Raw genomic sequence first — 285,591 nt, 5'->3', positions numbered from 1 at the left:
ACAAGCATGCTTTGAGTACAGGTCCTGGTAATCCGTCAGACCCAGCAGTTTTGTGAATGTTGACCTGTTTAAAGGTTTTGTTAACATCGGCTACCAAGAGCGTTATCACAGTCATCCAGAACAGCTGGTGCTCTTGTGCATGCTTCAGTGTTGCTTTCCTTGAAGCGAACATAAAAGGCATTTAGCTCGTCTGGTAGGCTCGCGTCACTGGGCAGCTCACGCCTGGGTTTCGCTTTGTAGTCCGTAATAGTTTTCAAGCCCTGCCACATTTGACGAGCGTCAGAGCCGGTGTAGTAGGATTCAATCTTAATCCTGAATTGAAGCTTTGCTTGTCTGATGGTTCGTCTGAGGGCATAGCGGTATCTCTTATAAGCGTCCGGATTAGTCTCCCACTCCTTGAAAGCGGCAGCTCTAGTCTTTAGCTCGATGCAGATGTTGCCTGTAATCCATGACTTCTGGTTGGGATATGTATGTACAGTCATTGTGGGGACGACATCATCAATGCACTTATTGATGAAGCCGATGACTGAGGTGGTGTATTAATCAATGCCTTTAAATGAATCACGGAACACATTCCAGTCTGTGCTAGCAAAACAGTCCTGTAGTGTAGCATCCACGTTATCAATACTTCCGTATTGAGTGAGTCGCTGGTACTTCCTGTATTACAGGCACAGCAATGCAGGAAGAATTTCCCCAAAGGAATGACACATTTAATCGATCAACTCCTTGCGTTTATAGAGGCGAGTGGTGATTGTGTATGGCGGTTGATCCGGGGGAAGTTCCTAGCAATCAACACTGCCGGCATGAGCTGTGCCTGTCCTTGCAGCCCAAGAGGCCTGTTGCCAGAACCGGGTGGCCCTATACACTCACTACGCAAGTAGGGCCCTGCAAATTACGCTAGGGCCCGCCTCCCCCTTGTGTCAAAGCGGGTGTCAATGAGAGGATGAAGTGGAAGTATCCTTCTGGACACGAAAAGAGAGAACAAAACACCATGAGAGTGAATTGTGGGAACAGCAATCAGGCAATTGTGTTCTCTCCTCTCCAAGTTTGATGTCAGCAAATAACAGTAATGTTAAGTTGATGTGCTAGCTTGCAGTGCATCTCTCTCTAGTCTGTCTGTCTTGCTAACCTAGCTGGGTAGTGCATCGCTTGGTCTGTCTGTGTCATGCTTGCTTGCCAGCCACTTCCAAGGCTGTGTTCTGTGACCTTGTGCCTAACAAAAGTGAGAGTGAAATAAAACTATTTATTACGTTTGACAAACGCCAACGGACAATGGTGTTTTTAAACTGCAGCTCGGAAAAGATAACCGTGTTGCGCGTGAACATGCGTTCATATGTGCGTGCACGAAATGAACCTCGCGCTTTCCAGCAGCAACCTCTGTGGGGACCAGTCCAGAAAATATATGGGAGTGACGGTACTCCTCATAGGAGCACATCATTTTAAAACAAGAAAATTCTTATCTAGTCACTCAGTCAAGGTTTAGTTACAACTCTGGACTAATTCAAGATGGAAAGCAATGGATTGACATTAACTATTGATTTATACATTTATATATTGAATTAAAAATGTTGATTAGCTGGGCATACTGGGCAATATGGAATCACATCTCTCCAAATTACTCAGCCAAGCCATAGTAAAAATACTATTTTATATTTGAAAATGTATAAAAGGAAATCTGGGGGAGCCAGTTTGAATGGGCCTGATGCAGCTGATAAAATTAATAATAGTATCGTTATCTATAATTTACAGGTGCTATGCTTACGTTTCTCACAGTTGATCCACATCCAGCCTCAGCCAGTACTAGCACAAACCGGAGGTGTACAGCCAGCATCAGATACTAGCAGCTCAGACCGCAATAGAACAGTTGCTGCTCCACAAAATGCCCCAGCAGATTGGCCCCCAGTCTTAACAGACTTTATGAGGACTGAGTTAGTGCTCAGTGGTCCATTCAAACCAGGACTGGATTTTTCTTACCCTAAAGACAAGTCTAGAAGAGGTATCCATTCAGGCTTATTATTTGAGACAGCTGTCAAATGGGGGAAAGATGAGCTGAGCAAGTTGTGTATTGTTTTAGCTGTAAGCTCTTTTCTACAAAAGACTACAAAATAATAAAGGAAGGCGTGAATGACTGCTCAAATATCATTCTGAAATTCTGACTGCCATTCTGAAACACCATGAGGGTCGCCCTTAACCTCTTGAAACTCTGGGGGCGCAATTTCATTTTTGGATGAAAAACGTACCCGTTTTAAACAAGATATTTTATCACAAAAAATATGGTTGACTATGCATATAATTGATAGCTTTGGAAAGAAAATACTCTGAATTTTCCAGAACTGCAAAGATATTGTCTGTGGGTGCCCTAGAACGGGAGCTACATGCAAAACCAAGATGAAACGGCAACCAGGATATGAGCAGGATTTTTGAGGCTCTGTTTTCCATTGTCTCCTTATATGGCTGTGAATGCGAGAGGAATGAGCCTGCCCTATCTATCGTTTCCCCAAGGTGTCTGCAGCATTGTGACGTATTTGTAGGCATATCATTGGAAGATTGACCATAAGAGACTACATTTTCCAGGTGTCCGCCCGGTGTCCTCCGTTGAAATTGGTGCGTCATTTTCAGCTGCTGGTATTTTTCCATGCGATTCTGAGGGGAAAGCAGGCTTCCACGAACTGCATATCAATGAAGAGATATGTGAAAAACACCTTGAGGATTGATTCTAAACAACGTTTGCCATGTTTCGGTCGATATTATGGAGTTAATTCGGAAAAAGTTTGACGTTTTGGTGACTGAATTTTCGGTTCGTTTCGGTAGCCAAATGTGATGTACAAAACGGAGCGCTTTCTCCTACACAAAGATTCTTTCAGGAAAAACTGAACATTTGCTATGTAACTGAGAGTCTCCTCATTGAAAACATCTGAAGCTCTTCAAAGGTAAATGATTTTATTTATTTGGTTATCTGGTTTTTGTGAAAATGTTGCGTGCTAAATGCTACTCAAAATGCTAAGCTAGCTTGCAATACTCTTACACAAATGATTGATTTGCTATGGTTCAAAAGCATATTTTGAAAATCTGAGATGACAGTGTTGTTAAGAAAAGGCTAAGCTTGAGAGCAGGCGCATTATTTTCATTTTATTTGCGATTCGTTAATTTTCATTTTATTTGCGATTCGAAATCGTTAACGTTGCGTTATGCTAATGAGCCTGAGGCTTTATTCACAATCCCGGATCCGGGATGGGGAGTATCACGAGGTTTAACACACAAACAATATGATTACGTGGAGAGAACTTGATCTGCGCCGAAGTCGGGACAGACTCTCGACCAGATACAAATGACAATTTTGGAGGCTGAAAGAAAGAGATGGCGGGATGTCCTTACACATTTAATAAGTATCACTGAGTCTCTGGCTGAAAGAAGCCTGGCATTCAGGGGTTCATCAGACAACCTCTTCCAATCAGATAATGGAAACTTCCTAAAAGAGGTTGAATTACTAGCAAATTTGACCCCATTATGGAAAATCTTCTCAGCAAAAGTAAAGATGGAGAGACACATGCTCATTACCTTGGGAAGCACACACAGATTGAGCTGATATAGATTGTGAGTGACTCAAGTAAGAGACTCAAAGTACTTCTTCAACATCTTGGACTGTACACCTGACATTGGTCACCAGGAGAAAATGTAAATTATTCTGAGAAGTGTGGCTTTAAAGGGAAAGACAGAGATCAAGGAGCACTTCCTCGGCTTTGTGAATGTTGAGGTTTACAACAGGCTTGAACCTGTCCACTGTCATCTTAGATAAGCTGAACGAGCTGAAGATTCCATTTGAAGATTGCAGAGGGCAAGCTTATGATAATGGGGCCAAACATGAAGGGCAAGCACCAAGGAGTACAAACCAGACTGCTCAAAGAAATCGTCCCATGTGGAGCACATACTCTAAACCTTATCATTGCAGATGCTGCCAAATCTTTAAAAGATGCAGAAGCCTAGCATTCAGAGATTCACACTTAAGAGTGTTTTTAAGAAACACGTGAACATAACTGTGAAGTCATGGAGTGACACAAGATGGGAGAGTAGGCTCCAAAGTGTTCATGCAATCAGGTATCAGGCTTCTGAGGTTCGGGAGGTATTACTGGAAGCCAGACAGATGATCAACGATCCTGTGGCCAAAGTGGAGGCACAAGCACTTGCAGAGGAAGTTGGGTCCTACCGCTTATTGATTTGCTGTGTCGTATGGTGTGAGATACTGACAATGACAAACAAGGTGAACAAGCTCCTCCAATATGTCTCAATTCAGTAAATTCGCAGTGAATTTAATCTCAAATGCAAAGGCCTCCCCCACTACATACTGGGAAACTGGATTCTCTGTGACCCAGACAACAGCCAAAAGCATTTTTGAAGAAATGAATGTGGAGGATGTTCTGAAAGAGAAGAGACTGAGAAACAGCAAGAGGCATTTTGTCAATGAGGTTGCTGATGAACCAGTGACTGATGCACTGAAAAACCTTCAAGTCAACTACTTCATGTCACTGCTGTGATATTCATGGATGAGAGTTTTGAAACACTCAACCAGGTGAAAAACCAAATATGGAGTGCTGCTGAACTTCCGCACTGCCTCTCAGATGTCCAGATGTTCAGAATTTACCTGATCTTCCATCAGATAAGATGACTGCCTTTGAGCTGCTTTCCTTTCTCTGTGAGGAAAAACCTGGAGGAACTCTAGTCTAACCTTTGGATAGCCCTAAGAATTGCAGTCACCCTACCAGTAACAGTAGCATCGGCAGAGAGGAGCTTTTCAAAATTAAAGCTCATCAAAAGCTACCTGTGACACGTCTGTTCCCGTCGGGCCTCAGCCGGATTGTCAGTTCTTGTTCGTCCGGCTGGTCCAGAAGTCTTTTTTGTTTGCTTTTTGTTTTGTTGGTGACGTCGGGGTGGATTCCGCCGTCGATGGACCCGGGGGTGCCTAAGCCAGCACGTCGGGCTTTCACGCCCTGGCTGGCTCAAGCGGTTTCCGTGCCTCGGTTGGCTCAGCGGCTTCCCATCAAACTTCACACTCCACCGGATCTTTGGGCTCCCCCTCTGCAGCGAGATTGACAGGCGTCTTGCCTCAGCCGGATCGTTGGGCTTCCATGCCTCACACGGCTCGCCAGACTCTCACGCTTCCAAGCCCCAACCGTCTTGCGCAGCGCCCATGCCTCGGCCGGTTTGCCCAGGTGGGACACCTGGTGGCGCCCTTAGAGGGGGGATACTGTCACATCTTCTCCCGCTCCCCCCTCCGTTCCCCGCTTCTGCATTAATTGTTTTTTTGTCTGTATGATTCGTTTTTTGTCTCGTTCCATGTCCATTCTTTATTAAAAGTTTTACTCCCCATACATGCTTCGTCTCTCCAGCATCATCCAATGTGAGAACCTGAGGTATTCCATGTCACAGGAACGTTTGAGTGGTCTGGCCATCATGAGCATAAACCATGATGTGGGGAAACACATGTCCTATGATGACATCATTGATGATTTTTGTGCAGAAGAGGAATATTTTGATGGTAAGATTTTAATTCAAACAATTGAAATGCTTACATTCTTCGTAACATTTAAGATTGTATGGCAGAAGTGCATTTGTGTAAATGACTGCTTAACTAACTATGTGACATACTTTCTCAATTTCTTCCAGACAGTCCAGATAGACTGGTGCTGATGCTGGAAATGCCCAATCTGCAGAGTGAACCAAAGCTATTCACACAACTGTATTTTATTTTACTATTTTGAGACATGTAGCTGCAGCCAGAGCCTATAGGTTTATGTTTACATTGTATAGCCAAAGCTATTCACACAGCTGTATAGGTTTTATTTGACTATTTTAAGACATACAGCTGCAGCCAGAGCCTATAGGCTTATGTTTCCATTGTATAGAAAGCTAATTGTATAATACTGTGAGGACTGGACTAATTACCAGGCAGCAGAGCCAAAGCTCAGTGTTATATTTGATTATTTTCTACGTTTGATATTTTCTACAATTTCTTATATGTTCACGTTAATATTCACTTATCTTAAGATTCTATAGAAAATATTCTATTCATTAAAATTGTTTGTTTATACCTTTGTCTGTATAGGTCTACCTATTCTTAGATTGACAGGTGGAGCAAACTGTTTTAAAGGAGGGGGATTGTAGTGGGAGCACTGGGGGATCAGGTGTGACTGTGTAGCAATGGCAAATGGTTTACATGGCTCACGGTTCAGGTAGGAGGGCCCTTTAGCAGAATTTTTGTTTAGGGCCCCAGGGAGGTCAGGACCGGCTCTGCCTGTTGCCCTCTGCCAACCTGGCTGATGGCACCACGGACCTCATCCTAGTACGCGAGGCTTCCCGCCTCGACTTCCTCCGACACCAACAAGGATGACCATGTAGGGAACTCTTTGAGTTGTTAATGAGAATTGTTTTGCTATTATTTATTGATTTTGACATAGGCAATCATAAAAGATAATTAAATGTAAGAGATTCAATCAGAGGGGGATATCACCCCTTCCCCCCCAAAAGTTAGAAGATTTAGCAAAGTTACTTGCTAAGTAAGTACAGATTTTTTCCAAACCATATTAATCTCAGGTAATGTACTATGGATCAAGCCAGTAAAACTTTTGAAAGTCACAAGGAGTTCAGGAGGAGATGGAGAATGCCTCAGTCACTTACTCACTCAGTCACTTACTCACTCAGTCACTCCCATGTACTGCATGTCATGGGTTACTCAGCTTTCACAGAGAGATGGAGATTGAGTGGGAGAGAGTTTCCCTGTACTTTGCTTGCACACCTCATGGTTTAGTTTGCTGACACAGCTCTTTCTAAATCGGGGTATACCTCAATTCAGACATGCTCTTGCTTCCCACTCTTGCTCTCTCACTTTTCGTAAATATCCCAATTCTACAAAGTGATATCCCAATTCTACAAAGTGCTCTGGATAGCTTGCATCATCCTCCTACACGCACACGTGGGATGGTAGGATGTTAATTGCATTATACCTCTGTTATATCTGCATAGCCCATCCACCAAGGAGAGAAACAAGGAGTGAGAGGCCACTAGGTGTATTCATAGTTTTGACAAAAAGCTTTTTAGGGGAAACTTGGTGTGAATACTAACCAGGCCCAGTCATAAAGTAAGTCTGATGGAGAATAAATCGCTCCTCTCCTCTCAGACAGTCTGTGGAGTAGAACTGAGTAGTGATGGGGGGATAAAGAGATTGTTTTCTGGGGCAGTGAAAGATTGAGATCTTTGGCATTGTTGATTGACCCCTTCTTTTCTGCCTCTTTTCCCTACTCTCTATCCACCCCCTCTTGTCTTTACTCCCTTCTCCTTATTGCTACCTCTATCCATCCATCCATCCCTCCCTCTCTCCATTCCTCCCTCCCCTAACTTCCCTCCATCCCTCCCTCCACAGTTTGACATGTCCTTCATGGAGGTGCACCGTGTGCGGAAGATCCGGTTTGTTCCGAAGCACAGCAATGTGATCTCAGAGGTGGACCCGAGTGAGACCAGCGGGAAGAAGATCTGTAACCAGGTCTGTACGGCCCATCCCAGCTACGACACAGGCCATAGCAACTGGAACTGTGATGAGGAGATCATGCCTCATGCGGCTATACATGTCTGGTACGCTATTCATAATTTGAATCTGTTGGTTTTGTTAAGAGATTTAGCTATTTGAGGTTTACCCACGCGCAAACACACACACACACACACACACACACACACACACACACACACACACACACACACACACACACACACACACACACACACACACACACACACACACACACACACACACACAGTGGTCCCATATCTTCCACCACAACATCAGTAGAGATCTTTTTATAGCATGATGGTGGCCCTCCCTCCACCACAACATCAGTAGAGATCTTTTTATAGCATGATGGTGGCTCTCCCTCCACCACCACAACATCAGTAGATGGTGGCTCTCCCTCCACCACCACAACATCAGTAGAGATCTTTTTATAGCATGATGGTGGCTCTCCCTCCACCACCACAACATCAGTAGAGATCTTTTTAAAGCATGATGGTGGCTCTCCCTCCACCACCACAACATCAGTAGAGATCTTTTTAAAGCATGATGGTGGCTCTCCCTCCACCACCACCACATCAGTCGAGATATTTTTATAGCATGATGGTGGCTCTCCCTCCACCACCACAATTTCAGTAGAGGTCTTTATATAGTACAACAGTGGCTTTCCTCCTGAACACATCATTTACTTTATGCTCCATTATACTTTGCCAATGAGGCATGGCTGTGTAATTCTAGTTTATCTAATTTAATATCCCTTCCACTGTTAAGAGCCTACTCCCTTTTAATTAAAATACAAGTCCATTCATTTATTGCCTTTTTCCTCTCTAGTAATTGTTCTTGGAATGAGTCAGCAAATGAGCGACTGAGATAATTGATGGTGATAACCCCGATCTCACCCCAAAAATAAAGAAAAAAAGAAGACGGAGAGAAGTTGGCTGCTTTCTTTCACTGCTTAGACACAATATTAGTAGGTGACTTCAATAGTATATTTTTTAAAGTAAATATGGTTAAGTGTTTGGTTGCGTCTGTCTGGATTGCCTGATGGGCAGTGCATGCACAGTTGGGCCTATTCAAATATTATTTGAATCACCAGTGTGACTGACTGGAAAATAAAATCTGTATGGTCCTTGCAGCATCATCTGAGTTGAATTTTTATTAAAGTCGGGGTCTCCATACCGCATTAACAACTGTCTCACTACTAACGGACCATTCCAAGTCCCATCACCAGTGTTTCTGTCACCAAACCACATGAAATCTAAATACCAATCTCCATTTTTACTCTAAAATGGGCAATAAAGTTTCTGAACTTGGAACTTGATCTGCATTCCATTAGTTTTACATCTGTGATATGGACCGTAAAGTCAGACTGGAAACGAACACTCATTATGTTGATAAATGTGTAGCTGTCCTTCTGTGTGTCTCTCTACAGTGTTCACTGCCTGCTGATCAGACTATTTGCCCGAGGTGTTGAAAGAGGGACCATAATAGGATCAAATCTCTCGTGGCAAGCAACTGTCCCGAATTGTGCTAGAAAGTCCTGCATTTGGGCCTTTTAACTCTCACCCTGTAACCACACATGAATGTCCTGCATTAAAAAAACGTTTTTAAGTATAACATAAAAAAAAATTAAAGTCAATTTGTCACGTATTTGACTTCCCATTTATTTGATGAGAATTAGCATCAGGTTGCGGTTTTGACAAGATATATAAGCTATCACATGGTGCTTTCCCTTCTCAGTCAAGTATCTTACTTGATGCATCTCCCCCCCAGAACTTACTGTTAGCGAGTATCTGATATCTGACACAATTATGCAAGATTTTAGTTCAGGTTTCTGAGATTATGGAGACCCATACCCACAATGAGATGAAAGAAAAGAAGGAATCTGTTCTATATTCCTCAATCAAGTACGTGACTGATATTCTGTGTGGACATCCGAAGACAATGTGTGGAAGTAGAAATCACCTAGCTCGACTGTCAGTATTGCATCCGCATATCACTGTGATACGATGTGAGGGCAGAAAGACTCATGGGCAATCAGAGGTTGCTAAGTGATTTTGCTTCCCCAGGAAGTGTCACACCTGTGGCACAAAGCAACAGTTTGTCTATTTAGAAGTTATTTAGTTAAGACTAGTAGCCCCCCTCACTAACGGGGTGGGATGCTGCCAGTGCGTTGTCCTTTGTGTGTAGGGTAATGTCTTTGTGAGAGTGCCATCATAATGAGTTAGCTCCATTACAATTATACACCAGACTGCCATCAGACAGATGCTGCTTCCTACAGCCAAAACATCAGCCAACTCTAGGACACACGCACACTCCATGCACACACACACACACACACACACACACACACACACACACACACACACACACACACACACACACACACACACACACACACACACACACACACACACACACACACACACACACACACACACACATCATCTGCCACTGTGAAACCACACACACACCTAAACTCTCAACACCGTGGGAGGCTCTGCCTTTTCTTTTAGAAACCTCTCCAAGATCATTAGTGGTTGCTGTGAATGGCCATGATTATATTTCAACTCTGAGCTGTGAGTGAATCAGGTAGTGCTATAATGTTCCCTGTGGGTGTAAGGTGTCTGTCAGATTCTGATGAACTGGCTGAGGTTAGTCTCTTTGCTGTATAATACATATATCTGTGTGGAACCAAAAGGTGCTATGTCAGTCCCACCCTGACTCACGAAGCCAGCTGACTAGGGGGAACGTTTTGACTAGCACATTGTATTGTATGGATATGAGTTTATAATGACTGAATATTATGTAATCCACTGCAGGTCTCAAGATGTGTGTAACTAATCTGTGATGTGGATTAGGAATTGATAAAGATTGAATATGTATGAATGTTTGGATACAGTGGTTTTAAACGAATATTAGCTTGTTAGCATGATTTTTTTTCTAGAAATGGGGGGCGGGCATTTTGAAGATTGTCATTTTGGTGTCAAGTGCAAGTGAGATATTTTATAGTAGTCTTTGAGACTTTGAAGAAACGTAAAGCCTTCATCAACCCTGTGAAGGTTTTGGAGTGGGTTTATGTATGTTGCTTGTTCATTTATTCTCAGTGTGTCTTCTCTTGTTATTCCTTTAACAGGGAAGGACATTTTCCACACACAAAAGCACAGTCCGAAAAAACAGGCCCCAGACTCAGCCCTGTCTGTGGCAGGCAACCCTATCCTCTCTTGGCATTGTTGACAGGATGTAATTACAAATATACCACATGAAACCAATACATGTTTCCCTGTTATCTCTAAGGGTCTTCCATAATGCTGGATGCGCCACAAAGCCCATTCCACTGACAAATATGCGTCACTGGGGCAAGGGACGAATGAAACGCCCACAGCATTTAATAGGCTTATTACATAAAAATGACTGCAGGGGAGATAAAAAATTGTCTCTGGCTCCAGTCTTCTCCCCTGGCCTCCGATGGAGAGATATTTTGCCTCGACCACATTTGTTCATCCACCCAGTCTCGCTCACTGTTTTGATATGGCCCATACATTATGGTGCTATCTGGGCCGGCATGGCAATGAAGCAAGGTAATTGTCCGATTTTCCAACCCGCAGAGTACGTTCAGTTTCCTCCCTTCTCTCCCGTTTTTCAGGCTTCACTGTACCTTCATTGAAGGCGGTTGCGGGTCGCGTTCCGTGGGGACCCACTGTCCCATTCTCCTTATTAAGAACCTGTTCTGAGACACCACAATAAACACACACACAGCCAGCTTCTGTCCTCGGCTCACACCTAAACTGGATGGAGATTGGTGACAACTCTCTGTGAGTGTGATTACACTTGCATTTTTTATCAAGTCGATGAGCTTCCATTCCCATCCACCTTGAGACCGCTCTGCTCTGTCAGATCCCAGGATAGTACCTGTCTACGCTGATCCCTGGTCTCGGGTCTTAAAGAGCCACAGCTGGGATCAGGTAATGCATTCTAATGGGCAAGAGAAACAGCCACTCTGGGTAAGGAGCCACTGCAGCGACGCGGAAGGAATCATAAGGCCATGTGACGCAGAACTGGGTAAGCAAACCATTTGGGGCCTTAAAAGGGCAGAATTTTTTTAGAAAATAACTAAATATATCCCACATTGATGAGGGAAGGGAAAGTGGATACCTAGTCAGTTGCACAACTGAATGCATTCAACCAAAATGAGTCTTCCACATTTAACCTAGTCCCTCTGAATCAGAGAGGTGCGGCTGCCTTAATCAACATCATCAGCACCAGGGGAGTACTTGTTGGGGGTTAACAGCCTTGCTCTGCACGAGGATTTGAACCAGCAACCTTTCAGTTACAGGGCCAACTGCCACCGCCTCTGAGTGGGAGAGATGGAGAAAGAGTGTTTTGTATTTCCTGAGGTGGTGGCTGTGAGCAGAGGAGAGAGAACCGGGATCAGAAGAGTGAACCCAAACTGTTGCTGGCTGCCACAGGGCTCTATCTGTCTATTGATTGTAGCAGTCCTCCCATTTCCATGTCTCAGCAATGAACTCCTGTGAGACTGCCACAGATCAATGAGTCTATAACACTCTCACTTCAAACACCATGATACCTTGCCCCCATCACAGCAGACCATGAGAGGACTGACCACACATACAAGACACACACACACACGCACGCACAAACAAACAAAAACGCATCCACACACACAGACGGACACACAAGTACATACACACACAAAAACCACTGTGCCAGTCTAGGCAGCCTGCTATGAGAGCCGTGTAAACCCAATTACCCCAACCCCTAGCTCTCAGTGCCTGCTGGGCCTACACCGGCCCTCACAGTGCAACCCTTCATAGCCTCTCAGTGGGACACTAATAAAAGCTTCACAGGACTGGCTGGGGAGAATGTTACCTACTGGGAGGTCACAGACAGGAGTGAACACTGTAGAGAGTGTGGTGAGTAAATGACTGTATTGGTAAAGAACCGGTCTCTGTCTACGATTGGAGCCATGCTTCATTGCAGTCGAATGATTTGTCATCCACAATAATCAGCTGTCAGATGTAATTCCCAAAACACTGGTATTTGCTGCTGTCATTTACTTCCTATTTAGTTCGAAACAGAAGATGATGCATGACATGGCAAGGTGAGCAGAGACCTTTCTGCCTGTAGCAATTTACCCTCAGGTGTAGTAACAGGCTACTACAGGTACCAGGGTTTAGGCAAATGTTTTATTGAAAGCAGTCAATTCAGGAAGTAAACTGAAGACAGTTAGTCAGTTGATTAGGACTGTGTGTATACTGAAACAACGTAGGTTTTTCTCTGTCCAATTCAGACCAGCCTAGCTGGACTTGTAGCGAGACACTCCAAGTTATTGCATTCCTAATGGTGCTTAAAGTAATTACACTTCGTAATGTTCCTCCTTTTTCCCCTTCACCGAGCCCCATCAGATCAGCCCAATCCAATGGGAACAATGTATACATCCCAAATGGCACACTATTCACTACCTAGTGCACTACTTTTGACCAGGGTCCATAAGGCTCTGATCAAAAGTTGAATAGGGTGCCATTTGAGACACACTCAATGTCTTCCATTCCCCTCTAAATGACGCTATTAACCATGTTGCATTTGCTGACTCTCAGGCAACTGAACTCAAATGAGGCTCGGTTCACTGAGAGTTTAATTGACCGGATACAAGGTTTATCTAAAAGATTCCATGGTTGGATAGAAAACAACTAAAGCATAACAATTGGTTAGAAGGGATTTATGTTATTAGGCAGTTGATATAAGATCTGTTGTGCATTGTTATACATTCATCACCACAACCTCAGGGCTACCTTGGAGGAAATAGAGACATTTTCAGCCCCAGACCATTATTCCTCCTCCACCAAACTTTACAGTTGGCACTATGTAGGTAGCATTGTCCTGACGTATGCCAAATACAGATTTGTCCACCAGACTGCCAGATGGTGAAGCGTGAGAACGCGTTTCTACTACTCCAGAGTCCATTGGCGGCGAGCTTTACACCACTCAAGCCGACACTTGGCATTGCATATGGTGATCTTATGCTTGTGTGCTCGGCCATGCAAACCCATTTCATGAAGCTCTCGTTGAACAGTTGAGCTGATGTTGCTTCTAGAGGCAGTTTGGTAGTGAGTGTTGCAACCGAGGACAGACGATTTATATGTGCTATATGCCCTTCAGCACTCCCGTTCTGTGAGCTTGTGTGGCTTACTACTTTGAGGTTGAGCCATTGTTGCACCTAGGCGTTTCCACTTCACAATAACAGCACTTACAGTTGACCGGGGCAGCTCCAGCAAGGCAAAAAATGTACGAACTGACTTGTTGGAAGGGTGGCATGCTATGACGGTGCCACATTGAAAGTCACTGAGCTCTTCAGTAAGGACACTCTACTGCCAATGTGTCTATGGAGATTGCACGGCTGTGTGCTTGATTGAAATACCCGAATCCAATCATTTGAAGGGGTGTCCACATCAAATCAAAATCATATCAAATCAAATTTATTTATATAGCCCTTTGTACATCAGCTGATATCTCAAAGTGCTGTACAGAAACCCAGCCTAAAACCCCAAACAGCAAGCAATGCAGGTGTAGAAGCACAGTGGCTAGGGAAAACTCCCTAGAAAGGCCAAAACCTAGGAAGAAACCTAGAGAGGAACCAGGCTATGAGGGGTGGTCAGTCTTCTTCTGGCTGTGCCTTGTGGAGATTATAACAGAACATGGCCAAGATGTTCAAATGTTCATAAATTACCAGCATGGTCAAATAATAGATCTGGGACAGGTACCACGTCCGGTGAACAGGTCAGGATTCCATAGCCACAGGCAAGACAGTTGAAACTGGAGCAGCAGCACAGCCAGGTGGACTGGGGACAGCATGGAGTCATCATGCCAGGTAGTCCTGAGGCATGGTCCAAGGGCTCAGGTCCTCCGAGAGAGAGAAAGAAAGAGAGAATTAGAGAGAGCACACTTAAATTCACACAGGACACCGGATAAGACAGGAGAAGTACTCCAGATATAACAAACTGACCCTAGCCCCCCGACACATAAACTACTGCAGCATAAATACTGGAGGCTGAGACAGGAGGGGTCAGGAGACACTGTGGCCCCATCCGATGATACCCCCGGACAGGGCCAAACAGGAAGGATATAACCCCACCCACTTTGCCAAAGCACAGCCCCCACACCACTAGAGGGATATCTTCAACCACCAACTTACCATCCTGAGACAAGGCTGAGTATAGCCCACAAAGATCTCCACCACGGCACAACCCAAGGGGGGGCGCCAACCCAGGCAGGAAGATCACATCAGTGATTCAACCCACTCAAGTGACGCACCCCTCCTAGGGACGGCATGAAAGAGCACCAGTAAGCCAGTGACTCAGCCCCTGTAATAGGGTTAGAGGCAGAGAATGCACATCCTTTTGTATATATAGTGTACTTCTTCCCCTGCCTCAATTTCTGTCTCTCCATTGGTCTCATAGAGCTTAGGGATGTTTGATTAGAAGTTTACAATACATTAGTTTCTTCCCCCCTCCTGTGTCACTTTATTTCACATGACTCTCTTCCTGTTTGTCATTGCTGGGGATCATGGGCCATTGCGTCAGTGGAAAGGACCCTGTTGGAAGCACAGCATGACAATGACAAACAAATATTGTCATTATCTGATGGGGTTAAACTGACGTTACCTCCAGGAGGGAGACATTTTTATCTGTGTCGGGGAGGAAAACACACACAAGCAAGGGTGCATGCACACACACAGACACACATGGGTGCACACACTCAAACATTGTCTGTGGAAAGGGAAGAAGCATTGTTGTGAGAGAGCAGCCACATCCTATTCCTCTTTATGGCACAATAAATCGTCCCAACCTGGCTCTCAGATAGATAGATAGAGAGATAGAGAGAGAGATAGAGAGAGAGATAGAGAGATAGAGAGAGAGAGATAGAGATAGAGATAGAGAGATAGAGATAGAGAGATAGAGATAGAGAGATAGAGATATAGAGATAGAGAGATAGAAAGATAGAGAGAGATAGAGAGAGAGATAGAGAGATATATAGAGAGAGATAGAGAGATAGCGATAGAGAGATAGAGAGATAGCGATAGAGAGAGAGAGAGAGAGATAGAGATAGAGAGATAGAGATAGAGAGATAGAGATAGAGAGATATAGAGAGAGAGATAGAGAGATAGCGATAGAGAGAGAGATAGAGAGAGAGAGATATAAAGATAGAGAGATAGAGAGATAGAGATAGAGAGAGAGAGAGAGGACATGTCCCTGAGTCTGCCGTCCCCATTTGTTAAACTGTCTGTGCAAAGAAGAGGAGAGAGGAGGAGAGAAGAGGAAAGAGGATAGATGGTCCTACAGTGCCCCCCTCTGGTTGTCCTATGTCATTCTCTTTTTTCTCTTCTCTCGTGACACTCATCTCACTCTCTCTCTCTCTCTCTCTCTCTCTCTCTCTCACCCCTCTCTCTCTCTCTACCAACCCTCTCTCACTCTCTCTCTGTCTTACGTGTATCTCCCCCTTATACTCTCTACCCTCTCTCAATCCCGTTCTTTTGTCATTCTTTCTTACCCTGCCTATTTCCCTCTCATTCTCCTACGTCTCACTCCCTCCATCTCTGTCTCTCTACAGTCTTTCCCCCTTTATCATGCACCTGGAGCTGTGCCTTTGAGCCCATTAAAATTAGCAAAGAGAACATACAGACCCACAAATACTGTGCGGCTGTTGGAGTGTGAACACACAGAATGGAATGATAACACTAGCTAGGTGTGTTGGAGTGTGAACACAGCACGGAATGATAACACTAGCTAGGTTTCCAATCCAATTGGCGATAAGACTTTCATGTGAATATTCTAAAATCTGCACATTTTCCTGCCAGTGTTGTGTTTTTCACCGAACAGACTTGTTGCGGATGAAAATCAGTGCATGATGATGTAGTGCACACAAATGTACTTTTTTCACTTAAGATTCCGTGTACCGAATAAAAAAAATCTGAAGTTCAATGTGTTTCCATCGCATTGTCAACTAGTTTGGTCGCAAGGTCACAAAAACTGTTGCGTTAAATAGCAAAATGTACCTATACAGTGCAGGCAGGGTGCGCGCTCAGGCAAGTCTACATAATCATATTATTATGGATAAGAATATTTCAATTTGTCAAACATAGTGCTGAACGAGTAATTGACATTTTTTTGGTTTTTGTTAAACAACTAATTGACCAATGTCAGTTCAATGATTTAAATTCTATTTCTTTAGGGTTTTTTCTGTGAGCTAGATGTGGAGTTTCTGTAGAGATAAATCAGATGAAGCCTGAACTGTGTGACGGAGTAGGGAGTTGTAGTTTGCAACAGGTCAATATTCAATATAGTTTAGCGCAAAACACGTGGTAATTAACTACAATGACCATAATCCATTGCGCACCTGCTTAAACTTGTCCGATCTGTGCTGAGCAGACACGGAGACAGAGAGAACACACATTGATTATCGGAATCAGATAAGGACTCAGTTTGGGAAACCCTGATCTAAGTGATTGATAGTTGGTATTCGGCAGTCATAAAGTATGCCATATTTACTTTGAAGAACTACTAAAATCCTAAACCGTGATAATTTTTTTCTAATAAAAACTAAGCAACCTCAAAAGGCACTAATCGCTCAGCACCTAGTCAAACAGCAGTCAAGAATCGACCATCATGTCACCAGAAAAAGACCCTTGATATTTATTGGAAAATAAGAGGGAAAGGAGCATCAAGATCACACTGCACTTTCGAAGTTCATCATAAGTTGTTTGTCTGTAGCATAAACTGCATGGTTTCCTGAGTCGTAGTGGGAGGACCACACACCATATCATTGCGTGACTCCAAGTTTACTTCAATATGATGGTTAATATTAGCCATTTCTCGCATAATTAAATTTACCACACAAAAAGATCCCACCATGTCGAACTAACAAATTATCTGTTGGCATTTCAAAAAATTGTACCGAAACTTCCTGTTTCCATCACAGCCGTTGTGTTTTTTTTATACGGTATGACTTTACTCTTCTGTCAGGGCACTGCGTACCATCTGGGACGGTGAACAGGTAGGTCTGTTGGAACTCTCTCTCTCAACACCTTCTGCAGCCTGGTTAATGGATGAGATCCCGGCTGGCATATACTATATCATACAGCACTGACCTACTTATTTCATAGACCATTGACCACACTCATGTATTCCCTGTGTGTGTGTGTGTGGGGGGGAGAGGGGGGGGGGGGTTGAGATGGACTAGAGGTGAACTGGTCCGGAGAGGCTGCTGAGGACAGGTAATGGCATCATTGATCACAGTGGTCCCCAAAGGGTGGTCACTCTGATCGTCGTCAAGGCACAGTCAATCAATCAAATGTATTAATAAAGCCCTTTTTACGTCAGCAGATGTTAAAAAGTGCTATACAACCCCAAACAGCAACAAGAAAGTACACCTGCACTTCGCTGATCCTCAACACTAGGGCACCACAAAGACACATAATTGAGAGCATCCTGTCAGGCTATATCACCACCTGGTACGGGAACTGCACTGCTCGCAACAGCAGGGGCTCTCCAGAGGGTGGCGCGGTCTGCCTAACGCATCATCAGGGGCATGCCCTCCAGGACACCTACAGCACCCAATGTCACAGGAAGGCCAAAAAGATGATCAAGGACAACAACCACCCGAGCCACTGCCTGTTCACCCCGCTATTATCCAGAAGCGAGGTCAGTACAGGTGCATCAAAGCTGGGACCAATTGACAGACTGCTAAACAGCCATCACTAGCACATTAGAGGCTGCTGCCCTATACATAGAATTGAAATCACAATCAAGCCTGTCCACGACCATTCTCTTGCCTATTCCCTTTGGATTCGTAAACTCCAACCATCTGCCTCCTGTGTCTGCATTTGGGTCTCGCCTAGTGTCATGATAAACACGTGTATGTGACAAATAACATTTGATTTGATTTGAATGCAGATGACTCTGTGTGCCACCTCCTCTTCACTGCAGATACCCTCATACCTTGGGTGCATTCATGTGGTTGAAATGATAAAGACCACTGCAGACAGAAACAGTTTGTGCAGAACAGACATAATTCTCTAACCTGCTCTTATTTCAGTTACAGCCAGCAAGATGGTTCCCCCTGTAACTCATCCACCTATGAAATGCATCCAATCTCCACCATCTAACCCCAGCCCATAGATATGGAAAGAGGTCTAAACTTGTATCTGTGCCATTATGGCATCTGTGATGGCATGGGCAGCGCCATTGAGGCTTTCTCCATTTGAAGTAGTACATTTTGTGATTTACTGCCATCTGCAGTGCTGGAGTATCTCCTTCCGAGTGTCGGCTGTGTGTGTGTGGTGTATGTTGCGTGTGTGTGGTGTATGTTGCGTGTGTGTGTGACGCATGTTGCGTGTGTGCATCTGTGTTCAGGGCAGTGTCTGCGGTGAAGCAAGCTTGGCTGTGCTGATGATTTCTCGCTGCTGACAGTTGGATTCTCACATTCCCGGGCTGTGAAGTCAAACATGGCCCGCTGTGTCAGGATCCATCATCTCAAAGGTTACATTGTGCGTCAGGCAAACAGGAGGCTGCAATGTGTCCCAAATGCCATCCTATTCCCTAGTTAGTGCACCACATTTGACCAGGGTATACTACACTAAAAATGGTGCCATTTGGGACGCAAGCCTGCCTGTTACAGTCTGGTTACACCCACTCCTCATGAGGGCAAACCACCAGTCAATCTAGGCAGCACTGGCCCAGGAGACACATGCATATGTATGATCACGCAAACACATAAACAGCTGCCATCTACAGCAGCATTTGTTTGAGTAAGCACTATATTTGCCATGTGACATTCAGATAGATTGGATGCTAATGTTTTCCCCCTGTCACCGACAGCATAGGTTGCGGATTGCTGAAAGGATGGAAAATGGCAGCACTGACCATGGGAAGGAAGAGAGTACACAAGGCCATTGTCTCTAACTATAACCCTACCTAGCCCTTAGCCCTGACCCTGGCTTTATGTCCACATCTCAGTTCAGCAGCTACCCTAGCCTCAAACATAATCCTAATCCTATTTTCTTTTCATATCTTTAGTTGACGTTTTTCTTGTTTTGTTTGTGTAAGACAAGACAAAACAAAACCATTCCACCTGGTGGCGGACAAACAACAGATTCATACATTAAAAGACAAAACAACATGAACAAACAATTGACAATAGCGCAAAGAGTAAAAACAGTGGCATAGTTTGGGTCCTTTAAGACACTAACGAAGTTGTGATGTGAGCTTGGAACCCTAACCCTTACCCTAGCTTCATGTCCACATCCTGGCCCACAAGCAGGCCCCACCCCTGTATGCTCGGAACACACGCGCACACACACACGGCTAGGCCGTTGTCTGTACCAGTGTTTCAGTCCGGAACTCGATCCGGCTTTAAACTTAATCTTGACTGTTGTAATGGTAAAATGCACAAGCTGCAATTTCGAAATTGGGTAGTTTTCCTCTTTTCATGTCAGTCATTGCAAACCGTAGAGAGCTATTTATAACTTGTAAGAAATGTCTAGATCAACTAGCCCATGTCAGCTAACGTTTCATTATTTTGGTTTTTTTTGCCCATAGATATTGTTGTTGTAATTTGTTTGTCACTCAAATCACATGAATACACATTAGACATGTAAAAACGTATCGAATTGCAAGAAACTGCAACATTTTCTTTGCACCCGATGAACACAAATGTGTAGAATTGCAGGAAACAAGCTTAAACCTGCAAAATTCTCTCCACCAACAAGAGGGGTGTGAACAGTTTGTGTCATGAACAGTGCTTGTGCCCAAGGAAATAGACGTTGTGCATGTGTGCACACACCGGTGGGGGCGCGGGATGTTCCCCATTGCTGGAAGTTGGGCCCTGAGTGAAAAAGTTTGGGAACCCTTAGTCTATACCTGCGATTTTCTGACATGCACTACAATGGTCAACCAGGTAATGAGGTCAATTTAGAGTGGAGGAGGAGAAACCCGTCGCTCCCGTCAAGATCTGTCCTCAATAAGCAGACCGTCTGCCTTTGCACCTTAGGGACAACGAAAGGCAGTGAAAAGAAAGTAAATGTCAGCCTCAAATAAGATTTTTTTTATCGATGTTAGGGAGACAGGAACGTTGATTTGAATATGAGTAATGTTGATTTGAATATGAGAAATGTTGATTTGAATATGAGTGGATGTTGATTTCTGTATCGAGGTTAGGGAGACAGGAACGTTGATTTGAATATGAGTAATGTTGATTTGAATATGAGAAATGTTGATTTGAATATGAGTTGATGTTGATTTCTGTATCGAGGTAAGGGAGACAGGAACGTTGATTTGAATATGAGTAATGTTGATTTGAATATGAGAAATGTTGATTTGAATATAAGTAATGTTGATTTTTGTATCGAGGTTAGGGAGACAGGAATGTTGATTTGAATATGAATGGATGTTGATTTCTGTATCGAGGTTAGGGAGACAGAAATGTTGATTTGAATATGAGTAATGTTGATTTTTGTATCGAGGTTAGGGAGACAGGAATGTTGATTTGAATATGAGTGGATGTTGATTTCTGTATCGAGGTTAGGGAGACAGAAATGTTGATTTGAATATGAGTAGATGTTGATTTCTATATCGAGGTTAGGGAGACAGGAATGTTGATTTGAATATGAGTAGATGTTGATTTTTGTATCGAAGTTAGGGAGACAGAAATGTTGATTTGAATATGAGTAATGTTGATTTTTGTATTGAGGTTAGGGAGACAGGAATGTTGATTTGAATATGAGTGGATGTTGATTTCTGTATCGAGGTTAGGGAGACATGAATGTTGATTTGAATATGAGTAATGTTGATTTCTGTATCGAGGTTAGGGAGACAGGAATGTTGATTTGAACATGACCAGATGTTGATTTTTGAGAGTAATGTAAGGGGCTCTATTCAACCCGTACGGGGGAAGTTCAGCGTTACAGCGTGATTGACATTTAAAAGGAATGTTCCTGCGTTATAGCGGAGACTCTCACGGCAAATGCTGCCTACGCAGGCTCAATTGGAAATGACCTTAACATTTCTATCACACAATCTGTAATGTTTCAGCGATTAAATAGAGCCCTAAGACAAAGTTTCATCCACACTGCTGTTCCGCTCTGCGGGAAATACCCAGGGTATGAAAAGCACACACAATAAATACCCTGTTATTAAAACACAGAGGAACAAAACTGAAAATCCATTGTTCAATTATACTTAATTGAATTGAGGTAATAAAAGAAGCTAAAGAAAACTGGGAATATAATATAAAGCCACTCAGCTCTCTTAAGAGATTTGACATATTCTACAGCCTTACACAAACATACTATGAAGGTTGTGTGTAAATTCAGAATGTATCAAAACCGTTATGGCTATTGGATTAGGTCCCCATTTTCAGTTGGAGTGCAGAGTAATGAACTGACTCAGAGAGATTTGCACCTTCTTGATTTTTAATATGGAGTACCGCAAAGGCAGACAAAAGACTCTCCATATCAGCACAGTACAGTCTGTCTACTGGAGTCCCCTAATGGGCTCTGGACACATTGCGAAGCACGCATACACACACACACACACACTCGCACAAGCAGTCACACGTGTACGCAGGCATGCACACACACACAAAACAATGTGGCTCACACAAAGGCATGGTAATGAGAGCAAGGATCAATTCAGACAAGGGCCGTCAACGGAGACCTGCTGTGTGTGTATGTGTGTGTGTGTGTGTGTGTGTGTTTGAGTGTGTCTGTGTATGTATGTATGTATGTATGTATGTATGTATGTATGTATGTATGTATGTATGTATGTATGTATGTATGTACAGTGCCTTGCGAAAGTATTCGCCCCCCTTGAACTTTGCGACCTTTTGCCACATTTCAGGCTTCAAACATAAAGACATAAAACTGTATTTTTTTTTCAAAACAAGTTTTTAACAAATCCAAAACTGAAAAATTGGGCGTGCAAAATTATTCAGCCCCTTTACTTTCAGTGCAGCAAACTCTCTCCAGAAGTTCAGTGAGGATCTCTGAATGATCCAATGTTGACCTAAATGACTAATGATGATAAATACAATCCACCTGTGTGTAATCAAGTGTCCATATAAATGCACCTGCACTGTGATAGTCTCAGAGGTCTGTTAAAAGCGCAGAGAGCATCATGAAGAACAAGGAACACACCAGGCAGGTCCGAGATACTGTTGTGAAGAAGTTTAAAGCCGGATTTGGATACAAAAAGATTTCCCAAGCTTTAACATCCCAAGGAGCACTGTGCAAGCGATAATATTGAAATGGAAGGAGTATCAGACCACTGCAAATCTACCAAGACCTGGCCGTCCCTCTAAACTTTCAGCTCATACAAGGAGAAGACTGATCAGAGATGCAGCCAAGAGGCCCATGATCACTCTGGATGAACTGCAGAGATCTACAGCTGAGGTGGGAGACTCTGTCCATAGGATAACAATCAGTCGTATATTGCACAAATCTGGCCTTTATGGAAGAGTGGCAAGAAGAAAGCCATTTCTTAAAGATATCCATAAAAAGTGTCGTTTAAAGTTTGCCACAAGCCACCTGGGAGACACACCAAACATGTGGAAGAAGGTGCTCTGGTCAGATGAAAGCAAAATTGAACTTTTTGGCAACAATGCAAAATGTTATGTTTGGCGTAAAAGCAACACAGCTCAACACCGCCCTTGACATTGTTTAGCATTGTCAGTACTGGAAAGTTTCGAAAGCTCCATTGTTCTTTATGTTGAGAATAATGTGTAATATGACTAAATATAGGCTCCAGAGCGGCATAGCGGTCTAAAGCACAGCACTACAGACACCCTGGTTCGAATCCAGGCTGTATCACAACCGGCCGTGATTGGGAGTCACATAGGGCGGGGCACAATTGGCCCAGCGTTGGCCAGTGTAGGCCGCAATTGTAAATGAGAATTTTGTCTTAACTGACTTGCCCAGTTAAATATAGGCTAAATAAAAATAGAACCAATTGATATACTACTTGACCGAGCGGGTGTAAGTTGGTTGACTGCCTATATCACAACACTAAAAGGTACAACACACACAAATGGCAGGTTTCAATCAACTAGATTCCTGAGAGGATGGTCAGAACATACAGTGCCTTGCGAAAGTATTCGGCCCCCTTGAACTTTGCGACCTTTTGCCACATTTCAGGCTTCAAACATAAAGATATAAAACTGTATTTTTTTTGTGAAGAATCAACAAGAAGTGGGACACAATCATGAAGTGGAACGACATTTATTGGATATTTCAAACTTTTTTAACAAATCAAAAACTGAAAAATTGGGCGTGCAAAATTATTCAGCCCCCTTAAGTTAATACTTTGTAGCGCCACCTTTTGATGCGATTACAGCTGTAAGTCGCTTGGGGTATGTCTCTATCAGTTTTGCACATCGAGAGACTGACATTTTTTCCCATTCCTCCTTGCAAAACAGCTCGAGCTCAGTGAGGTTGGATGGAGAGCATTTGTGAACAGCAGTTTTCAGTTCTTTCCACAGATTCTCAATTGGATTCAGGTCTGGACTTTGACTTGGCCATTCTAACACCTGGATATGTTTATTTTAAACCATTCCATTGTAGATTTTGCTTTATGTTTTGGATCATTGTCTTGTTGGAAGACAAATCTCCGTCCCAGTCTCAGGTCTTTTGCAGACTCCATCAGGTTTTCTTCCAGAATGGTCCTGTATTTGGCTCCATCCATCTTCCCATTAATTTTAACCATCTTCCCTTTGGTGTACTTGTGTGCACGTCTATGGGTTTTGTGTTTTCCCATTTTGTGGTTTTTTTCTGGACAGTTCAAGTCCCCCTGTTTGGGGAATTTGTTTGTTCATTACGCCCTGTGTTTTCGTGGGGGGTTGGCTTATGTTCGCCATTTCTCTGTGCATTAAAATAGCACTCCCCTGAACTCTCTGCTTCCTGCGCCTGACTCCTCACCCACTACACTCAGACCGTTACAGAATCCCGCACCACTGAAGAATGGAGTCAGCAGGAGCAACAGCCACTCCCCTCCCATCGATGGAAGAGAGGGTTCTACATCACACCACCGTTCTCCATCGGATCGGAACGGCGATGGATCTGGTGATGGAGAGAATGGACCGATGGGAGAGAAGCGGTCTCCTCTCTCCACTCCTCAGGACTCCCCATCTCCTGACTCCAGCACCCTCCGTCTTACGCTCCCGAGGGTCTATGATGGAGCGGCAGCAGGGTGCCAGGGGTTCTTACTCCAGCTAGAACTGTACCTGGCCACCGTCAGACCGTCAGATGGTGAATGTCCTCATCTCCTGCCTCACGGGTCGTACTCTGGAGTTGGCAAATGCAGTTTGGAATGGCCCAGACTCAGCTAAGGAGCACTACCCCGAGTTTTCTCGCCGCTTCCGCGTCGTGTTTGACCACCCTCCAGATGGCCGAGCGGCAGGAGAACGACTATTCCATCTCCGGCAGGAGAAAAGGAGCGCCCAGGATTACATGTTGGAGTTCCATACCTTGGCAGCAGGCTCCGGGTGAAACGACAGAGCCCTTATCGACCACTACCGGTGTAGTCTCCGGGAGGACGTCCGCAGGGAGCTAGCGTGTCGGGACACCGCTCTTTCCCTGGATGAGCAAATTGACATGTCCATCCGACTGGACAATCTGCTGGCTGCCCGCGGGCGTTCGGAGAGGGTCCTGTGTGTTCCACCACCCAGCACCTCCACTCCTGTTCCGATGGAGTTGGGAGGGGCTTGTCGAGGGGTACCGGAGGAAGTGGCTCCCTCTGCACCAACTGTGGTCGGAGAGGACACACGGCCGATCGTGTTGGTCATATGTTTGTCTTGATTTTTTTTCCTTAATTTTTTCCCCTCTTCCCAGCATAGGGCGCTAGTCGATTCAGGCGCAGCTGGGACCTTTATGGATCGCGGACTCGCTATTAAATTAGGTGTTCCGCTTGTGCCGATAGATTCTCCCTTTCCCGTGCACTCCCTAGATAGCCGGCCATTAGGGTCAGGGGTGGTCAGGGAGACCACGATCCCACTGGACATGGTAACGCAGGGGAATCATAGGGAGCGTATCAGTCTCTATATTATTGATTCGCCTGCGTTTCCAGTGGTGTTAGGTATTCCCTGGCTGGCCCGGCACAATCCTAAAATTTTGTGGAGACAGGGGGTTCTCCAGGGGTGGTCAAAGGAGTGTTCTGGAAGGTGTCTGGGAGTTTCCGTCGGTGCCACCTCGGTGGAAAGTCCAGACCAGGGTCCCACAGTGTGCATTCCCCCCGAGTATGCCGATTTGGCAATCGCTTTTTGTAAAAAGAAGGCGACTAAATTACCACCACATCGACCGGGAAGGGATTGTGCGATAGATCTCCAGGTAACGCTGCACTTCCCAAGAGTCACGTGTACCCATTGTCCCAAGAGGAGACGTTGGCTATGGAGACATATATCACGGAGTCTCTGGGACAGGGGTACATTCGGTCCTCCATTTCACCCGTCTCCTCGAGTTTCTTTTTTGTGAAAAAAAGGAGGGAGGTTTGTGTCCGTGTATTGATTATAGAGGTCGAAATGCCATCACAGTGGGGTTCAGCTACCCACTACCTCTCATTGCTACGGCAGTGGAATCCTTTCAGGGAGCGCAGTTCTTCACAAAATTGGATCTCAGGAGCGCGTATAGCCTGGTGCGTATTCGGAAGGGAGACGAGTGGAAAACCGCATTTAGTAACACATTGGGCCACTATGAGTATTGCGTCATGCTGTATAGGTTAAAAAATGCTCCAGCCATTTTTCAATCCTTTGTAGACAATATTCTCAGGGACTTGCATGGGCAGGGAGTGGTTGTTTATATCGATGACATTCTGATCTACTCAGCCACTCACGCCGCGCATGTGTCTCTGGTACGCAAGGTGCTTGGTAGACTGCTTGAGCATGACCTATACGTCAAGGCTGAGAAGTATGTGTTCTCCAAACAAGCAGTCTCCTTTCTGGGTTATCGCGTTTCCACTTCGGGGGTGGATATGGAGGGTGACCGCAGTAAGGCCGTGCGTAATTGGCCGACTCCGACCACGGTAAAAGAGGTGCAGCCAACTACTACCGGAGGTTTATCCGGGGTTTTGGCCAGGTAGCGGCTCCAATTACCTCACTCCTGAATGGGAGCCCGGTGCGGTTGCGGTGGTCAGCAGAGGCGGACAGAGCTTTTAACAAGTTGAAGGCGCTGTTCACGGATGCACCCGTGTTGGCGCATCCGGACCCCTCTCTAGCATTCATAGTGGAGGTGGACCCGTCCGAGGCTGGGGTGGGTGCCGTGCTATCACAGCGCTCGGGTACGCCACCAAAACTCCGCCTCTGCGCTTTCTTCTCGAGTAAGCTCAGCCCAGCGGAGCGTAACTATGATGTGGGGGACCGGGAGTTGTTAGCAGTGATCAGGGCTCTGAAGGTGTGGAGACACTGGCTTAAGGGGGCTAAGCACCCCTTTCTCATCTGGACTGACCACCAAAAATCTGGAGTATATTCGGGCAGCTAGGAGACTGAACCCGCGTCAGGCAAGGTGGGCCATGTTTTTTACTCGATTCCGGTTCACTTTATCATATAGACCGGGCTCCCACAATGTGAAGGCGGACGCACTGTCCCGCCTTTACGACACGGAGGATAGGTCCACCGAACCTACTCCCATCCTTCCGGCCTCAAAGCTGATGGCACCGGTGGTATGGGAGGTGGACTCGGACATCGAGCGGGCGTTACGGGCTGAACCCGCGCCTCCTCAGTGTCCGGCGGGGCGGAGGTACATGCCGCTTGGTGTTCGGGACCAACTGAGTCGGTGGGCTCACGTCCTACCCTCGGGTCACCCTGGGGTGAGGAGGACAGTGGGGAGCCTTTGGGGGAGGTATTGGTGGCCTACCTTGGCTAGGGACGTTAAGGTTTATGTCTCCTCCTGTTCGGTATGCGCCCAGAGTAAGGCTCCTAGGCACCTTCCTAGAGGGAAGTTACAACCCCTCCCCGTTCCACAATGGCCATGGTCACATCTATCCGTAGATTTCCTGACCGACCTTCCCCCGTCGCAGGGCAACACCACGGTTCTGGTGATTGTGGATCGGTTCTCTAAGTCCTGCCGTCTCCTCCCGTTGCCCGGTATCCCAACAGCCCTACAGACTGCGGAGGTATTATTCACCCACGTCTTCCAGCACTACGGGGTGCCGGAGGATATAGTTTCTGATCGGGGCCCCCAGTTCACGTCCCGAGTATGGAGGGCGTTCATGGAGCGTCTGGGGGTCTCAGTCAGCCTGACCTCCGGTTATCACCCCGAAAGTAATGGGCAGGTGGAGAGAGTAAACCAGAAGGTGGGTAGGTTTCTGCGGTCGTACTGCCAGGACTGGCCAGGGGAGTGGGCGAGATACATCCCCTGGGCTGAAATGGCCCAGAACTCACTACGCCACTCCTCTACTAATGTGTCCCCCAGTCCTGGCACCGTGGCATCCGAGGCAGACCGAGGCTCCTGTGGTGGAGGAATGGGTGCAGCGCTCCAAAGAGACCTGGAGGGCCGTCCAGGAATCCCTTCAACAAGCTAGTGGACGGCAGAAAAGGAGTGCTGACCGCCACCGCAGTGAGGCCCCCGTGTTTGTACCAGGGGACAGGGTCTGGCTCTCGACCCGAAACCTGTCCCTCCGCGTGCCCTGCCGGAAGCTTGGGCCGCAGTGTGTAGGGCCGTTCAAAGTCCTGAGGAGAATAAACGAGGTGTGTTATCGATTACAACTCCCTTCCTATTATCGTATTAACCCCTCGTTTCATGTTTCTCTCCCCAGGCCGGTGGTAGCAGGTCCCCTACAGGACGGTGAGGTGCCGGAGGTCCCTCCTTCCCCTCTGGACATCGAGGGGTCCCCGGCGTATACGATACGGGCCATTCTGGACTCGAGACGCCAGGTGAGGGGCCTGCAGTACCTCGTGGACTGGGAGGGGTACGGTCCGGAGGAGAGGTGCTGGGTACCCACCAGGGACATTTTGGATCCGTCAATGTTGAGGGATTTCCATCGCCTCCATCCGGATCGCTTCCTGTGCCTGACTCCTCACCCACTAGACTCAGACCGTTAGAATTATTTCATATTTTACACCTAGGGTTAATATACATAACTTTATCCATTATATAGGAGATTCTCCAAAATTGAAATATTCCCGGCATTTATATAAACTCCAGTCGTACTTTATTAAAGACCTTTTCAAAGTCAGCTATGAATTCCAGGCCTGGCTTCTCAGATTTTCATAGTGTTCTATTGTTTCCAATACTTGTCTTATCTCCAATGTATCATCCATGTAAAAACAAACCTGTCTGATTAGGATGAATAACATCCAACAATATCTTTTTAATTCTGTGCACTATGCATTTTGCTAGAATTTTTGCATCACAACACTGAACAGTAAGGGGCCTACCATTTTTTTAATGGACTGGATCTTTATATTTACCACTTTGGTCCTAATTATGAAATTCTTGTTGCGTATCTGATAATGTACGATTTTTATAGGAGTGGTTAAAACATGCTAATAACAGTCCTCTGAGTACATCAAAAAGGTTTTGGTATACCTCAACTGGTATGCCATCCAGCCCTGGAGTTTTCCCGGACTTAAAGGCTTTAATTGCAGCAAGAAATTCCTCCTCTGTAATTTGGCCTTCACATGAGTCTTTCTGTTCAGCTGTTGGCACCCTATTCCCTATGTAGCTTTGGTCAAAAGTAGTGCACTATACAAGGAATAGGGTCCCACATATACCTGCACCCTCCACTATCACAGCCAGAAGGCCACCAGATGTCTTCTTTCAAATCAAACTACTCATGTGGTCTGTGTGTCACTAAAGAACTGGGGCAGCCCGGAGCGAAAATAAATATGGAATGGCATATCAGGGAGCTGGGAGACTCGTTTGCTGGGTAGGTCTGAGTGACCTCTGTCTGTCTGTCTGTGTGCGTGTGTGTGTGTGTGTGCGTGTGTGTGTGTGTGTGTGTGTGTGTGGGGGGGGGGGTGAAGGCACTGTAGTCAGCCAACAGTTTATTAAGTCCCCCAGCACACCTAAAATTGAGTGGTACAATGCAGTGAGATGCAGCTGCCATTGTAATCTTATTTTTTATTAAATTCCATTTATTGACCTACGATTAGACAATACAACAGCAGTAGTGTTGTACCTGCATACATGATTATATGTACTGTTATTATTACTGCTATTATCCTCATTGCATTCTACTGTATTTATGCTGTACCACTATACTGCTTTGGCAATATCCACAAATTGCATTTCATGCCAATAAAGCAATCTGAATTTGAATTTGAGAGAGATAGAGAGAGATGGAGATGGGGAGACGGAAAGAGGGTTTAATAGGTAAAACCACAGGAGGTTGGAGCACAATGTAGGACGCATACGGAGTCAGCTAATAACCCGTGACCACAGCGTAATTATAAACAATTTTGTAATAATGAATTGCTTTCGTAGCGGTGTTATGACCGCGACACGCTAAGCTGCTCTTAGCTGCCTGCGGCGAAGATAACGAACAACAACGGAGAGCAAGCGAGAGCCTTGGTGTTGAGCTTTACTATTTTACAAAGGAAATCCAAAAGAGAAAGTCACTGTGATTCACTGTAGACAAAATCATTAAACTCTTAGCCCTAAATCCTGTCTCATTTGGGGGCTCTGGGTGTAACAAACAATATCTAGTGTAAAGAAGAAATGGTGGATGGTGGGTGGTGGAGAGGGAGGCCTAATGAGTGTGTCCCAGTCAAAGTGCCTGAATCTGGGCTTAGAGCAGAGCGGTGGCAGCCTCTCCCTGGCTCTGGTGGAATGACATCTGACTGGGGCTGGATGGTTATTAATGTGCCGCTGAGTTTGGGGGTGCGGGGCGCATGCACGTGTGCATTTTAGGCTAGCAAGAGAAGATAAATCCAGAGGCAGACTGCGGGAGACAATCTGATTACAGCTTTTCATCTTCATACTGCTCAGAGCTCACCATGGCAACTGGGAGAAAGACCCAACTGCCACCAACAGTTCGACAGTCACCCTATAGCTGCATGTCCTTGCAGGATCCAAAGGAGGGTGACAACACAACCACACAACCTACAGTACACCTAGCATCTAACTAGCTTCTATCTTTTGCTCATCCTTTTCAGAATTTGGCCAAATATTTGTCTCTTCTTATACCATTGTGTGGTGATTACAGGGGACAGAGGGGAGTATTACAACCAAAGACATAGACATAAACAGGACCCTCCTGAGAATCCTGGACTATGGCGATATACAGTACCAGTCAACAGTTTGGACACACCTACTCATTCAATGGTTTTCTTTCTTTTTTTAAACTATTTTCTACATTGTAGAATAATAGTGAAGACATCAAAACTATGAAAAACACATATGGTATCATGTAGTATTTTGATTTTTTTTTTTTTTTTGAATACTACATGATTCCATATGTGTTATTTAATAGTTTCGATGTCTTCACTATTACTCTACAATGTAGAAATGAGTAGAAATAAAGAAAAACCCTTGAATGAGTAGCTGTGTCCAGACTTTTGACTGGTCCTGTAGTTTACAGGCTTGCCCCATAAACCTCCCTCAATAAACTTGATGCAATTTATCACACAGCTATCCTCCTTGTTACCAGTGCCCCCTGCAACATTCATCACTGGGACCTTTACACCCTGGTCAACTGGCCCTTGTTACATACACAACGTCAGACCCACTGTTACCAATTTACTTACAAGTCCCTCATAAGCAAGTCTCCCCTCTACCTCTGCTCACTCTTCAACATCTCCACTACCGATAGCAACCTGCGCTCTGGTAAATGTATCACATTGGTCATTCCCAAAGCCTGCACTTCCTTTGGTCATCATTCATTCCAGTTTTCCACCACCAACGACTGGAACGTACTGCAAAAGACCCTCAAACTTGACCCATTCCTCCCACTAGACTCCTTCAAAAACATTAACTGAGCTGCTATCTGATCAATGTATCTGCTGATCATTAAGTCTGCTGTGTTGCCTTGGACTTTTCTGGTCTAACCGACCCACTGTGAATATTTCTTATTGTTGTATTGTATAAGTGTACCTTTCCTCTGTATATTGTGCTTATTTTTAGTGTTATCGTGTGTTGTCCTGTTCACTGTTGCAATGTTATTTAAATGAGTATTGGTTCTCAATGGACTTATCTGGGTAAATAAAGGTGAAATAAAACAAATAAATAAACATAGCAAGGCAGATCCAAGTCTAGACACCAACCATACTCCATTCCTTACTCGTGAGAAAAGTTGGCTGGGGTTAAGGGATTTAGTTGTGTGTGGGAGTTATCAAATCAAATTGTATTTGTCACATGCTCCGAATACAACAGGTGAAATGCTTACTTACAAGCCCTTAACCAACAATGCAGTTTTAATAAAAATATGTGTTAAGTAAAAAATAAGAAATAAAAGTAACAAATAATTACAGAGCAGCAGTAAAATAACAATAGCGAGGCTATATACAAGGGGTACTGGTACAGAGTTAATGTGCTGGGGCACCGATTATTCGAGGTAATTGAGGTAATATGTACATGTAGGTAAAGTTAAAGTGACTATGCATAGATAATAAATAGAGAATAGCAGCAGCATAAAAGCGGGGGGAGGGGCAATGCAAATAGTCTAGGTAGCCATTTGATTAGCTGTTCAGGAGTGTTATGGCTTGCGGGTAGAAGCTGTTGAAGACTTTTAGATCTATACTTGGCGCTCCGGTACTGCTTGCCATGCAGTAGCAGAGAGACCAGTCTATGACAAGGATGGCTGGAGTCTTTGGCAATTTTTAGGGCCTTCCTCTGACACCGCCTGGTATAGAAGTCCTGGATGGCAGGAAGCTTGGCCCCAGTGATATACTGGGCCATACGCATTACCCTCTGTAGTGCCTTTTGGTTGGAGGCTGAGCAGTTGCCATACCAGGCAGTGATGCAACCAGTCAGGATGCTCTCGATGTTGCAGCTGTATAACTTTTTGAGGATCTGAGGACCAATGTCAAATTTTTTTCAGTCTCCTGAGGGGGAATAGGTTTTGTCGTGCCCTCTTCACGACTGTCTTGGTGTGCTTGGACCATGATAGTTTGTTTGTGATGTGGACACCAAGGAATTTAAAGCTCTCATCATTGTCGGTGATCAGGCCTACCACTGTTGTGTCATCAGCAAACTTAATGATTGTGTTGGAGTTGAGTCTGGCTATGCAGTCATGAGTGAACAGGGAGTACGGGAGGGGACTGAGCACGCACCCCTGAGGGGCCCCTATGTTGAGGATCATCGTGCGGATGTGTAGTTACCTACCCTTACCACCTGGGGGGCGGCCCGTCAGGAAGTCCAGGATCCAGTTGCAGAGGGACGTGTTTAGTCCCAGGGTCCTTAGCTGAGTGATAAGCTTTGAGGGCACTATGGTGTTGAACTCTGAGCTATAGTCAATGAACAGCATTCTCACATAGGTGTTCCTTTTGTCCAGTTGGGAAAGGGCAGTGTGGAGTGCAATAGAGATTGCATCATCTGTGGATCTGTTGGACCGGTATGCAAATTGGAGTGGGTCTAGGGTTTCTGGAATAATGGTGTTGATGTTGGCCATGACCAGCCTTTCGAAGCACTTCATGGCTACAGGTGTAAGTGCTACGTGTTGGTAGTCATTTAGGCAGTTTAACGTAGTGTTCTTGGGCACAGGGACTATGGTGGTCTGCTTGAAACATGTTGGTATTACAGACTCAGACAGGGAGAGGTTGAAAATGTCAGTGAAGACACTGGTGAAGACACTGAAGACACACATCCTGGTAATCCATCTGGCCCTGCGGTCTTGTGAATGTTGACCTGTTTAAAGGTCTTACCCACATCGGCTACGGAGAGCGTGATCACATAGTCGTCCGGAACAGCAGATGCTCTCATGCATGTTTCAGTGTTACGAAGCAAGCATAGAAGTCATTTAGCTTGTCTGGTAGGCTCGTGTCACTGGGCAGCTCGTGGCTGTGCTGCCATTTGTAGTCTGTAATAGTTTGGAAGCCCTGCCACATCCGACGAGCATCGGAGCCGGTGTAGTACGATTCGATCTTAGTCCTGTATCGACGCTTTGCCTGTTTGATGGTTCATAAGAGGGCATAGCGAGATTTCTTATAAGCTTCCGGGTTAGAGTCCTGCTCCTTGAAAGCGGTAGCTCTACCCTTTAGCTCTGTGCGGATATTGCCTGTAACCTATGGCTTCGTTTTCCAGTTTGCTTATGGCCGTACACAGCTCATTGAGTGCGGTCTTAGTGCCAGCATTGGTTTGTGGTGGTAAATAGACAGCTACAACGAAAATAGATGAAAACTCTCTTGGTAAATAGTGTGGTCTACAGCTTATCATGAGATACTCTACCACAGGTGAACAAAACCTTGAGACTTCGTTAGATATCGTGCACCAGCTGTTGTTTACAAATATACATAGACCACCACCCCTTGTCTTAACAGAGTCTACTGTTCTATCCTGCCGATACATTGTGTAATCCGCCTGCTGTATGTTATTCATGTCGTCGTTCAGTCACGAAACATAAGATATTACAGTTTTTAATGTCCCGTTGTAGGATATACATGCTTGGAGTTAGTCTATTTTATTATCCAATTATTGTAGCTTGGCTAATAGGACCGATGTTAATGGCAAATGACCCACTCACCTCAGGATCCTCACAAGGTACCCCGACCTTCGTCCTCTATATCTCTGTCTCTATCTCCTGGGAATGATGGGGATGAGGGCCTTGTCGGGTGTCTGGAGTAAATCCCTCTCGTCCGACACGTTAAAAAGTAATTGCTGTCCTGATTTCTAGAAGCTCTTTTCGGTCATAAGAGACCGTGGCAGAAACATTATGTACAAAATAAGTTACAAGTAACACGAAAAAACACCCACAATAGCCCTATTTGTTAGGAGACTGTATAAGGGCAGCCATTCTCTCCAGTGCCATTCACTGTAGTTAGTGAACAGACCAGAGAGAAGATGGTAGGAGGTAGGTAGGAGAGTGGGATGAGAAGAATATCACCTGTCTTTTTTAGTGAACAATTATAGATGACAGGACTGAAATGTTGGTCTTTTTGTTCTGCCTTTTAATAGCTTAGCCCAACAAAGGGACCCGTTCTTAATTAAAGATAATTCCTTATGCTTCTTTGATACGTTAAACCACTTTGTAAGTGTTTGAAAGCTCTGACTGTAGACCTCCGAAGCTGATTTGCCTTTATAACATACTGTCAGGTTGTTAATAGCTTCTAAAATGAGAACATTAAGCATTTTGTGAACTTGTCTTGAGGAGAGAGGAGAGATTTGGTAGAATTAACACACACACACCACCACACATAACTAATCACTGTTTTGATTGGTCTATTTTCAAACCATTTAAAGAACCATGCCCAGAGAACATAGCAGAACCAAACCTTTCAGACCTAGAAACCACCACTGGTGAGGGAACCTGTGAGTAGCAGGTACACACTTAGGTACATAATCACACACACAGGTACACACAGCAGGTAGACATTCACTTATGGACCAGCCAAAGCACTGAACAGAGCGGGGTGTCGACCACAGTAAACTAAATCACCAGTGTTGTTTGCTTCTCTCACTTGTTGAAGAAGAAAGCTTTTGCTTGACAGAGCAATAAAGAGAGAGAGAGAGGTACACTCATGTCGTCACTCAGCAGTTTATTAAGTCTGGTACAGCGCAGTGAGATACAACTGCCATTAGACGGAAAGCGTTTTAGAAGGGTAACCTTGGTAACTGCAACTGCTCTCAGGATAACAAGAACCTTTACAGTGTTAGAGCTCCCATGAGCCTCAGTATGGGTGTGTGACCAGAGAAACAGGCATCCATTGACAGTCCTTACACACATGCACACACGCTCATAAGAGCACACACACACACGCTTTCTCTCTCGCACACACACTCTTGTAGTGCAACATGAGAGCGCTGTACTAACACAGGATGCTTTTTGTCCTCTGTTACTATGTGGACAGCAGTCAAGGATCAGGGACCTCCCTGTTTTTACTGGCCTCAGTACAGTACTCACTACCATGTTCAGAGACTGCCACACAGTGGTCACCTGGGGTATTACAGATAGTACAGCACCCACAGAGTTCGAGCTTAACAGCATGCACTTACAAACATATTAACATACAGAGAGAACACCATATCTATTACATAGGTAAATTGTGTGAAATCACACCGCAAAGCATAATTGTGAGCACAAAGAGTTGTTGTTATTATTCTCATCATCATCACAGATAATTATACTTTCTCACCTAAATCAGGTCTCACTGGGCACACACTGGTTGAACCCAATGTTTTTTCCATGTTATTTCAACTAAATTACGTGGAATAGATGTTGCATTGATGTTTGTGCCCAGTAGGGTGCGATAGAGTAAGACTCTTCAACACCAGTGTGATTTATACATTTAATTACTTGTGAATCAAGTACATATAAAAATATTGTAAAATATGATTTAGTCTTATATTCAAGTACACCCATACACAGTTCGCCATTTTCAAAAGTTTCTTCTAAATAAGGGGAGATGATGGTAATTGCACAGGAAGTCAGACTTATTGTCGTTATTATCACACATCAAATGTCTAGACTTTGTTGTTTCCACCATCTTAGCTTCACAGCAAGCACCAGTCTGTCCAACTAAACAGACCACTTAAAGTGCTGTTAGAGGCTTCAAAATACCTCATAACCACTTTCTCCTTTCCATCCTAGTGTTCCCTCTGCTCCCTGCAGGATGTACAGTATCCTACATCCCAAATTACACCCTATTCCTTTCAAAGTGTGCTACTTTTGACCAGGGCCCATAGCGTAGTGCACTTTGTAGCCAGGGAATAGGGTGCTATTTGGGCCGTTACTTTAGCCTCAGCCCCCTTCGGCTCTCTACAGCTCCAGTCAGCAGCTTAAGTAAAGTAAAGGGCCTGATCTTCCATCACCTGCTGTTCAGAACATCTCCTTCTCTCCTCCTCCAGCACAGTGTCTGCCTGTCTGCTACAACCCTCTGAATGGGGTAAAAAAATAATCCTTTTAAAGCCAGTAAACAAAGTGACCTTAACACAACTCTTTTTGAAATGGCCATAACCAGTGGTGTAAGTATATTTGTAAGTATATTCAAAAACAAATACTTTTAGACTTTTACTCAAGTAGTTTTTAATGTGTGACTTTCACTTTTACTTGAGTCATTTTTATTAAGGTATCTTTACTTTTACTCAAGTATGAGAATTTAGTACTTTTTCCTACCACTGGCTATAACTAAACGCAGTGGTCCACAAATGGTGGGTCGAGAATCAACATGGGATGGTGAAAATGGAAAGGTCTTGGTGGGCCACTGCACAAAAAGGTTTGGTAACCATTGGAGGATAAGGAGAGAATATTTAACATGGGGAAGGGGAGAGTGGAGAGAGTAGAGAAGTGAACAGAGAGGCTTGAGGTTTTAGAGAGAACATCAGCTCAGTGTCACACCCTGATCTGTTTCATCTGTCTTGTGATTGTATCCATCCCCCACCAGGTGTCTCCCATTATCTTTTGTATTTATACCTGCGTTTTCTGTTTGTCTGTTGCCAGTTCGTCTTGTCTCATCAAGTCCTACCAGCATGTTCCTGTATTTCCTGTGCTCTAATTTTTGCTTTTCCTCGTCTTCCCAGTTCTGACCTTTCTGCCTGTCCTGATCCTGCTTGCCGTCCTGTACCTGCCTGACTCTGATTACGACTCTTTGCCTGCCTTGACCTACCGATTGCCTGCCCCTTGTACTGTAATAAACTCATGTCTCTCCAGGCTTGGAAGTGCCTTGGCTACAGCTCTTTACCACCTCCATACAGCATTAATATATCCCTAATTAGCATAACCTAACTGGGGAGCATGTCCACAGCAAATACATTACTTTAGTTTCTTAGCTACCACTACCGTCCGAATCACCAGGTATGATTAGCCAGCGCTGTGTGCATCACACAGAGGCGTATGCCACAAAGGTAATTTAATCTGCCAGTGTAGTGTGGACAGAGGTTACATCCCAAATGGCACCCTAGTCACTACAAAGTAGTGTACTATGTAGGGGATCAGGTGCCATTTGGGACTCGTCGGGATATCGACATAAAGAGACCTGGATGAGGAGGACATTAAAGAGTGATTGTAGGAAAGCAACGTCATCAGGCGTTATTATGAAAAGAGAGGGGTATTAAAGGAGAGTTAGATTGGATTTACCGCTCACAGTATGGTGAACCACGCTACCACGATAAAGAACCTTGCCTGAGACCTGACGTCTTGTGTTAGGCCTATATAAATCACTCGGCGCTATGGTAAAATCTACATCTGCTACTGCATGGTATGCATGTTTGCAGGCCATTGAGCAGCAGACCCGTGGTGGGGGAATGCACTGAAGTGCTTAATACCAAACTATCGGTCCATTATTAGTCAGTGTTATGCAGGGGGGGATGGGTGGGAAGCTGGGAATCTCACATAGTATAGTTCATGTCGGTAGGCTAAGGCCTACATTCAATCAGATCACGCATTAACAGGTGAAGCCGATACATGCATAGCTGATGTTTTGGTGGTGTGGGATTGAGTAAGTGCATTGGAGCTGTCAAATCGGTGAACAGCTGCTCTTGTGATCATTGTCAAGCCGCACCTGTCCCGACAAGTTAGAAGTTCAGAATGGGAAAGTGTAGGCTATATCGAAAAAAAATCACACTCAAATTGAAAATCATTTAACTAAATAATGAGGATTTCTATCAGCCTCATCGAGGTGTAGATAACATCTCACATGTCAGTGTTCCAAATTGTAAAATCATATCAAATTGTATTTGTCACATGCCTCATCAAAAACAGGTGTAGACTAACAGTGAATTGTTTGCTTACAGGCCCTTCCCTACAATGCAGAGGGATAGAAAATAGAGAAATAATAGAAAAGGAATAACAAAAGGAATAATAAATACACAATAAGTAACTAACTTAGTTGTATAGACGGGGTACCAGTACCGAGTCGATGTGCAGGGGTACAAGGTAATTGAGGCAGATATGTATTGTACATATAACTACAGTGACTAGGAAACAGGATAGATAATTAACAGTAGCAGCAGCATATGTTATGAATCAGAAAAGTTAGATATCAAAGTGTCACCAACAAAAAGTTATCCAATAGGCCTAAAGCAAATGCAGTGTATGGCATTCATTTTTCACATGTAAATAGCACTTTTCAGTAGTGCTCAAAGCATGCCATTCCATGAGTGCAGCATTTATTTTTCAACTCGAATCAATGAGCCCAATCAGTCCTCCATGACAACAAAATTATAAACAACAGAGTAGGGCTGGCTAATAAGTCCTTAGTTTTTGGGGTCATGCTCAGGTAAAACAATTTGTCTAATCTATACTTCCATATTTCCAAGTCCTATTCTTGAATATCAAGGGGTATAACATTTATTGGAAAGACTAGAATTCTGATAGACTTTGGTTTTTAATGTAAAGACATAATTTAACCATATTATTATATGTATTAGAAAGCAATGGGTTTGAAGAAGCCTACTTAACCAACCCATTAAGTTAAATGTAACATCCATCTGGCCAGCTATTGAAATGCTAACATGGATTTTTCTTGCAATTGACATCATTTAATTGGTAACATACATTTTTGTCTTCTTCTAATGGCTCTTAAGAGGAAAGTAATCTCAAAGTAACGGAATGTAATCAGATTACATTACTAAGTTTGGGTAATCCAAAAGTTACATTACTGATAACCATTTTGGACAGGTAACTAGTAACTGTAACAGATTACCATCCCAGTCATCAGTGATCAGGCCTACCACCATCGTGTCGTCAGCAAACTTAATGATGGTGTTGGAGTCATGCGCAGCCACACGGTCGTGGGTGAACAGGGAGTACAGTAAGGGACTGAGCATGCAACCCTGAGGGCCCCCCATGTTGAGTGTCATCGTGGTAGATGTGTCGGTGCCTACCCTCACCACCTGGGAAAGGCGCATCAGGATGTCCAGAATCCAGTTGCAGAGGGAGGTGTTCAGTCCCAGGGTCCTTAGTTAGTGATGAATTTGGTGGGCACTATGGTGTTGAACATTGAGATGTAGTCAATTAACAGCATTCTCACATAGGTGTTCCTCTTGTCCAAGTTGGAGAGGGCAGCGTGGAGTGCAATAGAGATTGTGTCATCTGTGGATCTGTAGGGGTGGTATGCAAATTTGAGTGCGTCCTGGGTGTCTGGGATGAGGGTGTTGATGTGATCCATGACCAGCCTTTAAAGAATTGAATGGCTAATTAGGAAGATTGTTATGGGGCGATAGTAATTCAGACAGGTTACCTTGGCGTTCTTGGGCACAGGGACTATGGTGGTTCACTTGAAACATGAAGTTATTACAGACTGGGTCAGGGAAAGGTTGAAAATGTCAGTGAAAACTCTTGCCAGCTGGTCACCGCATGCTCTGAGTACACATCCTGGTAATCCGTCTGGCCCTGTGGCCTTGTGAATGTTAGCCTGTTTAAAAGGTCTTACTCACATCGGCTATGGAGAGCGGGATCACACAGTCATCCAGAACAGCTAGTGCTATAATGCATGGTTCAGTGTTGCTTGCCTCAAAATGAGCATAGAAGGAATTTAGCTTGTCTGGTAGGCTCACGTCACTGGGCATTTAGCGTCTGGGTTTCCCTTTGTAATCGCTTCTAATATGCAAGCCCTGCCACATCCGTTGAACGTCAGAGCCGGCGTAGTAGGATTTGATCTTAGTCCTGTATTGAAGTTGCCTGTTTGATGGCTCGTCAGAGGTCATAGTGGGATTTCTTATAAACTACCGGATTAGTCTCCCACTCCTTGAAAGCGGCAGCTCTAGCTTTGTCGCAGTGCGGATGTTGCCTGTAATCAATGGCTTCTGGTTGGGATATGTACCGTATGTACAGTGACTGTGGGGATGACATTATCGATGCACTTATTAATGAAGTGACTGATGTGGTAAACTCCTCAATGCCATCGGATGGGTCCCAGAACATATTCCAGTCTTTGTTAGCGAAACAGTCCTGTGATTTAGCATCCGCTACATCGGACCACTTCCATATTAAACGCGTCACTGGAACTTCCTGTTTGAGGTTTTACTTGTAAGCAATAATCAGGAGGATAGAGTTATGGTCAGATTTGCAAAAAGGAGAGTGAGGGAGAGCTTTGTATGCGTTTCTGTGTGTGGAGTAAAGGTGATCTAGTGTCGTCTCCACTAGCTGCACAGGTGAGATGTTTGCGTATGGCACTACATAGCTATGTGAGTGCGTCCTTAGTGCCAGCATCTGTTTCTGGGGGTAAATAGACAACTACAAAAAAATATAGATGAAAATTCTCTTGGTAAATAGTATGGTCTACAGCTTATCATTAAGTATTTTAACTCAGGCGAGCAGAACCTCAAGCCTTCTTTAATATTAGAGATAGCACTGCAGCTGTTGATAACAAAGAAACACACACCACCTCTGTCAGCTTACCAAATTCTGCCGTTTAATCCTGCCGATGAATAGAAAAACCAGCTAGATGTACACTAAGTAGACCAAACATTAGGAACACCTTCCGGGAAACTGTTGAGCGTGAAAAACCCAGCAGCGTTGTAGTTCTTGACACAAACCGGTGCACCTGGCACTTCTACTACCATACCCCACTCAAAGGCACTTCAATATTTTGTCTTGCCCATTCACCCTCTGCATGGCACACATACACAAGTCTTAAAAATAATGATTTAACCTGTCTTCCTCCCCTTACTCTACATTGATTGAAGTGGATTTAACAAGTGACATCAATAAGGGATCATAGGTTTCACCTGGATTGACCTGGTCAGCCTATGTCATGGAAAGAGCAGGTGTTATTAATGTTCTGTATAATCAGTGTATATTGTCCATGTCCTTGTTCATCCACAAAGAAACATAGGGTATTACAGTTCTTCAGGTCCCTTAGGTAGGATAGTCTCGAACGGAGCCTGTCCAGTTTGTTTCCCACTGATTGTATTGTAATGACCTGACTAGACCATAAATGAACAATTGTCCAGACAGAGGCTTGAGTTTGCGAATTGACGGTTTATTAAACCAACTTTACACAGGCTACTGTTTGGGCCGTAGCACACGCCAAAAAGATGACAGATAACCCACAAGCCAATCGTGACCTTCTCTTGGGAAGCCCAGACGTAAGAGAGAGAGAACAAAGGCTGAACCTGGTCTTAACTTCCAATGCTCCACCCCCCTGCCCAACCCCCCTCCACGCCACTCCGCCAACCACCAGGATGCCCGGCATCAGAACATTCCAGGCATTCCCGTGATTGGCAGATAGCAGGTTGATTGATATGTCGGACCCCGCGAACACTGGGTACTGGTCAGTACAACACAACCACCTCCTAGCCTAACACATAACACACAGCTGTCTGTGCGGGTCGCTACACAGCCCCCCCACCACAAAGTCCCTCGTCCCCGAGGGAACAAACAAAGTCTCTGAAGCGACCCGGAGGTCTCCTTTGCCTGCGTGGCCGTGATGGTCGCAGAGTGCCCCTCTGGGAACCAGGGGATGAAGGCAGGGATATTGGGGACAAGGAAGCGGGAACGGGTAATACAGTCCGTGGCTCTGGGGAACCACGCGGTGACACAGGGGGGGAGACAGGGGGAGTGGGCTGTCTGGAGCCTTGTCTGCGGCACCTGAGGGTGGGTGCCTGGAGAATGTCATTGCCAGAGAGGGGAATTGTGGGGGATCCTGGGGTTTGGGGAAGAGAGGCCCCTCTGTATGGGGCTAACCTGTCCCGGTGCAGTGCCACCTTTCTCCCCCTGGGAGGAAGCTGCACCCGGTACACAACCTCCCCTACCCTCTCCAGGACACTGCAGGGTCCCACCCAGTGACTGTCCAACTTGGGGCATCTGCCTTTTTTCCTTAGGGGGCTGTAGACCCAGACCAGCTCCCCAGCCACATAGTGCCTTCCCCGGGTGTGCACGTCATAGTTCCTTTTCTGCCTCACACCTGCATTCACCAGCTGCTCTCTGGCGAAGGTGTGGGCTTTCTCCAGGCGGTCCTGGAGTCTCCGGGCATACTCCGGCCCTGGAGGAACATGAGGGCTATCCAGGGGCCGACCAAACGCCATCTCCGCAGGGGTGCGGATCTCTCTCCCCAGCATGAGGAGGGCAGGCGTGCAGGAGGTGGAGTCTTGGACAGCGGAGCGGCATGCCATGAGGACCATAGGCAGGTGCTTGTCCCAGTCACGCTGGTGTTTGGAAGAGACGATGGCCAGCTGCTGTCCAAGCGTTTTGTTGAAGCGCTCCACAAGGCCATCACTTTGAGGATGGAGAGGAGTAGTGCGGGTCTTGTGCATACCCAGCCTCTCACACATGGTGGCGAACACACGGGACTCAAAGTTTCTGCCTTGGTCGCTGTGGATGGACTCTGCAGCTCCAAACCTGCTGAACATCCCCGAAAGTCAGGGCGTCGACGATGGTCTCTGCCTCCTGATCAGGCAGAGCATAGGCCTCGGGCCATTTTGTGAAATAGTCCATGGCCGTGAGCACCCAGAGGTTTCCACTGTCTGTGGTGGGGAACGGCCCAACTACATCCACTCCCACCCTCTCCATTGGAGCCCCCACTGGGAACTGTTGGAGCTGAGCATGAGAGCAGCCTGGGGGGCCCTTTCTCGCTGTGCAGTTGTCACAGCGGCGACAAAAGTCCTCCACATCCCTCCTGTGCTGCCCCCAGTAAAGCCCTGACGGAGACGGCGCAGTGTTTTTGTGACCCCAAAGTGTCCAGTCCCCACCCCCCCATGAGTACTCTGGAGCACAGCCTCCCGCGATGCTTTTGGGACCACCACCTGCCACCTCTCCTCTCCCGTAGATGACTCCTTCCATGCCCGCTGTAGCACGCCATCAGCCAGCCGCAGTCTCTCAAACTTCGACCACAACCCTTTGGTCGCGAGTGAGAGCGCTGTCACCTCTTCCCATGGTGGCCTCACCTGCGCCTCTACCCACTGTAGCACTGGCTGTAGGTCTGTGTCCCGTCCCTGCTGCTGCCGCCATTCAGCCACGTCGACAGTCTGCAGCCCGCAGCAGACAGGCCCGCTCGCCCGACACACTGTGGCACATACACCCTCCTCTGCCCGCAGCTCTCTCTCCCATCCCTCTCTCCGTTCACAGTGGCGGCAGCCGTCTGCAGTACAGGGCCGACGGGACATGGCGTCGGCGTTGGAGTGGCGTGCCCCTGCCCTGTGCACCACCGTGAAGTCATACGGCTGAAGCTCCTCCAACCAGCGTGCCACCTGCCCCTCTGGCTCTCTGAAAGACATGAGCCACTGGAGAGCAGAGTGGTCAGTCCTTACAGTAAAGGGCAGACCACCCAGGTAGTACTTGAAGTGTTTGACGGAAGCCACAACAGCCAAGAGCTCCCGCCGGGTGACACAGTAGCGGCGCTCATGTTTGTCAAATGTTTTGCTGAAGTACGCCACCACTCTCTCCCCTTCTGGCCCCACCTGGGCAGGCACCCCACCCATGCCCACATTGCTCGCGTCTGTGTCCAGGATAAAGGGCAAGGTGAGGTCGGGGGGGCGAGCACGGGGGCCCCGATCAGTGCACGTTTGAGGGTGTTGAACGCCTCCTCACACTCCACTGTCCAAGTGAAAGCCTTGTCCTTCGGCAGCAGGCGGTTCAGTGGAGCAGCAACGCTTGAGAAGCCCCGTACAAACCTCCTGTAGTACGAGGCCAGGCCCAGGAAGCTCTTCAGCTGACGCTGGTCGGTGGGGGTGGGCCAGTCTCTGACAGCCCCTACCTTGTCCTCCATGGTGCTGATCCCCTCCTTTCCCACTCGGTGGCCCAAGAAGGACACCTCTCTCCTCATGAAGTGGCACTTCTCGGGGTGGAGCTTCAGACCTGCGGCAGCCACCCTCTCCAGCACACGCCGTAGCGCCCCCAGGGCTGACTGGAAGGAGCTGCCATGGGCCAGGATGTCATCGAGGTATACCAGACACTGCTGTCGGGGGATGCCATCCAGCACCCTGTCCATCAAACGCTCAAAAGTAGCTGGAGCGTTGCACAGGCCAAAGCACAGGACCTTGAACTGCCAGTGTCCTCTGTTTGTGGAGAACGCAGTTTTGGCTCTGGCCTCTGGGGAGAAGGGCACCTGCCAGTAGCCACTGCGGAGGTCTAGTGAGGAGAACCAGGAGGACCCCCTAACCAGGTCCAGCGACTCATCGATACGTGGTATGGGGTATGAGTCCTTCCTGGTTACCTCATTCAGCCGCCTGTAGTCTGCACAGAACCTCAGCTTGCCCCCCTTCTTCGGAACCATGACGACTGGCGCCGCCCAGGGGCTGTCTGAGGGCTCAATGAAGTCTGCCCGCTGCATCTCCAACACAGCCTTGTCTGCCGCCTCCTGGCGTGCCAGCGGGATACGGCGGGGACGCATCTTGATGGGTCGAGCATCACCTGTGTCGATCTCATGCTGCACCAGATGAGTCTGACCCACCTCTTCCTCACTCAACGCAAAGCTGTCTCTGAATTCAAACAGCAACTGCCACAACCGTTCCTGCTGCTCGGGGTCAAGACCAACACAGTTCCTCCCCCATATCTCCCTCACTGCAGACAGTGTCCTCTCCTCTCCCATCTGGGGTAGCTGGGCTGGGGGGTTGCGGCCCGGGCTCACAGAGGACTGTGTCATGGAGGTAGCTGGGGGAATGTAACACACCGCCGTAGGTGACAGGGGGACTGGGGAAAAGTTACACACAGCTGTGGGGGAGGGGGCGCAGCCATGAGTCTGCTGCTTTAACTGTTGGAGTAAAGGGTTTGTTGGGTTGAGTGAATGTGACATTAGGGGGGGCCATGGTGACTTCCGTCCCTCCCTGGAAGCTCAGTGTGCCCCTATTTAGGTCTAACTGGCAGCCTGTGCTCCTAAGAAAGTCCAACCCCAGGATACAAGGGTCCTGCACAGCCGCCACCCACACAGGATGACGCACAGTCCTGCCCCCTACTGTCAGAGTCATTATTCCCTTCCCTTTCATGGGTGCCAGCTCACCTGTGACTGTGCGGAGCTGCACAGTTGTAGGCTCACACTGAGTCCAACCTGGCACAATATCTGGCCTCACCAGGGTTACTGTGGACCCAGTGTCCACCAGGGCGGAGCAGGGCACCCCCTCCACAGGGACATGACAAAAGTCCCCAACACAGGTCCGGCCCACCACAACAACAGGCTCCATCCGCTTGCCCTCGTCTGCTTCTGGGGGAAGTGGAGCCTTGCTTCCCAGTCTGTGCCGGTGGGCTCCTCCTGAAGATGATGGTGGTTGGGATAGAAAGCCAGGGGTCCGCACTACCCGGTCTATGCGGACCCCGAGCCGTTTCCCTGAGCTCTGGGGGACATGGGGCAATCTCGGCGCAGATGGCCTGGCTGGCCACAACTCCAGCAGACCCTGGGACCAGGGCTTGTGTTTCGTGCCGCCTGTAGCGACACAGCCCGAATGAGTTTTGTCATTTCGGCCACCCAAGCAGGCTTTTCCGGCTCCGGGATGCTCTGCCCCCCAGCTCGCACAGAGGGTGTGTCTCCCTGCACCCCCACCAAAGCCCCAGCTGAAGCCCCAGCCCACACCAGCTCCCTCTCCAAAGCCATCTCCAAGGCTGTCTGCAATGACTCAGGATGAGCCAGCTGGGTCTGTATGCGCAGCTCCGTAGGAGAGAGCGCCTGTATGAACTGGTCCCGTGCTAGCTCGCTCTGCACGGAGGGGGCATGTGAGCATATGCCCGCCGATAGAGGCTCTCAATGTCATTAGCTAGCACCCGTAGAGGCTCTCCAGGCTGCCTGCGTCTATTACTCAGTTCGGAGTGCAGTAGCCCGGGCTGTACACACTGTCCATAGCGCCTCCTCAGTGCTCCCACTAAAGCACCATAATCATGCCTGTCCTCGGGGCTAATCAATATCAAACAGGCCAGAGCTTCATCCGTGAGGCATAAAGCCAACTGCAGTGCCCTTTCTTCATCCGACCACCCCCTAAAATGAGCTAACAGTTCAAACTGAGCATGAAAAGCTTCCCAATCCGCCTTACCGGAATACTTCGGGGTCTTAACAGACACGGACGCAGCCGGGAACTGGGCGCCACCATGTTTGTTTACATCCTGAGCCCCAGATTCCTCGTCACGCCGCGTCGACGTCGCCACTTCGGTCCGCCCACCAGAATCCGCGCGAAATACAGTCGACGAAGCACTCATGCCCTCTTCAGCCGTCATCGCTCTAACGTCCTCCCTCAAGCAGCCTCTGCGCTCCGACGCCCTGGCGATCTCCTCAGACAGAACCCCCGACGTCCATTCACACGCACCTCCTTGGCCATAATCGTCCCCTACCTCCACCTTCACTTTCGGATTCCATCGACGCATTTTCAATCCCCGTTCTCACCTACGGTAGCTAGCCACATAAGTCAGCTAGCTAGCTGGCTAACTTGTATCAACGTTTTTACTTCTGACACCAATGTAATGACCTGACTAGATCATAAATGAACAATTGTCCAGACAGAGGCTTGAGTTTGCGAATTGACGGTTTATTAAACCAACTTTACACAGGCTACTGTTTGGGCCGTAGCACACGCCAAAAAGATGACAGATAACCCACAAGCCAATCGTGACCTTCTCTTGGGAAGCCCAGACGTAAGAGAGAGAGAACAAAGGCTGAACCTGGTCTTAACTTCCAATGCTCCACCCCCCTGCCCAACCCCCCTCCACGCCACTCCGCCAACCACCAGCATGCCCGGCATCAGAACATTCCAGGCATTCCCGTGATTGGCAGATAGCAGGTTGATTGACATGTCGGACCCCGCGAACACCGGGTACTGGTCAGTACAACACAACCACCTCCTAGCCTAACACATAACACACAGCTGTCTGTGCGGGTCGCTACAGTATGTTCGCCAATAGAACGGAGGGTTGAGGCGGATTATTCATTCGCCAACGTAGTTTCATTAGGGTGCCCGCGCTGCTGACTCTATGAAGTAGAAATCTTCCTCCAAATTGAGGTTTGTGATCGCAGTTCTGATGTTTGGAAGCGTTTTCGGTCATAGGAAACGATGTACAAAAAAAGTTATGACCAGAGCAAAAAAACACAAAATAGCATAATTGGTCATGAGCCCGTAAAATGGCGCAAAGCAACCAACAAGGCTGCATGAGACTACTTTTAATGCAACTCCGGGCAGCCAATGGCAATGTCCTCTTTAGGTATAATTGCCGGGAGCCGTTTGTAGATCTGACAGCTCTAATGCCTCATTCACATTACATATGAGCAGTCCATTGCATTGCAATGCGGCAGATGTCATTCATTTCTGTGGAGACCGTTCGCAACCAACTGGTATCGCAGCACCCCCTTGCCTGTTGAAGGCGCCATTGCGAAATGGATGCCGCATACTTAAAATATTTCCAAACGTTGCAATGTCTATACAGACTGAGGTTACTACATGACGCGTCCACTACACGTCACTACAAGCAGTGCCCACTGCCATTGATGTTGCTCGTGCTGTCTCTGGCCAACACTCCAGCACAGTAGGTGGCAGTAATGCACCAATAACATTGACAATTGCCAAAATCCCCCACTGTTTTTTGAATGATAGGACAGTGAAACTAAAAAAGATTGGTAGCTAGCTGGAGTAAGTTATTTATTTCCAAATTAATTTGGTGATCAAGCTAAAGCTGGTAGTTCAGTCGGTTGCTCTGCTTATTCAGGCGGTACGAGCTAGCTAAACAGAAGGCTTTGAAGAGCATCTGTGTGACGTTGCGCACCAAAGACGGGTCAACCAATCACCCGACGGGACTCGTAAATATTTATGACGCTGTCCCCAGTCATCCTTTGCCAGGAAATTTTGCGTCCAGTTGCAGAACGAGATTCTGTGAAGGTGACGTAGGTCGTAATAAATATGTCACAATGTGTATGGGCATAACAGGGTTCCACTTCTGACACCGCCAAAACAACCACATTGTGGATGTCAGCAAGCATAGATCTGATAATGTAGCCGTAAACTCCCTAATACTTCATCACCAAAGCCTCCTCACCCAAATCTCGGTTGTCAAAGTTATCAAAGTTAATGGACTTCTTATGAATATTTAATATTTGAATATTAAGTTTCCTATCAGAGGATTTAGTGGTTCTCCCTGCATGAAAACCCTTCATTAATTAAGGGGATAATCTCCTGTTGTTTCTCTTTCTTTCTCATTCTTAATGTTGGCGTAGAGCCCAAACTGTTAGATGATTGTGGATGGTAATGAGCTGGTGCAGTGTTTACCCGAGATGCATGGTCTGCGACACGCGGGGGAGGTGGGAAGAATTGTTTTAATGATGTTGATTTGCCTTATATTTGAGGAGAGGGAGCGTTTTGACTGATCAGCAGATGCTAAAGTTTAAGGGGGCACACCACAGATGTTTGCTCAACGTTGCACAGAGAAACACCGCTAATTCCCCCACACATATTTGAAAGGGTCTTGGCCTCTCAGATAAATTCAACAAGTGTACCGGAGAGATAATATTTCTTGGGTTTGTTTTTGTTGTCTCTTCATCAGTACATTTTTCCCTCCTGAACAACAGAAAACAAAAATGTGCTCGCTGGTTGCCAGAGGCAAAGTCCATAGACTATCCATTATGTTACTGCAGACCTTGGGCTCTATTCAATCTGTACCATGGAAGTTCTGCATTACAGCATGATTGAAAATTAAACAATGTTCCCAAGTCAGAGGAGACTGCATACACGTTGGCTCAGTCAAAAAATATCCTTTAAATTTCAATTGTGCAATCTGGAATACTTCGTCGACACAGATCGAATAGAGCCCCTTGTCTCAAATCACTCTAATGACAGGGGCTCAATAGCCCTGCCTTTCATAACAGTAAACAACAGTATCGGTAATTGCTTTCTCTGTGGCTCTGAGCATATAATCTGTGTATTGTGGGCAAACACTAGCCATAATGGAAAACACCGCGAATGAGTCTTGACGGTGGCTTGACCCCAACTAGCCTCCTCTCATTCCGCAGAGTTTGGCAGCTTAGTACGAGCAAGGGGAGGATGGATAATAAAAAGTGACACTGTCACTTGCTGTCACCACATTGCCTTAATTTCTGCTTTTCACCAAGAGAGGGAGAACAGTGTGTGCGTGTATGCTCCATGACAGTGGAGGGATGTGATTTGTCTAGAGGTCTTTAATACATATACTTTTTATATATAATATATATGATATATATATATATGATATATATATATATAATATTATATATATATATATATCATATATATATCATATATCTAATATATATATATCTAATATATATATCATATATGATATATTTTTATATATATATCATATATTTTTATATATATAATTTATTTTTATATATATAATATATTTATATATATCTATATATCACACACACAGTTGAAGTCAGAAGTTTACCTACACTTAGGTTGGATTCATTCTAGAGGAAACAGGTCCAAAAGTATCTATATCCACAGTAAAATTATTCCTATATCGACATAACCTGAAAGGCTACTCAGCAAAGAAGAAGCCACTGCTCAAAAACCACCATAAAAAGCCACACTACAGTTTGCAACTGCACATGGGTACAAAGATCAAACTTTTGGGAGAAATGTCCTCTGGTCTAATGAAACAAAAATACAACTGTTTGGCCATAATTACCATTGTTATGTTAGGAGGGAAAAGGGGGAGGCTTGCAAGCCAAAGAACACCATCACAACCGTGAAGCACGTGGGTGGCAACATCATGTTGTGGGGGTGCTTGGCTGCAGGAGGGACTGCTGCATTTCAAAATATACGGCATCATGAGGATGGAAAAGTATGTAGATATATTGAAGCAACATCAAGACATCAGTCAGGAAGTAAATGTTGGTCACAAATGGGTCTTCCAAATGGACAATGATCCCAAGCAGACTTCCAAAGTTGTGGCAAAATGGCTTAAGGACAACAACGTCAAGGTATTGCAGTGGCCATCCCAAAGCCCTGACCTCAATCCTATAGAACATTTGTGGGCAGAACTGAAAAAGCGTGTGCGAGCAAAGAGGCCAACAAACCTGACTCAGTAACTCCAGCTCTGTCAGGAGGAATGGGCCAAAATTCACCCAACTTAATGTGGTTAGTTGGTACCTTCAGGCGTTTAGAAATTGCTCCCAAGGATGAACCTGACTTGTGGAGGTCTACAATTTTTTTCCTGATGTCTTGGCCTGATTTCCCATGATGTCAAGCATAGACGCACTACGTTTGAAGGTAGGCCTTGAAATACATCCACAGGTACAACTCCAATTGACTCAAATTATGTCCATTAGCCTATCCGAAGCTTCTAAAGCCATGACTTTTTCTGGAATTTTTCAAGCTGTTTAAAGTCAACTTATAGTGTATGTAAACTTCTGACCCACTGGAATTGTGATAGTGAGTTATAAGTGAAATAAACAATTGCTTGTGTCACGCACTAAGTAGATGTGCTAACCTACTTGCCAAAACTATAGTTTGTTATCAAGATATTTGTGGAGTGGTTGAAAAATGAGTTTTAAATGACTCCAACCTAAATTGTACGTAAACTTCCGACTTCAACGGTGTGTGTGTGTATAAACATATTTATATAAAACACACACACTGAATTGTGTATTCAATCAGGCAGGCTCTAAAAAGGTTTTGGGAGTTAATCACCTTATGCCACTGCCCTCTAGTGTCTAAAGGGTCATTATCAGCCTCCATCCATCTGTCCTGCAGTGACATCAAGTTGCCAAATGTGGGAATTGCAGTCAGCACTCGACCACACCATCTCCTACTACAGTACCTTCGTGTTAATTTGGAATGTCTAACATTATTCTTATAATTATCTATAGGTGTACTACAAAGGATAACAATACAGAGAAGGGCAAATACTTAATTCATTTTATTTAAATTAAAAAAATGGACACCACATATTTTACAATGGACATTGTTCTCTTTAAAAATCAATGGATTACCTTACTGTATATAAATTCCTCTTTTGTCATTTTAGTCCCCGGTCCCAGAGATGACAAATAATTACCCACAACTGACAGATGATTACAGTATATTGAACGTTGCAGTGATATACTGTATGGGAATATCATGAAAGTAATTGACTAATGTTTACATTTGCGTTACAACTAATACTTGGTTAACACAACGAGAGCCACAGAAGTGGAAACCAATAGAAACCAGTGGACAGAAGCTCTCGGAGTCACCATGACAACCTCTGCTGTCTGTAAGGAAGGCCTTTGAGTGATCCAAAAATAGCTAAAAGATGGTGATTTTAGCATGTACTGCACGCCACTACCATTAGAACAATCACTGACAGTTGTTTTTGCAGCGTTATTGACGTACAATATAATCTGACTGGAATGTTCTCTGATGTCACTGTCTATCTACTGTTAGCCTGGTCCCAGATCTGTTACTATATGCTTGATCCAACTCCTCTGACTTTCATTACCATGCTATGCAGTACATGTATAGTATTTGCCATGACAACAAACTCAACAGAAGAGCTAAACTTCAGCTTTTGCTATTAAAGCATTATAAAACATATCAGAGATCAGGCTTACGTTTGCTGTTGGGATGAAGGTGCACAGCAGAGGTTGTCCTGAGACCAGTCTGAGCAGATTTAAAAGCTGACACAGTGATTCAAACGCAAAAGGAAGATATCTGTCCAGTCTTCATGACTCCACCTGTGGCTAGGAGCTCAAACCGACATTCCAAACAAAAGAAAAACAAATCAATTAAGGTTTTTAACCCAACCTTCAGTAAACATCAGTGTAGGCAGAGTATGGCGGGCAGTTAAAGAAAGAAAAAATGTTTACATTTTGGCAACAATTTTTTTTTTTTAACTAAGCGTTTACAGCAGTAACACAATACATTCAGTGTGCTTCTTTTAGGACAGACCCTGATTGCAGATTTCAAAGTTGTTACTAATAGACTAAGAAAGGTTCCAGGTAAGCATTAAGACTACAGTAAGGTACAGTCAGACAATCATTCAAATCAACACACCAACAGCATGAGTTCCTTAGACAATAGACAATCTCCAGAAATGAAATTTCATATCCAGTCGTACCACAACTGGAGATTGGGTTTTGTAAGACAATAACTGACGAAGTTTATATGGGCTTGTTAACAGTATGGGAAGATTAATGCGTTTTAGGGGACTAGCTTGTTGTGCGGAGGCAAAAAAGGATCTGAGAGCATGGTATAACCCCCTCTCTCATTTGCAGTAAACGATAAACGAGAAATATTTACCCACAATAACTCTTCCAGCCATCTTACAAAACACAGAAAGTGTGCACATCCACTTGGTTTGGCATCCGTTACAATTCTACATATCAAACCTATCTGAGAAATAAAAGACCAGCTTTTTAGAATGGTGACAATTAAAGTGACATTAAAATATTCCTTTCAAACTTCTACTTCCTCCTGCTGTCAATGAATACTACAGAACTAGGCCAGTTGACTGACTCGATTTTGCATTGAAATACTGAGATAAGTCATCCAGGAGTTAACTAGTTACTAGTCAAGTTAACCAAGTTAAGAAGTAATTTAACAGGACAACACATTGTACACATCTGACCACTCCAGTGTTAATACTACAGGTTGGTATTACCGTAGGACTACTATAGTACTACTATACCATAACATGTCACTAAAGACTGAAGTAAACACAGGTTTTGGGCCTTAGTATGTTTATGTGACCTACAGTATGCACCTTAAGAATGTGTTAGCCTACGAGGCTAAAGCCAAGGCATTAACTCATCTTTAGGTCTTAGGCCTTGGGGTTACTCAGCACACAAGTTTAGTTCACTGAACCAGTTATGTTACATTTAAACCATGTACCTTCAGTTTAGACACAGTATTCAGGGTTTAGGTCTGTTATGACTCTCTCTAACAGCGAGTGTGCTTTAGTTTTATAACACAATCCACAGATCCAGGACGTACTTTAACAAAGTCCAGATCCTCATCATTCCATTGGTTATTACAAAAATAAGCAGAATTCAAAAGAAAAGGCATTTGAAAACATTTCACAATGAACATCATCGCCAAGGTCCCCACTACTGTACGTGACACAGTACAGAGCAGTAGTGAGTGTTGAAAGTATAACACATACAACACGTCATATGCAAAAAGACACCTGAAAGCAAACGGTTTGTTGCTGAAACGTGCGTGTCTCCACAGAAAATCCACAGCAACGATGTAAACTAATGGAAAAGGCTTTGTGTCATGTTGAACGTTGTTCAGATGTTGGCTCGACTTTCTCACAGCTTTCTGTTTTCTACACAAACATCTAGCTACCGTACGGCATACTGTCTGTATGGTTCCGTGCAAGACCAGCAGTAACAGTTACACGGACTCAGACTTTGCGAGAAAGACAGAAAGAAGACAGGTGAGTAGAGACGCACGCTGTCTGGGCAGCACACACACACCTCTGAAGCGAATTAAAGCTGTCAGTCAGGCAAGCAGTCAGGAGAACCAGCTCCTTCTCCCATGATGAGATGTGTGTTAAAAATGTCCCCCCCATCCCCGCTTCTTCTTCATCCCCCTCATCCACGGTCCGACATAGAAAGAGTGCAGGAATGTGTGCACCATCCCTATTGGACTACAAGTCCCACCTCGATACAGACGCGCTACAGACACCTCTCAGTCATAAAAGAGAAGATTGTCCAGTCACTGTAAATAAGAGAGGGAGGAGAAGAGGTGTGTGTCCTGTCACTTTCCTCCAGCCAGGGAGGGTTCAGGGGAAGGTGGCCCAGCCCTGACCCCAGCCTAGCACTCTGTCCATGGGGATGGCAGGGCTACAGCTCAGGGCTGCCCGAGGGTGGCCTGGAGGTGGTAATGATCTTCATGTACTGGGTGAAGATCGCCTCGAAGGCCTCGTCTCGATGGATCATGGCACCAAACACCAGAGGCTGAGGAGGAGACACAGAAATCCACAAATTAATTGCATTTATTTGCAAATCTGTGAAGGATAATAAATGGTCAAAATGAGTCTTTATTTCCAAACCTTCTGCGTGGAGGGAGTGGCGATGGAGATTCCCATTCCAGACCCAGGTAAGACGGACAGCACTTTGTACTGGGAACAGAGAAGAGATGGTATCAGATGCATACAACTATGATAGCTTCATTTCAAAAGAACCTATCAGTTGTTGGAAGATGCATTTCAGGATGTGATATCACAGAAAACATAGAAACGATATGATAACAATATTGAATTAGCTGAGTGTAGATAGACACCTTCTGGATATCTGTGATGTCCACCAGCTTAATAACCTTATTCTTCTTGGAGGAGGCCGATTTGGAACTGGAGCTCTCGAAACACAGATAACTGAGAGACAAAGAGACAGATGGTGAGAGAGGAGAGATGGAAAGATGGAGAGACGAGTCAGCACAAAGCAGCCGCTCTTGGATCTAGCTCTGAGAATCTGCAACATAATGGCACTATTTCGTGGCATTGTTGTACACACCCACATTAGAGAGTAAAGATAGCACACCAAAAAGGAATAGCAGACCCACGAGGTGAAAAGCTTTTGTGATTATGTACTTGAAGAGACAAGCTAGTGTGATGAGGTAGGTCTACTTACTTCTCTGTAACGTAGAGCATGCCGTTTCGAATGTAGTCGGTTGGCATCTTCCGGTCTCTGTTGATGAGGCAGCACCTCCACCCATTCTCACACACTGTAGAAACACACAACAACAGAAAAATAGTTATTACAAGCAGCTGGACAGCAGAGGGAAATGTTATTTTTTTTATAAAAATATTTTCGGCGCAGTAAGTACTCTGACCTGGTAGAGGGCGCTCATTCTCTGAGACATTGAATATCTCATGAAAGGCTCCTTTCTTGGTGCTATGAATCCTGGCGCTGTCACCATCCAGGTTTACACCGCATGGGACGGTTGCTAAGCTACCTCTTGCCACCACAGGCTGAATCTAGACGGGAGGAGGAGGGGAAGTGGGAGGACGAGGAGAAGGAGGATTTGGGGAGCGGGTGGAGGAGGAGGAAGAGGAAGAATTATACTAGAGCACTACTGTAGCCATCTTCCACTATGGATTCTCTCGGAGACTAAACTGGTAGACAGCCTCTCACATAGAGGAAACATAAGATGGAGGCCATTCATCTGTACACAGTAGGAGTATGTGCTCCTCGTAACATAGCCTTGCAAACAACTTGCGGCTTATCTAACATCAGCCTCAGGGTGAGGGTCTCGTGCAAAGCGCAGAGCAGTTCCGACCCCCCCCCCCCCAGTACACTTACAGTACATGTAGGTAGTCAATCATCTCCGTTAGTTTCATTTCTAAGTGAGGACATTTTATTTTACTTAATTTATTTAATTGTCTGTGTTCTAAGGGTGTCCTCTACCCTTCTGCCCTGAAGTGTTCACTGGTTCACTACCCCTCACTAGTGTATATAATTATGGTGGAACATTGCCCACCTGTCTTTTGCATCCTTACACCCACCAATCCAATGTTTTAGTCAAGGCTAAATCCCCGAAGGGGGGTGAGCGAGTGCACACTTCAGGCAGAGGGGTGGGGGGGGGATCAGAAGTCAGTGTACAGTATAGACAGGATGGTATAGTAGCGGATTAGTTAGTGTTTGTAATGCTGAGAGTTAGAGTAGGGAGCTCTGCAGATAAATGGCCATGCCATTTACAGCTACAGTACAATATACTCCCTCATGCTGCAGGCAGGCAGGCCCCTAGCTATACCAGCAGGTAGACGGGATTATTTGTAATGTTACATAGAAGTAGAATAGAGTAGAAGTCTTCGAATAGCTGTAGAATAAGTCTTAGTTACATGGTTGGGAAATCCAGACACTAGTTGGCTCTGTTTTTCAAGGGTTACCTGGTAAATTATTCTAATTGACTGATTGTTATACAATGCCTACTACTAATTGGAATCACAAGAAAGTTTTACCTTACCTGATTGCCTTACCATCGATATGAAGGAATAAACATTTTAGTGTTCTAGAGGTAAACTATGTGGGAAATAAAAGTGCTACTGAAAACCGGACAATAGTGTATCCTACTCTAGTCACACTAAAGTTGCTTTTGACAGTGCTGGTTTGGGGTTGTGTCATTACACTGAACACCTGGTTACTACAGAGTATGTCTGTGAAAATGGATTAAAAAAAGAAAAGAAAAAAGTCAAATGAATTCATAATTGTATCAATTAAGACGGGTTCAATTAAAAGCTTAGAACGTCTCTCTTTTGGACTGAGTTTAACGTTATGTCATTATGGCCCACTAAAAGTGGATACATGCATTGATATTTTTGATCCATTTATTCACAAACACTCAGTTAATGTTGGGAGGTTTGTCGTGAACCACACGCACACACTCAGTGCGCACACACACATACAGACAGACTAACCGGTCAAAAGCTTTAGAACACATACTCATTCAAGGGTTTTTCTTTATTTGTACTATTTTCTACATTGTAGAATAATAGTAAGACATCAAAACTATGAAATACCACATAAGGAGATATGTAGTAACCCCAACCCCCCAAAAAAAGAAGTGTTAAATCAAAATATATTTTATATTTGAGATTCTTCAAATAGCCACCCTTTGCCTTGATGACAGCTTTGCACACTCTTGGCATTCTCTCAACCAGCTTCACCTGGAATGCTTTTCCAACAGTCTTGAAGGAGTTCCCACATATGCTGAGCACCTGTTGGCTGCTTTTCCTTCACTCTGAGGCCCAACTCGTCCCAAAACAATTTCAATTGGGTTGAGGTCGAGGGATTGTGAAGGCCAGGTCATCTGATGCAGTACTCCATCACTCTCCATCTTAGTCAAATAGCACTTACACAGCCTGGAGGTGTGTGTTGGGTCATTGTCCTGTTGAAAAACAGATGATAGTCCAACTAAGCACAAACCAGTTTGGATGGTGTATCGCAGCAGAATGCTGTGGTAGCCATGCCGGTTAAGTGTACCTTGAATTCTAAATAAAAATCACAGACAGTGTCACCAGCAAAGCACCTCCACACCATAACACCTCCTGGGGAAATACACATGCGGAGATCATCCGTTCACCCAGACCGCGTCTCACAAAGACACGGCGGTTGGAACCAAAAATCTCAGTCGGACTCATCAGACCAAAGGACAAATTTCCACCAGTCTAATATCCATTGTTCGTGTTTCTTGGCCCAAGCAAGTCTCTTCTTCTTATTGGGGTCCTTTAGTAGTGGTTTCTTTGCAGCAATTTGACCATTAAGGGCCTGATTCACACAGTCTCCTCTGAACTGTTGATGTTGAGATGTGTCTGTTACTTGAACTGTGAAGCATTTATTTGCACTGCAATTTATGAGGCTGGTAACTCCACTGAACTTGTCCTCTGCAGCAGAGGTAACTCTGGGTCTTCCATTCCTGTAGCGGTCCTCATGAGAGTTTCATCATAGCGCTTGATGGTTTTTGCAAGTACACTTGAAGAAACTTTCAAAGTTCTTGAAATGTTCCATATTGACTGACCTTCATGTCTTAAAGTAATGTACCATCGTTTTGCTTTTCTAATTTGAGCTGTTCTTGCCATAATAATGCTTTGGTCTTTGACCAAATAGGGCTATCTTCTGGATATCCCCCCCTACCTTGTCACAACACAACTGATTGGCTCAAATGCATTAAGGAGCAAAGAAATTCCACAAATTAACATTGAAGAAGGCACACCTTTTATTTGAAATGCATTTCAGGTGACTACGTCATGAAGTTGGTTGAGAGAACACCAATAGTGTGCAAAACTGTCACCAAAGCAAAGGGTGATTAAGACTTTTTTGGTTACTTGGTTACTACATGATTCCATATGTGATATTTCATAGTTTTGATGTCGTCACTATTATTCTACAATGTTGAACATAGTACAAATAAAATAAAAACCCTTGAATGAGTAGATGTTCTAAAACTTTGGACCGGTAGTGTATATACATGTTTTAGCTGGTGGCACACACAGGCACTACGTAACGTAAGGGGACAGAGGCACACCAGAGTCCCTACCTTCTCAGACCCAGACAGCTGAGAGAGAGAAACAAAACACAACGTATAGTGACAGTCACTAAAGCAAAGCCCATCTAGCACCACTAACATTACTGCCAATTGGCTGAGGAAACAAACCAAGATAGCCATTGCAAACACTCAACACAGTCTCGCACACACACACACACACGACAGATCATGACATTCAGGTGACAGTGTCGAGGTAAATTAAGTAAGGGCTCAACATAAAAAAAGGGTTAAGGCTCATCATAAGATAAAATAATTACAATGTTTGTTTGACAGTAGTTACGACTATTACAAAAAAAAAAAAAAAATCTATCCTTCAGTTGTAATAGATACTTTGGGGTTTAGTTATTTAGCATTTGGATATCGGCCAGTGTTAGGGAAGTTTGGGTTGGATAAAGAATTGGTTCCTTTCTCTATGGGGCCAAGTTATGTTTTTAAGTTGTCAGATGACAGCCTGTGTGTTATTGTATACCGTATATGCTGTGTACGTGTGTGTGGATATGTACACATGTGTATGCATTCATAAGTGCGTGTCCTCACCCGTCGGGACATTGTAGCGTTGGTCCTCTCCTTCAGCTGTGGATCAGTTGGTAGGTTGTTCCAGTCGATGTGAGGTGTGTCATATTTGTCCCTCAGCTTGGGACAGCTCTTAAACAAGAAGTCTATGATGAAGAATTTGATCCCTGCATACAGTCCTGAGAGCGAGGGGAAAAAAAGGTCAAATTATTATATATATAAAAAAAAGTTGGCAGTAATTTTGTAAAGTACAATGATTGTACCAAAACCTATGTTGGTATACTTTTTTATATAGACGTTTTATGTATTTCTTAAAACATGTGTCTGCAGTAAACTAAAATGGCTCAGTCAGTCTCCTTCCTCTTAAAGACTCCACAGCCACCAACAGGGAACACACAGGAGAAGACCAATTGCTTTAGAGAGGAACAAAAATTGTGCCAAGAGACAATGCCCCCGAGCAGCAAAGAGAATAAAGTGGTGTTTTTATATTGAATGTTACGTAACCATAGCATTTCACTCAGTGTGTGTGTGTGCTACAGCAGTGTGTGTATGATTGTGTGTGCGTGTACTCACCAATCATGAAACCCACAAGTTTAAAGGGCAGTATGCAGGAGGAGAGAAAGGCAACCCACAGGCTTATGTAGAGCTTCTGAGTGATCTCAGGCTGCACCCACATGAACAGGCTGAACACACACACACACACACACACACACACACACACACACACACACACACACACACACACACACACACACACACACACACACACACACACACACAGAGAGAGAGGGCGATCGTGAGAGGGAAACCGTTTGATCAACTATTCAGACCAACTTAGAGAAAAAGTACAGAATGGTAAGACAGTGAAACAGCCATTTCTTACTTACTTCTTTATTTTCTCCAAAACATCCGCCATCTTACCAAAAAGGTTCTGTGAAAAAAAGCCCCCAAAAAATGACTTTTCCGAAACATACGTCTGAATGTGGTGTGTTTGCGTGTATGTACGCGTGCTTGTGTATGTTCACTACTACTGTACCTGGGCTTTTTGTGCAACGTCAAGCACTAACTGGAACTTTTCAGACACAGTCAAGTCATCCTTTGACGGTTCCTACATGAAACAAACCCAAAATTTAAAAAAAAATCAGCTCATTCCATTCCAAAAAGTTAGGAAATACAACAGGCCACTTCCTGAGAGGTCAGAGAAAGTCATGTGAAAATGGGAGGTCTCTTACTATAGGATCCGTAATATCCGGCACAATGCTCCACTGAATCCTCCAACCTCTGAAAAGGAAAAAAAAAGGGAAGAGATCAAAGTAACTGTAAAGACGTCAAAACTCTAAAGCAGGGATGGACAACTGGTGGCCCACACCTGCGCATCAATTTCAATTATTTTTTTTAGAACTCAGGTCGGGGTCTCAACTTACTGTTGAGAGTTTGAATAATAGAATACACAACATTTGGTTGTGCATCAGAAGTTTCTCTTATGTCAGTCACTCAATTAGCCCATGTCAGCTACATTTCTTTAGATTGGTAAGTTAGTCTAGCGGCCAGCTATCTACACTTGTAGTAATCGTTGTTGAATTACTGACCCATTGATTTTATAAGTCACTCAGAATTCATGCAATTCTCTCTCTCCACCCAATGGCAAAATGAGTAGAATTGCAGGAAATTAAATCTGCAACTTCAATTTTCCCTCTGCTGTCAAGAGAGCGCCTAAAAATGTTTTGTTCACAAGGCGGGGTGGGTTACAAGGTTTTGCTGAGGGTCCCCTTAAACTAGAGATGGCTCTGACTGCATGTGTGGGTATGGATGAGGGTACAGAGACCTGCGAGCCACTGCAGTCCCCCATGGTGAGTTCAGATTTGTGGTGGCCCCCACTCCCATCAAAGTTGCCCATCCCTGCTCTAAAGGACTCTGTGAAAATGAGTTGCCCCACATTAAATAGGTAGGTACCGTGTAATTACATGTAATTGAGAGCAGAGTATGGATTAATTGATCCCAACTTGGCAAATATGAACAAAAATAAAATGTAAAAGTGTTAGTCCCTTGTTTCATGAGCTGAAATAATGTCCCCGAAATTGTCCCTATGCAACAAAAGGAAAGCTAATTTCTTTAACATTTTGTACATGGTTGTTAGTGAGCACTTCTCCTTTGCCAAGATAATCTATATACCTGACAGGTCGGCATATCAAGACGCATATTAAAAAGTATGATAATTACACAGGTGCACCTTGTGCTGGTGACAATAAAAAGGCCACTCTAATATGTGCAGTTTTGTCACAGCACAATGCCACAGATGTCTCAAGTTTTGAGCGAGCATGCAATTGGCAAACTTACTGCAGGAATATCCAAGCTGTTGCCAGAGAATTTCATCAATTCATTTCTCTACCATAAGCCGCCTCCAACGTCATTGTGGAGAATTTGGTAGTACATCTAACCGGCCTTACAACCGCAGATCACGTGTAACCACACCAGACCAGGACCTCCACATCACCTGCAGGATCGTCTGAGACCAGCCACCGGGACAGCTGATGAAACTGGGTTTGCACAACCAAAGAATTACTGCGCAAACTGTCAGACACCTTCTCAGGGAAGCTCATCTGCGTGCTCGTCGTCCTCACCAGGGTCTTGACCTGGCTACAGTTCTGCGTCGTAACAGACTCAAATGCTCACCTTCGATGGCCACTGGCACGCTGGAGAAGTGTGCTCTTCTCGGATGAATCCTGGTTTCAACTGTACCGGGCAGACAGCGTGTATGGCGTTGTGTTGACGAGCGGTTTGCTGATGTCAACACTGAACTGAGTGCGCCAGGGTGGCGGTGGGGTTATGGTAGGGGCAGGCATAAGCTACAGACAACGAACACAACTGCATTTTTTCGTTAGCAATTTGAATGCACAGAGATAACATGACGAGTTCCTGAGGCCCATTGTTGAGCCATTCAACTGCCACCATCACCTAATTTCAGCATGATAATGCACGGCTCCATGTTGCAAGGATCTGTACACCTTGCCTGGAAGCTGAAAATATCCCGGTTTCTTCCATGGCCTGCATACTCTGACATGTAACCCATTGAGCATGTTTGGGATGTTCGTGAAATTGTTGCATGTTGCTTTTATATTTTGTTCATTGCAGAGCATGTGAGCCGAGTTGAGCGGTTGGAAATCCCGCTCTGTCCTTTCCTATCGCTCTGCTAAAAAATGCTCCAAATAATCTCCATTCATTAAAATAAGTTTAACCAACACCCACCTATTTTTGTGACTACCTAGACCTACCAATTGGTTGTACAGTATTGAAACCAGTGGAGAATATTCTCTCCACACTTGCAGAGCCACTGGGGATGCTAAACACCCTTTTGGCCACTTGCCAGGCTGGGCAGAGATGCAGAGTTGTTTTTTCTTTTTCTTTCTATATGTAGGCCTAAAAGGTTTTTTAGGCTAAATAACCCAATCAAAACAAAAAGCTGCTTGAAATGTGGGAATATTCCAGGCCTATTGGGTGTCACTACAGTCCCTGGTTCAAATCCAGGCTGTATCACATTCGGCCGTGATTGGGAGTCACATAGGGCGGCGCACAATTGGTCCAGCATCGTCCGGGTTTGGCCGCCATTGTAAATAAGAATTTTACAATGAAGAACTGACTTGCCTAGTTAGATAAATGTTAAATAAAATAAAAATAATATTGGGCCATAATCAATGATGGCCTATTGTATAGATAATAGAGGTCGACCGATTAATCGGAATGGCCGATTAATTAGGGCCGATTTCAAGTTTTCATAACAATTGGAAATCGATATTTTTGGACACTGATTTGGCCGATTCCTTTTTTTTACACCTTTATTTAACTAGGGAAGTCAGTTAAGAACACATTCTTATTTTCAATGATGGCCTAGGAACCTTGGGTTAACTGCCTCGTTCAGGGGCAGAATGACAGATTTTTACCTTGTCAGCTCAGGGATTCAATCTTGCAACCTTACAGTTAACTAGTCCAACGCTCTAACCACCTGATTACATTGCACTCCACGAGGAGCCTGCCTGTTACGCGAATGCAGTAAGAAACCAAGGTAAGTTGCTAGCTAGCATTAAACTTGTAAAAAACAATCAATCAATCATAATCACTAGTTAACTACACATGGTTGATGATATTACTAGTTTATCCAGCGTGTCCTGCGTTGCATATAATCGATGTGATGCGCATTTGAGAATAAGGACAGTCGTTGCTCCAACGTGTACCTAACCATAAACATCAATGCCTTTCTTAAAATCAATACAAAGAAGTATATATTTTTAAACCTGCATATTTAGCTAAAAGAAATCCAGGTTAGCAGGCAATATTAACCTGGTGAAATAGTGTCACTTCTCTCGCTTTCATTGCCCACAGAACCACTTTAAACAATGCTACCTAATATAATGTTTACATACCCTACATTATTCATCTCATATGTATACGTATATACTGTACTCTATATCATCTACTGCATCTTTATGTAATACATGTATCACTAGCCACTTTAACTATGCCACTTTGTTTACATACTCATCTCATATGTATATACTGTACTCGATACCATCTACTGTATCTTGCCTATGCCGCTCTGTACCATCACTCATACATATATCTTTATGTACATATTCTTTATCCCCCTACACTTGTGTGTATAAGACAGTAGTTTTGGAATTGTTAGTTAGATTACTTGTTGGTTATTACTGCATTGTCGGAACTAGAAGCACAAACATTTCGCTACACTCGCATTAACATCTGCTAACCATGTGTATGTGACAAATAAAATTTGATTTGGAAAAAAATTTGAGTCAGGGTATATGCAACAGTTTGGCCCGCCTGGCTCGTTGCAAACTAATCTGCCAGAATTTTACGTAATTATGACATAACATTGAAGGTTGTGCAATGTAACAGGAATATTTAGACTTATGGATGCCACCTGTTAGATAAAATACGGAATGGTTTCGTGTTTCACTGAAAGAATAAACATTTTGTTTTCGAGATGATAGTTTCCGGATTCGACCATGTTAATGACCTAAGGCTCGTATTTCTCTGTGTGTTATGTTATAATTAAGTCAATGATTTGATAGAGCAGTCTGACTGAGCGATGGTAGGCACCAGCAGGCTCGTAAGCATTCGTTCAAACAGCACTTTTGTGCGTTTTGCCAGCAGCTCTTCGCTGTGCCTTTTATGACTTCAAGCCTATCAACTCCCGAGATTAGGCTGGTGTAACCGATGTCAAATGGCTAGCTAGTTAGCGGGGTGCGCACTAATAGCGTTTCAAACGTCACTTGCTCTGAGACTTGGAGTAGTTGTTCCCCTTGCTCTGCATGGGTAACGCTGCTTCGAGGGTGGCTGTTGTCGATGTGTTCCTGGTGCGAGCCCAGGTAGGAGCGAGGAGAGGGACGGAAGCTATACTCCTACACCGGCAATACTAAAGTGCCTATAAGAACATCCAATAGTCAAAGGTATATGAAATACAAATAGTCCCATAATTCCTATAATAACTACAACCTAAAACTTCTTACCTGGGAATATTAAAGACTCATGTTTAAAAGGAACCAAAAAAGAAACGTTAGCTTTCTTACAAGGTACGTATTGCACTTGTTCTTTCTTCTCCAACACTTTGTTTTTGCATTATTTAAACCAAACATGTTTAATAATTTGAGGCTAAATTTATTTTATTGATGTATTATATTACGTGTTCATTCAGTATTGTTGTAATTGTCATTATTACAAATACATTTTAATATAATCGGCCGATTAATCGGTATCTGCTTTTTTTTGGTCCTCGGTACCGGCGTTGAAAAATTATAATCGGTCGACCTCTAATAGATAATAGAATGAAAACGAACAAAAGTTTAACAGCTCAAATGTTTGTTTATAAATACTTTGCTACAATGACACACAATGTTTAACACACACACACACACACAACGGATGTGAAACGGCTAGCTTAGTTAGCGGTGGTGCGCGCTAAATAGCGTTTCAAATCGGTGACGTCACTTGCTCCGAGACCTTGAAGTAGTAGTTCCCCTTGCTCTGCAAGGGCCGCAGCTTTTTTTTTTGGAGCGATGGGTGACGATGCTTCTTGGGTGTCAGTTGTTGATGTGTGCAGAGGGTCCCTGGTTCGCGCCCGGGTATGGGCGAGGGGACAGTCTGAAGTTCTACTGTTACACAAACACACACACACCTCACTCCCTTCTTTTAGCATGTGCACGTTGTAAGTACACCATCATGCTTTTTGGATACATGTCTTTTCAGACTCCACAATGATTCTTTAGTTGTGGACACTATCACCGCACTCCCTCTCTTGGTCCTCATCTTTGCAAGTCACCTTGATTTAGCACCTGTGTGTTTTATCAGTTTCTTTATGAAAATATTTAGGGAACACCATTTCAGTAGCTTAAGCAAGGGGCTATATCAGCACACAAGTCAACTACAAACGCATGCTACGGTGGGCATGCTTGGAGCTCGAGACGTGAACGCTGCTGGAGCAAAATTGGAGCAGGTGAGGAGGCCGACGCTACAGCCTTTGGGAATTTCGCTCCACACTCCCGTCAAATTGGGCACACTCCGCTACTCGATCCAGCTCCGCTCATATACTCTGGTTCAGTGTAGCTGCATCACTCATTATCATCAATAAATGTAATATATATAAATGTGTGTGTGTGTGTCTTACTTAGCAATGAGGTAATTCAAGGAGAGCCTAAGGATGGCCAAGAAGAGGAACATGGGGATGGCCCAGCCATGCCACGCAGCATTCATGTAGATCTGAGCCCGGAGGAAACACAAACGACATTCATCATTTATATACAGTACTTAGCCTACATCCTATTTCTCACAATCAGATTTAATATACAAGTCTTCCAAATGACAAGCACGACTGAATAGAGTGGGAAGTTTGGGATATTGAATGAGAGGAACTTGAAGAGACAAGCCGCGAGATAATGTTTCCAGTAGTAAAAAAATGTTGTTTTTTTTAAATTACCCTTTATTTAACTAGTCAAACTTATACAGGACAGCTCACTAAAGGGATAGTTCACCCAAGTTATATATTAGTTTCCTTACCCTGTAAGCAGTCTATGGACATGGTATGACAGAAATCCATGCCTTGGTTTTGTTTGCCTGGCCATGTTTCCAAATGCTAACTTATTACATTTGTGGCACAACTCCAATGCAAGTCAATGGTACCGATATTAGCATTTTTCGCACTTCATGTCCAAATCATCCTAAAGTTCCTCAAATTAATTGTGTAGCTCAATGAAGTTACTTTCAGATGGATTTGGACATGACTCGCATATCCCTTTAAAAAAGACAGATCGGAGCAGTTGTACTCACTATGAAGGAAATAGCTGAGGTGTATACTGAGTGCCAGTTGGATAAGGCTGAGAGGTTCCTCATGAAGTTAGTTACCGGTCTGGCTCCTCGCTCTGAAAATTAAAAAAAAAATAAAATAAAATAAAAATAAAAATCAGTCATCAACCCATTGTCACACTACAACAATATCTGACAACAGTAGCTCAATGGCAGAAAGTTCTGAGTGGGTATTAATCTATAAATACTCACTGAGTCGCCTCATGTTTTCTGTTAGCCTGGAGAGAGAGAGGGGGACATACAATGGTAGATGAAACAACATGAACTTTAGCAAGCACTTCACACACAGACACCACACCGTGGGGGAACAGAATTCTCAAACATCTACTACAAAGAGCAAAATGTTTCCTGCTAGCGGAGGTGGCTACACCTCAACCCACTGATCATTCTGTTTATGAGTCACGCAGAGGCGAGGAGGAAAGAATGAAGAGCTCGATCTATTTCTCTGTCCTCTCCATTCTCCCCTCTCCACAAGGTCAGCTACAATACAGCACATCCTTTATTCCTAGAGCTTTCTACCTGCACTGACAACTTTAATCCAATCCGTGGGCACTTCAAACTGTGTATATATGTGTGTGTTTACAGTAGCTTCCTGCCTAAGGTCACAATCGGATGTGTGCTTAGCAGGAAAATGAGTCAAGTCCTAGACTGAACCCAGCCAACTTAAAGTGGAGTAAAGAGGAGCATGACATATGAGTTGCATCTCATATGTCACCATTAGGAGTTTACCCCCTAATGGTAAAGGTTAGAATTGGGGGATAGTGAAGCTGATCCTAAATCAGTACGCCGAGGGCAATGGCTGCAGGGAGTCGTATTGTGGTCAAGCCACCACCAGAGGGCACAGACATTGTATTCACTCCCTGTGGCCAATATGCCTTACATGACCTCATATTAAACCCAGACAGGAAGAGTGTTACATGGTTTCACGTTTTAAAATAGCTTACTTCCTACTGAAAACCACCCTGGTCATGTTGCTCATGCAGTGATGTGTAACATATACAGAATGTCCAGAGGTCTTCTGTCTATATAGAATTCACATCACTACCATTAAGGTTAGGGTAGAAGACTACTACTGTTTCTGTGAGTGGTAGCGTACTGGCCATGAGGGGTGCATCAAATACACAACGTTCAGATGATCACTACTACAACACAGCCTCTCAATGTGACTGCTGTTTTCCCCACCTAGTCCAGTACATAGAAATAAGATTACATGAACAAACATTATCATTCAAAACCAATATTCCATGATGGGTGGACCCATTCATTCAGCACACCGTAGGAACACAACAATGTACCTTTTAGCACTTAGCGGTTCCTCAGCCTCCACAGTGTTCTCCTCCGGGACGAAGCGGAAGTCTTCTATGTAGACCCCCACCCTGTCATAGAGCCATCTCCATGCCCGCAAGTACAGGGTCTCCCCCTGTGGCGGCTTGTCTTTGTCTGGAGGGGCCGAGTTGAAGATCATGTTGTCATTAGGCTTCTTTTTTTGTGTGTGGGTGTTTTATGTTATTGTATACTTGGAAGAGGACTCATGTATGCTCTTTCGTCTTTTATCTTGTTACTGAATATAAATAAACATACATTCAAAAGACAGAAAGAGGGAGAGCGAGAACAAGAGAGAGACAGGAAGAGAGGTTACAGGCAGCACAGGTTTATAATTAGTACAATGAAGTTGCCTCCCTGTCGGTTTGGCATTTCTGTTCCTAGATCTGTGCCTAGGGGCAACTTTTATAACTACCTGAAGCTGTTTATTGAAATGAAGACCGGTACAGAAGGAGATACAGGTCTGTAGATCTCCCAGTTCAGAAGCTGCTTTAATTTAGGAGTTAAGACCCATTAACCTAAATTACACACTGAGCTCCTTGTGTCGCTCTTACAGAAACAAATTCATGTACGCACACATACACACATTCTACATTTGGTGAGGCTGCTCTAACACTGTGGGCCTGTCTGGCCTAGATTAAAAACTTAGCCCATTTCCTAAAATAAAAACACCCTTGCCAGTGTCACCAGCACCTGAAGCTACTAGACCCTAAAATGGAACCCTAAAATAATTTATTTTCAAGAGATACTTCTACAGCGCCTCTCCCCCAACCCACGCACAAACAGTGTATTCTTCCAGCCTGCTATCGGATAGGCTGCCTGGCAGTAATCTGTGCTCCACGCACACTAAAATATATCTCTGCTAATGAGGATGTTCAGCACCCAGAAAGTGTTTTGCACTAAACACTGCTATTAAAGCTGCCTGTCCTTACTGCTGGGTTATAGTTTTAATGTTAATGCGTGTGTGTGTGTGTGTGTGTGTGTGTGTGAGAATATGTGATCCGTTTCAGGAATCTATGTGTATGTCACAAGTCACAACTTAACATGAGAGCCATTCATTTTTCTTGTTGGCAGAAAAAAATGCCTTCTGGAACATGTGATCTTTCATCTGTAAATACCAATAAAATTGTTAAAATTACAAGCCTTGATTGGATGAGATAATGAGTGGGCTCGACATGCAGAGAGAGGAGTTCAGATTGATCTGCCATATAGAACGCTGTCTATTTGGGCTGGTCAGTCTGTGTTGGTAATCCTGTCGAACACGGCTTTAAAGAAATATATGTATTGTGTTGTGGAGCTACATAAGTGTTGCTCTCCACTTTCTGGAGGATCAGGTTTTAAAAATCGGTGGAATTAGAGTATGATAGAGAAAACCGGATTATTCTTCAAACTTAGGGCAACAGTAGCATGGCATCCGTGACAGGGAGATGCCTCCATCATGCACGATAGTGTGACCTTACACGTTTACCTAGCTAGCTAGCTACATGTCTTAAGCTAGTGTACTGTTAGCTAGCTAACGTTAGCTGGCTGGCTCCCTAGCTGACATTATTCGTATCCCAGAGCCATTTGCTTTGCTAGTTAGAGCCTAATGTTAGCTAGCCAACATTGAACCTGGTTGGTTAGCGCTCAGCAGATTCATGCAGGTTAACATTAGTACAGTGGTTCGTCCTTTAAATTTTTTTTGAGCTTATGCTGCGGTCGTTCGTGATAGATGGTGGCATACTGTGGTAAATTGCATCATTCTGGCAACAATGGCTGAGACTTAAATAACATGCCATAGAATTCTGCAGCACCCTGCAAGCTGTGCTGCAGTACACAGCAACTTTTAAAGGAAGAACCACTATGTTCATTGCTGTTTAACTAGCTAACGTTAGCTGGCTGGGTCGTTCGTTACGTGACGTGTGATCTTACACATTGTTGACCTAGCTAGGTTCATTTTTTACCTACCTAACTAGCTAGCTAAGTCGGTTTACATACACTTAGGTTGGAGTCATTGAAATTTGTTTTTCAACCACTCCACAAATTTCTTGTTAACAAACTATAGTTTTGGCAAGTCGGTTAGGATTTCTACTTCGTGCATGACCCAAGTAACTTTTTCCAACAATTGTTTACAGACAGATTATTTCACTTATAACTCACTGTATCACAATTCCAGTGGGTCAGAAGTTTACATACACTAAGTTGACTGTGCCTTTAAACAGCTTGGAAAATTCCAGAAACCGATGTCATGACTTTAGAAGCATCTGATTTGGGTCAATTGGAGGTGTACCTGTGGATGCATTTCAAGGCTTACCTTCAAACTCAGTGCCTCTTTGCTTGACATCATGGGAAAATCAAAATAAATCAGCCAAGACCTCAGAAAACAAATTGTAGACCTCCACAATTCTGGTACATCCTTGGGAGCAATTTCCAAATGCCTGAAGGTTCCACGTTCAACTGGATAAACAATAGTATGCAAGTATAAACATCATTTGACCATGCAGCCGTCATACCGCTCAAGAAGGAGACGCGTTCTGTCTCCTAGAGATGAACATACTATGGTGCGAAAAGTGCAAATCAATCCCAGAACAACAGCAAAGGATCTTGTGAAAATGCTGGAGGAAACAGGTACAAAAGTATCTATATCCACAGTAAAACGAGTCCTATAACCTGAAAGGCCGCTCAGCAAGGAAGAAGCCACTGCTCCAAAACCACACTACAGTTTGCAACTGCACATGGGGACAAAGATCGTAATTTTTGGAGAAATGTCCTCTGGTCTCATGAAACAAAAATAGAACTGTATGACCATAATGATCATTGTTATGTTTGGAGGGAAAAGGGGGAGGCTTGCAAGCCAAAGAACACCATCCCGACCGTGAAGCACAGGGGTGGCAGCATCATGTTGTGAGGGTGCTTTGCTGCAGGAGGGACTGGTGCACTTCACAAAATAGATGGCATCATGAGGGTGGAAAATGATGTGGATATATTGAAGCAACATCAAGACATCAGTCAAGAAGTTAAAGCTTGATTGCAAATGGGTCATGACCCCAAGCATACTTCCAAAGTTGTAGCAAAATGGCTTAACCTCTTGGAACTCCCCATCCCGGATCCGGGATCGTGACTAAAGCCTCAGGCTCATTAGCATAACGCAACGTTAACGATTTCTGAAAATCGCAAATAAAATGAAAATAATGCGTCTGCTCTCAAGCTTAGCCTTTTCTTAACAACACTGTCATCTCAGATTTTCAAAATATGCTTTTGAACCATAGAAATTGACTAATTTGTGTAAGAGTATGCAAAGCTAGCATAGCATTTTGAGTAGCATTTAGCACGCAACATTTTCACAAAAACCAGATAACCAAATAAATAAAATCATTTACCTTTGAAGAGCTTCTGATGTTTTCAATGAGGAGACTCTCAGTTACATACCAAATGCGCAGTTTTTCCTGAAAGCGTCTGTGTGTAGGAGAAATCGTTCCGTTTTCTACATTGCGTCTGGCTACCGAAACGAACCGAAAATTCAGTCACCTACAACGTAAAACTTTTTCCGGATTAACTACATAATATCGACCGAAACATGGCAAACGTTGTTTGGAATCAATCCTCAAGGTGCTTTTTCACATATCTCTTCATTGATATGCAGTTCGTGGAAGCTTGCTTTCCTCTCTGTATCCCATGGAAAAATACTGGCAGCTGTCCTTTGCGCACCAATTTCGGCGCAGGACACCGGGCGGACACCTGGTAAATGTGGTCTCTTATGGTCAATCTTCCAATGATCTGCCTACAAATACGTCACAATGCTGCAGACACCTTGGGGAAACGACAGAAAGGGCAGGCTCATTCCTCTCGCATTCACAGCCATATAAGGAGACAATGGAAAACAGAGCCTCAAAAATCCTTGTCATTTCCTGGATGCCATCTCATCTTGGTTTTGCCTGAAGCTCACGTTCTAGGGCACGCACAGAAAATATCTTGGTAGTTCTGGACACGTCAGAGTGTTTTCTTTGAAAGCTATCAATTATATGCATAATTGAGCATCTTTTTGTGACAAAATATCTTGTTTAAAACGGGAACGTTTTTCATCCAAAAATGAAATAGCGCCCCCAGAGCATCAACAGGTTAAGGACAAAGTCAAGGTATTGGAGTGGCCATCACAAAGCCCTGACCTCAATCCTATAGAAAATATGTGGGCAGAACTGAAGAAGCATGTGTGAGCAAGGAGGCCTACAAACCTGACTCAGTTACACCAGTTCTGTCAGGAGGAATGGGTCAAAATTCACCCAATTTATTGTGGGAGGCTACCCAAAACGTTTCACCCATGTTGAACAATTTAAGTTAAACAATTTAAAGGCAATGCTACCAAATACTAATTGAGTGTATGTAAACTTCTGACCCACTGGGAATGTGATGAAAGAAATAAAAGATTCTAATATTTATTCTGACGTTTCACATTCTTAAAATAAAGTGGTGATCCTAACTGACCTAAGACAGGGAATTTGTACTTGGATTAAATGTCAGGAATTGTGAAAAACTGAGTTTAAATGCATTTGGCTAAGGCGTATGTAAACTTCCAACTTCAACTGTACATGTCTTAAGCTAAAGTGTACAACACCCGTTGAACATGGCCGGTGTCAGTAAAAAAAATCATTGGACAGAGCATCAATTGTGCGCTCAGAAAGCAAAACGAGATGGGCGGGGACAAAGCTTAAGAGGGTGTGAACAATGCTGAATGGGCGTAGACAAAGAAGAGCTCTTCAATCGATACGAAAACATTCATCGGCCATGTTCTCAAAAGTGAGTTTACAAGTTTATTAACTTTCAACGCAGAATTACTTTCCCATTGTTCCTCAAAAATGCAGTGTATGATATATCGTTTTGTAGTGCTGAGTCTCTACGTTTATCCAATGTAAAACACACCATTTCAAATTTTGCTACATCGAATCCTGGTGGTGAGTCACATATGTGAAATCCCCATGATTCCCCACCATCCTGAACCCCCCCCCCCCCCACAGGGTTATTACAGTCTTCCAAGAATAGTCATCCCTACACACTCCCACTGTAAAACACACACATCCACATATCCCAGTCCCTAAAGTGTCAGAGCAAACGTCGGTTCCTCCCCATGTTCTGTCTCCTGTCCTTTTCCCTTCAGCTCTACAGTCCCACCAGACTCCCACTGGCTTCAACCTAACTACTGAATGCCTTCCCACAGTCTCTCAGTCCTTAGCTGCCCTGTGGCCCTACAAACCCTTTTATTTCAGTGATCTATGAGAGTTACTGCGATTTCTAACAAAGGTTTCTTCTGACCCAAAGCTTGAAAGCTTAGCTCGTTAAAATACAGAAACTGGCATCTGATTTAAGTGACTTTTCCACAGATTATTCCCTTATCCTTTTCAGTCTTTGCAGATCTGAAGGACTGGGATAGGTGTGAGCAGTATCAATCCGGTCTCTTTGATTCCATAAACAGTAAAGGTCGGGGCAGTTTTTGGTGTATACTAATCAGCAGTCATAGGTGTTACGCCACAGTCCACTTTCTGCCTTGCTTACCTGTGTCTTTGCCATTGGCAGCAGGCGTTGGAGACGGGGGTTTACGGGCAGGCTGTGGCGGCGAGTCTTCCAAACTGATAGAAGTATAGAAAAAGAGGAGAGGAGAAATAGTGAGTCTTTGCAACACTATGTAAACAAACATTCATGGGCTTTATGCACCCCAAGATTTTGGTTATTTGATGTGTAATGTGTCTTCATGCCCCCACTATGGCCTTGTGGACCTTACTGTACGGCCAAGGAGACATTCCACACGGTGTCCTTTTGGCAGGAGCTAAAATGCCACTGAAATCCATTCTGAGTAGACAGGGTGAACCCTAAGATTTACTTAAAAGGAAAATTCCACCCCCCAAAAAAACGCTATTTTGGTATTCGCAGCATTTCTGTATTCTGAAAGTTATACATGTTAAAACTTGATTGTTGACATGCAAAACACATTTGGGACTATATCAACAATGGACTAATGAAACAAATACCAAAAGATAGTTTTGGGACACAGAAGTGAACGTCCCAAGACTAACATAACTGCTGCGTCATGCTCTGCGCTCTGGTATAGAGGCGCGTGATTTGGTTATGACACATACAAACACTACAGTGAGCACACACACGGTCCTTGAGGACTTCCCTGCCATGTGCCAACCAAGCTGCAGCTATTTATACCCGCTGCAGCCCCAGGGTGATCCACCCCACCAAAGGACCCCCTCACTGGGATAGGCAGGATGGTAGGCAGGGAGTAGAGTGTTGCAGCACTGAAGGCAGCACAGACAGACAGAGTGAAGTGACTAACTAAGTGTTCACTAAGCAAGCAACACTTAGAGAATGAGACGACACACATTGTTCCCCTCACTCTCTCCATCACACACCTGGATTTTAGCACCTCGTTCATCCTCAGTTCGAGGTCGAGCCTCTTCCCTCGCTCTCTCTCCAGCTCTTCCTTCATCTTCTCCACATTGGTTTCCTCTCGTAGCTTCCTCAACTCCTCTTCTGAAAAACACACACACACACACACACACGACTGGTATCATCGCAATTCAACGGCTCAAGCACGAGACGTATGTGGCAGGGTCTACAGTCAATCACGGATAACAAAAAGAAAACCAGCCCAGTCGCGGACATCGACATCTTGCTCCCAGACAAATTAAACAACTTCTTTGCTCGCGTTGAGGACAATACAGTGCCACTGACACGGCCCGCTACCAAAGCCTGTGGGCTCTCCTTCCCCATGGCCAACGTGAGTAAAACATTTAAACCTGTTAACCCTCGCAAGGCTGCCGGCCCAGAAGGCATGCCCAGCTGCGTCCTCAGAGCATGTGCAGACTAGCTGGCTGGTGTGTTCACAGACATAATCAACCAATCCCGATCTGCTGTGCCCACATTTTTCAAGATGGCCACCATTGTTCCTGTTCAAGAAAGCGAAGGTAACTGAACTACAGTGCCTTGCGAAAGTATTCGGCCCCCTTGAACTTTGCGACCTTTTGCCACATTTCAGGCTTCAAACATAAATATATAAAACTGTATTTTTTTGTGAAAAATCAACAACAAGTGGGACACAATCATGAAGTGGAACGACATTTATTGGATATTTCAAACTTTTTTAACAAATCAAAAACTGAAAAATTGGGCGTGCAAAATTATTCAGCCCCTTTACTTTCAGTGCAGCAAACTCTCTCCAGAAGTTCAGTGAGGATCTCTGAATGATCCAATGTTGACCTCAATGACTAATGATGATAAATACAATCCACCTGTGTGTAATCAAGTCTCCGTATAAATGCACCTGCACTGTGATAGTCTCAGAGGTCCGTTAAAAGCGTTGAGAGCATCATGAAGAACAAGGAACACACCAGGCAGGTCCGAGATCCTGCTTTAAACTTCTTCACAGCAGTATTTGGATACAAAAAGATTTCCCAAGCTTTAAACATCCCAAGGAGCACTGTGCAAGCGATAATATTGAAATGGAAGGAGTATCAGACCACTGCAAATCTACCAAGACCTGGCCGTCCCTCTAAACTTTCAACTCATACAAGGAGAAGACTGATCAGAGATGCAGCCAAGAGGCCCATGATCACTCTGGATGAACTGCAGAGATCTACAGCTGAGGTGGGAGACTCTGTCCATAGGACAACAAATCAGTCGTATATTGCACAAATCTGGCCTTTATGGAAGAGTGGCAAGAAGAAAGCCATTTCTTAAAGATATCCATAAAAAGTGTCGTTTAAAGTTTGCCACAAGCCACCTGGGAGACACACCAAACATGTGGAAGAAGGTGCTCTGGTCAGATGAAACCAAAATTGAACTTTTTGGCAACAATGCAAAACGTTATGTTTGGCGTAAAAGCAACACAGCTCATCACCCTGAACACACCATACCCACTGTCAAACATGGTGGTGGCAGCATCATGGTTTGGGCCTGCTTTTCTTCAGCAGGGACAGGGATGATTGTTAAAATTGATGGGACGATGAATGGAGCCAAATACAGGACCATTCTGGAAAAAAAACCTGATGGAGTCTGCAAAAGACCTGAGACTTGGACAGAGATTTGTCTTCCAACAAGACAATGATCCAAAACATAAAGCAAAATCTACAATGGAATGGTTCAAAAATAAACATATCCAGGTGTTAGAATGGCCAAGTCAAAGTCCAGACCTGAATCCAATCGAGAATCTGTGGAAAGAACTAAAAACTGCTGTTCACAAATGCTCTCCATCCAACCTCACTGAGCTCGAGCTGTTTTGCAAGGAGGAATGGGAAAAAATGTCAGTCTCTCGATGTGCAAAACTGATAGAGACATACCCCAAGCGACTTACAGCTGTAATCGCAGCAAAAGGTGGCGCTACAAAGTATTAACTTAAGGGGGCTGAATAATTTGGCACGCCCAATTTTTCAGTTTTTGATTTGTTAAAAAAGTTTGAAATATCCAATAAATGTCGTTCCACTTCATGATTGTGTCCCACTTGTTGATTTTTCACAAAAAAATACAGTTTTATATCTTTATGTTTGAAGCCTGAAATGTGGCAAAAGGTCGCAAAGTTCAAGGGGGCCGAATACTTTCGCAAGGCACTGTAAATGACTAGCAGTCACTTGTCATCATGAAGTGCTTTGAGAGACTAGTCAAGGATCATATAACCTCCACCCCACCTGACACCCTAGACACACTCAAATTTGCTTACCATCCCAATAGGTCCACTAACGATGCAATCGCCATCACACTGCACTATCCCACCTGGACAAGAAGAATACCTATGTAAGAATGTTGTTCACTGACTACAGCTCAGTTTTTAACACCATAGTACCCTCCAAACTCTGAGGGGCCACCCCCAGGTGGTGAAGGTAGGAAACAACATCTCCAACCTTCTGAACCTCAACACTGGGGCCCCACATGGGTACATTCTCAGCCCTCTCCTGTAATCCCTGTTCACCCATGACTACGTGGCCTTGCACACCTCCAACTCAGTCATCAGGTTTTGCAGACGACAAAAGTGGTAGGCCTGATTACCAACAATGACGAGACAACATACAGGGAGGAGGTGAGGGCCCTCGGAGTGTGGTGTCAGGAAAATAACCTCTCACTCAACATCAACAAAAAGGAGATGATCGTGGACTACAGGAAACAGCAGGGTGAGCACCCCCAATCCATGGGACAGTAGTGGAAAAGGTGTCAAGTTAAGTTCCTCGGCGTACACATCACGGACAAACTGAAATGGTCCACCCATACTGTTACACAGACATCACTAACATAGAGAGACTGCTGCCAACCTAGACTCAAATCTCTGGCCACTTAAATAAATGGACTTAAAAGGTATCACTAGTCACTTTAAATAACACCACTTTAATAAATGTTTACATATCCTACATTACTCATCTCATATGTATATACTGTATTCTATACCATCTACTGCATCTTGCCTATAGGGCACGCCATCGCTCAGCCATCCATTTATATGTACATATTCTATTCATCCGTTTACATGTGTGTGTGTGTGTGTGTGTGTAAGGTATTCGTGAATTTTTTAGATTACTTGTTAGATATTACTGCATAGTCGGAACTAGAAGCACAAGCATTTCGCTCCACTCGCATTAAAATCTGCTAACCATGTGACCAATAAAATTTGATGATGATCATCAGATTTTTTACCCCCTTTGTTAATGCACATAGACTGATGTGTCTTCTGGATTCTGTGTCTTTGTTCAAGATCTGGTAAAAAAAAAATGAAAACCCAAACCTTTGAGATGTTCCTGATCACATTGTATCATCTTTACAAGGAGCCGTTTCAGAATAATAACTGTGTTATTCTGGTAGCTTCTGTGCTGTGATTCAATTTCAACCCCTGCAGACTGCAGTACAGAATGATAATCACGGGATGAGATCGTGATCCTCTTACATTGTCCCACTTGGCTCCTTTCACTGCTCTGCCCTGTACAGAGCCACAAAGGTTAGAGTGATCGAGGTGCTAAGAGGCTGGTCACTAGTCAATACACACCTGACAGACGAGAGGAGACACTAGTAATTGTTTCACTAAACGGCTCGTTTCTTTCTCGTTTCCTCACTTTTTTCTTTGTCTCTCTCATCCTCCTCTTTTCTTACTGACCACTTTCCCCTCCTTCCCCCTCTCCTCGCCTGGCTGACTCCAGTAGTGTCAGGTGTCATCGGGTGACTGGGCAGACCATGCCTCCTCTTAGCCCCACACCGGAGCGCAACACAGTGTTCCTGCTCACCTTTTGTCCCTGCACACACAACCACAGAGTCTCATGAATACTGGAAGAGAGAGAGGGCAACTCCTCTCACAACCTCACACAGACTGGAGGCACATGGTAAATGAACAGCTACACAAAACAACGCCGGAGGGGGGGTGTTATGGACAGAAGACAGACAAATCTAAGTTTGAGGTGTTCGGATCACAAAGAAGAACATTTGTGAGACGCAGAAAAAAAATGAAGATGCTGGAGGAGTGCGTGACGCCCTCTGTCAAGCATGGTGGAGGCAATGTGATGGTCTGGGGGTGCTTTGGTGGTGGTAAAATGGGAGATTTGTACAGGGTAAAAGGGACATTGAAGCAGGAAGGCTATCACTCCATTTTGCAACGCCATGCCATACCCTGTGGACGGTGCTTAATTTCCTCCAATTTCCTGACCCAAAGCGCAGCTCCAAACTATGCAATAACTATTTAGGGAAGAAGCAGTCAGCTGATATTCTGTCTATAATGGTGGCCAGCACAATCACCGGATCTCAATGCTATCGAGCTGTTGTGGGAGCAGCTTCACTGTATGGTACGTAAGAAGTGCCCATCAAGCCAATCCAACTTGTGGGAGGTGCTTCAGGAAGCATAGGGTGAATCTCTGAAGATTACCTCGACAAATTGACACCTAGAATGCCAAAGGTCTGCAAGGCTGTAATTGCTGCAAATGGATGATTCTTTGACAAAAGCAAAGTTCAAATGACACAATTCTTTCAATTAAAAATCATTATAACCCTGTCAATGTCTTCACTATATTTCCTATTCATTTTGCAACTAATTTCATGTATGTTTTCACGGAAAAAAAGGACATTTCTAAGTGACCCCAAACTTTTGAACGAGATGAGCAAGATCCAGTCCATCTGGGAATCAGAGTTGTCAGTTGAAAACAATAGAAGCCATACTCTTTGTTCGGGAGCAACAGAGCTAAGTGAGGGGATCCACCGCCCTTATACAAATGGTAAGGAATGGTAGGGTAAACACTGCCATACTGTAGATCAATGCTGAGGTGACTTGTCAAAATTAATATCAGTAATAAAAATAGGTGGCCAAACGCTGATCGGCATTCGCGGTGAGTCAAGTAAACGCTCCCCATATTTTCAATGCAATTTTATTTTTCGGCAAAAAAAAAAAAACAGTGTTTACCCCTCACGACACCACTGTCTGTTGTTGTGCGTAGGCTCACCACTCATGGTACTTATTGTCTATGGGAATGTCAATTACAGTAAAGAAACACAGCTCAACAGCCTGTGGAACTAACATCCATTATAAATGACTCTCCACATCACAACACTAGTCTCCATACAAGTACTACGTTGAGTCATTTATAATGTCCCGTCACTCACACCAGTCACAACTCAGTGGTTGACTTCATGCTATAAGCTACACACAAATTAATGCACCACCCCCCCCCCCCCCCAATATAGATATTGGTATTACTTTACTCCACGGCCTTTGATCAGTCTTTCTCTTAATAGTGCTGCGCAAAAAAAGCATGTCAATACTAACGTACCATCTCATTCTGAGTCGACTATGTACTGAAGCAACCTTACATGGCAATCATGCTAGCCTGTACAGTGTGATTAGACAGTCACCAGGATCACTCTCAGATCCCAAAACAGCACTGTGACACTAGGGGTCAATAATCAAACAGAACAAAATTAGAGGATGAGAAGAAGGAAGTACAAGTACACCGATCAGTAGATGTCCACCCGGTGAGTGCATGTTGAGAGAAGAGAAGGTGGGGGGGGGGGGGGCAAAAAGGTTGACAAAGAACGAAAGAGATTGAGAGAAAGAGAGCAGCTACTCCCACCTGTAGGGCTACATGTATAATTCAGTTTCCTCTATCTCCTTAATTATCTACCATAGGAGATTTATACTACCGCAGTGTCACTTCTCTCTCTCCATCACTCTCGTTTTTACCTGTTACTCCTCAAACATAATAACCTTTGTTTAGAGCAAAGATTTCGCTCCAAACAATCAATTGGAAAATGTTGTCATCCAAAAATATATTTTTTTAAAGGAACAATTTCTAAGATTTTACAGAGTTACAGTTCCAATGGCCATGCAAAGTAAAAACAAAACATGAGGCATGGATCAGAAAACAAGAGAGCATCTGTTGGATTTGCCTGGACACAGCATAGAGTTGATCAGGCTGATTTGCTTGTGGAATGTTGTCCCACTCCTCTCCAATGGCCATGCAAAGTTGCTGGACATTGGTGGGAACTGGAGCACGCTGTTGCACATGTTGACCCAGAGCATCCCAAACATGCTCAACGGGTGACATGTCTGGCCATGGAATAACTAGGAAATGTTCCGTTTCAGGAATTGTGTACAGATCCTTGTGACACGGGGCCGTGCATTATCATGCTGAAACATGAGGTGATGGCGGCGGATGAATGGCACAACAATGGGCCTCAGAATCTCATCACGACATTCAAATTGCCATTGATAAAAAGCAATTGCGTTCACTGTCTGTAGCTTATGCCTGCCCATACCATAACCCCACCATGGGGCACTCTGTTCACATCAGCAAACCACTTGCCCACACAACGCCACATAAGCCATCTGCCATCTTCCCAGCACATTTGAAACTATCTGTGAAGAGCACACTTCTCCAGCATGCCAGTGGCCATTGAAGGTGACCCTTTGGCCACTGAAGTCGGTTACGACGTCGATTGCAGTCGGGTCAATTCCCTGGTGAGGATGACGAGCATGCAGATGAGCTTTCCTGAGAAGATTGACAGTTTGTGCATAAATTCTTCAGTTGTGCAAAACTACAGTTTCATCAGCTGCCCGGGTGGCTGGTCTCAGACGACCCCACAGGTCCTGGGCTGGCATAGTTACGAGGTCTGCGGTTGTAAGGCAGGTTGGACATACTGCCAAATTCTCCAAAACAGTATTGGAGACAGTTTATGGTAAAGAAATTAACATTACATTCTCTGACAACTGCTACGGTGGACATTCCTGCAGTCAGCATGCCAATTGCACGCTCCCTCAAAACTTAAGACATCTGTGGCATTGTGCTATGTGACAAAAATGCACATTTTAGAGTGGCCTTTTAATGTCCCCAGCACATTCTGTTTAATCAGCTTCTTGATATGCCACACCGGTCAGGTGTATGGATTATCTTGGCAAAAAGGAGAAATGCTCAATAACAGGGACGTAGACACATTTGTGCACCGAATTTGAGAGAAATAACCTTTTCGTGCATTTGGAACATTTCTGGGATCTTTCATTTCAGCTCATGAAACAAGGGACCAACACTTTACATGGGGCGTTTATATTTTTGTTCAGTAGAAGTATGTGTGGATGGAGGGTAGGTCACGATAGGGTCGGCAGGTAGCGTAACGGTTAAGAATGTTGGGACATTAACCGAAAGGTTGCTGGATAGAATCCCAGAGCCGACGTTAAGGGACACCGGTCCGGTAAGAATTACTGCAACCACATCATGTGATGTGGTCATCAACTGAAAGTTAGTTGCACCAGTGCCACCCGTGGAAAAAGTTAGTCTCGACTAGAGCCCTGCGTGGTATAAGTAGCTTAGTTGTGACCTGGTGCTAAGTGCCAGAGAATGCCTGTAACCCTATTAGACACCAGCTGACAGGACAGAGAAGCAGGCTAGGTAATAAGAGAAGCATGCTGGGTAATGTAACAGAAAGGCCTCCGTCCCTCTCCCCATGCTTGTGCAATGGGTATTGAATGATTGGAGTAATCAGGCAGAGCCAGTTACACTGTCACTCTTCATCCCGTCATCGAGGTGGACCCGACACTGGACCTGCCTGACCTAAGCCCCCACCCACTCTACCCACCTAAACATCTAAGGTTGCTCATCAACCGAGGATGCTTTTACATCCACTCTCCCCATTCCACCCCTTCCTTGTGGGCCTGAAACAAGTTAAAAATAAAATGTAAAAATGTGTTGGGCTTTATTGTTTATTTGTATAAGTTGGACTTTAAGATTCTTTACAGAGTCAAGTATATTTGGGGGGCTCGGGGGGGTGCCCGAGTGGCGCAGAGGGCTAAGGCACTGCATCTCAGTGCAAGCGGCGTCACTATAGTCCCTGGTTTGAATCCAAGCTGCATCACAGCCAGCCGTGATTGGGAGTCCCATAGGGCAGCGCACAATTGGCCCAGCATCTTCCAGGTTTGGCCGCCACTGTAAATAAGAATTTGTTCTTGACTGACTTGCCTAGTTAAATAAAAAGGTTCAATAATAATAATAATAATAATAATAATAAAATATATATATATATATAAAAAAATCACAAAAGTCCAGGCCTCAATTACTACTTGACTAGCATCATTCGCTCTCACTGTCAAGAACTCTAAATGTTCTAACAGTGACTGGGGCGATTGCCATCTACAGTGGGGCAAAAAGGTATTTAGTCAGCCACCAATTGTGCAAGTTCTCCCACTTAAAAAGAGAGGCCTGTAATTTTCATCATAAGTACACTTCAACTATGACAGACAAAATGAGAAAAGAAAATCCAGAAAAATCACATTGTAAGATTTTTTATGAATTTCTTTGAAAATGATGGTGGAAAATAATTGACCGTCATCTTGAAATTCCATTTTCTAATAATTGCACCAAAGGTTGTTGTCACCAAGCTGCTTGCCTATTGTCCTGTAGCCCATCCCAGCCTTGTGCAGGTCTACAATTTTATCCCTGATGTCCTTACCCAGCTCTCTGGTCTTGGCCATTGTGGAGAGGTTGGAGTCTGTTTGATTGAGTGTGTGGACAGGTGTCTTTTATACAGGTAACGAGTTCAAACAGGTGCAGTTAATACAGGTAATGAGTGGAGAACAGGAGGGCTTCTTAAAGAAAAACTAACAGGTCTGTGAGAGCTGGAATTCTTACTGGTTGGTAGTTGATCAAATACTTTATGTCATGCAATATCATGCTAATTAATTACTTAAAAATCATACAATGTGATTTTCTGGATGATAAAAATTAAGTAGGAAAACATGCAAAATCGGCAGTGTATACTTGTTCTCCCTACTGTATATCCCTTAAACAATGTAAACTACGCCTTCGTCCAATTATTGCTCTCACAATTTCTATTTGGCGCAAAATTGAAAAACAATGTAACTGGGAATCAAAATGGCATGCTATGCTCCAATATTTCACAATAATGCCTTGCAAACTGGAGGGCAGCCTCCAGTTGGAATCTGTACCCTTGCCGAAATCATGAACATAATGATTTTAGAACATTCCAAGATTTTAAAGACCCATATACACGGAGAATTTCAAACATTAGGAACACCTTCCTAATATTGCGTTGTACCCCCTCTCCTTTTGCCCTCAGAAAGGCCTCAATTGGTGCATGGAAAGTGTGTCAAAAGTGTTCCACAGGGATGCTGGCCCATGTTGACTCCAGTGCTTCCTACAGTTGTCAAATTGGCTGGATGTCCAATGGATGTGGTGGACCATTTTTGATACACACGGGCAACAGTTGAGTGTGAAAAACCAAGCAGTGTTGCAGTTCTTGACAAGCCGGTGAGCCTGACACTTACCATACCCCGTTCAAGGGCACTTAAATATTTTGTCTTAGCCATTCACCCTCTGAATGGCACATATACACAATCCATGTCTCAATTGTCTTGAGACTTAAATTTATTTTTTTTTTTTATATATTATATATATATATATATAAATAAATAAATAGGTCTCCTCCCCTTCATCTACACTGATTCAAGTGGATTTAACTAGTGAGCTCAGTAAGGGATCATAGGTTTTACCTGGTCAGTCTGTCATGGAAAGAGCAGGTGTTCTTAATGTTTCTCAGTGTATATTAACGGGCAACTTTTTTTTCTCCTATTTTTACAATTTAGGGCAGCTATGCTGGCCTATAGAATCCCTTGGGGAAACCCAACTACCGAACCATCCAATGATGGGATTTATAAATAAATTCTCGGTCCTCCCAAAAGGATTGATCTCTAATATATAAACAACTTCTGGAAAGCTTATATTCTGAGCTAGCCATTTTTAAATAGCATGGTCCACAGATCTAAGTGAATCTGAACAACACTAACTAGAACAGAATATGGAAAAAATTATAGTCTTGACATCCCGTAATCCAAACCATCAATTTAAACATTTTAATTTTGTTCACAGACTGGTGTTTAAATACAAGGAAAAGTTTTACAATGAAATTTGACCCAACTGTTTACTCCCCCCCCCCCCCCCTAAATCAGGTAGGCACATTCCTTCATATAATGTGGGAGTGCCCTGCAGTTAAAATGCTTCTGGGAAAAAGTTACAAAATTCATTGAGGTGCATCACCCTTGGTCTAGGGCTCCATGCAAGATCTCACCTCGTGGGGCATCAATGATCATGAGGAAGGTGAGGGATTCGCCCAGAAGTACACGGCAGGACCTGGTCAATGACCTGAAGAGTGCTGGGACCACAGTCTCAAAGAAAACCATTAGTAACACACTACGCCGTCATGGATTAAAATCCTGCAGCGCATGCAAGGTCCCCCTGCTCAAGCCAGTGCATGTCCAGGCCCGTCTGAAGTTTGCCAATGACCATCTGGATGATCCAGAGGAGGAATGGGAGAAGGTCATGTGGTCTGATGAGACAAAAATATAGTTTTTTTGGTCTAAACTCCACTCGCCGTGTTTGGAGGAAGGATGAGTACAACCACAAGAACACCATCCCAACCGTGAAGCATGGAGGTGGAAACATCATTCTTTGGGGATGCTTTTCTGCCAAGGGGTCAGGACGACTGCACCGTATTGAGGGGAGGATGGATGGGGCCATGTATCACCAAATCTTGGCCAACAACCTCCTTCCCTCAGTAAGAGCATTGAAGATGGGTCGTGGCTGGGTCTTCCAGCATGACAACGACCCGAAACACACAGCCAGGGCAACTAAGGAGTGGCTCCGTAAGAAGCATCTCAAGGTCCTGGAGAGGCCTAGCCAGTCTCCAGACCTGAACCCAATAGAAAATCTTTGGAGGAAGCTGAAAGTCCGTATTGCCCAGCGACAGCCCCGAAACCTGAAGGATCTGGAGAAGGTCTGTTTGGAGGAGTGGGCCAAAATCCCTGCTTGCAGTGTGTGCAAACCTGGTCAAGAACTACAGGAAACGTATGATCTCTGTAATTGCAAACAAAGGTTTCTGTACCAAATATTAAGTTCTGCTTTTCTGATGTATCAAATACTTATGTCATGCAATAAAATGCAAATTAATTACTTAAAAATCATACAATGTGATTTTCTGGATTTTTGTTTTAGATTCCGTCTCTCACAGTTGAAGTGTACCTATGATAAAAATTACTGACCTCTACATGCTTTGTAAGTAGGAAAACCTGCAAAATCGGCAGTGTATCAAATACTTGTTCTCCCCACTGTATCAGTAAAGACCACCTCTTCCAGGATAATAGGAGACACCATATTTCTTTATACCCAGCCAGGGAGCGGAAGAATCATGTCTAAAACAATTTAGGATGGGACAAAATGCTAGTGCCTGGAAATACTCATTAAAATAGCATTTATACAGAAGTGATAATTAAATAGAACTATGAAAACAATGGAAAGCACACCTGTGCTCCCAAGCAGAGAAAACAGATGCACTAGTGTGCTTCGCAAACACTTAAGATTTAGAATCACGAGTGCAGTTTACCCTGGGTCACCAAGGCACAGTAACAGAGCGTGTCTTTCACTTCCTTCTCTGGCCACAATGAACCCCAGTACAATGACTCTGTCCCTGGGTTTAAGGCATGCACAAATGTCATGTTTGTGGTTCAAGTGTCCTTAAATAGGTAAGACAATCTGTCACATGCCAGAGTGTCTCTCCTGTTCTCTTCACTAACCAGCTGAGAATAAACTGATTTGCTGTTCTAGTGCAATCTCCTATGAATCCATATCCCATTCATCCACACACAGTGGGGAGGCTGAGCCCTCCAGTTAGAGTGCTGTGCCTCACACCCCAGAGCTGCTGGTTTAACCAATGAACTGACATCCACAGAGGTACAGAGACAGGTCAGAGAACTAGGAGACGGTTACCCAGAAAAGACAGGTAAAATATTCTGGGGCTATCGAGACAGACAAATGGGTCATATGACCCTACTGACGTTGAGGGAGACAGAGGTCTTATAAACAGATAGTAAGTTAACATGACCTGAGGTTGCGCTTGCGAGATTTAATATAGGCCACTGCAGTCCTCCATCTCCTCTGACCCCCCCCCCCCACTGAACCAACTCACTCACCTCACATACACAGCCAGCACCCTGCTGTGTTCGGATATTGACTGACACCGCAGGATCCCACTCTCCAACCGGGCTATGGTATTGACCAAAACCAGAAGCAACCCAACTCGCCACATCTCAGAAAATACCCGCCAGCACTCTGATACTAGAGGTCGACCGATTAATCGGAATGGCCAATTAATTAAGGCTGATTTCAAGTTTTCATATCAATCAGAAATCGGTATTTTTGGGGCGTCTTTTTTTATATATACACACACACAAACCTTTATTTAACTAGGCGAGTCAGTTAAAAACACATTCTTATTTTCAATGACGGCCTAGGAACACTGGGCTAACTGCCTTGTTCAGGGGCAGAACGACAGATTTTCACCTTGTCAGCTCGGGGGATTCAATCTTGCAACCTTACAGTCCAACGCAATAACGACCTGCCTCTCTCTCGTTGCACTCCACAAGGAGACTGCCTGTTACGAATGCAGTAAGCCAAGGTAAGTTGCTAGCTAGCATTAAACGCATCTTATAAAAAACAATCAATCATAGTCACTAGATAACATCTAATATCATCAACCATGTGTAGTTATCTAGCATGTCCTGCGTTGCATATATTCTAACTGAGCATACAAGTATCTGACTGAGCGGTGGTAGGCAGAAGCAAACGCGTAAACATTAATTCAAAAAGCACTTTCATGCGTTTTGCCAGCAGCTCTTCGTTGTGCGTCAAGCATTGTGCTGTTTATGACTTCAAGCCTATCAACTCCCGAGATGAGGCTGGTGTAACAGAAGTGAAATGGCTACCTAGTTAGCACGCGCTAACTAGAGGGACGGAAGCTATACTGTTACACTGGCAATACTAAAGTGCCTATAAGAACATCCAATAGTCAAAGGTTAAGGAAATACAAATGGTATAGAGGGAAATAGTCCTATAATTCCTATAATAACTACAACCTAAAACTTCTTACCTGGGAATATTGAAGACTAATAGTTAAAAGGAACCACCAACTTTCATATGTTCTCATGTTCTGAGCAAGGAACTGAAATGTTAGCATTCTTACATAGCACATATTGAACTTTTACTTTCTTCTCCAACACTTTGTTTTTGCATTATTTAAACGAAATTGAACATGTTTTATTATTTACATGAGGCTAAATAGATTTTATTGATGTTTTATATTAATTTAAGTGTTCATTCAGTATTGTTGTAATTGTCATTATTACACACACACAGTGCCTTGCGAAAGTATTCGGGCCCCTTTAAACTTTGCGACATTTTGACACATTTCAGGCTTCAAACATAGATATAAAACTGTATTTTTTGTGAAGAATCAACAAGTGGGACACAATCATGAAGTGGAACGACATTTATTGGATATTTCAAACTTTTTTAACAAATCAAAAACAAAAATTGGGCGTGCAAAATTATTCAGCCCCTTTACTTTCAGTGCAGCAAACTCTCTCCAGAAGTTCAGTGAGGATCTCTGAATGATCCAATGTTGACCTAAATGACTAATGATGATAAATACAATCCACCTGTGTGTAATCAAGTCTCCATATAAATGCACCTGCACTGTGATAGTCTCAGAGGTCCGTTAAAAGCGCAGAGGGCATCATGAAGAACAAGGAACACACCAGGCAGGTCCGAGATACTGTTGTGAAAAGTTTAAAGCCGGATTTGGATACAAAAAGATTTCCAAGCTTTAAACATCCCAAGGAGCACTGTGCAAGCGATAATATTGAAATGGAAGGAGTATCAGACCACTGCAAATCTACCAAGACCTGGCCGTCCCTCTAAACTTTCAGCTCATACAAGGAGAAGACTGATCAGAGATGCAGCCAAGAGGCCCATGATCACTCTGGATGAACTGCAGAGATCTACAGCTGAGGTGGGAGACTCTGTCCATAAGACAACAATCAGTCGTATATTACACAAATCTGGCCTTTATGGAAGAGTGGCAAGAAGAAAGCCATTTCTTAAAGATATCCATAAAAGGTGTCGTTTAAAGTTTGCCACAAGCCACCTGGGAGACACACCAAACATGTGGAAGAAGGTGCTCTGGTCAGATGAAACCAAAATTGAACTTTTTGGCAACAATGCAAAACGTTATGTTTGGCGTAAAAGCAACACAGCTCATCACCCTGAACACACCATACCCACTGTCAAACATGGTGGTGGCAGCATCATGGGTTGGGCCTGCTTTTCTTCAGCAGGGTCAGGGAAGATGGTTAAAATTTATGGGACGATGAATGGAGCCAAATACAGGACCATTCTGGGAAAAAACCTGATGGAGTCTGCAAAAGACCTGAGACTTGGACAGAGATTTGTCTTCCAACAAGACAATGATCCAAAACATAAAGCAAAATCTACAATGGAATGGTTCAAAAATAAACATATCCAGGTGTTAGAATGGCCAAGTCAAAGTCCAGACCTGAATCCAATCGAGAATCTGTGGAAAGAACTGAAAACTGCTGTTCACAAATTCTCTCCATCCAACCTCACTGAGCTCGAGCTGTTTTGCAAGGAGGAATGGGAAAAAATGTCAGTCTCTCGATGTGCAAAACTGATAGAGACATACCCCAAGCGACTTACAGCTGTAATCGCAGCAAAAGATGGCACTACAAAGTATTAACTTAGGGGGCTGAATAATTTTGCACGCCCAATTTTTCAGTTTTTGATTTGTTAAAAAAAAGTTTGAAATATCCAATAAATGTCGTTCCACTTCATGATTGTGTCCCACTTCATGATTGTGTCCCACTTGTTGTTGATTCTTCACAAAAAATACAGTTTTATATCTTTATGTTTGAAGCCTGAAATGTGGCAAAAGGTCGCAAAGTTCAAGGGGGCCGAATACTTTCGCAAGGCACTAAAAAATTATAATACAAATATATATATATAAAAAAAAAAAAAAAAACTTTTTTTTTTTATATAAATCGGCATCGGCTTGGTTGGTCCTCCAATAATCGGTATTGAAAAATCATAAAATCAGTCGACCTCTATCAGGCCCAAACTTCGCTGAAGCCGGGATTCAGTGGAAGATTACTGCCTAACGGGCCTGACCCCAATCAACTCCGAATCTCCCTGAACTCAAATACATCTCCCAGTCAGCCGTCTAGGTGTCAAGTTTATAGCCTAGCTTAACACAGCGACAGGTCAGTACATGGTGTACCAAACAAACAAACCTCACAGCTGATCAAAACTCCAGAGAGAATGAGGGAATGTGGGTCTGGTCTGCTTTGAGCTGGTCACAGTTGGACCCTACAGCATAAATACAAGAGGCTTTGCAGTCTGCAGTGTTAGAGATGGAGCCTTGTAGAGTCCCTAAAAACAGCCTGGAATCTACCAACCAAGTACGTTGAAGCCATACACCACTCCCCTCCCATGCTGTCTTTCCCTACAGAACCTCAGGACCCCTGTACTCGTCCCGAGGCAGTGTCCAGTGTGTATGCAAGCAGATAAATACATTCCCTCTCATCGAGGCTTAAAGAGCCGGGAGAAGGAAAAGTACTGCATGAGATTATACCAGCAGAACAATGGGTCCATTCACACACAGAGACCTGCTGCTGGTGCACTGCTGTTTATTGTTCACATTCTGTACAGTACTTAACACGCCGACGACTGACGAGGATCAGCAGTTAGTGCAAGACGGCACTATGCAATGCATACATGTACACATCACAAAAAATAAAACACATGGTAGCGTTATGTACTGTATAGTATGTAGTCTTCGGTTTAAAACACACAAGAAAAGCTGATTTGACCATCGGTAGCTGGGGACATTCAGAGATTGTGATTGGCTGATCTATTAACCACGGCAGACATGGAAAGCCCATGTACTCACACACACACACACAGGGTCCATCTTTTTAACATCAACACAGACCCTACAGGTCACAGGGACAATGCACTATTGACCCCAACTCTACCCTACTGTGACCCTGTCACCATGCTACTGTTGATTTCCCTGCTGTCCTGACACAACCCAAATGCATTCCATACAGAGCCAGAGGGGGGAAAATTACAGTTTATTCTGTTTTTTTACTGTATGCATTCAGGCTGTGGAACAGTTAGTTCTGTTTGTGACTGATCAATATTCTCCTCTAGCTGCCCTACTTCCCACTGGGTTAGATAGACACACAGTTTAGAACTAAACAAGGTTATGACAGGAACATTATGGCAGGAAATGGTGATAATAAAGGAAACATTGTTCAGAAGTAAACACATTCTCCAAGCGTTGTGGAGTAATGGATGTGAGCATGTACTGTACTCAACATTTAATGACACCAGGGCCAAGCTTAGCGCATTGCACACAGCTAGTATGGTCAACGAGTAGCACAAGGCCGATAGGAATCATGCCCACAATTGACAGGGAAAGCTTTGCTAGTGTTGTGTCTGTGACCATCATTAAAATGTGAAGACTTATTTTATCGAAACAATTGTGTAATTAATAATACGTGATTAAACTAAATCATGTAAACTTTAACTAGGAAGTCAGGGCACCCCGGGAAAATGTTTACGACATCTTTCTATTTCCCGAATCGACTTCAGATATTTTCATATCTTATCGATTAGTCTTATTAATTTTTCATTATTATCTGTCTCACTTCTGAATGTCACAAACCCTTGGATACTTGCACGAACCCTAGTCTCCATAATGAATCAACGATATACACAGTTAGTAAATAAATAATTAAGCATAACTAACCAAATCACAGAAATACATAAATATAGTTATTGGTTAAGTCCCTAGTGGTCTAAAGCAGTATGACGGCTTGGTAGACAATGGAAAGGGGTGGGAACGGGAAAGACAAAGTGGATTCACTACACACTGTTGATAATTATATTAATTGAATTGCTAATCCTTTGCACATGAACGGCCGCTCATTTGGAAATAATTGTAAGGTATATATTTACGACCCCATGACGCCGACATAATGTCTATGCTCACTTGGTTAACTTTATATGAAAATCTTCTAAATGAGAAAGTATTAACATCACATCTTTTCACAAATAGTCTCATGTTTAATCATATACATTTCACAATATTTAGATGTGAACCCCATAATTAAGAAGTGTACACAACCAAAAAGACACCGTAATGAGTGTTCTGTCCTTCATGAGATCACCAAATGAAAATTGTCATGTGTCCCTTAAGTGTCCACGGACCACTCCCACATTCTCAAAAATATAAATATTGTTTAAATATTTAAACTTCAAGTCCAAGGGCCTCTCTGTGTTCCACAGTTTACATTCCAATCTCAAACATGACAGAGCATAGAGGCAATGTATTTTATGACCGCCATAAAACAGCCGACGTCCCGCTCTTTCACTCTACGAGAGAGCACGCTGTAGAGCAGCCTGTCGACAACTTGGCTGGTAAGCCTGTCAACATCTCGTTTCGACGGGGCCTCCCGAGTGGCACAGCAGTCTAAGCCAGTGCTAGCCGTGTCACTACAGATCCTGGTTTGAATCCAGGCTGTGTCACAGCCGGCCGTGACCGGGAGATCCATGAGGCGCCGCACAATTGGACTAGCATGGTCCGGGTTAGGGGAGGGCTTGGCCAGCTGGGAAGTCCTTGTCCCATCGAGTGACTCCTGTGGCGGGCCAGGCGCATGCACGCTGACACGGTCACCAGGTGTATGTTGTTTCCTCCGACACATTGGTGCGGCTGGCTTCCGGGTTAAGTGGGCATCATGTCATGCAGCAGTGCAGCTTGGTAGGGTCATGTTTGGAGGACGCGCGGCTCTCGAACCTTCACCTCTCCCGAGTCCGTACGGGAGTTGCAGCGATGGGACAAGACTAACTACCAATTGGATACCACGAAATTGGTGAGGTCAAAAATTTTTGTTTTTTTTAAAGACGAAAGCAAATGGAATAATCGTGGGGCGAGATAGCCAGCTACTAAACACCCTGCTACTAAACACCCTGCTACTACGCAAAGTTGTGAGAGACACAGGGTAACATGCACTTGAGCCAGGAAAGCAGAAACAGACAGCTTTATTTACCAGAGTGGTGGGAAATAAATGCAGTCTTTATACTTTCAATGTAGTGAAAGTAGAGCTAACAAGGATGCTAGCTAGCCATTGCGTCAAATACCGAGTAGTGACTCGGTTTGTGAAACCAAGAACGAGGTAGAAACACACAGCTAGGTCATCTTTAACAGGATAATTTAAAAAGGGATGGTGCTTCAATGGTGGTGTAACACTAGGAAATAAACAGCACCGCTTGTGTTAACCAAACAAACTGAATGGGGGTTGACAGCTAAAACACCTGTGGTGCCGTTAGCCCACTAGCTAGCGAAGACATGGGAATGTTCAGCTAACTCTGAACGATGGGAACCGATGGGGAGCTAGAGACCACAGGTAAAAGTAGCCAAAACTAGTGGAAACCTGCGGGATGCTATAGCAGTAGCTAGCGAGCTATCAATGCTAATTGCTTGTAGGCCAGGCAACAGGTGAACTGTAGCTAGTCGACTACAAAAAGTGATCCTAACTAGCTCACTTCAAAATCGGTAAAGTGAAGCTGAAGTTAACAGAATTCCTGAAAATAGAAAAGAAGCCACTCAAGCCGCTCCGTGGTGGGTGGAATCCCCCAGGAAGGGTAGCTGGTGCTTTCGCAACAGCGAATGATGATCCTAGTGAAATATCAAATCCACACCGAAATGAACAGTTAAGAGCTAGTTGTCTGAAGAAAGCTACCTAACGAGCCAGTAAGCAAATAGACTTGTGACGAGGCAAAGAATGAAGAAACCAGGGCATTACATAGATTGGCCTGTTAGAAGTGCTTGAATAAGGCTTAACCAATGACACATTGTGAGATCTGAGTTGACTGAAAGAACTACAATTATATTCTATATAAATTAAACTACTTGATGGTATATGCCCATGTTGTCATCATTCATATAACTTATTGAATATAGTTTAACTGCTGTGTGTCCTTAGCGGCATTATTACAGTATTAGCCTACTGACAACCAGGGAGATGCTGGAGGAGGATGCTGCTAGTTTGCTGCTGCTTACTGTTTTATGTATTGAGCTAAACTCCTTATATAATTTAAGCATCCATTGTGCAATGTCGTGATATCTGCAGTACTTTATGCTAAAAGGAGGCATCTGCCTGCAGAACCCAGGCTGCAGAGTCAAGAAGTACAGACACACCCCCGACAACCACACATAATAGGCTGCAGCAATAGAAACCAAACCAATGACTGTGCAGAAGCGGAATATGCAGAACAGGGAGGTAGAACAATTAAGCAACCCACCTACCTGCTATGATCGTCTTAAAAATCGACTAGTAAGCACAAAACACAGTTTGTGCTTCCAAAAATGACTCAGCTCCTATCAGATAAAACCCTGATAAAAGGCAGCATAGCTATCAAAACTATACCTGGAATCTATTACATGTATTGCAACTGAGCCCCGGAGTGTTCCGCTTCTCTTTTCTACATTTTCCTATTTACCAAAAAGATCAAGCGGCCTAGTAGACATCTGATGTCTGATCCTACTCACATAGTTACCTCACACGTATTTCTTAATGACTTATCAGCTACAGTGCTTATCAACCATTAGCACACAGGGCTAATACTGTTAATAGACTCAATAGACACCCTCTAGGCCAGTTCCATAATAGGGTCTTGAACCTTCCTGTAGTCTAGCTGTGGTCTGGTAGGGGCTTTGGTCTAGCTATGGTCTGTTATTTTTAAGTCTCTTACTGACTTATAAAACACAAGGCTAATACTGTTCCATGTTAAATAGCCACACCTAAGCCATTTGGGCTCTCCTGTGATAGAGGCACAGAGGCTGGTAGGACAGGATGCCAGGTAGCCAGGTACCCTAGCGGTTGGGACAGTAACCAAAATATTGCTTGTTCGACTAGGTGAGAAATCTGTCGATGTGCCCTTGAGCAAGGCACTTAACCCTAATGGCTCCTGTAACTCGGTCTGTATAAGAGTGTCTGAAATTACTAAAATGTAAATATAGTTTGTGTATGGTATGGGCTTTAGCCTAAGTATGCTATGATATAGGCTTTAGTTAAGCCTAGCAATCGTATGGACTTTTGAGTTCCTTCACACAACCAAGTCATCTTTAACCCGCCAACTGGAGTCCCAGTGTTTTTTCTGAGATGCAGTCTGGCTTCAAAACTGAAGGTTCTAAATCATATCTGCTTTTGACAACAAGGAGTATTTTGCGTCTTTTTATTGACCTGGCTAAAGGTTTGGAATCAGTTAGGCACTGCATCCTGCTCAATAGACTCGATCTAGGGTTCTCAAATTGTCTAGCCTGTTTTGAAAACTATTACCACGTGTCAAATCCGAGGGCCTGCTGTCCCAAACACTGCTCGCTGTGTCTATTAACAATGTTGCGCATGCGGCTAGAAACTCCCTCATCCACCTTTATGGCTGACGACAACACTGTCCTGTACACAACTGGCCCCTCCCTGAACACTGTGCTGACAACCCCACAACATAGCTTTAACATCCAGCGTGCCTTCTCTGACCTTCACCTACTCTTCAATACCACAAAAACAAGTATGCTCTTCAACCTGAAGCTACCTCAACCTGCATGCCATCTTAACATTCTCACCACGAATGGGTCAGAGCTAGAGTATGTTGACACATACCTTGGTATATGGCTGGACTGCTCACTCCCAATCCATACACACGTCACCCACCTTCAGTTGAAAGTTAGAACCAATTCTGGATTTGTACGGTTACAAAACATCCTTCACCCACTTTGCCAAGCACACCATCCAGCCAATTGGCGATGTGGTGTTACAGGCTTGCCCCCTAAACCTCCATCAAACTAGACGTAATTTATCACACTGCTATCCGCTTTGTTACCAGTGGTCCCTGCAACACACATCACTGGCCCTCGTAGGCAAGTCTCCCCTCTACCTCAGCTCACTCCTCAACATCTCCGCTACCAATAGCAACCTGCGCTCTGGTCATTCCCAAAGCCTGCACTTCCTTTGGCCATCATTTATTCCAGTTTTCCTCCCGCAATGACTGGAACGAGCTGCAAAAGACCCTCAAACTTGACACATTCATCCCACTTACACTCCTTCAAAAACATTAACTGAACTGCTATCTGATCAAGATTCCTGCCGATCATTAAGTCTTTTATTTAACTTATTTACAATGACGGCCTACCCCGGCCAAACTCTTCCCTAACCTGGACGACGCTGGGTCAATTGTGCGGTGCCATATGGGACACCCGATCAAGGCCGGTTGTGATATAGCCCGGAATCGAACCAGGGTCTGTAGTGACGCTTTTAGCACAGATGCAGTGCCATAGGCCACTGCGCCACTCGGGAGCCCTGCTGTGTTGCCTTGGACCCACTGTACATTTCTTATTGTTGTATATTTGATGTATATTTTATTTTTCCTCTAAATCATTTTATTTATTTTTAGTGGTATTGTGTGTTGCCCTGTTCACTGGTTTCAGTTCTCAATTGACTTACCTGGTTAAATAAAAAGGTGAAATAAAATCTTGAATGAACTCCGCTGTCACTCTCTTTTGTCACATACTTACTTCCTGACTTTATTGTCCCCATGGGGAGATGTTTACATGACACTGCAACAACATTTAAAGTGGTGTTTAAATACAAAACAAAATTGACAATACAACTTTCATAACAGTTACGCACCAATAAAAATAGTAAGAAATAAAACATTAAATAAAAAAAGAAAAGACAAGCCTGCTGGCCTTACGGAGTCAATAGGAACAGTCGCCCGAGCTATTTAGGAGGGATATCACACCTGGCATTGTCTCGTTCTGTTTTTCCTGCTGAGGGGTGCCCTATACCTACGCCCAGAGGGGAGTAATTCAAAGTCCAGGTACAGGGGGTGACTCGGGTCTAAAATTATTTTGTGAGCCTTACAGAGGGCCCCGACCTTAAAGATCTCATCCAGGCCTGTCCACATGGTTAGCAGATGTTAATGCGAGTGCAGTGAAATGCTTGTGCTTCTAGTTCCGACAACGCAGTAATAACCAGCAAGTAATCTAACAATTCCACAACTACTACATTTACACGTGTGTGTGTTATATATATATATATGGGATAAAGAATATGTACATAAAGATATGAGTGATGGTACAGAACGGCATAGGCAAGATGCAGTAGATGGTATAGAGTACAGTATATACACATATGAGAAGAGTAATGTAGGGTATGTAAACAAAGTGGCATAGTTTACATGTATTACACAAAGATTCAGTAGATGATAGAGTACAGTATATATACATATGAGATGAGTAATGTAGGGTATGTAAACATTATATTAAGTAGCATTGTTTAAAGTGGCTAGTGATACATTTTTACATCAATTTCCATTATTAAAGTGGCTGGAGTTGAGTCAGTATGTTGGCAACAGCCACTCAATGTTAGTGGTGGCTGTTTGACAGTCTGATGGCCTTGAGATAGAAGCTGTTTTTCAGTCTCTCGGTCCCTGCTTTGATGCACCTGTGTCCTTGATGATCTTTATGGCCTTCCTGTAACATCGGGTGGTGTAGGTGTCCTGGGGGGCAGGTAGTTTGCCCCCGGTGATGCGTTGTGCAGACCTCACTACCCTCTGGAGAGCCTTACGGTTATGGGCGGAGCAGTTGCCGTACCAGGCGGTGATACAGCCCAACAGGATGCTCTCAATTGTGCATCTGTAGATGTTTGTGAGTGCTTTTGGGGACAAGCAGAATTTCTTCAGCCTCCTGAGGTAAGTGGCCAGAGATTTGAGTCTAGGTTGGCAGCAGTCTCTATGTTAGTGATGTCTGTGTAACAGTGTGGGTGGACCAATTCAGTGTGCGCCGAGGAACTTAAAACTTACTACCCTTTCATTGTCGAAACAAAAAGCGCTAAATACATTGAGAATCGTTGAACCGTTCACACACACAGTACATGCCTCTGCTCAATGGTGTCTAAGTAGTAGCATAGTGCGCCTTAGTCAACAGCATCCAAGTTCTGCACTGTACAAACCGACACTGTGTCAATGACTCTGGTTAGTCCGACAACGGCACTGGCTAAAATGGTCCCTGTAGAACTGAAAGTAGTGATTGAGTATTGATATTGTCAACTAATGTGGTAAAGGTGATCAGGCAACACAAGAACAAACAGGATCCCCACAACACTGACAATCCAGTTGTTCCCTCACTGGCTCGCCATCTCACATAGCATGCATTCCAAATGGCACCCTATTCCCTACATAGCGCACAACTTTTGGGCCCTGGCCCAAACAAACAAGGTGGGCTTGGATTATCATCCGGGTACTGGTGAAGACCACAATGCCTTCCTGCAACCTCCAGAGACTGCTCTACTCTGCCATATCTGCATCCTCTGCTGCAGATGTCACCAGAGAAAGAGATGGGTGATGAGAGGCCATGGGTGAGGGGGAAGCACTCACAGGGAATCGATGAAAAGTGAATTCATGAAAGGCGTAGATAGGAAAGAAGCCCATAAAGGCAGCTCAGGGGGTGAGTAGAGAGCTTACAGCGAGTGACTTCAGAGGACTGAGTGACTGTCCTATTAGCACATCACCTCTGACTGCACAGAGATTAGACGTCTTCCGCTTTAATCTGCTAGCCTCAAACAGTAAAACATATAGAACTAGCACTGCAAAAGCTACTTGTCAATTTCAGTTGCATCCCAAATGGCATTCAATTCCCTACATAGTGCACTACTTTTGACTAGAGCCTTATGAGGGCTGGTAAACTGTAGTGCACTACATAGAGAATACGGTGCCATTTGGGATACACCTTGGCTGGCCGAGCGCAACCATTTCATCAGCATTATGTATTATGAACCTTCATGGGTTCTATCAAATCCATGCTGCCATGTCTAATAGATGTGGTAAAAAGGTCAATGGACCGCAGACCGGGGGATAGAAGGATGCCAGATTGGCGCACATTCAACAAATCTGGTCTAACAAAGTGGCTATTCGTCACATCAATCATGATTTAGTTATTGTAACAGGCCCACAATGTGGCTACTACAGTCCGATTTGAATATACATTTGGCTGTTATCGCAGCATAACATTTAGAAGTTGCACCTTTTCAGGTTTAGAAGTAACTGCTAAATGCTAGCTCCTGTTCGTATAAGCTGGTAGCATAGCTAGCATACAGTAATCGGTGGTCGTTTTGAAGTGTAATGCAGTTTATTGGTGATGACATGAACATGTACTGGGGTTGACATCCATACAAGCATTATACTCTGATTTTTTTCTCAACATAGTGTGAAATACACAACCAAGAGACGAAATGTATAGTTTTTGGTCGATTGATCTCTATCGCATGTATACAAATTGTTTCAGAGTTTTAGTAGCATATCATCCTGTCTAGTAGCTTGAGGTCGTTTCAGCTGTTCAGAGTGGGGCATCAGATGGACTATAGGCAATGCTATAGTCTAACCACTAGCCAGTCAAGTCTCAGCCACTCAGACCCCACATACCCATCTCTTTCTCAATTCACCTTGCTCCACACACACACACACACACACACACCTGTGCAGAGATGAACACAAAAGAAAGCAGAGATTAACAGAAGAAAGCAAGGATGAACAGAGCAAAGTTCATTTAGCTGCTAATGGATTCTCCTGCTTCACCGCTCCTACTGGTCCAATTACACTGGTAGGAAAAGAGGGGTAGAGGACAGGAGAAAGAGAGCAGAGGGGGGCCTGGTCAGGACCTGTATTACCCAGAAACAGATTCACGCTAGTTCACGAATACAACAGGCACCTACTGCCATTCAGTATGAAGTGTGCAGATGTGTTTAGTCCCTGGCCTGACATCTCTATTCTGACCTTCAGCAAGGCAAAGCTGCCATGTTGTGACAGTATTTTATAGCATGCTAAACACTAACTCAAACATCAGCTATGGAAGACTGTCATTGATAGCAAAGCAGAGTTTAATAATGCATGAGTATGTCCAGTATATATGCAGATTCTTATACAACAATCTACCTTCCCTCTCCATACAGATCCTACACAAAACAGGAGTGAACTTGAAACGGCAAATTACCCTGAGAAAAGAGTGTGCTCAGTACTAATGACACAATGGTACTCAACTCTGTAGACAACATTCATCAGGACATATGTCTGTCTAGATGAATAGTGGTGATGAGACCGTATTGTTATTAGATGCTGAGTCTCTCATCCATCTCTGTGTGTGTGTGTGTGTGTGTGTGTGAGACAGGCTCTTCATAAGGACCCTCTACAGGGCTGAGATGGACTACACCTGATTAATTCAACTAATGTCAGGAGAACAATAGCCGAGGGGATAAGAACAGACCGACAGAGAGAAACACACACTGAGCGACAGGCCGAGCAATCAAGGAATATTGAGACTGGTAACAGCAGTCCTAGCTTTAGCTAAAACTGTGTCATGTTTCCGTGAAACAGAGAATGTTACAAGCTGATGTCTCTCTGGAAGGCAACCCTTGCTCAAATTTCATCTACCTTGTTGTCAAGACACTGGACATTGGCGAGTAGTATACTCGGGAGCAGTGGGCGATGTGCACGTCTACGGAGCCAGGTCGCCACTCCGTCTGCGGCGCCGTTGTTCAGGGTCAGCTACTGGGATTAGATCCATTGTCCTGGGTCGTGGTTCTGAACAGAGGATCCGCTTCGGGAAAGTTGTATTCCTGGTTGTAATGTTGGTTGACGTTGCTCTTATATCCAATAGTTCTTGTTAGTTTGTTATAAGATTTCCTGGGGTAACAATGTAATAATAATAGATTAAAGGTTTTTATAATACTGTATAGTTTCCTAAGAACTCAAAACGAGGCGACCCTCACCATCGGCACCATCTTGAAGTCCACCCATTTGAAGGTGTCATAAGGTCATACCCCCCAAACATGCTAACCTCTCACCATTACCAATAACAGGGAGGTTAGAATTTTGGAGGGGTATATTTATGCTTCTGTAACTGTCACACATTATTCACAATTCATTCATGATTGTCACGTCGGCAGTTTACTAACCACAGCTCCTGGCAACCCATCATTACACACACCTGCGCCTCATTAGGCACACCTGGACTTAATCACTTCCCTGATTACTTGCCCTTTATTTAGCCCTCTGTGTTAATCAGTCTTTAGATGTTATCATCTCTCGTTCAGTAGACTTCTCATGTTGGTTCTTTTGCATCTGTTCCATATTAAAAACTTACTATCTGCACCTGCTTTCTGACTCCCGGCGTATATGTCACAGATTATCCGTAATCATGTGTCATGACACTAGCCCTTTCAGTGAATTGCCTGGCAGAGATGTGAACAACCCCCTCCCCTATTGGGAAGGTCAGGTTTACAATTTAACCCCCACATCATAAATTGGGTAAAGAGGCTCTCCCTGGCCATGCAGTGAGTTTCACAGTAGAACTTCTACTACATCACAGAATTTGAGAACTGAACAATATCCATATTTTGGAGAATGTGTAAACGGTCGGTGGAGACGCCAGCTACGACCCGGTCCGTTTTGTTTCATGTTTGTGACCTCATGAAAGACAATACAGCCATATTACCTTAACTCGGTTTATACAGGTGCCTCCATGAGGTTTGCACATAAATATTGTATAAAATGAAACTATAAGTGAAAAGTGATAAACCTTTAATGTGAGAGAATTGTATTCCCTTTAAAGTTTAACTACGTCATTGGCCCACCCCCACGAGCACAGACATGATCTGGCGTCATGGCACCACCTTTCCTATTGTTATGAATAAAACCCCCTCCTGAGAAAATCCTATTCAGACCACGCATGCTGAGGTGGCACAGGTTTGAGTACCAAGACTAAGCAAAGCCACAGCAGGAGCTGTGATTGCGAATAGTTATTGAATTCCTAACCATACCACGTGGAGCATTGGCTACACGGCTGGAAATAGTTAAACTCGGAGACTATCGATCCCCACAGAATAAGAGCAAATCTTGGATATTAGTCTGCAGCTAGAAATTATGTAAACCTGGGACGAGAATACCGACAACCACCGAAACATTATTCTATGAGAACATTTCTGAATAGTACTCTGAAGAATCCATTCTAACCACGAAATACTGATCTTCAGGGAAACTCGGATGAACTCTCCAAACAGACGGACAAGATCACAACACATGGGGCGTAATATACATTGAATGCAATTATTTCCGAATGAATGAGCATTCATGCGCAAAGGATTAGCATTTCAATGAATATAAGTTAACGGTGTAATGATCCCTTTTGTCTTTCCCGCTTCTTTCTCAGTCCACACCCACTTCCCTTTGTCCACCAAGCCGTCATATCGGCTCAGCCCACTAGGGGGATCTTCCTTACTGTTAGTAACCAATAGCTGTTTGTTTAAGCATTTCTGTGATTGGCTTAATCATTTATTTACTAACGAATTGGTGAATGGATGATTCATGGTTTAGGCTGGGTTCATGCAGATAACCATGAATCGTACAACGTTTGAAATGAGACTAACGTAAGGTAAAGAATAATTCATTTATAGAAGACTAATTGATCAGATATTAAAATATCTGAAGAGTTATATTCGGAAAATTATAACTTTGTAATCTGAAGATTTTCTGTGGTGACAACTTCCTAGTTGATTACATTTACATGATAAGTTTAATCACGTAATAATAGTTACAGATAATTGATTTGATAAAATAAGTCTACACATTTAATGATGCCAAAGACATGACACATGAATGTAGAAGTGTTCAGAAATATATTCTAATTTACAATCAAAAAGTGACTCCAAAATGACAATCATTATTTACCATTTATTTCTATTTGACACAATATAATCCGAAACACAAAAAACTGCATATGCACCCAACAAGTTTGTTGAGTGCCAAGCTTGAAGTAGTCTTTGCATGCTAGGAATATGGAACCAAAATAGGAAAATTCTGACTACAGACATGTAGATAGGAATCAACCAGTGCCCGAGCACCTGCCCTTCTAAGAGAAAGTGCCCTCGCTGGATTTTTTTATTTTATTAATTATTTTGAGTGAGTGAGTGAGACTGAATGAGCATGAAAGCCAACATAATTGAACTTGCTTCTCCTCAGGCCACAGAGCATCCCAAATCCCTCTTCCATTACTCCCAAGATTCTTTTTTTTAATGAATATGTTTGGAATGTAACAATTTGCTCATCAAATTAGCAAAAATAATACATTTAAAAACTTAACTTTTGCATGTTATTTCAGTTTGCAAACAAATATTTTTTATAGTAACTTAGATAATAAAACCGCATACAAATATTATGGTCTCTTTTTTGCTTTCTTAAGGCAGGTGTTTCAGTCAAACTCAGTGTTCTGTTACTCATGGGGACACCAGGTCACCTCAAAATCTATGGGGAGAGCTCAAAAATCAAGCCCCTTGGACGCTGCCATAGATTTACATTAGAAGTGCCCATCCAAGAAGGCTCAATGTCATTGGCCACAGATAAAATGGCATAAAAATCACATCTACCATAGCGTTGATTGGACTGATTATGTCAACATCTAACTATCAAAGTCTTAGTTAGCAGTCATCATGAATCAAGTCGATCTACTGGCAAACCCTTCTCTATCCTTGTCATAATGAAGAGAAATTATAGATAACATGTGCTCATTGGCCATAAACATTAAGTTGGAAATCTCAAACTCAACAATGAGTGGTTTGTAAAGCAATCACTTGCCTGCTATTCAGTGGAGTGGGTGCATGGTCCAAGTCTGGGTTTATGGTCTCTTTTCCAAGCTTAAAAAGGTTAGACATTCACATGCCAGAAAAAGGTTGAATACATTGGCCACGCTGCCAATCCAGCATGACTTCTACCACGTTCAAAAGAACTGGAAACTCGGAAATCTCAGACTTCAGGGTGTTCAAGACAATTGGGAACTTAAGTAATCTTTGTAAGAGCTTTCATTGTCTGCTTATATGCCCCTCTTATTTATCCTACGGTTCTGACTTGGTGTACAGGGAGAATACTGTCACCTCTTTCCCCCGTCGCTGTATATTTCAAGTGCTGAACAAAGTTATATTCACTACGTCCGTCTGAGCTTGCTCATTAAATGTCTTAAATCAAAATTACAGATTGCCTCTTATTTGCTTGTCGTCCCTCATGCCATAGTTTGTACATCTCAATTGTCAGTAGAAACCACATTTGTTTAAGCAAGTCAGCCATATCAGCTATGTTTCTTTTTTTAAGGCAGTAAATGATAGACAAGGCTCCGCTGACAGCCAGGTAAAGCAGTGGTAAGGATTCACTCCACGGTGCTATAATATAGGCCCTAACAGTTTGTGGGCACCGTTTGTCATCGTTATAGTGAAATTAATGTAAGTGTTCCGTTGTGGCATGCATTAACAAAAATATTTACATGCCAAAATTGCCACTGGTAAGAGGCACATCAGCAGCAGAAAAAAATATACATAATAATTGGGGGACAGCATAGCTAGCTAACTAGCAGATTTACATCATCATTATCTTCCTGATGTCAATCATGTCTTTAGGAGGCATTGTCATTAGCTTGCTTACAAAGTCTGATGAACGAGTGTTGCAAAAAATAAAAATTTCACTACAGAGGCAGTTGGTATGTTAAGAATTATGGAAGTTTATTTCTGTGTGCTATTTTTACTTGATTTTTAACAATATATATATATATTTTTTTTTTTTACACCTGCTGCCTCCCCCCCAGCCCTGACACACTAAGTGAGTTATCCAAATGCTTGACACCTTCAAATGTGGGGATAGATACATAAAGTGCTTTCATTTCTAAATGATAAAACGCTAAAATAAAAATGTGATATTCTGTACTGTCGCCACATAAGACAAAATGCTGGAGTAGAGAGCTAAAGTAAACGTTTTAGCTTCACTGTCCAAATAAATACTAGGGGAGTGTATATTAAGCACTGCAACTTTAGCCATAGCTTTAACCATATAGCTTTAGCTTCACTGTAGCACTATAGCTTTGGACATATAGCTTTAGTCCTGGCAATTAGCAATAACCTATAGCTTTAGCCATATAGCCTTAACAATAGGCTTTAGTCATACAGCTTCAGCAATGCAAGCTCACACTCTCGGATGGAGAGGTATACTGGCAGACCTGTGGATGGAAAAACTGCACGCACGTACGTCAGCTACACGTGGGGAAGCACACCCACACAAACAGCACAGTGTACCCATCCCTGAGTGGGGTTAAATGGGGCAGGGCAGCCATATTGGCCAGAGGCATTAGTGACTGACCCAGCGCAGAGGTGTGTGTGAAAGAATAAACATGAGTTAGCACAATTGAATGTGCTCCCCCTCAGGCTACGGCGCATCCCAACTCCCTCGTCCATTCGTCTCCGCCACCCATCCCTCCACCATCCTCTTTCCCCGTTAACAGCCAATCCTCCAGACCCTCCCATTCTCACACTGACTCACCAATTAATGTGCAAAAGCGGATCGCTACTACAGCAAAGGAGGATGAATAAACAGCAAAAAGTGTGTTAGAGTTGTTAAGGTGACTTACGTAGGAAGTGTTTCTCCAGTAAGGCAATCTCTAGATGACCCTTCATCTCATTTAGCCGGTCTGACTCACTCCTCTGGAAGTCTTGAAATGCTGCAGCCATGGTGAGAGCCCCCGAACCCGCCTGCACAGAGGAGATACGCACGTTCATACAGGCGTAATATCAAAGCACACAGACTGAAAGAACTGAAAGGCGGCCTCCATGGTGAGAGCCCCAGAACCGGTCAAAGCAAGAACACCAAGAGGCGAAACTGACATTAATACAGGCATGACAGCAACACAGGTACACACGCACGCCAAAACATGCATGAGAGCGACTTTCAACAAAACATGCATGAATTAAAAATTGACACACGCATCACACACACACACACACACACCATGGCGGAGTAGCTATATCTCCAGTATGATGACTCACAGGCAGTGCGTTTCCCTCCCGTTTGGAAACGCGTTGCGAAGGAGATCCCTACCGACTAACTGTCTGTCCTCTAGTCTAAACACTACACTGATGACTCAACCACTCTCCCTAACGGACTGACTCAGATCTTTAGACCACGTAACCGCATTACTCCATAGATTACCAAACTAATACCGGTTGAGCGAGATGGTGAGAGGGGAAGAGTATAGGAGCAGATGAAAAGAAGTGTCAAGAGAAAGCGACAGAAATAGGAGTGTTAAAGAAAGCGACAGAGAGAATGAAACGAGGGAGGAGAGTGTGGAAGCTACCGTGCTGTGTTGCTATTCTGAGCCACTGCAGGTTTACCAGCCACCAACTGACCAACGCAGGCAGGGTGTCCCTTTAAGAGGCTCCCGCCACAGACAAAGACACACACGGACAAACATACACTGCAGCAGTTTCCTCTCCCTGCAGCAGTCCTGACTGCAGCGTGTCTTAATCTATTATGCTGCCTGTCAAGTCCACGAGAGACACACACACCGCATGAGAAAGCGAGAACAAGGGATGAGTAGAGAGAAAGGAATGAAGGAAAGATGCCCTACTTAGGATGCAGCCAGTGATCAACAAGGGATGAAGAATAAAGGCAGTGAGACAAATTAAAGACTAAAGACAGCCTTCGCTCTGTAGCTCAAATGTCAGAGAGATGGCGAGAAGGAGGATCGAGAAGAGACGGGGGGGGAGGACAACAATAGAGAGGGATGATGAGTGAGGAGAGAAAGAGCGAGCTGGAGAGGGGAGGGGCTAGACTGGGTGGGTCTGAAACAGGAAGAGGATTTGGAAGTAAACACCTAAGTCATGTGATCTGGTCCTGAGGGTCAAAGAAGAAGCAGTGCAGAACTAGCACTGAGGAAGGAGCAGTGTGTGTGTGTGTGTGTATATATATATATATATTATATTTATTAATTCAACCTTTATTCTTATTTACAATGATGGCCAAAAGGCAAAAGGCCTCCTGCGGGTGCTGGGATTCAAAATGTAGGACAAAAAAACACAGCATGATAGAGACACCACAACATTATATAGAGACCAAAGACAACACAGCATGGTGTGTGTGTGTTTGTTGGGGATTGTTGCAGAAGAGCCCAGGAGCTTAAAGAACTAGGACCCTGCATAGAGAGAGAACCTTTGTTGGGCTAACTCTTTGAATTACTGGGAGAGGCATATTACTGGCATCTTCATTTACAAAACCACTGTTCAGGTCTACTCCCCTCAGTTCTATGCTTCTACGATTGCGAAAGTAGTTTTTCAGACAATGACTAGAAAGTCAGCAGCAACCTCACACATACAGGTGGCACAGAGCTGGTCTCATGACTGTTCCTGGGCAGAAAATATATATAATTATTAGGCTTGGGCCACATACCGTTTATCTGGTTGTTTTGAAATAGACAGTATGACTTTCGATAACAGTTGTGGGTACCCATAACCCCCCCCCCCTTAGTTATAAGTGCCAATGCTTATAAACTTAAATATAACTATAAGAAATCTAAGATGACAAATTTCCCTAGCTCAGTGCTCTAGCTATCATTTTATTTGCTAACTAAATGTCAAGAAGCTTTTTGGTTACACCAAATACATTCAATCCCCTCCTGGATCAAGATCCCTGTTGCCTAATTGGTTGTGTGTACATTTTTTTATAAATCATAAAAATATTGTCTTGCACAAAAGAGTGAAAGACCAGGTGTTCTTAATGTTTTGTATACACTTGGCAATCTCTCGACCAGCTTCATGAGGAATGCTTTTCCAACAGTCTTGGAGTTCCCACATATGCTAAGCACTTGTTGGCTGCTTTTCCTTCACTCTGCGGTCCAACTCATCCCAAACCACCTCAAATTGGGTTGAGGTCAGGAGATTGTGGAGGCCGGGTCATCTGATGCAGCACTCCTTCACTCTCCTTCTTGGTCAAGTAGCCCTTACACAGCCTGGAGGTGTGTGTTGGGTCATTGTCCTGTTGAAAAACAAATTATAGTGGGACTAAGCACAAACCAGATGGTGTTTGTGGGGTCCATTTATAGTGGTTTCTTTGTAGCAATTCGACCATGAAGGCCTGATTCACGTAGGCTCTTCTGAACAGTTGATGTTGAGATGTCTGTTAAGTGTTTGGTCTGCAATCTGAGGTGCAATTAACTCTAATTAACTCATCCTCTGCAGCATTGGTAACTGAGTCTTCCATTCCTGTGGCGGTCCTCATGAGTTTCATCACAGCACTTGGTTTTAGCGACTGCACTTGAAGCTTACCAGATTGTTCATTTTAAGACATGAAGGTCAGTCAGACTGTCATTTCTCTTTGCTTATTTGAGCCGTTCTTGCAATAATATGGACTTGGTCTTTTACCAAATAGGGCTATCTTCTGTATACCACCCTACCAGTTAAGTCAGTTAAGAACAAATTCATATTTACAATGACAGCCTACCGGGGAACAGTGCCTTGTTCAGGGGCAGAACAGATTTTTACCTTGTTGCTGGATCGAATCCCCGAGCTGACCTTTCGGTTACTTGTCCAATGCTGTAACCACTAAGCTAACTGCCACCCCTTTTAACTAGCAATACCTGTGAACTGAAATGCATTCCAGGTGACTACCTCATGAAGCTGGTTGAGAGAATGCTAAGAGTGTGCAAAGCGGTCGTGAAGGCAAAGGGTGGCTACTTTGAACAATCTAAAATATATTTTGATTTGTTTAACCCTTTTTTGGTTGCTACATGATTCCATACGTATTATTTCATAGTTTTGATGTTCTCTATTATTCTAAAGTAGAAAATAGTCAAAATAAAGAAAAGTCCTTGAATGAGTAGGTGTCCAAACTTTTGATTGTATCCATCCATCCATCCACACTTATTCTGTTTAATGGCGCCCCTTATGTAAAGTTCCAGTAATACAGTACAGAAACGGTATGATAAAACTGGATACCGCCCCAACCCTAATAATTATATCTGTGGCAGGAAATTAAACATTCAATCAAACCACAAGCTGGCTACATAAAGGTACATTTGATGTTTGGTTAAAGGGGAAAACAATTAGCCATAAATATCCACGATTAAAATCTAGCTGTGTGTTTCAGCCCAACAGGAGAGCGTTTCCTGATCATGACTCATCGGTGCTGAAGCAGGTGTCGTATCATCAGCGGATTGGCATAAAAATGGTTTTGTCCAATTGAAGACCAATAACAGACCAACAGCACAGAGGCAGACCACTCACAATCAGACCCTGTGGGACATAATCAGAGAGCACTCCTAACAACAGAAAGATATCATCCCTATTAGAGCATTGCAGATGACAGATCAACCCACCTGGGCTGCTGTGATGGGAGGGAGTGAGGGAAAAAGGATGGATGTTTTATAGCAGAAAACATTGACACACACACACATATAATTTTTTCCAGCTCTAGTGCCCAGTTGGATGTGTGCAAAACAGTCAGTTCATATAGGGAGCAATAAGGGCTCCATTAGCAAGTTGTAGGCTATAGCCCTCAGGCGTGGCCTGATGAAGAGCAGAGTAGCTGGACTGGAGTGCTATACAGTCGGCCAGAGACTACTAAGGTAGGTGCCTGTTCGCGGTGATATAATTCCTTCCATGTTAGAAGGTTAAGCAAACAGACAGCGCCTTAGCAAGGCCTGGAGTTTAAAAAGCAAGTCTAGTCTTACCTCTGTCTGCCAGAAAAGGCCGGTGTTTCTACTGCTTCTATTCCTCTTGGTTCGGTTACAGGCCATGTAAATGACTTGCAAAACACTCCTGCTGAGATTTGCTCTACTTAGAAGGGGATTAAAATGGGCAAAACCATAACATTACAGAAGCATGGAATAGATTCATGGATTGATCAGAGTTTGAGTCAGCTGTTACAGTATTCCTGCTCAATAGAACCAATCCGGATAGTTACATAGTTAAGCTAAATATGGATTAGAATGTGTCGGTGACTTGTACCTTTGCAGAAAGCCTTAAAAATCAGGAATGAGGACAGTGGATTGACATGTGGATAATCACTTGCACCTACAATCTGTGTTGTATGAGATATTGAATGAGAGCGAGATAGGACATTCTAGAATGTCCTGAATATCTCAGCTGAGGAATTGCCTCCCGTCGTGTTATTTGTTTTGGCTTATTCTCCCCTAAGCTACAGACCGACTGAGACATCTTATTGAGCTGAAAATAAACATTTACTCCACTTCTCATCCATCAATAGTGTTCTCCTGTCAGCTAACCCACAGAGACAAGACAGAAAGGAGAGACAGAGAAAACAACTATTTTTGCATCCTCTGATGCCAGAGGCCATCAGGCATAAGGTGATGTAACGCTAACACCACAGTAACCTGAAGCAGCAGCAGTACTCTAGGCAACTGGGAAGCTGGCGTGGAAATGGTTGGTGACCCAGTATCTCTGGCACTGGTTCTAGTGCAGCCTTAATCACAGAGGGAGGACATTTTGAGTGTGCTGTGGCCAGAGGATTAATACTCGTGACCAGGGCCTCTGTGCCAGTTAACCAGTAAGAGTAGGGGTGTGAAACTCATTTCCCCAGGGGCCGCACTCAGTCTTCAACAAGGTCTGCAGGGCAACACTTCATTTATTATACTTCCTTGCCCTCAAAATTAGCAAAATAAATATTTTTCCATCACTTTTGGAACTTTATATTTAGTTTTGATGATTGTTGGCAAGCAGCACAAAGTACACCAACCACAAATGTAGGTCCATTAAGTCTACACAGTTTTGATGTGGTTTTAGTCATTTCAAAGTCAACAGAAGTTTCCCCCCCAAAAAAAGCCACCTGCGGACCAGATTGAAAGGGCTAGAGGTCCGGGCCTTGAGTTTGACATGCGAGTTAAAGGTCACATACAGGGGAATGGGAGACTCAATAGTCTAGAGTCCTACTCTCCTTGTTTCACCTTCCTAGCCTGTATATGTATCCAAATGCCCCTGTCGGACTCATCTGCTCTGACAGGCGCAATAAGGGGAGGAACAGGGAGAATACAGTGGAGGGTAAAGTATGTGTATACAAAGCCTTCGGAAAGTATTCAGGCCCCTTCCCTTTTTCAGTCAATCTACATACAATACCCCATAACAAAACAAAAACTGTTCATTTTAAAAAATATATAAATTAGCAAACATTTCTGAAATATTACATTTAAAAGCCACCTGCATACTTTGTTGAAGCGCCTTTGGCAGCGATTACGGTCAAGTCTTCTTGGGTATGAAGCTACAAGCTTGATACACCTGTATTTGGGGAGTTTCTCCCATTCTTCTCTGCAGATCCCCTCAAGCTCTGTTAGGTTGGATGGGGAGCGTTGCAAAGGGTCAGAAACGTTCAGGTTAAATTTCCAGAATTTTCCCAGAAATTTTCAATGGGAAGTTAAGCCTGGGAATTTGGGGAATTTTGCTTAAATTCATCAAAAAAGTTAGCTTATAACAGTGAACCTTTTTTGGAGAATCACAAACATGTGATTCTCAAGATCTCGCACAGTAATGAGATGCTATTGAGCCCAGACTACGACACTGTCTGAGCCAAGGACTACATGCTTTCTGGTAAGTTTTGATTACAATACTGGGTGGGGTGAATATATTTGATTACATACAGTGGGGAGAAAAAGTATTTGATAACCTGCAGAATCGGTAGTGTTTCCTACTTACAAAGCATGTAGAGGTCTGTAATTTTTATCATCATAGGTACACTTCAACTGTGAGAGACAGAATCTAAAGAACCTAAAATCCAGAAAATCACATTGTATGATTTAAGTAATTAATTTGCATTTTATTGCATGACATAAGTATTTCATATATTAAGCTCTGCTTTTCTGATGTTTGGTACAGAAACATTTGTTTGCAATTACAGAGATCATACGTTTCCTGTAGTTCTTGACCAGGTTTGCTCACACTTGCAGCAGGGATTTTGGCCCATTCCTCCATACAGACCTTCTCCAGATCCTTCTGGTTTCGGGGCTGTCGCTGGGCAATACGGACTTTCAGCTCCCGCCAAAGATTTTCTATTGGGTTCAGGTCTGGCCACTACAGTACCTTGAGATGCTTCTTACGGAGTCACTTCTTAGTTGCCCTGGCTGTGTGTTTCGGGTCGTTGACATGCTGGAAGACCCAGCCACGACCCATCTTCAATGCTCTTACTGAGGGAAGGTTGTTTGCCAAGATCTCGCGATACATGGCCCCATCCATCCTCCCCTCAATACGGTGCAGTCGTCCCCTTTGCAGAAAAGCATCCCCGAAGAATAATGTTTCCACCTCCATGGTTGGGATGGTGTTCTTGTGGTTGTACCCATCCTTCTTCTTCCTCCAAAACACGGCGAGTGGAGTTTAGACCAAAAAGCTCTATTTTTGTCTCATCAGACCACATGACCTTCCTCCTCTGGATCATCCAGATGGTCATTGGTAAACTTCAGACGGGCCTGGACATGCGCTGGCTTGAGCAGGGGGACATGGCGTGCGCTGCAGGATTTAATCCATGACGGCGTAGTGTGTTACTAATGGTTTTCTTTGAGACTGTGGTCCCAGCTCTCTTCAGGTCATTGACCAGGTCCTGCCGTGTACTTCTGGGCTAATCCCTCACCTTCCTCATGATCATTGATGCCCCACGAGGTGAGATCTTGCATGGAGCCCCAGACCAAGGGTGATTGACCGCCATCTTGAACTTCTTTCATTTTCTAATAATTGCGCCAACAGTTGTTGCCTTCTCACCAAGCTGCTTGCCTATTGTCCTGTAGCCCACCCCAGCCTTGTACAGGTCTACAATTTTATCCTTGATGTCCTTACACAGCTCTCTGGTCTTAGCCATCGTGGAGAGCTTGGAGTCTGTTTGATTGAGTGTGTGGACAGGTGTCTTTTATACAGGTAACGAGTTCAAACAGGTGCAGTTAATACAGGTAATGAGTGGAGAACAGGAGGGCTTCTTAAAGAAAAACTAACAGGTCTGCGAGAGCCGGAATTCTTACTGGTTGGTAGGTGATCAAATACTTGTCATACAATAAAATTCCAATTATAATTACTTAAAAATCATACAATGTGATTTTATGGATTTTTGTTTTAGATTCTGTCTCTCACAGTTGAAGTGTAACTGATTTTAAAAATTAATTAATAAAAAAAATGTTTTTTTTAAATGGCAGTGTATCAAATACTTTTTCTCCCCACCATATATGAATTTTTGTTAACTAGTATATAGTAGGCTACAGCAAGTGTTACATGCCATGCCCTTCTCCCCCGATTGCCCAGTTTGGACAGGCCGCCGGCTCTAGGAAGAGTCTTGGTGGTTCCAAACTCCTTCCATTTAATGGAGGCCACTGTGATCTTGGGGACCTTCAACGTTGCAGACATTTTTTGGTACCCTTCCCCAGATCTGTGCCGACACAATCCTGTCACAGAGCTCTACGGACAATTCCTTCGACCTCATGGCTTGTTTTTTGCTGACATGCACTGTCAACTTTGGGACCTAATATAGACAGGTGTGTGCCTTTCCAAATCATGTCCGATCATTTGAACGCACCAGAGTTCAATTTCAAGTCTCATAGCAATGGGTCTGAATACTTAGGTAAATAAGGTATCTTATTTTTCTACATTTGAAAAACATTTTCCGCTTTGTCATTATGGGGTATTGTGTGTTGATTGCTGAGGATTTTTATTTATTTAATCCATTTTAGAATTAGGCTGTAAAGTACCAAAATGTGGAACAAGTCAAGGGGTCTGAATACTTTCCGACGGCACTTTATATGAAGTGAGAGGACAGTGTACGCAACGACTGACTGTCTTTTCCTGAGGCCTCCTCCAGTCAGTGACCTCTCACACCCTCTCAGTGAGCAGCTGCCCACATGCGTGGCATAGAAACACACAGGGCGGGCAGCCTGCGACATCCACACACACTCACAAAACGTACACACGAAACGTGTACACTAAAGTCCTAACTCTGCAAAGGCCTGAGTTTATATTAGAAAATCAGCAGATGAGCACAGGAAACTGACCTAAGGAAATTAGACAATCAAGTGACCAATCTACTGTTTCAATATGGGGGAAAAACACTGACTGGCTGATGGTACATGAAGCATGAACAAGTCAAGATGACAGTGCAGTTTAAAATATCCCGTTGAGAAAGTCCAAACACTGAGATCATCAGCAGTAATGATATATTAAATTGGCAAGCAGGGGACGATAAATTCAGAGTAACAATAGTGGCTGAAAGCCTATAAGAGGTTGTGTGTGTGTGTGTGTGTACTCTGTATCCCTCCCTCCAGTCAACCCTCCCTCTGAGGAATGAGTAGAGTAAACAGGAAGAATGCCTATCAAAACACCCTGTGCTTCCTTTTCTCTTTCCCTCCCACTCTTGCTGAAGTACGTTCTCCATTAAGTCTCCCTAAGGGATAAGTAATCAACTTCACTGGAACCTGTCTCTCTCTCACACACACACACACACACACACACACGTCTGTAGCAACATTAAAACAGTCTCATTGCTTTCCCCAGGAGGTGCTGGAGATGTTAAGCTAAGATCAAACTTCGGTCTGCAAAGTAGGCTAGATGTGTGGGAAAACACATCTGCCAGTAGGAGCTTTCGAGGAAACATCAAACGGAGGACAAGCGGTACATTTTAGTGGAAAAAAATAAATAGAAAATGTTCTGTAGGCTACAGTCAGATGGTGGAATGATTGTGCCCAATTTACACTACCGTTCAAAAGTTTGGGGTCACTTAGAAATGTCCTTTGTTTTTGTTTAACAATAACATAAAATTGATCAGAAATACAGTGTAGACATTGTTAATGTTGTCAATGACTATTGTAGCTGGAAACGGCAAATATTTTTTATGGAATATCTACATAGGCGTAGAGGCCCATTATCAACAATCATCACTCCTGTGTTCCAATGGCACGTTGTGTTAGCTAATCCAAGTTTATCATTTTAAAAAGGCTAATTGATCATTAGAAAACCCTTTTGCAATTATGTTTGCACAGCCGAAAACTGTTGTACTGCTTAAAGAAGCAATAAAAAAATAAAAACGGGCCTTCTTTAGACTAGTTGAGTATCTGGAGCATCAGCATTTATGGGTTCGATTACAGGCTCAAAATGGCCAGAAACAAAGGCCTTTCTTCTGAAACTCAGTCTCTTCTTGTTCTGAGAAATGAAGGCTATTCCATACGAGAAGTTGCCAAGAAACTGAAGATCTTGTACAACGCTGTGTACTACTCCCTTCACAGAACAGTGCAAACTGGCTATAACCAGAATAGAAAAAGAAGTGGGAGGCCCCGGTGCACAACTGAGCAAGAGAACAAGTACATGAGTGTCTAGTTTGAGAAATAGACACCTCACAAGTCCTCAACTGGCAGCTTCATTAAATAGTACCCGCAAAACACCAGTCTCAACGTCAACAGTGAAGAGGCGACCCCGGGATGCTGGACTTCTAGGCAGAGTTCCTGTCCAGTGTGTGTACTTTAGCCCATCTTAATCCTTTGCTTTTTATTGGCCCGTCAGATATGGCTCTCTTTAAACTCTTAAAACAGGTTTAGACATTTTTGAAAGTATATTAAAAAAAAATACTGGTCAGAATGTTTAGAAAACCCTTTATTTTTACTATTTTCTACATTGTAGAATAGTAGGGAAGACATCAAAACTATGAAATACCACACATGGAAACATGTAGTAACCAAAAAAAGTGTTTAAAATCAAAATATATATCTTATATTTGAGATTCTTCAAAAGCCACCCTTTTGGCATTCTCTCAACCAGCTTCATGAGGTAGTCACCTGGAATTAATAGGTGTGCCTTAAAAGTGAATTTGTGGAATTTTTTCTTCTTAATGCATTTAAGCCAATCAGTTGTGTTGTGACAAGTTAGGGTGGTATACAGAAGATAGCCCTATTTGGTTAAAAAAAAAAACATCTCCACCCCGCTGATCCTCAACACTGGGGCCCCACAAGGGTGCGTTCTGAGCCCTCTCCTGTACTCCCTGTTCACCCACGACTGCATGGCCACGCACGCCTCCAACTCAATCATCAAGTTTGCGGACCACACAACAGTGGTAGGCTTGATTACCAACAACGATGAGACGGCCTACAGGGAGGAGGTGAGGGCCCTCGGAGTGTGGTGTCAGGAAAATAACCTCACACTCAACGTCAACAAAACTAAGGAGATGATTGTGGACTTCAGGAAACAGCAGAGGGAACACCCCCCCTATCCACATCGATGGAACAGTAGTGGAGAGGGTAGTAAGTTTTAAGTTCCTCGGCATACACATCACAGACAAACTGAATTGGTCAACTCACACAGACAGCATCGTGAAGAAGGCGCAGCAGCGCCTTTTCAACCTCAGGAGGCTGAAGAAATTCGGCTTGTCACCAAAAGCACACAAACGTCTACAGATGCACAATCGAGAGCATCCTGGCGGGCTGTATCACCGCCTGGTACGGCAACTGCTCCGCCCACAACCGTAAGGCTCTCCAGAGGGTAGTGAGGTCTGAGCAACACATCACCGGAGGCAAACTACCTGCCCTCCAGGACACCTACACCACCCGATGTCACAGGAAGGCCTTAAAGATCATCAAGGACAACAACCACCCGAGCCACTGCCTGTTCACCCCGCTATCATCCAGAAGGCGAGGTCAGTACAGGTGCATCAAAGCTGGGACCGAGAGACTGAAAAACAGCTTCTATCTCAAGGCCATCAGACTGTTAAACAGCAACCAACTAACATTGAGTGGCTGCTGCCAACACACTGACTCAACTCCAGCCACTTTAATAATGGGAATTGATGGGAAATTATGTAAAATATATCACTAGCCACTTTAAACAATGCTACCTAATATAATGTTTACATACCCTACATCATTCATCTCATATGTATACGTATATACTGTACTCTATATCATCTACTGCATCCTTATGTAATACATGTATCACTAGCCACTTTAACTATGCCACTTTGTTTACATACTCATCTCATACGTATATACTGTACTCGATACCATCTACTGTACCTTGCCTATGCTGCTCTGTACAATCACTCATTCATATATCTTTATGTACATATTCTTTATCCCCTTACACTTGTGTATAAGACAGTAGTTTCGGAATTGTTAGTTAGATTACTTGTTGGTTATTACTGCATTGTCGGAACTAGATCACAAGCATTTCTCTACACTCGCATTAACATCTGCTAACCATGTCTATGTGACAAATAAAATTTGATTTGATTTGGCTATTTAAACAAATCAAAATATATTTGAGATTCTTCAACACTTTTGGTTACTACACGAATCCATAAGTGTTATTTCATGGTTTTGAGGTCCTCACTTTTATTCTACGATGTAGAAAATAGAAATAAAACTCTTGAATAAGTTGGTGTTCTAAAAATTGACCATTAGTGTACCTTATTTACATAAGTATTTAGACCCTTTGGTATGAGACTCAAAATTGAGCTTAATTGCATCCTGTTCCCATTGATCATCCTTGAGATGTTTCTACAACTTGATTAGAGTCCACCTGTGGTAAATGCAACTGATTGGACATGATTTGGAAAGGCACACAGACCTGTTTAAACACCCCAGTTGACAGTGAATGTCAGAGCAAAAACCAAGCCATGAGGTCGAAGCAATTGTTCGTAGAGCTCCAAGACATGATTGTGTCGAGGCACAGATGTGGGGAAGGGTACCAAAACATTTCTGCAGCATTGAAAGTCCAGGAACACAGTGGCCTCCATCATTCTTAAATTGAAGAAGTGTAACCCCAAAGACTCTTTCCTAGATCTGGCCGCCTAGCCAAACTGAGAAATCGGGGGAGAAGGCCCTTGGTCAGGGAGGAGACCAAGAACCCGATGGTCACTTTGACAGAGCTCCTCTGTTGAGATGGGGGAGAACCTTCCAGAAGGACAACCATCTCTGCAGTACTACAACAATCAGGCCTTTATGGTAGAGTGGCCAGATGGAAGCCACTCTTCAGTAAAAAGGCACATGAGAAACAAGATTCTCTGGTCTGATGAAACCAAGATTGAACTCTTTGGCCTGAATGCCAAGTGTCACGTTTGGAGGAAACCTGGAACCATCCCTACAGTGAAGCATGGTGGTGGCAGCATCAAGATGTGGGGATGTTATTCAGCAGCAGGGACTGGGAGACTAATCAGGATCGAGGGAAAGCTGAACGGAGCAAGGTACAGAGAGATCCTTGATGAAAAGCACTCTGGAGCAGGTTAGGACCTCAGACTGGGGTGAAAGTTCATCTTCCAACAGGACAACAACTCTAAGCACCAAGCCAACACAGGCGTGGTTTTGGGACAAGTCTCTGAATGTCCTTGAGTGTCCCAGCCAGAGCCCAGATTTGAACCTGATCTACATCTCTGGAGAGTCCTGAAAATAGCTGTGCAGCGACACTCCACATCCAAAATGACAGGGCCTGAGAGGATCTGCAGAGAGGAATGGAAGAAACTCCCCAAATACAGGTGTGCCATGCTTGTAACGTCATACGCAAGAAGACTAGAGGCTGTAATCTCTGCCAAAGATGCTTCAAAGCACTGATTAAAGGGTTTGAATATTTAGTGGTTGCTCCACTAAAAGTTGTGATGATGTTCCGGTACTTAGAGGTAATTTGTGGTTCAGTACAGTACCCTGTGTCACCACTTCATTGCTCCAGACCAGCACAAGGGTGAGCTAGAGCACTGATTATGCTTTTGGGGCCTACTGAGTCTAACTGACAATGAACGTGCAACATAAACCTACATAGAAACTGAGTTGTGCACACCTTCAGTAATATTTACTAAAACTGTTGTTACACTAAGGTTTAAATTATTTTACTCTTACTGTAGTAGTGTAGCCCACTCCCGAATGGTCACGTTGTACAGCGACTGAGTGGCACAACGGTCAAAGACACTGTATAGCAATGCCAGCTGTGTTACAGATGCTGGTTCAATACCCATGCCGGCCTCTACTGGGAGGCCCATGATATAACAGAAATAAATAACAAAACTGGCTTCATTTACAAATTAGTAACAATGTCTCACTCCATGTTCAAGAATGGCTTTTTTCCTCAGTCATTTTACTTTATTTGAAACCATTTTTTAATAATAATCACTTTGTTTAATTTAGAATTATATAAAAGCCCCTTGGATATTCTCACAGATATTAACCCTATTAGCAGGACAATATATATTGGTCATGGCTCCCGAGTGGCGCACAATGGGATTTCCTTGCAGTTCTACAGCTGTATCCACTGAAAGCGCGCAAGGTTCAAGGCACGAGGGCAGGGGGCACGGGATGGGCTGCAGAGCTGCGCACAGAAGACAGACCTAGCCCATGGGGAAGCGAGGAGGAAGAGGGATGTGGACCCCCACCACACTGGGCAGCACAGAGCAACACTTTAAGGGGCATTGCACTAATAATGGCCCCAACTAGGGAAACGTTCCCGCTGTTCTTAGTTTGAATGTGCAGACTGGCACTAAGACAACATAACTAATAATGGCATTTTTATGCTTTCGTTAATAAAATGATAACTAAATAAACATTGGCATTTTGAAAGTTAAGGATCCATAACTAATTACTATGGGGATAAATATCACTGAATTACAGAAATATTGGGACAAAGTTTTCTAATGAAGGTAAACAAATTGTTGCTTACTGGAAAATACTATTTCTAACACACATGGTCATGTTGTACAGCGCCATTATGGCTATTAGCAGGTAGCTGGACAATAGACTTGCCTAGGAGGGGGGTGGCGGGAGAATTCTATTGTCAAATTAGTTAGGTTGGCTGTATCATAACCGGCCCGTGATTGGTTGCAATTTCAGTTTAATCCACCAGAAAAGACTAAACAAATAATACATCAAAAGGTATTATGTATCACATCCGACTTCGGAGTCCAATAGGACGGTGCACAATTGGTCCAGTGTTTCGCTCCTCTTAAAACAGAAATAAATGTTTTGGTCAATACTAATAATTATTTTGGTCTTTATTCACTTTACAATTGCTGACTTTTGTTTTATTTATTTATTTAATAAATAACCTCAAATATTTTTAGATATCAAGTTGATGGCACAGTCATGTAGCGGCACCTACATAAAGCTGAGTGACTAACTCATTCATGGCTTTGGATCAAAATAAATATGTACCAACATTCTTTCTGATAGTCTTTAATAAAGAAATGCTTTGGTTATCCTGACCTGGACACCATGTACAGTATTATAATAGCCTGTTATGGGCTATTAGCAGGATAATATACCTTTACCAACACCTCTCTGTATTTTGATACTTTGTGGATGGGGCCTCCCCAGTGACGCAGCGGTCTAAGTCACCACATCGCAATGTAAAATGAGTTGCTACAGATACCCGTGCCGGCCGCCACCGGGAGCCCCATGAGGCGGCTTTTGGTTTTAATTTAGAATCATCCAATCCTCGATATGTAATTATTGGCAGAGAGTCACGTCATATTTTGAGATATACTGTAGGCCTACAGTAGGCGACATGAGTCTCATGTCGCCTACTAGTGTTGAGTAATGTGCTGTTAAAAGTGGTGTAGGTCTTATTTAAAGAGCATATTGAAGTTAGAAGCAATGGGATTTGAAGCAGTAAGCCTACAACTATTTTAGCACCGTTTCGTGTTTGTGAGACAATCATGGGGACTAGCATTAATGGTACCAGTGGTTGCCACTTAAATAACGTGCCATAGAATTCTGCGGCACCACGCAAGCTGTGCTGCAATATGCTGCAACTTTTAAAGGACGAACCACTATGTAAATGTCTTATTTCATTTTTTTTTAATTAACAAACATTTCTACAAACCTGTTTTTGCTTTGTCATTATGAGGATGTGTGTGTTGATTGAGGGAATAAACAGTTCAATCAATTTTAGAACAAGGCTGTAACAAAATGTAGAAGAAGTCAAGGGGTCTGAATACTTTCCGAATGCACTGTAGTCTGTGTCCAGATTTCAGTTTACATTTAATCCATCTGAACAGTAGGCTACCGTAGGCCTATTTGAAGTCCTTTTGTATAGCGCCTCACAGATCATCACACAACATCCACTATTACCACGTCATCAAATTTTTACCAAACATTACATTTCTGGCCCTCACTTCTTTATTTTTTAACTCTCCATTTTGCAGCTTTTCTCTTGAATATTTTATTTTTTTTAAACAGAATTTCTTTTTGCCTCAGTGGATTAAAGATATTTTTTTCTGACCATTCCCAAGAGCTTGGCAATTGGTGTGTACGCTATGTCACGCGTAAAGCCTAAGATTTAGGACCTACACACTAATTCCATAGCGTAAACATTATGTAGGAAAAAAACTCAAATGTAGCCTATAGATCTAAATTGCTCAAGAATTATTCAATTTATTTTGTATGGTTTTCTGTTGATGCAACCCGACTGCCACCCACCCGCCCTTCATCCACACAATATTTCAAGACCCGTTAGGAAACACTGACGTAGAGTTTTTCCAGACCACCTGACACGGCCTATAACTATGAACCAGAGGTGTTCCTGGTCGGGTCCCGTTGAAAGGAAAAACTGCTGTCCCTGCTCATGGTCTCTCATTTGAGTCAAAGAACACAGCTAAGTAGAATGAATACTTACAGGGTCTCCTAGTTCTTCCGTGTCTTGTGTCTTGAGTGAAGGCTTTGTCCTCAGCAGGATGTCATCGCTACATTCATTGTCGGATCCGTTGGGGGACTCTGCTAGATCCAGGAAGTCGTCTCGCTTCTGACCTCTGAACCTGATTTTATCCAGCCGCTTTAGCATGTTCAACACCCCTCTCGTCAGCGGCTTTACCTTAGCATGGTGTACAGCATTTCTGAAAAGACAAAACAGAGAAGGGTCAAAGGTTCCCCTTTGAAACGCAGTGAAAATGAAAGGGACAAATTTCTTTGCATTAGAAGTTGCTTTTGTAAATAAGTACCTAAACACTACAGAACACAGATGCACAAGTTAAGACAATTGTTGAGTAAGGCCAATACAAGCCTTTTTTTAAATAAGATGCATAAATAGACACCATACAGACAAACTAAAATATAGGCCAGCCAGGAGCCACAGTATCCTAATAATGTAGCAGATCACTCCATTTAAGATGTCATCTCTGCCCCAGTATCCAGTTAAAGACTATCACCTTTCATAATTGTGTTTGTCATCTCTGTCTATGACTCAGACAGCCTAATGACAGAGACTGTGTCCCAAATGGTGCCCTATTCCCTATATAGTGCACTTTTGACCAGAGCTCTATAGGCCCTGCTCAAAAGTAGTGAGCTATGAAGGGAATAGGGTGCCATTTGGAACACAGCCATATAGAGCTAGCAGTCGATCCATTGAAGGCTCAGTGTTTGAGTCATCCACCATCATCCAGGGCCACATCTCTTACTGCTTAGGAAATTATCACAACGACGCGTGGAGCGAGATGGAGACAAGAGGCGATCACCCTCTCACTTCAAACACACTCACCAAAAATATATACGATTTAACGACTTGATTAATGTGAATCCTTTTGACCTACATCTACACTCCCCTGCGTATTTATTTAGGCATTGAAGCCAAAACATTTAATTTGGCTCTATATACTCCAGTATTTTGAATTTGAGATCAAATGTTTTATGAGGCAACAGCACAGAAAGTCACATTTTATTTGAGGGTATTTTCATATATAGCTGTTCTACCATTTAGAAATAAAAGCACTTTATGCATCTAGTCCCCCCATTTGAAAGGGACATAATATCAAAACATGCTAATCTCTCACCATTACCAATAACAGAAGATGTTAGCATTTTAATGCCTCCAACTTTCTCACTCTGTATCTAATCCCCCCCCCCCCCGCTTCTCACTCTGTATCTAATCCCCCCCCATTTGAAGGCATCATACATATTTGGACAACTTCCCTTGGTGGATTACATAGTCAAAAGTTTAGAATTTTGTCCCACATTCCTAGCTAATGATGCTCAAAGTAGAAGTTACCCCTAACCACAGATCTAGAATCAGATTACCCCTGCCCCAATCCTAACCATGACCATTTAGGAGGTTGATTAACCTCTGACATTAGATCAGTCCTTAAGTAACATTCTCTAGTCAGGTAATGACCCCATAGCCCAGAGCTCACCACCATCAGCTTAGCTTAGTGAAGCATCTAGACAGTTGCAGGAGCAAGGTGAGGTGAGAGGGTACCATAAGGTAAAGCTGTAATGTTGTTCAGAGAAGAGTGTGTTTTTCCTCAATGGGATATACCTAGAGAGCTCTTAAATACTGCTTAATCATACACACAGTCAAACATATACAAGGTTAGACTACACAGACTCAAGACACTCACCCACACCTCAAATATTCAGGCGAATTGACACAGTACTCTTGACACAGTAGACTGCACATTAGTCTATACGCCTATGAGAGCCATTGCAATGGCAGCCATGAGTGCTGTCGTGTCTCACTTCAATGAGATTACCACCTCTGATGTGAATCTTCTGAATAAAAGAGAAGGGGCCACAGAGACTTGACTATGCTCCCCTCAATGCCTAGTGTGTGTTTGATTGAGCACTTTGAGATGAAGAAAACCGCATTCTAGGAACTGGATAGTCAATGGCATCGTTTAGTAGTGATGGAAGGCCCCACACTTGAATAGAAAATAGGACATTGTTGAATTAAACAAAGACATTAATCAGACATTGTTAGGTTTAGGGTGGGGGATAGCTGAACAGATCTTTCTGAGCATAATACAAACTAAAAACTCCCACCTGGAACCCCCTCCTGATACCCCCATTGGCAAGTGTTTTACACCTCTCACACCCACCTGTAGGCATCACATTTATTTTAGGCACAGTCACCTCACAGGTTTTGTTTCACATGAAATACACCAAACCCCCTGTCAATGTCATTCCTGGTTGCAGACCCACTAAACCTGTAGTCGACATGTGATTGTTCAGAGACTGAATTCTGAATGAATGTCAACATTAGGCTAAATGTTTTAGAGTGTTTGGTCATTTTTATTAAAAATTAGGTTAAATAGGAACAAAAACAACCTGATTTCAACAATTATTATTATTTAGAAAATATGAAATAATATTGATATATTTTATCTGAGGACACCAGAAAGCTATTTGTGCATCTTTCCATGCCATGGGACTTTTGTCTGAATGGCCAAATCAATTTTTTTTTTATCCTTGTAGTTTTTAGACTGTTATTTGGCATTTCTTGTTGCTTACTACCTACTATCACAGTGACAATAACATGTGGTGGCCAATTAGCTTGTTAATGGTTTCCAAACAAATTCATGAATGTGATAGAAAACTATACAGCTATCTAGCTTGTTAACTAAATTGACTGCCTCGACTAGCCAAAATTGACAATTGACTTGTTTTGAAAGTTGGATGATCTTATCCTTTGAGGCTTTTAAACGTGTTCTTACTGGGAAACATCCATGGCAGGCATTGTCACCTTAGCGCACCACAGAACTTCTAAACATTAACATGCATCGCTTGCGGTACGGGTTTGGAAGGACCTTATCTTTCATATCAGGAAAAAAAAAATATTTAAAGAAACAATGTTAAATTGATACACACCTTTTTTTAATAGGGTTGGGGTTAGTGTTCCCACATGGCCATATCTCCATGTTAGTGTGTGCTTACAGAAGACATGGACCACCTGTGCTAAGTAGCTATCTAGCATGCCTCCGAACACCTGTGTGTAACAGAAGGCCGTCAGAAACATGTTGTCACTGAAAAATACTGTTGGCTGCAACTGGGATAAATCAATAAAGCCTTGTACACAGTGAAGGCCTTAATGCCCATTTCAGTTTAGATTTTCAAATCCGTTTTGTAACACTGCCTGTCCATAGACAAGTAACCTAATTAGAATTGTGTGTCTTCAGACAGCAGTCATTTGCTGACATGGCGACGCTAGTTGTCATAATAATGACACGCGTGTGTAAAGTGGTGTAGGCTGATTGGTGTTGGTGCTCAGGCGTTCGATCACTCAGAAAGAGCTTCGTGGTTCTTTTAACTAACAAACCTTCCCCTTACAGAAGACGCCTTCGTCAAATTACTTGTGTGACGTAAATGGAACAGAGTTATGATCAAAGGCTAAGGCACTGTGAGCGGTCATAGCTTCGCAGCAAACAAAAACAAAACGGCTTATAAAAATGAGCCTAACACAGGGTGATAATTGACGGAGTACGAAGGACCAGGAATGTATGGCTTCACTGTACCCGCGACGATTTGTAACAATCCGCGTGAGCAACAGTAGGTGTTGGCCCGTGGTGACAACGTGACAAGTCCGTTATGTTCGTATTCGCTTCATTATTGAAACTATGGCGATGCAACGTTTCATTTGTAATACTTTCATTTACTTGTAGTTCCCATTTCTCAATTAAAATTGGAATCTTCGTAAATGACAGGCTACGCACAGTAGCCCTTGCGCTCTATTAAAAACATGAATTACACAACTAAAAGCCAGACGTTTACATAAACATCACACGCAAAGACTTGAGCTAGGCTACTTTACATGATATTATTCATATTAAAAAAAAAATACGTTTTCTTACCCAGCCCGTAAATCGTAGCAAAGTTTCATTAACACAGAGAATTGCCTTTGAATGTATCCAGTAGCGTCCACCTGCTCAGATCCGCCAAGCCACAAGCTGTTCATTGAGCCTCAGCCCCGCCATCGCAATCCGCTCTTTTGTAAATCAAAGAAACGAGTTTACATCCCGCTGCAGCCTTGATTAGTTTTGCAGCAATGCCAGTTCCCTCCCCCCCGATAGATAATAGTATAGGCGATCTCCGTCAGTACCGTTTGAAACCAGTCACTCCCTCTCTTAATTCCATAGCTCTCGCAAGCCAGATCAGGGAATTCCGTCAATGTCAGCAGACTTCCTTTCTTAAAGGGGCCGTTTATGGAGTTTCAAAGTTATCAACAAGCCTTCCCTTTCTGTTATTGTACCGCCTACTCTGTATTCGCCTGCCTTCATAATGCCCATCAGCATCCTCTGTTGGATGACAATATTATAACAATGCAGGCCTTACCAACAGTATTGCATGTGCACAGTTGATTTCATATATTATTCGACAGTTCTTTCATGTAATACAGGTGATAAATAAATAATACATTTAATTGACATTTGCACATAAACATTTATATATAAAACAGCAATGAAACAATGTTTTAATAAAATAACCCAACAGTTGCCAAGTGTTTTTGAAATGCAAACCTTTGCATGTTTCCACTCAGATTAGCAAGGTATAAATCTAAACTTCCATCATCTACAGAAATGAGCTCCAAAACAATGTACAGTCATGGTCAAATGTTTTGAGAATGACACAAATTTTAATTTCCACAAAGTTTGCTGCTTCAGTGTCTTTAGATATTTTTTGTCAGATGTTACTATGGAATACTGAAGTATAATTACAAGCATTCCATGAGGATTTTATTGACAATTACATGAAGTTGATGGAAAGAGTCAATATTTGCAGTGTTGACCCTTCTTTTTCAAGACCTCTGCAATCCGCCTTGGCATGCTGTCAATTAACTTCTGGGCCACATCCTGACTGATGGCATCCCATTCTTGCAAAATCAATGCTTGGAGTTTGTCAGAATTTGTGGGGTTTTGTTTGTCCACCCGCCTCTTGAGGATTGACCACAAGTTCTCAATGGGATTTAGGTGTGGGAAGTTTCCTAGCCGTAGACCCAAAATATCGATGTTTTGTTCCCCGAGCCACTTTTGCCTTATGGCAAGGTGCTCCATCATGCTGGAAAAGGCATTGTTCGCCACCAAACTGTTCCTGGATGGTTGGGAGAAGTTGCTCTCAGAGGATGTGTTGGTACCATTCTTTATTCATGGCTGTGTTCTTAGGCAAAATTGTGAGTGAGCCCACTCCCTTGGCTGAGAAGCAACCCCACACATGAATGGTCTCAGGATGCTTTACTGTTGGCATGACAGAGGACTGATGGTAGCGCTCACCTTGTCTTCTCCAGACAAGCTTTTTTCTGGATGCCCCAAACAATCGGAAAGGGGATTCAGAGAAAATGATTCCAAGAACAATGATTCCAAGCACCCTCCTTTTGAAGCTTCCAGTCTGTTTTCCGAACTCAATCAGCATGACAGAGTGATCTCCAGCCTTGTCCTCGTCAACACTCACACCTGCTGGTCCTTTTGTGGCAGGGCTGAAATGCGGTGGAAATGTTTTTGGGGGAATTCAGTTCATTTGCATGGCAAAGAGGGACTTTGCAATTCAATGCAATTCATCTGTTTACTCTTCATAACATTCTGGAGTATATGCAAATTGCCATCATACAAACTGAGACAGCAGACTTTGTGAAAATTAATATTCGTGTCATTCTCAAAACTTTTGGCCACGACTGTATAGTCTGTTTGTCCTGTTATGCAGTTGTTGCAAAAATTATTGTAGACTAGTCAACATGCATTTGACACCATACAATGGTCTTCTCTATACTCTCCAGCAGCTGATAGTCTGATACTGCTGTTGTTCCATCCTGGTCAGGGAATGACCCCTGACCCTTACACTACATCTCACTGGATTGGCTGTCTGAATAAAGTGAAGTCTGCCCCCCGTGAAACCTAATGATGAGATTAAACACTGGGATGAATCATAGAACCCTGTGTCTGTCTGTTGTCAGTCTATTGTGAGACAAGGTCTGTGACTCAGTGATGAAACTGTTGATACACTACATGGCCAAAAGTACACTATATGACCAAAAGTATGTGGACACCTGCTTGTCAAACATCTCATTCCAAAATCATGAGCATTATATGGAGTTCGTCCCCCCTTCACTGCTATAACAGCCTCCACTCTTCTGGGAAGGCTTTTCACTCGATGTTGGAACATTGCTGCAGGGACTTGCTTCCATTCAGCCACAAGCGTATTAGTGAGGTCGGACACTGATGTTGAGCGATTCGGCCTGGCTTGCAGACGGCGTTCCAATTCATCTCATCTCAAAGGTGTTCGATGGGGTTGAGGTCAGGGCTCTGTGCAGTCCAATCAAGTTCTTCCACACCAATCTCAACAAAAAAAATCTGTATTGACCTCATTGTCATGCTGAAACAGGAAAGGGCCTTTTCAAAACTGTTGCCACAAAGCTGGAAGCACAGAATCATCTAGAATGTAATTGCATGCTGTAGGGTTAAGATTTCCCTTCACTGGAATTAAGGGGCCTAGCCCAAACCATGAAAAAGAGCCCCAGATCATTTTTCCTCATCACCAAACTACAGCTGGCACTATGCATTGGGGCATGTAGCGTTCTCCTGGCATCTGCCAAACCCAGATTAGTCCGTTGGATTGCCAGATGGTGAAGTGCAGAGAATGCATTTCCACTGCTCCAGAGTCCAATGGTGGCGAGGTACACACCACTCCAGCCGATGCTTGGCATTGCGCAAGGTGATCTTTGGCTTGTGGCCGGCTGCTCAGCCATCGACACCATTTCATGAAGCTCCCAACAAACAGTTCTTGTGCTGACTCGGCGATCCCATTCTGTGAATTTCTGTGGCCTACCACTACGCGGCTGAGCCATTGTTGCTCCTAGACATTTTCCCTTCACAGTATCAGCACTTAGTTACCGGGCAGCTCTAGCAAGGCAGAAATTTGTTGAACTGACTTGTTGGAAAGGTGGCATCTTATGACAGTGCCACGATGAAAGTCACTGAGCTCTTCAGTAAGGCCATTCTACTGCCAATGTTTGGCTATGGCGATTGCATGGCTGTGTGCTTGATTTTATACACCTGTCAGCAACGGGTGTACCTGAAATAGCTGAGTTCACTAATTTGAAGGGGTGTCCACATACTTTTGTATATATAGTGTACACCCCTTCAGTAGGCCTATAGACTTACACTGGGGCACGTTCAGCAGGATGCAATGTTTTGGAACGTTCAAATTGTTCTACATAGCATATTACTAACATGCCTCTCTGACATGTATACTGAACAAAGATATAAACGCAACATGCAAGAATTTTAACAATTTTACTGAGTTCCAGATCATAAAAGGGAATCAGTCCATTGAAATAAATAAATTAGGCCCTAATCTATGGATTTCACATGACTGGGTAGGGACGCAGCCTTTGGTGGGCATGGGGGGGCGTAGGCCCACCCAATGGGGAGCCAGGCTCAGCCCTGTTTTTTTTCTTCTATTCCACAAAAGGGCTTTATTACAGACAGAAATACCTCCTCAGTTTCATCAGCTGTCCGGGTGGCTGGTCTCAGACGATCCTGCAGATGAATAATCCAGATCCGGAGGTCCTGGGCTGGAATGGTTACACGTGGTCTGCAGTTGTGAGGCCAGTTGGACATACTGACAAATTCTCTAAAATTCTTTTGGAGGTGGCTTATGGTGGAGAAATGAACATTAAATTCTCTGGCAACAGTACTGGTAAACATTACTGCAGTCAGCATGCCAATTACACACTCCCTTAAAACTTGAGACATCTGTAACATTGTGCTGTGTGACAAAACTGCACATTTTAGAGTGGCCTTTTATTGTCCCCAGCACAAGATGCACCTGTGTAATGATCATGCTGTTTAATCAGCATCTTGATTTGCCACACCTGTCAGATGGAAAGATTATCTTGGCAAAGGATAAATACTCAGTAACAGGGATGTAAACAAATGTGTGCATAACATTTGGGAGAAATAAGCTTTTTGTGCATATGGAACATTTCTGGGATCTTTTATTTCAGCTAATATAACATGGGACCAACACTTTACATGTTGCGTTTATATTTTTGTTCAGTATAGAATAAGGAATCACATCAGCCCTATCCTTGGCATATCTATCTGCAACGTTCTGCAAGGTTTGTCTACTGAACGTGGCCCTGGTTTGAGTCAGCCAAGTGGACCAAGAAATGTGTTGGCCCAGTCTAAAACCAGCTTCCATCTGTCGCTTGTCTGTCCTGTAAACCTAGATCTGAGAATGGAAGGCTAGGTGGAGCTGCTGTAATATTAATGATATGGCTTAAATCCATCCGATCCTTTCAGACCAACAAAGTGTCTAGGAGAAAAGGGTTTGACTGGGCTGAAGTCTGGTCTCTCTCTCTCTCTCTCTCTCTCTCGCTCTCTCTCTCTCTTTTTAATGTTCTCCACTAGGTGGTGGTCACTTAACAAACAGAAAACAGATGGACCCCACTAAAATGTCATTGAGCCGTTAGTCATTGCACTGTGTGAGCAAAGCAAACACTGCTTTGCATTACACGCATCATACACTATAACCAATCATATAAAATGCCAAGTCATCCTCTCAAAACACTATCTTATATGGTTAAGTAATACAGCAGTATGCAAGATTAAGTGGAAAATTCAGATCAAGACTTAAAGACTTCAATCACCACTGTGCATATGAATTGGGTTACGTAAGTCCGCTGTGACCATGTTTTAGGTAATTCAATTACCGTTTTACGAAATTGTAATACATTTTATTTGACACAGAATCACAGTATTATGACGACATAAAATCCTGATCCCAAATTTCTCTTTGGACATGTTACAATAGCAGGAGGTATGTTTTGTGGAAACTAAATGATTTTATACCATGGTTTTACAGTATGTAATCCCTTGTCTATTTCTGGCCTAAACACAACCATCACTCTAGCCTCTCTCTCTCTCGATGTCCCATATCAGAGCTGTGGGGCTGAAGCGCCCAAATCCTCCCTCCGTGTTATTAATTAAAGTCCTAATCCCAATTGAGTGTTTTCTAAAGCGTTCATTGCACATGTTTTCTTCTTATGCAATCACAACTACCACACTTTGAGTCAATTACAGAACAGGTTGGAGGGGTTGGTGCTGCTTTAATGATGTAAACTCACAATTGTATGAGGGGAAATGAGATTAGACATTTTGTAAGAAATAGAAAGGAGATCAAATATGAATTGATATACCAGTCTGTGATGGAAAAAGTGACATTTATTTTCAATAGTTTTTGTAAAATAAGTTTATTAATTTAATTTTTATTCACTTTCTGAAATTATGGACCTGAACTTAGTGACCCTTGCGGTTGATAATTATATTTGATATATTGATATCCTATTTCTATATAAAATGAGTTTACATTCATTTTTCACATTGTGAATTTTACAAAAATTCTTAATTGTGTCTTTGGTGTAGGTTACCTTGGCCTGACATTTTTGATAGCCGTGTAATTCTCTCACCGACATTTTGAGAATTCCCTGTCAAGAGGAGAGACACGGAATCCCTGCTAGCTTAGATAGCCTGTAGGCTCAAATGGAGGACGCTAACAAATGTTTTCAATGCTGCAGGAGCTGTGTTTATTTTGCTTTATTCTGGGACAACGTGGACCGCCCAGACTTTCAATGTAGCCCTGTTTGCTTGCAGAGGACTACAGGGGCAAAGTGGCTACTCTTACACAAGCTACTGGGGAATCCACGCCCGCCTACTTTTCCTTTCTCTTCTACCCAGTAGCCGGATGATGCTATGGTCTGTTGGAAGTGTCGCCGCCATGTCAGCACTCCACACCAGACTGGTCAGTACTCTGCATGGATCCCATCTCCGAAGGGGTCTCCCCCTTCCCTGGAGAGTGGCGTTAGGAGGATGCTCCTGGATGACTTGGCAGATGTTCATGTTCTCGAATCTACCAACCAATCATGAAAATATCAATCAGCGTGGAAGTCAAAAACAGCAAACTCTGGCAATGGGGGCCTTCTTGGCGAAGGTAAGCCTAGACTGGAAACAGCTTCGCCGCCCTTGATCCTGAGTTTCCGGCGCCTTCTTCCCTGGAGGCTTCCGATTCGAGATCGGATCCTGAGGTACCTGCACCTTCGCCCTCTGTTCTGTCTCCCTCTCTGGTGGCTTTCTAGCTCGGGTTCAGATCCTCAGAGCTCCCCACCTCATCGGACTGTGAGGCTATCTAAGATACCGGACCATTCATCATCCACAATGCATACTACAGCTGGCTCGGGTCCATCGGTCACAACAACCCTTCAGTCCTCGAGGGATTTGCGAAACCCTTCAATGCAAAAGAACGGACAAACCTCCTCAGCCATTGCACCAGCTGTCGTCATCGGCAGCTCTATGGTAAGAAACATCTCAGTTCACGGGGTAAAAACCCTGTGCTGTCCTGGAGTATGGGACATTACAAGGCTGCTTCTGACCTTTCTACGACAGCTGCCGGGAGCTGACACTGTTATAGTCCATGTGGGGTCGAATTACATTAGGGCTAGTTCGGAACTGCTGAAAATTTTAAAGAACTGATTATAGCTCTGAAAGATTCCAAAAAGCAGACCATTATTTCAGGTCCGGTTCCATCGTTGGGCTGTGGGTGTGAACGATTCAGCAGGCTACTGGTATTACACACCCGGCTAAAATATTACTGTAGCTCTGTTGGAATAACTTTTATAGATAACTTTGACGCCGTCTGGAAACAGACGATGCTCTACAGGAATGACGGAGTGCATCCAAATCATCTTGACTCCTGGACTCTATCCACCCATGTTAAGGCTGCATTGAGACCATGATTTATTAGATCAGGTAATCCCTACCACTGTGTCGCTGAGTTGGCGTAATGCTGCAGCAAATGTACATTATCCCAGGGGCATTGGCAGTCACATTGTAAGTAACCTAATTTATGTCCCTCTAACACCCCTGAATGCCTCTGTTGATCCCACAGCTGTTGTATACAGTAATCATGTGCTTATGAACCAGAGTTATACTGGGGCAGCAGGGTAGCCTAGTGGTTAGGGCGTTGGACTAGTAACCAAAAGGTTGCAAGTTCAAATCCCCGAGCTGACAAGGTACAAATCATTCATCATTGAAAATAAGAATCTGTTCTTAACTGACTTGCCTAGTTAAATAAAAGGTAAAATAAAAAATACTGTAAGCATTACATTTACATTTAAGTCATTTAGCAGACGCTCTTATCCAGAGCGACTTACAAATTGGGCACTGCAGCTGTGTGCTCTAGTAGGAAGTCCACTGTATGCAGCTCACTATCAACTCAAACATAAATAACATTGTCATGTCTACTTCCGATAAGCTTCCTGGTAAAGCAATAAAAATAATCCAAGAGTCCCATAAAAATGCTAAAAATAGCCCACATTAACATATGTAGCTTAAGAAATAAGTTTTATGAAATCAATAACTTGCTAGTAAGAGATGACATTCATATACTGACTATCTCTGAAACTCACTTAGATAATACAACTATATTTACAAAAGTATGTGGACACCCCTTCAAATTAGGGGATATGACTATTTCAGCCACACCCGTTGCTGACAGGTGCATAAAATCCATCACACAGCCGTGTAATCTCCATAGACAAACATTGGTAGTAGAATGGCCTTATTGCCACCTTTCCAACGAAATTCTACCTTGCAACAACTACCCCAGTCAACTGTAAGTGCTGTTATTGTGAAGTGGAAACATCTAGGCACAACAACAGCTTAGCTGCGAAGTGGCAGGCAACACAAGCTCACAGAACGGAACCGCTGAGTGCTGAAGCACATAGCACGTAAAAATGGTCTGTCCTGTTACAAAACTCACAACCGAGTTCCAAACTGCTTCCGGAAGCAGCGCCAGCACAAAAACTGTTCATCTGGAGCTTCATGAAATTGGTTTCCATGGCCGAGCAGCCGCACACAAGCCTAAGATCATCATGTGCAATGCCATGCATCGGCTGGAGTTGTGTAAAGCTTGCCACCATTGGACTCTGGAGCAGTGGAAACACATTCTCTGGAGTGATGAATGACACTTCACCATCTGGAAGTCCGACAGACAAATCTGGTTTTGGTGAATGCTAGGAGAACGCTACCTACCCAAATGCATGGTGCCAACTGTAAAGTTTGGTGGAGGAGGAATAATGGTCTGGGGCTCTTTTTCATAGTTCAGGCTATGCCTATTAGTTCCAGTGAAGGGAAATCTTAACGTTACAGCATTTACAATGATATTCTAGGCAATTCTGTGCTTCTTGCTTTATGGCAACAGTTTGGAGAAGGCCCTTTCCTGTTTCAGCATGACAATGACCACCATCCACAAAGCGAGGTCAATACAGAAATTGTTTGTTGAGATCGGTGTGGAAGAACTTGACTGGCCTTCACAGAGCCCTGACCACATCAAACACCTTTGGGATGAATTGGAATGCCAGTTGCGAGGCAGGCCTAATTGCCCAACATCAGTGCCCGACCTCACTAATGCTCTCGTGGACTCCATATTAATGCCCATGATTTTGAAATGAGAGTGCATGTGTCCACATACTTTTGGTGTAACTGCCTTAATGTTGCTGGACCCCAGGATGAGTAGGGGATCCTTAATAAATACAAATGCATTGTAAGATGTCAAGAGGCTGGTGTGCAGAGATGGTTGAGTTTAGAGTAGGGGTGTCTAACTCCGGGGGCCCGCATTCGGTATTCAACAAGGTCGAACCAGCTCCACCCTGAATCTAGGACAGCAGAGTCTCTGCCTATCTTCTAAAAACACCTGAAAGCCTACTTCTTCACCTTGACACCTCCCCCCCAAAAACAAACAAAAATAAGAATAATAACCAACACAGTTGCACTGACTGTTTAGCTTAATTTCAGTGATTATTAGAGAGCTGGATACAGTGAAGAAGCTGTATAAATGTAGGTCCATTCTAGACAGTTTCGATTTGGTGTTAGTCATTTTTTAATATAATAATTTTACTCAAACTACCTGGGGGTCGGATTTGGTCCCCTCGTGTATGTTTGACACCCCTCGCTTAGAGGCAGAGGAAATGAAAGGAGAAAGAGGTGGCTTTTTTTTTTTAGTGACACTAAGTGGGCTCCCGAGTGGCACAGAGGTCTAAGGCACTGCATTACCGTGCTAGAGGTGTCACTACAGACCATGGTTCGATCCTGGACTGTATCACAACTGGCTGTGATCGGGAGTCCCGTAGCCCAATTGGGCCCAGCGTTGTTAGGGTTTGGCCGGTGTAGGCCGTCATTGTAAATAAGAATTTGTTCTTAACTGACTTGCCAGTAACATTAAAAAGTGTGCTTATATGTAGTCTAGACTACACACATGCCAGAGAAAATCCTAAGAGGGAGCCCTTAGTCCAGATTTAATACAATTAGAGCATACAAAGAGGTATTCAATCAGGGCCCTCAGCCCTGGTATCCACTGTGGCAAGGCAGACAAGACTAATGTATCTGCAATATAATATACTTGTTGTGATACTATTTTACAACCAATAGATGGCGGTGTAGGATTCTTGTCATGGACTTTTTTGGAGCCAACAAATAGGACAGTTTCCTGAAGTCTGTGTATCTGCTGTATGCTACTTTTTTCCAGTCATGCCAACATGGGCCCGCCCACAGGAAAATGTATTATTTAAGTGATAGCCATGCCTGAGAGACACTCAGGTGAGGCAGAGATAATTTAGAGAGGAAAGGTCAGTGCCAGTTGGCTAAAGTGTCTCCACATAACCCCCAACAATACACACTGAGTGTGATTATACAGTGACAATATGATTCTGAAGAGTATGAAATCAAAGGAATATTGGCTGATTGTTCATCTCAGACCGAAAAATACTCATCATTTCTTTTCTTAAACACAATTTAGAGAGCACAACATCTTGAGGTTTTAAAGCTATCGGTCTCAGGTGCCCCCAAGACTACCTCTATCCCTAACACCCCATTACTACCTGTACGTGTCCTCCTCAACTGTCTGTGTCCCACACCAGCTCTGTCACCTGAGGTAGAGCCTGTTGTCACTGGCCTGACTGACGTCTCGTCACCCGGCAGCCAGTAACCAGAACCACACATATACCCTTTCACTCACACAACATACTCTACTTATTAGTGTGCCTTGATAAAGCAAGACCACTCTAGCATTTCCACTTACTTCTGACTAAGTATGCCTTGCTAAGTGTGGTACAGATAAGTATGGCCTTGCTTTATATGTTGTTGGAATGACTTAGTATCTTCATTGGAACGAGATACTAAGTAGTTCGGACAAGATAATTCCTAGACTCCAATTTTTTGTTGGGGGGGGGGGGGCTTCAGGGCTTCCGTAGTAGATGCAAACCTGCTGAGGAAGAAGATGGAGTTGGTCTTGTTTTGTCTGATGAAGAAGAGGAAGGGGTGGTCTTCAATGCAGTAGTACCTCTTTTTAGGATCACATGATCTGCCTCGCATTAACCCCACTACATGTGTCAGCTTCTGTTCCGTTCATACCAGGCAGGTTTGCCTTGTCCTGGTCAAACATGTCAGTCACGCCCATTTGAGACAGATGCTCCCTCATTTGGTAGTCCTCCTCAACTTTAAAGATATCCTCCAGTGACATTTATTTTTTTAAACATTTACTGTTGAAAAGCGATATCCCAAGTATAAATACATTTAAGTACACATACCAAAGGGGAAAAAATACATTTTATAATAATAGAAAAATATAATATAAAATAATATAATACAATATATATATATATATATATATATATTGCAAACTTCAAGAAGTAAGGCATTAAAGGAGTTGGTCTGATGGAAATCATTGGCCCCCTCCTTGCTTGAGGAACAATAGACAAGCAATATAGAACTAAAGAGGCAAGGCTCATCCCTCCGATTATGAATTTTCAACACCGATACTGATTTATTGGTGAACCCCAAAAAAGCAGATACCGATTAATCGGACGATTTTTAAATTATTAGTATTTTATTTTTTTGAAAATATATATATTTTTATATATATTTTTTTTATATATATATATATATATATATATATATATATATATATATATATAAATATATATATATATATATATATATATATATATATATATATGTCACGTTCTGACCTTTATCTCCTTTGTTTTGTCTTTATTTATTATGGTCAGGGCGTGAGTTGGGGTGGGTAGTCTATGTGTGTTTTTCTATGTTGGGGTTTTGAGTTCAGCCTAGTATGGTTCTCAATCAGAGGCAGGTGTCGTTAGTTGTCTCTGATTGAGAATCATACTTAGGTAGCCTGGGTTTCACTTTTGAGTTGTGGGTGTTTGTTTCCGTGTGAGTGTTTGTTGCCACACGGTACTGTTTCGGTTTTGGTTCACGGTTATTGTTTTGTATTTCATAGTGTTCTGTTTATATCTTAAAATAAACGTTATGGACACTTACCACGCTGCGCATTGGTCCTCCGATCCTTCTTGCTACTCCTCCTCAGAAGAGGAGGAAGAATGCCGTTACAATATATTTGTAATAATGACAATTACAACAATACCGAATGAACAATGCACCATTTTATTTTAACTGAATATAATACATAAATAAAATATATTTAGTCTCAATTAAATAATGGAACATGTTCAATTTGGTTTAAATAATGCAAAAACACAGTGTTGGAGAAGAAAGTAAGGGTGCAATATGTGCCATTTAAAAAAGCTAACGTTTAAGTTCCTTGCTCAGAACATGAGAACATATGAAAGTTGGTGGTTCAATATTCCCAGTTAATAAGTTTTAGGTTGTAGTTATTATAGGAATTGTGACGCGTCAACTATTTCTCTCTATACCATTTGTATTTCATATACCTTTGACTATTGGATGTTCTAATAGGCACGTTAGTATTGCCTATAATCTCGGGAGTTGATAGGCTTGAAGTCATAAACAGCTCTGTGCTTCAAGCATTGCTAAGAGCTGCTCACAAACGCGGTAAAGTGCTGAATGCTTACGAGCCTGCTGCTGCCTACCACCGCTCAGTCAGACTGCTCTATCAAATATCAAATCATTGACTTAATTATAATAAACACACAGAAATATGAGCCTTTGGTCAATAATACCTTGGCTCATTGCAGCCGCAAGGTCCTTTTGTTGCTGCACTCGCGTAACAGGTGGTCAGCCAGCCACGCAGTTTCCTCATGGATTGCAATGTAATCGTCCATAATCGGCCATAATCGGCGTCCAAAAAGGCATATTAATGTAACGGCTGTCTTCCTCCTCCGAGGAGGAGGAGTAGTAAGGATCACAGGACCAATGCACAGCATGGTACGTGTTCATGCTCTTTATTAAAACAACCGAAACAAAACAAAACAATAAACGACATGTAAAATAACCTACCGAAACAGTTCCGTGTGGAACACACAGACACAGAAAATAAACACCCACGAAACACAAGTGGGAAAAGGCTACCTAAGTATGATTCTCAATCAGAGACAACTTACGACACCTGCCTCTGATTGAGAACCATACCAGGCCAAACGCAAACACAACATAGAAAACGGAACATAGACAACCCACCCAACTCACGCCCTGACCATACTAAAACAAAGACAAATTAAAGGAACTAAGGTCAGAACGTGACAGTACCCCTCCCCCCAAACTTGCGGACTCCGGCCGCAAAACCTGAACCTATAGGGGAGGGCCTGGGTGGGTGTCTGTCCGCGGTGGTGGCTCTGGCGCGGGACGTGGACCCCACTCCACCATTGTCTTTGTCCACCTCCTCAACCGCCTCCGTGGCCTCTTTCGAGCGGCGACCCTTACCGCCGACCTCGGACTAGGGACCCTAGCAATGGGTCCCGAATGGACAGGAGATTCCGGCAGCACCTGACAGGTGGGAGACTCCGGGCATCACCGGAGTGACGGGCGATTCCGGCAGCTCCTGGCTGACGGACGGCTTTGGCAGTTCCTGACTGACGGACGGCTCTGCCCGCTCCTGGCTGACGGACGGCTCTGGCAGCTCCTGGGCTGCCACCAGATGGCTGGTGCGTGGAGGTGGCACCGGAGCACCGGATAGACCGGACCATGAAGGCGCACTGGAGGTCTTGAGCACCGAGCCTGCCCAACCCTACCTGGCTGAATGCTCCCCGTAGCTAGGCCAGTGCGGCGAGGTGGAATAGCATGCACTGGGTTGTGCTGGCGAACCGGGGACACCACGCGTAGGGCTGGTGCCATGAAGCCGGCTCAGCGCATCTGGTCTCCAGTGCGTCTCCTCGGGCCGGGGTACATGGCACCAGCCCTACACATGGTGTCCCCTGTTCGCCAGCACAGCCCAGTGCGTGCTATTCCACCACACCGCACCTGGCTCGATGCCCAACCTAGCCCGGCCGATACGAGGCGCTGCTATGTACCGCACCGGGCTATGCCTGCGCAGCGGGGACACCATGCGCCTCATGGCATAACACGGTGCCTGCCCGGTCCCTCTCTCTCCACGGTAAGCACGGGGTGTTGGCGCAGGTCTCCTACCTGACTTCGCCACACTCCCCATGTTCCCCCCCTATACATTTTTGGGGCTGCCTCTCGGGCTTCCAGCCGCGCTGCCATGCTGCCTCCTCATACCCCTGCCTCTCGGCTTTCGCTGCCTCCAGCTCTGCCTTGGGGCGGCGATATTCTCCAGCCTGTGCCCAGGGTCCCTTGCCGTCCAGAATCTCCTCCCATGACCAGGAGTCCTGAGATTGCTGCTGCTGCCCGTTGCCACGCTGCTTGGTCCTTTGGTGGTGGGTGTTTCTGTAACGGCTGTCTTCCTCGTCCTCCGACGAGGAGGAGGTGTAAGGATCGGAGGACCAATGCGCAGCGTGGTACGTGTTCATGCTCTTTATTAAAACAAGCGAACACTGAAACAAAACAATAAACGACACGTGAAATAACCAATCGAAACAGTTCCGTGTGGAACACACAGACACAGAAAATAAACACCCACGAAACACAAGTGGGAAAAGGCTGCTTAAGTATGATTCTCAATCAGAGACAACTAATGACACCTGCCTCTGATTGAGAACCCTACCAGGCCAAACGCAAACACAACATAGAAAACGGAACATAGACCACCCACCCACCTCACGCCCTGACCATACTAAAACAAAGACAAATCAAAGGAACTAAGGTCAGAACGTGACAATTACCGATTAATCGTTCGACCTCTAGTTGACAGTGACCTTGATGTCAGCGTCCATGTTTCTCCTGTCTGTCCACTAGTACATTTTCTCTGGCGTCAGCTCTCTTCCAGTTTTTACACAAGGATGGAAGAGAACACTTATAATCGAACTGGTTACCTTCAGAAAGTATTCACACCACCTTCACTTTTTCTACATTTAGTTGTGTTACAAAGTGGGATAAATTTTTTTTGCCAACAATCTACACAAAATACTTGTATTTTTTATTAATGGGAAATAAACACTAATATTTTGATAAGATAAGTATTCAACCCCCTAAATCCATACATGTTAGAATCACCTTTGGCAGCAATTACAGCTGTGAGTCTTTCTGGGTAAGTCTCTATTACACAAGTGGATTGTACAATATTTGACCATTATTCTTTTAAAAATTCTTTAAGCTCTGTCAGGTTGGTTGTTGATCATTGCTAGCCAGCCATTTTCAAGTCTTGCCATAGATTTTCAAGACAATTTAAGTCAAAAATGGCTATTAATCCACTCAGGAACATTCAATGTCATCTTGGTAAGAAACTCCAGTGTACTGTAGATCTGGCCTTTGGGTTTTAGGTAATTGTCCTGCTGAAAGGTACATTTGTCTCCCATTGTCTGTTGGAAAGCAGACTGAACCACGTTTTCCTCTAGGATTTTGCCTGTTCTTAGATTTATTCCATTTATTTTTATCCTAAATAACTCCCTAGTCCTTGCTGATGACAACCATACCCTTAACATGGCCCTTGAATGTTTTGGTAAACCTACTGGAGAGCTCTTCTTTGTCTACACCCATTCAGCATCGTTCACATCCTCTTAAGCCAGCCCCACCCACCTCTTTAAGAATTTGCATGTGAGGCCAGGTAGCTAAACAGAGGAAGGTAGTGTAGTAAACAACAGAAGATTTCAAGAGTAAAAGATAGTAGCAAAAATACACTTTATCTAGTCAAATAAATGACCGTTATCACCCCCAACTAGGTTCAATGTTAGTTAGCTAGCTAACATTAGGCTATCACTAGCAATGCAAATGGATTTCGGAAATATGAATAATATTACCACACAGATCATACATGTAGTGTGAGATAGCGAGCCAGCTAGCTAATAGTACGCTTAAACTTGCAATGAAAACAACTTTACAAGCATATACATAACATGATGCGGCCACCACCATGCTTGAAAATATGAAGAGTGGCAGGTACTCAGTTATGTGTTGTGTTGTCTTGGATTTGCTCTGAACATAAAGTTTTGTATTCAGGACAAAAAGTTATTGTTTTGCCAAGAATAACTGTAGTGCCTTATTGCAAACATGATGCATGTTTTGGATTTTTTTTTAAATTCTATACAAGCTTCCTTCTGCAGGTGCATTTGTTAAATGCCTCCATTGTGTCTGAGTGCGCTCTGGGTCATACCTAAATTCAGACCGGTGTCAGAACGCACACGGGATGCTCTGGCTGAGGAGAAAGGTTGATCTGACTGTTCTGGCCTTACAATGGCAGTCAAGCACGAAAGATAACTGGCTAATTGACACATTTCATGTTTTAAACTCTATAGATGTTGTAAGGCTCTATTACTTTCAGTGTAAAGTAGTTAACTGGGCTGTACTTGGAGGTTATCAATCTTCAGTAGTGGTTAGATGACATAATCTTAATCTATATGTTATTAGGGGCTGATTGGAAGGTTCTGTGCATTTTTAGTAGGGGGTCATTTGAAATGCCAATATACATGATTTCAGATGTTTATTCTCTATTCCAATCCTGCTCAAAGGGAGATCACTCACTTGGTGGATTTTAAATGGCTTGTCAGAGGTACGAGCACTGGATAATATATGTAACCAAGTTGCTTTAAAGTAGAGAGTATTCATAAGAACCAGTCTTGTTATTTCATTGACATTTCCTGGTTTAACAATATTTTATTTTATCTGTGCACAAACAATTCAAATGTACAGTTGAAGTCGGAAGTTTACTTACACTTAGTTTGGAGTCATTAAAACTCATTTTCCAACCACTCTACAAATTTCTTGTTCAACCTCTCTGGGATATGTGGGACGCTAGTGTCCCACCTGGCCAAAAGCCAGGGAAAATGCAGAGCGCCAAATTCAAACTTTCATTAAATCACACATGCAAGATATCAAATTAAAGCTACTCTTGTTGTGAATCCAGCTAACATGTCAGATTTCAAAAAGGCTTTACAGCGAAAGCAAACGATGCTATTATCTGAGGATAGCACCTTCGTAAACAAAGAGAGAAACCATATTTCAACCCTGCAGGCGCGACACAAAAGGCAGAAATAAAAATATAATTAATGCCTTACCTTTGACGAGCTTCTTTTGTTGGCACTCCAATATGTCCCATAAACATCACAAATGGTCCTTTTGTTCGATTAATTCCGTCGATAAACACCAATTACAACTTGCGCAACGTGACTACAAAATATCTCAAAAGTTACCTGTAAACTTTGCCAGAACATTTCAAACTACTTTTGTAATACAACTTTAGGTATTTTTTTAAACGTAAATAATCGATAAAATTGAAGACGGGATGATCTGTGTTCAATACAGGAGTAAAAAAAACTGTAGCTAACAGTACACTTCAAGTGACCCTCGTTCAAGATGGCTGTACTTCTTCATTACACAAAGGAATAGGAACTGAAAGAAGGTCCCTTAGAAATCTGGATTCCCAATGAAAACTCATTGAAAAGAGAGTGACCTCAAAAAGAAAATATTTTGAATGGTTTGTCCTCAAGGTTTCGCCTGCTAAATAAGTTCTGTTATACTCACATACATGATTCAAACAGTTTTAGAAATTTCAGAGTGTTTTCTATCCACATCTACTAATAATATGCATATCTTGTCTTCTGGGGATGAGTAGCAGGCAGTTGAATTTGGACATGCATTTCATCTGGATGTGAAAATACTGCCCTCAAGAAGTTTTAACAAACTAAAGTTTTGGCAAGTCGGTTAGGACATCTACTGTGTGCATGACACAAGTAATTTTTCCAACAATTGTTTACAGACAGATTATTTCACTGTATCACAATTCCAGTGGGAAAATCAAAAGAAATCAGCCAAGATCTCAGAAAAGTAATTGTAGACCTCCACAAGTATGTTTCATCCTTGGGAAGCAATTTCCAAATGCCTGAAGGTACCACGTTCATCTGTACAAACAATAGTATGCAAGTATTAACACCATGGGACCGCGCAGCCGTCATACCCCTCAGGAAGGAGATGCGTTCTGTCTCCTAGAGATGAACGTACTTTGGTGCGAAAAGTGCAAATCCAGAAAAGTGCAAATCCAGAAAATCACATTGTAGGATTGTATTTGCAAATTATGGTGGAAAATAAGTATTTGGTCAATAACAAAATTTTATCTCAATACTTTGTTATATACCCTTTGTTGGCAATGACAGAGGTCAAACGTTTTCTGTAAGTCTTCACAAGGTTTTCACACACTGTTGATCAACTTTAATTCCATACTGATTTCTAATTGTCATCTAGTAGAATTCTCTGCACACTAGTGAGGAAGAGAATCGTTTCTCACACCCACGTGTGTATTCGACAACAGCTGATAATCAGAATAGGGGACGCACTCTACAAAAATGTACGAGTGACTGGTTACAAGCGTGATTGCACATTCGATGGGAGCGTTCCTCTGCCCTGGCGTTGCTGAAGCATTCCAAATATTACATCGCCCGGATTGGTATTTTTATGGTATACGGATTGATATTTTACGTTTCAGTTGACCACATACACTACCGTTCAAAAGCTTGGGGTCACTTAGAAATGTCCTTGTTTTCTAAAGAAAAGCAAAAAATGTTGTCCATTAAAATCACATAAAATTTATCAGGAATACAGTGTAGACATTGTTAATGTTGTAAATGACTATTGTACCTGGAAACGGCTGATTTAAATGCCATATTTTTATGGAATATCTACATAAACGTACAGAGGCCCATTATCAGCAACCATCACCATCACTGTTCCAATGGCATGTTGTGTTAGAAAATCCAAGTTTATAATTTTAAGAGACTAATTGTTCATTAGAAAACCCTTTCGCAATTATGTTAGCACAGCTGAAAACTGTTATCCTGATTAAAGAAGCAATAAAACTGGCCTTCTTTAAATATCTGGAGCATCAGCATTTGTGGGTTCGATTACAGGCCAGAAACGAAGCCCTTTCTTCTGAAACTCATCAATCATTCTTGTTCAGAGAAATGAAGGCAAGTCCATACAAGAAATTGCCAAGAAACTGAAGATCTCATATAACGCTGTTCACTACTCCCTCCACAGAACAGCGCAAACTGGCTCTAACCAGGACAGGAAAAGGAGTGGGATGCCCCGGTGCACAACTGAGCAAGAGGACAAGTACATTAGAGTGTCTAGTTTGAGAAACAGACGCCCCACAAGTCCTCAACTGGCAGCTTCATTAAATAGTACCTGCAAAACACCAGTCTCACCATCAACAGTGAAGTGGCGACTCCGGGATGCTGGCATTCTAGGCAGTGTTGCAAAGAAAAAGCCATATCTCAGACTGGCCAATAAAAATAAAAGATTAAGATGGGCAAAATAACACAGACACTGGACAGAGGAAGATTGCAAAAAGTGTTATGGACAGACAAATCTAACTTTGAGGTGTTCGGATCACAAAGAAGGACATTTGTGAGATGCAGAAAAAATGAAAAGATGCTGGAGTGGTGCTTGACGCCATCTGTCAAGCATGGTGGAGGCAATGTGATGGTCTTTTTTGTGTGGTGGTGAAGTGGGAGATTTGTACAGGGTCAAAGAGATCTTGACGAGGGAAGGCTATCACTCTATTTTGCAACGCCATGCCATACCCTGTGGATGGCGCTTAATTGGAGCCAATTTCCTCCTACAACAGGATTATTATATATTATAATGACACAAAGCACAGCTCCAAACTATGCAATAACTATTTAGGGAAGAAGCAGTCCGCTGGTATTCTGTCTATAATGGAGTAGCCAGCACAGTCACCGGATCTCAAACCTATTGAGCTGTTGTGGGAGCAGCTTGACCGTATAGTACGTAAGAAGTGCCCATCAAGCCAATCCAAATGTGGGAGGTGCTACTGGAAGCATAGGTTGAATCTCTTCAGATTACCTCAACACATTGACAACTAGAATGCCAAAGGTCTGCAAGGCTGTAATTGCTGCAAATGGAGGATTCTTTGACGAAAGCCAGATCTTACAACGCCTGGTTTATGCATGCAACGTCTTAGGAGGGGTGCGTGACTAATTACACCAGTCTCAAATGGTTGAGTAGTATGTTGATGTTTGTTGCTTACTGTATAAGTTTTTACTAAATTAGTTCTGTTCTTCCATACGCACAAAAAGTGTATTTCTTGCAAATGTTGTTAATAAATTTGTTTACATCCCTGTTAGTGAGCATTTCTCATTTGCCAAAATAATCCATCCACCTGACAGGTGTGACATGTATCAAGAAGCTGATTAAACAGCATGATTATTACACACAGGTGCACCTTGTGCTGTGTACAATAAAATGCCACTCTAAAGTGTGCAGTTTTGCCACAGATGTCTCAAGATTTGAGGGAGCGTGAAATTGGCATGCTAACTAAAGGGATGTTCACCAGAGCTGTTGCCAGAGAATTTAATGTTAATTTCTCTACCATAAGCCACCTCCAATGTCATTTTAGAGAATTTGGCAGTACGTCCAACCGGTCTCACAACCGCAGACCACGTGTAACCACGCCAGCCCAGGACCTCCACATCCGGCTTCTTCAACTGCGGGATTGTCTGAGACCAACCACCTGGACAGCTGATGAAACTGTGGGTTTGCAGAACGGAATCATTTCTGCACAAACTGTCAGAAACCATCTCAGGGAAGCTCATCTGCATGCTCATAATCCTCACCAGGGTCTTAGCCTGACTGCAGTTTGGCATCGTAACCAACTTCAGTGGGCAAATGTTCACCTTCGATGGCCACTGGCACACTGGAGAAGTGTGCTGTTCGAGGGTGAATCCCAGTTTTAACTGTACCGGGCAGATGGAAGACAGTTTTTATGGCTTCGTGTAGGCGAGCGGTTTGTGTCATGTCTTATTATGTCTGTTCCTGTCCTTTCTCTTCACTCTGTCTCTCTCTGCTGGTCTTATTAGGTTACCTTCTCTTTCTCTCCTTCTCCAGCTGTTCCTCATCTTCCCTAACTACCTCGTTCACCCCGTTACCCCTTTCCCCACCTGTTCCCTTTTTTCCCTCTGATTAGGTCTCTATTTCTCTCTCTGTTCCTGCTACTTTCGGTGTCAGATTCTCGTTTGTGTTTCTCATGCCAGAAGCAAGCTATCGTCTCGTTTGCTTCCTCCTAGTCCTATCCTGTCGGAGTCTGCCTGGCAGGTGCATCCTGTACACTTCTAACTGTCTTTCGTTTACACTGTGTCCAGTTCATCTGATGCTACGTGTGATCAGGTACCACCGTTCCTCTGTGACCCGCACCGACCCAGAGCGACCTGCAGCCTGTCGCGGCTACCCAGCTATTCTCCTCTGCTGCTAAGACGGGGACTCTCTAGCTATTCATCAGAGGGACTTTATGTTTTATTTGTCGCCCTCTCTGCGGGTAGTCTATTGTGCCATTGACAACGTCGGAAGAGGATATATGCCATTCCTATTTTCTCATTAAAAGAACTCTGTTTCTGTTAAACCGCTTTTGGGTCTTCACTCAAGTGCATAACAGAAGAATCTGACCACAAATGGACCCAGCAACTCCGGATCCTTTTCACTCCGCCGTCGAGATCCAGGGAGCGATGCTAGGCAGACACGAGGAGGAATTGTCTGCTGCTCGACATGCCGTTGAGACCCTGGCCGCCCAAGTCTCCGACCTCACAAGACAGATTCACCAGCTCCACCTCGATCCACCGCCCACTTCCAGGGTTTCCGAGTCTCCGGAGCCCAGAATCAATAACCCGCCGTGTTACTCTGGGGAGCCCACTGAATGCCGCTCATTCCTCACTCAGTGTGATGTGGTGTTTTCTCTCCAGCCCAACACTTACTCCAGGAGCACAGCTCGCATCGCCTACGTCATTTCTCTCCTTACCGGACGGGCGCGTGAGTGGGGCACGGCAATCTGGGAGGCGAGGGCTGAGTGTATTAACCAGTATCAGGACTTTAAGGAGGAGATGATACGGGTTTTTGACTGTTCTGTTTTTGGGGAGGAGGCTTCCAGGGCCCTGTCTTCCCTATGTCAAGGGAATCGATCCATAACGGATTATTCTATTGAGTTTCGCACTCTCGCTGCCTCTAGTGACTGGAACGAGCCGGCTTTGCTCGCTCGTTTTCTGGAGGGTCTCCTCGCCGAGGTTAAGGATGAGATTCTCTCCCGGGAGGTTCCTTCCAGCATGGACTCCTTAATAGCACTCGCTATTCGCATAGAGCAACGGTTTGATCTTCGTCGCCGAGCTCGTGGAAAGGAGCTCGCGTTCTCCGTTGCCCCCCTCTCCGCATCACTGCCACCTGCCGCATCACTGCCACCCTCCTCCGCCGGCTCGGGTTCTGAGCCTATGCAGCTGGGGGGTATCCACATCTCGGCCAAGGAGAAGGAACGGAGAATCACCAACCGCCTCTGTCTCTACTGCGGCTCCGCTGGTCATTTTGTCACTTCATGCCCAGTAAAAGCCAGAGCTCATCAGTAAGAGGGCTACTGGTGAGCGCAACTACTCAGGTCTCTCCTTCAAGATCCTGCACTACCTTTCCGGTCCATCTCCGCTGGACCGGTTCATCTGCCTCCTGCAGTGCCTTGATAGACTCTGGGGCGGAGGGCTGTTTTATGGACGAGACCTGGGCTCGGGAACATGACATTCCTCTCAGACAGTTAAGGGATCCCACGGCCTTGTTCGCTTTAGATGGTAGTTCTCTCCCCAAGATTCAGCGTGAAACGCTGCCTTTAACCCTCACTGTCTCTGGTAATCATAGCGAAACCATTTCTTTTTGAATTTTTCGTTCACCTTTTACACCTGATGTTTTGGGCCATCCCTGGCTAGTTCGCCATAACCCTTCTATTAATTGGTCTAGTAATACTATCCTATCCTGGAATGTCTCTTGTCATGTGACCTGTTTAATGTCTGCTATCCCTCCTGTTTCCTCTGTCTCTTCTTCACAGGAGGAGCCTGGTGATTTGACAGGGGTGCCGGCGGAGTATCACGATCTGCGCACGGTGTTCAGTCGTTCCAAGGCCACTTCTCTTCCTCCACACCGGTCGTATGACTGTAGTATTGATCTCCTTCCGGGAACTACTCCCCCCGGGGTAGACTATACTCTCTGTCGGCTCCCGAACGTAAGGCTCTCGAGGATTATTTGTCTGTATCGCTCGACGCCGGTACCATAGTCTCCTCCTCCTCTCCCGCCGGAGCGGGGTTTTTTTTTGTTCAGAAGAAGGACGGGACCCTGCGCCCCTGCGTGGATTATCGAGGGCTGAATGACATAACAGTTAAGAATCGTTATCCGCTTCCTCTTATGTCTTCAGCCTTCGAGATCCTGCAGGGAGCCAGGTTTTTCACCAAATTGGACCTTCGTAACGCCTACCATCTCATGCGCATCAGGGAGGGGGACGAGTGGAAGACGGCGTTTAACACTCCGTTAGGGCACTTTGAATACCGGGTTCTTCCTTTCGGCCTTGTTAACGCTCCAGCTGTCTTTCAGGCACTAGTTAACGACGTCCTGAGAGACATGCTAAACATTTTTGTTTTCGTTTACATGGACGATATCCTGATTTATTCACCGTCTCTCCCGATTCATGTTCAGCACGTTCGACGCGTCCTCCAGCGCCTTTTAGAGAACTGTCTCTATGTGAAGGCTGAGAAGTGCACTTTTCATGCCTCCTCTGTCCCTTTTCTCGGTTCCGTTATTTCCGCTGAGGGCATTAAGATGGATCCCGCTAAGGTCCAGGCTGTCATTGATTGGCCCGTTCCTAAGTCACGCGTCGAGCTGCAGCGCTTTCTTGGCTTCACGAATTTCTATCGTCGTTTCATCCGTAATTTCGGTCAGGTGGCAGCTCCCCTCACAGCCCTTACTTCTGTTAAGACGTGCTTTAAGTGGTCCGTTTCCGCCCAGGGAGCTTTTGATCTTCTCAAGAATCGTTTTACATCCGCACCTATTCTTGTTACACCTGACATCTCTAGACAGTTCGTTGTTGAGGTTGACGCGTCAGAGGTGGGCGTGGGAGCCATTCTTTCTCAGCGCTCCCTCTCTGACGGCAAGGTCCACCCTTGCGCGTTTTTTTCTCATCTTATCGCCGTCGGAACGTAACTATGATGTTGGTAATCGCGAACTGCTCGCAATCCGCTTAGCCCTAGGCGAATGGCGACAGTGGTTGGAGGGGGCGACCAGCCTTTTGTCGTTTGGACTGACCATAGGAACCTTGAGTACATCCGTTCAGCCAAACGACTTAATGCGCGTCAGGCTCGTTGGGCTCTGTTTTTCGCTCGTTTCGAGTTCGTTATTTCTTATCGTCCGGGCTCAAAGAACACCAAGCCTGATGCTTTATCTCGTCTCTTCAGTTCTTCTGAGGTCTCCACCGAACCCGAGGGGATTCTCCCTGAGGGGCGTGTTGTCGGGTTGACTGTCTGGGGAATTGAGAGGCAGGTAAAGCAAGCACTCACTCACACTCCGTCGCCGCGAGCTTGTCCTAGGAACCTTCTGTTCGTTCCCGTTCCTACTCGTCTGGCCGTTCTTCAGTGGGCCCACTCTGCCAAGTGAGCCGGCCACCCCGGCGTTCGGGGTACGCTCACTTCCATTCGCCAGCGTTTCTGGTGGCCCACTCGGGAACGTGACACGCGTCGATTTGTCGCTGCTTGTTCGGTCTGCGCGCAGACTAAATCCGGTAACTCTCCTCCTGCCGGCCGTCTCAGACCGCTTCCCATTCCCTCTCGACCGTGGTCTCACATCGCCTTAGATTTTATCACCGGACTGCCTTCGTCAGCGGGGAAGACAGTTATTCTTACGGTTGTCGATAGATTCTCTAAGGCGGCTCATTTTATTCCTCTCGCTAAGCTCCCTTCTGCTAAGGAGACGGCTCAGATCATTATCGAGAATGTTTTCCGAATTCATGGCCTTCCGTCAGACGTCGTTTCGGACAGAGGCCCGCAGTTCACGTCTCAGTTTTGGAGGGAGTTTTGCCGTTTGATTGGGGCTTCCGTCAGTCTCTCGTCCGGCTTCCATCCCCAGTCTAACGGTCAAGCCGAACGGGCCAATCAGACTGTTGGTCGCATCTTACGCAGTCTTTCTTTTCGTAACCCTGCGTCTTGGTCAGAACAGCTCCCCTGGGCAGAGTACGCCCACAACTCGCTTCCTTCGTCTGCGACCGGTCTATCTCCTTTTCAGAGTAGCCTCGGGTACCAACCTCCGCTGTTCTCATCTCAGCTCGCCGAGTCCTGCGTCCCCTCCGCTCAGGCTTTTGTCCAGCGTTGTGAGCGCACCTGGAAGGGGGTCAGGTCGGCACTTTGCCGTTATAGGGCGCAGACTGTGAGAGTCGCTAATAAGCGTAGAACCAAGAGTCCTAGATATTGTTGCGGTCAGAGAGTATGGCTCTCCACTCAGAACCTTCCCCTTAAGACAGCTTCTCGCAAGTTGACCCCGCGGTTCATTGGTCCGTTCCGTATTTCTCAAGTCATTAATCCTGTCGCAGTGCGACTTCTTCTCCCGCGATATCTTCGTCGCGTCCACCCGGTCTTCCATGTCTCCTGTGTTAAGCCCGTTCTTCGCGCCCCACTTGTCCCTCCCCCCCCATCCTTGTCGAGGGCGCACCTATCTACAGGGTCCGTAAGATTTTGGACATGCGCCCTCGGGGCCGTGGTCATCAGTACCTAGTGGATTGGGAGGGGTACGGTCCTGAGGAGAGGAGTTGGGTTCCCTCTCGGGACGTGCTGGACCGTTCGCTGATCGATGATTTCCTCCGTTGCCGCCAGGTTTCCTCCTCGAGTGCGCCAGGAGGCGCCGGTGAGTGGGGGGGTACTGTCATGTCTTATTATGTCTGTTCCTGTCCTTTCTCTTCACTCTGTCTCTCTCTGCTGGTCTTATTAGGTTACCTTCTCTTTCTCTCCTTCTCCAGCTGTTCCTCATTACATTTACATTACATTTAAGTCATTTAGCAGACGCTCTTATCCAGAGCGACTTACAAATTGGTGAATTCACCTTCTGACATCCAGTGGAACAGCCACTTACAATAGTGCATCTAAATCATTTAAGGGGGGGAGAAGGATTACTTATCCTATCCTAGGTATTCCTTGAAGAGGTGGGGTTTCAGGTGTCTCCGGAAGGTGGTGATTGACTCTGCTGTCCTGGCGTCGTGAGGGAGTTTGTTCCACCATTGGGGGGCCAGAGCAGCGAACAGTTTTGACTGGGCTGAGCGGGAACTGTACTTCCTCAGTGGTAGGGAGGCGAGCAGGCCAGAGGTGGATGAACGCAGTGCCCTTGTTTGGGTGTAGGGCCTGATCAGAGCCTGGAGGTACTGCGGTGCCGTTCCCCTCACAGCTCCGTAGGCAAGCACCATGGTCTTGTAGCGGATGCGAGCTGCAGCGAGTTGCAGTAATCCAGACGGGAGATGACAAGTGCCTGGATTAGGACCTGCGCCGCTTCCTGTGTGAGGCAGGGTCGTACTCTGCGGATGTTGTAGAGCATGAACCTACAGGAACGGGCCACCGCCATGATGTTGGTTAAGAACGACAGGGTGTTGTCCAGGATCACGCCAAGGTTCTAAGCGCTCTGGGAGGAGGACACAATGGAGTTGTCAACCGTGATGGCGAGATCATGGAACGGGCAGTCCTTCCCCGGGAGGAAGAGCAGCTCCGTCTTGCCGAGGTTCAGCTTGAGGTGGTGATCCGTCATCCACACTGATATGTCTGCCAGACATGCAGAGATGCGATTCGCCACCTGGTCATCAGAAGGGGGAAAGGAGAAGATTAATTGTGTGTCGTCTGCATAGCAATGATAGGAGAGACCATGTGAGGTTATGACAGAGCCAAGTGACTTGGTGTATAGCGAGAATAGGAGAGGGCCTAGAACAGAGCCCTGGGGGACACCAGTGGTGAGAGCGCGTGGTGAGGAGACAGATTCTCGCCACGCCACCTGGTAGGAGCGATCTGTCAGGTAGGACGCAATCCAAGCGTGGGCCGCGCCGGAGATGCCCAACTCGGAGAGGGTGGAGAGGAGGATCTGATGGTTCACAGTATCGAAGGCAGCCGATAGGTCTAGAAGGATGAGAGCAGAGGAGAGAGTGTTAGCTTTAGCAGTGCGGAGCGCCTCCGTGATACAGAGAAGAGCAGTCTCAGTTGAATGACTAGTCTTGAAACCTGACTGATTTGGATCAAGAAGGTCATTCTGAGAGAGATAGCGGGAGAGCTGGCCAAGGACGGCACGTTCAAGAGTTTTGGAGAGAAAAGAGAGAAGGGATACTGGTCTGTAGTTGTTGACATCGGAGGGATCGAGTGTAGGTTTTTTCAGAAGGGGTGCAACTCTCGCTCTCTTGAAGACGGAAGGGACGTAGCCAGCGGTCAGGGATGAGTTGATGAGCGAGGTGAGGTAAGGGAGAAGGTCTCCGGAAATGGTCTGGAGAAGAGAGGAGGGGATAGGGTCAAGCGGGCAGGTTGTTGGGCGGCCGGCCGTCACAAGAAGCGAGATTTCATCTGGAGAGAGAGGGGAGAAAGAGGTCAGAGCACAGGGTAGGGCAGTGTGAGCAGAACCAGCGGTGTCGTTTGACTTAGCAAACGAGGATCGGATGTCGTCGACCTTCTTTTCAAAATGGTTGACGAAGTCATCTGCATCCCCACCTGTTCCCTTTTTTCCCTCTGATTAGGTCTCTATTTCTCTCTCTGTTCCTGCTACTTTCGGTGTCAGATTCTCGTTTGTGTTTCTCATGCCAGAAGCAAGCTATCGTCTCGTTTGCTTCCTCCTAGTCCTATCCTGTCGGAGTCTGCCTGGCAGGTGCATCCTGTACACTTCTAACTGTCTTTCGTTTGCACTGTGTCCAGTTCATCTGATGCTACGTGTGATCAGGTACCACCGTTCCTCTGTGACCCGCACCGACCCAGAGCGACCTGCAGCCTGTCGCCGCTACCCAGCTATTCTCCTCTGCTGCTAAGACGGGGACTCTCTAGCTATTCATCAGAGGGACTTTATGTTTTATTTGTCGCCCTCTCTGCGGGTAGTCTATTGTGCCATTGACAACGTCGGAAGAGGATCTATGCCATTCCTATTTTCTCATTAAAAGAACTCTGTTTCTGTTAAACCGCTTTTGGGTCTTCACTCAAGTGCATAACAGTTTGCTGATGTCAACGTTGTGAACAGTGTCCCATGATGGCGGTTGGGTTATGTTATGGGCAGGCATAAGCTATGGACAACGAACACGATTGCATTTTATGAATTGCAATTTGAATGTACAGAGACACAGTGACAAAATTCTGAGGCCCATTGTCGTGCCATTCATCCACCGCCACCACTTCAGGCCTCATGTCGAAAGGATCTGTACACAATTCCTAGAAGCTGACTATGACCCAGTTCTTCCATGGCCTGCATACCACCCATTGAGCTTTTTGAAATGCTCTGGATCGACATATTGGCGTGGCATATTGGCATGTTCCCGACAATATCCAGCAACTTCGCACACAGCTATTGCAGAGGAAGTGGGACAACATCCCACAGGCCAGAATCAACAGCCTGATCAACTCTATGCGAAGGAGATGCGTCACGCTGGAGCTGAAATACCCAAATCTGAATAGGGCGAGAGGCTTACCTTGGAATTCGGGTCTAAGAGGTGGATAAACCTGCCTGCTTTTTAGGTAGGTTATAATGTACATGAGGAGAATGTGGGATGTCAAAAGTTTAATAAATCATGTGGCTTTACTTTAAAGTGGCAATCAGCAATTGAAACAATAACAGTAATTGAAACAATAACAGTAATTGAAACAATAACAAGGGTTTCCCCGCCCGTTTCGGTAAAAATGGGGCTAGAGAAATGTAACCACTCAAATTCATAGACAGAGCTATGGATGCAAAGACTGACCATCTATGATATCACAATTACAGTTTAAAACATATTTCTAGGCTATATAGTGTTTGTTTACATTTATTTGTTTACAAACATTGGAGCAAAACAAGCTTATTTTGGGTTCTGATGGGGTACGACAGTTGAACATAGCTCACGAGGCATTTATATTCTTCAAGAATCATTAATTCACAAGTCCAAAAATCTATTTAGCTACTGTAGATTGCACCTTTAAAGGGTGCTGTTGAGTGTCATCATTTAGGCCAGGGTTTTCCCTGACCTCATAACCTGGTAAGGAATAACTCTGGGTCGTAATTAAAGTCTAGATTAACTAGAAACCATTTTTGGGGGGGGTCGGGGCCCGTATTCATAAAGCATCTCCAAGCAGGACTGCTTGTCTAGGCTCAGGTCCTCCCCATCCTCTGAAGCTAAGTAGGGTTGGTCCTGGTCGGTCCCTGGATGGGAGAACAGATGCTGCTGGAAGTGGTGTTGGCCGTCCAGGGACCAACCCTACTAGGAGGCACTCTTTCCTCTGGTCAAAATGTTTTATAATATCCCAAATTCCCCAGTTCAGTGACTGGGGACATTTCCCTGTGTAGGGTGCTGCCTTTCGGTTAAGACATTAAACAGGTGTCCTGACTCTCTGTGGTCACTAAAGATCCCATGGCACTTATCATAAGAGTAGGGGTGTTAACCCCAGTGCCTGGCTAAATTCCCAATCTGGCCCTCATACCATCATGGCCACCTAATCATCCCCAGCTCCTCCTAATTCATCTTCTTTCCCCTGTAACTATTCCCTAGGTCATTGCTGTAAATGAGAATGTACTCAGTCAACTTACAGTGCCTTGCGAAAGTATTCGGCCCCCTTGAACTTTGCGACCTTTTGCCACATTTCAGGATTCAAACAAAGATATAAAACTGTATTTTTTTTTGAAGAATCAACAACAAGTGGGACACAATCATGAAGTGGAACGACATTTATTGGATATTTAAAACTTTTTTAACAAATCAAAAACTGAAAAATTGGGCGTTATAAATTATTCAGCCCCTTTACTTTCAGTGCAGCAAACTCTCTCCAGAAGTTCAGTGAGGATCTCTGAATGATCCAATGTTGACCTAAATGACTAATGATGATAAATACAATCCACCTGTGTGTAATCAAGTCTCCGGATAAATGCACCTGCACTGTGATAGTCTCAGAGGTCCGTTAAAAGCGCAGAGAGCATCATGAAGAACAAGGAACACACCAGGCAGGTCCGAGATACTGTTGTGAAGAAGTTTAAAGCCGGATTTGGATACAAAAAGATTTCCCAAGCTTTAAACATCCCAAGGAGCACTGTGCAAGCGATAATATTGAAATGGAAGGAGTATCAGACCACTGCAAATCTACCAAGACCTGGCCGTCCCTCTAAACTTTCAGCTCATACAAGGAGAAGACTGATCAGAGATGCAGCCAAGAGGCCCATGATCACTCTGGATGAACTGCAGAGATCTACAGCTGAGGTGGGAGACTCTGTCCATAGGACAACAATCAGTCGTATATTGCACAAATCTGGCCTTTATGGAAGAGTGGCAAGAAGAAAGCCATTTCTTAAAGATATCCTTAAAAAGTGTTGTTTAAAGTTTGCCACAAGCCACCTGGGAGACACACCAAACATGTGGAAGAAGGTGCTCTGGTCAGATGAAACCAAACTTGAACTTTTTGGCAACAATGCAAAACGTTATGTTTGGCGTAAAAGCAACACAGCTCATCACCCTGAACACACCATACCCACTGTCAAACATGGTGGTGGCAGCATCATGGTTTGGGCCTGCTTTTCTTCAGCAGGGACAGGGAAGATGGTTAAAATTGATGGGAAGATGGATGGAGCCAAATACAGGACCATTCTGGAAGAAAACCTGATGGAGTCTGCAAAAGACCTGAGACTGGGACAGAGATTTGTCTTCCAACAAGACAATGATCCAAAACATAAAGCAAAATCTACAATGGAATGGTTAAAAAATAAACATATCCAGGTGTTAGAATGGCCAAGTCAAAGTCCAGACCTGAATCCAATCGAGAATCTGTGGAAAGAACTGAAAACTGCTGTTCACAAATGCTCTCCATCCAACCTCACTGAGCTCGAGCTGTTTTGCAAGGAGGAATGGGAAAAAACTTCAGTCTCTCGATGTGCAAAACTGATAGAGACATACCCCAAGCGACTTACAGCTGTAATCGCAGCAAAAGGTGGCGCTACAAAGTATTAACTTAAGGGGGCTGAATAATTTTGCACGCCCAATTTTTCAGTTTTTGATTTGTTAAAAATGTTTGAAATATCCAATAAATGTCGTTCCACTTCATGATTGTGTCCCACTTGTTGTTGACTCTTCACAAAAAATACATTCTATATCTTTATGTTTGAAGCCTGAAATGTGGCAAAAGGTCGCAAAGTTCAAGGGGTCCGAATACTTTCGCAAGGCACTGTACCTGGTAAAATAAATATTCATATAACCCATTTCATGACAAAACTGATCCAAGATCAGAACTCCTATTCTAAGACGCTTTGTGAATATGTCTCAGTCAGGAAACATTCCTGTTCATCCTCCTTGTCATCATCAATACTTATCGCTTAAACCCCAGGTCACCTTTTCCGTGAACTTATGGAGCCATTTGTTGAAGAACGACTAAGAAAGTGTGATAAAATACCTAAACTCTTTATCGGGGTGTCAAGAAAAACTCAACGTACTTCAAAAATGTGCCTTCTATTACACACTCACGTTTGCCCCTGTCATGTGGATAATGAAACCTGTGTGAGAGTTTGTGGCTGTCTCTCAGGGTGTCTGCCTGGTACAGTGAGCATGTTCTGTAGGGGGTGTGTGATGTCTGGGGTTAACTGTTCTGTTTCATGTGTGACTATTCTGGTCTGTGAACGTACGCTACCCTGGAACCACACTGGAAGAGACAGACAGAGAGACAGACAGACACACAGAGAGACCGACAGAGAACAGACAGACAGACAGAGAGAGAGACAGCAGGACCGGTAGGCACAATTGTTTCATAAAGGATTAGCCCTGGACCTCAGTCACTGTCTGGACTTTGGACCCCACAGCAGGCAAGTCAGACAGTCCATCAGCCAGCCAGACACACACACACACAAACTCCCAGTTGTGCCTGGCACAGCACAGGACAGCCTCAAGGAGTGTAAAGAGACATTACATTCCTTGGCCAGTGTAAGGATATACAGGGAGAGTCATTTAAGACATAGCTACACTACCTTTTAAGGAAAAATACCATTCAAAGTACATCTCTTTTCTTTCCTCCCTTACCTCGTTCACAGTTATCCTCATTTCAGTTTCATCTCCCTCCTTAAGGGTATTATATAAACTTTTCATAACGTGTGGGTGGGATGTCAGAATTCGGACAAGGCATAAAAACAATTCAACGTGTCATCTTTAATTTTACAGTTACAATCAATTTTTCCAGTGTCTTGAAACCATAAAAATAAATATACATGTGTTACAAAACGATTCCAGTGTCTTTGATCATACAAAAAAAAGAAGACATTTTGTACAGTGCCGATCACATGATAGGAAGTGTTACAACGGCATTACTTGTGTAGTGGTTAGCTTGACATTAGACTCCATACCGTATATGTACTGCAGTGGTTCTTGATCTACTTTGGTAAGCAGAATAATGGGTGTGTGCTGCTGACCTGTGTTACATTTTTTTTTTTGGGGGGGGGGGGCATGATGGGCATGGTTTGAACAATGATAAGGCACAGGTTTGCTAGTCTGAGCCACAGAAGAACATGTCCTATAACAGAGTGTGATTTCTCCACAATGAGAAAGGATTTCTACAATTGTTGCGTTTACAAAAGCATTTTCTTTTCAATTTACAAATATGTCGTTTTGTCTCATCCATGATGACACAGTTCAAATACAAAATATATAATTTTTTGTCGTTGAAATATCTACATATTAATTACACTCTAAAAGCATTGGGTGAAAGGCTATGCTCCTCTTTCTATGATTCGCTTGGAGGAGTAGGGCACTTGGTAAGTCTCTTGAGTTTCTCCTGAGTTTCTCCCATAGGATTTGTAGTCTTAGAAGTCTTTCTCTGGATTACCTCTGACTGTACCGGCACGCAGTGGTCATACATCCATATCTGTATCAGTCCTGAGGCTCTTAAGAGTCTCTGATCGACCAATGTGAGTCACTCATTCTGGGGGGTGGAGTCTTCAAGGATTTCAAAAATGTGGTTTGGCACAAGAGGTTCCATTAGTCCAGTAAGCAGGACCCCATCCTTTACTTGGTTTAGTCTGACACATACATTCCCTTTTGTTGCCTTTACTTTAGTCCGGCAGGCGTGGCTCTGCAGTAATACTGCTCTCCTTACGAGATTAAGAGGGTGAGAGGTGAAGGACGAGAGGTCACCTCTCTCCGTTGCACATGGGGGTGATACCTTCTCTCTTTTTAATTATACCTATCCCTTTCTCGCCTCTCTTTTCGCCATTGCTCTCTTGTTTTCTCCTCTCTTTTCCTTTCATTGTCATTTCTCCTCTTGTTCCTTTATTCTCCTCCTCCTCCCCCCTCCACTTCAGTGAGAGATCATCTTTTCTCCTCTCATAAGGGCAGAGAGACTGGTTTTCCTGCAGGGTCAGATTGAAGTTTCATTACTGCCGCTGTTCCGGGAGAGAAAAAGGAATGGAGGGAAGGATAGAGGGAGGGGAGGGAAGGATAGAGGGAGGGAGGGAGGGGAGGGAAGGATAGAGGGAGGGGAGGGAAGGATAGAGGGAGGGGAGACATGCTGGGTTAGATGTGTGCAGGTAGGGATGCATGCTAACCACTAAACAACCACATGCAACATTCATATGTGGGATGGGAACTTTCATTCATACAGCACACATAGACATGTGCAACAGCGAAATATGTCCTCCTTATGTGATAACTTCACCTAACACATGCAAGTCAGCATCAATAGACTCCATGATCAACAGATGCATGTCATTAACGTGTCTATAATGTAATACCATTCAGATGCAATCTGACATTTTAAAAAATCCACTCATTCACTATTAAGGCTAAAAGGATTCATACATCACTTCATGCTGAGTTGCGCTGCATTCTCTGCCCTATTGAAAAACACCACACACAACAATGACATCATCACGCGATTACCCACTCTGAGTCCGATTCGTTGCCTCCGTTGGTCGTTATCGCCTTCATGCTCATAGCCACGCCCCCATTCTGTGGTAATTGTGGCCGTGGGGCAATCGGCGGCTTGATGACTACACTGTTGCTCTTGCCCACAGATACGGGGTGTACCCCGTCGTTGGAGGCCACGGAGGGGGTCTTGGACTGAGGAATGATGGGTAGAGGGATGGAGGAAGAGATGGTGGGAGGGTTGTAGTCACTCAGCTTCTCTCTCAGTCGGTTCTTCATGTTCTTGTCGGTCAAGGGAGGAGGGTACGTGATCTTGTTCTTCAGGATGCCTGAGATGGGAAGAATACAGAGTCACTTTAGATTTGTTTAAGGTATAATAAAAAAACTTTCACAAATGGATAAAGACCCAGTTACAGGGCCAATATATTGTATGCTTGGATGAATGATTGAATGAACAAACACAAACAAACACAAACAAACACAAAAAAAAGACGAAAAAAAGAGGAATGTCTACATATCTCACCCTTCTTCGGCTCCGGTTGATGGGTGCTGTTGGGTAGGCTTGGAGGTCCATTGGAGGGTCCATTGGAGGGTAGACTGGGAGGTCCATTCTCCCTAGTGGGGGTCTCCCCGTCCTGCGGTGTCTCTCCTCTCTCTCCTACATGGTTGAGTTTGTTCTCCTGGTGCAGCTCCACGTTCACCTTGGTCTCCACCCTCAGCCGTTCTGCAACCCCAGGATCCTCGCTGTCACTGGCTGTTGTCGCCTCCTTGGGCCAGTAAGGCTTCACGTGATTGGACACTGCTTCCACTAGGGTCAGAGGAAGAAGAAATATGAGCCAATCAGTACTTTGGTTGTAGGTAGTACTACCATACCACAGTACAATACTAAATATGTCGATAACACTTTACTTATGGTAAAGTCTGCAGGTATAATAAACTATAATCCAGTTATAATGTATTCTCAGACTTATGTAACGTTATCAGTGAGTCATTAAGAATGAATAAAAAGCTGCAGTGCTTTCTGAGCAGCGAGACCATGGATGTTTTGATAGGTACCGTTGAGGGGTGTTTTGGATTGGAAATGGATGGCTACCTTTGGTTGCAATGCTGGTCCCTTTAGGTGTGCTGTGTAGAGGCTGTCTCTCGTTGTTCCACTTGGGCTTGATGTCCATGTCATCATCTTCGCTGTCGGAAGAGTGAGACGAGGCATAGGACGAGCTGTGCTCATCTACAGACAACTCACTATCCGAGTCCGAGTCTGAGAGAGAAAGAGAGAGGGAGACCAAAAGACAAAAAGAGAGAAAGAGCAACACATGAACACATTATGCAGACACACAGCTCACTGCTGTGAGGACTGCACCCCATCTCCATCAACCCTTTCATGAAAAAGGACAGCTTGATGGGAGTTTGAATCGGATCATGATGCAGCTTACCGTCTCCTCCTTTCGTGCCGTTCCTGTGGAACAGAGATCCGTCCAGGTCAGTGTGTCCTGCTTTCGCTGTGGCCGACGACACACTGGGCTTCTGACCAGAGTCACCCCTACATCAGAGAGCAGGTCAAACTGAGGTTAGTTACACGTCTAGATGGAATCACATTGGAGCCTTTGGACTTACTGTAGAGCAGCAGAAGAACTGATGACGAACTTCCTTTTCTTATATTTTATTTTATTTTTTGACTTTCCACCCCTTTTTCCGGTGATATCCGATTGGTAGTTAGTCTTGTCCCATCGTTGCAACTCCCGTACGGACTCCGGAGAGGCGAAGGTCGAGAGCCATGCGTCCTACGAAACACGACCCTGCCAAGCCACACTGCTCGCTGAACCCGAAAGCCAGCCGCACCAATGTGTCGGAGGAAACGCCTTACAACTGGCAACCGAAGTCCGGCCCGCCACAAGGAGTCGCTACAGCCCGATGGGACAAGGGAATCCCGGACGGCCAAACCCTCCTCTAACTAGGACGGTGCTGGGCCAATAGTGCACTGCCTCATGGGTTTCCCGGTTGCGGCTGGCTGGAACACTGCCTGGGATTGAACCCGGGTCTTTAGTGACACCTCTAGCATTGCGATGCCCGCTGCGATGAAGTGGATCCCCCCCCCATTTTGTCTCTTTTTCCCTGAACATAAGAGTAATACCTTTTCCAAACTAGATTGAGACATTAGCCAGAGGGCCGACAGCAATACAGTATTGTAGCTAACCTGTCTGATGCTTTCTGATCTAAGAGTTAGCTAGGCTCCAGCCCCAACAAGCCAAACTGCCAGATGCCAACTGTGTGTGTCTGAAATATTCTACCAGGTACTGTATATACCTCCCTCCTCCAGCCAGACACTCCCCACCCACTGGGCCTAGCCCTAGTTGACCTGTGTAAGTGTGTGTGTGTATGTGTGCTTGTCGTTGACACACTGCTGTGTTAAGCTGAGCCATGCTTTGCCTGCATGCGTGTGAAATAATATTTGTAGAAAGGTAGAAAAACAGTCACAAAATAACAGAGAGATAGATAGAGAGAGAGAGAGAGATGGCTCAGAGATGCTGTGGAGGCTGTAACTGGGGTTAGTGTGGAGAGAGAGAGGGATGGCTCAGAGATGCTGTGGAGGCTGTAACTGGGGTTAGTGTGGAGAGAGAGAGAGAGGGCTCAGAGATGCTGTGGAGGCTGTAACTGGGGTTAGTGTGGAGAGAGAGAGGGAGGGCTCAGAGATGCTATGGAGGCTGTAACTGGGGTTAGTGTGGAGAGAGAGAGAGATGGCTCAGAGATGCTGTGGAGGCTGTAACTGGGGTTAGTGTGGAGAGAGAGAGAGGGCTCAGAGATGCTGTGGAGGCTGTAACTGGGGTTAGTGTGGAGAGAGAGAGGGAGGGCTCAGAGATGCTGTGGAGGCTGTAACTGGGGTTAGTGTGGAGAGAGAGAGAGATGGCTCAGAGATGCTGTGGAGGCTGTAACTGGGGTTAGTGTGGAGAGAGAGAGGGAGGGCTCAGAGATGCTGTGGAGGCTGTAACTGGGGTTAGTGTGGAGAGAGAGAGGGCTCAGAGATCAAAAGAGTAACAGAGAAAAAAGAGAGATCCAGACTGAGACAGGACAGACAGTTATGCCATTGCCATAGCCATGCGGCAGCCACCATGTTACCTGAGTGTGTAAGCGAGGTAGCTGCTGTGGCTTTTGGCTGACCTGACGGCACTCTCCAGAGAAACAGTGGACTCCCCAATGGCTGACCTGTACAGAGGACCGTCCTCAGTGTACGTGTTGTTACAGTTCAGAGACCGCTGGAGGGAGGGACGAGGGGGGATTGGTTGGAAGGAGGGAGGGAGAGAGGGAGGGGGGTGTGGAGAAAGAACCCAGTCAGTACCAGACAGTAAAGACATCTGTTCATCCCCTTGTGTGTGTTTATCCGTGTGTATACTCACAGTCAGTAGAGATGCTCTGGTAGTGCTGGACTCATCCGGTGAAGCCTTTTTCCCGGTAAAGACATTTTTCAGATTCTTCCTCACTTCTTTATTAAAGATCACATGGAAGAAGAAAATGAAGATGCCCTATAAGGAGACAGAGAGAGAGGGTCAGTGAAAGCCTTTTTCAAAAATCCATTCTCTTCACTGATATTAGGCCAGGGCCTGCATTCGTAAATTGTCTCGGAGTACGAGTGCTGATCTAGCAAAACTGATCGAAGATAAGTATGCCTGCTCTGACACGCTTTATGGATGTAGGCCCTGGCCTAATGAAGAGAATGGATTTTGTAACGGCTGGTGTACAGTAAGGCTGAGAGTTTTAACCTCTAGAGTCGTGAATGACTGTACAGCCTGACACGTGACCTTTAACCCTGAGCCCTGTCCCCTCACCTGCAGACAACTGAAGATGGCGAACAGGTAGTGGAAGGTCATGACATCACTGTTGACTGCCATGAGGCCCAACAGCCAGGTGGCGCTGATGAGCAATAGGAGGAGGAAGGCTGTCCTCAGAGCAGGACTATGTAGGTAGAGAGAGAAACTTGGATTATAACACACACACACACACACACACACACACACACACACACACACACACACACACACAGCAAGTATACACACACACACGACATAACACACACATGCACTAATAGATGGTTAATGTAACATAGGAGACACACACATACGTCCTACTAATAGATGGTTAATGTAACATAGGAGACACACACATACGTCCTACTAATAGATGGTTAATGTAACATAGGAGACACACACACACGTCCTACTAATAGATGGTTAATGTAACATAGGTGTAGCTCAACAATGGAATGTAGAGAATGGCCTTTGATGTTCTTAATCTCAAGGGTGTGTGCGTGCATATGTGTGTGCCTGCGTGTGTAAAAATAATTACATGGCTCCAGACTTCTCGAAGGACCTCTGCCTGCGTCCACAGGATGCCTTAGCTGCCAGCACAAAGATGACAATGTTGACCTGAGAGAGAGGAGAGGGATAGAGACAAGCATTAGTACCATGGCAGACAACAGGGTAATCCATTTACAGTCAACAGATACACTCAAGACCTTCAACTGCAAATCACTGGGGGAGAGAGGGCTCAGGAATGGCATGCACTAAGGAATTAGAGAGAGAGAGAGAGAGAGAGAGAGAGAGAAAAGGAAGGACAAAAAGAAACGGTAGGGGCAAGGAGAGAAGAACGAGCAAAGAAAGAAAAAGAAGAACGTGACATTGAAAAGAACCGTGTAAGTAAAGTAAAAACCAGTAAGTAAAAATCTATCACTATTACAGGTTTAAAAAAGGCACCATTTATCTCAGGCACTCACCAGGACGACTACAGAGATGGGTCCTGCAAAGCTCCAGATGAGGGTGTCGTGGACAGAGAGCCAGCAGAAGTCTGGGTTCCCATAGCCCTGAGGGTCAAGACCCACTGCCAGACCTGAGGAGGGGAGAACCAGAGAAAAACATCAACACTGTGTTAGCTACAGGCCTACTGTAAAGTATGAGCATCACTTGCCCTGGGCCAATAATACATTTTCACTGTGCAGGAATTCTTTCTTCATTCAAATGCAGAGAAAAATACATCAGAGGCATCCATTAGAAACCCCCACAAAATAAAGTATGCAAGTAGATGAGTTGGGCTATTATTGACGGGAGACGAGAATAGCAGAGAAAAGTCTAGAACGCCTGTGCATGTTTCGTCCACAAATGATGTTGCAGGTCAAGCAAACCACGTGGGAACAGCGTATACTGTGTACAGGCTTTCTTCCTTCATTCAAATCCATAGACACACACAGAGGCTTCATAAAACACCTCACTCTAATGTAAGCAGATCTACTGGTATTATCCACGAGAGAGGAGAGGAGCCGGGCTGGGTTAGCGTCTTATTCTCTCCCCAGGCTTTGTGCGTGTGCCAGGGTGGAAAGTGATATAGCATTATGGGCCGACTGGCATCAGCAGACACCGGTCTAATCAACTAGAGGAAGTCTTCAGGACAGGAGGAGACATTTAGCACTGGAGACTACTACTGGACAGAGACTTCAGGATGTCTCTCCCTCTCTCTCTCTCAGCGCTCTCCTTCATATTATCTGGCTTTTCCTACTGCTCTCGCTCTCTCTCTTTCTCCATCTCTCTCCTCCAGGTTTCCCACAGGGATCAACGAGTCGCAGTACGCCAGAATACAGACAAGATGGCTTCTGACTCATAGATGTGACTAGGTTTGTTTACCTGGGATTGGGGTGACTGAGTTTAAGTAAGTGTATGTGTGTGTGTGTGTGTGTCCTCACCTGTGATGATTGCAGGTATGCCCCAGCCCATGGCGTAGTAGAACCTCATGTGACCGTGGTTGATGTTCCGGACCTCCGTCAGCATGCGGTAGATGTGGAGGCCCTCCACAAACATCCAGGCAAACGTACACATGTAGAAGTAGTGGAGCAGGATGGCGATCACCGTACACACAAACTACAGACAGAGAGTCGCGGAGGGACAAGGTCAGAGGTCTCCAGGGACATCCATTTCAATCACATTGAGAACCACTAATCCAAGTTCCATTCTTCAGCACTGGCCACACTACACTGAGGCTACAAAAACATTAAGAACACCTTCTTAATAGAGTTCTGTCTTGCCCATTCACTCTCTGAACGGCACACATACACCATCCATGTCTCAATTGTCTCAAGGATTAAAAGTCCTTCTTTAACCTGTTTCCGCCTCTTGATCTACACTGATTTGAAGTGGATTTAACGAGTGACATCAATAAGGGATTATAGCTTTCACCTGGATTCACCTGGTCAGTCTATGTCATGGAAAGAGCAGGTGCTCACAATGTTTTGTACACTCCGTCTAGCCCTGAGTGGGTCTCTCTCTCTCCCTGCCTCCATCTCGCGCTACTTTTCTTTATCTCCCTCCATGCCTTGTTCCAGGAAGAATGCAGTGTTCTTGGGAATCCCCCAGCAGGTAGGGGAGGGAGAGGACTAGAGCTAGATCACGGAGCTGAGGGTCATCAATCTAACAGAAGACGGCTCAGGGCTGTGACTGATGACAGCATTCCAGCCCACTGACATACAAACACACACGGCTAGGCTTCTAACTTCAGAAAAAAAGAGGGTGAGTCAGTGAGTGTCAATCGTGTCAATCGTTACTACTGCTGAAACAGCACAGCCAGAAGAGGAATGGCCAGCACTCGGAGCCTGGTTCCTCTCTAGGTTTCTTTGTAGGTTCCTGCCTTCTAGGGAGTTTTGCCTAGCCATTGTGCTTTTGCCTCTGCATTGCTTGCTCTTTGAGGTTTTAGGCTGGTTTCTGTAAAGCTCATGATATCAAAGAAGTTGATTTGAATTTGAACAGTAACAGTCTATGGAGACAGACTCAGACCTGTATGTCTGTCTGTGACAGGGTCTACTGCCCTGAGGCTCAAACAGTCAGGCACCAAGTAACAGCATGTCTCTATTATCACAGGCCCGGAGGGACATCAGGCCTATTAGTGTGTGTGTGTGTGTGTGTGTGTGTGTGTGTGTGTGTGTGTGTGTGTGTGTGTGTGTGTGTGTGTGTGTGTGCATTTCAGAGTAAATTGCATATATGTCAAAATACACTATTAGATTACTTGCTTATAGGCAAACCTGTCACGCCCTGGCCATAGTTTACTTTGTATGTTTGGGGAGGTGTGTATGTGGGGGGACTGGGGAGGTGTGTATGTGGAGGGACTGGGGAGGTGTGTTTGTGTGTGCATATAATGAACGTGGGTTGTGAGTGTGTTTTTAAACATTGCAACATGATTTTGGACAAAAAGAGAAACGCGTGCAGGCAGACAGACACGAAGACTTTCCATCGTGATGTTGTAGAGCTTGACTCTTTTCTCAGCCCAACAACAACGATGAATTCCCATAACGCCAGAGAGAAAATGGCTGCAGGGCTGTATTCTTGGGGTGTTATCCCAGGTGATCCCTTCAATTTGTAAACAAAATGTGGCGACTCCATAATCCACATCATTTACAGAAGTGATAATTAAAGAATTAAATGTAACTGTGAATACAATGGAAAGCACACCAGTGCTCTAAGCAGAGAGAACGGGGGCACTTAAGCTTAAGAATCATATCTAGATAGTCACAAATACTAAACGTTCCAAACCATCCCTGCTAAAGCATGGTCAATGTCATTTTCAGGAGTTTAGAGGTCAGGGTCACGGTTAGAGGTCACAATTAGGCTTCCTTAGTTCCGTTTACCTCACCAGGTTGTCAGCCTGGTCGATTCATTGGGACTAGAGTCATAGAAGCCAGAGTAAGAGGTCAGGGGTCATAGGTTAATTGTTTCTCACCGGGTTGTCAGTCTGGTTGATGCCGATGAGGAAGACGAGCTCGGAGAAGAAGAGTGCGGCCACCAGGTTCCTGTGGATGCTGTGGAGGTTAGAGTGTAGCTTCCTGAGTAGAGCCAGCAGGATGAAGGTGAGGAGCAGCGCTACCAGGGAGGCTGACACCGTGGTGTAGGTCACAATTTTTAGGGGTAACACGTCACCATGCTGGGGAGAGGGGAGGGGAAGAGAAAGGAGGGAGAGACGTGTATTACATTGTTATAGAACTAGCTCAAATAAAGATCATAATCAAACTCGGTAGCAGCAAAGAGTGAGAGGACATTAACTACCCACCCTGCCCATAGCAATATAATGACAACAATATTTAAAGTTATGTACAGTGTATCTCTATGAACCTACCTCTCTCTTGGAGATGTCCATGAGCACAGCGAAGCTGCTCATGTGGTCACACTGACAGCTGATGTGTGTGTTGTTCCTGTTCAGCAGCTCACATCCCTTAGACGACCAGCCTCCCGTACCACCAATCCTACACACACACACACACACACACACACACACACACACAGAGGAAAGATAATAAATACCATGTAAAGAGTGTGTGTGTGTGCGTGTGTGCGTATGTAGTACTCACGCGATGGAGTGATTCCAGAACACACACACAGGTTTGGTCCTCTCCTCTGTCTCCAGTAGTGTGTACTCCAGTGTGATGGGGGGGTCAAGGGGAGAGGGGAGGGGCGAACCCTCACTGTACACCAACGTGCTCACTATGGGGGTGTTGATCACTGGACGGTTGGGCAGCCTGCTCACACACAACACGTACATATGAGCAAGCATGAACGTGAACCCTCATTTTGATAACTTTTGAAGTACTGTTTACGCACATATGACCACAGACACTCCTTTTAGGGAGTTCCCAAAATATACATTCTCAGCTGTTTGTGGCCACTTGGCGACTGGCCAAATAGTGCTTTATGAGCCCTTCTAGTACCAGTGTAGCAGCTATCATATACACACACAGCGCTAAATATTATGACATACCAACCAAACTGTTCCACATTTAACTCCACCTTACACGTGTATGTTTCATTTGTAATGATATGTTTTAGTCATGTATAGAGTTTCGAGTGGTCTAAATGTATACAGTGAAAGATTCAGACAGCATGGCAATGATATGTGAGACAAACACCCACAGTATGCCAGGGCATTAATCGCACCTAAAGTAAACAATGGTTTGTGCCAACGCAGTTGCCATATCTGTTGCCACGCGTGAGTAATTTATGACATACGTTATGTCTTTATTATGATGGATAGATTAGCTACATGTAAATTGATAAAGGCAGTGTCTGGTTATGTCAGATTTTATGAAAGATTGAAGTAAAGTGTGGTAAAATGTAGTAAAGTGTTGCCCTTGGTTACCTGAGGCTCCTACGGTCCGTGTCGTATCTCTCAGGGAGGAGCTGACCCAACGACCTGAACACTATCACCACGGCAACAGGCAGGGGGGCGGCGGGCTCAACATGGCGGCGTCTCTTATTGGATAGGGTGTGATACTCTTCAGGAGCGTCGGTCTTAGAGGGATCGGCGCTAGGGCTGGGTTCGACTACTAGAGAGTGAGAGTAAGAGAGAGAGTTGGAACACCTATTAAAGTCCTTGCTACATAGTAGATTGGGACCCACTGATGCATTAAAACAAAGATAAATGATATAAAGAATAATAGTAAAAAGCTTTGGAGCACCTTAAATTAAATTTTGGGCAAAAAGGCGAACTCGGCTCCATCATTCACTGAATCAGCTGGCTCATTCATCACAAAACCCACTAATATTGCCAACTACTTTAATGTTTTTTTCATTGGTATGATTAGCAAATGTAGGCATGACATGCCAACAACTATTTCTGAACCTACACATCCATGTATAGCAGACCAAATTATGAAAGACAAGCATTGTCATTTTGAATTCTGTAAAGATGCTGAAAGTAGAGGAGAGATTGACGTCATCACTATTTGTTTTTGTAAGAAGTGTTGACATGTTGAATGCACCGAGCTGTCTGTTTAAACTACTAGCACACAGCTCAGACAACCATGCATACCCCACAAGACACGCCACAAGAGGTCTCTTCACAATCCCCAGAACAGACTATGGGAGGCACAGTACTACATAGAGCCATGACTACATGGAACTCTATTCCACATCGAGTAACTCATGCAAGCAGTAAAAATACAGATAAAAAAATGGAACACCGGGGACTGTGACGAGGCACACACACACACACACATGATATCATACACACACACACACACACACATGATATCATACATACACACATGATATCATACACACATGATATCATACATACACACACACATGATATCATACACACACACACACGATATCATACATACACACATGATATCATACACACACACTGTCAGGATTTGGCCAGGGTTGTTCCGGGTTTTGGTCACTAGATGCCCCCATTGTGCTTTTTGACCTTATGTTTTTTTCCCTTGTTCCCCATTATTATTTGCACCTGTGCCTCGTTTTCACCTGATTGTATTTAAACCCTTAGTTTCCCTCAGTTCTGTGCTCTGTGTTTGTATGTTAGCACCCAGCCCTAGTGTTCTGTGTATTCTTGTCGATTCCGGTGGATGCTCTTGTGGAATTCTGTTTTTGTTTTTGAGTATCTCTTGAGGCTTTTTTGTGCTATTCCTACCACCTTTTGGATTTGCCATTTTTGTATTTAAGGACTTCTCCTTTTTACTTTATTAAATACACCGTCTTAAGTACTGCTGTGTCTGCCTCATCTTCTGGGTTCTGCTGACTATTCGTGGCTCAGTTGGTTAAGTGACTGTTTCTCACTCCGGAGACCCAGGTTCGTAACCGGGTCCTGACACACACATGATATCATACACACACACATGATATCATACACACATGATATCATACACACATACACACGTGATATTATACATACACACATGATATCATACACACACACGATATCATACATACACACATGATATCAAACACACGCACACACATGATATCATACATACACACACATATCATACATATACACACACATGATATCATACACACACACATGATATCATACATACACACACACATGATATCATACACACACACACACACACATGATATCATACACACACACACACACACACACACATGATATCATACATACACACACTCATGAAATCATACACACACACACACACACATGATATCATACATACACACACACACACACATGATATCATACATACACACATGATATTATAAATACACACATGATATCATACACACACACACGATATCATACATACACACATGATATCAAACACACGCACACACATCATACACACACACGATATCATACACACACACATCATATCATACATACACACACATGATATCATACACACACACATGATATAACACACACACACACACACACACATGATATCATACATACACACACACATGATATCATACACACATACACACACACATGATATCATACATACACACACTCACGATATCATACATACACCCGCACATGATATCATACATACACACACACACATGATATCATACATACACACATGATATTATACATACACACATGATATCATACACACACACGATATCATACATACACACGCACACACATCATACACACACACATGATATCATACACACACACATGATATCATACATACACACACATATCATACACACACACACATGATATAATACATACACACACACATGATATCATACATACACACACTCATGATATCATACATACACACACATGATATCATACACACACACACACACATGATATCATACATACACACATGATATCATACATACACATACACATGATATCATACATACATACACACACACATGATATCATACACACATACACACACACACACATGATATCATACATACACACACACATGATATCATACATACACACAAACCCATGATATCATACACACATACACACACATGATATCATACACACACACACACACACACATGATATCATACATACACACACACATGATATCATACACGTATACACACAAACATGATATCATACACACATATGATATCATACACACATACACACACATGATATCATACATACACACATGATATCATACATACACACACATGATATCACACACACACACACATGATATCATACACACACACACACATGATATCATACATACACATACACATGATATCATACATACACACATGATATCATACACACACACATGATATCATACACACACATGATATCATACACACACATGATATCATGCACACACACATGATATCATACACACACATGGTATCATACACACATACACACACGATATCATACACACATACACACACAATATCATACATACACACACATGATATCATACACACACACATATACACACACACATGATATGATACATACACACACACATGATATCATACATACACACACACACATGATATCATACATACACACACACACATGATATCATACATACACACACACACATGATATCATACATACACACACACATGATATCATACATACACACACACCTGATATCATACATACACACACATGATATCATCCATACACACACACACATGATATCATATGTACACACACATGATATCATACATACACACATGATATCATACACACACACGATATCATACACACACACACACATGATATCATACATACACACACACATGATATCATACATACACACACACACACATGATATCATACACACACACATGATATCATACATACACACACATGATATCATACATACACACACACATGATATCATACATACACACACATGATATCATACATACACACACACACATGATATCATACATACACACACACATGATATCATACATACACACACACATGATATTATACATACACACACACACACACAAGATATCATACATACACATGATATCATACATACACACACACATGATATCATACATACACACACACACATGATATCATACATACACACACACACATGATATCATACATACACACACACATGATATCATACATACACACACACACACATGATATCATACATACACACACACATGATATCATACATACACACACACACATAACATCATACATACACACACATGATATCATACATACACACACATAAAAACATATATATACACACACACATGATATCATACATGCACACATACATGATATCATACATACACACACACACACATGATATCATACATACACACACACACATGATATCATACATACACATGATATCATACATACACACACACATGGTATCATACATACACACACACACATGATATCATACATACACACACACATGATATCATACATACACACACATAACATCATACATACACACACACATGATATCATACATACACACACACATGATATTTACATTTACATTTAAGTCATTTAGCAGACGCTCTTATCCAGAGCGACTTACAAATTGATATCATACATACACACATGATATCATACATACACACACATGATATCATACATACACACACATGATATCATACACACACACACATGATATCATACACACACACATGATATCATACACACACACATGATATCATACACACACATATGATATCATACACACACATGATATCATACACACACACATGATATCATACACACACACACATGATATCATACATACACACATGATATCATACACACACGATATCATACACACACACAATATCATACATACACACACACATGATATCATACACACACACATATACACACACACATGATATCATACATACACACACACATGATATCATACATACACACATGATATCATACATACACACATGATATCATACCCACACACACACACATGATATCATACATACACACGTGATATTATACATACACACATGATATCATACACACACACGATATCATACATACACACGCACACACATCATACACACACACATGATATCATACACACACACATGATATCATACATACACACACATATCATACACACACACACATGATATAATACATACACACACACATGATATCATACATACACACACTCATGATATCATACATACACACACATGATATCATACATACACACACATGATATCATACAAATATACACACACACATGATATCATACATACACACACACATGATATCATACATACACACACGCTATCATACATACACACACATGATATCATACAAACACACACACACATATGATATCCTACATACACACACATGATATCATACATACACACACATGATATCATACAAACACACATGATATCATACAAACATACACACACACATGATATCATACAAACATACACACACACATGATATCACACATACACACACACATGATATCATACATACACACACACCCATGATATCATACACACATACACACACATGATATCATACACACACACACACACACACACACACACATGATATCATACACACACACATGATATCATACACGTATACACACACACATGATATCATACCCACACACACACACATGATATCATACACACACACATGATATCATACATACACACATGATATCATACATACACACACATGATATCACACACACACACACACACACATGATATCATACACACACACACACATGATATCATACATACACACACACATGATATCATACATACACACATGATATCATACACACACACACACGATATCATACATACACACATGATATCATACACACACGATATCATACACACACACACACACACACACACACATCATATCATACATACACACACATGATATCATACACACATACACACACAATATCATACACACACATGATATCATACACACACACACACATGATATCATACACACACACACACATGATATCATACATACACACACACATGATATCATACATACACACACACATGATATCATACACACACATGATACATACACACACACCTGATATCATACACACACACACATGATATCATCCATACACACACACACACATGATATCATACGTACACACACATGATATCATACATACACACATGATATCATACACACAAACACACACAATATCATACATACACACACATGATATCATACACACACACATATCATACACACACACACACACACACGATATCACACACACACACATGATATCATACATACACACACACACACACATATCACACACACACATGATCATACATACATGATATCATACATGCACACACACATGATATCATACATGCACACACACATGATATCATACATACACACACATGATATCATACAAACACACACACACATGATATCATACAAACATACACACACACATGATATCATACAAACACACACACATGATATCATACACACACACATGATATCATACATACACACACACATGATATCATACATACACACACACATGATATCATACATACACACACACACATGATATCATACATACACACACACATGATATCATACATACACACACACATGATATCATACATACACACACACACACACACATGATATCATACATACACACACACATGATATCATACAAACATACACACACATGATATCATACAAATATACACACACACATGATATCATACATACACACACACATGATATCATACATACACACACACATGATATCATACATACACACACATGATATCATACATACACACACACACACACACATGATATCATACAAACATACACACACATATGATATCATACATACACACACATGATATCATACATACACACACATGATATCATACAAACATACACACACACATGATATCATACATACACACACACATGATATCATACATACACACACACATGATATTTACATTTACATTTAAGATATCATTTACAGACACATCTTATCCAGACACTTACAAATTTATATCATACATACACACATGATATCATACATACACACACATGATATCATACACACACATGATATCATACACACACACACACACGATATCATACACACACATGATATCATACACACATATCATACACACACATATGATACACATACACACACATGACACACACACACACACATGATATCATACATACACACATGATATCATACACACACATGATATCATACATACACACACACGATATCATACATACACACACATGATATCATACACACACACACATGATATCATACACACACACACACACACACATGATATCATACACACACATACATGATATCATACACACACACATGATATCATACACACACACACATGATATCATACACACACACACATGATATCATACATACACACACACATGATATCATACACGTATACACACAAACATGAAATCATACACACATATGATATCATACACACATACACACACATGATATCATACACACACACACACACACACACACATGATATCATACATACACACATGATATCATACACACACACATGATATCATACATACACACACACGATATCATACATAAACACACACATGATATCATACACACACACACATGATATCATACACACACACATGATATCATACACACACACACACACATGATATCATACACACACACACATGATATCATACACACATACACACACATGATATCATACACACACACACACACACACACACGATATCATACATACACACACACATGATATCATACACACACACATGATATCATACATACACACACACATGATATCATACATACACACACACATGATATCATACATACACACACATGATATCATACATACACACACACACATGATATCATCATACACACACATGATATCACACACACACATGATATCATACACACACACATGATATCACACACACACACACATATCACACACACACACACATACACACACACACGATATCATACATACACACACACATGATATCATACATACACACACACACACACATGATATCATACACACACACACATGATATCATACATACACACACACATGATATCATACATGCACACACACATGATATCATACATACACACACACATGATATCACACACACACACACACACACACACACACACACACACACACACACACACACACACACACACACACACACACACACACACACACACACACACACACATGATATCATACATACACACACACATATCATACATACACACACACATGGTATCATACATACACACACACATGATATCATACATACACACACACATGATATCATACATACACACACACGATATCATACATACACACACACATGATATCATACATACACACACACATGATATCATACATACACACACACATAACATCATACATACACACACACATGATATCATACATACACACACATAAAAACATATATATACACACACACATGATATCATACATACACACACACACATGATATCATACATACACACACACATGATATCATACATACACACACACATGATATCATACATACACACACATAAAACATGATATATACACACATAAAACATACACACACACATGATATCATACATACACACACACATGATATCATACATACATACACACACACACACATGATATCATACATGACACAGGCACAGGATGATAAATCATACACCCACAACATGATATCATACATGGACACAGCACGCATGATATCTTTGTGCAGTACTCCATATCCAGCGGTAGTGTGAGCAGACGACTGTACCTTTGTTGGGGACCTCATGGGGCCTAGTGTTGAACTGTGGGAAATGGACAGAGGACGTGAGGTCTTTGGGGTAGTACTCCTGGATCTCATGGAAGCGAGGGAATGAGGCCTGCCCAGGAACAGACGTGTCCAGGTAATCAACGACAATGACTAAGGAGAGAGAAAGAACTACACATCAAGACCAGCTCATTATCAAATAAAGGTGACATTTTATAATTGCACTGAATGGAAGTAAAACTTGACTGCAGTTTACCCAGAGCCGAATTATCAATGGGCGATTTGTTCAAATTCTGTGTTAGGGAGTTAGGAATCTGCTCCTAGACTCTGAAATCCTCTCTTCATTGGTCTGTAAATGTGTCTTCACTCACTCATATTGTCAGTGACGATGGTGAATGGTATGAGGTAGGTCTTCCTCATGTTCCGTGCCAGGGTGTTGGTGTAATCCTCAAAGTGGCGCAGCAGGTGGGCGGTTCCCCCCTCAGAGCGCTGGATCTGCTCCCAGTGGTCTCTGGTGCCAGGGTCTAGGATGGCACTGCCCGCTCTCACCAGGTTCTGAAGGGTTTAACAATAGCAGGACGGTCTGACTGTAAGTCGCTTTGAATATGGGCACAGCTCAAACTCTGTCGCTCCTGCCTAATTAATTTTAAGTCCTGGAGTAGCAGACGTTACCTGCTCACATAGGCCTATATTAGATAGGTGACCTAAAACATTCACAACCTAAAGAGAAATGCCATAATAAAATGTGGAGATATAAAATAGCTCAGATTTTTGTAGATTAGTGTTCGTATTGCAGGTTGACGTTTATTGTCATGAATCTTTCCCTGCAACGAGAACTGTGCCGTTTCCGCTAGATGGGCCAGCTGCAAAGTCAAAATTGTCTATATCGTTAAAAAAAAACGGCTTAATTTAAGGTTAGGGTTAGGCATTAGGGTCAGCAGTGTGGTTAATGTTATGTTTAAAATCAAATGATAGGACTTTGTGGCTGTGCCAGCTGGTAACCACTCTGCAGAGCTGCCTCCAGGACATGAGTCATCTAAATAAAATCCAACCTGTGTTCACATTGGCCAGATCAGCTTCCCCTGTCAGTGGAACTGGAAGAGAGCCAGTGGAGGGCAGTATTCCTCCAGTCTTCCCAGTGTAACTGAGCCCACCCAGTAGGCTACTCCTGAATAATGCCCTGGTAATGCACCTAATGCCCTGCTGTCTGACACAACAGACAACTAGCGCATGGTCCCTGAGAGAAATACTGTGCATACAAAAACTAATCTTTATAAAAAATAAAAATACATTGCAATTAGACTGTTTGCAATCAGCATACCTGCAATGTTGTTTTCAAAGATACCAAAAACAACAAACTCTGACCTCGTTGAACTCTGCGTCCCTCGTGGCGGTGAGATCGAAGCCTGTCTGCTGACTCTCGTACTGGAGGACCCTGGTCAGCAGCTGAAACGCTGTCTTCACATCGTTGCCGTAGTAACTGTCCGTGTGGTTGGTGGCGTTGTGGAGCAGGCGGACGATCGCTTTGGAGCGCTCGCCATCCATCCGGGACTCATTACGATGCATCTCCTCATTCTGGAGGGGCGAAGGGGAAGAGAAGGAGGTCAAGAATACAGACAGATACTGGAGACAGTTACAACTATATGGACTGTCTGTGGTTGGTACTAATAGATGAATCCTAACCAGGGGTGAAAGTAGATTGAATTTCTTACCGATACGCGACACCCAAGCACACGCACCTATTCGTTTCATACATGATCTCTGTGGGCCTAGTAGCCTAGGCCAAGTCAAGATTTGTCATGTCACTTTTAACATGCAATACATTTTAACAGGCAGCGCGTGGGCTTCAAGTTTGAGGAAGCACATTTCCACCATAAACATGCACTTTTGTCATAACATATTCCATGCATCCTCGCATTTGCAGACTTATGTAAGACGACCTACTTTTCCTAATGTGATGATTAGATTGGATAGTCATAATTTAGGCTTATAATATAACTCAATCACTGGTTGCAAAAAAAAAGACTGTTCAGCGCAGCACGTTAGCGGCGTAGAGTAGGCCTCGGCTACAAGCTATAGGCCTATCACATGTATTTCTTGTTGGCCTTTTATAAACACATATCATGCAATTGTACTACACTTCATAAGACTGGAGATGTTAACAGAAACTTTTAATACGACAAAAATGACAGGGTAGCCTACTTTGCTGCCATTGACAAACAGCTCGATAAAAACAACGTTGTCGGATCCATACAATCGGCCTATGAAAAGGGGGTGACACAAATACAACATGACGTCCATCTAACCTGGAGGAGGAAAGGATTGTCCAAAAACCAACAAAAGTGGCATTGACGCAATGATAAATACAGTGAATATGCACACTCACCGGAGACGTGGCCGATGTTCTCCGCTAGTGCCAATAAGATAAGGCTACTGTTCGCTCAATTAAGTTGAGAATTTTGATAACTAAAAGACAGATTGGAGTCTTTTCATTGTCATCTCTGTACAGCAATAGCCATTTGCTTTCCAAACAGGCTTTCCACGATTGTATTTTTTAATATTACGATATGCCTGGCTGCGTCTCTCTGCTTTTCACTGACAGTCACAACTCAACATTCTATCTTTTTGGTATTCGCCGAGTGCGCTGCCCAATTGCGGGCCCTTGCCAGTGTGGGCCATGTGATTTAAAACAATCCACTGCAACAACAACAAAAAAGAAGCTAATCATCCTCTGTGGCCAAATCATGCTTTCTGGTGTAGTAGCACATTTTGAAAGATTTTATTTATTTATGTATAGACAGAAGTAAGCTAAATAGGATTTTTAATTGGCAATTTAATTCAATTTACTTTAGGGAAAGCTTAGCTTCCCCTAGCCTTATGGACACGCCGTCTATGCCTTTTAATGTGGCCTAAACACAACCAGTCATGATGTTTTCATCTGATTGTCAAACGATCACGTAAAGAATACACACCTGTAGGCTACCCACGCACGTTCATCCACTCACAAAATAATTCCAGCATCCAAACAGTGCACTGTGGACCCACAATTTGATGAATGGAAAGAGACATCTGTTATAAAACACCCACTTGTAATGTACTGACATTCTGCAATTGTCATTAGGCCTACACTTGTAGCCCGAATGGATGTCCACTGTTATTAACGCATGCTTTGATCTCAGCCACTCATCTGCACTGCTCGGTCTCAGTCACTAATTTGTGCCTTGTCCTCGCACGTCTTGACCATTCATCTCCGCTTTGGCAAAAATGCAAGTGCTCTCGATGAACCACAATGCAATTTGGAGCAATTTGCACATTTTCCATGTGGCTGACATTCAGTAATGTTAAATAAGGGTGTTACTTGTGATAGCCTGACTTTTGACCAATATGGCTGTGATGCGTACCGGCTTACTTTCACCACTGAACTCCAGATTCGCATAAGTGACTCCAAATTGTGTATAATCTTTCAGTGGGAGATTTGCAAGTTAAGAAAGAGCTCTGCATATGCAGATCTGTAGTTAAAATAGGTCTCTGTATGAGTGAACTTGGACTGGATAAGAGGAGCACACCCACCATCTTCATGAGCTGGGAGAAGGAGACTGTGGTACAGTTGAAGAGTTCAGGAGGCAGCCAGCCCTTTTCATCATTGCAGTGGCGGATAGCAGTTCCTACAGTTCGAAAAGAAACAAGTTCATTGATAGCTATAGTCACAGTAAGAATAGAAAAAAACAAAAAGGAATATTGGCGTGTGAAAGAGCTCAACCGGTCTCTTCCTAGCACCAGGTGGCTCTCTACACATGGGTGAAAATGGGGAGTTACTTCATATAATAAATTAGTTAAAAGCACAATCTAAATGCCAACGTCATTACCATTAATTCCAAACAATCATTAAACAGAGAAAAGACTTTACGGTTAGAACTGACAGTTGGTTGATGTGAGCCAAGGCGAGTCACCCAATTAAAACAGCCCAAGAGAGTCCTGGGGGCAACAACGGGTTTCCGTGGTGACAAGAGTAACTAAGGGGGTAACTAGGGAGGTTACTGTGGTTTAATGGGAGCAGGTCAGTGATGTTACGTCTTGGCCCTGCCCATATTGTCTCTACTGCTAAGGCTCTATGTGGAGCAGGAGACCTAACCCAAGCGTGCGCACGCGCGGAACACACACACACACACACACACACACGGTTCTGCAGTATTATGAATGTGTCTCCAAGCAGACGTTGCCAAGTCTTCTACACAATACCTTGTGTTTGTCTCTGTCTCCGGCTGCTGCCCTCCAGAGACAGAGTTTCTTTAACACCATTGGCCAAAGACAAATCTCCAAAGGCCCTGATAGACCAATGAGATGGCCTCGTTAGTGTGCTGCGTTAATGAGTTCCCTCGACAATAGAGAGGTGTTAGGGACAGCAGAAGGCCTTGAACTAAGGGACTCCACAGTACATAACCTCCATTCTCCACCCATACAATCTTTATTATGAATAAAATCCTTTGAAGCATTTGATATCCGTATGAATTGGGCTTTCTATTATTGTGACTGTACCTGCTATGCTAAGAGCTGTGTTGAGTGCAGAGGAACTCACCGATAGATCCTTTGGGACAGTTCATGGCTGCAGGACGACCAAACTTGGTCTTAGGCCACCAGATCCCTTGATCGAAGGCCTTGGGACAGCCCTCGTACACCACTGAGAGATGAGAGGGGACAGATGGCACATGGTTAGAAGTGGTCCCTATAATCCCTAACCACTGACACAGGGTCAGATGTGTTGAGATCCCCTAATGGTTCTGGTTTGTAGTGAGGCTTGTGTAATCTGATCCTAGAAGGTTAGGAACAACTTCTGCCTTGAGCGTCAAGGGCTGCCTTGGGCTGTATTTCACATATCTAACACGCCCAAGAAACACGACTGCTAACGACTCTTACGAGTCTTTCAAAACAGCCAAACAGGCCAGCAATTATATCAATGTTACACAATGTTAATAAATTATTCACCTAATTTCTAATTTCGTAGCCTAATCCTAAACAAAACCTGGTTAAGACTTGCGTATGCGTGTTGTTATGGGTTTCTAAGTAATGCAGTCTGATCATGTGCTGTACTGTATACACACCCAAGTGCTTATATCCTAAAAAGTGACCATGATTGTAACTCTTTGAAGACCTTTTATAGAGTAAGCCACAAGGTTGGGTTGAAGCACTTGGGTGACAGATACGGTATGGGGACTGTGGTTCTTTACTGAAGCTAGAGTGGGATCTAAATGAGGGAAGGCCTTGTAACCAGACTATAGGGAGGCAGAGGTTCTGTTCAAATACTCTGAAGATGAATCCTTCCTTCCTCCAGTCCTTGGCGTTATAACTGATCTGACATGTCTGGATAAGAGGGAATCCTTGCTTTCATGAATCCAAATTGAGTGAGATCAATGATTACATCACGGAAGGGACGGCCAGAAGAAAGGATGCAATTTTCAAAGTATTCAAAAAGACAGAATGCCCTCACAGGCTCTCAAGGTCACATTTAAGAGTAACAAACATTTGCATGTGCATCATTTCCTTCCACGTACCTTCGCAACCGGTGGCGGTGACCTCGGCGAAGGGGTTGTCACAGCGGTTACACTGTTGCCCAATGACCCCGGCCTTACAGGGGCACTGTCCGGTGTGTGTGTCACAAGTACGAGAGTGGGCCCCTAGAGGGAAGCACTCACAGGGGTAACAGGTGTCCTCATCCTTGGGCCGGTAGTAGTTATCCTGGGGAGAGAGAAGATAGGGTTAGTTTACTAAGCCTACAACATGCAGTATTATCTACCAGTCCATTGTTTAAGAATGGTTGGTTGATTTGGGACCTATTGGTGAGTTGTGGCCAATTCCTACTAGGTTTGTCATAGTTTACAATTGGGGGGCTTCAAGAGGAAAGATAGTTTGATTCAAAAGGCATAGCCTGTGAGAAGAGTACCTGTGATTATCTTCTTACCTTGCACCGACACTCTCCACTGGTCTTGTTACAGTCAGGGTTGAATCCTTTGCTGATGTCACAGCTGCAAGGGCCACACATGGGGTTCCCCCACCAGCCCCGAGGACACGGCTTCTCAACCCTGACACATCACACAATAACAACTCATTTAGTTGCGTTCAGCACATAATGAATGGAAATAAAATGGCAGGAAAAAAAGTACGAGAAAAAAGGAGACTGCATTTATCCTTTCATCACATACCTGCTATATAACGGTATCACTTAACAACAAAAATGCATTCAACTGCATCATGAATCTAGCATAAATGTTCTATCCCTTGGAAGAGAGACACAACACAGTGAGTGAGTCAAACACTCTTTCTCCAACACTTTCATGTCTCTGAGCTGATGGAGGGGTAAGATAGTGGGTTATGATAGGGGCAGGGTAGTCAGTAGCAGAGTATCAGTGCAGGTGGAGACCAAACACCTATGGAGGAGCACTGAAGCATGAGGTGGTCCCACAGCCTGCCTCAGACAGGAAATGATGTGTGACATATGGGTCAAAGGTCAGTGGGTAAAGAATTGACATGCAATGTACCACCCAGAGGAATAGTCAGGAGTACGTTGCTCGCTACTGTTACATAACTACAGTCCTACAGGAGCCAGTTATGGCCAGAACCTAATATAGCCAAAGTTGGCCTAAAGCTTGGCTTACCGTTATATATATACGGCCAAAAACACACATACACTCACACAAACGCCCACTACAGACCCCGTTTGCATTTAAACCATACACAACCACACACATACACACTTGTTACAAGACCCAGTTAATGTCTAGAACAACACACAGTGGTTTCATCTAACCCCCTGGCTCCTGCCTCTGACACTCACGCCAGATTCCTGCTCTGATCAAAGGCAGATCTGGGACCAGTTTTGGAAGAATAAAAATCCTCCAGAGAGCTCAGATCACAGGTCTGGGAAAAGCCACAGCTAGGGTTCATTACCAGCAGGCTTACGTCAGGTGCCGGAGAAGGACTGTTTTGAGTTAAGGCCAGTAAAAGTAGAGCCTGTTGCCAGTCAGATGAACGGTGAGGCGCATATTTGTGAAAGACAGAGAGGAAGGTAAGGGAGCAGAGGTTGATTAGGCTAACATGAAAACAATCAGATGTTGTGTTGATTTTGGAGGCATGTGAATGTGTGTTTCCCCTGCACTGTGGAGACCAAACCAGGGCACACACATACCCACACGTGCACACACTTACACAGGCACTTGCACAAAGCGACCAGGTCTTACTTGTTTTCGCAGTACTGTCCGTAGTAGTTCTGTCCACACTCGCAGGTGTAGCCATGGGAAGAGCTAGGCTTGCGGACGCAGGTGGACACGTGCTCGCAGGGGTTGAGGTGACACGCGTCAACGCACTCCCTCCCAAAGTACCCTGGGAAAGGACACAGGTGAAGAGAGAGACATCTAGTCAGCAGGTCTTCAACAACATGGCAGAACTATACACAGTTATATAATGGAATGAAAACTCAGTCAAAGCTGGAGACTACAAAACAGCATTCCTATGGTGAACATTTTTCAGAACAAGTGAATGGTGTGACGAGATGCAGACACAGGTGTGTGTGTACACCGTGTGTGCTGACAGCATGTGTGTAACCTGGGTCGCAGACGCAGGTGTGTGTGTGTTTGTGTGCCCCCTTACGTGCGCATGAGTGTGTGTTACCTGGGTCACAGACGCAGGTGTGTGTGCTCCAGTCGTCGCTGCAGTGGCTGTTCTCAGGGCAGATGTTAGAGTCACAGGGGTCAGCCAGGTCACAGCCGTCCTCTACGCGAATCTTAAAGCCCTGCAGCATGTTCACATTGACCACGTTGGTGGATGTCTCACCCATGCGCGCACCCTGTGGGAAAGAAAACATGCCCTCTCCATTAGGTCCCAGAGAATCGCAGGTACACACTCTCATCGCACGCTCTGCCCACAGCCCCTAGGTATTAGCTAAGACAGGTAGGTCTATACATACAGTGGGCTACAGAACTTGATGTTGTGGAGAATAATGTCATCCAGACGTGGTTTACTGTTAAAACGTACCTGTATGCATCCGGTGAAGCCATCGTGGACATGGTTCCCCTCTCCTGGTAATCCTCCCAGATACAGAGCCCTCAGCCTCAGACCTGGCAGCTCGTTACCTATCTCCACAGATCTCTGGAGACACGCAGACACACACAGTGTAAGATTTGCTGCGTGTGTGTTTGTATCTGTGTCTGCATGTGTATGTCTCAGTACCTCGTACAGCCCGTAGTCCAGTGACACCAGGGCCATGTATTTGATGTCCTTGCCGTCTTTGACGCTCTTCAGCTCCACAAGGACATGGTGCCACTCCCCATCGTTCACCCGGACTTGAGGGAAGCCCAGCACCGCTACCCGCTCAGATCCCAGAAACACCTCAAACCTCACGTACTGATCACTTATCTGAGGGGAGGGTGGGGAGAGATGAGAGAGAGAGAAAGACAATTACTACACACAGGTAGTCTACTGAACTTCAATCAACCATATAACACAACTTACCTTCTTGCGCTGTTGTTGTTATTGTGCATGTACAATAACTTACCAGTAAATTGATAGTAGAGTCTCCAGCGTTAGCCCGCATCAGTGTGCCAGTGCCTTGCCTCGTCCGGAACATCAGGCCCACGTACCAGGGCACAGCGATGGTGATGTCGAGGTCCCTCCACGACACCAGGGCCTGGCCGTCAAAGTGCTGCGGGGACGGCATCACTAGAGGAGGAGAATAATACAAAATCAGAATCGCATAATATATTAAATAATCACTGCTATGAAGGCCAATCACGTGTTATACACATCACATGCTAAGTAGGGCTGGGAATTGCCAGGGACCTCACGATAAGATAGTACCATGATACTTAGATGCCGATACAATATGTATTGTGATTCTCAAAATCTATATGTATTGCAATTCGATACTGCGATTTTATTGCGATTTGATGTTCTAAATATATTATTCACTGTATGTCTGTCTACAGAGAGACACAACAGAGCATGAGAAAAGGAGTTCTGATTAGTCATGGAACTAAAAGTGCTGAAAGCATCTTAGCTCACTGTTTAAAAAGAAGATGGAGAATAAGCTATAGGATGAAAAATACCCGTGTTTTGGCGACTGGCCACTAGGGCTAGCCAGCAAACAAAACAAAAACATTTGTATTTTTACCTGGAGTCAAAGTATCGATACAATATCGTCCAAAAACAATATGTAACTGTATTCACCCCCCCCATCATTAATGCTTAGTATGTCAGACTTACAGATTGCATCTTGTATTTTTGTATTCTTCCAGGGAGAATAATTACAGTAGCTAATCCACCTCACCATGTCTAATTCAGCTATAAGACATCATTACTGTCAAAAACCTTGTACCATACAGGACACTAATCCTTCTTTGACAAACATACCCACAGTATAACCCATCAGACATGCAGTAGTCAGTCAGTCAGTCATTCAGTATAACACATCACACTCCAGAGCACCCACTAGCCCTGCAGCCAAACAGACATGCTGTAGTCAGTCAGTCAGTCAGTATAACAGTTGTATGTCTGTCAGCATAGCACTAGGCTGTTCCCTATGAGACAACTGAAGCGCTAAGCTCTCTCGATCTCCCTCTTCTCCGCAGGGCACATATTTCTACTGAGGCACAGAGTACACACACACGCACGCACGCACGCACACACACACACACACACACACACACACACACACACACACACACACACACACACACACACACACACACACACACACACACACACACACACACACACACTCTCAGAAGATGCATGGGGACTAACTCCTGAACCATCTGTGTCTCTCCAACTTTCTTTTCACACGATACATTGCTCATTTGCAGTGCCTGGAAAGACACAAAAGATGTACATGAGGCATAAAGAACAACATCAGAGTTAGTCTGGAGTTGGAATCCTTCGAGATACAGTTCAGAAGAGAGTGGAGAGCAGAGGAAAACCACCAGCTCACACGAAACCTTCACACTAACCTAAACACACTCACAGATTGATGTTCAACTAAACCACATCATAAACTCAGAAAAAAAAGAAACGTCCTCTCACTGTCAACTGTGTTTATTTTCAGCAAACTTAACATATGTAAATATTTGCTTGAACATAACAATATTCAACAACTGAGACATAAACTAAACAAGTTCCAGACATGTGACTAACAGAAATGGAATAATGTCCCTGAACAAAGGGGGGGGGGTCAAAATCAAAAGTAACAGTCAGTATCTGGTGTGGCCACCAGCTGCATTAAGTACTGCAGTGCATCTCCTCCTCATGGACTGCATGCCAGTTCTTGCTGTGAGATGTTACCCCACTCTTCCACCAAGGCACCTGCAAGTTCCCGGACATTTCTGGGGGGAATGGCCCTAGCCCTCACCCTCCGATCCAACAGGTCCCAGACGTGCTCAATGGGATTGAGATCCGGGCTCTTCACTGGCCATGGCAGAACACTAACATTCCTGTCTTGCAGGAAATCACGCAGAGAACGAGCAATATGGCTGGTGGCATTGTCATGCTGGAGGATCATGTCAGGATGAGCCAGCAAGAAGGGTACCACATGAGGGAGGAGGATGTCTTCCCTGTAACGCACAGCATTGACATTTCCTGCAATGACAACAAGCTCAGTCCGATGATGCTGTGACACACCGCCCCAGACCTTAATGGACCCTCCACCTCCAAACCGATCCTGGTCCAGAGTACAGGCCTCGGTGTAACGATCATCACCCCTGGTGAGACAAAACTGCGACTCGTCAGTGAAGAGCACTTTTTGCCAGTCCTGTCTGGTCCAGCAACGGTGGGTTTGTGCCCATAGGTGGTGTTTTTGCCAGTGATGTCTGGTGAGGACCTGCCTTACTACAACAGGCCTACAAGCCCTCTGTCATGCCCTGGTCGTAGTATATTGTGTTTGTCTTTATTTATTTTGTCAGGCCGGGGTGTGACATGGGTTTATTGTGGTGTGTTTTGTCTTGGGTTGTTGTTAGGTGTTGGGTGTGTGGCTTAGTGGGGGTATCTAGCATAGTCTATGGCTGTCTGGAGTGGTTCTCAATCAGAGGCAGGTGTTTATCGTAGTCTCTGATTGGGAACCATATTTAGGCAGCCATATTCTTTGAGTATTTCGTGGGTGATTGTTCCTGTCTCTGTGTTTGTGTTCACCAGATAGGCTGTATAGGTTTTCACATTCGTTCTTTGTTTTGTTCGTTATTTCATGTCTAGTTCATTTCATTAAAGAACATGAATAACCACCACGCTGCATTTTGGTCCGCTTCTCCTTCGACAGACGAGAACCGTTACAGAATCACCCACCACAACGGGACCAAGCGGCGTGGTAACAGGCAACAGCAGGAGCAGGAGCAACAAAGAGAGGAATGGACATGGGAGGACGAATTGTACGGAGAAGGACCTTGGGATCAGCCTGGAGAATATCGCCGCCCCAAAGAAGAACTGGAGGCGGAGAAAGCTGAGAGGCGCTGGTATGAGAAGGCAGCACGGCGACGCGGATGGAAGCCTGAGAGTCAGCCCCAAAAATTTCTTGGGGGAGGACTCACAGGGAGTATGGCGACGCTAGGTAGGAGACCTATGCCAACTTGCTGTGGTTACCGGGGGGCTAGAGAGACCGGGCAGGCACCGTGTTATGCTGTGGTGCGCACGGTGTCTCCAGTGCGGGGGCATAGCCCGCGCGGTATATTCCAGCTCCGCGTATCGGCCGGGCTAGATTGAGCGTCGAGCCAAATGCCATGAAGCCAGCTCTACGCATCTGGTCCCCAGTGCGTCTCCTTGGGCTGGCTTACATGACACCAGCCTTGCGCACGGTGTCCCCGGTTCGCCTGCATAGCCCAGTGCGGGCTATTCCACCTCGCCGCACTGGTAGAGCGACCAGGAGTATTCAACCGGGTAAGGTTGGGCAGGCTCGGTGCTCAAGAGCTCCAGTGCGCCTGCACGGCCCGGTCTACCCAGTACCAGAACATGAATAACCACCACGCTGCATTTTGGTCCGCTTCTCCTTCGACAGACGAGAACCGTTACACCCTCAGTCCAGCTTCTCTCAGCATATTGCTGACAGTCTGAGCACTGATGGAGGGATTGTAGTGTTGTTGCCATCCTGTACCTGTCCCGCAGGTGTGATGTTGGAATGTACCGATCCTGTGCAGGTGCTGTTACACGTGGTCTGCCACTGTGAGGATGATCAGCTGTCCGTTGTATCTCCCTGTAGCGCTGTCTTAGGCATCTCTCAATACGGACATTGCAATTTATTGCCCTGGCCACATCTGCAATCCTCATGCCTCCTTGCAGCATGCCTAAGGCACGTTCACGCAGATGAGCAGGGAACCTGGGCATCTTTATTTTGGTGTTTTTCAGAGTCCGTAGAAAGGTCTCTTTAGTGTCCTACGGTTTCATAACTGTGACCTTAATTGCGTACCGTCTGTAAGCTGTTAGTGTCTTAACGACCGTTCCACAGGTGCATGTTCATGAATTGTTTATGGTTCATTGAACAAGCATGGGAAACAGTGTTTAAACCCTTTACAATGAAGATCTGTGAAGTTATTTGGATTTTTACGAATTACCTCTGAAAGACAGGGTCCTGAAAAAGGGACGTTTTTTGGGGGGCTGAGTTTATGTCCAAACCCACAGAATGCGTCTGGGAAATCCTGAATTATCGACTGTCTCGTCATATTTCTCTTCCTGCGCCTCTACAGTACCACTGATATGCCTATGGTGTCCATTGCTCCTCTAAAAGTGATATGATATCTATGATTCCCGTGCTGTCCGTACCCATGATATAATGTCTATGGTTTCTACTTCCTACACAGTTTGTCAACAAGTAGTGAAGCAGCCAAACCCTCCGTGTTACTTCTGTTCCTAAGTCCAACTACAGATACTCGATCTGCTGCCTGGCATCACTACACAGCTACCTCATCCAACCCAGACTAGGTGGAGATATTTGATCAAATATCAATGTGTGTGTGTTTTATAATTGTTTGGAAGCAGGCCCTAGAGGGTAAATCAAAGCCACCCTCTACTGTTTTATAACTCAGTAGGAATATTACTCATATTCGTGTAGGAGCATTCAAAATAACAATATTTTTGGCAAGTGTTCTGGTTCTATTGCGCTGGCCTTGGGATAGTTTCCCAAATAAAGAAATTTTTTTTGACATAATGCTGACACACGCACACACACACACACCCACACACACACACACACTACAGCTTCCCTTGATGACTTCAGATGTCTCTGTGTGCGAGACAGGACAGGCACAGTGTGAGTCAGTTAGTTTAACCCTTTCAGAGGAACACACACACACACACCATTTCAGTACCCCACTCTGGACCACAAAACCAGTAAATCACTGTCATACAAGCATACAAGCGCTATCATTAGGCCTGTTAGACACACACACACCACACCCCACCCCACCACACCCCACACATCATCCATCCCTAGTGGGGGATATGAGCAACAGAACAGTCAGGATCAAAACAGGGCAAGCTGTAACAGTGTAACCACACATCATATATCTGTCTATCACACTCCCACACCTGTCCATCAGCACGGGAGTATATAAGACTGCTATGATTGGTACTGTAAATACACACTACAGGAGCGCTGTGGTCTGTTCCATGTAAACACTCTGGCTTAACAACAGTGGGGCAACCACACGGTCCGCGTGTGTGTGTGTCCGTCCCTTGATCCTGGCACTGATATGTGAGTCAGAGTTGGTCTTTGTCTTATTAGTGAAATAGACAACAGCTCTTTGTGCCATGTTCTAAGTTTCACTATTATACTAACATCTAGCTACTGCATAGCACGTGTATGAGTCAGTAATGACCAGTCACCTCAGGTTCCTGCTGGATCTCTATCCGCAGATACACTTCCTTCACACACACACACACACACGCACTCACACACACCCTTCTTGATCGCTATCTGAAAAGACACTTCCTTCACAGGAAGCTAAGCCACATTAACTCCAGTGTCCTTCCTCACTTCCTTATGCAATCAACTGTAACACAAACAAGTCCTGCTCACACTGACGCATACAGATGCCGACCCAGATATTCAATATGAGGGACCCTCATTGTAACATGCACGGCTGCAGTCCTTATGCCATCTTGAAACACACACACGTAACAGTATTACTTCTGTCCCTCTCCTTGCCCCAACCTGGGCTTAAACCAGGGACCGTCTGAACACATTGACAACAGCCACTCCACAAAGCGATGTTACCGATCACTCCACAAAAACCGTGGCACAGCAAGAGAAACAACTACTTCTAGGTCTCAGAGCAACTGACGTCACCGATTGAACTACTAGCGTGCACCGCTAACTAGCTAGCCATTTCACATCGGCTACACACACACACACACACACACACAAACCCTCACCTTGTTCGCAGTTCTTGCCCCCGTAGCCCAGAGGACAGTCACAGCTGTAGGTGTTCCACTTGTTGACACACACTCCTCCGTTCTGACACAAATCCTTAGTACAGAAATTGATCTTGGCAGGACAACCTACATGGGCCATGATAGATGTCAATCAGTAGCAGTAAACAAACAACACAGCTAACCTGAGTAAAGATGACAAAAATATGTTACCTGATGACAAAGGTTGTTACCTGCAGTGGTTCCGTTGTTAGCGATGAAGCTGGCCATGTCGGTGGGTTTGCTGTCGATGCTCAGGTTCCTCATGCAGCCCACAAAGTCTCTGTTCCTCACAGGGAAGTCCTCGGGCAGGTTGGGAACACCACCCAGCAGCAGCGGTCCTGTCAGGTCCAATGATCTGCAGGGGAGAGTACAGGAAACGGGGTCAGAATGGAGACAAAATGGCACTTAGAGTTCCTCTAATGGTTCTGGATCCAAAATGGCGCCCCAGCCCCCAATGGATTAGGAGCTAAAGATGCAGCAACAAAGTGCCAACTGATGGGTAATTGACTTAGGTGAAAACGAAAGTCACACACTATATTGAACTCTCTTTCTTTCAAATGAATGCAATGACAGGACCAACGTTCCACAACAGAGTGCCTGGTGACAGACACCAAAGTCTTCCTCAAAGTTTCTTAAGTTTTCTAAAGGGGATTAGAGGGTACTGATGGTGTGAGTAGTATGGTTACCCTGCAAAAGGTTATTTGTCACAGGCCTTGTTGACTGAAAGGACAAAGCCACTGTAACCCAGCTAGCTGGCTTGATTCATTCCTCCTTCTGTAACACCACCAACGGCCCAGAAGACTTAGCAGGCAGCAAGGACGCTGGCTAAAGCAGCCACTTAGCTTACACACAAGCCTCTAAACTCACAAAACATCCAACGCCCAGGGTTTTAACGGGAACTATTGCGACGCGACGCCAATGCATAACGTAAAACATATGGTCAATTTGAAAACGGAAAAAGGCCAATGTCATACGGTCTAAAAAATGCCACAAAGTACGCGTCGAAGGAATGTCACACAATGTATGCTATTTTGGGCCGGTCCTTTGTGGCGATTGTTGCCTCTCACTTCAGGAGAGGGTGAGGTCTGAAACGACAAATAGGTAAACAGATAGATAGTGTGTGGGTGCGTCGTAACTTTCACTCCTTTTCGTCAAAGACTTAACCTAAAAGCATGGGTGTCGGCCTCAGAGTCAAACGGAGCCACGTAATTTAGTGTAGAACAGCTCTGAGCCTACCATAGTGGAGCGACCGGTTCTAAAAGAATGCAGCCTCATTACCCCGTTCCTTTGATGTGTTTTTCTTCTTTTCCTAAATGTGTTCTAGCTCGCTGCCTTGCCTAACATCCCTAATTTGAAAAGGATCTTGGGTTCAGATACAGAAACAATTAGTTGCAGTAGTAAACATCTGAAAGATTAAGTAAAGGTTAAGCCATGTTAGGCTGTGTAAGAGGCCATGTCTGAGATATTCGTCTGACAATTGAGAGTATGTCAATCCTGAGCGATTAAGAGAGAGAGAAAGGCAAGGTAATGTGGTGTAATGAAGGTGACTAAACATCAGACCTGCACTTACAACACTGACTCCTATTAGCCTAACACATATTAGCCTCACTGAAGGTAGTGGAATGAACCTGAAGACAGAGGGGGAGGGACAGAGAGAGAGAGAAGAGAGGGAGAGAGAAGAAAGAGAGAGAAAGAGAAAGAGAGAGAGAGAGAGAGGAGGGAGCGAGTGAACGAAAAACAGAGAGAGAGAAACAGAGAGAGACACTCACTTTTTCTGTCCTGTTTGGGTTCCCTGGGCAGCACAGGAGTAATTGCCGATCTGGTTGCCAAAACGAACTGCCATGGCAATGTCACAGTCGTCCACAGCAACCACAGCCACCTTCTCACCTGAGGGTCCATGGGGGATCCCCAGTCGACCAATGTTGGGCTGGAACACAGAGGTCATAGATCTGATGATTATTACAGGAATGGTAAAAACAACTAACATCAATAATGGAGGAATGAAGAAGTTGCTCTCCTTTGAAAATCAGTTTTTACTCATTCTTTACTGTTTGAAAACAGTTTGCATTCTAAAGATTGCATGAAACTTAAACAGTAAAAAGCTATTAGGTTAATTTGGTCATAACGGACACTGATGAGAGCAATTATCCTGATCAAGGGCTCTGGCCTATGAATGTTAATCTGAGAGAAATTAAGATCCGTTTAGAAAATCTGATCCAACTCATAGGTTTTAAACGCAGTGTCAAAGCTCAGGCTGAACATTCATTTGCAGAAATGTATTTCCTCTAACAATAGGAAAGCAGTGGACTTGTGTGGAAAGACCAGTATTGTCTCACAGTGTATTTACTCCACAGCCTGGCCCGAGACCACAGATTAGTTGATTATCTGTCTCTCTGTCTCCCTGGAAAACAGTAAAGAGGTAAATAGTCTACCCGTACAATAACTCCCGTACAGACCCCACCTCAGATGAACAGTAAAGAACTTGCCCCTACAATAACTAACTACAGATCACAATGCAGAAGACCACAGAGTCTACAGAAGATAGGAAGTCCTGGGTGCTTCAAGATTGGGTTAGAAGAGAGGAAGAGAATGAGAAAGGGAGAACGCGAGTGTCACGCCCTGGCCATAGTTTACTTTGTATGTTTCTATGTTTTGGTTGGTCAGGGTGTGATCTGAGTGGGCATTCTATGTTGGATGTCTTGTTTGTCTATTTCTGTGTTTGGCCTGATATGGTTCTCAATCAGGGGCAGGTGTTAGTCATTGTCTCTGACTGGGAACCATATTTAGGTAGCCTGGGTTTCACTGTGTGTTTGTGGGTGATTGTTCCTGTCTCTGTGTTGTGCACCAGATAGGGCTGTTTAGGTTTTCGCACGTTTGTTATTTTGTTAGTTTATTGTGTATAGTTTCTTTATTATAATAAAATGAATAACAAACATGCTGCATTTTGGTCCGCTCCTCCTTCTACAGACGAAAGCCGTGACAGCGAGAAGAAGAAAAAGTGATAGAGGGGCCGGCAGAGTGTTTACCACTGACAAATAACATTAAAGTAATAGGACAGTGTATAGTAGGGCAGACAGGCTGTGGGAGGAAAGAAATACAGAAATCGAGAGGGAGACTATAGTTAGAAAGAAGTGGAAAGAGAAAAGAAGAGAAAAGAGAAAAACAAGAGAAAGTTGTGAGCGAGACAGAAACAGAGAGCGAGCTCCATTTTGGGTCAGAGCAGTCCCAGGCTGGCACAGTTGCCAGGACACAATATCCTTTAGCAGCACTATCACTACCACTCCTTTAGCCCCACCCCTTTCCACCACTCTCCACCTTCAAAACACTCACATTTTCCACATAAAGACCTACCTAAAAAACAGTGCGCTTCTGACCTCGTTACACTCTCTCCCTACATTACACTCTCAATCTGTCCCCGTTTCTCTCTTTCTCTCACTCACACTCACACACACACACACACACACACACACACACACACACACACACACACACACACACACACACACACACACACACAAACAGGGTTTATCAGGGACGGTGTGTGTCTAGCAGTGAGGGTATTTGATCCCTTTCCTGTGGAAGTGTGACAATGGGGAGGATGGGCTGTTGAAAGGCAGGCAGGTGTGGTCCAGCAGCAGAAGCTGGAGCAGGAGCAGGCCATTGTGGGATAGCTCTCAGACAACACACCACCAACTGTGTCTGGACGTTTACAAAGTACAAAAGCTTAATAAAAAGGTAATTCGCACAGGACTGGTCTGAGGATGTAAGTAATTTTAGGTTACTGTTCTTTGCAGTGTAACCTCTATTGAAACCCCTAGATATTCTCTGGCTCATTGAGGGAGAGAGAGAGAGCGAGAGATAGAAAATGAGAGAGGGAGGTAGGAAGTATAGAGCGCGAAAAGCTTTGAACTTTTTAAGTAGAGGTAGCGAGCCGAGCGCGCGGCGGTGTTTCTTGAGGTCGAGCCAACTTCTCTTGGTACCACGTACAGCTCAGTACCGCAAAATGCCCTGGTCTGCACTCACACTGGGTCAACCTGTAGAGCGTCATAACTCTGGCTGGCCAGGCCTGATTTAAGAGCTGCACTGGGAGCTGGCTGGCTACTCTCCGAAGGCACCACTAGAACTCTGTAATGGTTTGATTTACTATAAGAGCTTGAATAGAGAGCTAAGCACACAGCTCTCTGTCTAATCTCTTTATCAGAGAGCAGAGAGAGGGAAAGTAGTGGCACCATTACTGACAAATGTGCACATATTCACGTGAACCCACAAATGCAAACACGCACACACACACACACACACACACACACACACACACACACACACACACACACACACACACACACACACACACACACACACACACACACACACACACACACACGCACACACACACACACACACACACACACACACACACACACACACACACACACACACACACACACACACACACACACACACACACACACACACTCACAACACATACGCACGCACGCACACACACACACACACACACTTACTGCCAAACACAAGAAAATAATTACTTCCTCGCCTTGCCACATAACCATGAGAAAAGATCAATATTCGATAAGAAACAGTTGCCTGGAAAAATTACACGAGGCTGAGTTACATGCCTGTCAATCCTCCATGCTTCAACATCAAGGAAGATCTGTGCTAAATTAATGAGTGTAAGTGAATGAGAGAAAGGAGGGGCAGTTCTCAGAGTGGATAATGAACATTACCCTCTTAGCTGTGTGTAGGTGAAGTGTCTGCTGAATGACCATAGAAGTCTAGTGGATGTTGTAGTAGATGTTGTGGCCAGCTCCCTATTGACAGGCCAGGCCAGCAGATCAATGGCTCTCTGGGTGAAGTGTCAATGGTATACAGTACTGGCCTCCTAAGCAGACACTCTCACACTCTCTGGTTATGTTCCAAATGGCACCCTATTTAACAGCAATGTAGGGCTCTGGTCAAAGGTAGTGCAGTGCACTACATAGGGAACAGTGTCAGCCTAGTGACACTGTATGATTAATGAGAAGAGGGGTGAAGCTACTCCATTGGCACGCAGAGAGGCCCATTAACAGCATGCACACACACACACATGCACACTCAATGAAACCCCACTCCATACTTGGATTGGGACACCAGGCCTCTCCTTACGCATTGGCGGCAACACATACTCAGCGGCAGTGGACTGGAAAATAGTTGAGTGTGTGTGTGTGTGTTTATGCCCAGGGGGACAGGGAGGGCTGTGTTAGGGAAGGTACAATATAATATCCTCTTTACAGTTACCTTTAGAACAGAAACACAAATACATAATTGAGCTCAGGTGCATCCGGTTTCCATTGATCATCCTTGAGATGTTTCTACAACTTCACTGGAGTTCACCTATGGTAAATTCAATTGATTGGACATGATTTGGAAAGGCACACACCTGTCTATATAAGGTCCCACAGTTGACAGTGCATGTCAGAGAAAAAAGTTTGGAACCACCAAGACTCTTCCTATACCTGGCCGCCCGGCCAAACTGAGCAATCGAGGGAGAAGGGCCTTGGTCAGGGAGGTGACCTAAAACCCAATAGTCACTTTGACAGAGCTCCAGAGTTCCTATGTGGAGATGTGAGAACCTTCCAGAAGGATAACCCTCTCTGCAGCATTCCATCAATCAGGCCTTTATGATAGTGGCCAGACAGAAGCCTCTCCTCAGTAAAAGGCACATGACAGCCCCGCTTGGAGTTTGCGCCTGAATGACTCTTGGACCATGTGAAACAAGATGATCTGGTCTGATGAAACCAAGACTGAACTCTTTGACCTGAATGCAGTGTCACATCTGGAGGAAACCAGGCACTGCTCATCACCTAGCCAATACCATCCCTACTGTGAAGCACGGTGGTGGCAGCATCATGCTGTGGTGATATTTTTCAGCGGCAGGGACTGGGAGGCTAGTCAAGATCAAGGGAAAGATGAACAGAGCACAGTACAGAGAAAGCCTTGATGAAAACCTGCTCCACAGTGCTCAGGACCTCAGGCTGGGGAAAAGGTTCACCTTCCAACAGGACAAAGACCCTAAGCACACAGCCAAGACAATGTAAGAGTGGCTTTGGGTCAAGTCTCTGAATGTCCTTGATTGACCCAGCCAGAGCCCGGAATCCGATCGAACATCTCTGGAGAGACCTGAAAATACCTGTGCAGCGACGCTCCCCATCCAACCTGACAAAGCTTGAGAGGATCTGCAGAGAAGAATGGGAGAAACTCCCCCAAATACAGGTGTACCAAGCTTGTTGCGTTATACCGAAGACTCGAGTCTGTAATCGCTGCCCCCTTTGGCAGCGATTACAGACTCTTCAACAAAGTACTGAATAAAGGGTCTGAATACCTATGTAAATGTGATATTTCAGTTTTTTATAAATGTGCAAAAATGTGCAAAAAAAAGGCATGGATTTTTTTGTATGAGGGCATTTAGGCCACACAAGGCGGATGCCACAGGAAATTCGAGGCCCGGTGAGAATATTATCAAAAGAAACAAGAAACAAAGCAGAGCTCATGCCTTTCATGAGACTTTTTTCAAATCATTATTAGAGTCGCATCAAAACATATTGCCCAACGTTTTAATCCCAGCTAAAGTTGAATAAATCATTCTAAATTAAGCATATAGGAGAATCTGCTTCTTTGTTAACCGCTCAACACAGAGTAGCCGCATGTGAGCACTCCCTCGGAAATCATGTGAGCATTCCCTTGGAAATCATGTGAGCACTCCATCGGAAATCATGTGAGCACTCCCTCGGAAATCATGTGAGCACTCCCTCGAAAATCATGTGAGCACTCCCTCGGAAATCATGTGAGCACTCCCTCGGAAATCATGTGAGCACTCCCTCGGAAATCACGTGAGCACTCCCTCGGAAATCAGGTGAGCACTCCCTCGGAAATCATGTCAGCACTCCCTCGGAAATCATGTGAGCACTCCCTCGGAAATAATTTGGAAGAAATGTCCTTTCAATTTTATTTAGCTATGTTCCATAGCATCGTAATACTATAAAACAATGGCACAAAATTCTAAGCAAATCTTGCCTGCTAAATGCACTAGTGTAGCCATATGGCACAGCCAGATCAGGACCTAACATAAGGACAACTCAAGAGTATACTATTCTGTTCTTCTGAAATAGACTACATTTTCTTCATATCATGCTTCTTTAGACCTGTCTAAAATAAATCATACATTTATTGTGAAGGTGTAGGCTATATCACATGGATTTATTAGACTTTTTAAAATGTAGATGTTGCAAAGGTCTGCATCAGTGGCTTGTAGGCTATGCGTGGAAGCCAGGAGATGCTAAATGTGTTTATGTTAATTAAAGGGTAGTTTACTGTGAAACCAGCAGTTATTTGCTTGACAATCGCCGGCTGATAAAATTTCATGACCAGCACAGCCCTACTCAGGTCGTTATATAAATAAGCAATAAGGAGGTGTGGTATATGGCCAATATAACACAGCTAACGGTTGTTCTTATGCACAACGCAATGCGGAGCGCCTGGATCCAGCCCTTAGCCGTGGTATATTAGCCATATACCACAAACCCCAAAGGTGCCTTATTGCTATTATAAACTGGTTACCAACATAATTAGTGCAGTAAATAAGTAATTTTGCATCATACCAGGGATTTTTCTGGCATTGAAATTCTTGGGTGGGTCGGCTAAGTCCAAACAGTGTAAAAAATGTTTTTTTATAAAAAATGTTTTATAATAAAAGCCTTCTAAAATTCAGCCTCGGCGACGGGCCGAGCACGCCCATTGCCACACCCCCTTGCTACACCCAACACCTAAGCCCCTTTTTAATCCAGAACAAACCCTGCATACCGTGGTATATTTAAGCAATAAGGCATGAGGGCGTGAGGTATATTGGCCATATACCACAGACCCTGAGGTGCCTTATTGCTATTTTATTCTGGTTACCAATGTGAAAAGAGCAGTAAAAATAAATGTTTTGTCATACCCGTGGTATACGGTCTGATATTCCATGACCGTCAGCCAATCAGCATTCAGGGCTCGAACCACACAGTTTATAGTTAAGAAATAAGGACAGAGGAGGTGTGGTATATGGCCAATATACCACAACTAAGGGCTGTTCTTTGCTCGACGCAACGCGGATACAGCCATTGGCCGTGGTAAATTGGTCATATACTATACTACAAACCCCCAGGGTGCCTTATTGTTATTATAAACTGGTTACCAATGTAATTAGAACAGTAAAAAGTTATGTTACGTCATACCCGTGATAAACCACGGCTTTCAGCCAATCCGTATTCAGGGCTCAAACCACCCAGTTTATAATGTCTAATATACCACGGCTTTCAGCCAATCAGCATCCAAGACCCAAACTACCCGGTTTATAATATACAGTACATGTATGGCGAAATCAGAGGTGATATATGTATTGCAGCAGGTGATATACATTATGCAGGTATGCGATTTATAATGAGAACACACCTCCGTCTCTGGCACAGTGTCATTCTCCCCCGGGACCTGTACCTGGGTGCCCTCTGAGATCTCATGGTAACCACAGACATTACTCTTTCCTGTCTTGTACCCTTAAAGGGGCAATCAGCTGTTGAAACAATAACAAAGCTGTCACCCTGTTTATTTATTATCATTTTTTAAATTTAACCTTTATTTAAAACAGGTAGGCTAGTTGAGAACAAGTTCTCATTTACAACTGCGACCTGGCCAAGATAAAGCATAGCAGTGTGAACAGACAACACAGAGTTACACATGGAGTAAACAATTAACAAGTCAATAACACAGTACAAAAAAAAGAAGAAAAAAAGAGAGTCTATATACATTGTGTGCAAAAGGCATGAGGAGGTAGGCGAATAATTACAATTTTGCAGATTTTGGAGTGATAAATGATCAGATTGTCATGTACAGGTAGAGATACTGGTGTGCAAAAGAGCAGAAAAGTAAATAAATATAAACAGTGTGGGGATGAGGTAGGTAAATTGGGTGAGCTATTTACCAATAGACTATGTACAGCTGCAGCGATCGGTTAGCTGCTCAGATAGCAGATGTTTGAAGTTGGTGAGGGAGATGTAATAAAAGTCTCCAACTTCAGCGATTTTTGCAATTCGTTCCAGTCACAGGCAGCAGAGAACTGGAACGAAAGGCGGCCAAATGAGGTGTTGGCTTTAGGGATGATCAGTGAGATACACCTGCTGGAGCGCGTGCTACGGGTGGGTGTTGCCATCGTGACCAGTGAACTGAGATAAGGCAGAGCTTTACCTAGCATGGACTTGTAGATGACCTGGAGCCAGTGGGTCTGGTGACGAATATGTAGCGAGGGCCAGCCGACTAGAGCATACAGGTCGCAGTGGTGGGTGGTATAAGGTGCTTTAGTAACAAAACGGATGGCACTGTGATAAACTGCATCCAGTTTGCTGAGTAGAGTATTGAAAGCTATTTTGTAGATGACATCGCTGAAGTCGAGGATCGGTAGGATAGTCAGTTTTACTAGGGTAAGTTTGGCGGCGTGAGTGAAGGAGGCTTTGTTGCGGAATAGAAAGCCGACTCTAGCTTTGATTTTAGATTGGAGATGTTTGATATGAGTCTGGAAGGAGAGTTTACAGTCTAGCCAGACACCTAGGTACTTATAGATGTCCACATATTCTAGGTCGGAACCATCCAGGGTGGTGATGCTAGTCGGGCATGCGGGTGCAGGCAGCGAACGGTTGAAAAGCATGCATTTGGTTTTACTGGTGTTTAAGAGCAGTTGGATGCCACGGAAGGAGTGTTGTATGGCGTTGAAGCTCGTTTGGAGGTTAGATAGCACAGTGTCCAAGGAAGGGCCGGAAGTATACAGAATGGTGTCGTCTGCGTAGAGGTGGGGAATCAGGGAATCGCCCGCAACAAGAGAAACATCATTGATATATACAGAGAAAAGAGTCGGCCCGAGAATTGAACCCTGTGGCACCCCCATAGAGACTGCCAGAGGACCGGACAGCATGCCCTCCGATTTGACACACTGAACTCTGTCTGCAAAGTAGTTGGTGAACCAGGCAAGGCAGTCATTAGAAAAACCGAGGCTACTGAGTCTGCCGATAAGAATATGGTGATTGACAGAGTCGAAAGCCTTGGCCAGGTTGATGAAGACGGCTGCACAGTACGGTCTTTTATCGATGGCGGTTATGATATCGTTTAGTACCTTGAGTGTGGCTGAGGAACACCCGTGACCGGCTCGGAAAGCAGATTGCATAGCAGAGAAGGTACGGTGGGATTCGAGATGGTCAGTGACCTGTTTGTTGACTTGGCTTTCGAAGACCTTAGATAGGCAGGGCAGGATGGATATAGGTCTGTAACAGTTTGGGTCCAGGGTGTCTCCCCCTTTGAAGAGAGGGATGACTGCGGCGGCTTTCCAATCCTTGGGGATCTCAGACGATATGAAAGAGAGGTTGAACAGGCTGGTAATAGGGGTTGCGACAATGGCGGCGGATAGTTTCAGAAATAGAGGGTCCAGATTGTCAAGCCCAGCTGATTTGTACGGGTCCAGGTTTTGCAGCTCTTTCAGAACATCTGCTATCTGGATTTGGGTAAAGGAGAACCTGGAGAGGCTTGGGCGAGTAGCTGCGGGGGGGGCGGAGCTGTTGGCCGAGGTTGGAGTAGCCAGGAGGAAGGCATGGCCAGCCATTGAGAAATGCTTGTTGAAGTTTTCGATAATCATGGATTTATCGGTGGTGACCGTGTTACCTAGCCTCAGTGCAGTGGGCAGCTGAGAGGAGGTGCTCTTGTTCTCCATAGACTTTACAGTGTCCCAGAACTTTTTGGAGTTAGAGCTACAGGATGCAAATTTCTGCCTGAAGAAGCTGGCCTTGGCTTTCCTGACTGACTGCGTGTATTGGTTCCTGACTTCCCTGAACAGTTGCATATCACGTGGACTATTCGATCCTGTGGCGGACTGCAATAGCATGTTTTTGTGCTGGTCGAGGGCAGTCAGGTCTGGAGTGAACCAAGGGCTATATCTGTTCTTAGGTCTGCATTTTTTGAACGGAGCATGCTTATCTAAAATGGTGAGGAAGTTACTTTTAAAGAATGACCAGGCATCCTCAACTGACGGGATGAGGTCAATATCCTTCCAGGATACCCGGGCCAGGTCGATTAGAAAGGCCTGCTCGCAGAAGTGTTTTAGGGAGCGTTTGACAGTGATGAGGGGTGGTCGTTTGACTGCGGCTCCGTAGCGGATACAGGCAATGAGGCAGTGATCGCTGATATCCTGGTTGAAGACAGCGGAGGTGTATTTGGAGGGCCAGTTTATGAGGGTGCCCTTGTTTACAGATTTAGGGTTGTACCTGGTAGGTTCCTTGATGATTTGTGTGAGATTGAGGGTATCTAGCTTAGATTGTAGGACTGCCAGGGTGTTAACATATCCCAGTTTAGGTCACCTAACAGAACAAACTCTGAAGCTAGATGGGGGGCAATCGATTCACAAATGGTGTCCAGGGCACAGCTGGGAGCTGAGGGGGGTCGGTAGCAGGCGGCAACAGTGAGGGACTTATTTCTGGAGAGAGTAATTTTTAAAATTAGTAGTTCGAACTGTTTGGGTATGGACCTGGAAAGTATGACATTACTTTGCAGGCTATCTCTGCAGTAGACTGCAACTCTTCCCCCTGTGGCAGTTATATCTTGACGGAAAATGTTATAGTTGGGTATGGAAATCTCAGAATTTTTGGTGGCCTTCTTAAGCCAGGATTCAGACACTGCAAGGACATCAGGGTTAGCAGAGTGTGCTAAAGCAGTGAGTAAAACAAACTGTCACTGATTTGGTAAATAGCTGAGGGTTGAGGCTGGAGAAATGTAACCTATTTCAAAAGCAGATTGCCCCTTTAAATGCCTGTGATGGTTCTTCACTTCTGAACCATGTTGTTGAGTGAGCCAATGTGAGTGGTGGTGACAGACTTTCTTCAACAGAAGCTAGTAGTTAGTAAAACCACACAGAGTGGAGGATATGTAGTCAGTCTCACCTTTGTGTTCCCCTATGTCCTCAGCCATGCAAGGCTGGGAATGCAGGTGTTTAATCACTAGAGTGTGTAATTGCATGGTCTGTTCTAATCTAGAGAAAAAAGAGAGAAAGAGAGAGATAGGCCCGAGAGAGGAGAGAAAGAAAGAAAGATGGAGAGGAACAGATGCAGGCCCAGATGTGGTATATAGGGGTCCACACCGAACGGTGTAGGGTCTGCAGCAGTCTGTGCTCGAAACTCACTTCACACTCACACACACTGAAATCCCAGGATAGGGGTCCGGTATGTGTCTGACGTACTGACGTATGCGCAGGGGCAACTGCTCGGCCTCCGATCGCAACGCACTACAGAGGGTAGTGGGTACGGCACAGGACATCACTGGGGCCAAGCTTCCTGTCATCCAGGACCTCTATACCAGGCGGTGTCAGAGGAAGGCCATAAAAATTGTCAAAGACTCCAGCCACTCTAGTCATAGACTGTTCCCTCTGCTACTGCACGGCAAGCGGTACCGGAGCGCCAAGTCTAGGTCCAAAAGGGCCTTTCAAAAGCTTTTACCCCCATGCCATAAGTCTCCTGAACAGCTAATCAAATGGCTACCCCCTCCCTCCCTTTTACGCTGCTGCTACTCTCTGTTTATTATCTATGCATAGTCACTTTAACTCTACCTACATGTACATATTACCTCAATTACCTGGACTAAATGGCACATTGACTCTGTACCGGTACCCCCTGTATGTAGCCTCGCTATTGTTATTTTACTGCGGCTCTTTAATTATTTGTTACATTTATTTCTTATTTTTTTACTTATCTATTTTTAACCTAACACATATTTTTCTTAAAACTGCATTGCTGGTTAATTAAGGGATTGTAAGTAAGCATTCCGCTGTATGGTCAACACCTGTTGTATTCGGCGCACGTGACAAATAACATTTGATTTGATTTGAAACATTACCCAGCTATCGGCTGGGTGAATGGTCACAAGTGTCTCCCACGCACACGCACACACACACACACACACCCACACCCACACACAGAGGAAAGGGACTTCCCCAATACAGCTCCAAGACATACATACAGTAGACATTTGACTAAGTCCTGTGTGAAATAATATTGCCCTTTATATGGAATGGGGCTTTCAGTGACACTGACTGTTATTCAGCATACCGACAGTTAGATCTGTATGTATGGGAGAAATGTATCGAGTTACAACAGAGTTTTCAGAAGAAACGAAGGCCTAGGCCCTATACAGTTTCACTTCAGAGTTTCTGATCCCCGACTAAAAGTGGACTTGGCTCACAGACAGGGCCCCCTGGGAGTCTCCAGTTTACCCCATTTCTTTCTCTCTTTCTCCCCCTCTTTCTTTCTCTCTCTCTCTGGGGTGTTGACAATTCTGCCGTTCGTCTCCTAGCTCGTCTCTGGGGACGATAGCCTAGCTGGTGCCATAGCAACACACTTGATCCATACGGCGACTGACAAAGAGGAGAAGGTCAGAGAACACAAGCAACAAGTAACCCACACAGACAGACAGATGCACGCACAAACGCACGCGCAAAAGCACAAACGCATGCGTACACACCCTCTCTCTTCTCACCGCCTCTTTGAGTGTGTGAACCAACTAACTCTCGCTCTGTGTACTTGTTTTCAGCTCTAACACAAGTCAGTACAGGCATAACACTCCATGTTATGGCCTCACGTCAATTAGCAGACGATCTTATCCATTGCGACTTACAGTTAGTGCATTGATCTTAAGATAACTAGTTGGGACAACCACATACGTCAGTCATAGTAAGTACATTTCCCTCAAAGTAGCTTTCAGCAAAGTCAGTGGTGGTAGAGGGGAAAAGTCAAGTGTGAGTGTTAGTTTACGAAAGTTTCAAAAAATGTTTTACCACTCAGTGTGCCCTGCAGCACGGTATGTAGGGTGTAAGATTACTGACAGAGCTGACAACACAGAAAACACTGCGGTAACTACCCCCAAATAGCCCCTAGGACTGAACACTGACTAACTAACATTATATTTTCATCCTTAGACCTCTTGTCTGACACACATATGACAACTTTACTACCCGGGAGGGAGGTTAAGGTCAGTGGTGGATGTATCAGATTATAAACAAAAAGAGGTGGAAAAAAACACTGAAAAATTAAAATCAAAGCCACTTTATGAGGACTTGTAATACTGCTAATGTCATGACTGTACATTTTGAGTCACAAGGCAGTGTTAGGGCCGTGGAGTGGGAGAGTGTGTGTGGTGTCGAGAGTGTGTGTGTGTGCGCGTGCGTATCAGTCTTCCTCCGCTGTGTCACAACACTCCTGCACAAAGACAACGGGGAAACCCTGGGGACATCAGATTGGACGGGAACCTCTTCAACATTAGGAGGCTCCGCCACGAAGCTCTAATCTGAACACGTAACGCCGATGAACGCGTTCCTGTGGCACATACCCCAGAAGCTTTTTTACAAGCCACCCTCACAGCAGCTGTTGAGGCTGTCTGTTAACATCCCAAAAACAGAGGTCCTATGTTAGTGGTCATCTGATCCTCTGCCTGAAATACCCGTGTTCTCCATCTCCGACTCCTCACTTGCCATTGTGCCACACTTTAAATATCCTGGAAGCATCCTCTCCGACGACCCCAACATCGTCCAGGATATCCAGAATAGGGTCAAACAGGCCTCATCCTCCTTTGGACGGCTAAGGAAGAGGGGTTTCAACAACCTAAACCTACACACCAAAGTGGCAGTGTGTATATACACTCCTTTATGGACGTGAAACATTGACAGTCTACAGCCGACACGTAAAATAACTTTCACATAAAATGCCTACAATGCATTTTGAAAGTGACATGGCAGGACCGTGTTCCACACGCAGAGAATCTTCCGAGAACCAACTGCAGGAGCATGGAGGCATCCGTCAGACACCACCAGCTTAGATGGCTCGGTCATGCTGTCCGGATACCAGAGGATCGACAGAGAAGGCATACGACCACAACGCCTGCACCAGCATCAACGGGACAGGCCTTTGTGTGCTCTGTCTGTGGCAGATCGTGTGCATCCCGCATCGGATTATACAGTCATCAACAAACCCACAAGCAGTAGTGGAAGTCATCATCGCATACGATGGACTACCTCAAGTAAGTAAATGTGTGAGTCAGGCCCGCGCTGTAGGAAGTTACTAGCGGAGGAGAGGAAAGGGTGAGCGGGGGTATTTTCATAAGGAAGGAAGTCGGGAGCAAAGGCTCTGATTTGATGTGGGTTTCACCGAGGAAATGCAATCGCCAACCTCTTGCCCTCTCTTTCTCTGTCTCTCTCGCATTCCAACCTCCAGAATTTTTTTGAACAGCTGTATCTCCTGCCATCCTTTGCTTTGTGAGCTCCTACGGAGGGAGGGGAAAGGCAAATGTTCAATGTGTGTGTGTGTGTGTGTCTGTGCATGCATGGTGTGTGTATGCGTGTGTTTGGTCTGGTGTGTATGTGTGCCTGTCTTGTGTGGGGTTGGGTGTCAGTGTACGTCCCCATGTGTTCTTTGACCGTCACCTCACCTATCCTCTGGCACTGTAAACCTAGAGCTGTCATGCATGCATGCGCACCCACCCACCCACCCACACACACACACACACACACACACACACACACACACACACACACACACACACACACACACACACACACACACACACACACACACACACACACACACACACACACACACGCACACGCACACGCACACACACACACCCTGAGGATATACAATGTGTAACAATGTTGCTCTCTCTCCCACAGGACATGAGGCAGACGTTCAACCCTATATGTTACCCTGATGCCTTCTCTATAACACACACACATATATCAGTGTTCTGCTCTTTCTCTGGGCGATGCCAGATGGACAGCAGCATTGTCCTCTGAATATCTTGAGCCGGACAAATGATATGCTGAGGAATAGGAAACCTTCAAATATGGAGTCTCTATCATAGGAATCCTGTGAGCGGATATTGAAATTTAAAGCTAGTTGGAATATCTGTGAAATTACTATCTTACTAGAAACTCCCCACGATAGGTGTGAAAGGTTACTGTTATACATGTTTTATACAAGCCTAGGAGTATTGAAAGCATCAAACACCCAGAAGAATGTCTGGCAGTGAATGCTGTTACACATTAACACGGCTTATGAGTAAGAGAAATGGACAGAGTGAGTAAGGGAGGAAAGGGACAGATAGAGAGAGAGAGAGGGGTAAAAGACAGAGACAGGAGACAGGTGTTTACAGCACTAATAATAAATCCCTTCGCAGCACCCTCACAAGTTCTCTTTCTCCTGACCACGTTCTCCCTCCTCTCTCTCTATCATTGAGTCATGCTACATGAGCTGCATGGAATCTCTGGCTCTCTGGCAAACGGCAATTGGTCTGGAATAGGACACAGGAATTACAACAGGGGTCTTCAACAATTTCTTGCACAGGGACCCCGACTCAGGCAAACCGGCAACATAAGCGTCCCTTTCTCAGGACCCTGTCTTTCAAAGATAATTCGTAAAAATAACTTCACAGATCTTCATTGTAAAGGGTTTAAACACTGTTTCCCATGCTTGCTCAATGAACCACGAACAACGAATGAACATGCACCTGTGGAACAGTCGTTAAGATACTAACAGCTTACAGACGGTAGGCAATTAAGGTCACAGTTATGAAATCTTAGGACACTAAAGAGGCCTTTCTGACTGACTCTAAAAAACACCAAAAGAAAGATGCCCAAGGACCTTGCCCATCTGCGTGAACGTGCCTTAGGCATGAGGACTGCAGATGTGGCCAGGGCAATAAGTTGCAATGTCCGTACTGTGAGACTCCTAAGACAGCGCTACAGGGAGACAGGACGAACAGCCGATCATCCTCACAGTGGCAGACCACATGTAACAACACCTGCACAGGATCGGTACATCCGAACATCACACCTGCGGGACAGGTACAGGATGGCAACAACAACTGCCCGAGTTACACCAGGAACGCACAATCCCTCCATCAGTGTTCAGACTGGCCGCAATAGGCCGAGAGACGCTGGACTGCGGGCTTGTAGGCCTGTTGTAAGGCAGGTCCTCATCAGACATCACTGGCAACAACATCGCCTATGGGCACAAACCCTCCGTCGCTGGACCAGACAGGACTGGCAAAAAGTAAATGATTTGCGTTCATCATCGAAGAAATGAGAGTTACACCAAGGCCTGTACTCTGGAGCGGGATTGATTTGGAGGTGGAGGGTCCGTCATGGTCTGGGGCGGAGTGTCACAATATCATCGGACTGAGCTTGTTGTCATGGCAGGCAATCTCAACGCTGTGCATTACAGCGAAGACATCCTCCTCCCTCATGTGGTACCCTTCCTGCAGGCTCATCCTGACATGACCCTCCAGCATGAAAATGCCACCAGCTATACTGCTCGTTCTGTGTGTGACTTCCTGCAAGACAGGAATGTCAGTGTTCTGCCATGACCAGCGAAGAGCCCGGGTCTCAATCCCATTGAGCATGTCTGGGACCTGTTGGATCGGAGGGTGAGGGATAGGGCCATCCCCCCCCCCCCAGAAATAAAGTTGGAAAGGTACTATCTTCTTTTCTACTGTAGGTATGAAATTCAACATTCATGTAATCTGTTGTTGTTTGCGATATTCATAAAAACATATAAAAAATGTAACTGTCCCAATAACTTCCGCGCCCCCCCGCAGTACCATGGATCCCCCGTTGAACGCCCCTGGATTAGAACACAGAGGGAGGGAGGTATGGAGAGAACAAGGAAGTGTGTGATAGACATCAAGAGACAGACAGAGGGAGAGATTGAGAAACAGAGACCGGGAGAGAGGGAAAGTAAAAGAGGGATAGAGGGAGGGAGAGAGGGATGGGAGGAAGAGGCAGTCATGAATGCACGTGGAGACTGGCAGATTTATGACTCACTGTCTAAACATTGGGGGTTTTCTACTACTGTAACTCACAAGTAGACACACACACACTACGCTTAGCTCATCATGTCCTGGTGTTATGCATACACCGTGCTGGAACCAATACAGCTGGAGAGGTTTGGAAGGCCCACGTTTTAATCCTTCACACAATCCATTTAATGTTGCCATCTTTAATACATTAATCCCAATTAATCTCTCCTATTAGCAAGTCAACTATCCCAAAGTATCCTTATTATCACTCAGAGGAAATCAAATTGATGAGATTAACAGTTAAAGAGAGAGTATCATCCACACTGACAGAAAGCACCCAACTCCTAATCTTGCCAACATCAATTAGAATTCTAGCCATTAAGCTTCAGTCCCTCGACATTTGAGTGACAGCTATCAAGATGCACACATAGCAGAGCGAGAGAGCAATGACGAGGTGTGCATACAGTATCTGAAAAACACCAAAAGAAAGATGCCCAGGGTCACTGCCCATCTGCGTGAACGTGCAAGCCAAACGTGGTCCCCGATAATTGCGTACTATATATGTGACATAGTACGCAATTATCGGGGACCACGTTTGGCTTGTGAGAGCTACTGGCTAAAAAGTATACAAAAGCACCAGATAATCTCTTTAATCCTGCTGCTCCTATTTGCTCCCTTGGTCACACGACCAGCCCTATAAGAGAAAATATGTCAGCGGGGAAAGAGATCCATCTCTGTGTCAGGGCCATTCTGACTGGTGATTGGCTGAAATCTGACTCCTCACTTCACAATAAACACCTCCATTCGAACCCGTCCTGTGCTGAGCGCTACAGTAGGTGCTTGTAGCTCATGGTGCGCAGCGCTCCTGCAAGATTCCCTGTAACTGTTTGAGAGGCTGCAGCATAGAGAGATGTCGACGAACACAAACACACAGGTTTAATCGGTAAGCATTGTGTTTTCAGTGAAGGAAAATGTAGCTACAGTGAAATGAATGGAAATCAAATGGAAACCCACGACAAGAAGTGAAGTAACTCTGTTAAAGAATGGAGTCTGTAAAGCAGGGATCATCAACTAGATTCAGCCGCGGAACGATTTTTACTTTAGGGGAAGGTTGGGGTGCCGGAACATGTTTACAAGTCATTTGTAGACTGCAAATTGACGGCAAGAAGCCCATACAGATATAATGTTTGACTAAAACATAATCATCTTAAACCTTGCTTACATTTGCACACAATCAATCAATCATCTCTCTATTATCTCTATTATGGGTGGGAATTCTTGAGAACAGATATCTTTTTAAAAAATCACTTGGAGCTGACTGGTGTTTATCCAGTCTTTTATGTCCCGTCCCACCCCCCAATTTTGTATTTTTGTGCATAATTTTTGGCCTAAAAAAAACTTGGGGGTCCAAATAAAAGCACCCGCGGGCCGAATCTAGTTGGGGAACCCTGCTGTAAAGACATGCAAACCTGTGAGACACTCGACAACATGTTGGATAACACACTATGGACTAGAACCAAACTAACCATAGAACCACCGCAAGACTAGACCACAACTAGAGCAAGACCAGAGACCAGACTAGAGCCAGACTAACCCCAAGACTACTCCTACCACCAGTACTTGCAGTACTAGAACTAACACCAGTGCTAGAGCTAAGACACTAGAGGCCATGCTACTGTACCTCCTTGTGTGTCAGCTCCAGCCAGGCAGTATAAAGAGGGACCCCCAGCACCCCACTGGACCCCAGCAGGTGCAGGCTGTCCTGGGTAGACCATGGGAGAGAGAGGGGTGTGTTAGATCCATTAAGATCTGCAACTAGTGTGTGTGTGTGTGTGTGTGTGTGTGTGTGTGTGTGTGTGTGTGTGTGTGTGTGTGTGTGTGTGTGTGTGTGTGTGTGTGTGTGGACTAGTCTAGTGTAAGTGTGTGTGTTTGTCTGTGTCTGCATGACAGGGAGTATGCATGTGTATGCATGTTTGAGAGAAATAGCTTCTGCTCATTTAGATCTCAGTGACTGGATTATTCTGTACGTTCTCGGCTCAGCACTAAAATGCTGAGCCGGATAAATAAAAAAAGTTAGATCAGCTATAACTACAGGTATATCAGCTAATATAGTGAACCACAAATATTATCTCCCTACAAAACCAATAACTATAGTGGATATGACTCCCATTTTAAAATACACATTTAACAGTGCCTTGCGAAAGTATTCGGCCCCCTTGAACTTTGCGACCTTTTGCCACATTTCAGGCTTCAAACATAAAGATATAAAACTGTATTTTTTTGTGAAGAATCAACAACAAGTGGGACACAATCATGAAGTGGAACGACATTTATTGGATATTTCAAACTTTTTTAACAAATCAAAAACTGAAAAATTGGGCGTGCAAAATTATTCAGCCCCCTTAAGTTAATACTTTGTAGCACTACCTTTTGCTGCGATTACAGCTGTAAGTCGCTTGGGGTATGTCTCTATCAGTTTTGCACATCGAGAGACTGAAATAGTTTTATATCTTTATGTTTGAAGCCTGAAATGTGGCAAAAGGTCGCAAAGTTCAAGGGGGCCGAATACTTCGCAAAGGCACTGTAACTCACTCAGAGTTTATGATCATGAGTCCAGCTGTGAGCAGTGAACAGAGCCTTCTTAACTGTTCTGAGGTGCTAGCACTGATGACAAAGTCTGCCTTTGAGCTCTGGAGTAATGAGCATCAAGACATCACAAAGAATAACAATATGGCTTCCTTTAAAACACTCCCCTAAGAGACATAGACTGGCTTTAACCTAGAAAACATACATTTAACCCCTCAGACATTTAACCCCCCCCCCCCCCACACACACACACACACACACACACCTATGCCCCCACTCCACACCCCTACAGGGGTCTCCACCTGGGTGTTGGAACGCATAACGCCCACCCCAGAGTCCAGTTATCTGTTGGGGGATAAATCTCACTGTGAGTAGATAGATCATCCCCACTACCACACTACCCCTCCATCATCTCTCTGCACTGTTTGCATAGAAATTATCATTCGTAGAGCAGAGACACACAGAGAAACAGAGACACTGTATATCACACTGGCTGTCCTGGGTAAAAGTGCTTACTGAAACACAAGCAAATCCCTCTGCCATAACACTAGCTGATCTGCTTGGTAGAGCTAGCACGGCTGAGGTAATAAGAGAAAACTGGAGGGTGAGAGAGGAGAGAGAGAGCAGGCAAACACTGTGTTGTCCTGTGAGAATGACCCAGCAGGGGGTCCAGTGAGGCTAGACCTGTTTGTGGAGCCTGGTCACAGATCTGCTACTACTGTGTATAGCCAACTCGCACGTTCACTGCCTGTGCTACTACCTGTGGTCCTAGGACAGTGGTTCCCAACCAGGGGTACAAGGACCCATGTGGGTACTTGGCTTATCCACAGGGGGTAATTGAAGAAGACTCATGAGACCATAGACCTACTGGTAAAATGCACATGAGGGGGTACTTCAGGCAATTTATGCCGAAACTTAAGCCGGTTTGTATGCGCCAATAAATATTCCGATCAATGCAGAAATAAAGTGATACTTTTTCTTGAAAAAAGGAATTCCATGTGACAGTTGAGTCACGGTAATCTCCTCTTATGCACTCTGGATATTGCATTGGTACTACCCAACTCACTAACGACCATCAGGTCTCTAATGGTCTGGTGCTCGCTGCTCTATTGTCTCTCGAACCACTCTGACATCACATCAAACCCTTATCATCAAAACAGTGTCATGCTTTTAAAACTCACCTCACTGTGAATGAACAAGTTAAACAATGAAGTTCAACAACAGGTGGAAACTGAGCGGAAAACATGTTTGTTGTTTGAAAGCCCAACACAGCGAAAGGTGATGATTCATTCAAAACCCCCATATACATATTAGATCTTATGCATAGGCCTATATATATATATATATATATATATATATATATATATATATATATATATATATATATATATATTGCCTACCACATTTACATTTTATGCATGAGCTAGGCGATCCTGTTGGTTCATTGATTGTACAGGGTTAGCCTACAATTATAGTGAATTTTTATTTGATTTTGAATAGCCTAGCAATGGGGCATTTTTTACATTATTGTCACGCCCTGGTTGTATTATATTGTGTTTGTCTTCATTTATTTGGTCAGGCCAGGGTGTGACATGAGTTTATTGTGGTGTGTTTTGTCTTGGGGTTTTGTGGGGTGTTGGGTGTGTGGCTTAGTGGGGTTATCTAGCAAAGTCTCTGGCTGTCTGGAGTGGTTCTCAATCAGAGGCAGGTGTTTATCGTTGTCTCTGATTGGGAACCATATTTAGGCAGCCATATTCTTTGAGTATTTTGTGGGTGATTGTTCCTGTCTCTGTGTTTGTTGTCACTAGATAGGCTGTATAGGTTTTCACGTTCCGTTTGTTTTTTCGTTGTCATTAAACATTTATCAAAAATACCACGCTGCATTTTGGTCCGCTTCTCCTTCACCAGACGAGAACCGTTACAATTATTATAATTAATAGGCTGACACATTACCTTTAGCTACAGAATATCTTACCACCATGCGTTTCCATCTCCTCCGCTCTCTCCTCCTTTCTAGAGTGTGCAGAGAGAGGGGCTGTCAACAGTTTAATGAAATGTTTCGTTGTGAAAACATGTTACTATTGATGTTCCCAAACCGATTTCACTTTGTTTACCAAATTAAGCACTGGGTAGCTGCAGGAACAGGGTTGGAGAGCTCATGGCATTCAGAATTCTGGCAGAATATCACCTGTCGCTTATCGAGAGGATACATGCTCTTCAAACAGTGGTTGATGGGTGGAGTGAAATAACAGGCAAAGACTACCTGGCATAATGGAAAAAACAAACCCATTCGCTAAGACATTGTAAGGTTTGTATTATTCACAGCTTAAGTTTCCAAATATCTCTAAAACTAGCCCATGGGACCTGTTTCAAGTGATTACTTTTACGCTCAATATAGACACTTCATATTGCCACTCGCTCCCGAATGGGAAAAATATCCTTTCTATTTTATTCAGCTAAATTTGATTATATTCTCCTTAATATAAAAACATAACAATATATAATAATGGCACGGGACATACAATGAGGGAAAAAAGTATTTGATCCCCTGCTGATTTTGTACGTTTGCCCACTGACAAAGAAATGATCAGTCTATAATTTTAATGGTAGGTTTATTTGAACAGTGAGAGACAGAATAAGAACAACAAAAAATCCAGAAAAATGCATGTCAAAAATGTTATAAATTGATTTGCATTTTAATGAGGGAAACAAGAATTTCATCCCCTCTGCAAAACATGATTTAGTACTTGGTGGCAAAACCCTTGTCGGCAATCACAGAGGTCAGACGTTTCTTGTAGTTGGCCCCCAGGTTTGCACACATCTCAGGAGGGATTTTTCCCCACTCCTCTTTGCAGATCTTCTCCAAGTCATTAACGTTTCGAGGCTGACGTTTACACCACAGTGATACTTCCTTCCCAGACAATCATCCTTCTGAGAGATGACGTGACATCATAATCATCAAAACCTGAACAGTCCAAGAATATCCCTCTCTTTCTCTTTGTGTGTTTCCTGTTTAGCTCTCTCTGTGTGTGTGTGTGTGTGTGTGTGTGTGTGTGTGTGTGTGTGTGTGTGTGTGTGTCTTGTGCCAACTCCTCTTGCTGTCCTTGAGAAGTCGCTGCTCTACATCCAAAATAAAGTGGGAATTTCAAAAATGTCTCCTATTGTGTGAAATCTTCAATAGGGACGGCACCCCCGCCCTGCATGAGTCTACCCACCACACACACCACCGTAAATCACCTTCCACAATGCAAGTGTTTCTGTTACCATTGTGGCCCAATGCCCCTCATAGCCCATCCCCTTGTGTCCTCTGAACTATGGTTTTGGTGAGAAAGAGGAATGGGTGCGTGCAGGGGCACCCCTGCACCCTCGGTCCCTGACCCCATAACTCAGAGCAGACTGTTAGGGGCTGTTTGGCGTGACTGGGCCTCTCCACTCTGATTTGGACGACCCTTAATCTAACCAGTGCCTTGAGAAGTCTTGAATAGGCCATAAAAATAACATAGGCTGTGCCCCAAATGGCATTGCATTCCCTACAAAGTGCACTATGTTTTCCCAGGCCTATAGAGCTCTGGATAAAAGTAGTGCACTGTGTATGGAATAGGATGCCACGTGGAAAGCAGACATAGAGAATCCCTTTATAAGTTCTCCAAGGCTCTGATGTAGAAAGTGATAGGTCTTCTGAGCTTAGTCTGGCTTTAGATGAAGGCCTGGATGCAATCTGGACTGTCAGGGCCAGGTTTGGCTGTTCTAAATCTGACTGGGGTGAGGTATAACATAAGGTGACAGCGTGCTTGGTTGTGGTAGCCTCTTCCTAAATTTAAGGAATTTCAGCCAATTAGTGGACAGCAAGGTTATTATAGTGTTTTTATATCTATTCATTTTTTGATTTTTATTTGAAATTATGATTTGCCCATTTTTATTTGGTTTTATTTATTATTTATTTGGTATAAAAATATGTATATTTTCTTTTTATATTTGGTTTTAGTATTAGGGATAGAAAGCATGCGTGGGAGGCTAGTTTTTTGTGAAATGTTTTGTGTTTTGTGTCACTTCTTGCAACTGGGGGCAGGAATACATAAGGTGATTTTGGTTGATTATTAGGTCAAATCTCGTCGTGACTTAGATTTATTAAAAGGAATAGCGTACAGACTGGAGCAAAAAAAGATGTCGGAAGGAAACTTTTGCTCGCGTATGTTTACACCAATCCAGCGCTTTTTAACTTTAGTAGTACATGTAAGAAGAAGCTAGTTAGCTACCTAGCCATTTCTTTCCGTTAGCTACTGATAACTAGTGATAGTGATCAAAGAATGTGTACACACTGACCAGATACTGGACTGACCACTCTAACAATGGGAATAATTGTCGGCAAAGGAGGTTGGATCAGGCGGGGACATTCTAGCCAATGAGAGGGCAGATACGCATTTGATCCACAGGCACAACTCTGATACAAAAGAGTTCTTCTCAAAGTTATATCAGTACATTCAAAGCAACCTAAACAATACAGCTATTTTATCAAGTAATGGACCTGAGGACAGTCAGACCTGTTCCCGAAAAGGCCTGTGGAAAAAATAGACCCAAACATGCCCATTCAGAACCGAGAGTAGAAAGAGAGAGAGAGAAAAAGGAGCCAGCTCCATCAATAAATGAGAGATATTGACCAAATGATCCGTGTCCTTAAAAACTGCCAATGACAAATAAAATCAAAAACAATTAGTTGTGTTTTGATGTGTAGCATATTCAAAATGTTATAGCCTATTGTTTGTATTGATTATTACTTCCCTAAAACAATAATTGTCCACCTTACGGTTAAGCTGTCTAAGATTTGAGCAATAAATGCATCAGGGCATTGCATGAATATGCTATACATTCGGAATGTATTCAGACCCCTTCCCTTTTTCCATTGTTACATTACAATCTTATTCTAAAATGGATGAAATTATTTATTTTTCTCATCAATCTTCACACAATACCCCAGTGAAAACAAGTTTTTTGAAATGTTCTTGTCCATTAAAATAACATCACATTGATCAAAAATCCAGTGTAGACATGTTGTAAATGACTATTGTAGCTGGAAACGGCAGATTTCTTATGGAATATCTACATAGGCATATAGAGTCTCATTATCTGCAACCATCACTAATGTGTTCCAATGGCACGTTGTGTTAGCTAATCCAAGTCTATCATTTTAAAAGGCTAATTGATCATTAGAAAACCCTTTCACAATTATGTTAGCACAGCTGAAAACTGTTGTTCTGATTAAAGAAGCAATAAAACTGGCCTTTAGACTAGTTGAGTATCTGGAGCATCAGCATTTGTGGGTTCGATTACAGGCTCAAAATGGCCAGAAACAAAGTACATTCTTCTGAAACTCATCAGTCTATTCTTGTTCTGAGAAATGAAGGCTATTCCATGTGAGAAACTGCAAAGAAACTGAAGATCTCGTACAACGCTGTGTACTACTCCCTTTACAGAACAGCAGAAACGGGCTCTGACCAGAATAGAAAGAGGAGTGGGAGGTCCTGGTGCACAATTGAGAACAAGACAAGTACATTAGAGTGCATTGTTTGAGAAACAGACGCCTCACAATTCCTCAACTGGCAGCTAAATAGTACCAGTGAAGAGGCGACTCCGCGATGCTGGCCTTCTAGGCAGAGTTCCTCTGTCCACTGTCTGTGTTATTTTGCCCATTTTAATCTTTTCTTTTTATTTGCCAGTCTCAGATATGGCTTTGCAACTGCCTAGAAGGCCAGCATCCCGGAGTTGCCTCTTCACTGTTGACGTTGAGACTGGTGTTTTGCGGGTACTATTTAATTAAGCTGCCAGTTGAGGACTTGTGAGGCGTCTGGAAAGATTTCCACCAGTCTAATGTCCATTACTCGTGTTTCTTAGCCCAAGCAAGTCTCTTTTTCTTATTGGTGTCCTTTAGTCGTGGTTTCTTTGCAGCAATTCGTCCATGAAGGCCTGATTCGCGCAGTCTCTTCTGAACAGTTGATGTTGAGATGTGTCTGTTACTTGAATTCTGTGAAGCATTTATTTGGGCTGCAATCTGAGGTGCACTTAACTCTAAAGAAGTTATCCTCTGCAGCAGAGGTAACCCTTGGTCTTCCTTTCCTGTGGCGGTCCTCATCATTAGCGCTTGATGGTTTTTGCGACCGCATTTGAGGAAACCTTAAAAGTAATTGAAATTTTCCATATTGTCTGAACTTCATGTCTTAAAGTAATGATGTAATGTGCTTATTTGAGCTGTTCTTGCCATAATATGAACTTGGTCTTTTACCAAATAGGGCTATCTTCTGTATACCCCCCTACCTTGTCACAACACAACTGATTGGCTCAAACAGATTCCACAAATTAACCTTTAACAAGGCACATTCCAGGTGACTACATCGTGGGAGAATGCCAGTGTGCAAAGCTGTCATCAAGGCAAACGGTGGCTATTTTGATATGTTTAACACTGTTGGTTAATACATGATTCCATGTGTTATTTCATTGTTTTGTTGAATAAAGAAAAATCCTGGAATGTGTAGGTGTGTCCAAACTTTTGACTGGTACTGTATATATAAAGTAAGAGAAGCCCTTGAGAGATTGAGAGAAAGATCCATGATCCCAACATAAATAAAACTTAGAAAATTGCAACAAACCTGAATAGCGAGTTTCACACAGTCCATTCACACAGTCCCTCTTAAATTAACAGAGGACGGGTCCAATCTATAATACATGTTTAGTTACACCTACCCGACCCAGATCCGAGACAAAAGTCAGAATTTAGGACCGGGTCGGATCTCGGAATTTCAGGTCTGTTGGACTCGTGAAGACCTCTAGTGTGCGTGTGAGCTCGCCCATATGCGTGCGCATGTGTGTGTGTATGCGTTTGGGTTTGTTTTACGCTGCCGACAGAACACTAGTAGCTTAAAGGCGACAAGTCCAGTCATGGGAGAAACTAAACAAGCAAGAAAGAGGAGGATTTGGTTCAGAAACAAGAAATCTGCCCAGACTGGCAATGGCAGGGAAATTAATCACCCGTTCCCATGGTACTATACCCCCACAACACTCGCAGTACAACAAACAGAACAATGAAAACCAACATTCCTTAAGTTTGTACAGTGCAAATAACACTGTGCTTGTATTGAGATGAACGAAGTAGGGAACTGCCTTCAACTGAAATGTGTCTTCCGCATTTAACCATTTAATCTCCTCTGAATCAGAGAGGTTCGGGGGGGCTGCCTTAATCGACATCCACGTCTTCGGCGCCCGGGGAACAGTGGGTTAACTGCCTTGCTCATGGGGCAGAACGACAGATTTTTACCTTGTCAGCTCGGGGATTCAATCCAGCAACCTTTCGGTTACTGGCCCAACGCTCTAACCACAAAGTGCTACATGATATGTCGCTCGTTAACAATAACCATTCTCTTTAGAACTGGTTCCTATTGAGAAAGGTTGGGATTTGTCCTAAATACACCAATGACAACAGCCATGCTGCTCTAAAGAACATCTTTATCTATTTACATTTCTGAGACCAAATGCTTGTCAGTGCCAGCATGACTGGTAGAAATAAGGCTAGTTGATAGGTAGTGTAACAAAATGCTAGATTGTTTTCTGCAATCCTGGCAAAGTCAGAACAGAGGCAGATCCTCTTTAAGAGGGGGCTGAACAAAACTATACGTACAGTGGGGTCCAAAATTTGTGTAATTCATTTTGGACTTCACTGTACGTACGTACGTACACACACACACACACACACACACACACACACACACACACACACACACACACACACACACACACACACACACACACACACACACACACACACACACACACACACACACACACACACACACACACACTGTCAGACAATCAGACAGCCAGACACTGGATGTCTCTAAAACCTGCTAGGAGGGAATCAAAGACAGGCAGGAAATAAAGAAACCGGTGTCTTTTGTGACAAAAATGTATGAGGTTATTCTAAAGCTTCAACACAAGGCTCATGCCTTCCAGGTAACATATGCTCTTTGGAAAAGAGTCTAAAAGTCTGCGCTAAGAAACTCTCATGCTCAGAGAAGCATAATCTATAATATAAGTTTGAATTAGATGAGGTAGATGTTGTCAGCCTGCTATTGTAATTCCATGGGCCCGAGGCCATGGAAGTTTGTGGGAAAATAACACCCAGCAATTTACTGTCATAATATATACCTTTGGTGGTGAATTTGATCCACACTATGAAATAAGCATTATAATGCTCCTTACGATTGGCTTTCATACAGAGGGTAAGGAAAATAACAGCCGTGTTTCACCCTGTTCCAACAGTTCACATGTAATAAAATTATGGTTAACTCAGACACACACACACGACTCATACAATCTTCATGATACAATCATGATCATTATGATTCAAATGTATGTAGTTCTGTCCTCGAGCTGTTCTTGTCTATTGATGTTCTGTATTATGTCGTTTCTTTGTGTGGACCCCAGGAAGAGTAGCTGCTTTTGCAACAGCTAATGGGGATCCTGATAAAATACCAAATATGAATATGGTACTTAAGTGTAGTCACACTTTACTTCGATGGTCCATAATAAATGATCGAAAGGTGGCCAAAACATCAACAGACTATCAACCAGGTTATCTGAGTAGGTGAACATGACAGGTGCGCAGACTTCTCCACTGAGGTGTCCATTATATTTGTCTTCAACATATGTTTACAGTTTCTATGTACAGCAACAAACAAGCCAGACGAGACAGCGAGATAAACACGGTGTAGCGGTGTCTTACCTTGTTGTAGTAGTGCAGCTGGACAGAGTGCCACTGGCCGTCACTGACCCCACCGGGAACAAAGGGATGGACCACGGTCTTTGACTCTCCTGGAGGAGGGAAAGAAAGTGATGAGGAGAGAGGGAAAGAGGGAGAGAGGAACGATAGGAAAGACAAGAGAGATGAAAAGAGGCTGTGGTTAATTCAACACCATATTGTCTGTTGAATGTACATAACCTTGCATGCCAGGCCTATAGGCTCTACTTTAATAGGGTGATAAATGTCTCCTATTATAGTAGTGCCATCGTACGACACTACTAATAAACAATACATGATTTACAACATGCATTATTTTAAAAAAAAACATTTTTACAGTCCCTACGTACGTCAAAGTTCAAATCAACGTAAGGAAACCTACTTCTCTCCTCCATTCATTCATGAAGCTAAAACATGTAACTCCAACATGGGGAAATAAAAACGCAGCCAGACTCACAAGGCCAGTCAGCTCACACAGTCATCATAAATCACACTCACTGTAAGAACACCAGGCTTTTCCCCAACCGTATCGATGGTTCTCATTCACAACGTCTGCAGAGCAACAATCACACCGGATTTACCCGGGGCTTTTACTGATTGTTTACCAAGGGCAGGAGCTCCCCTGGAAGAACTTACCCACTGACTCAGTCAGCAGTAACGCAACACCGTAGCTGTGTTACACAGAGCCATTAGTCATGGTGTTTAGCAGTCTTTATCAGAAAAACGCAATGACTTCTGCAGTACGACGTTGCCTTTTCTCGTTGGCTGTGTGGTATAAACTCCAGGGCTCCCTAGGCAATGGCAGTGAGACACACTCGGCGTAGTGGATTCAACAAGAGCTGTGTTTGTTTGCGTGCGTATTGGTGTTTGAGCCAGAGGAAGCAGTGGCCCAGTCTTTGCTCCTCTGTTTATGAGCGTGTGTGAGCGGGGCTGAGCAGGGCTAAGGTGTAAGTAGGTCTTTATGGCTTGTTAAGTGTCTATACTGTCATGAATCAGTCAGCCCAGGCTCTGTTACTGGGGGAAGCAGCTGCTATCTGACCACAGGAAAACACTCATTCCTTTCACACAGCCAAAGTCAATGCATCTCTAGGTTTAACAGCACAGCAGCACAGCCAGACAACTGACAGGACACATTCTAACGAAATCCTGGAACTGTTTGTTTCACACTGATAAGAGTGTTTACCAAGGTTTGTGAAAGCCACATTAATGAAATCATTACAGCGGAGTTGATTAATCAAGCTAGTGTTAATACAAACAACTTGAAAGTCATTTTCCAGCTCTTTGTGTGAGCATGATTATTTGTTACTGTGGACACACACACTGCCGCCCTCTCACCTGCAGAGAAGGTGAGTTGGATCTGTTCCTCGATAATCTCCAAAGCGATAAAGTCGTGCTTCTCGTTAAATCTCCCATTGTACAGCAGCAGGGCATTCCTCTCTCTGGTGGCAAACCTGGGGACAAGATGGACACAGGGTCAAACTTTTATTGTAAAAGTCACATTTGGTGGCGAAATGGCACCCATTCAAATCCGACATATCAAATATGGATAGCCAAATGATTTATTTTTGTGAACGAATATTCATTAGATTTTTACAGTATGTGGCATAGTTAGACTGTCACAGAGTCTGTGTACCGAATCCAAACTGCCAGATAAGATACACTATATAAACAAAAGTATGTGGACACCCCTTCAAATGAGTGGATTTGGCTATTTCAGCCACATCCATTGCCGACAGGTGTACAAAATTGAGCACACAGCCATGTCATCTCCATAGACTAACATAGGCAGTAGAATGGCCTTACTGAAGAGCTCAGTGACTTTCAACGTGGCACCGTCATAGGATGCCACCTTTACGAACAAGTCAGTTTGTCAAATTTCTGCCCTGCTAGAGCTGCCCCAGTCAACTGTAAGTGCTGTTATTGTGAAGTGGAAACATCTAGGAGCAACAAAGTGGTAGGCCATACAAGCTCACAGTACGGGACCACCGAGTCCTGAAGCACGTAGCGCGTAAAAAATAATTTGTCCTCGGTTGCAACACTCACTACCTAGTTCCAAGCTGCCTCTGGAAGCAACGTCAGTACAAGAACCGTTCGCCGGGAGCTTCATGAAATGGGTTTCCATGGCCAAGCATGCCAAGCATCTGCTAGGGTGGTGAAAAGCTTGCAGCCATTGAACTCTGGAGCACTGAAAACATGTTCTCTGGAGTGATGCATCACACTTCCCTATCTGGCAGTCCGGTGGATAGTGCCAACTGTAAAGTTTGGTGGAGGAGGAATAATGGTCTGGGGCTGTTTTTCATGGTTCGGGCTAGGCCTCTTAGTTCCAGTGAAGGGAAATCTTAACGCTACAGCATACAATGACATTCTAGACAATTATGCGCTTCCAACTTTGTGGCAACAGTTTGGGGAAGGCCCTTGTCTGTTTCAGTATGACAATGCCCCCGTCCATGAAACAAGATCCATACAGAAATGGTTTGTCGAGATCAGTGTGGAAGAACTTGACTGGCCAGCACAAAGCCCTGACCTCAACCCCATAGGACACCTTCGGGATGAATTGGAACGTTGACTGTGAACCAGGCCTAATCGCCCAACATCAGTGCCCAACCTCACTAATGCTCTTGTGGCTGAATGGAAGCAAGTCCCCGCAGCAAAGTTCCAACATCTAGTGGAAAGCCTTCCCAGAAGATTAAAGGCTTTTATAGCAACTAATGGGGGGACCAAATCCATATTAATGCCCATGATTTTGGAATGAAATGTTCCAAAATCATGGGCATTAAGGTGTCCACATACTTTTGGTCGCGTAGTATATATGAAAGGTGGGATTTGGGGTTGGAGAAGTGTGTAAGGAAGGGGTGAGAAATTACTGATGAAGAAAAGAGGAAGAGAGACTTGAAGAACAGTGGTCTAGAGACAGGAAGGAGGAAGTAGATGCCCTGCCCTGGTGGCCCATCTCCCTGTTAACCCCTGCCATAGTGTGTGTGTGTTTGTCTGCCTGTGTATGCTATGAGGGGCACAGAGGGCACAAGAGTCAGACACCAGATGCCAGCAGGGCAGTGGGAGGTGCAGAGGGGGGCAGGGGGGCAGGAAGACACAGCCGATAAAAGAAAACAGTGATAAGAGTACCTCATCACAGGGAGCTTCCTGTTTTCACCCTGTTCTACCGCTTCTCACCGACACACACTCTGCTTTTCACATCAACCCACTTTTATGATCCTCACCCCACCTAGAAATTCAAATGGGACTAGCAACAGATCTGATACAATATTTACACTATTGTGCAAGTGCACTAGTTTTGACCAGAGCCACATAGGGCTGCCTCATAGAATGTAGTTTACTATAGGTTATGGTCCGGGAATATGGAGTCATTTGAGAGACAAAGAACTTGACTTGCATTCCCATTTCTGTGTTCCTGCCTTGACTAAAATGGTTATGAAACCATTATAAAATGGTTATATTTTCCTATACGGCAGTTTCAACAGATTCGAGTGTGAACACACACACACACACACACACACCCCTCTCATGTGTTTAATATAAGCGGTTTTGGTGTCAGCTCCGACACAATAAAGATGTCTCTACATGCCCCACTGAACTGGTACACTGAACTGAGTGAAGTGTGTTTGTTTGTGCAACCCTCCTTGTACCAAATTGCATGTCGCTCTGTTAACACACCTAGTCTGTGTAGCCGTGTGTGTGTGTGAGGTGAACATCGACAGGAGATGAGAGAAGAGACGGTAAATGGGGAGAATAGTACAATTGATTCAGCTAGAGAATGAGGGGGTAGACATAGATGGGGAGCTGAGACAGACAGACAGGGAGAGAGAGAGAGAGAGAGAGAGAGAGAGAGAGAGAGAGAGAGAGAGAGAGTAAATGGTTTCCAAGTACTCACATGAATGAGACAGTAAAGTGGAACCTCTGTCGCAGTCCTCTGAAGGTGATGAAGGACCGACCAGGGAAGGACCTGGTGGTCATCTCACAGTAAGGCTTCTCGTACTCTCCCGGGGGACACTGGCACATGAACCCCCCCACCAGCAGGTCCACACATTTCCCCCCGTTCTTACACACCCCCGGGACACACCGCCCCGACCGGGCGTTCACCTCACACTGCTCGCCTAGGGAGGAGGGAAGGGAGGAGGGAGACGGTAAGGTTTAAGAGTGATATACACAGCCGGTCAGACACACACAAAGTCATATTGATAAACTGCATTCCCATTTCCCATTTCTGAGAGACAGAAGACACTGAGCAGACGTCACTGTTTCCATATTGCTCCGCTGAATGGTTCTCATGGAGATTCTAATAATAATAATCACGTTTTATTGTCACATACACCGGATAGGTGCAGTGAAATATGCTCATTTAAAGGGTCAGCCATACTAATACGGCGCCCAAGGAGGAAATTAGGGTTATGGAGACTAACTACTGGTCTGGACATCACCACCACAGATACACAGCTCAGTTTCCCACTGACAGACTGTCTGTCTATGAGACCACAGGAAACTGGCTGACTGGCTCAAGTTTGCATGCCAAAGTGGGCCAGCCTAGGCAGATTCCTGATTCCTCCACTGACAGACTCCCATGGCTCTGACTGGTACTCCATCTCGGAGTCCATCAGTTTCCTTATCTAAGACAGCCACCAACCATTGGCGTCAACTCCAGCTCCAGTGTTGTGTCAACCATCATCCCGACAAAATCTTTCCGGGGGGGGGGGACAGCCAGGTATGCGTGGGATGGAGGGGGGGGCACAGGATGCCAGAACGTCAGATCTCAGACCCTGTCTGGACCCTGGTAATGACTCTTCTCTCTGCGGTATAATCCTTTTTCCCGAGGAGAATTAGGAGGATCTGTTTCCCTGTAATGTGGAAATGATGTGGAAACCCAAGGCAGACACAGTATGCCCCGCTGTCATCGGCCACATAATGGCTCCTGACTAGCTGAGGTTGAACTGTGACCTTCAAAGACTAGGCCCCCCATTGGAGGAGCGGAGAGGTGGAGGATGGTATAATCAGGTAATTACAGCTGATAAGGAAGTGGAGGGAAAGAGAGGAAAGGAGTGGTGGGGTTGTCATTATATTCTACCGGGCCCCATTGTAGGGACAGAGAGACGGAGAGATGTGGTATCACTATCAGATGAAAGCTCCCGTTCAGTTGACCTGCAAACGCCATAATAAAAACGTCACGAGTGCAACTGATATCTCCGACCCTCGACCATCACTCATAGACACAAAGACAGAGTGATAGGAGTAGGGAGTAGGGCCTACTATAGAGTGTACCTGGGGCAGCCAGCTTGACAGCATTCCAACCTCATCTCAAACATAAATCACATTGAGACAGACCACATGCTTTCCCATTTAGTAAAGGGGTCATTTGTAGTTGATGGATCATCAGTGGGTTGGCACATCCTGCTGCTGGCAAACACCAGAGTTGATCTGCAGCCAAAATGATTGCCATGAAATGCGTGCGTCACCCAAATGGGAAGCTACACTCTGATAGTGGATGGGGTGACTTAGAGACCTAGTAAAGTATTAGCCTGGTCCCAGATCTGTTTCTGCTACTTTGCCAACTACTATGGCAATTTCCACACCATTTGGCAAGACCCCACAACAGCTTAAAAAACAGGCTAGCAAAGGATAATACAGCTTAGAGTGGAGCCACTCACCAGTGAAGTCTTCCTGACACTCGCAGGTATAGCCTCCCTCTCGGCTGCGACACTTCCCGTTGTTCCTGCAGGGTCCTGAGTAGCAGAGGTCTATCTCCGTCTCGCAGTAGTCCCCGGTGAAGCCTGCAGGACAGCGGCAGCGCAGACCGTTGATGGGGTGGATGGGCCGGAACAGCACCGTGTCGGAAGAGATGAAGGGCGGGGAGCTGTCAAACTTCAGCACAGACACACACTTCATATAGTTCTCACACGGCTCCCTCAGGCAGATGTTGTCGTCGAAGGGAAGCACCTGGAATGGATACAATTAATCAGGAAATTGCTCAAATCCATGAAATGAAATGGGCAACAGAGTTTGCTGGTTTTCGTTCCTTCCTTCGAATCAGTGGTTGACTTAGATCGGGAACACCTGAGTCGTGTTCATTAGGGCACACCGTAGCTAAACTTTAAAAAAAACAAAAACATTTATTATTCGACAAGTTCAGATAGTACCCTCCAGTTTCTGATAATTTCCTTCAATTTCGTGACAACTGTACATGACCCAGTTCTACAGGAGTGCCTATGGGGTAGGTAGGGGTCGATTTGGGATTCATTCAAATAACCTGTTGTGATGATATTAGCCGGAGCAGGGTGCGGTTCAGGTAGATCTGCTCCTGCAGCTCCTCGGAGGGGAAGTACCTCCCTGGGGGACCCCCTGGCTGCAGCGCCGAGAAGGTCACATTGAGGATGGCACCCCGCACGTCTGTGTCGTTCTGGATATTGAACACAAAGACGGCCTGGCGGCTGGTGGAGAGTAGAGAATAGCGAGTAGAGAGCCTTGTGATCACACAGAGCAGAAATACCGTAGCAGCAACAGAATGCTACACGGACTAACCATGTAGGATTATAACATTTCAATATCTTTCCCCCCCAGAAATCCCAGGTTCGACAGAAATCTCGGTTGGAGGATTATTATTCCGTCCTGATACCGAGAATCTTCCAACCAGGTTTCCTGGAACCCTCAGTAGGAGCAGACACATTACCTGGTGGAGAGCACGGCTGCCACACCCTCCAGGAAGAGGGACAGTAGAGGGGACAGGAAGCGCTCCTGAGACATGTTCTCCAGGCGCACCGTGATGCTGTTGGTCAACATGTCGTCTGTGATTATGGTGACACGCAGGGTGCACAGAGCTGTGACCTGATGGATTCCATCTGAGGAGAGAGGGGGGGGGGGGGGGGTTAAATGGATGAACTACAGAGCAGAGCAACAGTTAAAAGGCGGACCAGAACTACTGTACATAATTGAAGCCATGAAGATGTGCAAAGATTTGTTTAGCATGTAGAAGTGATCATTGTCTAAGTCAGCGTTTCCCAAACTGGGTCCCGGGCCCCGTTTTGGTTTTTAGCCCTAGCACTACACAGCTGAATGAAATAATCACAGCTTGATGATGACTTGGTTATTTGAAGCACCTGTGTAGTGCCAGGGCAAAAAACAAAACGTGCACCCAGGGGGGACGCCAGGACCCAGTTTTGGGAAACGCTGATCTAAGTGGATTTATTGTAGAGCAGAAGTAGAGTCAACCACAGTTCAGCCACATGACAACTGGTGTTGAACTTTGTTGAATAGTTCATTTTTTACCTTTATTTAACTAGGCAAGTCAGTTAAGAACAAATTCTTATTTACAATGACAGCCTACCGGGGAACAGTGGGTTAACTACCTTTTTTAGGGGCAGAACAACAGATTTTTACAGGGATTTGATCTTGCAACATTTTGGTTACTGCCCCAACACTCTAACCACTAGCCTACCTGCCGCCCCACTAGGCTACCTGCTGCCGTTGAATAGTTAATTGACCCGATCAGACATTAAATCAAGTAGACAGTCACTGGTAGGGATATATCATTCGAATACATAAGCATTTTGCCAAACCTGTCCTGTCAATGACAAGAAAGTGTAGGCATTTTTACCCCTCTCGTCCACAAACACACTTTACTTACAAACAGTAAATATCTCAATCCTAACGGATCATTCTCAGAGGAGATCTAGGGTGCATCCCAAATGGCATGGGAAGGACTGGCTTATATTGTCCTGAGTCTCTGCCAGCGTTCAGAGTTAAGTAGGTGTCAGTAGGTCTCGTTGTTGATTCCACCTGATTCAAAGCCACTCCTAAATAATTAAACAAATCTGATGTGTCATTTCAACTTGTGGAACAACTGAAAACTGCTAAGTCTTACTAACCTAAATATCATACACACTGAGTGTACATAACATTATGAACACCCGCTCTTTCCATGACAGACTGACCAGGTGAATCCAGGTGAAACCTATGATCCCTTACTGATGTCACTTGTTAAATCCACTTCAATCAGTGTAGATGAAGGGGAGGAAAAAGGTTAAAGAATACATTTTTGAATCTTGAGACATTGAGACATGGATTGTGTATGTGTGCCATTCAGAGGGTGAATGGGCAAGACAAAAGATTAAGTGCCTTTGAACGGGGTTTATGGTAGTAGGTGCCAGGCACACCAGTTTGTGTCAAGAACTGCAATGCTGCTGGGTTTTTCATGCTCAATAGTTTCCTGTGTGTGTGTATCAAGAACGGTCCACCACCCAAAGGACATCCAGCCAACTTGACACAACTGTGGACCGGCATCCCTGCGGAACGCTTTCGACAACTTGTAGAGTCCATGCCCCGACGAACTGAGGCTGTTCTGAGGGCAAAGAGGGGGTGCAACTCAATATTAGGAAGCTGTTCCTGTTTGGTATACTCCGTGTAGAGCCTTTTTGGCATGGGCCCGTTCGATATAATGCTGGATAATAGGGAGAGAGCTGGCAACTCAAAACTGTTAACTCTAACTGATCCATACAAAGTCTATAGGGCTAGTCTATATGTTCAACACCAAGCATACAGAGAGAGCCTATAGGGCTGTGATGTAGGAGGAGAATGGCCAACAGGTGGCTGCAGCAGTTGAAATACTTTTGAAACGTCTCTGAGTGGGAGATCGGGTTACAGGAGTCTTGTTGAGTCAATGTGAATGCATGTGTGAGAGAGACGGCTGAGGGGCAGGTGCCTTGTCAGTTACTCTCCCCCAAATTAGGTCATTTCTCAGGACCCCTACACCCCTCTCTACCCCTGCCTCCCCCTTCCTATATCCGCTCTCTGCTCCCTCCCCTGTCAGTGCCTCTGTTCATCAGACTGCCTCACACTGTTTATCAGACTGGGTGTTGATACTGTTGTCTCCTCACAGCCTCCTCCTTCTCTCCCTCTTCTCTAAAGTGTTGCCCAGTGTGCCATCACTATCAGACAGAGAAGAGCAAGGCGACCCATGTTTTCCACTCTGTTACACCCACAGTCACCACATATACTTTGAGAGAAGTACACACAAAAGCACCCCCTCCCCATGTGGTCAGACACACACACACACACACACACACACACACACACACACACACACACACACACACACACACACACACACACACACACACACACACACACACACACACACACACACACACACACACACACACACACACACACACACACACACACACACACACACACACACGCACACACACACACACACCACAGAAAGTCGCAATACAGGAGGCAGGTGTTAGAGGTTCCAGTCACCTGTTGAGTGTTGTCATTAAGCCGCGATGAAGTAAGCCCTGACACTAGCTGTTGGCACTCAGCTTAAGACAACAGTACATCTCTAAACCCGTTGCTGTTGAGAGTACAGCTCAAGCCGTCTTGTTTGTGGAATAAATGATGTGTTTGACAAATGTTTCAGCACCGATTCTCAGTGTACTCAAAAGGCAATCTAAGCTATTCACTCACTGAGTAAACTAAGCGGGAAAAGGCCTACTGTATAGGCCATGAAGTACATGCACACAGTCCTGACTCTCTAGGTAAGTTACTATATAGATCCACTGAACCCTCATACTCTTCCCCACACACAATGCTGGGGGAATGAGGGTTGACAACAGGCTAATACAATTTGTTGTTAATTATTTATTTGTATTTAAAAATGTAACCTTATTTTAACTAGGCATGTCAGTTAAGAACAAATTCTTATTTACAATGACGGCCTACTGTCACGACTTCTGCCGAAGTCGGTACCTCGGGCGGTGTTCGGCGGTCGACGTCACCGATCTTCGAGCCATCTCTGATCCATTTTTCATTTTCCATTGGTTTTGTCTTGTCTTCCATCACACCTGGATTCAATCCCATCAATTACATGTTGTGTATTTAACTCTCTGTTTCCCCTCATGTCCTTGTTGGAGATTGTTTGTTTGTATGTTAGTGCTATTATGTGTTGGTGCGCGACGGGTTTTGTACCCATTTTATAATTTTTTGTATATTTTGGTTTTGGAGTTTGTTTGTAGTTCTTATTAAATGACTCCGTTTATACCAAGTTCGTTCTCCTGCATCTGACTTCCCTGCCACCAACACGCACACCTTACACCTAGACCGGTCAAACCTGGACGACGCTGGGCCAATTGTGCGCTGCCCTACGAGCCTCCTAATCACGGCCGGTTGTGATACAGCCTGGGTTCAAACCATGGTGTCTGTACTCTGTAGTGACGCCTCAAGCACTGAGATGCAGTGCCTTAGACCGCCGGAGAACAAGTTTAAATACAGGAAGAGTTTTACTGCCATCTTTTTCCTCTCTTTCCCGTGGCATCCCAAGAGAGAGAGAGAGATGCTATTTATATCCCTGCAGCTGTTCTATTCGGGATCAATGAGAGGGCAACACACACACACACACACACACACACACACACACACACACACACACACACACACACACACACACACACACACACACACACACACACACACACACACACACACACACACACACACACACACACACACACACACACACACACACACACACGCACAAGCACGCACACGCACACGCACACGCACAAGCACACACACACCACACACACACACACACACACACACACACACACACACACACACACACACACACACACACACACACACACACACACACACACACACACACACACACAGGGTGTCCCTGGGCAGATAGCAACCAGTCATCTCTGGGTGTGTCACATTCAGACGCCATGGAAAGTGGAGTTCTCTGAGGGTAAACAGGACTACATGGGAGTGACATGGGAGAAGACAGGACCCGTCCCATAGTGATATGAAACAATGAAGCACCACACACTACATTACAAAGATGCCGCTTACAAGTATATCTGAGTGTGTCACAATGAAATGCCGTGACGAAGGTCTATAGAGTCTGAAACATTGGTGAAATAAGATCCATGACATTTGTTGGAAGCAGTTGGTACAGTTTTCTTGAATATTCCGTGTGTTGCAACTACGATATGCCGAGCATTCATGAACTAGCAATAACCATTAAGATACGAGACTAGTGCTAAAGTCAATAAATTAATACATTATCCAAACAGTAAAACTCATTAGCGTCACAGCGTATCACTCAATGTTTTATTAGTCATCTCAGGCTAAAGAATCCAGACGGTGAACTGCCGTGCTGTAGCAGCGAATGAATCATAGACGCGATGATTGCATATGTGTTTATTGGGTTACTAAAATGCAATAAACCCGCAGTCTGTTTTCCATAGACACAGATCTAGTCAGCAATAACTCCCCCAATCCTAACCAAAAGTGGGACAAACTCCAAACTCGCCATAGGTCAGTGTCTAGGAGCGTCTTGTTTACGAGGCAGGAGGTGCTAAGGCTGTTAACAGACTGGGAGACACCAGCCAGTCCCTGTAGTTTATAAGCCAACTTAACTATGATGGAGTTGGACACTGGGACACTGGGACATTCTACCAAGGTCCCCAGCTGTCACAGTGAGTGACAACACCCTTGTCTATATCACTGACTGCCCCCACCCATCCACCCACCCACCCACCCATTCTGGAGATCGATGACACTGCTGTCACTATCTGTCTGTGGTCTGTGACTGACAGTCACAGAGTGTGGTCATCATGGTGTCGATAAATTGTTTTTCAACTCACAATTCAGGAAGCATGTTAAAATGTTAGTAATGAATTGAAACATTCTCATAGAAACAACAGGTGATTTTCAAGTCAATTGACCGAATTAAAAATGTCAGAAGATGTCAGAAGGTGAATTCACCAATTTGTAAGTCGCTCTGGATAAGAGCGTCTCCTAAATGACTTAAATGTAAATGTAAATGTAAAAATGAAGCGGAGCACAACCCTGGTGGCCACCTACTCCATCCAACAACGACAGCAGTGTTTTCACAGATAACGGAAGAAGCAGAGCGGGTGGTAAAACAAACGACAGACGTCTCATCTGTACGACAGTCGACAGGTTCCCCTCGCAAACCTGTCAACCTCACCTGTGTGAGACAGAGGGGGGATTCAAACCTCCCCCCTACAGCAGGAAGAGAGTGGTATGTTCCGCTCCTAAATCACTATGACAGCGGAAGGAAAGGACAACCTCTGCATTCCACACAAAGACCAATCCTTCCCTGCATTGGTTTGTTTGCAGTGGAAATGTGATTGTTTAAATCATTTTGACATTTACCACAGTCAAATAGGATGGTAATACGAGGAAAAGTGTTGAATCCTTGAAGAAAGCCAACAATTATTACAACAGGCATACTAGACATACAGACTTTTATTTTATTTTACTGGCAACCACGTTTTAATGTGCAATAACATTTTAAAAGGTACAGCGACCAATGAAAACCAGTAAAAACTGAGCCCTATTTAGCAGTCACAAAGCGACCAACTGACCCCTTTCTCGCTCTCCGAACATTCAAATATTTGAATCCCAACAATGATTCCAAACTGACTGTACTTCGACCAATCGGTGTCTAGAGTGATATCAGCACCCCCTTCCCTGTGACACACCTAACCGCCCCTGGCCTATCAGGTACAGAGCAAACAAACAGGTTATTTGACTGTAGAGTCAATCCCACACTCTCACTAACAGTTTGGCTTTCTCATCAATCTGCTCGAGAAAGTGTAATTAATCTCTCTCTCTCTCTCTCTCTCTCTCTCTCTCTCTCTCTGTCTCTGTCTCTCTCTCTCTCTGTCTCTGTCTCTCTCTCTCTCAGACAAACACACACACAGTGAAACTTTTCCCTATAAGAACTTGGTAACTAACTGGGTCCAGGAGAAGGGTTTCTCTCACAGTGTGACCAGACAGACTGGGATGTCAGGATCACATATCAGCGGCCTACAGACATCCTGCTGTCTGTGTGATAAGAAGAACAGGGGAATTCACCTCCTCTACCACAGTGACCATTATATCCTTCAGACTGACAGAACGGAAAGACAATCATACTAGAATCAATCTATCTATCGATTACTCTGGAATTCAACATGCATGACATGAGATGATTGGTTAGGGAAAGTAATAGATTCAATGAGGAGGCGAAGGTTCTTAGCAGTTGCCAAGTGGATGTTTATTATGCGAGCGTGGGGAGGAGAGAAAAGGAGAGCAGGAAACAATGAAACTGTAGCTGACAGAGGTAATCACTGCCAATGATTGGGGATGACTGGGGCATCTGTCTCTCCCTACACACAACTGGCACACACATCAATCACGTCTCCACACACCAACCCACACAACTGGCACACACTTCAATCACGTCTTCACACACAAACCCACACAACTGGCACACACATCAATCACGTCTCCACACACAAACCCACACAACTGCCATAGGCATTATTCAAGGGAGGACAGGAGATACTGCCACCATGGCAAATCATTGTAATAACATTATTAGTGGGCTCCCGAGTGGCACGGTGGTCTAAGGCACTGCTTCTCAGTGCTAGAGGCGCCACTACAGACCCTGATTCGATTCCAGGCTGTATCACAACCGGCCGTGATTGGGAGTCCCATAGGGCGGCGCACAATTGGCCCAGCGTCGTCCGGGTTAGGTTTTGGCCGGGGTAGGCCATCATTGTAAATAAGAATTTGTTCTTAACTGACGTGCCAAGTTAAATAAAGGTTCAATTAAAATAAAATCCACTATCACTAATACAACTTTAACATCTCTGTTGACATACAACTGTGATGTGACTTTGCCATGATAGCATGACAAGTGTTTAAATATGGGCCGCGTGTCAGGGACAGGGAGTAGGAGCTTTGGCCGTGAGTCTGACCAGTGGCCCTTTAAATGAAACCGTGTTCCAGGATCAATGGTTAACCCTACAGGAATGCGCAGAGTGACTGGGTTCACTGAGAAACCCTGGCAGGTTTACAGGCCTCAGACCTATAGTGAGACAACTAGAAAAAGCTGGAGCTCATCTATCAGTTCACTCTTTATAAAGTTGTTTTGAACTACGCCTGCATCCCAAATGGCACCCTTGCCCATATATATATATTGCACGACATAGGGAATAGGGCGCCATTTGGGACGCTGGCTATATGTTTCCCATCCACACTGCCGCTCTCACTCATATTCCCCTTCACCAGGAATGAATTGTGCAAGGTCAGCAGAGCGTTGTCGGTGTCAACTGTAATTCCTCCACCTGGCAGTCCATTCTAGCGAAGGAGGAGATCTGCTACATATTTTAGCTCATCCCTTCCTCCTTACCACTTGTTCTCTTTCTCTCACCATATCTCTCTCCCGCTCTTCACCCATCCCTATCGCTCACTCTCCTTAACGGTCTCTGTCCGTCTGTATCTGTGTCTCATCCCTGTCTGTCCAGCAGGCCCGGTGGACTCTACACCCAGAAGCCTTTATCTCACAGGATTACTGTTTATGTACGTCTGGCTGCAGCTTTGATCTGCTCTGGCCTGGAGACAGACACACGGACCGCATCTCAAATGGCAGCCTGTACCCTTTATAGTGCAATACTTTTGACCGGGGCCCATAGGGATCTAGTCAAAGGTAGTGCACTATAAGGGAAAAGTGTGCCACTTGGAACGAAGCCATGGACATACCTGAAAATAAACATGTCTGTGGAGATGAGAGGGGCTTTCACTGACTGCTTCCAGACACACTGACAGTAATAGAGGAGAGGAATAGAGAGGAGATGAGGAGAGCTTCTGGCCACAAATCCTCTTCTGAGGCTGCCAGGGGTAGTGTCCGAAAGTGCACCCTGACATATTCTGTGTCTATCTGTAAACTCTTCGGCTCTGGCTTCTTTGGAAGCACTGCTGATGATGTTACAGAGGTCCTATCCCACTAGACTAGCAACATTCACTTCATGTCATAACTCAAGACACAAATACACTAAAAACACACACAGCTGTCCCACTCAACACCCGCACTTTCTAGGGGGTCCCCTTCCCCCCCCCCCTCTTCCTCCTCCTCCTCTCCAACGGTACAACCCCAAACTCAAGTGTGAGCTAACAGGGATTATTGCTCTCTCACTTAGCCAGTCAGTCACTCAGCCGTAGTTGTGAGGAGAGGATAGCAGAGCGGCAAGCAGGTAGGGACACAAAAGACTCCTTTCACCCCAGGATGAGAGGAGGGGGGCTAGCAGGGAATCCATTTGACAGCACTGGAACAGGTGGGATTACAACACAGGAACAGACGATCTATTTATCCTTACAACAGGAATAGGGAATCATTACATTCTTCCAGAGTGATCATGAAATGCAATCACGACTCCCTATTCCTATCAAATCCAAGGAAATGTTATTCGTCACATGCTTTGTAAACAACAAGTGTAGACTAACAGTGTACTGCTTACTTACGGGCCCTTCCCAAGAATGCAGAGAGAAAGAGAAATAATAGAAAAGTAAAACACATAGCAATAAAAGAAAAAAGAATTAGACAATAAGAAACGATAACTTGGCTATATACACGGGGTACCAGTACTGAGTCGATGTGCAGGGGTACAAGGTAATTGAGTATTCACATCGATTCACACCGGTTGACATTATCCACATTTTGTTGTGTTACAAGGTGGGATTAAAATGGAGTAAATTGTCATTTTTTTTGTCAACAATCTACACACAATAATCTGTAATGACAAAGTAAAGAAAAATGCAAAAAAGGCAGTGATTACAGCTGTGAGTCTTTTTGGGTACGTCTCTAAGAGTTTTGCAAACCTGGATTGTACAATATTTGCCCATTATTCTTTTAAAAATTATTCAAGCTCTGTCATGTTGGTTGTTGATCATTGCTAGTGTCACACCCTGATATGTCCTTGTGATTGTCTCCACCTCCTCCGGGTGTCGCTTATTCTCCATGGTGTATACAGTTGAAGTCAGAAGTTTACATACACTTAGGTTGGAGTCATTAAAACACGTTTTTCAACCACTCCAGAAAATTCCTGTTAACAAACTATAGTTTTGGCAAATCGGTTAGGAATTCTACTTTGCGCATGACACAAGTAATTTTTCCAACAATTGTTTACAGACAGATTATTTCACTTATGTATCACAACTCCAGTGGGTCAGAAGTTTACATACACTAAGTTGACTGTGCCTTTAAACAGCTTGGAAAATTCCTGAAAATTATGTCATGGCTTTAGAAGCTTCTGTTAGGCTAATTTACATCATTTGAGTCAATTGGAGGTGTACCAGGAGATGTATTTCAAGGCCTACCTTCAAACTCAGTGCCTCTTTGCATGACATCATGGGAAAGTCAAAAGAAATCAACCCGCCTGCCTAACTATTCTGCCTGCCCTGGCCTCGAGCCTGCCTGCCACTCTGTACCTCCTGGACTCTGAACTGGTTTTGACCTTTTGCCTGTCCACGACCATTCTCTTGCCTACCCCTTTTGGATTGTTTAATAAATATCAAAAGACTCAAACCATCTGCCTCCCGTGTCTGCATCTGGGTCTCGCCTTATAGCTAGAAAGCCAATTTTAAAGTATTTCCATAGATATTAAAACTGATTTAAGTCAAAACTGTAACCAGGCCGCTTAGGAACATTCAATGTCGTCTTGGTAAGCAACTCCAGTGTATATTTGGCCTCGTGTTTTAGGTTATTGTCTTGCTGAAAGGTGAATTTATTTCCTAATGTCTGTTGGAAAGCAGAAAAAAAACAGATTTTACCTATTATGTTTATTTTTATCCTAAAAGTCTTCCTAGTCTTTGCCGACGACAAGCATACCCATAACATGATGCAGCCACCACCATGCTTGAAAATATGAAGAGTGGTACTCAGTGTTGTGTTGTGTCGGATTTGCACCAAACAAAAAGCTCTATATTCAATGCAGTATTACTTTTGTGCCTTATTGCAAAAAGGTTACATGTTTTGGAATACTTTCCTTTTGTACAGGCTTCCTTATTTCCCTCTGTCATGCAGCTTTAGTATTGTGGAGTAACTACAATGTTGTTGATCCATCCTAATTTTTGTCCTATCACAGCCTTTAAAACTCTGTAACTGTTTTAAATTCCTCATTGGCCTCATGGTGAAAATCTTCCTCTCAGTCAACTGAGTTAGGAAGGACGCCTGTATCTTTGTAGTGACTGGGTGTATTGATACACCATCCAAAGTGTAATTGGTAACTTATCCCCCCCCATCTATCAATAATCCCCCCCCCCCATCTTCTTTGCGAGTCATTGGAAAACCTACCTGTTTTTTTGTGGTAGAATATGTGCTTGAAATTCACTACTCAACTGAGGGACCTTACAGATAACTGTATGTGTGGGGTACAGAGATGGAGTCATCAATCAAAAATCACTTTAACCACTATTACTGAACACAGAGTGAATCCATGCAACTTATTATTTTCATTTTTTTGATTTAACCTTTAACCTTTAACTATTGAACAAATTCTTATTTACAATGACGTCCTAGGAACAGTGACTTGTTAAGCTTTTTTTATTTTTTATTCCTGAACTTATTTAGGCTTGCCATAACAAAGGGGTTGAATTCTTATTGACTCAAGACATTTCAGGTTTTCATTTATTATTCATTTGTAAAATATTTAAAAAACAACATTCCCCTGTGACATTATGGGGTACCGTGTGTAGACCAGTGACACAACATCTCAATTGAATCCTTGCTAAATTCAGGCTGTCACCCAACAAAATGTGGAAAAGGTCAAGGGGGCGTGAACACTTTCTGAAGACACTGTAGGAATAACGTTATAGACCCCCCCCGTTACCAAGCCAATACCCCTATCTCAGGCTGTGTGCTGCTTGCATTTTAACCTGTGGTTGTCCCCAGTTAAGGCCAGACCCAGGGAGAAGAAAACAGCCACGGTTACAGAAAGACAACCTCTAAAATGAGTCCAAATGAAGGACTAACAGCTTGATTTGCTATTTAGCTGTTGTTACTCTGTCTTATTCACAATAGGGTGGCCGAGGCCATTGTCCTCTATCTCGTAGCTAGGGGCTGCTCAACCAGCTGTTACACTGGACCTGAGATTTGAACACAGAACGGATTGATTTGCTGCCAGTTGCCCCTGTTGTCGCTACAGGCCTAAGACTTCAGATGGTGGTGGTTGGAAGCTGGAATTGCATTACAAGGCATATTAGATTAAGAAGGGAGGGAGAAGAACGAGAGAGGGGGGAGAGAGTGGACAGAGTGTCATGTTCGTTGTCTATTACATTAGCTGGCAATAAGTCGCCAGTTGTCATGCGACGTTCATCTGCTGTGAGGACAGAGACCGAGAATAGAGCCTGATGGCTGGTGGTTGGGGGGGGGGGTATCTCTACACTACAGGAATACAGTCACACGATGGATCACTGGATGGTCTCGTCCACCAGCCCGGCTCTTTCGCTCTCTGTTATATTTGCTAGCAATTATCCTGGGGACGAGGTCACTGGTGGCCACAGGCTCCTGTTGCTTTAACAGGGTTCATTAACGTCCCAAAATTCAGCAGCAATCAAACTGGTCTCGTTGGAAGCGATTAGTTGATTTTCACCACTTAGATCTACTTAGCGGTTAACTCTGCAACTCAGCCCCCCCCCCCTCTCTCCATCCCTCCCTACCTCTCTGTTCTCTCTCCTCTAATCGAGATCCGGTTCTCTATTTCCCCTTATTATAAAGGTCAGAGGTCATCATATCCAGGTGTCTACTACTCATCACCAGAAGGAATGGTAGACGTGGCCCACAGGCACTGATCTAGGACCAGTTGTACCCTACCCGATATTAAGCTCAGCGATTTGTTAGGGAAAGTGCAAAACTGACCTTAGATCAGTTTCTAGGGTCAACTTCCACCTACTCCTCTCCAGACTGTTTTATGGTGGAGGAAAGGGGGAGGGGAAAAGGGAGGGGTATTTCAAACAGGGGAGGAGAGGTTGATTAGAAGGAAGGAATGGAGGGAAGAGATGGGGGAGGAGCGAGAAGGGGTCAAGGCGTCCTAATGCTTCCAGACGAAACAGTTTGGAGTATTTTGTGAATTTTTTTTTCCGTTTTGGACCTCAGAAAGTTTTTTTTCGGCTGTTCAGGCACCAAACATTTTTTTCTCAAGAAAAGCCGAAGTCGATAGCCGAAGTCTACGCCTCTTCGTCAGTGATTGGTCAACAGTAGGGATTCTTCAATAAAGTCATTCAATGGGAGACAACTCGTTTTCATGCAGATTTCTTCCTGAGTGCCTGTCCCGTACGGAGACGCACACTTACTCTGTAAGAATAGTGGCCACAGCAACTACACAGTCACCAAGGGCTGACCTAAATCCTCCTCTGTAGCTGGGGCCTTGGAGCATGGCCAGACAGAGAGAGAGAGAGAGAGAGAGAGAGAGAGAGAGAGAGAGAGAGAAAGAGATGGTGGAGAGAGGGAGGTGAGAGCGAGAGAGGAGGGAGCGAGAGAGTGGAAGAGGGGAGAGTATGAAGAGAGAAATACAATATGTACTGGAAGAGAGATGGAAAGGGAGATAGAGGATGCACCAGGGTTTGAACCAGGTTCTGTGATTTTATGATCACATGTTCCTGACGAGATAAAACCCCACTACCCATTACTTTATCTGTCTTCTCTGCTGTAGTCAATCAGTGACAAGATTGACTCATTATCATATTTCCCTGCTCAGACAGCTTTGCTTTCTCCTTTTAGCTGAATTTGTGTACAGCATACACAAACCCTGCGTCACACTAGAGCTAGAGCGAGAGAAAAGAGCGATAGAGAGGAGGAGTGGGGAGGGGATATGGGAAAGAGTGATGGAGAGAGAAATAAATGAAGAGAGAGAGAGAAGAGGGAGATCTCCAATAACGGTGTTTAAAAAGCAAAATAAACAGTGTCTGTGCTATCTAAGATGTGGAATAGGCCTCGTGTGGCACTGTGAGAGGGGAGAGCGTATGAGATGAAGAGATAGCTCTGTCTGTCTGGGTGATAAACTCACTCAGCAACACAACACAATGACGAAACCACCCTACCAAATCAAAACAACACACAAAACATGTCAACAATGAAGCATAGTCAATCAGGCCTGTCAAAACTACTCATTCCACCAGGCCAGGATAAAGTATCTGATTTCCTTAACATTTTAGCTTACATTTCACACGACTGAAGAGACACAGAAGCACACAAAAAGAAAGCACCTGAGAAAGAACCACTACTACTTATGGGTTATAAGTTTGACCTAAAACTTACAGCTTTTAAATTCCCCTAAACTTAACCTAAACTTAACCTAAACCTGAAATCACCTGGGTTGTAAAATCAAAGAATGTCCTCTGATCACTCAATCAGATTAAGGAATTTAAGGGACATACAAAGTAGTGATGGGGGAAACAAATTGATGCAGTTATATTTCGGGATATTATTTTTGACAATATATCATATAGTTTTGACAATATTGCAATATTATTTTTGTGCTAGTCGGCTGTACCTGCACAAAAACGTCAGTATTTTTCCTTCCCAGCTTGTTATCCACCTTTTTAAATAGGGAGCCAATTTGTTTTCAGCACTTTTAAGTCCATGAATGATCAAAACTCGTTTTCTCATGACTCTCTCCTTTCCCCCAGCAAACATATGGTGAGAAATACGTTTGGAACATCGAATTGCAATAAAATCACAGTACTGAATAGGAACGCATATAGAATTGTGAGGGAGCACCCCCCTATCCACATCGATGGGACAGTAGTGGAGAGGGTAGTAAGTTTTAAGTTCCTCGGCGTACACATCACGGACAAACTGAATTGGTCCACCCACACAGACAGCGTCGTGAAGGCTGAAGAAATTCGGCTTGTCACCAAAAGCACTCACAAACTTCTACAGATGCACAATCGAGAGCATCCTGTCGGGCTGTATCACCACCTGGTACGGCAACTGCTCCGCCCACAACCATAAGGCTCTCCAGAGGGTAGTGAGGTCTGCACAACGCATCACCGGGGGCAAACTACCTGCCCTCCAGTACACCTACACCACCCGATGTCACAGGAAGGCCATAAAGATCATCAAGGACAACAACCACCCGAGCCACTGCCTGTTCACCCCGCTATCATCCAGAAGGCGAGGTCAGTACAGGTGCATCAAAGCAAGGACCGAGAGACTGAAAAACAGCTTCTATCTCAAGGCCATCAGACTGTTAAAAAGCCACCACTAACATTGCGTGGCTGCTGTCAACACACTGACTCAACTCCAGCCACTTTAATAATAGGAATTGATGGAAAATATATCACTAGCCACTTTAAACAATGCTACTTAATATAATGTTTACATACCCTACATTACTCATCTCATATGTATATGTATATATACTGTACTCTATATCATCAACTGCATCTTTATGTAATACATGTATCAATACATGTAAACTATGCCACTTTGTTTACATACCCTACATTACTCTTCTCATATGTATATACTGTACTCTATACCATCTACTGCATCTTGCATATGCCGTTCTGTACCATCACTCATTCATAGATCTTTATGTACATATTCTTTATCCCTTTACACTTGTGTGTATAAGGTAGTAGTTTTGGAATTGTTAGGTTAGATTACTTGTTGGTTATTACTGCATTGTCGGAACTAGAAGCACAAGCATTTCGCTACACTCGCATTAACATCTGCTAACCATGTGTATGTGACAATTGTTTTTGATTTGATTTGATTTTGAATCGCAATACATATCGGCACATAAGTCTTGTGATAAAATCGTGAGGTCCCTGGCAATTTCCAGCCTTAGAATGGTAGAGTAGATGAAGGCTATGAACTTTCTAACAGCTCTCATGACTTTCATGATCATGGTAGGAACAGTATTGGACTAATATCACACAGCTGCCTCAGGCACACACATACGCAGACAGACACACACACACACACACACACACACACACACACACACACACACACACACACACACACACACACACACACACACACACACACACACACACACACACACACACACACACACACACACACACACACACACACACACACCGTATGGTCAAAGACAGTATTCCCCCTCTCCCTCCTCTATAGCTCCAGAGAGCTATAGACCTCCCACCTGAAGCACATCTGCTTTCTGCATCAGCAGCCAAACCTCTCCCTCCTTCTCCCTCTCTCTCTCTCCCTCTCTCTCCCACTCCCTCCCCCTCCCTTAGGCTGGTATGGCTGCAGCACCCACAGACTGACATCTCAGTGTAACTCAGTGTAACTCACTAGATGTCTTTCTCAGACATAGTCTCTTATTAATCACCTCCACAGGCACTCAGATATATTCCACAGGAATGCATTTATCTGGAAGAGAGATTAAGGAATGCTCTTTTATATGTGCAGGTCTGTCTTGGCAAGCGTGTGCATGTGTGCAGAGGAGGGGATTGTGTGTGTGTGTGTGTGTGTGTGTGTGTGTGTGTGTGTGTGTGTGTGTGTGTGTGTGTGTGTGTGTGTGTGTGTGTGTGTGTGTGTGTGTGTGTGTGTGTGTGTGTGTGTGTGTGTGTGTGTGTGCATGCGTTCATGTCCCTGACCATTAGATCTCTCAGAGTATGTATACATGCACACTAATAATTCAATAATAAACTGATTATGGCAATAGTCATGTAAACACCTTACTCTGCTTATCTTATTCGTCGTTAGGTCAAAATCGATGTAAGCATATCTGAGCAATCTTTCAAGTTTATTTGCATGTGCTTGCACGAGCAGTGAAGTAACTTCGGAAAAATGAAGTGACTTGGGGAAAAACTAAAAGTATTCATCTTAGAAATGTTTTTTTACAAACAAAACGTATATGTCAGAACTCAGAACCAAATAGTCTTCACAAAAATAGCAAACAGCGGATAATCTGAAAGAGCTGAAAAATCTGGACCCCAGCTGGGCGAGACAATCTGGATCCTCTCTTTATAAAATATTCCGCCACAATTGTTGCAACCCATATTACGAGCCTGTTCAACCTCTCTTTCGTATCGTCTGAGATCCCTAAAGATTGGAAAGCTGCAGCGGTCATCCCCCTCTTCAAAGGAGGTGACACTCTAGACCCAAACTGTTACAGACCTGTATCTAACCTACCCTGCCTTTCTAAAGTCTTCGAAAGCCAAGTTAACAAACAGATCACCGACCATTTCGAATCCCACCGTACCTTCTCCGCTATGCAATCTGGTTTCAGAGCTGGTCATGGGTGCACCTCAGCCACGCTCAAGGTCCTAAATGATATCATAGCCGCCATCGATAAAAGACAATACTGTGCAGCAGTATTCATCGACCTGGCCAAGGCTTTGACTCTGTTAATCATCGCATTCTTATCGGCAGACTCAACCGCCTTGGTTTCTCAAATGACTGCCTCGCCTGGGTCAACAACTACTTCTCTGATAGAGTTCAGTGTGTCAAATCGGAGGGCCTGTTGTCTGGACCTCTGCCAGGCTCTATGGGGATGCCACAGGGTTCAATTCTTGGGCCGACTCTTTTCTCTGTATACATCAATGATGTCGCTCTTGCTGCTGGTGATTCTCTGATCCACCTCTACGCAGACAACACCATTCTGTATACCTCTGGCACTTCTTTGGACACTGTTAACAAACCTCCAGGCGAGCTTCAATGCCATACAATTCTGCTTCCGTGGCCTCCAACTGCTCTTAAATGCAAGCAAAACTAAATGCATGCTCTTCAACCGATCTCTGCCTGCACCCGCCCGCCCGTCCAGCATCAGTACTCTGGACGGTTCTGACTTAGAATATGTGGACAACTACAAATACCTAGGTGTCTGGTTAGACTGTAAACTCTCCTACCAGACTCACATTAAACATCTCCAATCCATCGTTAAATCTAGAATCAGCTTCCTATTTTGCAACAAAGCATCCTTCACTCATGCTGCCAAAAATACCCTTGTAAAACTGACTATCCTACCGATCCTTGACTTTGGTGATGTAATTTACAAAATAACCTCCAACACTCTATTCAGCAAATTGGATGTAGTCTATCACAGTGCCATCTGTTTAGTCACCAAAGCCCCATATACTACCCACCACTGCGACCTGTATGCTCTCGTTGGCTGGCCCTCGCTTCATATTTGTCGCCAAACCCACTGGCACCAGGTCATCTATAAGTCTTTGCTAGGTAAAGCCCCGCCTTATCTCAGCTCACTGGTCACCATAGCAGCACCCACCCGTAGGAAGCGCTCCAGCAGGTATATTTCACTGGTTGTCCCGAAAGCCATATCCTCCTTTGGCCGCCTTTCCTTCCAGTTCTCTGCTGCCAATGACTGGAACAAATTGCAAAAATCATTGAAGCTGGAGACTTATATCTCCCTCAATTTAAGCACCAGCTGTCAGAGGAGCTTACCAATCATTGCACCTGTAAATAGCACATCTGTAAATAGCACACCCAACTACCTCAACTACATCATATTGTTATTTATTGTTTTGCTCCTTTGCACCCCAGTACAGTGCCTTGCGAAAGTATTCGGCCCCCTTGAACTTTGCGACCTTTTGCCACATTTCAGGCTTCAAACATAAAGATATAAAACTGTATTTTTTTGTGAAGAATCAACAACAAGTGGGACACAATCATGAAGTGGAACGACATTTATTGGATATTTCAACTTTTTTAACAAATCAAAAACTGAAAAATTGGGCGTGCAAAATTAGGAGAACTCCATCACTTTCCTTCTTGGTCAAATAGCCCTTACACAGCCTGGAGGTGTGTTGGGTTATTGTCCTGTTGAAATGCAAATGATAGTCGCAAACCAGATGGGATGTCATATTGCTGCAGAATGCTGCGGTAGCCATGCTGGTTAAGTGTGCCTTAAATTCTAAATACATCCCTCACAGCATCCCTCACAGCGTCACCAGCAAAACACCCCCAAACCATCACACCTCCTCCTCCATGCTTCACGGTGGGAACCACACATGCAGAGATAATCTGTTCACCTCACAAAGACATGGCGGTTGGAACCAAAAATCTCAAATTTCCACTGGTCTAATGTCCATTGCTCGTGTTTCTTGGCCCAAGCAAGTCTCTTCTTTTTATTGGTGTCCTTTAGTAGTTGATTCTTTGCAGCAATTCCACCATGAAGGCCTGATTCGCGCAGTCTCCTCTGAACAGTTGATGTTGAGATGTATCTGTTACTTGAACTCTGTAAAGCATTTATTTGGGCTGCAATTTCTGAGGCTGGTAACTCTCATTAACTTATCCTCTGCAGCAGAGTTACCTCTGCTGCAGAGCAAGTTTCATCCTAGCGCTTGATGGGTTTTGCGACTGCACTTGAAGAAACTTTAAACGTTCTTGAAATGTTCCAGATTTACTGACCTTCATGTTTTAAAGTAATGATGTGCTGTCATTTCTCTTTGCTTATTTGAGCTGTTCTTGCCATAATAAGGACTTGGTCTTTACCAAATAGGACTATCTTCTGTATACCACTCCTACCTTATCACAACACAACTGATTGGCTCAAACGCATTAAGAAGGAAAGAAGTTCCACAAATTAACTTTTAACAAGGCACACCTGTTAATTGAAATGCATTACCGGTGACTTGCTCATGAAGCTGGCTGAGAGAATGCCAAGAGTGTGCAAAGCTGTTATCAAGGCAAAGTGTGGCTACTTTGAAGAATCTCAAATATAAAATATATTTAGATTTGTTTAACACTTTTTTGGTAACTACATGATTCCATGTGTTATTTCACCATTTTGATGTCTACACTAGTATTCTATAATGTAGAAAATAGAAAAAAATGAAGAAAAACCCTGGAATGAGTAGGTGTGTCCAAACTTTTGACTTGTACTGTATATTTTTGCAACTTTTACTTTTACTCCACCACATTCCTCGTACTTTTTACTCCATTACATTTTTCCTGGCACCCAAAAGTACTCGTTACATTTCAAATGCTCAGGCTGGACAGCAATGTGGTCCAATTTACACCTATCAATATAATGCGTTGACATCCCTACTGCCTCTGATCTGGCGGACTGACTAAACACAAATACTGTGTTTGTAAATTGAGTGTTGGAGTGTACCCTTGTCTGTCCGGAAATTTAAGGAACATCTGGTTTGCTTTAATATAAGGAATTTGAAGCATAGCACTTTTACTTTGTACTTTTACTCAAGTATGACAATTGATTACCTTTTTCACAACCGTACTTAAGTACTTATTTAACCAGATACTTTTAGACTTTTACTCAAGTAGTATTTTACTGGATGACTTTCACCTTTACTTGAGTACTTTTCTATTATCTTTACTTTTACTCAAGTATGACTACTTGAGTACTTTTCCACCACTGCTAAATATGTAATATAAGAGCTATCTCCCCCCCTTCTCAGAAGTATATTTCTTAATCATGAGGGGGTGTGGCAATGTGAGTTAATTGGTTCCACAGCCACAGGCGGTCCGAACTCTGTGTGTCTTCTCTCGCTCTTGTCACAACGCCCTCCTCTCTCCATTTTGTCAACAATTAATCTCCGTCTACGATAAAGCGTTTGGTCGTCTACAGTAACACCACAGAGGAAGACACAGTCAACATGCTGCAACATGGCTCCTAGAACTTTAATAGCAGTGTGTATGACTGTGTGTGTGTGTGTGTGTGTGTGTGTGTGTGTGTGTGTGTGTGTGTGTGTGTGTGTGTGTGTGTGTGTGTGTGTGTGTGTGTGTGTGTGTGTGTGTGTGTGTGTGTGTCTGTGTCTGTGTCTGTGTCTGTGTGTGGATGTGCGTCTTTTAATAAACACTGAAGGTATTTCAAATCTCTCTCACTGAGTGGAGTGTGGGGCCAGAACCATAACTCAAAGCCAGCAGAATGAAATGCCTCTATCTCTGGGGAGAGATAGGATAGTTGTGTGATGTGATGATGCGAAGCAAAGTGAGGGTTGTCACTCCAAGCGCGTTACTGAAGTCATACAGTCATTTACTATTTCCTCTTAACCCAACCACTGTGTAGGGAGGGTGGGATGTAAAGTTGAGTGCTATTTAACACATGTGCCCTGTTTAGCACAATACATATCAAAATACAATATACAAATTCAAATACACCCCACATATACACATTAAATACATGTTATTATGCACAACAATACAAGAAAAGCAAAACACAAGTCAGCGGAAATCCTCTTGTCCCTAGACAGCCTCTTATCCCTCCCAGAGGAAAGGAGGAAAGGAGACGAAGGAAAGGAGAAGGAGGAGGGCTGGAGAAGGATGAAGGCCTCTCCACTGACTGTACTTAGGAGGTGGTATCTCATCCCTCCATTCCTGCTCTCCCTGTCATCCCTCACCACCATCCACAATGCACTGTGGCTTAACAGCCCCCCTGAGGAGAGGATGGGGGGAGGAGGGGAGAGAGGGAGAGAGGAAGAGGGGGATGGTGGATTCCGCTCTATTCCTTTACTTTCACAATCACATTCTCTCTCTCATTTCAAAAGAATCTCCTGGTGAGCCAGGGATTATTCACCTTCAGTCAAGCAGAATGCTTCATTTCACTCTGAAAAAGACCACAGTTACATCCCATTCCACTGCTACAAAACAGCAGCCCTCGTAATATTCAGTTAACCACTCTATTCTTCTGTGAAAACACTTAGAAGTACATGTTTCAGAAGCATTTAGTATTAGTTGCCTGATGTTTCAGTCTAGAGCCTACCTCTTCAACCATGAGGAGCCCTGCATTTCTCTATCGCCCTTTCTCATTCGCACGCACGCCCCATCTCTCTCCACACACGTATGTAGTTTGTCTTACACACATTCCTCCATCCGTCTCATTCATGGGACTACAGATATGTTAGTCTGGGCCCAAGCCTTTACTGTGCCTTTGCACATTTCACATTTCACACTTACACATGCAGTGAAACAGGACAAATATAAGCATCCAGTATTTGACCTTTGTCGATTTGCGCCTCTGAAGTGTTGTGGAGTGGAGCTAAGAGAGCGCCTTTTCATCCAGCTCAGAGACCAGAGTGGGTAATAGAGAGCACCTGGCCTAGTCTGCCTGCCTCCTCTGTAGATTTCCCCTGATCTGCCTCTCTCCCTGCCTAATCTCTCTCTCTCCTCTGAAACCCCAGTGTGGTGGGCTGGGCCGGTACAGCTTTGTTCCTTGGACCAGAGGGGGTAGTAAAACCGAGGGGAACCAGAACAGAAAAAGACACGTTGGAGGAGGAGATGTTGGCTGCCTTCCTGCTACTCGGGTATTCAAGGTTTTACAGCCCTGGTCCTGGGCAGCAGGGAGAGAGAGAGTGTGGGCAGGGCAGGCACCCAGCCAATAAATATCAATAACTCAGCCAAGAGCAGCACCAGGTGGGCCTTAGCCTACTGCCCATTCACTCATCTGGCTCGGGGTCAATGGCTCAATGGCACAAGTCAACTCACAGGCTGATCACAGACCGGTAGTTTTGAAGAGGATGCAAAGGGTGCATGCTTCTGTATTTGTTTTCATTTGTCTTTAAATATTTGTTCTAGTTTGTACAAGAACATGCTATATTCGTGCAGAGAAGTCAAATATATTAGATATGGCATTGGTTTTAAATTGGATAGGCATCCATGGTGAGCGGAAAAATGGTTGTAAGAAATAAAAAATCCCTGTGTGAAGTTCTGTCCGTAAATCTACTGTAGTCTGATAATTATTAGGTTTTAAGTCCCCCTTGACAGTTTAAACATCCGGAAAATGATCAATGATTTATAATTGGAACCCTTTCTTAGAGATGACAGTGCGTCTGGGGGCTAGCCTCGCGGCGGCATGCAGCTAAAGACGTCTAGCATAGAGTAGGGGGAAGTAGTGGGGGTGTTTCACCCATAACTAATTAGGTATGAAAACGTTGAACAGCAGTCATTTGTTCGCGTGTTATTTGGTTTCCTCAGAAATGGGACAGGACACATAAAGAGAGGAATGAGAGGTATGTCTCTAGTCTCTATACATCCTACGGCAAATGCTTTCAGATAGCTATGTGGTCTATATGGTCGTAATGTTGTTACTATCAAGGGCTTAATAAATCACTTGTGGAGAGCAGCAAGCCGTAAGTGGACATCTCTGTCTTTCCTCAGCTGGCTAGACTAGCCTGACCTTACAGAGAGTAGTAGGTTGGATTATAGACATAATATAGTAATGGTTTGTTTATCAATGATTTACTACCGATGGCTCTTCCCCATTAAATTCAACTCCTGAGTGACTAATTAAAGACTTGACTAAAACAGACACCAATACTTTTATTACTATGCCTTCACTTTGCACTTTGTTAAGTTCTACTCTGGGAATGTCTGTGGGGTTACAGCTTGCTTAGCGACAGTGCAGGGGGTAGACAGACGCCAGAGGGTATTGGGGGTCATGCCATCTCTAGCTGTGTGTTGGTAATAGCTGTGAAAATGCCGCCACTCCACCTCAGAATACGCCTGCATGCCCCGGCTCTACTTTTTCAAATTTACACAAGTCTCTGTGTCGCCCGGGCAACCCTTTCTTGGCTTTGTTGAAAAGAGCCAAATAATCCGCGGGCACGTAACTAAGCCTCCTGTTTATCAGTAACTAGGACGGACAATGCCTGTAACTTGACTCTGGTCCAACGGAGAGGGAGGGAGGGAGGGAGGGAGGGAGGGAGGGAGGGAGGGAGGGAGGGAGGGAGGGAGGGAGGGAGGGAGGGAGGGAGGGAGGGAGGGAGGGAGGGAGGGAGGGAAAGGGGGAAAGCGAGGGAAAGAGAAAGAAAGAGAGTAGGAGAAAAGAGGAGAGGCGATGGCAAAAGACAGTGGAGCAAGTCAAGAAATCAAGGGAGAGTGAGTGGGAATGACAAAAGAAAGAGACGACAGGAGAACTAAAGAAAAAGAGCAAGAGAGAGCCAGCTAGCTAGAGGAAGATCTAATGACAGTGGAACTGATACTCCAGACCAGTCTTATTAGGACATGCACGGGTGGGTGGGTCTTAAACAGCAAAGCCAAGGAAGGGTGGTACTGTAAGAAGGCATTTGATCCTTTCAGACAATAGTCAACTTTAGCCTGGCTATTTGTTAAGGGTTAAGTTAACTGGTTTCGTTATTAAATGAGATCAGTAAAACAGAAACTAAACTGGGTGTGATAGGGGAGTATTTGGTAATGGTACTGTATCTTCTAGAGAGATAGGCTTGGAAGACTACATACACAGACTGTTTGGTAGATGTATCTGGTAGACCAATACAGACTAGCAAAGGACTTCACAGCCAGCGGGGTAAGGGTCGTTGGGGGGTGGGGGTGGAGCAAGGGGTTGGTGTTTAAGGGGCAGGGGCCCGTGACTGGGTGACTGTTGGTGCATGGCTGGCCCGTGTGAGGGTGTGGTCACAGCTCACTGGTTCTCTCTCCTAGTTGTTGAATAGGGACATTTGACTAATGCCCCCCCCCCCCGTGATCTCCTCTGTACAGATCTAATAACCAGCCTCTGTTCTGTTCATCCTCCGCTGGCAATGTACCCATGCTCACCCTATTCTACCTCTATTCCCTATGTCCAGCTGGCTCTTCTGTCTGGCCCTGTGGAAGGGGAGGGCCCTACTGTGTGTGAGAGAGAGAATAACCCAGTGCTGCTTCCGGACTCTTGTGATGCATGCTGATATGCCCATTGCTTTTCAATATATTTCTAAACATTTTCCATTCAACATTGTCCTCCAAGAGTCCAGACTTCAGAGGAGCTGAGTATCTCTGGCCCATCTAGTGGCTGTGACACAGTGCTAGTGAGACAGAGCCAGCCCCCTTACTGTCCTCCAGTCACACAGATCAGCAGGGGGACACTTGCACACTGTGATACACCCAGAGCGAGGCTCTCTTTCACTGGGCATTCTGACTCTGGCCACAGCCACAATAGACCCTGGGCAGGAGCCCCACTCCACCCCAAAATGACCCTAAGAGGGGCTTCTGGTTGCTATAGAGATAGCCCAGTGGGCACCAACAATCCTGCAAAGGCTTTTGGGATAAGTGAGAGAGAAAGGAGAGGATGAAATGAAAGGAGGGGAAGAGAGCAGCGAGAGAGAGATGGTTATTTTGACCCTTGGTTATTTTTGTTACTGTTGTCCCGTTGACAATTTTGATTCTTATTATTTTCATATTGTAAATATCAAAAGTAAGCGTTTGGTAATATGTACATTGCTACGTCATGCCAATAAAGCAAATGGAATTGAATTGAAATTGAGAGAGAGAGTGAGCAATGCAGAGAGAGTGGAATCTAGCCCATAGCTTCACTTCTCAGTGGTATACATGTAGGCCTATGCCAATGTAATGCATGCCCACGTGGTACTGTCATCACTACAATACTAGAGCATTTACACTTCCAGTCCCAGCCGTGCTTGCCTGCTTCAGTACCCTGAGGTATGTTTATACCAGCCTCTGTTCCCACTGAAGACATAACCACAACACCCAATTAAACCTGCAACTCAATGGAAACTATGTCTGATTACAGTACACACGGATAGCACTCGTTAAATAAGCATATCATGCTGCTCTTACTCACATCAGATCACAGCAGGTACATAGGGTCCTAACCCTCACACACGCACGCCGGCTCGCACACACACACACACACACACACACACACACACACACACACACACACACACACACACACACACACACACACACACACACACACAAATGTTGTTTCTACAGTTTCTAGGCTGTGTGGCAACAAGCCAGTTAAAGGAAGTGATGAAGTCCATCCTGTGTTTAGTGTGTTTAGTATGTTTCTCAGTTAAAAAGCCAAAGATAGAGCCATGCACTCCCAACAGCTACAACACACCTTACTGAGCAAACATTCCCTCAACAGGGCTGTGTAATTACTTCAGGAGAAAAGCTTGGGGGATAGAGAGATATACTGTGGTAGTCTCGTCTCTACTGCTACATGATTGAACTTTATGTACATTGAGAGAGGACAGACTCCCAGATCTGTTTGCTAAACAGTGACTAGTCAGAACTTATGGCTCCACACGAAAAGCTAGCTCCATTCAACTCCAGCTCAGTCTCTGCTCAGCACAGTGAACTTTATCGCAGACTTGTTTTCCTAACATCATTACACACTACTACAGTGTCTATGACAGCTTACTAGCTTATTAATGCCACAATATTTCATTGAGTGAAAATCAATAGGCTGGAAATATTGTGGTGATATGAGGGCTGGGATAGTGACACACAAGCAGTGTGAGCGTGTGTGTGTCCTTGCGTGTCTGTGTGCACTGCAGGCCTTGAAATGTATGTGTGTTTATGTGCGTGCGAGCCATCCTGCGCACGCCTGTGTGGTGATAAATGAGGATAAGGGGGTCAGTGAGTATGTGAGACATCCCAGTATGGAAACTGTCATCGCCCGAGTGGACGGATCTCATTCCTCACATCACCCACATGACTGGGGCTTCACACCCCCCCTCCCACTTGGGAGTGGGACCCAGCCCAGAGACCCAGGACCAAGCTTGGGCAGCTCCATACCTAGAGCCCAGAGAGGGGCACAGCCTAGTGGAAACAGCCTTACTCTCTAGACGTGACAGTTTAGCCATCGTAGCAGATGCTCCTACCCAGAGCGACTTCCCCTAGTCGGTTTCGGGGATTTGAACCATCAATCTTTTGGGCTACGGGCCAAATGCTCTTAACCGCTAGGCTACCTGCCGCCTGTAGACCAGCCCATGACTCATGCCCTGCCTCATACCCAGAGCCCAGAGAGGGGCACAGCCGTGGGGGGGGGTCTAAGACCCTTGTGTAGACCCTTATGTTTATGTATATATTCTTATTCCATTCCTTTACTTAGATTTGTGTGTATTAGGTAGTTGTTGTGGAATTGTTAGATATTTCTTGTTAGATACTGCTGCACTGTCGGGAACTAGAAGCACAGGCATTTCGCTACACTCGCAATAACATCTGCTAACCATGTGTATTTGACCAATAGAATTTGATTTGATTTGACTTAACTGGGGCCTAGCAAGACCACATCTATTTAGGACCCAGAAGCGAAAACGTGACTTTTCATTACAGAGGGTAATTAGGCTCCATTCACTTGCATTGTCCTGCAGGTCATTTCAATGTGTGTGAATCATAACACCTTATAACAGTGTAGGCTAATAAGGGCTGGGGTTACAGTAGTCAGCTAGCTGGGAATACTGGAGCATTGCCAAAACAACCCCTTCCCCTATCTCCATTGTCCATGTATTTACGTTTGCTCTACATTACCAGAGGGTCAGTTTCAAAATCCCTCTATGTGACTGCAAGAAGAGAGGAGACGATTGTGATTGCGGAGGAATCCCTGTTATGACTGCCAGGACATAGGCCTAGTTCATTAAGATAATTATTACAGTGAAAGGAGGGCCCTCCTTTCCTGTCTGTGGAATCTCAGGGCCACACAGTGAATCGGTAACACTGTTGTGTTCGCATGGGAAAATATTAGACCTGACAAAGATACAGCTAGAACACAGAGAGATAATACACACAGCAAACAGGACAGGATCAAACCCTGAGTGATTGGAACTGCTCTGAAAAAACAGACTTGGACATTCACTCATTTGCATTCTAATAGTTAAACAACGATGATAGACAAGTAGTGTGTGTTACAGCAGCTGACCCGGGTGTGCCCTGGTGCCCATGCTGATAAGACTCTGCTGCCACTGTCCAGCAGGCCAGGCTCTGGTCTAGTTGACTTCTAGGGTCAAAGGTACAATCACCATCATGACCCTGGGATCTGTGACAATCTCAGCGGACAGGGATCATATATCCATACGAAATCAATAAGAATGATATTTTTTTTATTTTATTTCACCTTTATTTAACCAGGTAGGCCAGTTGAGAACAAGTTCTCATTTGCAACTGAGACCTGGCCAAGATAAAGCAAAGCAGTTCGACACATAGAACAACACAGACCTACGCATGGAATAAACAAACATACAGTCAATAATACAGTAGAAAAAATCCATATACAGCATGTGCAAATGAGGTAGGATTAGAGAGGTAAGGCAATAAATAGGCCATGGTGGCGAAGTAATTACAACATAGCAATTAAACACTGGAATGGTAGAGTGTGCAGAAGATTAATGTGCAAGTAGAGATACTGGGGTGCAAAGGAGCAAGATAAATAATTAAATACAGTATGGGGATGAAGTAAATTGGATGGGCTATTTACAGATGAGCTATGTACGGGTGCAGTGATCTGTGATCTGCTCTGACAGCTGGTGCTTAAAGCTAGTGAGGGAGGTAAGTCTCCAGCTGTAGTGATTTTTGCAGTTCGTTACAGTCATTGGCAGCAGAGAGAGGCTTTGGGGGTGACCAGTGAGATATACCTGCCGGAGCGTGTGCTACGGATGGGTGCTGCTATGGTGACCAGTGAGCTGAGATAAGGCGGGCCTTTACCTAGTAGAGACTTGTAGATGACCTGGAGCCAATGGGTTTGGCGACGAGTATGAAGCGAGGGCCAGCCAACAAGAGTGTACAGGTCGCAGTGGTGGGTAGTATATGGGGCTTTGGTGACAAAACAGATGTCACTGTGATAGACTGCATCCCATTTGTTGAGTAGAGAGTTGGAGGCTATTTTGTAAATTACATCGCCGAAGTTGAGGATCAGTAGGATGGTCAGTTTTACGAGGGTATGTTTGGCCTTGAGATAGAAGCTGTTTTTCAGTCTCTCGGTCCTTGCTTTGATGCACCTGTACTGATCTCACCTTCTGGATGATAGCTGGGTGAACAGGCAGTGGCTCGGGTGGTTGTTGTCCTTGATGATCTTTAAGGCCTTCCTGTGACATCGGGTGGTGTAGGTGTCCTGGAGGGCAGGTAGTTTGCCTCCGGTGATGCGTTGCTCAGACCTCACTACCCTCTGGAGAGCCTTACGGTTGTGGGCGGAGCAGTTGCCGTACCAGGCGGTGATACAGCCCGACAGGATGCTCTCGATTGTGCATCTGTAGACGTTTGTGAGTGTTTTTGGTGACAAGCCAAATTTTTTCAGCCTCCTGAGGTTTTCTTCACGATGCTGTCTGTGTGGGTGGACCAATTTAGTTTGTCTGTGATGTGTACGCCAAGAAACTTAAAACTTATTACCCTCTCCACTAATGCCTCTAGAGACGTTTAAACCAGGTGGGAGGTGGAACTAAATGGTAGGTTAAGGCATATTGAGCAGGGCTAGAGGCTCTACATTGAAATAAGACAATAATCACTAACCAGGACAGTAATGGACAAGGCATATTGATATTAGGGAGAGGCATGCGTAACCAGGTGATCAATAGGGGTCCAGTGCAGGCCGAGGCTAGCAAGCTAGCAGACCGGGGCTAGCAAGCTAGAGGGACATCTCGACGGAGGAGATGGCTGGCAGGTAGCGGGCCGCGGCTAGCGGATGGGCATTCAGGGGATGTCGCAATGTAGAGCCAGTTGAGTACCCCCTCGAGCAGATTACGTTGTAGTCCAGTCGTGAAGGATCGGCAGGGTTCCTTGCCCCGTACCGACAGTAGAATGGGTCCGGGTATTATAGCCCAGGAGTGGCTGATGGGCCTCTTTAGCTAGCCGGGAGAAAGGGGCTAGCTCCAGGTAGGAAACCAGGGATATGGAGAGAAAATAGGTTCGGTATGCTCTGGTTTGAGTCGCGTTGTACAAACTGGCGAGAGCTTTCCCGAGATAAAGGTTAGCTGATGACCGCTAGCAGTGATTAGCTGACTACTAGCTAGTAGCTAGTGAGCTGGCTAGCTTCTGTTGAGGATTCCGGATTCGAGGTGAATAAAAATACTTTAGAAAAAAAACAGATCCGCACCACATTGGGCGAGGCGGGTTGCAGGACAGTGTTTTGAAGTTGAGTTTTAGAAAAAATATATAAAAATATATGCAAAGAAAAATATCTAAAAAGATATGGGACACAAAAAGACGAGGATGGATACACACTTTCTCAACCAACTGTCTCGTTTCACCATAATGACAGAAAAGTTTGTCTTTGAAAATGAATAGGCTTCAAGGGTAACAGTGACAATAGACTGGAGTCCATTCAATTGATCTCAGTGGACGTTTGTCATTCAGTAGTGTAGATGTGTGTCATTCAGCAGCCAATCTATGAGTGGTGTGAGTGTGAGTGTCTATGGTGAGACAGTGAGAGGCCTGTATCGGTGGAGTAGGCTAGATGTCTGCCTGTTATCAGCGAATCACTCTGTGAGTGAGTACAGTTGGCCAGCAGCCTGCACAGTTGCACTGAGAGTTGAGGGCAGTCCTCTGGCTGGCACTCAGCCGTTAGCTAGCCCGGTCCTTCCAACTAACCCTGATAAACGCTCTCCCTTCCTCCGTGACTCTCCCTCACTATCGCTCTTGTACCTATCCTCCCAACAAGAGAGGCAGATATACCAAAGCCTTCTTCTGTATTTCTCATACCACACACACACACACACACACACACACACACACACACACACACACACACACACACACACACACACACACACATAACCTTTATTTAACTAGGCAAGTCAGTTAAGAACAAATTCTTAACCTTCCGGTTACTAGTCCAACACTCTAACCACTAGGCTACCCTGCCGCCCCATCTTGAGGGGAATTCTCCATCTTCTTTTTAAACAGTGAGCCAACATGCTTTCAGCACTTTTAGTTCCATCACTGATCAAAACTTATTTTCACATGCTCTCGTGTCTCTCTGTAGCAGACATACAGTGAACAATATGTTTGGAACATAAAATTGCAGTATCGAATCGTAATACCTATAAAATTGTGAGAATTGCAACACATATCATATCGGGACCTAAGTATCGGGATAATTTAGTATTGTGAGGTCCCTGGCAATTCCCATCCCTACTTACCACATGGATCTGAAACCAACAGAGGATCCCATTGTAGATCTAATCCCAACATGGAGCAGGTTCCACCCACCCATGTGCACTACTTTAAACTAAATTGAATTTAAGTTAGGGAGGTGAGGGGAATGTTTTAACTATGCAGTGTTAAGGTGGGAAGGATCTTTGGGGCAAACTGTGAAACTTGACAACACACACACACACAAACACACACACACACACACACACACAGAGTAGGGTGGGAGGGGTCATGAACTGAATACCTCCATCATGTTGTGTAAGGTAACATGGAGGTAGCCTGACACCTTTACAATAGAGAAGGCAAATTCAATCCATCAGTGTTCTCCTGTCCGCTCAGCTCTCAGTATTAGACATTAGCCCAGAAGGGTTTAATAAAACATAAGACTTCTATCCATTCAATACATGTCTTATACAGGGCCTTTGATATGCTTAGAGAAGGGATAAAGCTGGTGTAGCTGGGAGCTATAGGTGTGACGTGTGTGTGTGTGTGTTCTGCCAGGTAACACATTGTTGTTGCTCTGTTCTGACATTTGGAAGATCTATCAGATTGGTTGTAAAATAACACCCAGATGATTGTGTGTTAAGGGGATCGGGGACTTGTTGTCATGGGGGGTGGGGCGGGGGGGCTACAGAGATCAGTGACAGGGACATGATTTATTCTATGGGTCATGGACCAGTTAATTCCATAGCAAAAAGGTATGGAGCATTTGGAAGTGTTTTATAAACTGTATAATCCCATTATTATCACCATTAGAGATGTGAGTGACTGGTTTCGGGGTTTCATTTCTCTCTCTGAGCGAAGGCCATGTACCAACAAGTTTATATAAACACTAACCATTACCTTAAAGGATTAGCTAGACAGACAGATGGGCGTTATCCAAGGGTCCTCTTCATACCTGTCATGCTACCATCCAGATGCATCACGCACGCAATTCAATTTTCGTCCATTATACATCACAGAAAGATTGTACACGGAGGATTGTGTGCTGATAATAACAGTGCTATAGAATTACAACTAGGGCTGGGCATTCCATCCTCAGTTGCGTTGCATAGGATCAACAGGCAGGCAAACATGAAAGTCTAAATCTGGAAAGAGATTTTTCCCCGCAGAGGGCACACACAAGCACGCAGGAATGAACACAAGCGCACATGCATGTGATACTGAAATTGTATATGGTTATCCTATGTAAAAAATAATATTGGTGCAACGCTAATAAATATAATATTATAACAAATGCGCTTTCTCCTGCGTTAGATACTGTCATTGTCCGCGGTTCTGAAACAATCTTTAGAGCGCCGTAGAATTGGCGTCTTTCCCTATGTCGTTATGAGCATAATAAAAAAGTAAACCAGAATATTGGGATAAAGGACAATGCGGCAGAGGCAGCAGCAGCAGAGATGACAAAACAGCCCTTGCCTTATGCTAATTTATAAGAAAATTGAGGAGAGAAGAAACCCTAACTTAATTAGGTCTATAATCAATAGCCTAGCTGTTAAATGTGCCTGGCTTTAAAAATCATTTATATAATGTATATCTACAGAAATAAGACAGATATGGCTTCTGTTGCCTGTTTGAGTGTTTGTTTAATAGCCTACGGATTGGGTGAGCACCAAGCCTTGTGCAATGGCAAAATCTCGAATATTTCACAGATTAGTCTGTTTTTAATCTTGGCTATTCTGTCATAAAGTTGTTGTTTTTTTCAACGTTAGAACAGACTGGTAATACTTAGAATTTATTTAGTGTTGTTTACACTATTCTAAATAGGCAGGAAATGTATATTGTTGTCACGCCCTGGTCGAAGTATATTGTGTTTGTCTGCATTTATTTGGTCAGGCCAGGGTGTGACATGGGTTTTTTGTGGTGAGTTGTGTCTTGGGGGTGTATAGCATAGTCTATGGCTGCCTGAGGCGGTTCTCAATCAGAGTCAGGTGATTATCGTTGTCTCTGATTGGGAACCATATTTAGGCAGCCGGTTCAGCGCTGCCGGAGCCTTTCTCCTCTCCTGCGCTGCCGGAGTCTCCCGCCTGTTCAGCGCAGCCAGAGCCTTCCTCCTCTACAGCGCTGCCGGAGTCTCCTGCCTGTTTAGCGCAGCCAGAGCTGCCAGCCTGCATGGAGCAGCCAGAGCTGTCAGTCTGCATAGAGCAGCTAGAGCTGTCAGTCTTCATGGAACAGCCAGAGCTGCCGGTCTGCATGGAGCAGCCAGAACTGTCAGTCTGCAAGGAGCTGCCAGTCTGCAAGGAGCTGCCAGTCTGCATGGAGCAGCCAGAGCCGCCAGTCAGCATGGAGCTGCCAGATCCGTCAGTCTGCCAGGATCCGCCAGTCAGCCAGACTCTTCCAGATCCGCCAGTCAGCCAGACTCTTCCAGATCTGCCAGTCAGCCAGACTCTTCCAGATCTGCCAGTCAGCCAGACTCTTCCAGATCTGCCAGTCAGCCAGACTCTTCCAGATCCGCCAATCAGCCAGCTGAGCCTCCCCTCAGTCCCGAGCTTCCCCTTACTCCCGAGCTACCCTCAGTCCCGAGCTACCCCTCAGTCTCGAGCTACCCCTCAGTCCCGAGCTACCCCTCAGTCCCGAGCTGCCTCAGTCCCGAGCTACCCCTCAGTCCCGAGCTGCCCCTCAGTCCCGAGCTGCCCCTCAGTCCAGTGGGGTTCTGGGTGAGGACTACTAGGCCATGGTCGGCGGCGAGGGTGGACTATCTTAGGACACGAGGAGGAGGGACTAAGACATTGATAGAGTGGGGTCCACGTCCCGCGCCGGAGCCGCCACCATGGACAGATGCCCACCCGGACCCTTCCCTATTGTTTTGATGTGCGTCCGGGAGTCCGTACCTTAGGGGGGTGGTTCTGTCACGCCCTGGTCGAAGTATATTGTGTTTGTCTGCATTTATTTGGTCAGGCCAGGATGTGACATGGGTTTTTGTGGTGTGTTTTGTCTTGGGGGTGTATAGCATAGTCTATGGCTGCCTGAGGCGGTTCTCAATCAGAGTCAGGTGATTATCGTTGTCTCTGATTGGGAACCATATTTAGGCAGCCATATTCTTGAGAACGAGAACCATTACAATTGTAATGTAACAGCACACATGACATGCACGCAGCTCTCGGCTCTTACTCCTATACCTTCCTTTTCCTTGATCTCCTTCTTATTGTTATTATTACAATTATCATTATGATCATCATCATAATATTAAGTCATATTGTTATCATTAGTAGGCATGGTATAGTAGCCTTGTATAACCACCATAGAGCTGTAGGCCTAAGAGTGCGTCCTGCTTGGTCTTAATACTGTCATTTACTGTAGGCCTATATTTGAATATATAGGCTACTGTATCAATCCATTCATTCATTCGTTCATGCCATCACACAGCATACGAGACATTCATGCATTGAAATGCAATCAAGCATTTTAATTTTACAATTAAAATTTTTAAAAAGGGAGCTTTGAATAATTAACCCAAACAATAAATAAAACTCAATTGTTTTCATTCTGCTGTAATAAAGATTTTATTTATTTATTTATTTCCTTCGTTAGAACACTCTCTGGTACACTTATTTATTTAGTGTTGTTTATACGGTTCCAAATGGTAAGAATTGCTTTAAATATTTTAATCTAACAGCAACTGTTTGGCACACATAATAATCATGCTTGTTCCTATACCCTCCTTTTTCTTCATCTCCAGCAGTTTCCACAACTACAGTCAAATGTCTTCCACATCTGACTTCCCTTTCTCTCCCCTTTCCTTCCTGAGCAACCAGTAAACATTCAGCGTTTCAAGTTTCGTTTTCACGTCCTCCGCATCCCGTTTGCTGTCACGTGTTACAGTCTTCGGAGTTTGTTATAACAAATGTATAGATGTGATTATGATAGGGCCTGACCTAAAGACTATGCACGTGCATGCGATGCTTTTATGTTTCATGTAAAGAGAGCAAGGATTGAGGGAATAGAGAATGTTTTTACTCAACCAGTTGGGGATTTCGGTAAGATAACTTTTCAATCAGAAACAAATAATAAACTAAATGGCGGACATGATGTTAAAGCTTCAGCACGGACAGCACAATAAACCCTTGCTGTGCTGTGGTGCCTTTTCGATGAAGTAGGGGAGAGAGCGAGACAACGTGCGGCAGTCACACAGGCACTTGCTGTCATTTTTTTTAATACATTGTGATCATCAAGCTCTTTCTTGAGTCATTTGTGTGTCTTCATTATTTGAGTTTGAGTTTATTTTATTTTTTATAGGGACAATGCACATTAATCAACGTTTCAGTGAATGTGCCGGTTTTAGCCAGCCGGCTAATTTTCAACTGCAGTCGCTTAATAGAACAGAGTGCTTAATCAAAGCATCAGACAAGCTCAGTGCACATGTAGTTGGTTTTACTCAAACAGAGTGTGTCTGTCTATATATGGAAAAATATATGTCTATATATGGAAAAATAAGTTTAAACATTTTGACCAATCGATTGGTTGAAAGAACAGGACGACTCTCGGTCTGGTCGGGGACAGCCCTAACGCAAACACACACACAAGAATGCACACATGTGGCACACACACCACACGCACAAACACACACTCACACGCATGCACACACACACACACACACATACACACAACCCCTCCGGACCCTGTCACTCATTGCCCTGTTAAGACGGAGCACAGCAGCTTTAAAGTTCCATCCCCCTCTCTTAACATTCCAGTTGTTGGTCACTGTAGAGCCGACCCATGTAATGTCACACTGTAGTGCCGTTAGCTGAACAAGATGCTTTTCCAGCCCCTCAGTGTGAAGGACAAAGACCTCTATTGTTTGGTTAGAGAGAGAGAGTGGGGAGAGAAGAGAGAGTGGCAGGTGTGTCGTGTTACACTCAAATATATCCCCTCCAGTCCGGCTAGAGTTGAGTGATGAAAAGTGTCCTGCAGCATGTTGACCCTGTCAGAGGGATGTGACTGTGTGTGTGTGTGTGTGTGTGTGTGTGTGTGTGTGTGTGTGTGTGTGTGTGTGTGTGTGTGTGTGTGTGTGTGTGTGTGTGTGCTTGCGTGCGTGCGTGTGGTGTGTGTGCTTGCGTGCGTACGTGCGTGTGTGTTTTGTCTGTGTATACTTCCGCATGTGTGTCCGTCGTGTCTGAGAGTGGAAGTGCTCAGGTGATAGAGAGAGCAGGAGGTTCCAGGCTTCCACCTTATCCCTCCTCACCCTAGGTGAGAGAGGAGGAAGGACACCTGTCAGAAAGCTATGCATCAATAGGACAGGTACCCTCACCCTCCTCACCCCTTTATCTACCTCCGCCTACCACTGTGCTCCGAGCATGAGTGTTTGCTAGCAAACAATTGCAAGGTTGTCCATTTTGACAACAAAGCGGAGCCTGTAGAATAAAGAACTGATTGATTAGCAATCGGGGGCCAATCTCGGGTGAAGAAGCATGGTAAGATGATCAGAACCTGATAAGCTTCTATGTTGTACACCGCAGTCATCTTATTAGGGCAGGTTAAATGTAAACTTTTTCCTAAAAATCGGGACATGCTTACTTAGGGAAATCTATGCGAAATATCAATTTCTCTTGAAACCAGGACATCACATGAGAATCTTTGCCTTACAAGATCACCGGTGAAGTGTTCATTAGAGAAGTCCTTATCAACCAGTGGAACATAAAAAGAAGAATTCCTCACTACCGGCAGACTGTCAGAACATAATTTCTAATAATTATCTGTGGGACTGATACCAGTGTGGAAGAGCTGGTCACTTTTTTAAAAACTTGTTGAATAATTACCTTGCCAATAGGACGACTGAATATTATTGTCTTGCAGGCAATATTTTTTTTGTGAGTTTCCTCCTAATACAGGATGTGGTAGGGACTAGAGGTCAACAGATTAATCGGAATGGCCAATTAATTAGGGCCGATTTCAAGTTTTCATAACAATCGTAAATCTGTATTTTTGGGCGCCGATTTGCCTATTTTTTTATACCTTTATTTAACTAGGCAAGTCAGTTAGGAACACATTCTTATTTTCAATTACGGCCTAGGAACGGTGGGTTAACTGCCATGTTCAGGGGCAGAACGACAGATTTTCACCTTGTCAGCTCGGGGGATCCAATCTTGCAACCTTACAGTTAACTAGTCCAACGCAATAACGACCTGCCTCTCTCTCGTTGCACTCCACAATGAGACTGCTATCACACCCTGACCTTAGTATTCTTGGTTTCTTTGTTATTTTGGTTAGGTCAGGGTGTGACATGGGTGACGTATGTGTTTTTGTCTTGTCTGTTTTCTATTCTAGGTGTTTTTGTAAGTCTATGGTTGCCTAGATTGGTTCTTAAATAGAGGCAGCTGTCTATCGTTGTCTCTGATTGGGAACCATATTCAGGCAGCCATATTCTTTGGGTATTTTGTGGGTGATTGTTCCTGTTCCAGTGTTTAGTGTTCACGTTACGGGACTGTTTTGTCTTCGTTCATTTTGTCGGTTTGTTGTTTTTGTTCGGGGTTTAAAACCTCTTGAAGATAGGGGAGACGCTAGCGTCTCAACTGGTCAATTTCCAGGGGAAATGCAGAGCGCCAGATTCAAATAAAATGCTATAAAATTCAAACTTTCATTAAATCACAAATGTAAGATACTCAATTAAAGCTACGCTCGTTGTGAATCCAGCCAACATGTCAGATTTTAAAAATGCTTTTCGGCGAAAGCATTTGAAGCTATTATCTGATAGCCTGCAGCCATCCTCACCTGCAGCAAACAAAGGGGCTAGCGTAGCAGGCGCTACACAAAACGCTAAAATAAAATATAAAATATGCATTACCTTTGATGAGCTTCTTTTGTTGGCACTCCAATATGTCCCATAAACATCACAATTGGTCCTTTTGTACGATTAAGTATTCCCATTAAATATGGATTATCATCCTCCTCTCTTTCACCCGAAGACAATCGTTACAGAATCACCCACCACCAGGCAGCCGCAGGAGGAGCAGCGCAATCAGGACTATTGGACTTGGGAGGAGATACTGGATGGAGAAGGACCCTGGACGCAGCCGGGGGAATATCGCTGCCCCAAGGCAGAGCTGGAGGCAGCCAAAGTGGAGAGGCGGCGGTATGAAGAGGCAGCACGGCAGCGCGGCTGGAAGCCCGAGAGGCAGCCCCAAAAATGTCTTGGGGGGGGACATGGGGAGTGTGGCGAAGCCAGGTAGGAGACCTGCGCCAACTCCCCGTGCTTACTGTGGAGAGAGAGGGCGTCGTACTGGTCAGGCACCGTGTTATGCGGTAGAACGCAAGGTGTCTCCAGTTCGCATGCTTAGCCCGGTGCGCTACATCACAGATCCCCGCATCTGCCGGGCTAGGGTGAGGATCCAGCCAGGGAAGATGGTGCCAGCCCTGCTCTCCAGACAGCTAGTGGGTCTCGTCGGGCCAGGACATCCTGCGCCGGCGTTGTGCACTGTGTCTCCCTTATGTCTGCACAGCCCAGTGCGTCCTGTGTCTGCACCCCACACATGCCGGGCTAGAGTCACCATCCAGCCAAGACGGGTTGTGCAGGCCATTCGCTCAAGACTTCCAGTACGTCTTCACAGTCCAGTCTATCCAGTACCACCAGTGCCAACACCACGCACCAGACCTCCAGTATGCCTCCAGGGTCCAGTACTCCTGCTCCTCGCACTCGCCCTGAGGTGCGTGTCCCCAGCCCGGTACCACCAGTGCCGACACCACGCACTAGGCCTATAGTGCGCCTCGGCAGTCCAGTACGCACTGTTCCTCCTCCCCACACTCGCCCTGAGGTGCGTGTCCTTGGCCCAGTACCACCAGTACCGGCACCACGCACCAGATCTACAGTTCGCCTCACCAGTCCAGAACGTCCGGCAACAGTACCCAGTCCAGTGCGTCCGGCAACAGTACCCAGTCCAGAGCGTCCGGCAACAGTACCCAGTCCAGAGCGTCCGGCAACAGTACCCAGTCCAGAGTGTCCGGCAACAGTACCCAGTCCAGAGTGTCCGGCAACAGTACCCAGTCCAGAGTGTCCGGCAACAGTACCCAGTCCAGCCTCCCATCTGACTGAGCGGTGGTAGGCAGAAGCAGGCGTGTAAACATTCATTCAAACAGCACTTTTGTGTGTTTTGCCAGCAGCTCTTCGTTGTGCGTCAAGCATTGCGCTGTTTATGACTTCAAGCCTATCAACTCCCGAGATGAGGCTGGTGTAACCGAAGTGAAATGGCTAGCTAGTTAGTGCGCACTAATAGCGTTTCAAACGTCACTCGCTCTGAGCCTTCGAGTAGTTGTTCCCCTTGCTCTGCATGGGTAACGCTGCTTTGAGGGTGGCTGTTGTCGTTGTGTTGCTGGTTGGAGCCCAGGGAGGAGCGAGGAGAGGGACAGAAGCTATACTGTTACACTGGCAATACTAAAGTGCCTATAAGAACATCAATAGTCAAAGGTTAATGAAATACAAATGGTATAGAGGGAAATAGTCCTAATAGTCCTATAGTCCTAATAGTCCTAAATAGTCCTATAATTCCTATAATAACTACAACCTAAAACTTCTTACCTGGGAATATTGAAGACTCATGTTAAAAGGAACCACCAGCTTTCATATGTTCTCATGTTCTGAGCAAGGAACTGAAACGTTAGCTTTCTTACATAGCACATATTGAACTTTTACTTTCTCCTCCAACACTTTGTTTTTGCATTATTTAAACCAAATTGAACATGTTTCATTATTTACTTGAGGCTAAATTGATTGTCATTGTTAAAATTAAAATAAATTAAATGGCTGATTGATCGGTATAGGCTTTTTTGGTCCTCCAACTACATCCTGTCCCTTTGTTCTGTGGAGAGAATCACTGAGGACAGAATCACTGAGAAGAGAATCACCGAGGAAAGGGGAGAATGAACATTTACCTCTCAGCATAACATCTATGATTGGTCCTGTTTGAATAAACCTATTTTTCTCCTCCTGATTTGGGTCTGTGTTATTGAAGAGTAACATGCTAACACTGGGTGTATTGATACACCTCCCAAAGTGTAATTAATAACTTCAACATGCTCAAAGGGATATTCAATGTCTTCTTTTTATTTTACATGTTTTATCTACCAATAGGTACTCTTCCTTACAAGGCATTGGAAAGCCTCCCTGGTGTTTGTAGTTTAACCTATTTGAAATTCAATGCTCGACTGAGGGGCCTTACAGATAATTATATGTGTGGGGTATAGGGCTGTCGATTGAAAGTCGTCTGTTCTTTCGACCAATCGATTAGTCAATCAAATTTAAAAAATCAAATATATGCATTGAGATTGTCTGATGCTTTAAGCTTATGGTTTGATAAAATAAGACAAATGCCTCAAGAGGGCAGCAAAGATCTAAATAACCAGAATAAAAAAACCTGACCCAACCATTCTCCTCCCGCTCTTGCTGGCAATTGCAGATTCTGCCATTTACTCTCCAGAAGTTTCCGGTAATAGGCTACCCGAGGAGTCTGCAACTTTCAAATGTGGAATGCCGATTTATCTTACCATTTCTACTGATCTGCGTGCCAGTTATGGTTTTCATATGCAGATTTTCATGAAACAGTCCATCTCAAACGTCAATCTCAAAATCATTGTCATGTGGTTAATCAAAATTCTATTCAAATCTAAATGAAAATGATACAAACCTAAAAAGTAACTTATATTGCCATTGCAAACTATGTAAAAATAGCTTACATAAAGCCAACAAATAAAAACATTGCAGCCTGCAGGTAGAAAATATCCTGATAAAAATAAATGTCCTATGAATCACATTGGCTACACATGGCCTGTCTGCAACTAACTTCAAACATTGTATCAACTATTAACTTGGTACATGGTACAAAATAGTCTAGGCCCACACCGTTTCCTGCACTAGTGAGCTCGGGACAGACACAGCTCTAGGCTATCTGCGCAAGGGATAAGAAGCAGCACTTCCCAGCTGGTTGCGCATTTAACATGTTGATAGATTTAAGTTTCCCTGTATTAAAGTCTCTGGCCACTAGGAGCGCCACCTCTGGGTGAGCGGTTTCCTGTTTGCTTATTTCTTTATACAGCTGACTGAGTGCGGTCTTAGTACCAGCATCCGTCTGTGGTGGTAAATAAACAGCCACGAAAAGTACAGATGAAAACTCTTTCGGCAAATAGTGTGGTCTACAGTTCATCATAAGATACTCTACTTCAGGCGAGCAAAATCTAGAGACTTCCTTAGATTTTGTGCACCAGCTGTTGTATGCAAATATTTATCTAGTCGGTGCAGTGTATATCCTGCTAGCTGAATATCCATGTCATCATTCAGCCACGATTCCGTGAAGCATAAGATGTTCCAGTTTTTGATGTCCTGTTGGTAGGATATTTGTGATCATACCTCGTATAATTTATTGTCCAATGATTGTAAGTTGGCGAGTAATATTGACGTAACGGCAGCTTTCCCACTCGGCTTCTGTGGGTCCTTACGAGGCACCCCGCCCTGTGTCCTCTTTACCTGCGTCTCTTTCTCTTGCCAATAACGGGGATGTTGGCCTTATCGGGTGTTCGCAGTATATCCTGTGCGCCCTGCTTGTTGAAGAAAAAAAATCGTTGTCTATTCCGAGGTGAGTGATTGCTGTCCTGATATCCAGAAGCTCTTTTTTTGCCATAAGATACAGTGGCAGAAACATTATGTAAAAAATAAGTTACAAATAACTCGGAAAAAACCCACACAATAGCACAATTGGTTAGGCGCCTGTAAAACTGCTGCCATTTCTTCCAGCGCCATTTTATTTATAAACACTAACAATCAAACGCAAGCAATTCACCCAATGAAGTTATGAATCAATGAATGTGCACAAATTAGCAGGAGAGAGCGCATTCTGGAGAGAGAAGTGCATTGTGCAAATGGGCGCATGGTCAATCCGACGTCTGCATTGGACATGCAGCCATTACGGTGATATGGCTTCAGCAGTTGTCAGGGCCTTCACACTTCTTTTGCTTGGCGGAGCAGTGCAGAGCTTTAGTCAAGGAAGTGAGTTTCTGTTTTCTACAGGATGTACCGCCCCCACCTACCGTCAACCAATCATGTCAATGCGGAGCTATACAAAGCACTCCGCATTGTTACAAAATTTGGGAGGTTCAAGATCTTGATTTGGCCCCTGCGTGCCTTTGGAGGCTCTACGATTGCGTCACACCCTCCATATGGAGCCTCCGACCACATTTTCGATCAAGCATAAATTGGCTTTTAGTCTAGGACTCCGCAATGGATTAGTTCACTGAGAAAGCCACTTTTTTTAAAATACATTTTATTAATTTGTAAACAATTCTAAAAACGTAACTCTACTTTGACATTATGGGGTGTTGTGTGTAGGTCAGTGACACAAAATCTCAATTTAATCCATTTTAAATTCAGCCTGTATCACAACAAAATGTGAAAAAAAGTCAAAGGGTGTGAATACTTCTGAAGGCACAGTATATATTAAAAGTGGGCAGAATAAATCTCCATGTAGTGGTCCAGTTTCTAAGACAACAGGTAATACATAACCATATGGATTATCAATCCCTTCAAATCCACTCAGAACTGATTTGAAATCAAACATACCTCTGGACTTAATTCCAACCAAAATCCGCTATAGAACATAAATAGATCTAATTTAATTGATTACAAATTCAAACTTCACTGTCAAAGTTGTAAAAGTAGTTGTAATAAAACATCCCCAGCCTGCATATTCTGTTTACCACTCCATCCATAGCTAGACTGCATGGAATCCATACCAGCATTGCCTGCCCTGAGGGTAGTGATGTCCTAACCAGACAGGACCAGACTATAGATCCTCTATACTCCTAGACCTGTAATTTACCGTCTGTCGAGACCCTTTAAAACTACACTCTGGGATTCTTTTCTCAGCACAATGGCAGCCCGGTCACAAAAATTTAAAAGACCATTAAACAGGCACCCAGATGTCAGATTGCGGCGATGGAAACAGAGGAGAGATGTGGTCGAGCCTGATCCCCAGGTAGTACTAGTTCCATTTCAAACTCCAAGCCCACACAGACACACACACACACAGACACACACACAGACACACACACACACACACACACACACACACACACACACACACACACACACACACACACACACACACACACACACACACACACACACACACACACACACACACACACACACACACACAAAAACAGTGGGCATACCTCTCTGCTGGTCCAATGGGCCCTAAGGGTTGGTAAATGCTGTTACAGCCTTGCGGCTAGCTCTGGCTGGCTACATCTAAAGGCCAGACACGCACAGAGAAACCAATGAGCATTGCTGAAATACCAGAGACGATAAGATGCCGAGAAAATCCCCTTTTCTATTTTTATAACTAATAGCCTGTACACCAATCAAAGGGGATTAGGATATAAATTAATGTAATCGATTAATCAAAACTAGCTGTATGAGGTGATTGAGGTCATCTGTGTTTCTATAGTGTCCCTGGATAGCCCTTTCTCAGACACTCCTCTCTTTTCCTATCCTTCCCCCTTTCCTGTCCTCCTTCAGAACCAGGCTTATACCACATCCACACGTTCCTGAGTCTAGCCTCCATCAATCTCAGTCAGAAAAGCAAGAAAAGCACCACTTATTTTTAAAATTAGGAATCCAATGTGCCATTTGTTTATTTCTGTGTTTACGTGACTAATCCTACTACTTTTTGGAAAATGTGTATGACAGAATGACAGAAACACGCACACATACCAGCCCCTGACACACACACACACACACACACACACACACACACACACACACACACACACACACACACACACACACACACACACACACACACACACACACCCCACCCACCCAAGTGAGTGTGCAAGATTAAACATGAATCAGATTCCTTTCCCGCTCATTGAACAGGGAGAGAGGCCGGCTTACCCAGTTCAGACAGTTATTTCAGCTTAATTGATGTTCACGATTCCCAATCCTCTCTTCTCTCTCTCCCTCTGTCTCTTCTGTTCTAGGAGAACAGAGAAGGCTGGGGTGGGCTCAAACCTAAAGTCATGGAATTGCTACAGGAAAATCAGAGGCTAGCTATCCTGGGCCATGACAGTTTCTGCCCTTGCTTTCTAGAGTGTTGAAGTGTATTGAACAAACTTAGCTAGGCTACTATGAAACGCCGTTTGGGTCTTTGCGTGTCAAAAAAGATACACGTCAAATCACACTATGCAAACAATGTTCTTCACAAAAACATAACAAAATGACAATCAGTTTCAGTAGCTAGGTGTCATCATCTAAAATACCCCTACTTTATAAGACAGTTCTTATTTGATTATGTGAAGCTAGCCACAATAAGGATTAGTCAAAATAGTGACGTTTGCGGTTGGCCTTCAGAATAAAAGTATCTCAATAAAAGTGATGCAAATTAATAAAACTAGCGGAATCATGGAATAATGGAATAGATCACGCTAAACGAGGTTGGAGTGTTCTTATATCAATTCAACAGAAGACAACCATTTGTTAATTTGACAAAAATCTGTTGGAATCACACTGGAGGAAAAATGGTGCCGACATTTGGGCAGCAGTGCTTCTAGCTCCTAGGCAACTTTGCAGTATATTGTTTTTTTATGTGTTATTTCTTACATTATTAGCCCAGACATTGTTTTGTGTCATTACATAGAACCGAAAAGATATATTTTTTTTTTAGTGCAAGCATTTTGCTCCACCCGCAATAACATCTGATTAACTATGGGTATGTGACCAATAAAATGTAATTTGATGTATTAGACCTTAGAATTGCTTTTGGGGCATACTTATCTCATTGTACAGCCTTACCTATGGATTGTGGATCAATTACATGGGGTATCAGTCTCCTCAGTGACACCCACAGAGCATTATCGTCATAGCTCTTATTACGGGACTTTGAAACCACTGTGAATTGGGACACATTAATTGTACCAATAAACCTACTATTTGTATTGAACACTATTCCAGAGGAAAAACAATACAACGTGGATGTTTTGGAACCTGATAACTCTGAGGACTGGGAAAAAAGCCCTTGGGTACTGAGTAGACGGATACACCATTTCATTCATCCCCAATCCTTAGGTAAGACTGTATAGTGCAATATGAATGTCAATACGCACAATAGGCTGACTGGGGAGATGATTTCCCACAGTCAAAAGTCCCGCAATAAAAGCTACAATGCTAATATTTAGGCAAACTCTTCACAGTTGTGTTCTGTGGGTGTCACCAAGTAGACTGATACCCAATTTCATTCCTCCACATTCCAACACTCCAACCTTGTTTAACATTATCTAGTCTAAATATGGCATGATTCCACCAATTGTAACCTTCTGCATCACTTTCAAAGATGGACTTTTATTTTGAAGACGAAACACAAATTCAACTATTGTGGCGAATCCTTATTGTGGCTAGCTTCACAACACATAACCCGGTCCGGTCAAGCCATACTGTACTAGCCAGAAGAAGCTAGCTTATAACTTTAGGTTTTGGCAACATGGTTAAATAGCTGGCTAGCTAGTTATTTCAATAGGAGAACAACAAGTGGCAAGTTATGAACAAGAAGTATTTTGTTATGTTACAGCCTTATTCTAAAATGTATTAAATATATAGAAATCTCATCAATCTACACACAATACCCCATAATGACAAAGTGAAAACAAGTTTTTAGACATTTCTGCTAATTTACTACATATAAAAACAGAAATGCCTTATTTACATAAGTATTCAGACTCGAAATTGAGCTCCAGTGCATCCTGTTTCCATTGATCATCCTTGAGATGTTTCTACAACGTGATTGGAGTCCACCAGTGGTAAATTCAATTGACTGGACATGATTTGGAAAGGTACACACTTGTCTATATACGGTTCCAATGTTGACAGTGCATGTCAGAGTAAAAACCAAGCCATGAGGTCGAAGGAATTGTCCTAGAGCTCCGAGACAGGATTGCGTTGAGGCATAGATCTGGGGAAGGGTACCAATACATTTCTGCAGCATTGAAGGTTCCCAAGAACACAGTGGCCTCCATCATTCTTAAATGGAATACGTTTGGAACCACCAAGACTCTTCCTAGACCTGGCTGCCCAGCAAAACTGAGCAATCGGGGGAGAAGGGCCTTGGTCAAGGAGGTAACCAAGAACCTGATGGTCACTCTAACAGAGCTCCAGCGTTACTCTTTGGCGATGGGAGAACCTTCCAGAAGGACAACCATCTCTGCAGCACTCCACCAATCAGGCCTTTATGGTTGAGTGGCCAGACTAAAAAGGCTCATGACAGCCCGCTTGAAGTTTGCCAAAAAGCATCTAAAGGACTCTCAGACCATGAGAATCAAGATTCTCTGGTCTGATGAAACCAAGATTGAACTCTTTGGCCTGAATGCCAAGTGTCATGTTTGGAGGAAACCTAGACACCATCCCTATGGTGAAGCATGGTGGTGGCAGCATCATGTTGTGGGGATGTTTTTCAGCGGCAGTGACTGGGAGACAAGTCAGGATTGAGGGAAAGATGAACAGAGCAAAGTACAGAGAGATCCTTGATGAAAACCTGCCCCAGAGAGCTCAGGACCTCAGACTGGGGCGAAGGTTCACCTTCCAACAGGACAACGAGCACACAGCCAAGACAACATAGGAGTGGCTTCGGGGCAAGTCTCTGATTGTCCTTGAGTGACCGAGCCAGAGTCTGTGCCTTCAGATTTGAACCTGATCGAACATCTCTGGAGAGACCTGAAAATATCTGTGTAGCGACGCTCCCCATCCAACCTTACAGAGCTTGAAAGGATCAGCAGAGAAGAATGGGAGAAACTCCCCAAATACAGTATACCAAGCTTGTAGCTTCATACCCAAGAAGACTCGAGGCCGTAATCGCTGCCAAAGGTGCTTCAACAAAGTACTGAGTAAAGGGTCTGAATACTTATGTTAAATGTGATATTTTGCAAAAAATTCTAAAAACTTGTTTTTGATTTGTCATTATGGGGTATTGTCTGTAGATTGATGAGGGGAAAAAACAATTTAATCAATTTTAGAACAAGGTTGCAATGTAACAAAATTTGGAAAAAGGGGTCTGAATACTTTCCGAATGCATTATACTAGTTTGGTTACGTTAAGAGTTAATCAAATGTAATATTTTAACAATGAAATACAAGGATTGAAATACCCAAAGCTTGATTCCGACTTCAAAACCTCCCCAGTGAGTTATGGGGAGCTTTATTTCTTCCCTTGCCTGCTGTGGCATTCAGGGCATAGCCTGGTGTTTTGTTCAAAGGCTGCGAGTTTCAGAGCAATGTGTGTGTGTGCTGTGTATGTGAGACCCAGACTGTTTCTGTAATCTAATAACAGTTTCTATAGACACCAAGGACAGATATAGCCTCCAAACCAGGAGCCTGGTAACCAACAGACTGATGACTCGCAATGAGGACAATCCTTAGAGAGAGGGAGGGGAGGGAAGTGAGAGAGCGAGAGAGAGGAGAGAGAGAAAAAGAGAAATGGAGGCAGAGAGAGCGAGAGACAGGCAGAGATATATTATTGAAAGTGATAAGAGAGAAGGAAGGACGAGAGAGGGGAGAGAGGTGGTTGTAATGTCTTAGGAATGACCATGGAGTTACTTGCTAATATCAGTTACTTTCAGTGTCAAGACTAATATACCACCACATCACGCACATAAACATGTAAACAAAATCTGGTCTATGAATAGAGGACGACTTACATCACACGAAATGTCAACAAAACCATCAATCTCCGAACCCCTAGTGCCAATCTATCATGCAAACTAAAGGCATGATCCTCGAGCCTGGTCCAAGATCGGTTTGTGCTCTAAAGCCAAAACTTATGGTCACAATATCCATAGGAGTTGGCAATACAGCACAAACAGATCTGGAACCAGGCCAATGTTCCTCTGGGCAGGCCCTGTATAGGTAGTGACTCATCTCTACAAGCCTCTCTGGACATTGTTAGGACATTCATCAAAGTTAGGGGTCAGACACAGGAAGGAGCCCCACCACACCAATAACCCCCTCTCGCTCTCCCTCTCTGTAGCAGCTGGTTGAGTGCAGTCAGTGGCAGCAGTGGTAGTATTGTAACAGGCAGGGCTGGGATACACACTGGCACAACTGGACAGGGGGCACACTCTCCTCTTTCCCCACACAAACACACACACATTTCCTTACTTTAGTCCTTTCCTTTAGCAAACCTCTTGTAAGATATATTCAGCACCCAATGTACTAAAACATCAATATCTATCATCTTATTCATGCTGCTGCAGTAGAGACCTCATGTAAATCTTATTAACCCTCTTAGATTCCTGCAGAAAATCTGATTATAGGACTTACAAGAAATGGTAAACCTCCTCTGGGTGCTATGGAGATACACTTCAGAGAAAGAGAGACACGGAGGAAGAGAAAGAGAGAGAAAGAGAGTGCCAGAGGAAGAGAAAATGAGACTGGAGAGAGAAAGAGAGATAGGGAGAGAAGGAGCACGTGAGAGGGAGAGGAAATGAGACTGGAGAGAGAAAGAGAGATAGGGAGAGAAGGAGCGCGTGAGAGGGAGAGAAAATGAGACTGGAAGGGAGAAAGAGTGACATGGAGGGAAGAGAAATGTTCAAAAGCCCAACTATGTGGCCCCAACAGAGTGGGGTCGAGGGCCAAACCAGTCCTATAGGAGACGCTAGCTAAAGGCCCCAAGGGGGGAACGAAGGAGTGTGTGAGTGTATCGGAACACTGCAAGCTCCCCATCCCTTCATCCCTCCTTCCCTCCAAAAGAAGAAAGAGAGAGAGAGAGAGACCAAGTGGAAATGATGATTTAACACCAATCACTCCAAATCATTAAGGTACATCTCACAAAGTCATCTCACAAAATGTAACACTATCCATCCCTCGTCTCAATTACGCCAGGAGGGCCACACAGACAGACAGCTTATATCACACAGACAGAAGCCCGAGGAGATAGATACATTAGATAGTCAAGTCAATGGCTCTTCTTTTAACAAGACTGTGGTGAATAAATGAGAGAGCAACATTTCGGAGGGAAAAGCTTGTTGAGTGTTGAGCTAGCCAGATAAGAGATATTGTATTACAGTGGGAACACTCAGCCCCTACCATGCCTCATCGGTGTTGTTCTAAGGGGAGAGACAGAGTGGTGTTGTGACTAGAATGTTAAACTATGTTATCTGGGGGATATCTGACAGTACCTCTGGCCTTTCAGGAGGGATAGATAAACAATTTCAATCCCTTTCTGTGGGTAGAATAAAACACCTGTTCCTACCGCTTTTGGTGAATTTAAACAGGTTTCGAGAGCTTCATTTGAATGGAAAGAGACATCTATCTGTCTAATTAAAACAATGTTCAATTTCACACATCCGTAGTCACCACTACTATGGCAATGGAAGAGGTAAGGAGGTCAGACTTAACTAATAATAGAACTGTTTTTTGGAACAAACATTTGTTTCCTTTCTCATAAGCCCTAATATTGGGCCTAATCTTCCAAAAAGCTCTGAAGTAATTTCAGCCAAGTCATTACCTCACAGAGAAAGAGAGAGAAGGGCTAGTGTTTCATTAGTAAAGGGAAACAGTAGCAGGCTGTTGAGGTCCATCTCAGGCTGGTCTCCTGTTGTCCCTCGAGGGCCCTTCCTCTCCCCTGGGCCTGGGGTTGAGAGGTCAGAGCACCAGTGTTTAATGGTTACCTAACATTTGACATCGGGGTATGTCTAGAGTTGTGAGGAGGTAGGTTGGGGGTTAGAATGTGTGTGTGGAGGGGGGGCAGAGTGTGTGTGTGTGTGTGTGTGTGTGTGTGTGTGTGTGTGTGTGTGTGTGTGTGTGTGTGTGTGTGTGTGTGTGTGTGTGTGTGTGTGTGTGTGTGTGTGTGTGTGTGTGTGTGTGTGTGTGTGTGTGTGTGTAAAACGCATTATTCTGATGGTCTGATGGAAGAGGGCAGGGGTGCCCCTCGAGGGACAGCCGGGGGTCAGCATTGTCAAGGAGACCCGAAGAGTCCCAATTGTTAAAGGCGAATGCGAAAGCAGGGCCTATGAATGCAGGACACAAGGGACTAGATGCTCCTTTAGAAGGTCCACTAGTGACTCATTGGCCAGACTGTCTTTTGTTACACAGAAAAAGACAAGTAATTGAGATAACTAATTATGAGAGAAGTTGAGATGGAACGGCTTAGAGGTTTCATTCTTGGTAAATAGAAAGGGAGGGAATGAGAGAGAGAGAGAGAGAGAGAGAGAGAGAGAGAGAGAGAGAGAGAGACACTTAAGGTGCTAGGCAGTTTGCCATATCGGGAAACATGACGCGATTTGAAAGAAAAGCCTTCACAGAGAGACAAACAGCTGTCACTATGACAGCATTCTCTCATTGGGATAGGATGTCTCTCTCCCACTTACTGCCTGAAACAAGTCAATACGAAGGCCTGTGGAACACCAATGCTCTATATTACAGTTGAAATAACCATACTACAGTGTCTCTGTGAGGGTGTGAGCTATGGGTGTTTGCATTAGTGTAATCTTTAACTTAACCGAACGAAGTATACTGCTGTATAAGAGGACATCTTTCACACAAATTATTTCTGCGTGACGTACCGACGAATGCAGATAACCCATCTTACATTTATTACTCTATGGGCTGTACAAAACAATCAGCAACAAGGCACTCCTCGCTTTAACCGAAATTGCAGCAAAATCACCCAGCACGACCTGCTGACTAAGGCTATGTAAAGCACGGAGAACTATTTAAGTTAGTGAATGCGTGCGGCAGACATTGCAGCAGTTTTGATCATCACACTTCTGCTAACCTAAGTGAAAAAGGGGCAACGTAAGCTGTTCACTTCTAAGGTGAGTTCTTTTGAGGAAGGTGTCTCGCGTGCCATGATGTTGATATGTGCAAACTGCTGTTCTGCAGTGAAAAAAACCCAACATTGGTTAAGAAAATAGGGGCACCTGGTATAATAGCATGTTTTATGAACCCAGGCAACCATCAACCCCCACAATAGAGTAGCACACAAACAGTATAAAGTGGTAAAACCAGATCCTTTTACACCTTCCAACTACCTCTCACTAAACAAAGACAGCACTTCTGCTAGGGCCTAAGCTCCAATAGAACACGCAGTCAATTACACACAGTTCCAGACGACAAATGTGTTATTACAACTGTGACATCTGTTACCTATCTCACATATTCGTCTTACACTTTATTCCACTCCGCAAGCAGCAAACGATTTCAGGTGACTGGAAAGAGCGGAAAACCAAAATAGCTTACTTTCAAATGCTTCTTCACTTCATTTAATTCCACTCTCAGTCATTCTACCATACAAATAAGCACTGAGATATCCATCTTGAATAAATTCCTTTGCTTACTCATTCAACTCTGCCAGCGGGAAACTAGGCCTAATTTTAGAAGGCCAGAAGAATATGATTTATGAACAAGGCGTTTTCTTTAGGTAATAAGACAGGTAATTATAGCTCATAATAATAAGACATGGTAATAAGCGGATCTACCATTTGCATTTATACATTTGAGGTGCTCTCACCTGAGACAGAGACTGTCATGGGGGCCTCTAGAGGTCTGTTGTTATCCAGGTCTCTGCTGAGCTTTAGTTCCCCCGTGTCTGCATTCAGCACCAGTAGGTTCAGCTCATTCCCTGACTCAAAGCTGTAGTGGAGTTTATCCGACACGTCCGGGTCATGGGCAGGCACCTTCCCTATGATCCCTGAGGGGAAACTATTGGACTTGTTGGTCACATAGTTGTTGAAGATAATCTCAAAGTTTTGCAGAACCGGGTCGTTGTCATTGATGTCGACTAAACGGATGTGGACAGTGGCACGGCTGACGAGCGGAGCGGACGTGGCCTGTACCACAATGACAAACTCGGTTCTAGACTCGTAGTCAAGGTCCATGAGGGCGGTGAGGTCGCCTTTGAAGATGTCCAATTTGAACACCTCAGGGATGTTCCCCTCCACGATCTGGTACATGATCTGAGCGTTGGTTCCCTCATCTGGGTCGGTGGCGCTGATCCGAGCCAAGACGGAACCGACGGGACTGTTCTCCTCTACGTAGATAAACAGTTCGTCCTTCTCGAACACGGGCGCATTGTCGTTGATATCCAGCACAGACACCTGGATGTCCACCGCTGCTTTGAGAGGAGGAATCCCCTTATCCACAGCGAAGGCCTTCAGGGTATACACAGGCACGTTCTCTCTGTCTAGCTTCCTGGCTGTTCTGATGATGCCAGAGTAGGGCTCGATGAAGAAGTCCCCCTCCCCATCATCTCCACCCTGGAAGGTGTAGCTCAGCCTTCCGTTGGACCCGGAGTCCCTGTCGGAGGCAGATATCTGGAGCACGCTGGTGTAAACGGGTGCGTCCTCGAATACAGTCCCCTGATACATGTCCCGTAGGAACTGAGGTGTGTTGTCGTTGGCATCCAGGATTATTATCTCCACATACGTCGTATCGGACTTCTGAGGAATGCCGTTGTCCCTGGCGATGATGGCTAATGTGTACGATGCCTGGTCCTCGTAGTCTATCTCCATCTGGGTGGTGATGGCGCCCGTGTCGGGGTCGATCTTAAACTGGGGGACGTTGTCCTCCATGATGTACGTGATGCGAGCGTTTTCACCCGTGTCTTCGTCGGTGGCACTGATGACGACCACGGTGGACCCAATGGGCCGGTCCTCGCTAATCATCACCTGGTAGTTGGCGCTCTGGAAAACAGGACGATGCGTGTTGGCATCTGTGACATTGATGAACACCTGTGCCATGTCATAACGCGTGCCGTCTGACGCAGTCACCGTCAAGACATACTGGCGCTCCTGTTTGTAGTCTAAGGGTAACGCCAAGGTGATGAGCCCGCCTCCACTCTGACTGGTGATGGCGAAACGGTTCCTGGTGTTGCCGCTAGAGATCTGATAGGTTACGACGCTATTTACATCCCTGTCGATGGCTGTCACTGTCAACACACTGGTCCCCACCACAGCATCCTCATTAATCTTCAGAGAATACACCTTCTCTGTGAAGGTCGGGATGTTGTCGTTCACATCTAGGACCGTGATGCTCACGCTGGCCGAGGATGACATTGCAGGTATCCCACAATCCCTCGCTTCCATGCCGAAGGTATAGAACTCGGTGGTTTCCCTGTCGAGCTCCGCGGCGACTGTGATCCACCCAGTGCTATTGTTGATGGTGAAGGGGAAACCAGGGGAGGTGTCGGTGAGACGATACTCTAGACGTGCATTATCCCCAGAATCAGCGTCTATAGCCTGGATGTGGATTACCGAATAGCCAATGGCCACATTCTCAAGCACAGTGGCTTGGAACGGCGTGCTGACGAACATAGGAGCGTTATCATTTACGTCAACCACCTGGACCACCACCATCCCAGTCCCGTTGATCAACGGAGGCCTGCCACCATCCTGAGCTTTAATCCGTAAATTATACTCCCTAATCATCTCGTAATCCAGGGGATTAATGACATCGATGACCCCAGTGGGAGAGTGGATGTAGAACTGTCCCTTCACGTTGCCACTGATGATGCTGTAGTGGACCTTAGCATTGTTTCCCTCGTCTTTGTCCGTGGCCTCGACTTGAGTGACTTTAGAGTTGACGGCCACGTTCTCAGGGATTTGGACCACGTAACGTTTCTCACTGAACTGGGGGTAGTTGTCGTTCTCGTCCTCTACAGAGATGTTGACGGTGGCCGTGGCGCTCCGGGGTTCAGGGTCTTTCCCCTGGTCGTTGGCTTCCACGATCAGCTGGTACTGGGACATGGTCTCTCTGTCGGGCCGCTCTCTGATCCTCACTAGCCCGTGGCGTGGGTCGATCTCAAAACCAGCGTTCACTCCGCCGCCGTTGACTATTTTATAGACCATATTGGCATTGGAGGGTGCGTCCCCGTCTGTGGCTCTTATGGTCATGACCTCAAAGCCCACCTCTACATTCTCCCGTATGGTTACCCGGTATTCAGTCTGCTCAAACACCGGGCCGTGGTCGTTGGTGTCGCTGACCGTCACGGTGAGGTAAGACGTGGCTGAGCGCCGAGGGGAGCCGTTGTCTGTTACCATTACTTTGAAGACGTGTGTGTCTTTGACCTCCCTGTCTAAAGGCTGCACTGTTGTAATTGCACCTGTCTGTTGGTTTATTACAAAAAAGTCGTTGGATCTGCTGTCAAAGAGGGCCTCCATTCCATACTCTATTCTACCGGCCTCTCCATCATCCGGATCAGTGGCCTTCAGTGTGATGACACGGGTCCCTGATGGTTCATTCTCGGGAACAGACACCTGGTAGTTGGGGAGCTGAAACTGGGGAGGTGTGTTCACATTTCTCCGTTTTCGGTGGTTCCATTTGCCAGGCACAATCTGGATGGTGTGTGATGGTGTGTGCTGCTCATGGGTCTCTCCCTCAACCACTGTCACCAACCGCAACCTCACGCGCACAGAGATGCGGACGCGCCGGTCACTCAGAGCACGCAGTGTACAATGTACCTCGCTCAGCTCTCCTTCACCCAAACAGTAGTTGTCGTCCAGCAATATATTGCCATGTTTAAAAACTGCCCTCAAATCTTTTACAGTAGTACAGGAGGCAGAAAATGTGGTATTTCGCGAAAAGGCAGGCAAAAGTTCTGTTACATTCACAAGCAAATTACCCGCGGATAAGCAGGAAGTTGCTTCCAGTTTGGAAAAGTAATTGATGTGAATGTCGGGCTTACCTATTGTGCTCTTTCTCTTGTATTTGATAAAACAGTCCTGTCCGTGTACAAATGTATTGAAATGTATCAAAACAAAATTCTCAGACGTCAACGACCCTATCCTGATATAGACAGGCACTGGGTTCCTCAATAAGCGCACACAATCCACTTTTCGGTACATACGGAGAGCTCCTTCTTGACATTCCACTTGTAAAAAGTTCTGAATGTATTTAGGAGTTAAAGTCCTGTCGATTCTGTAAGTCCAACCGGGCCCCAGGGACAAATTTGCCAAAACGGTCCCAGTTTGTAACGTCTCCGAAAGGTGTAGCTCGAAACATCCCAGCAAGGGCACATTGAATAGAACACAAACCCAGATCCAATTCATCGGTAATTCCATGGTTTAAAACTCCAACAAATCCCATTCAACCTCATCGAAACACCTCCACAAAAACATTAACTATCCCTCTCCCTCTTTCTTTTATCCTTCATGGTGAAGTTTTAAAGTGGAAAACACACTTATATCCATAGTATCCACAGAGCGCAGTCACATTATTCCACGGACAAGTTTAAATGACTACAAAATGGCTCCGCGGCTCCCCTCCTCTGAGAGTTGATTAGCATAAACCTGCTGTGTTCGGCTCAGCGGGACACTTTCGCAGGGGGCTTTCTCATTGACATTCGGAAGTGTCCTGAGCTGTTGACGATTGCGCATTCGGACCATTGTTATAACAATACAGAGAGCTTGTTAACACGCGCATTGTGTGTTTGAGGGCCACTAGAACTTTGTTATAAAACAAGTTTGGTATCATTGAAACTTTCTCTGATTTTTGGTATTGAGTTTGTCACCTGGGAAAATGGTACATTGTTAGAGAAGTGTCTGGCCACGGTTCCAAGAAAATTAGCACACAATTATCTTTTGGAAAAAGTTAAGCTATTTGGTCAACGATTTGCTATTGTTATGGTTAGTAGTTTAGAGCTCATCATTTGCATATCCATTCTGAATAAATAGTTTTCAATAATTTATTGATTTAGAATTGGCCCATGTGCTTGGACTTGTATTGTGGAGTTGGATTATCACTTATTATGGTCAGTTTATGAATTTATTTTCAGAATATACATAACTCTCCAGATCATCCATTTGAAATTAGATTATAATCCATTGCTTCCTCCATCCTACCATCTATGTTGGTATCCATCTTAATGTAGCCTGATTTAATGAAAAAGTGGCCCTTGCACCTGTTTATAATGTATGGCGCTTTCATTCAACTTTTGGCGAATTGTAGGTTTTATTCCCATGGAAATCACATCACCATTGAAAATGAAGGTATGCATGGAACTAAATGAAATAATGCATACTCTGCAAAATCATTGAACAGGTACATGCAACTACCAAAATAAATAGAACCCCAACATAAAGTGTCTTAATAGGGCGTTGGGTCACCATGAGTCAGAACTGCGTCAATGCACCTTGGCATGGATTCTACAAGTGTCTGGAACTCTATTGGAGGGATGTGACACCATTCTTCCACAAGAAATTCCATAAATTGGTGTTTTGTTGATGGTGGTGGAAAACGCTGTCTCAGGGACCACTCCAGAATCTCCCATAAGGGTTCAGATCTGGTGACAGCCATGGCTTATAGTTTACATCATTTTCATGCTCATCAAACCATTGTGATTACTCGTGCCCTGTGGACTGGGGCATTGCCATCCTATGGGGGCATAGCCATGGCAGTCAAAATAATGGACTGCCCAGCATTTTATACACCCTAAGCATAATGTGATGTTAATTGCTTAATGAACTCGGGAACCACACCTGTGCGGAAGAACCTGCTTTCAATATACTTTGTATCCATCATTTACTCCAGTGTTTCCATTATTTAGGCAGTTACCTATACATTCCACCTGGTATAACATCAATACTGTTATTTTAAACACCAGAAACAGTGCATAGGAAAAAGTTTAGAAGACTCAGTATAACTTATGCGTGTTCGCCCCCTTTTGGAGAGAGTGGAAGAGGACGGGAAACAGATGTAAAGTGACTCACATACATTAACTGGATTTCTTCAGTGAGGTTTTCTGCTGGCCACAGAAATCACTTATTTAAAACAATCGTAAGTTTAATCACTTAATCAAGTTATTCTCTATTTACATATTGGATATTTTACACAGTAGTTCAAAAGAATGCAGTTCCATGCTAAATGTGTTTAGGTGAAATGACACCAAAAGGAAAAGGCACTTGTTTGTTTGGATTTTAACAAAAGCCATCATTTTTTAAATATGCATTTCACATTTTCTAATAATCTGTCCAAATAAATAAATAAGACAATGAATTACCATGTGTATGATTTTACACAGTCCACACTATCAAATAATACTGTACATCACAAGTACCATAATAGGAAGAAGTATCAACTGAGTGCAACAGTACAGAGGAAGTTTTTGAGTGTGTTTTTTTGATGAGTGGACAGGCCCAAAAGCATGATCAGTGTTCTCTTCTGTTCTACAGTAGTGGTTCAGAGAATGGGATAAGGCCTGTGAGAGTACAGTAGTCTTGTCCAGCAGCAGTGTGACTGAAGTCTGGAAGGTATGGTTAGGTTCATATTGATAGTGGGCCTAGGAAGTCTTCTCAGGCTCAGCTGGCTGGTTCCGGTGTCCTCTCCTTGGCCACAGGGGCTTCCTTCATGAGGTCTCGTCCCTGTTGGAGTGTGTGCTCTGTGAGGCCCAGACGGAAAATCTTCCCACTGCTCAGACACTCAGTCCCCCTTGTACAGCACTGCAAACTGGGGGGAGATGAGGGAAGTGAATAAGAAGTTAGAAGGGAGCAGACACTGACAGAATTTTTGAAGCAAGGCTACTCATTCAATATCAAGGTAGATAAGACAGGAACAGAAAATTGATGTTAGTGGGAGACATTGATGCTGAATATTGACTACTAGTTCCTCTGAACTAACCTCCACATTTGAGCACACACACCACTATTCTCTATCGCTTCTCTATTCATCTATCCGCACTCTGGCCTCAAGCCCAGAGCTCCAAGACAAACGCGTCTCGGCCATATTGTTTTCTCAGAGCAGTGGGTTATGGGATAGCACATGAAGAAAGGGGGTAATCCAAGCGTGGACAAGGCTCTTTGTGCCCTGACTAGAGTCTGGAGTAATCCCTGTCAGGGAAATCAGAGACACACTGGAGCAGCTGCCTACGTTTGTTGGGCCTATGATAGGCCTTTGTTCGCTGGCTAATCAGGATCTTAAGGAATAACACACTGGGACTAACACTAACGCACCAGCTCACACAGATGAACGAAAACGACTGTAACAGTACATGGGTTAGCTTTACTTCTAAAAGCTGACCTAATGACAATAAATCAATTTGAAAATGGCCTATAGACATTTTAATCATAGTTTTACAAAAAAAAAAAAAATACATCCCTAGGAAGTAACAAAACCAACTGCCAAAACTCTGAAAAAGGGTGAGCCAGACGGCTTACATGTCTATGTGTGGGAAACAACAGAGTACTTACCTGTCCTGGTGTGAGTGCTCTGATTGACTGAGACAGCATGATCCACACAGAGCCATTCATGTTCAAGGTCACAGTGCAAGGAGCTGTGTTATTAACAAGTTACCAACACTTTATTAACATGTCATTAACACTTTCGAAGTGTAAATCTGTTTAAGTCGTATGGGAGGTAAAGGTATTATTAAATGACACTTCCTTACAAACTGTGTCTGGCCCTAACGTGTCATGTGACTCACTGAGAGGCATCTGGTGGATGAAGCGGAAGAGACACTCCATCTTAGTCTGGATCAGCTCAGTGGGAGGGTCCTCTGTTTTCCAATGGAAACGATCTGTTCGTACCTCGTCTCTGAATAGAGCCAGGTGATTGGTGGTCGGACCCTGATGTTAGGGAGTTTAGAATCAGAATCCCATTGAGAATCAACAGCAAATAACAGCAAGGAGGCGGGAGATCTGCCTCATATCTTGTACTGCAGCTAGGCCGGTTGTTTAGGACTCAATTAGCTATAACAGTATTGAAGAGGTAGAAACCATACCTTACCACAAACACTTCTCCAGTAGTGATGTCTTTGTCTACAACAAACCATGCGTCCCTCTGCCCACCAATCCTAGCCAACCAACCCTAGCCCTTTGGCCAAGTGTCAGGGTGAACCAACCTGAGAGGAGGAAGAGAACCAGTTGTTAATGTAAAGGTTTACCATTGGAAGAGCCGTACTCTTATAAGGATAGTGGGACAAGCAGTAACACACAAGATACCACTGAGGATATCACACAGCGTTACCTTTACGTTCAGACATGATTTTCCCATCCTCAATGGAGACAATGTTCGCCGGTTTCGGCTCTAAATACTGACAAAAAAACAGCAAGGCAGATATTCTTATTACAGACAAACGTGTTTATTCATTACTATGGCTAATGTATCTCAATAATTAACTTGATACAGTACATACCTCTAGAATGAAATCCTAAAATGTCCTCTTTCCAATGCCCATACTCTGGAAACAGATAAAGATTTTCAGTGTTGCCACACAGTCCACGGAAAATATACAATTGACTTTGTAAGATATAGAAATCTGTCAATACAGTGTAATTAAGGTGTAGGCCAAACAACAACACAATGCAGTGAAATTATGTTTAACAAAGTTTATCTGTAGGCAGCTCAGAGAGGAGATCAATACTTTATCTATACTCCCATCTGTATGTATTTGGACAGCGAAGATAACATTTTAAAGTTGGCTCTATACTCCAGCATTTTGGATTTGAGACCAAATGTTTCATGAGGTGAAAGTACAGAATGGCACCATTTATTTGAGGGTATTTTCATACATATCTGTTTTACCGTTGAGAAATGAAAGCACTTTACCCCACCCCCATTTGAAGAAGTCATAAGTATTTGGACAAATTCACTTATAGTGTATCAATAACTGTCACACCCTGACCATAGTTTGCTTTGTATGTTTCTATGTTTTGGTTGGTCAGGGTGTGATCTGAGTGGGCATTCTATGTTGGATGTCTTGTTTGTCTATTTCTATGTCTGGCCTGATATGGTTCTCAATCAAAGGCAGGTGTTAGTCATTGTCTCTGATTGGGAACCATATTTAGGTAGCCTGGGTTTCACTGTGTGTTGGTGGGTGATTGTTCCTGTCTCTGTGTTTTCACCAGATAGGACTGTTTAGGTTTTCGCACACGTTTTTGTTAGTTATTTCATGTCGAGTTCCTTTATTAAAGAACATGAATAACCACCACGCTGCATTTTGGTCCGCCTCTCCTTCACCAGAGGAAAACAGGGAAGGGAAGGTTAGCATTTTTTTGGGGGGGGGGGTGATCATCAGCACGAATTTGCATATCACAATAATACATTTTTCAATATAAGATTCAAGTCAGATTTATTTAGATTCTTTTTGAAGGGGGGGGTGATAATACATCCAATGCTCAGACTTACCCAGAACAGTTTATCAGAATATAGTTTTTTTATTTATAAAAATATTTTAAAAACACTTCACACGTATGACGGATGTATACGCCTTGATCATACCAACAGTGTCATTGCGCAAAATGTTATGCAGCATCATCTGGATATGTGTGCAGAAGGTGAATGTCAACATTCACCTTCTGCTACCATTTCTGTCAAGCCGTCTACGCATACGATAGTTCCCAACATATGCACTACACAGAACACACTGCAACGCAATGCTGCAAGGCAAACACAGCGTTCCATTGGAAATGAATGTACTTCCGGTGTACCAAATTGCAATGACGCTGTCGGTGTGATCGAGGCAATATTTTGCACACATTTACAGTTAAAATGCCACTTGAAATAAAAATTCCACGAGATATAAAAAAAAAGCCTCTGGACAAGTTTGTCTATTAGTCCTAAGAACCAGT

The 285,591-nt window shown here is 44.3% G+C and overlaps 2 protein-coding genes and 2 pseudogenes across 6 annotated transcripts; 1 reads left to right on the top strand and 3 right to left on the bottom strand.

Moving 5' to 3' along the window:
• LOC135515448 (ceramide kinase-like) overlaps positions 1–9,114 on the top strand; it is a 14,845-nt pseudogene extending 5,731 nt beyond the window's left edge.
• Positions 9,115–51,438: 42,324 nt separating this feature from the next.
• LOC135516058 (GRAM domain-containing protein 4-like) lies at positions 51,439–124,899 on the bottom strand. Of its 3 annotated transcripts, XM_064940056.1 has the most exons (20): positions 124,601–124,899; positions 120,661–120,877; positions 104,679–104,799; positions 74,159–74,279; positions 73,299–73,372; positions 67,745–67,889; positions 66,642–66,667; positions 66,414–66,505; positions 65,755–65,846; positions 60,308–60,356; positions 60,112–60,183; positions 59,963–60,006; positions 59,649–59,758; positions 59,100–59,254; positions 58,554–58,571; positions 55,350–55,494; positions 55,148–55,241; positions 54,801–54,891; positions 54,571–54,639; positions 51,439–54,475 (listed from the first exon to the last, which is right to left on the bottom strand). In XM_064940056.1, exons 1-20 carry the CDS (start codon positions 124,702–124,704, stop codon positions 54,362–54,364), a joined length of 1,953 nt encoding a protein of 650 aa, XP_064796128.1. In that variant the 5' UTR covers positions 124,705–124,899; the 3' UTR covers positions 51,439–54,361. The 3 variants fall into 3 exon arrangements, with proteins under 3 accessions (XP_064796128.1, XP_064796129.1, XP_064796130.1); XM_064940057.1 differs by lacking the exon at positions 58,554–58,571; XM_064940058.1 differs by lacking the exons at positions 120,661–120,877; positions 124,601–124,899 and adding an exon at positions 105,094–105,264.
• Positions 124,900–156,279: 31,380 nt separating this feature from the next.
• Positions 156,280–280,254, bottom strand: LOC135516057 (cadherin EGF LAG seven-pass G-type receptor 1-like). Of its 3 annotated transcripts, none has more exons than XM_064940054.1 (37): positions 276,543–280,254; positions 226,091–226,259; positions 225,671–225,851; positions 225,072–225,360; positions 223,304–223,526; positions 220,750–220,865; positions 219,400–219,488; positions 191,909–192,066; positions 190,331–190,494; positions 190,101–190,226; positions 184,249–184,412; positions 183,924–184,109; positions 183,729–183,842; positions 183,366–183,540; positions 182,936–183,077; positions 181,660–181,780; positions 181,253–181,436; positions 180,280–180,381; positions 179,274–179,368; positions 177,069–177,278; positions 176,075–176,258; positions 175,707–175,856; positions 167,169–167,355; positions 166,384–166,551; positions 166,152–166,278; positions 165,759–165,959; positions 163,735–163,909; positions 162,775–162,887; positions 162,348–162,427; positions 161,831–161,957; positions 161,402–161,527; positions 161,124–161,260; positions 159,443–159,549; positions 159,103–159,267; positions 158,533–158,817; positions 158,029–158,338; positions 156,280–157,528 (listed from the first exon to the last, which is right to left on the bottom strand). In XM_064940054.1, the coding sequence occupies exons 1-37, from the start codon at positions 280,087–280,089 to the stop codon at positions 157,504–157,506; spliced, it is 9,222 nt and encodes a 3,073-aa protein (XP_064796126.1). In that variant the 5' UTR covers positions 280,090–280,254; the 3' UTR covers positions 156,280–157,503. The 3 variants fall into 3 exon arrangements, with proteins under 3 accessions (XP_064796126.1, XP_064796125.1, XP_064796127.1); XM_064940053.1 differs by having other exon boundaries at positions 156,280–157,495; XM_064940055.1 differs by having other exon boundaries at positions 156,280–157,495; positions 161,166–161,260.
• A 1,582-nt stretch (positions 280,255–281,836) lies between these two features.
• Positions 281,837–284,198, bottom strand: LOC135515447 (mitochondrial tRNA-specific 2-thiouridylase 1-like; annotated as a pseudogene).
• Positions 284,199–285,591: the final 1,393 nt, after the last annotated feature.

The sequence above is a fragment of the Oncorhynchus masou genome, chromosome 27, assembly GCF_036934945.1.
Source record: "Oncorhynchus masou masou isolate Uvic2021 chromosome 27, UVic_Omas_1.1, whole genome shotgun sequence".
In the NCBI taxonomy this organism is placed as follows: domain Eukaryota; kingdom Metazoa; phylum Chordata; class Actinopteri; order Salmoniformes; family Salmonidae; genus Oncorhynchus; species Oncorhynchus masou.
Note: the sequence above shows the minus strand (reverse complement) of the source record. Positions and strands in the feature narration are given on the sequence as shown.

Bases quoted from the DNA above. Each gene is read 5' to 3' on its own strand.
- LOC135516058 (XM_064940056.1), bottom strand. From the start codon at position 124,704: ATGAACAGCTTGTGGCTTGGCGGATCTGAGCAGGTGGACGCTACTGGA. The intron at 74,280-104,678 runs GTAAGTCACCTT...TGTGTTTTTCAG, and splicing joins ACTGGAGAAACACTTCCTAC to AAGAGGAGTTGAGGAAGCTA. The intron at 54,476-54,570 runs GTTTGGAAATAA...TCTCCTCCTCAG, and splicing joins CCACTCCCTCCACGCAGAAG to CCTCTGGTGTTTGGTGCCAT.
- LOC135516057 (XM_064940053.1), bottom strand. From the start codon at position 280,089: ATGGAATTACCGATGAATTGGATCTGGGTTTGTGTTCTATTCAATGTG. The intron at 183,843-183,923 runs GTACTGAGACAT...GCGTGTCTCCAG, and splicing joins TGGACTACGGGCTGTACGAG to AGATCTGTGGAGATAGGTAA. The intron at 183,541-183,728 runs GTACGTTTTAAC...TCTTTCCCACAG, and splicing joins GCTTCACCGGATGCATACAG to GGTGCGCGCATGGGTGAGAC.